The sequence below is a fragment of the Lonchura striata genome, chromosome 1A (genome assembly GCF_050655825.1).
Source record: "Lonchura striata isolate lonStrDom1 chromosome 1A, ASM5065582v1, whole genome shotgun sequence".
Taxonomy (NCBI): domain Eukaryota; kingdom Metazoa; phylum Chordata; class Aves; order Passeriformes; family Estrildidae; genus Lonchura; species Lonchura striata.
This window is the reverse complement of record NC_140741.1, coordinates 37,505,065-37,724,937: the sequence shown is the minus strand read 5'-3', so window position 1 is coordinate 37,724,937 and position 219,873 is coordinate 37,505,065. Positions and strand designations below refer to the sequence as shown.

Genomic DNA, 219,873 nt, shown 5'->3' with positions numbered 1-219,873 from the left:
TAAGCAAGTGAGATAACTGAGTGGAAAATCTTAGCAGAAAGGTAAAACACTATTTCCAAGATTATTTTTGTCCAATGACTCACTTCAGCTGTGTTCTGTCATCTTGACTTAGCAAATGAGTGCTTGAAGCCAGATGACAATCAAAATGGTGTTTTCATAGTACTGAACAGTTTGCTTCTGACTTGTGAAATGCATATTTCAAGGCTTTATATCTACTTGGAATTCATTCAAAGAGAACTGAGAGACGAGAGAATTTGTGTTAAATAGAACCTGAACAGTGAGCTTGCCTTGAGTGTCAGCTTAGGTGCTTCTTTAAAACAAACAGCAGAAATTTAATTTGTCATACGAATGCACAAGCTAGCCATGAGTCATGATATCCAGTGCATAATTGCTTGTCACCTCACACAAACATTTGGATTTAGACACACACTTTTAATTTCCTGAGTTTTTTGGGGGTTTTATTTGGGTTTTTTCTTGGGTTGGTTTTTTTAGGATTTTGGGGGGTTGGTAGTTTTGTTTGTTTGTTTTGTTTGATTGCTTTTTTTGTTTGGTTCATGCCACTGTTTTTTGTTGTTGTGTTTGTTTGTTTGGGGGTGTTTTTTGTTGGTTTTTTTCCCTTGTATAGCATCCAATGAAAAATCCTTTTTTTTTTTCATACTTTATGCTCACTCTGAAAACACTGGAGATGTGGAAGTGAAATGCACAACAAAGTATTAATAACTTCTGTAATTTCAGGGGAAGAAGAAGCAATGGTGCTTAGAGGAAGGAAGGCATAAACTTAATAACTGTTCTTTAAGTGGGCACAGTTCATAGTGTTTTGATCTTCTAGTAATACAAGAGATATGAAGAAAGCAGAGCTGGAGGAACCAACACAATTTACTCCTGCCTTTCAATAAAAGACAACAGAGAAAAATTGTTTATAATAGGAAACTCTGCAAAAGCTCTATACACCATCTCTATGTTTCATATATAAAATAAATTGGTCATAGTCTGTTTTTTAAAGATAAGCACTAATATACTGAAAATTAAAATATGTAGAGGAAAATTTATTAAAGTGAAAAATTGCCTGCTGCCTTGGTCTTTTGGCTACTACACGAGAAAATGTGAGGAATATTTTGATTTATAAATAACTGCATGATTGAATAAGGTTGAGGTTTTTCAGATGTGACCTAATGTATTAAGAATGTCTTCTCTTTAAAACTGGAAGGGGAAGCTGAAAAATTTGAAATGTGATTTTCTTTGGTATGTAATTGAACTATAAATGACCTATTGTATAGTTAATCTGTATATTCTAATTTTAAAAATTTTGTAATTTATTAGCAAGAAAAACTTCTGTCAGTCCTGCACCAATATTCTTATATGGGCACCGTGGTCCCTTAATCAGAAGATCCTGTCACCATCAAATTCAGAAGACACAGCCAGTGTTCACTCATCTTCAAGTCCTGCAGTAGTCTGGAAGAACAAATTTCATGCCTTTGCTACCATTAGAAGGTATCAATTTGTACAGCTACAGATTTGTTTAATGCTTTTGGGTATTCTAAACATTCTAGGAAACCTACTATGTTTTTCTCTGTGATGACTACTTCTTTGGCAGACTAGAAAATCTCAGGTCGGACTAGTTACTACCAGTTGGAGAAATTTTCAAGGATTTTTGTTCTTTTGGTAGTAGTTTATAAATAGAACCTGTTTCTTAAGATGCTGGAGAGTGTTATCCTACTGGATACAGACTGTAAGCACAGGAGATAGATCCAAACAAATTGCAGTATGTGGTGCATATTTACCTAAATGTTTGTAAAAAAAAAAAAAGCAGGGTTCAGCCATGTTTACCGACATGAATTTTTATCATTCTGCTGTCAAATCTTGTTTCATGAATAAATACCTCATTCATGGAAGAAGCAAAATGTATTTCTCAGAAGTACAATTTACTGACTTGAAGTTTATGCTTCACTGACACTATTTGAATGAGACGCACATCTAGTAGGTGTCTTCCCTGCCCTCGGCAGGGGCGTTGGAAGTAGCTATGGGTCCCTTGCCACTCATTTACTGTGCCAAAGTTATCTTCCAAGGAGGAGAGTTTTGCAGTTCAGGACTCTGCTGGGCACCACACCAGCACACGCACGCAGGGACTTCTATGTCCGTTTCATTATCCCAGCAAGAAGCTCAAAAGCACAAAAAGATCCTACGCGAGCGCTTTTTAGGCTTCAAGTCCTGCTGCGCGGTGAAAATGCCGCCAGAAATCACTGTTCAAAATCGCAAAGCCGCGGCGGGGAAAGCCGCCCGGCCTTTCCGCCGCCCGCGCCGCGGCCGCCGCGTCCGCGCTGCCGGGGCGGGCGCGGGCAGGGCCGGGGCGCCGAGCGCAGGGGCCGAGCCGCGGGGCGCGGCCGGGGGCAGGTCCGGCGCTGCCACCGCAGCACGTCCCCACCCGCTCGGCCGGAGGGGAGCTCGCAGGAGTCCATTTTATCGGGCCAGCCCTCGGCGGGGCTCGGCGGGCTCGGCCGAGCGGCAGCGCCCCGGGCAGCCGCGGCGGGCGGGCGGTGCGCGCGGCGGGCGGGGAGAGGCGGCGCGGCCGCCCCAGGGGAGAGCCAGCCCACAGACACGCGCCGAGAGCTCGTGGCAGCAGAGAGCGGCGGCTGCGTTGGCTTCCCCCCGCACTTCGTCCGTCCCCCCCCCCCCCACCACCACCTTTTTTTTTCCCCTCTTTCCAAAAAACATGGCTGAAGCTGGGACGGGCTTTTTGGAGCAGCTCAAGTCTTGCATCGTCTGGTCCTGGACTTATCTCTGGACGCTGTGGTTCTTCATCATGCTCTTCCTCGTCTACATCTTAAGGGTGCCGCTGAAGATCAATGACAATTTAACCACAGGTAGGCTCCGATCGTCTGCCCCCGTGCCCTGCCCCGGGGCGGCTCAGCCGGCGGTGCCCTGGGGGAGCGCCCAGCGCCGCCCCCGCGGGTGCTGGAGTCCTGGCTTTAGCTGTTTACACTGTTCCTATTGCACTCAAGCGTTCTTACTAACCAGGATTAAAACTTCAGTTGTGTTTCTGATAAATACTAGATCTCACCTACAGAATGGAAGACGATCGCTGTTGCAATGGACTTTGCTTTGGGTGCCCGGACTCGCTCAGGTAGTGCCGCTGCTGTACTGAACCGGCAGTAACTTACGTACTGTCAGCCAGTCTGCATTGGGCAGTTACGGCTGTATCTTGTAATTGCTTGGTTTTCCTACCCATCTACTTTGATAATTTAATTCCTGCCCCTCCCCTCTCCCCAGTCTCCCACTCCCTTGCTGGAGACGACAAATTCGTTTTGGGGCAGCTGAGACGTAACCCATGAGGCATCCCTGCTCTGGGAAGTCAAACGTTATCTGAGCATTTTTCACCCAGCCCTCTGGCCTGTTTTCATTTGATAAGCCTCTGGCAATTCCAGCATCAAAGAAGAATTTAAAAAAAAAAAAAAAGATTCTGCATAAGGCAGCTTTCACATTAATCATAGAGGCAATTATAAATTGCATTAACAAATTATAAACTTCAAATGCAATTTTGGTCAAATTTTCACAATATGTCTTTGGACAATATCCTGTTTCTTTTGACATTACCGCACGTTGATTAGAACAGGAAGTAATTTTTGTTGCTTGATTCTTAATAATTTATGTAATGCGTACATTCCAGGTAAACACTGCAGGCCATGCTTGTCAAGGAGAAATGTCAGAATGCTTTATATTGTCATTTTCGCTATTGCAGAAAATCACAGGCGTCCATCTGAGACCTAATCAACCCCCTCTGATTTCTTCCTGAGTTTGATTAAACTAATTCCTGATGCACTTTCTCATTTGAAATGTTACTCCAGCTGAGTCATCTTGGGGTTTATTGAAATGTCTTAAAATGCAAGTAAAATGACAGTATGAAGTCTTTGAGGAGTTTTAAAAGGCTGATGGAAGTTGCAAAGTGCTTGATAATAATAAGTTACCAGGGAGAATGATAGATAGGCACAGTATGGTCTTTATGCATCATCTGTTTCTAAATGGAATTTATTTTAAAATTTGTAGCAGTAATAACATGATAATTTTTTGTTTTATTTAGTTTTTCAAAGTTTTTGTGAATTAATTAAAACAGATTTAATTTATTGTGGATTGCCTTCCCCCTTTATACCCCCCAGCTGATTACAGTTGGATTCTACTGCCATTAGTTTGAGGCTGATCATGAAGTACCACAGCAAATGATGATGTGAAAATAAATGTGTAAATGTTGCTACTAAAACTTCTATGTGGCATAAAGAAATAGTAGAGCGATTTAAGAAATGGGTATTTTCCCAGAACAGGCTGGATCTGTTGGTGAGTTGAGGTCAACCAAACTGGTTTTCAGAGGCAGGCTTAGGCAGCCAGTTAAAAAACGTGGTTTCGTGGGTATGGTTTGTACTTCATGAAGTTGTGATTTAGAAAGGTTTTAGAGATTTAGATCAAACACCTTAAATAGAGCCCACAGTGTGCTGCTGTGCTGTGAAGGACTAGTGTGGCATAGAAGGGTACCTGCCACAAGAACCTGGCACTTGCTACTGCTGTGTGATTTTGTTTTCCCATACCTAGTGTTAGTATTTCTAAAAGGAAGTAGAAAAGCTGGAGAGGACAGTGGAAAAATGATTACAGGGCTGGAGAGAAGCATCAGAATAAGATTACAGTAAGGCAGTATTGTCATGGAGAGAGAGAAAGAAATGGCCTTTTAATAATGAAAAGAATTACAAGAGTTGATGACTAGAAGAAGGCAAACTCAATTTTGTCATAATCATGTGTTAATTTGTAGCAAACTTGAGTCAGCTGATAAAGGAGCCTGTGGGATTTGCATGTCTGAAAGTCTTCAAATCCAGTGGTGAAATAGGAATCACAAATGTTCATGCAGCCTTAAATTGCTTTTTGGCAAGGACAGGGCAGCAAGCTGTGCACAACTAGCAGTCAGAGTCATTGCCGATGGTTTCCAAGTAGATGTGTTGTTGGTCACTTGTATCAGAACGTCTGAGTAAGAACTGTGGGGTCTTTTTTCCCCTCTTTCAGTGTTGTACAGATGTGCATGTTGGTCGTCCTGTGTACTTCAGTGAGCTCCCAAGCTTGGAGGTTCTCAGTTTGGCCAAGCATAATTTCAGTGTCCTTAGTGGAGTACATTACTGTGATTTACCCAAAGGGAAATCTAGTCTTTAATATAAAAATATTAATGTTAAGTCTGTTTGTGGTGTTTCATGTGGTTTGTTTTATTTTTTTAAATTTTTTAAGGTTTGCCGTCCAGATTGAATAATAAAATTATAAATAGGAGAGTTTGAAGTATTGTACCATACCATTAGCCAGGATGCAAGAGAGCACATTTAATATGCCAGGCTAGACTGTTAAATACAGAATAAGCAGTTGAGGAAGCAGATGTTGCCATCTTATTCCAAAATAATTAAATATGCCTATTTTATATAACATGCTGTCTTTTCTTCCCATGTTGGCACTGGCATGACTTCTGAATGCCACACTAATCTGAACCAAGACACACCTCTTCTAAAAATGTGCTTGTTTTTCCTGACATAAGAATTTGGATTTCTAGTCAAATCCTAAGAAGGAAAGAGGCACTGAAGTTCAACAGTTTCTGATTATTTTATTTATCCTTTCAAAGTGCAACAGAAAGATGGCTTTTTGACCAGAGCATTAAGTGTGACTGGCTTGTGACAAGGCAGACAGGAGGAAACCTGTACCGAGGGTAGAGAAATCAGATAAATTGATTTCCTAAAAGTGCAAAACATAAATACATGGGTATGAGCTGTGGACTGAGTCTGGCTCTTTTGGTATCTGTGGAGTATTATTATTCAGCTGTGCTGAGCAAGGCCCTGTGGTTACCAGCTGAGCTGCTAGAGAATAGAGAAGGGAGCATTACAAGCCTGCAGAATGGAAGCAAACAAATAAAGTTGTACTGCCAGGCCCCTGAGGTCAGCAGGCCCAGGGTAGTCATGGCTGGAAGAGCAAGACTACATCACCTTGTGGTGGCTGGGACAGAGTTTTTATCTGAGGAATATGGTATCTTTTTTCATTATAATTAAAAAATACCCTAATATTATGACATTCCTACTGAAATAAATAGCTATAATTTTAATTAATGTAGGATTTGTGATCAGGTAATAGACTTCTTAAAGCCCAGTACCTGAAACACTGTGCTTGGTGCTTGCCATTTGGAGAGGGAAGGGGCTGGTGTGGAGCAGGGCTGGCAGCACCGGCCGTCAGCAGATCCCCACTCACCCCTGTGGTTTGTGTGGCCAGGGGGTGAAGTGAACATGTTCAAAGTCCTGTAAATTAAGAATAACAACATTTTCTCTTTGTCCAGTAATCTCTCATAAGACACAAAATGCAGAGGTTTTAGTCAGCTTGGCCCACCTCACGTGTGTTCACCAGTGTGTGCATTGCACTGACTTCAAGAAGCAAAGCACTTGGAAAGGACCCATCTTATGAAACTACCTTGTGTTAAACCATGTAGGAAAGCTGAGGGTGATTTCATTAGCAGAAATACTGCAGGAGATGGAGAGATGGAGCCTGCTTCTCAGGTGTGGGCTATGCTGTATTAGGGTGGTGGCTGCTGTCAGCGAAGCTCATGTCATCTTTCTGATCTTCCCTTTCTGGGCTTCCTGACTCTGCAGATCTATACTGCACATTGGTGTAATGTGCCCCAGTAAACTGCAGTGTGAGAAAGAAGTAACTTTTCATTCCCATGGTCTCAAATTCAAGTAGCAGCAGGGAACTTTTGCCTGTTACTAAAATTGAACTAATTTCACTTTTTCCCTGCTGCTGATAAGTTGGCCATGTGGAGCTGCGCGTGCGCAGGCTGTGATAATAAACCACCCTTAGGACAGAAGGGTTTTCTGGGCACTGGACACCTGGGAATGTGTCTTCCCTGGGTTGGGGGGCACAGCTGCAGGGGCTGGAGCTGCCAGTGCCTGCTCGACCTCTGAAGCCACCGCCAGTCAGGTGTGTTTGCTGTGATAGCATCTTGACAGCCGGTCAGGAGGTATTGTTCCCCTTCATAAATTTAAGCTAGTGCAGTTAATCATGAGGGCTGGAAAACATTAACCTGACAAAGGCCAGGGAGGTTCAAATAGTTTGAAAACCAGTGAACAGATTCTTTTAAGAAGACCTGAAGCACAGTTAGTTTTAGTTTTGTAGACTTGCAGGTGGTTGTTTGGTCTTTCTTCAGAGCAATCTGCCATCGTTGTGTTGAGTTTCTCTGTAAGCATCTGCTGTGCGAGCCACAGAAGTGAGTGTGATGGTGGGTGAGTCAACAGAGAACTTGGAGCAAAACTCTCTGCCACCAAAGGAGATGGAAGAATTCTTAACTTCCTGCAAGTGCCATGTAGATTTGTTTGGGGTATTTTTAAGAGCTTGACTGTTGAAAATAAAATTTCAAATGGCCATGGCCACTTCTGTCAAGGTCAGCATCAATCCTGCATACAAAATTCACAGAATCAGTTACAGACAGGTAGTTTGCTCACTGAACCAAAATGACTTGCATTAATTTTTGCATTTCTTAGAATTTAAATTAAATATTTACTACATACTGATCTTATTTTCTACTTAGTGGAATTAAAGTAAACAGGGTTTTCGTAACTGTTAACCCCCCTCTTCAGTTATATCACAGTACCACAAAGCATTTTTAGCAGCATTTTGCTGCTGAGCCTCCATTCAGTGTTTGGATGTTAGAGGGTTTTTTGGCCTGCCTTTTTGGGTTTTGTAAAACTTAGTTTTACTGCTGTAGGCTAATATTCAGGAGGCTATTATAAAACAGGTTTTAACTGTTTTAAGCATGTGTATTTTCATCACCGTACACTTGGAAACTCTCCCTTTAATTTTTTATGGAAGAGATTATGATGTGCTTCAATGTAGTATGTTACTTTTGACAGGAAGTAGACAAATCTTTGTCTGGGGATTCTAGGGGGAAAAGCCATATCAAAACTTGCTGGATCAATGCCCAATGGATGCAGTATACAATGATACTTATTTTCTACGAATTTTGGCATTTCTTCACAGCTTGACTTTTTGGTTGAACTAAATTTTTCAGTCAGCATCAGATGCTGGAAACAGAGGGAAGTTTGTAGGAAATGCAAGGTTTTTAGAAAATACTGTTTTTAGAAATTGACTTTCTTACTGCAAAAGCTCTAGAAGATTTGCAGTCAGTATTTCAGGGGAAATGTGTAAGCCAGAGCCTTCAAAATAATTTGGATAAAATCTTGAGTGAGCTTACTGTAACACTGACTGATATACAACCATGGAACTGTACTGTCAGCATCTAACTGAGGTCTGATGTCCTCTGTGTGCTAATGAAAATCTTCCAAAATGCCCCTAAAACTGCATGGGATTTTCCCAATGCATCCACTGAGTGTCTGGACACATTTAGCCCAAAAGAACATAAGGCCCCTATCGTTCACAGGGGTCATAGGTCCTAATTGTCTGAGTGGCTGCAAAAATACCACCAGTCTAAGTTAAAGAAAGAACTTAAAATAGGCATTTTTTGTGGTTATTTTGCAAAGCAAATGCAAAAATCCAGATCATAAATTTGCAATTGTGAAAGACAAAATAAGTGCTAACCGATGTCAGTGCCTCAAGGACTGAAAAGAGAGAGAAAAGTACATAAATCTGTGCCAAGACTGTACATTAAATGAAAGATAGAAGGTCATGATGCCTGCCTGAGAGCAGCACCTGGCAGGAATTAGGAAGATGATGTTTCATAAAACAGATTTTGGAGGGAATGACCTGCCTGTGTTTTAAAATGGATTCTCTGAAAGGAGCTATGGAGAGTCTAGCAAAACCACACTGTTAGCCTAAAGAAGCTCAAGCTGTTTACCTAATCACAGAGAAGCTATTTCATAGTAGCTAAGGAGGTGTAAGAGCTTTAATCTAGTTGACAAACATATAGTGAGCTTCGTAAATATTTGGAGGTAAAATTCATGTTAACTTGTCAGAATTGGAGCCCAAATCATCAGTGGTCTGAAGAAGCAGCCTGGCTGTGAGACATGCTGTGTGCAGTGCCCTTGCTGTAATGGAGACGTGGTTGCTTGTGCTGTAAACTCTGTGGTGGGAAGAAAGTAGTAGGTACTAAAGTAGCCTTTAATACAGGGAAGACAGATCTTAAAAAAGAGGTGGCTGCAAACTGAACCCAGAGAGGAATGCACATGTGAGGTGTTCTTTGTAAGAGATTTTTGAAGATGTGCTTTTGGATCCAGCTGTTATGTCTTTGGTTCTTGTAGTATGAAGACTCTCGCAGTAATGAGGATTGCCAGGCTCTTCAGTGGGGAAATTGGGAGTGAAATCTAATGGCCCACAGTAAACAGGAGAGCTGGCTAGTTAAAACACTATAATGCTGAGGTTTATAAAGCCCCACACCCAGCTAAAAACACTTGCTGATGGTGCAGGTATGTTGTACACAGATAGTCCCAGATGTGCCAGGACTTTTGTGTGCATGCCAGAGAGTAGTCCCTGCCGAGTCCAAGGTTTTTGTGTGTTGTTCAGTCAGATGGCAAATTCTGTGCTTAAGGGAGAGTTACTTGTCTTGTTGGCAAGTGGTAAAGCAAATAAAAGCACTTAAGTGGTGACTTAGGTTGGAGGGCCAAAGCAGTTTCTTCTGGATTGAAGGAATGGACATTGCTGTCAGAAGCTAATGAAGTCTTTTGTGTGGCTGCCACAACAAGTCAGGATTCATTCTTTTTTATCCAAGATTAGTTATTTAAGAAGGTATTTTATATTTAGTAATATCAGGCCCTGCTCTAGATACATGTCAAAATGTTGGCTACAACTGAGAGTTCTATTGAACTGCACAGGGAGAACTAAGACAAAGGGGAATGAGACCTTGATGCTGCAAACCTTCCGTGGTTTAGTTTGTTCCACAAGCATAGGTCCAGGGCTTTACTGCTCTGGTAATTAATATGCATGAACTCTCAAAGCCTTTGGCCTAAGTTTTTTGCTAAGGTACTGCAGAGAGCCTGTGGCAATATGGGGGATAGAGTTCCTAGTCGTTTCTGCCCAAAGGTATTTTTTTTTTGTCTTGTGGTTTGATGATTGCACCAAAGCTTTGCTTTTTTTTACCAGAGCTGTTTCAGGAATGTACTTAGGGCTTCTGTCATAGAATTTAAGATAATTTCTATCCTGGTCCTTTGGACAGACTTTGAAGTGTTTGTGGGGATGTTACCCCTCTGTTGGCTGTTAAAGGAGCTGAAAGCTCCTTCCACCTGTTTTTAAATTAGCTCTTTGTGGCACTGAAGGCATCTATTGAAAGGTTGTGTTATAAACTACAGTTTGTCCTCATGTGTGTGAACTGTCATGTGGACCAGTGATGCTGTGCAAATACTAATGAGTTAAAGTTGCTTTGTGAAATCCCAGCACAGGCTAATTGGAATTGTTTTGTATGTGTCTTAGTTGGGCACTGCAGAAGGGCAACAAGTTTTAACACCAAGAACACTAAGCCTAAGCAACAATAATGCATTTAAAGACAAGAGTTAATGTCACGCTTTCAGCAATCAGAACAAACAAGTTGCAACTGTTAGGCCTGAGGAAAGGACCTAAATTCAAAGTCCAAATCAAACCTCGCCAGCTGCAGAGAGAAGACAAAGATTTATTATTGTGGAGTCTAAACTGGAGATTTGTCACTGTGGTAGACTCATCGCTTAAGTGATTAAGTGCACTTAAATATACCAATTAGAAGGATGAAAGCTATAGGGCAAAAATGAAATGCGGTCATCTTTAGGATTCCTATTCTGTGTAGTGTGCCTACTGCAACCATGAGAACTAATTTCCAGCTCACTTTTACAAATAAACTTGGCTTATTAAATGTCAGGAATGTTAGGTTGAAATGCAGGGTCTTGTGTGCAGTGGCAAGACACTCAGAGATCAAATTTAAAGCACAAGAAATGTTGTTATCATCATCGTAATCTTATTTTGTAAGGCGGCCATTTATTTATCAAGAAAATATACTTGTAACCTGAGAGTGTCATAGATGTTGAAATTGAACTTGACATAACTAAATGTTTTTGTGACATGTCCTGTATGTTTATGCTGAGGGCTGAAAATTGTTTACGGCGTGGCTTGGTCTGAAGCAAGGTTATATGATCCACTAATGCACGTAATCGTCCATGTGAAATTTCTTTAGCTATTTTTAATACTGAAGTTAACTTGATAGCAGTGTACCCATCTGGTATGTTTTACACAAATCTCAGCTTAGCGTCCCAGGCTAGTCATTTCTTCAGTTTTCAGAGAGAAGGCTGAACCAGAGCCTGTCAGAGAAGGCTTGCAGCTGGCCTTCCACCCCCTGTGCAGGGGACAAGGGGACACACAGTCCTGGGGTGAGGCTCAAGATACTTCTTGAGCAGAAGCCAACTTTGTGCAGCAACAGGATGCTGCAGCTGAGCTGATGAGCCCTCCCTGTGAAGAGAAGGACCTGAGGAGGTCTTGTGCAGGGCTGCATCAATGCACAATTACTGATCTTAGAAGCCAGCAGTGTCTTCTCTGTAAGAGCTTGACTCGATGGATTTATCTGCCTGCTCAGAGTAGGCTCCTGTATTGTGCTGTGCTGTTATAAAAGTGCCTTCTGGTCCCTGTGTCTTGACTGTCCTGCTCATTGGGTCACAGGACAAAGGAGGATTGATACAAGCACAAGTGAATCGCTTAAGCAGTTCATACTGTTCTACATATTCCCAGAAATTCTTGTCAAGAGTTTACTGTTTAAAAGTGCTGATGCCAGCTGTGTTAGCAGTCACCCCAAAAGCCACATAGTCTTGTGGGGAGCACAAGTCCCAGGGAGCTCTGATTTGCTCCAGGGCTTCCTCAGGTGTCTGAGCCGCAGGATTTCCTCAGACCTGGCGGGGAGGGTTTGGCCTGTGTTCCAGCTGAGAGTGTTTTGTCAGCAGCTCTGCAGAAGGTGGAGTTTCCAACCTTCATGTCCTCCTGTGAGGAGTATGTAGGGGCTGTGCTCTGTGCCACTGGAGAGGTGTGCAGGCCTCTCTGGGTCCTGACTCCAACACACAGTTATATTTTACATTATCTTCCCATAAACTGCTGCACCGAAAGATTTTTTTTTCCCAGAACTTGACAATTCTCATGGATAGAAGCTTTGCTCTCACTCTGATTTAGATGTATGTGTAGCTGGCTTGCACACGTTTGTGCTGTTGACAGCTCTCTCCTTTACCTGCAGAAGCAGCATCGTGAAGACTGGTTCCCAGTGCACTCGTGGGGTTTTTCCTGCCTGTCCATCCCTTGTAAGATTGAGTCAATTGTCCTTGTTTGTTCTTCTAAAACTGCTGTATGTCCTTGATTCTGCTGGTAGTAGTTTATTCGTTCAGTTTTCTGGCCATTTCAGAAATGGGCTTGTACACTCTCCATCATATGCCAAGGTAAGGCTTCACTAACTGCCTTATATAGTGTAATTAATCCTTCTCACCTCCTAGTGAAAATAGTTTTCTTTGTTGGTTCTTTGCCTTTTGCCCCATTAACTTTGATATGGTGTCCCTGGCAGCTCCCTGCCTTCTGCACCTCCCGATTTTGGTAATGAAAATACTCTGTAAGGCTCAGCTGGCAGCTCCATGTGCTTTCCACATCATCCAGACTGGCTGCAGTTTTCTCCATCTCCTATTTTTACTAGCTTTCTACAGCACTGTCAGTACTTTACTTAAATCCAGACAGTTTATAGCTACACATTTTTCTCAGTAAGAGAACTGAATATTTTCAGTAAATGGGCACATCTGATTGGTCTGGCATGATATATTTATTTTGTGTTTCATCCTATTTTTTGTGTACCTCCATTCCTTAATTTATTGTTACCCTAAAAATTCTCAGTAGTTTGAGTGTGCATTTTAAAAACAGAAATATGAAGTACTCTGGCATAATTTGAGGCCTTTGAACCATTTATTAAAACTGTCTCAATATGGGGCTTGCTTTTACAAGTGTAATTTCCTTCAGCAAGTTGCTTTCCATACCTTCTCTTAATTTTATACTTAACCATGTCTTGAACATGTTAAGTCCTTTGAATTATATCTCACTTTCTCCTGTCACAGTGTCTCTTTTCTTGCCCTTCAATTATTTTTTTCCTCCACATTCAGCAGTTTGTTCCCATTCAAAAATGAAATAAGTATTCACTTTGGAAATTACCATATCCTGTTTTTTACATTGCCGTGTCCTTATTTCTTTTGTTGAAATAATCTTGGTTTGTTTGATTTGGTTTGTGATCTATTTTAGCTGTTTTCATACAGATCTTATGACTTGGTCTGACTTTTTCAGATATAGTTTAATTTCTCTGCCTTTTGTCCTCACCAAACCAGAGGGAAATCTTTGAATATCCCAGGTCTTGCAGGTATTATTTGTACAGGGCTGATATTGCTTTATTTGAAGGCCTTACCTGATAGACTGGTATCATAAGATTGTAAGGTGAAATTGAAATTAACTTTCCATTATTATTTTAAGAAAGACTGTGTTGCAATTCTGGTCTCCTTGAAGCAGTTGGTAAAGCTCCTACTAAGTTAATAAAATGATAATGTTGCCCCAAGAGTTTTTTTGGCATTAGTCTCAATAGAAGAGGGTATATAGCATGAATGATTCTCATACACCTCCCAGCAATCTGAAGTAAGTTTGCACATTTGCTGGATTTGAAACACAACAGGTATCAAGAACTGATTCTGATGACAATGATACTGATGACACTGAGAACTGATGACGGTGCAGGTTAAGGCATTTAGCATGAAAAGAAGTTAACCCATCTAAACCTAATCTGCAAAGTTGCCTAGCTGTTTTTATTAAAAAGTTTAAAACTTTTTAACCAGTTCTCTTGCCACACATTTTTATAACTCTTGAAGTTGTAATACAAATTTTCAGTTTTTCATAGGCTTTCTGACAGTGTGATGAATTTTGCATGACATAAGCCAAACCCAGTAATTAATAAACCACCCACTGAAAACTTTCAGTGCTTCAAGTACTATTCTACTCTTCTGTAAGTCAGGTAGATCTGAAAATCCCAGTTTTTCTACAGGCCACATTCAAATTGCCAGTGACTGATTATTGAACAATACTGTTGTTGGGTGATTGTTTTTATTTTTGTTTCTGAGCAATATACACGGTAGTAGATAAAATATGTTATATACAAAATATATTTTATATATTACATTATATATTTATGTTAGTAATATATATGTAATAAAAGACAGTGCTGTCTTCCTTGTGTTTGAGGCTACGCTTTATCATTTGGGGTGCAGAGTTAGTGATGGGTGAGACTAATTGGCATTGTTTGCTACTTTCCTTAGGTGAGCAAGTAATACAAGCTTGAAATAAATATCCTACAATATCTTTCTTACAAATCTGTTCTTTCCTAGGTGCAGTGGAGTTCCTGTTGCCGGATGGCAGCAGTGTGTGGGACTGGGTGCTGCCATGCTCCTGGCTGTGCTGTGAGGCTGTGGTGGCCCCTCTTGTCTGTTGGTGTGAGTGAGAGTAGCCACCCCTCAGTTATTGGAAGGGGGGGCTCCGTGGCTGTGAATGCCCACCCAGCTTGGTTCACTGGGAGGACAGCTCCCACCCTGGGGATCACCCAAGATCTGAGCTCCTGCAGTCTGGGTTATGACCCCTTGCAACTTGGCAGTGGACCCCTAGAGCTGGAGTTTGTGATTTAGTCCAGGCTGAACACTGGAGACTTTCTTAGTCTAAAACAAACAACCAACAATCCAAAAATCAGCCACAGAGAGCCTACAGACAGCTGCTCTGTCCACAAGCTCCTTCTGTACATTACCATCGTCCTCTTTCCAGAGCACACGTGATCCTTCTGCACAGGCACAAAAATCAATAATAAACAGTAAATGAATAACGAGAAGCCTGCCAACCAAAATCTCTCTTGTGTTTGCCTTCGTGTTTGTTTTCCTTTTCTAATCTAATGTGACGGAGAAGCATTTAAGGGAAAAGGATGCTGGGAATGATGAAACTTTATAAAGCCTTTTCTCACGAATGCTTTTGTTTTAGGAGCAAGGGAGCTTTGGTGGTACCCATGATGTTCGGACATTCCCGTGCAAAGCCTTGCGCTGCAGGCTACAGCTGTGGGCTCCTGGGCTTAGTTCCCCAGAAACTCTTTCGTGTTAAGCATCAAAAACCCATGGCATTGATGCAGTAGCTAGGAACATGTCTGGTTCAAGGTGACCTCTACAGTTCTCAGGATGTGTTTTTATTTATATACAGAAGGCGGGATTGATCTGCCTTTGGTGTTTAAGGTGAAGATAAATTCTCATTAAAAGTCTCTTTTCTGTTCCAGTTTGCAAGATTAGTTTGTTTTGGATATGTATTTTAAACACATAGACTGGAATTATATCTGCAAGGCAATGTTTTCAGAAGCACCTGGGGTATTTAATTACCTATGCTTTAGTCAGCCATTAGTTTACTCATTAACATGTACTTATTCATGTACTCTTTATACTAAGCATAGTAATAAACCAAATAATGCTTTGCTAACTGAAGGAAAAGCATTTAATATCTGATACACAATGTATTAGGTGCATCTGTAATGGGACAGTATTCTTTTACTCATATTCTAGTGTAATTCTGTACATCACAACCATTGCCTTTGCAGGAAGTTATGCTGTCAATTTGGAATAAAAGTTAATATTAATGAGAGATGTGAGAATACTGTAAAATAATAATAATAAACCTAAAATATGTGCCAGTTCAAACAAATCTGGTTATGGTGTTTGTTTTCCATGAATGCTGTAGTTCAGCAAGAGCAACATTGGCTGACTCGGGTCCTCAATGTTGTCCTTAAAATACAGGTCCCTCTGGACTGATGATTGCCAGCGCTGCGTGGCAGTAGAGGGGAAATGTCTGAGGTTTGTTCTTAATTTATAGTGAACAAAATACATGGCATATTTACTTATAGAGACAGTTAAAACTACTGTTTGGCATATTGCAGTTTTAAGTTTAGTAGAAAGGATTCATTGACTTTGAAATTGTAGTTTTGATATGCAAAATGTTTATCATGCAGAAACTAACTAGAAGCCGGTGCACTGGCATTTGACTCATGTCCATTTCCTAGTGGTTGCTGTTCAGCTGGGAACAGCGAGATCGGATTTTTGTTCTGTTGTACAGTTTTTCCCTTGCTGGTTGCCGGCCCTTGGGCGTGCCTTGCCGCCCCGCTGTCAGTAATGCCGCGTGTGCTGCTCGGCGCTGTGGCGGCGGGACAGCCTCGCGCCGTTCCCGCTAGAGGGCGCCTGGGAGCCGCGGGGACCGGGAGCGGCAGCGCCCGTGGGAACGCGGGCTGGAGAACCCGGGCGTGCCTGCTGCCAGAGACCTGGCGGGGCGGCCGGGCCGCGCCCGCGGCACAGCCCCGTCTTTAAAGCGGTGTGGGGGGCCCTCCATCTGCCGCTGCGGGCCCTGGACTGTCCCCGTGTTGGATCGTGTTACCGCAGAGTAACACGTGCGACCCTGCACGCAGTCACATGATAGGTAAAAAATAAAGCGGTAGGGCCATCCTGCCACTGATACAGTTGTAAGGTAAAGTCCCACCCTTGGGCTTCGGAAGTCTGCTTGGGAGGGGGTCCTGTACGCGGCTTTTACAAGGTCAGACAAAAGATGAGGTTCATGACGTGTAAATCTCAGTCTACAGAGAGCTGAAAGAACTACTGTGACATCGCAAAGCTGGATTATTTTAAGCAGGACAAAAAAGGGAAAATGCAGGACTAGTTGTTGACTGAAGTGACTGCCACAAAACAAGCTAAACAGCGAGTTAAAGCCAGTTGTGATAGGTGCTGCATTTATTTGCCAATGCTCTTGCAGACTGTAGGCTTTTAGACAGTGAGGACAGTTTGTGTGGAGGTGCTGAGGAGGTGACTAATACCATCCTGCCTGCCTTTATTCCACCCACTGCCTCAACTGTTAAGGCCACAGTGTTTTTACAGACATAAAGTAGTTTCTAAGGCTCTGGAAAATTTGTGCTAATTGTTGTGGTGTAATGTGTGTCTGGCTCTGGCTGACTTATTCTGTACAAACAGCAAAATGATCTTTGTTTCTTGAAGGTTTGTCTCCTCCCCAGCTGTTATTAGACCTCATGTCTAATCTGTCGGACCATTTGTGCATACATGCAAACATGGCTTTGTTGTTGGTTTTGTATATGTAGAAACAAATTAAAGGTGTATATTGTTTTTTGTGTATCCCTTGCTCCCCAGTATAGCTGGTCCGTTCAGGAGTCTGTAACCTTGTTACAGACGTGGTTAACTTATTTTAATACAAGTTTTAAAAAATGTCCCTTTTGTTTCAATATAAATCTTATACAAATAATATGTATATTGCTCATTTTAGCATTTGGTGTCTTTTATCAGAGATTTTTCAGGAAAGAACTCACTGCTTTCCTTTGATGCTTATTGGGTTGTTTTTTTATAAATCAAATCAATTGAGTTCTAGTTCTGCTCATACAGTTTATTCTCAAGCTCCTTTGTATTCTTTCTCTGGACTGCCATTGATATTTTTTATGTACACAACAGTATTATTAAAAAATGTAGGTGTTTGCAGCTGATCAGACAGTTCAAACAGACTCTTCAACATCAAGAGCCTCTGGAACAGCACATATCTACTTCATTAGGATTTTGTCCATGAGCTTATTTGGGAAATTTCAACTAGGTTGGTGCTTAAGTGCCTGGTCTTTGCATGGCTGTGTGTTAAATGTTAGCTCCCACCTTTATGTCATCCATCCAGACAGACTAAAGATAAATTTTAAGTGATAAAAGATGAAAAACAGCATTGCAAGTAGGATTTGGAGTAGGTTGCCAAGCGCTGAACAGGTCTCAAGAGTTTGTAATTCCAGCTCTCCACCTGTTCTGCACTTAATGGATTGATTTTTTGTGTGTGTGGCTTGTAAATGAACTACAAGGTACAGAGACTTCTAATGAAGCATACTAGGTACAAACAATTTAAGTACTTAATTTTTTTTTTCTGTAAAGTGTTCTAGTGACAGTAACAAAACATTTTCTGGTGTCTGTCAAGGCAGCACCTTAACTTCAGAGAGATTTGAAAGACAAAATACAAGGAAATTTGTATGATTACCAGCAACTGACATTGAATTTCAAGGGCATAGGCATAGGTGTTCTGTTCAGTCTTTTCCTATGTCTCTTTCCAAGTCTTGTCACCTCTTGCACTTAACATGGTATAAATATTTGGGAGTGCAGTGACTTTTCAAGAATAGCTGATTTGGTGGACAAGCCCTTGGCCTTTCCTTAGCTTACTACATCTTCTAATGCTGAACAACAATGACTAGGTCAGAAGAATTTAAAGGAGTTTGAATGTGAAGTAGTTTGCTGTGCAAAGACTTTTAATAGCTATATTTGCCCAATTGTATTGTTACAACTGCAACTGAGAACAAGTTAACATGAAATATGAGCCGGGCTTACTGTGCATTTTTAAAATTAAAAATACTTATTCTTACTAAAGGAACAGGGAAATGCCTGATTTATTGATGAATTTCTCAAGTATTTTTCTGTATGTATTAGGTTTGCATAGCCAGGTTTTGGTAGCTGGGAGGCTGCAGGGATGACTTCTTTGAGAAGCTGCCAGAACATTCCCATATGTCTGGCAGCCAATGCCAGCCAGCTCCAGGGTGGACCCACCACTGGCCAAGGCCAAGACAGTCAGAAATGGAGGTAACACTTCTGTGGTAACAGATTTAAGAAGAGAAAAAAAAGGTTACTGCATAGAAGTAATTGTGGCCAGAGAACAGTGGGGATGAACATATGAGGAACAACTCTGCAGACACCAAGGTCAGTGGAGAAGGAGGGATGGAGCTGCCCCAGGTGCTGGAGCTGAGATTTCTCTGCACACCATGGTGCAGACGATAGTGAAGTAGTTGTGCCCCTGCAACCCTTGGAGATCCATGGGGATACTAAGATCCACCTGCAGCCCATGGAGGAAACCCACACTGGAGCAGGGGCAGGACTCCTCCCTCTGAGTGATGGCAGAAACAATAGGTGGTGAACTGACCATAACCCCCATTCCTTGTCTGCCTGTGCCACTCTGGGGAGGAGGTAGAGCTGGGAAGGAGCAAGGGGTGGAGGGAAGATGTTTTTAAGGTTTATTTTACTTCTTGGTATCCTGCTCTGATTTTGGTAGTAATAGATTCTGTTAATATTCCCAAGTTGAGTCTTTTTTGTCTGTTATGGTATTTGGTGAGTGATTTCTCCTAGTCCATAACTCATGAATCCTTTGTTTTATTTTCCTGTCCTGTGGAGGGGAGTGATACAGCAGCTTTGGTGGGTGCATGGCATCCAGCCAGGGTCAGACCACCCCACTGTAAACCAAGGGTTTTTATGTGTTCTTGATATTTCTGAGCAATGTAGAGAGTTTTGTATGTACAACCAGGCTGTGCTCCAGAAACTACACACAACATAGAAACCTCTGTGGTGAAGGGGAGGTGTGGACAGATTTCTGGTTTTTACAGGGGTTGTGTGTTTTTTTTTCTTGAAAATGGGTAATACCAGATTCAGATTCATCAAACAGTGGAAAGTAACTTTCAGTGAGCAGGTGACAGGTGTGATTTGCCCCTCCTTAATTTCTAGTTTACTTTCTCATGTGAGTTTTCTAGTTGACTTGCCTTTTTACACACTTATCAATAGTTTTACTGTAATTCTGATTTTGAATTTTCTTAGTTATTGATTTCAGCAGCATCTTACCATACTGACTGCTGCAAGTAAATGATGTGTTTAGTGAATTCCTGTCTTCTTGTACAATTCTCAGTTTGTCCCTTATCTTGTTGAATGGCTGCTTTTTTGCAATTCTGCTGCTTTATTTTACAGACACTTGCAGTATCCTTTTAAGTTTTATCATTTGTATTAACATGGCTACATCTCCCTCCACATTTATGGTTTTGGATAGGTGATAGTACTCATAAAGTATGAGTGAACTATGATACATAAAATAGATTATATATTTCATATTCTTTACCATTCCTAATACCACATTTTGGTTGGTTAGTGAACCTAAAAAGGTTTATTTTTCTGACTCTGTCTGCAGCTGTTCATGGAGGGAGAGAATTCTGTTGAGCTGTGTACAGCAGTGCTTAGATTTTGTGCTCAGTCTGTTGCTCTATATGGGAAGAGAAGAAAATGCAGTCGTTTTAAATTTAGTAACTTCTGGTAATTTTGATGATTACTAAGATGCCTCTTCCGATTATAAATAAACCACATTGTTTAAAATATTTTTGACTAGACTGAATTATGTCCCAAAATTGGAACAGGCTGAGAAGAGTTTGGGAAAGAAATTACCATCAAGTTTTTGCATTCTTAACCGTAAATGGAAACAGAGGGGCATTGACTGACCAGAAGCTTTATTTCTATAGCTCCTCTGGCTAATGTAAAACATTATATACTAAAAATCCTGTCAGATTTAGTTTGTTATGCTTTTGAGGTCCTCTTGGAGGTCTGTAGGTAGTGGAAGGTGGCAAGCTCTGCTATCTGAAGCTCATTTGGCAACCTGGGGAGCAGAAAAAGTTGAATATGAGTAGGTATGGATGTCTACTAAGACAAGCAAAAGAGGTAACCCAACATCACTTTCACTGGGACACCAAGGCCAAGCTGTCAGACACTTGAGGATAACCATGGGATGTTGCAAAGACAAATTGAGGAGTTCAGTAGCTGGACTTTGATGATCCTTGGGCATCCCATCCAACCGAAGATATTCTATGACTCTATGATTTCAAGTCATTGAAAGCAAAGTCTGAGGAATTCAGTGTCTTCCTTGCTCAAACTCCTAGGCAAAGGCTGCAAAGCTTGCTGAGTAGCTAGGTGGTTATTTGAACTAAGAGGAAGAGATTTTCAGGCAAAAAACTAAATTTTGTAATTGCTTTTGTATCTGTCAGAATGTGTTTACTTCCATGGACTGAACTATCTGTACAGGTTACTTAAATGCTTCACAATCTTGCTTCTTTTCATGTAGTTTTGTCAAGATTTTTGAAATTAGGAGATAGCATGTGGCACACGGGTAGGTCATTGAGCTGAAGTCAGTGATACAGCTGAACAGGAGCAAACCGGTGGTTTGATGTTTCAGGATGTATCTTTGCTTTCCAAGAGCCTGGTTTCTTTCCTCTGTGTACCATGTGTCTTCTGTCATTTTGTGCATGTTACATGAGTTTTAACATCCATGAGATGGAAATGAAACTCCTTCCAGTGTCTGACCAATAAACATGATGGATTTGGGTGTCACTTCTGATATCTCATTCTGGGGCTAGAGCACCTGTCCTGTGAGGAAAGGCTGAAAAGGCTGGGGTTGTTTAACCTGGAGAAGTCTCTAAGGGGACCTCATGAAGTGGGCTGTTAAGAAAGATGGGGACAGACTTTTTACCAGGGCCTGTAGTGACAGGAGAAGGGGCAGTGGTTTTAACTTGAAAGATGGTAAGTTTAGATTGACTATAAGGATGACATTTTTACTATGAGTGTGGGAGGTACTGGAACAAGGCTGCCCATAAAAGCTGTGGATTCCCCATCCCTCTTAAGTGTTCAAGGCCATGTTGGATAGGCTTTTGAACAACATGGTTTAGTGGAAGGGGTCCCTGCCCATGGCAAGATGGTGGACTCCTTGAAAAATCAAGGTACCAAAGTGTTTTACAATTTGGGAAATGACAAATAATTGTAGGTATTTAAAGTTTAATGTTGTAAAGTCATAAACAGGAATGTTTTACTGATAACAATATCTTGACTGTGTGTTGTGATTTGACTAATATGTATGATGAAGACATTTGATGAATTTTTCCATTACTCATTTTCTCTAAAGCTATAAAAGAAGTATTCAAAACTTGCTACTTCTTTTATGGACTCAGAAGAGTTCATAATCTTGGAAGACATTTCAAACAGGAGGTGTGTTTGAAAAATCCTACTTCTCTATCTCAAATTAGTACATAGGGCTTTATTTTAGGTGATACTTTGTGGGCAGCCAGGACCAGAGATTTGCTGGCACAGCAAGCCAGCAGTTGTTTTCTGACAGGGAGTCCCCATGACTTAAAATGTCTCCATGTGCATTTATGTGGAAACCAGCCATGCTTATGAGACAAGTTTGATTTTTGCTCTATGAACTGTATGAACAGTAAGACAAATGGGAGATCCCATACAGATTAGGTCTTTCATCCAATCAGACAAAAATGGCAAGAGGACTGCTGGGATTTGGGGTTTTGGGTGAACCCAAGGCACTAGGATGGGATGAGGTCCAACTTGTAAGGTGTGTTGGATTTATGTTATTCTTCAAAGTAAAACATTTGTGACTAGAAATGTTCTGTTTAGCCAGTTCCCTTGGATGATTGCTCCATGTCAGTACAAGTAGGTCAGTGGCACATCCATACTCCTTCTCTGGGACATATCTGCATTAAATACACAGGGCTGAAGTAAAATCGTTTTTTAACTCTGGGCCTGAAACCACTAGATTCTGGCAGGAATATGAGATGAGAGCTTGTTCATCTTTCCACTCAGCAAACTGCAGTGTTAGCAGGACGACAAAAGCTGTAGCTTTTGAACATCAGATTGTCCTGGTACTGGCCAGGAACAGGATTATTTTTTTGCAGTACTTGGGATGGTCTGTGGCCATGCCCAAATGTTACTCGGCACCACCTCATGAGACTGCCAGGGACAGGAGAGAGGTGTCTCTATTGCTCTTTAGGAGAGAAGGGATTACTTTCTGTCCAGAAAAGGTAAGTAGGTGTGAATTGTTTCTGAATCTTATACCTTTTGTTACTAATATTGTTGCTGTTCCTGTTGTTGATTAATCTCATTCCTGTTTCCAGTATTTTTTTTTTAATCTCAAACCATCTTTGCCTTTAGTTCTTCCAATTGAAGGTGTGGGGAGTGAGATGCAGCTTGGTTTTAGCTAGACTACTAAATTGGAGAATACGATTTCTAAGCCATGATGTAGGCATGCTCCATGATTCCACCCATGTTCCCTCTGTTAAGCAAATTTCAGAAAACAGTGTGCTAAATGCCTTTAACCTCTTAATGGAGTAGAGAGAAAATGCTTAATAGAGGTCAGAGCATTTTGTATTTTGACTGCCACTTAGTTTTTAAATTCCATTGGGCATTATGTTGTTACATTTTTGTCTGAATGGTCTGACCTGTTCACAGTGATGTCAACAGCAACATGAATTAAAAATACGTGTTCATGTTTGGTCATGAATTCTTGGTTTCTGCCTAAGTTATGTGTATTTTGGAGTAAGCAAAGTCAAAGTAATAATTCAATTAAAGGAAAGAAGAAATGCAACAATTAAATTAAATTTTATTTATAGTAAGTTGCAATTTATTTTTCCCCAGCTGTGTAAGATACATTTAGTCAGTACAGTATTTCCTTTTCTACAAAATCCTTAAGTTCAATGAAGATTTTAATCTGCTTTTATATTATATGGCAGGAGCACTTTTGTACCAAATTGTAATGCAATAGTAAGGGAACCAAGGAATATATCCTGTTGATGACTGAAATTGCCTGCCCAGATTCTTGATCTAGGTCCATGGACTCGGCATTTATAAAAACTTGATTTGCAAAACCTTACAATTTGAACCAGACACTTCAGAGCTTCTCCCTTCCCACTGACACAAAATACATCTTTATTTATCAGTGCTATGTGGAAAAAGAAGGAGAACAAACCAGTTTGGTGGAAGCACCAATCATTTAACCTCATTTTTCTGTGCACGTTTGATGTGCTTTTAAGAACAGGAAATGATGGTGTAGGAGACTTTATCACTCATCTGAGATAAAAAAAAATTTGTGATAACAGGCCAGTTGTCATGAATGAGAATTTGTTTCAGGAAGGCAATTTAGTTTTAGACCTGTATTACCTCCTAAGAAATATTAAACTTTACTTATTTGAAATCCTAGGTCTCTCATGCTCCTAACAGGGACAACATCATTTAAGCATTCATTTCAGTAGTTGATCAACTATGTCACACTGAAATAAGGTGCACTTTCCAGACAGATCTCCAACTGTCTGGAATGCTAATGCACAGAATTGGTCTTACTATCTAAGTTCTTGTTACAGCAGTTTTTTAGTATTGTTGATATTTGAAATGAAGACCTGGGGACACTTGCTAATAGAAACCCATTGGTTTTTATTCTGTTGGTGTTGTGAATAATATTTCCTGTGAAGGGGTTGAAATATTATGGAAATGATGACTAAGAACGTTTATTTTAAAATATATTGTGCTGCATTCTTAGCCATGGATTTAAAAATAAATTGTCTACTGGGGAAAAAATGTTGGGCACGTTCCAATTTCACAACAAAAAGTGGGGGTGGGGTTAGATATTTCGTAGTTCTGCTGAAAAGTGCAGAGATACTGGGTACTGTCATTTAATGGAGACTAAAGAAGTCCAGCTGCACATCTTGCATAAGGGAAAAGCCTAAAAGACTTTCTCAGTATTTCTGAAAGTCAATGCAACTCTCAATATAATCAGAAAAGGAGAGTCAACAGATGGAGTGGCAAGAACTTCATCACCAGATCAATTCTCATTTTCATTTAATGTTTTTTTTTTTGATGTTGCTCACTTAAGTCTTAGTTATTTTGTGGAATAAGGTTTTGATACAGAGAATTGAGTTTGTCTAAGGGTAAAAGGCCATAATTTGGTATGTTCCATGTCACATGTAACACGGGAAGAAACTCTTGTGAGTGTTGCAGGAGATGCTTTAGTACTTAAATCTTCTAACCTTTGGACATCATCCTTCAGCCTCCAGTTTTAATCCCTGACTTTCATGGTTTGGGTGATTTAAACAGGCATGAACACAAGACCTCTCTGTTCTCTGCAGCATTCTCTTGAATATCAGCAATATACTGATATTGCTGATATTCAAGAGAATTTCACAATACTTTGGTAACAAATTATGTGCACGTGGGTCAGTGTTGGACTGTTTAATGTCTCCAAACTGAGGATGTTCTCAATTTTCTTCTATATCATCATGCATCAAAAAATCCTCTTTTCAGAAGCAATGTGATTTTCAAGAAAAGCCAATGGTATTTAAATAAAGAAGTTCCTAAATAACTTATGAAAAATGTACTTGGGTTTCTAAGCATTTCAGTGACACAACTGAACCAATATTCCAATAAATACACACAGGTAAGACATGAAATGGTTTTTGAAATAGTCATAGAGGGGAAATTAACAATCATGAAAGGATAACTGAAAGAAAAATTTGTGTACTCCATGCAGAGCACATGGTATAGCTGGTTTTGATACCATTGCATACTGCTTCTTTCCAGGCTGTAATTTCTGTCTGTCTGCAATACATATTTTTTCTCAATAAAAATCTAGTGGCAGTAGGTAGAGTGAAACAAAGATATGTCTAAAGGTCCTCTGAAATTAAAAGATCTTCAAGCAGTGCTTTGGATTTTTTGAATACCCAAACAAAGCAGCATGAAGCAATGCAAGAAAACTCCAGGTGCCTTTGGAAAGTGAGTTAGGCTCAGCTGGTTTGTGGGTGCTGGTGGCTGCATCCGGGGACATGGAGGCCTGCTTCACATCCATGATCTCTCCCTTGCCTGGCTGCTGCTCAGCTGAATTGCCAGAGCAGTGTCTTGTAGGGGAAGAATTTGATCAAAGGCTGACCTTTGGTGATTTGAGCTAAAAAATGGTAGATTGAATGCAGCTGGTCCGAGTCTTTGGTCTGTCTTAGCCCAGCCTAATGCCCTACCAGGGGCTCTGAGGGGTCCTCCTCATGCCTTCTGGTTTGCAAGCCTGTGTGGGCTTCCTTGGCAAAGTGTTGCTGAAGTTCATGCACTTTCATTAAATATGTTGATGCAGTTGAAAATGCTGCTAGGAGAAAAATTCTTCCTTGTTCTAGGGAGACAGTGAATAGGAGACTACTGAGAGATATTTATTAGAATTAGTCTTATAAACCTGTCACAGTGTAATTTATGCTTTCTTCTCTGTGCAGGCTACAGCTTTCCTGCTGTAAAGATTGTGAGAAGACAGAGAGTGGTCCCAGACTGAAAAAAACCAAGGGTGTCTTTGAAATCTTGTACTCATATGAATGCTGAGAAAGATGCCTTGAAAAATACATGGGAAGAAAAATAACAGGGACTATCACACATAAGAAGAATAGTCTAGTTTTTAAGAGGGTATCAGCTTTGCCATATGTTAGGGAAACATGGGGGAAAAAAAAGGAAGAACTCTGAAAAATATTTGAAAATGTTTGTTTATTTTTTTTAAAGCAGTGACATTTGCAGTGTTCTCTGCATGGCCATCACCGTATTCTCTTCCCACAGACAGATATGTGAGATTGTAGAGGTAAAGAAAGCATTTCAAATTCTTCTTCAGTTTTTCTGTTTCTTTTTTCTTCTTTTTCTTACATCTTTATTTATTTTCTCTTTTTAAAATTTTGTTTTGGTCATATGCATCTATAAATTTCAGACACATGTTTTTATCTGATGCTTGGGGGTTTCTGTCTTTTTTCAGGTTTATTAAGTTTAGTCTCCATTCTTCATTTGAGTTCATGTCACTGTGCTGGCCATATGAGTAGCTGGTATAAAATCTGCTGTGCTGTAGTGCAGCTAAAAGAGCATTGCTCTTCACCATTTTAGCTGCTTCTCAGTTTGTTCGTGGTTGAGGCGGAATGTGTTCTTGCAACTGCTGGAATCCCAGGGACGTTACATTGTAATATTTTTCTTGACACAGAGCGATGAATGTGATCTTCACTGTGGGAAAATTCCTCCAACAGCCCTGCTGGTTCAGAGGAGGTTTGTTGTTGATGCTCTCCTCGATCACAGGATGTGGCTCAGGCAGCTGTGTCTGCACACAGGGGCAGCTGATGCTCCCTGCCATATTACTCTTTTAACCTTCTGCCATCTCTTGACATTCTTTTGTGCTCACATCTCAGTCCACTCTGTCTGTCTCTTCCCTGCAGTGCATTTTGACTGCCAGGTCTCTGGCTTTTCAGCAGAGCCTGTTCCCTGAAGCTCTCTGCTGCAGTCTGATAAAGATTTTAGATACAATGGTGTTGCAAATTCAAGTACATCTCTGTAGCAGAGGAAACCTTTGCTGACCTGGGAAATGAACCCAGTCTGCTGTGTGGCTTGCTGCCACATAGCAATACAGCAGTGTTTAATTTAGGCTCTTCAGTATTTGCTGGAAAGGGCTCTGTATTGCACTGCTGTAATGGCACTAGACAGTCTCTTGCATAGTACTTTCATTAGCCTGTTACTTCTCAGGCAAGACCTTTGCTGTTCATTTGGTCCTGTGAAGACACCCTGGGTTTTGATAAGAACAATCTATGGATACTTGGTTTAGCTCCCTGTGAAAGCAAAATCAGGGATTTGAAAAGTCTGGGATAGCCAAGTCCATAAAAGAACAGTGAAGATAGGCTCCAAGGCATGCAAGGAGGCTCATAATGTGAGGATTTTTTTGGGTAGGATGAGTGATAGTGACTGATGAGGATCTCTGGATCCCAAATGGGTGGAAATTTTCTCTCAGGAAACTCTCAGTCTCCCCATTCCTCAAGTGTTAACTATTTCCTTGTTCCTTCACTATTTCTCGTAGAAGGAGACTGTCTGGATTAGAAGTGAGGGATAGGAGCATGGAGAGGAAGAGGCTTGTGTAAGGTTTAGGTCATGGCTGTGTAAAAAGTAACTGCATGCCACAAGGGAGAGCTAATCTTTAGTACTGCAGAAATACAACTGAATACTCTGTAGAGGGCACAGATTTGAAATTTGACAACCCAGCTCCCTCTGGCAGGGTCTGAAGCTTTTAAATAGAAACTATGCTGGAACTCCTGGAAGCTGTTCCCTAGGAGAAGGGTCTGGAGGTGGGGGATGCATTGGGAGGCTAACTGCACTCTCCTGTCAGCGCTTCCTAATCAGTTATGCAAGTTATAGAAAGGCAGCTGGAGAGTTATGGAATGGAAGTGGAAGGAGAAATGGTTTCTCTGACTGTAGGAGAAAGCAGTGAGACTTCAAAAGGGCAGAAGCCTTCTTAAGGTCTTGCTGGTATCTTGAAGACAGTAAACTCTATTCAATAAATAAATAAAGAAGCAAAAGAACAAAACAGAATGTGTGAAAGATGCTTGTTGAGCTCTCTGTCAGCAGTGGGAATTCAGAGCCTGCACCAAATCCATTTTTGTGTACATTTAAGCACCTTTAAATCAAGATAATTTTTTTCAAGCTTCATTCAAAAATGACTTCAACCATCATTGAAATGAAAAAGGATGGTTTGTATTTCCCACAAGAACTGTACTGTCTTTGAAAAAATAGCTTATACATACACTCTGTTGGTGTCTAGAGGCTATTTTATCCAAAGGCTGGATTCTGCCTGTTTGGAGAACAGTATGTCAGTTCTGTTAGTTCCAACATGATGGTCTGGTATGTAGGAGTACAGAGGTGACCCAAGGCTGTATTTGCTCATGACTACAACATCTGCTGCAGTAGGAACATCCCAGGTAGTGGGAACTCTGATTCTGCAGACACATAAAGGTGGCTGAGGGTCAGTAGTGACTTGAGCAAGTTGCTGTGTGGGGGAAGCCTGTCTTGCTGTGTACTCTTTTCCATATTCTACTGGGCCAAGTCCATTCCAAGACCCTGTTGCCCACAGGCTGCTCAGGAGAACGAGTGCCAGAAGGTGGGTTTGGGGAGTGCAGGCTCACATGGCTGTGTTCGGGGAACACATGGCAGCTGAAGGCTAGGTAGCAGTGCATGCCACTGAAGGGGATCATAAAACAGCTCTGTAGAGCTTCTAAAGGCATGGTTTAGTGAAATTTTGATGGCGAGAAACAAAAATATGTTTTGTTGCTGCAGAAGCAATAAAATGATGCCACAATATTGTCAGAAGTCTGGATCTGTCTGATTGTAAAAGAAAATTAAAACAGGTGAAGTTTTAATGTTCACCCAGAGCTAAAATGCTGCATCTTAAGAGGATTAAAAGTTTTGTTCATTGCCAACAGCATATTAATTAATGTGTCACTTGGAAGAAAAAAGCATGAGTGTGATTAAGATAATATTTTCTCTGAGGTCAGTGGTGCCTTAAATCAAGGACATTCAGAAACTCTCAATTGTTTCACAATAAAGGTAAATAACCAATTCAAACAGTTGTCTGATTATTTTCTAGAAACAATAGAAAGTACTGTAATTAAAAAAAAATATATGTATATATATATATATATATATATATATATATATATATATATATATAAACCATTATTTGGTTCTGAACTATTACATATCCCATTTACTGTGCAATACCCCAAAGTACATTATGGAAAAGTCCTTAGTTCGGAAAATCAAAGGTTCTTATGATCTTTGTTTATCTTCAGAAACTTCAGAACTCCCTGACACAATCTCTTTCATTTGGCTTGATGACATGGAAATATTTAGTCATGCCATGACCGTGTGGGTTTTTTCCCTTCGACTGCCATTGAAATGGTTACTGCTGTACTATTAAGTCTGCAAAGTGTTGTGTTACTATTGCAATTTATATATTTTTAAAATATGCTGAAAGAGGAAAGCAAAGACACTTCTTATGGCTTACAGCTATTATTAAATATTAATAACAGCTGTTATTTAATATTAATATGTTATTGTATTAAAATCTATTTATTATGCACTCTTAAAACTAGTTCAGTCTAAATATTATTTCAGTCTTAATTTGGCAAAAGTTGAGAATTGTTGGTTAAATTTTTCACTATAGAATGTTCCTCACAGAGATGTATATTTTTGCTTCAGCAACTCTGCATTAGGAGAAGGCACAATGTTGTGCTTTTAGATCAAGGCTTCCTGCGCCTTTATTATATATATATATATAATACAGAGTACCTATTATATATTTTTTATTATTGTTGTTGTGGTTATTGTATAAACTTGCTGACTTTATTATATGTTCTTTTGCCTCAATTTTAGTGATGGACAGAATACTTTTCTGACATGAATAGTCTTGGGCAATTATAAAAGCCTAAAAATACTCAGCTCTTAAGGCTGAGTTTCAGTTTGAGATTAATTCCAAAGAAGTGCAGAAAACTTGATATTCAGATTTTAGGAACAAGGAAAACAAAAAGAAAGATATATATCCATCTTCTTTAAGTACCATTATTGAAATAAATTATGCACATTCTTCTATCCTTGTTTTCATCCACGAACACAACAATGTGCATAATTTATTTCAGTATGGGATCCAAGGGATCTCTGGTTGAGACAGAGGGATATTTTGATGGAGAGATCGAAAGGAATGGTGAATTCTGGGCCAGGAATGGGTGCAGTCTTTGAGATGAACTTGGATATACATATTGGATTCCCAGTGGGGCCCAGTGGTAGAGCAAGAGGCAGCAGGCAGATGCTCAAACACAAAAAAATTTGTTTGAACATGAGAAAGCATTTCTTTGCTCTGAGGGTGTTCAAACCCCAGAGAGGTTGCCCAGTCTCCATCCTTGGAGACATTCAAAACCCAGGTGGATGTGACTATGCATAATACACCCCAGCTAGTCCTGGTGGGCCAGGGACTTGGACACCCTTGCAATCTGTGCTCCTGGAGGGCAATTTTGAAGAGGCTCAACACAGGATATGGAGTGAGGCAGATGAGAGGGGAGATTTTTCTCTGGGCTGCATGTTGGGAAAGGCTGGGTGCTCTCCAGCAGGAGGGATAGATGCTGAGAGCTCTGGATTAGCAAGGATGGTAAGCACGAAGGGCAGGTCTGGGTAGAGGGCTGGGATTTAAGCTTGTCTGTGGCCAGCTGTAGGTACATAGTTTATGGTAACTGGGAGTGGGGCTGTGGCCCAGCCTCATCCCCAGTGGTCACAGCTGTGAGAAGCAGGTGAGCAGCACTGACAGCAATGAGCCATGGAGTGCCCAGGTGCACTGACCAACCACCAAAGGGAACAGAGGGCACACAGGGGCGCTGCATGAACAATGAGGGCTATAAATGTTGGGCTAAAGAACAAGGGCAGATGCCTGCAGCTTTCTGAAGTAATAGGAAGTTACTCTGTATGGACAGACACCTGAAGCCTTCTGATGTGGGTTGGTGTTATTCTGTTTGTGTTGAAGCTTTCTGAATTTGTACGGCAATGCTCTGTGTATTGTGGCTGTCTCCACTGTGGCACGTGCTGCAACAGCCAGGTAGGTAGAACAAGTAGCCACCTTGCTATAACCCATTTCATCCAACTTGGATTTTAGCTTGGATAAAGTTCCATGAATGTGACAGTATTGCTTTGTTTGAACTATTCTCAGAGGATCACTTCACTGTGTTTTTTGCAAGGCAGCTGTCTACACTATCAGTTACCTGTCCCTGTAGATTTTTGCTTGATCTGGTTTTGCTTTGTGTTTACTGATGAAAGCATAGTAGTCTTCATTATAAACTAGTGAAGCACTCTGGTTTAAATTTTAATAGCAGTCAAAGCCACGAAAAATTGAAAGGATTTTAAAGAAAAGAGTGCTTTAACTGCAGCTTGCTAGCCAAAAACTACCCCTTTAGAAAGCTCCTGCCCTGGAGACATCTGGCTCTGTAATAGTACATGTAATTCTGGTGTGCTTTGCAGCAGAGCTGAACTGTGACTGGCTATTGTAGTAAGACATTCCAGTTCCTTTCTGGCTTCCACAGTGAACATGCAGTGTTGTGTCTGCCCACTGCCTGAGCCAGGGTGAGCCCTTGCCAAAAGACACGTAAGGGACGTTTCAGCAAGGAGGCTTTTAAAATACTTAATGTTATGTCACAGGAAAATAAAAGTTTTTGGTATTTCTTTGAGAGATGGTTATTTAAGTAACTGCATTTAAATTGATGCTAGTTCAAGATAGTAAATGACAGTGAAAAGTCTGCAAAGGATTATTTTCCTGGTGAAATGCAGGTTCACATATGTGTTGCTTTCAGTTCTATCTGTAGTGGAGGGATAAAGTAGAACCAAGTGAACAATTTTTTTTCATAGACTGTATTGTATAAAAAAATTGTTCTGATAAGAAGCAGTTATTTCATACCAAAAAAACTCCAGTGTTACAGGGGAGTCTTAATTCTCTCTGCACAGACATGAGGAAGATAATTGGAATAAGATACATAGTAAACACATGATTAAAGTACCGTGGTTGAAAAGACTACTGAGGTTTTTTTTGTGGGACCTGACTCTGCATGCCAGGGGAGTCTGTCTGTGTCTGGATGGACACTTGATAATACATAGCCTTTTCTTATTCAAGTAACTAACCCTTCGCTTTTGCCTATCTGTAGGGTGTTGTATCAATTTCAGCCAAACGCATCGTTACCGACAAAAGTAATGAAGCCTGTAAGTTTTGTTTGTGCCAGTTTATAGAGATGAGAAGGTGCCATATTGGAGTGCATTCATCCAGTGTACAGTTTCTAGTGATGTTTGGTGGGAGGTAAATGCACAATAATCTGTATTTTATTTTGAAATACATTTTCTTGAGAATTTTTTTTAGAAGATTTTCACAAGATGTGAGTCTCATGCTGCTTGACTGAAATTTAAGGGACCCACAAGCCTCTGCCCTTGGGGTGCCCACAGGGGCAGCCTTAAGCCACTGAATACAGGAGGCAAGTCAGTCTTCGTGCTTGAGGTTGTGCCTTGGCCAATCACCAAACCATCTTCTGTGAAGGATAAGTGGTATCAAACAGTACTTGCTATAGTGTAAACAGAGCCAGAAGCTCAAGTGGATAAATAACACTGACAACAAGCAATGCTAAGCACAGCTGCTGGCCATCTAAAGGCGGATGGGTTTCAGAAGCATCAACGACTGATGTTTGGAGGCAATCTTCCTGCCCTGCAGGCTGAGCAGAGCCACATGCTCCTGCTTTGCTGCAAGGTGAAGCTCTTCAGCCTGGTTTGATAACTGATTAGGTGGTATTAAGTAAAAAAAATCAGGTATTAGGAAGGGTCACAAACATTTCTACTTGAAGAAAGGAATGTGTGTCCATGCTTAAATTTCTTAAGAGGTAGCATGTCTCAGATGGCAGGGAAGACTTACTCTGGTGAAGTGATGCTTGCTGATTTTATCAACTTTTTGTATCTACAAACCGTGCTCAGCATGATCTTCCTGCCTGGGCTGATGAAGCTGATAAACCCAAGGCTCTCTCTGTAGTGCCACCTGGTACTGGACACAAGCCCTTGAACCTTCTGTGGCATTAAAGGAAGAGAAGTGTCACAGTGCTTTGAAGTATCAGGAGATCGCTGGTGTAATGGACATCTCTGCAGCTGCAGGGGGCAAAAGGGTGCCTCTCTGAGCTGAACAGCTGCTCTTTAGATGACCTGATCCTTCTGGGACCTCTTTGGGGGGAGCACCCACAGAAGAGACCTCAGTTTAAAGCACGTTTGAAGTGCAGGGATCTACATCATCTTTCTTGAATTGTGGGGTCCCTGACAATAGCATAGCCATCTCCTTTTCCAGTGGTTCCCCTAAAACTCCTAGATGCACAGGAGGCACTTCTGTGTAGCTGTCTGCACCTGAGCTGCTCAGACCTTAATCTGTGTGTGTTCTCTCTGTAGTCAGTTGACAACTGCTGAACAAAGAAAAATCTAATTTAGAAAGTCAGTGCTCTTTTACAGTGCTGACCAGGACTTTCTTGGGATGAGTGTTGTGGAGACTGGGAGGTGTAACCTCCATGTCTCCTCTCTCCTGTTATGCTGTGAAGTACAGTAGTTCTGAGGGTTCCACCACTCCAGGGGAGAGGCCCTAAAGGGTGATACCAGCACTCTGGCAGAGTGGTCTGCTCAGGGAGAGGCCTGCTATTGGTACCAAAGTTCTGAGAAACTTGAATGTTGTAATGTCTGATCATGTAGTTGTCATTAAATTGCCAGTGCTACTTAGCATCTTGCCTGTCTTGAGTTTTGATTCTCTGTGGAGTCACTGACCATCTCCAGGCAGAAGGAATAAGCTGTGATTACTGATGCTGCATTCTGCTTTGGAGCACTGTGATGTGCTGTGAGACGAACCCTGTGAACCAGTTAGTGCTATGAGCTCCTAGTGGAGGTCTGCTCTTTGTCCTAAGAGTTTCCACATTGAGTTAGACTCGAGAGTCTGTGCATTTTTCCTTTGTGCCTGGCGCCAGGTGAGGAGGTTGCTGGTACACTTCATTGTAATGAGGAGGGCAGATGCCACCACTCTTTTCAATCCTATTTGCCTTTAACTGTCTACATAAGGTTTCTGTTAATATGATTTAAAAGCCTAATGCTTTCTCTGGTGCTTTGTTCAGGAGAGCTTTTCCAGGGTGTCTGTTGAGTTTAAGAGCCTTCTTCTCCTAAAAGCCAGTGATACAATGCTTGAGTGCATTGCTGGGGCTTCCTCTTCACCATACATTTGTTCCTCAAGCTAGCACTAATTCACATAAGTCTTTTTTATAACTTGCAGAATGTTGCTTTTCCAGGAGTGGTTTTATTCTTCTGATGTTGAGTGTTCAACAAATGAGGGTGCTGTGCCCAGGCTTTGTGGCTGGGGCCAGCAGTCGGAGCCTGATGGATGGATGTCAGTGCTACTGCAACCTAACACCAATCCCAGTGCAGGATCAGGAGGGCCTCTTGCTCTGGTTGTTTCTCTGACTCACAGAAGCAATTATTTGTTGAGATAAGCAATGATAATCAAGTTATCCAAGCATTTACTAGTTGTGTGGTTAGGTTAAGCTTTTTTGATTCTGAGAAAATAATTTTAGATCTCCAGTCAAGCTAGTGCTGCATGGAAGTAGAATGGACGCCCTGGAGTGAGGAGCTGGGACACCACTGAAATGCTGCAACTTGGGAAAACTGAAATCCTGAATGTGCAGTGTAACTAGTTAAACAGCTTCCAGTGGACTTGGTTTCCCCACTGACTCTGCAATTTTGTTATATTTATGGTTGCACTATCAACTCATTCATATTATGCACAGGAGTATCCAGATAGGAAAATAGAAATAAAAATCACAGTTGAATTTTTTCTCATGGCTATATTATGGATTCCTTTATATCTGCTATGGAATATGCTTAACACAGCACTCACCCATCCAGCAGGGATGTGATTACCTAGTTTTGTGAGTATTCCTGTGTAGGCTTAGAAGTTCTTAATTTTTCCTGTATTTGTTATGAAATCATGGCTATTTGTAATGTCAGCTTGAATGTTCACACTGTGTTTACTCAGGCTGAGAAGTAATATAAATTTGATATTCCTCTCTCAATAATCAAACATTTTGCTAATCATGAAGATTTGACATTATATCAGACATTATTAATGCAGATTTTAATGCAGTGTTGGCAATACTTGCTACTCCTCTGACTCATTTTTATACATATAAATTGGATATCTGTGTTTATGTGGAACACACATGTCCCCTCTGATTCCAGTTTGCAAGTGGTTTATTATGTGTTGACCTTAATCCTGATTTTTGATCCCTCAGTCACATAAAAATATGACAGTTTGTTTATAATAATTTTTAAAATTTGTTATCTACCTCTGTTCACTCTGGAATTAGAAACTTTCATGTCTATCTCATGTGTGGGCCTGTGGCACAGATCTTTGGAAAGGACCTGAAATTAGGATTTAAAAAATTAAAATAAAAACAACAAACAAACAAACACCCCACACAATAAACAAAAGACCAACAACAACAAACACCCAAAATATTTCAAGTATTTCCCTCAGTGTAGAAAAGAAACTCCTTTGTTTTATTCTAGTATTTTATTCTTTTAGAAAGCTAGCTAAATAGCTGGTGATTTAAATTAATTTAATAAATAACACTGAAGATTTGCTTCTTTTGTTCCCAGGTTCTCTTTGGATCATACTGAAAGGTAGTGTGTTCTGCTGGAGCATTTTTCCGATACAGTAGTGGCCCCATTTCATCACACAGTTGCATCCATTTGGAACAAAAATCTGCTCACAGGATTTAACAAGTCATTACAAATGCTCTGAGGAGCCACGGGGTTTGATGTTATTGAAAAATAACATATTTCATTTGGGTTTGATATGTCATTTGCACACTGGGAGTAGACTGTCTCACTGTATTGGTAACTGTCTTAGGTATTTGTGGGTAAACAGTTCTGTATTTAAAAGGAAGCCGACTGAACTCAAAACTAAACCAACCAAACTGAAACAAAAAAGAGGTGAATCACCATCCTAATCTTTTGACAATATTATACAAAAGGTGAGCTGTACTCTGCACTTACAAAATATTTTTTGCCTTTTTTACAAGTCTCTCACTGAATGATACAAGAAGCTTGTTGAAATTTGAGGATTCATTCCGTATCCTCTGCTGTAGGTAATGGGAACACTATTCTGATGTGTTACTGCCTGATACTAGTGCCAGATATGCAAAGAAATCTAGCTAGGCACCTACCCATGATCCACAATCTCAGTTGTACTCTAGAATTAGGTGCTTAAGCTGGGCTAATAGATTTTCTTTTTTCTTTCTTACATGCTTATATGAATATTCTTATATTCTTTACATACAGTTTTCTGTGTGTAATACTCTATTTTGTAACTCCTGGAACTTAAGTCCATTAGATGTGCCTCAGATGGCTGGGTGGCCTGGGAGAGACAAAACATAAAGAACTTCCTCTTTTAATGGCTGAGCATATGCTGGGAGCTGCCTCTTCCTGTCCCTGGTGACTGGCTTGCAGTAATCATGTGCAGAGCTGTGGTGACGCTAAGATACTCACTAAAAGAGATGTTGAAATTGCAGTAATGTAATAATTGATTGTTATGGTTCATATATAGCTCTTTTTTGAAAATAAATATGTCATTTGAACTTCATCTCCCAGGTAAGGACCAATGCAGACATATTTTTCGGTGGCAAAAAGTTCTTCCGTTTGTCTTGTTATATGTGTGTGTATGCATGTATATGTTTACTCAAAAAGCTTCATTTTTCTAGGCATTGATTGCCTAAGAATTGTGAAGAAAAATAATTTTTACATGAAATGGGGTTGTATAAATGCAATATGGATGGCACAGAAATATTTTTAAAATCGGCACAATAACAAATAATAATAAAACCAGGAAAACATCCTCGTGGTCTGCAGATCAGTCTGCTATAAAATCCTTTGTCTATGTTGAACTGGACAAAGATTTTAATTTCTCTTCTGCTAGCAGTCTCCTTCATTTCTGTGCCAACATAATAAGGGAACGGTATGTTGCAAAGTGAGAATGCGGGTGGAAAACATCAAACAAAATGTGATATGACCAGGCTATGAGGAGAACACTGAGGACTTCAGACAGCTCAGATGTTCAAAGATAATTTCCTCTGTTTGGGTAGCCACTGTCTTTGTCTCCCTGTCTTGGCTGTGTGCTGTGGTCCTCTGTTAGCCTTCCTTACTCCCTGAGCTGCTCCTGGTTGTCCAGCGCAGCTCCATATGGAAACTTGCTGGTATTGGCACAAATGTAGCACTTGAGACATTTCATTCCAGTGGAACATACCTTCCTTGGCTCTGAAGGCTCTGTAGTCCAGCCTGGCAGACCCCAGTGGATCTGTGCCCTGCTGCCAGCTTTCCTGCTGGGAAGGGTTTCTCAGGGCTGTCCTCATCCCAGCTGGCCATGGTCCCTCTCTCTGTTGCCACGGCTCCAAAGATGCCATTTCTGGGACACTGGCTTTATTTAGTGATGGAGGTATTGGAAGCATCTCTGTATTGGGGATCTGATAGTGCAGCATCAGTGCAGGATATTACTTTTGGTTGCTTAGGGGGTTGTTTCTACCATAAATACAGGCCCCTGAGAGATGAGAAGCTGCAGTTGTTGCAGCATGCTGGATTACATTGGTGTAATCATGATGTCAGCTTTTTCACCGAAGATGCTTGTTAAAGATAATTAGAGTCAGCAAAATTGGGCAAAGCATAAAGCCAAAGAGCTGCAGTTCTGTAAAATGTGCTGCTGTTTGATTTCATTTTTTTCTGGAGCATAAAAAAAACACCTTGTATTTTGTTGGTACCATGTTAATCAGTAATTGGTGTGGCAACTGTTGGCAGAACTGACAATACCTACAGAAGCTGGAGACTGTCACAGTGTGGGTTGTTGGGGTCTCACCATTTTTAGGAGGGAGCTAACTAATACTACAACAAGCAAAATAAATTCATTTTGGAGGTTGCTGAATGGTGTGGACTCATTGCAGAGTCGCTCAGAGGTTTCCAATAGCACATTAAATGGACACTTTTTCAATGTCTTAAATCAGTTTTCAGGCATTAAAAAACTTACAGAATAGGGGACTTGGTAAAGAAAGGCAAGTTTAATTTAAAATTCTTACCTACCTTTGAGGCTTACTGAGAGTATCCTGTACATCCCCTCTAGAGGCTTGAAGGTGTGGGACATGTTCCTTTGCCCTGGGGAGGACACAGGTGAGAATTCCTTGTCAAAGTGAGCTGCTCAGGGCAGTAGGACAGGAGAACCTTACAGGTGGGATGGATGTACTTCCTGCTTCCAGAGTGTCTCCTGTGAAAAAGGAGGTTAAATGCAAAATGTTTTTCTAGTGACAAGAGAGGATAATGATTTATGCTTTAAAGGATCAGCATAAGGCACGTGTACAAAGCTGTCTCTGTTGGTAACTTGGATTTCCTGCTTGCACTGTTTTTATAGAACGAAGTTACTCTAAAGCAGAAATGTACATCTATGTAAAAAAATTAACGTTCCATTATCCAATTTCATTATTAAAACTCAAACTGTGCTTTAGGGCTTAGACACATGTGTCCTTACAAAACAAAGTAAAATATGAGTATTATTTTTCTGCAGTTAAAAAGTAAGGAATAAAGAATGTCTTCTCCAAGAGTAGCAGTATTGAGAAGTACATCTCTTTCTCTGGAAAATGTGAATGTAAAGAAGACAGCTTTGCATAGCATATGTTGTTACTGATTTAAATATTTCATGCTAGTTTGTGGTGGAATGTATGGAAGTACATTGTAAATTAATCTAATACTTGAACAATGTCTTGTGCACATTGTAAGCAAATTACAGTGGTGCTGGCTGCAGATTTCCTTTGACATTTTATGTACACTAATTACATTATCTTCGCTGCTGCAAGAGAGAAAAAACATTTGTTGATCTTTTGCAGTATAAACCAATAACAATGTTCAGCATTGGAAACAAATCCCTAATTCTGCTAACAAGCTGAAAGGTTATGGTCTTAAAAGAGCAGTAGGTCAGAAACAGATTTTAACACTTTCGCAAAGTCATTTGACAAAATATTTTAGTTAAATATGAAAGAATTTTAGAGAAAATCCTTCAGTGGCCTGTAGTAGGTCACCTTTCCCACCAGTAATGTACTGACCTGCCAAGGCTAAGACTAATGAAATAGATTATTATGAAATCCTTCCAGAGATACTGCATTAGTTGTTTAGGCTTTCCAACTACCCATATGCGTCAGGGTACTGAGAACTTGGCAGAGAGCCTGGGCTCTGTGACACCTTCAAGGATGTCATTGGAAAAGCCCTGAGGTTTTGTCTATTCCTTGGAAACAATGCCGTGGGAAGGTCAGATCTGCTCATCAGAGCATAACCTATTCTTCAGCCATTGCATGAGTGCACTTGGGATTTTGTTCCAGAGACCTATATTCAAAGATGCTTGGAGTCTTACAGATATGTAATAGACTCATTTCTTTTGTAAACTTGCCTCAGTTGCTGGAAAGTCCTGCCAAAACATACTTTGTTTGATGCATTGAAGCTTCTTATCAACCTGTTTTGACTGAAGGAGGTGTTAACTGCTCCAAATAGTCAAAATTACCAATTCAATTCTATGAACAGCAAACCTACAGTCCTTGTAAGAGAATTTGTGCTACTGTCATGGTCCAAACCAATTTGGATGTGGCTTCTTGGTGCTGTGCATCCATGCATGTGATTTCAAATAATAATGACAATTGAACAGCTATTAATTCAGGTGCTTAAGTACATATTTGAGGACATCTGGTTAATTTAAGGCATCTCTGGGTTTGAGTTTGATTATGATTTGAGTATGATTATGAGCACTGTCTTGTCTGCTGATGGAGACTAAAATCTGCCTGTTAGAAAGTGTGTCATGAGATGTCTCGCCACAAGATATGGCCTCTCTCCTGACTTTCTTCCAGCAATGAAACACACGTAAATGTTACCATGAGCTTGGTGGCCCTAACTATTCTTATGGTGTGCACAGAACACAAAGCTGACTGTTCAATGTGTGGAATGGAAAGCAAGGAAACAGCTGAAGGGCATTTTGTGCCAGCAGATGTTAACCAGGAGAGTAGCTTTGTGTGCCTCTTGTAGGTGGCCTCCACTGCTGTGGGAAGCACAGGCTGTCCTGTGTCCTTCAGGCTGCAGTGATCCCAGCCAACACCTCCCTGGTTCCCTAATGATTCCCAGCCAACACCTCCCTGGTTCCTTAATGATTCCAGCATTCTGAGCTCCTCAGGTGGCAGGTGCTGCCAGCCTTCAGTAGGACTTGTTTTTGTGGCTTGCTGATTGTGGTACTATTGGGTGTTCTGCAAGCTGCACAAACCCCCCTGGCATGCAGGGCAGCAGGAGTGTTTGGGAATGGTTAACCCACAAGAATTGAGAAATGGGAGGAGGAATGGTTGCTTGCCTGTAAGTGCTTCCCGTAATTGACCTGCATCTATCTCCTTTCTCCTCATTCACCAGAAGTACTTTCCACTGTCTGACATCTTGGGAACTGCATGTACATGTTCAATGAGACTTTGCAGAAATGTTCTTGGTTTTGCCCCCTCAGGACAGCCATTCTGTGGATGGCTCCCAAGGTCTGGTAGCTTCCTGTTTGGCTCTTACCAGCACAAGACAGTTAATTCCTTTTGTCTGTGAGAGGACCGAAGGAGTGAGCTTAGGGCTTTGTGTCTATGTTTGAACATTTTTCAATTGCTAAATGTCAGGAAAAAAATAAGCTTAGTACACTAAATAATGCACTTGCAAATGCACACAAGATCTAGTTGGTTTTGAAGAATAAAGAAAAATTAAGGGCAGTATTTCTTTGGTTGCTAGGATGCCTTTTTATCATTGAATTCAGTGTGCTCTGGGTTTTTATTTTTATTTAGATGTGTGACTCATTTATTGTGATTAGAGCATTGCTACAGTATATTGACAATAAATTTAAGTAAAAGAGACAATTGGCTAACACTTTGATGGGAGAATTAGGTCTGGAGTGTAGACTGGCCCAGGAGTTTAGTATTTCTTTGAGGGAAAAATAATGGAGAGTTTGTGATAGAAATTTGGGGTTATTCTTTACTGAAAATGCTGTAAGTGGCATTTACTAGGATATTTGTCCCTGAAATTTACTCTTTTTGCATAGAGACACTTTGCATCTTGTGCAGCTGAGAAGAGGAGCACGAATTCAAGGGAGATATTTTCCTGCTAGCATTGCCATCCGGGGTGGGAGCGTTAGCATCACCGAGGGAAATAGATGTCTGGCTCTTTGTCCTCTGCTGTTTGTGACAAAGGAATTCCCATCTGAGTCGCCGGGCTGTGTCCGAGCCCCCTGCGAGCCTCTGGGTTAGCAGCAGTCGGTCTTTGCAGTGTCCTGACGTCATCCCGTGTGTGCCTGAGCTCCGCTATTGTCTTAGGCGAGCCGGGCTGGGGATTGCAGTATCTGCTGCTGATGCCTCTTTCTGCCTGCCGCTATCGCAGAGGGGACAACGGCCTGCCCTTATCGCTCGGATTTAAAACAGAGCCTCCTGATTTTTGCTTCCTGTAGAAGGACCTTCACTGCGGTTGCAAGGAAAAGCTGTCTGCGGTGTTGAGCGGAGGAGAGAGGAGAATCTGGCAGCTTGGATAGCCTGGACTGCATTGTCTGGCTTCGTGACCCCTGCTGTGTAGCAGTCTCATCCCCTCTCTCATACGCTCCCTCTGTCTTCCACTCTTTTTTCTTCTTTCCTTTTTAAAATAGCAGCATCTGGGGTGAGCCATGTTTGGCACTGAATCGTCATGTAAGTAAATGCATCCCATTTACATCCTTTTTCTGTTGAGAACAGGGCTTGTTTTTTCCTTGCTGTACCCGCCTCGCTTGCATTCTCTTTGCCTTAGGTCGCTGGCTAAAAGCTGCGGTCTTTGCCTGTTTATGAAGGGATGAAAGATGCTGGAGGGGAAGCATCTACCTCCTAACTGTGGGTGCATCCTCGATGCAAGGCAGTGTAGGGCTGTCAGCACTGCTGAATTCAGGCCACTGGACGACTGGGGGGAAAAGGCAGTTTTGCTTGAATGTGGCAGTTGATAAGATTGCATCTGTCAGTGATCAGGAGCTGCAGACACTCTAATGAATGCACTACTCAGATGGTACATTTGGGGACTGAGAATGCTGCAGTATTAGATGGGCGAGAGCTGGGGGAAAGTGATTTAACCAGCAAGACAAGACTGCTATCTCATGTCTATCTCATCTACTTAGTTTCTGTTTCTGGGAGAAAAAAGGCTTCTCTGCAATTCCCCCCCCCCCCCCCCACCTCCCCTCACTCCTATGACTGCAGAATCTGCAATTAAATTAGGTGGAATGCTAAATATGAGGTGAAAAATACAAAAGAAAAGGATAATTTTTTTTTCTCATCTTTGTGCTGGAAAATCTTGACTGAGGCAGTCTGCTGTATAATAGCAGTGCAGATGCATGTCATTGAAAACAAGCCAGTTTTGCTTCAGTGGGAACAACAATTACCTACCTGGAAAATCTGGCTGCAGAAGAAGGCTGGAGGTTTATGTATAAATAATGTTGCTGGTGATAGTGCAGCTGTACGGGGACCAGTCTGATCCAGTGATTATCAGATAACTGAAAAATAGAAAATCGTTGGTTCATGCTGTATTTTGTGCACAAAACAGCACTGGGTGTTGAAAACATGTCTTATTTGGATATGAAGTGATGTTTTTTGTAGAGCATTGTCACATCCAGCATGGTGTAATGTCTCCACACTTCTGGGTTGGGACCTGTTCTGCAGCTCATCTCTTCCTAGGAAGTGATAAGAGCACTGGGATGCCTCATAATTATGTCTTCTTGGCTGTCGAACCCCTTGCTCCCAAAGGGTTAATTGTTTCTGTGGCCAGGCTCTGGCAGCTCCCCTCTCCTCTGCCACAACATCCAGTCAAGGTCACGCAGCATAAAAACAATATTTGCCTTTAGATTTCTTTTGTTTAGGGATGCATTTTTCATGCACAGTTGTAAACATGTCTGCAGCTCTGGGTCATCAGATCATGAACAGAGATGCCAAATGCTGCATCTGTTCCACCCTGACAGATCTGTGAGCCCCAGTGTCTGTGGGCTCTACTTCTGCAAAATGCACATGAACAGGCTTTGAAATCTTTGCCCTACCTGCCCTGTAGCAGAAAGCCATAGTATGCACTCAGATTGTTCAGTCTTGTTTGTTTTCATGGTCCTTTTTTTGGTTTACGAGGTGCATTGGCTAAAGTCATGGGGATTGTGCACCAGCAGCTGTAGCTGCTTTTTGTTTCCATGGTTCCCACAATTTAGAAATGGGTGATGGGAGCTTCCATATCAGCCACTACGTTTCCCAGAAGAGTCTAGAAACATTCTTGCTTTTAAAAATGGGATTAAACAGAACATGGCTCATTGCCATTGATTTAAGCAGAGGCTATGGTCAGTTTCTGCCTGAACTCTCTGGCCAGATGAAGGCAGTGTGGTGGCCAACTGCCCTGTGCCTCTGCTCAGGCATGAACTCCCACCCAAGAGTTCCTGTTTTGGCTGGACAGGCTGTCCCTTTGCGTGCTGGCAGGCGGGAGGAGAGCGGGCTCAGTGCTGCTGCCCTGCTCACCTGCCCGTGCAGGTCAGCACTTGCGTAAGCAGCCCTGCCCTCGCCCCTGCTGGAGGAACAGTGGCTTTCCTTTCAAAGAAAGAAGGTTCTATCAAAATTACTTCAGCCAAAATGCTAAGAGGTTTTTCATCTTCCTTCTCCTCCTGTCTTCTTCATATTTCCAGGCTGTCAAATGATAACAGTGCTACTAATTGTTAATGTTTCTGTCTGGCTAGAGCATCAAATAAGACAAAAAAGAGTCAGCATTATTTGGACATTGGAAATATGACAGAAGCCACTGCTGCTGCTGTCCAAGAAGCATGAAATGAGCAGATTATAGTTTTTTTTTAATCCTGCTGTTTACCCGTAGTATTTAGGATTTTATTTCTCTCTGCTTTGATTAAAAAACCAAGAAAAACAATCAGAAGCAAATACTGGTTCAGAACCTTTAGTCTCACTCAGTATCAAAATATTTTAAATGTCAAAATAGCTGTCTTTTGGCAATCCTGTTTTTTTATTCTTTTTGCTTTTAGCAGCAGTTAGAAGGGCAGTAAAAGATAGTCTGAGAGTCTTTGTAGGAGCAGGCATCTGCTTATCACCTCCTGGATGCAGGGAAAGACAAACAGCAGTGACTACAGCCCATAAAGTGGGATAAGGCAGCAGGTGATGCACAAACAGCTGCTGACACTCCCAGTGCATGATGAGCAAGGATAAAGTGTGCAAAGCAAAAACCCAAGAAGTGTTTGTGCAAGGGCATTGTGGGAGGATAGGGTAGTTGCCATGGGGTCATGGTCAGTGTTTTCCATTGGTCACATGTTCTTTCTATAATCCCCTATATAAGGAAACATATGTGCCAGGACAGCTTGTCTTCAGATGCACTGCCAGGGAGATGTGGGGAGCTCTGTGCATGGGAGGCAGCTTTTCATCCCATGCCACCACTCCTGTGACCTGAAAGATTTGTTTACTCACCATAATCATTTAACATTCTGTAGGAGGTAATCTGATTTGATAAAAATTGACAATTAAGTCCTTTTTTAAAGTGAAATAGTGTTGTAGGGCTGCACCAAAGCAGAGAAGAGGTGGACCTCTAAACAAGTGATGAGGTGGCCCCCACAAGTAGAAAACCCTCATCTCAGAGAGAAGAGCCTAGTAGAAATAATCAGCAAGCATCCCTTGTCTAAGTAGGAATACTGGCAGTTGCAGGCCTCCAGGAGAGACAACAGAAGCACAAATTAAACTAAACTGTGAGAGCAGCCATAGTCAGTGGGGCTTACAAGTGCTGGGAGAGGTCAGGGGAATGCAGCTCCATCACATCTGACTGTATATTGGTGAGGAATAGAACAGGATGCTGTTTAGAGCCTGTGAAACAACTGAAGAGGTTCAGAGAGCCATTTCATGCATGTCTGAGAATATGTGCCCTATGTGCTTCAGCTACCCAGAGAAACTCAGTAGGAAGCTGCAAGGAAGGGAATCACACACATATGCCCATGGTACTTGCCCCAGTGCTGTTACAAGGACCCAGATGTGTGCTGTGAAAGTCCCAGGTGATGTTCTCAGTACTGCTGCATTTCTTCATGCCAGGGCCTCGTAACCTAGCAGCAGTGAGGGTTACAGGGGGGGTTGTCTGGGAAATGCTCTTCCAGCCTGGGCTGTTTGGGAGACACTCATGGTGGTCCCTGTCTGGTAGATCAGCAACTGCACTCTGGAGAGCAGAAGGACTCTGAAACAAAGGAGAGCTGACCAAAGGGCCAGGGAAACACAAAACCAAACAGAAAGTGGAGCTTTCCCCTGCTGCAAGGTTCATGCTAGAAGGCTGCTCTCTGTGGGGAGGCTGAGGACTGCTGTGGGAAATGGGAAACCTTTCTCACCTAAATGTACCAGGAAAAGCATCTGTGCTTGTGCTAGGCTCACTGTCCTGTCTTCTGCTCTGTCTGTTCAGGAGCTGCTTTTGTTCCTAGACACTTTTTTCCCCAAAAATTCTTCCAGCCAAAATGCAACAAATGGGAAAGGTTACGCCAAGATAAGTGATTTTATGGCATCAGAGAACTAAGTAGTCTTATAAACTTGTGCAAAACAGCAGCAGCTACCAGTAGAGAAATGGGAGATCTTGGCATCAAACATGGAGATAAATCATAATCTGATTGGCATGGACACTGCCGTCCTGGGTGATGTGCCTGCCTCCTCTGTTCCCAGCACTGGTACTCATCCCAGTCATTGGAGTATCAACCAAAACGTGACCACTCCTACAGGTAGTTGGTTTTGAGCATGTTGACTCTGCCAGCTTGTTCATTAGATGAGCAGGAGCACAAGGAAAGGTGGGACATGACTGTTGAAATTCTTGTGGGATAGCAGCCTTGGTGAGACTGGGCTCCACTGAACTAGCAGATGACCAAAGTGTTCCATTTTTGAGCATAAATAGCCCACTGCCATCCTAAAAGGCTGAGAGCAGTAAGTACAGCCACAATTCCTCAGTGATGTTACACTGGTTTCTCAGGCAACAGTATGCCAAAGAGAGGTTATAGAAAGTACCAGAAGTTGTAACTTTAAACCAGCAGAGAACCTAAAGAGGTTAAACCTCAGCTGCTGAGGTTCCTCTTGTTCCCCATAAAATCAGAGCTGGTGAAAATATTGCAGAACCAGGTCAAAGAGAGGCTAACCTACACCACTGTCAAATGCCAGAATAAACCAGGGTTATGAAAGGGGTTGAGGTTACAGGAGCACTAATAACTTGACCAATTCATCAGTGAAACTTCAAGATACTTGGAGAGAAAATGTGGTCTCACATCCCACTTAATGTAGATTTTGAGGATTGACTGCATGCTAGTATTCTTTCTAAATCAATGTTTTCTTTAAAAATGCAAACCTGAGATGAGAGGGTTCTCTAAACTCTTTTGGGTGTCACACCTTGTTAGATGCCTGAGATATGGTCTTCAAAAGTCTTGACTGCATGCTCAGGAGGACAGGGGCTTGAAGCTCAGCCCTCCTATTCAGGCAGCAACACTGGCAATTTGAACTCACTGTACTGAGCTGTTCACAAGCTGTTGTGAGAGTTTAAGTGCACTTTGCCCTTTCTTTCTTCAAAAACAAAAAGTGGGCTGAGACATCTCACAGGCTGGATATGACTCATGAATTTGATAGTCTTTGGTGGTTTGTCTCTTGCAGCCCTGGATCACCTTTCCTGTCTCATTGGTTTAGAAGTTGCAACGATCTGATGTAAAGTTACTGAATACAGTGATAGTCTCCCAGGTAGCTGTGTCCACACTGCTTCTGGAATGGGGAAGAAATCTGAAGGTACATGAAGGGAAACTGACAGGCTTTTCTTAAGCTTGTCAAATTTTTTGGTCCTCGCCATTAGCTAAGCATGAGCTATAATTAGTGGAGGAGTTGGTGAATGATCAAAGATGACAGAGGTTTTCAGATTTAAAACAAAAATCATAGAATAGTTTAGATTTGAAGGGACCAGCACCTTCCTCAAAGCAGGACCAATCTCCTAGTTGGAGCCAGTGATAGATACGAGCTCATCAGTCTGCATATTTGCAAAATGATACGAGATTAAAACAAGCTTCAACTTTGACCAGTGTAATTTACAGAACCAGGAATAGGAAAATATGTTTATGACCAAGGACACCTGAAAGATTATTAGAGTCCCTTTGGACAGTGTGACCCAGATGGGAAGAGCAGTACATGCAGTGAAGACACTGTCATATTATTTGAGCTGGGGTAGAAGCAGTAGTGTTTAATGTAATTTGGGTATTCCTAGCAAAAAAATTTATTCACAAAAGAGTCTAAGCCATCTCTTTTCATCTGAGCTAAAATGTCCTACTTGATCCCTGAAGCACCTGTCTGCTTCAGGGAAGCAGGAAAAGGTCTGTGAACTGCTATGACAAAAGCATGTGGAATACAGAGAGACAGAATATTCCAGATTTTCTAGATTAGTGGATTTCTTTCCCTTCTGGTGAAAATCACTTGGTGTTTAACATCATCATTTAGACCTTTTCATATGAAGATCATTGTGTATAATATGAAATCAAAGGATCTTAAAAATGACAATATGTTCCCTATTAAAAAGGTTAAGATGCTATATGAACCAAATAAGCTGGACAGCTACAGGGAGAAGCACTTGCTACCCACAATCTCATGGAGCTCAGTGAAAAATTGGCTGACTTTGGTGTGTTTGGTCAAGGTGAAACTTATATTAAGAGATCAATTTAAGGTGCCTAAAAACTGGGAGTAGAACAGAACCCATATTCTGCCTAGACCAAGAAATGTGCTGTTGCTTCCCAGAATTAGATGGAAAGTATTTTAGAACTTCTTAGGGCTCTCAACAATTTCATTTGGAAACAGTATCTTGAGGTGTTTTGGTCAGCACAGGAGAAGGGAAATTCTTATGAAATTACTTGGCAGTGATAAAAAATTAAAGTGTGATATTTCTGACCCTCTTTGAAAAATAGAGTGGTTGGGAAGGTCTTCGTTTTTGCATGCTTTGAGAGATGCTGAGCAGACCCTTAAAACATACTAGATCATGTTTCAGCCTAGAGCAGGAGCCTAAGTTGAAAATGACACACAGTCAGTGAGTTTGTCAGAGAAAATACACAGCTGTAGTGGTGCCTTTCCACATTTGTATAGTCCTTAGGCAGCTCTTTTAGAGGTTTGACTGAGCAGGGAAGCAGGAGAAAGGGTAAGAAGAGTTCTAGAAGTAAGCGCCTTGTACTCAAAAAGTCTGTAGCCTAAAAAGCCATGAGGAGCTTTTGAAGATGGTCAGTGGAAAGATTATCCATCTCCCTTTACCTCTCCCATTTACCATGCCACTCATTAGCCCAGTGATTTTGCAATTTGCAGTGATGGTATGATTTCATATGTTGTCACTCTAGCAAATGCCAGCTTTCATGTTACCACGAGGAACTAGTCTTGGAAAGCTGTCATACAGAATTTAGATTTCCTGCTGCACTCTCTTGAGTATGGAAGTACCCATATGATAGCACAAGAAGAAGTTTTAAGAGGATATAGTCTTGATATTGATGAGTTGTGGTTGTGCAAGTGCAGCAAAAGGAAAATGTACTCAATTAATGTATTTTAAAAGATTTTTAAAGGATGGGAGTAGAAAATGGAGACCAGATTTTTTTTTTTTAACTTCATGTGCTAGCTGCATTTTTTTTACAGTGAAGTAAGGAATTCTATTATGAGGACACCACTAGAAAGAAAGTTTTTAGAGGAAGGGCATCTGTTGCAATTCCAGGGAGGTCAGAAAATGGCAGCAGACTACACTTTTAAGACCTCTGCTACAAGAGAAGGAAAAACTCCTGTAAGAAGATACCATCCCAGGCAGAACCTCAATTATATAAATCACTGGCTTGCAGATACCTAACAAGAGTCACACTGATTCTGAACTGACTTAGCACAATGAAAATAGTGCTGGTCACAAAAGAAAAGAAAAGCTTCCTGATTAGAAATACTGAAAGATGTTAAAAAGATACATTTAACATTTACTAAAAGAGCTGAATGTGGAAAATACTAACCTTTTTTTCCTGTCAGCTGCATTCATTACTGTCATTAGTAAGGTATCTAGGACTGTTGCAGTGGCAACAGTAAATTGTGCCACTGTATTTTCATCGGGGTAGGTAATTGTGAGTCATTCAAACCATCTGCTAATAAAATTCTCTCAGAATGTTTAGGTTATCAGAGAGAATACAGTAGCTGAGAAATGTCAAATTAGCTGGCAAAGAAGCACGGCAAATTTTGTGTGAAGATCCCATGTGCTTTGTCATCCACAAGGACATTAGGCCAGTCCATCTGTTTTATAGGCTGTGGGTAGAGGCAAAGCTCTGCTAAGGGTTAAATGAGCTGGGGAAAGCATTCCTCTGACTCTGCAGCATGTATCAGGCTGGCTATTCTCTGCCTCCTCTGCTGCTTGCATAGTCTGCAGTGATAACTCCAGATAAGCTGTACAGAGCAAAGAGAGTGATAATCAGGCTGCCTGTGTGATTGGATGGAGAAAAGCTCCAAATGATGGAAGTGAGCAGACAGATAAAAAGCAGCAAGATCTGAACTGTAAGCCTCACAATCAAGAGTGGAAGTTCCTCCAGGAATCCACCCAAGTGTGAGAGGTCTGATGCACGAACATCGCACAGGAGGATATGGTGTCCTTGGTCACAGGACAGAAGAGCAGTTCTGTGCCAGTACAAACGAGCAGATTCTTCTGCAACTGCTGACTTGCTAGGGATGTCCGTCTGAGACTTCGGAATGTTCTAATAGCACAAGGAGATAGCAGTGTCATGAAAGATTTCTCAAGTGTGTTAAAAAAGACATACTATAGATCTCTAGTATCATTTGCAGTTACCACATCCTAGTGGGACTAGGGGGTGCTGCCCCAGCCCACAGGGATACAACAGCTAGGATAACAAAGAGGTTAAGTGGCCTGCTCAGGATAAAGTGGTCTGTCACAGTGGAGGTCCCACAGAGAATGGGCATTCAAAGGCCTTTGCACAGGGCCTTTTCTAAACTTACCTTCATAGGGATGAAGGGGTTCTTGCTGTGTTAGGCTACATGTCCACAGCGGGGAGGTGGCACTGCTGTGGGCATTGTGCATCACAGTGACCATCTGGATGCAGAGAGACTTTCATTTGGTTGCTCTGGGGCATTGCATGTATGCTAATGACTTAGAGTTTCTGTGGGGTTTGGCTGCCTGTCAGAGGAATAAAGCTGTAGATTTCAAACCAGTGCTCTGTACTGCAGCAGTTTGGTGAACTACGTGACTGGCATTTAGTTAGGTTATGCCTTGTTTGTGCGTCTATAGTGACATTTAATTAATTCTTCCATGAAATACAGATAAATATTCACACAGAATTATACAAAAAAGACAAAAAGAGGGGCTCGTGTTTGGACTTGCCATCCTTAATAGTATCCCCTTAAACAGAGAGGCTCCCCGGAGGGAACAAAGCAATATGAGTCTCTAATGTGGAGCGTCAGTGCAGCCGCTGTCACTGTCGAATGAGGCGCTGCAGGCAGCAGCTGCTGTCTGCAGGCTGGCAGCAAATATGGGTGTCTGCATTTTCAGCTATTTTCCCCTAGGCCACGGCTTTGTATGTACTCCTGATTTGGTTTGGTTTACAAAGGAAGAAAGAAGTGTCTTTATGTCACTGAACAATGTAGCTAGGGACAAAGGAGTTAAAAAGAAACCTGCCAGTTTTTGTTTATATATGTAATATATGTATACATTTATTTATCTATTTATTTTACTTTGACAGCTGTTGTTAGTTAAAGCTACAACTGCCTTGTTTATTAACAGACAAATTTAGCGAAATTAAAGCATTTTTTCACAGTGAAGGAAAGTCTGAAGCTATCTCACTATATAGCATATCACTGATGATGAGAAGCTGTGGTCTTCTTGCCAAGGAGTTCAGTACCCTGGCAGGCAGTAAGTCTTGTTATTCTTGTATATGGTATACCAAAAGTTTACATAAATACAAAAGTGGACTATCCTTTCATCTCCAGAATCATTTCAGACATGATGGAAGTGTCTGAGAGATGCCATGAGGAAGCCTGCATTGCAGCTGATTTAGGTGCTTTCTGCCTTATATACAGGTCAGGGAAGATCATACTGCCAAACTGGCTTTCAGAAACTGGAATTTTACCTCTGAAAATCATCTGCTGGATGTAACAAATTGCTTTCTAGGGATTTTTGGTTGGTTGTTTTTGGTTTTTTTTTGGTTTTGTTTTTTTTTTTTTAATTGGCTAAAATCTGGCCACTACTCCTGTCTTAATTTCTGAAGTTCAGTCTGAAAATACTTTTCAAAGGAAAAGATACACAGCTATTTCAACAGTTAAATTCTTAAACTGAATCACAGTTGACCTTATTGCTCTGCAACCACCTGAAAGTAGGCTGTAGTTAGGTGGGGGTTGGCTTCGTGTCCCAGGCAACTAGTGACAGAATAAGAGGAAACAGTCTCAAGCCTGGGCCACGGGAGGTTCAAATTGGACATCAGGGAGAATTTCGTCATGGAAAGCATTGGAATGGGCTGTCTGTGGAGATGGTGGAGTCACCATGCCTGGATGGGTTCAAGAAATGGCTGGACATGGCACTTAGTGCCATGGTTAAGTTGATAAGATGGAGATCAGTGGACAAAGTTTGGACTTGATGATCTTGGATGTTTTTCCAACCTAAATGGTTCTGTGAATAAATACTTTAAACATTATAAAAATCACCTTATTTCCCAACATTTCATTTGCTTTCATTCTTTGCAAGAAGAATAGAGAGCTGGCTATAAGCAAAAGTAGAGTTAACTTCCTTTATTCTTCATAAAGTTGCTTTTTCCAGGGCCTTATAATTGAGTCCAAGATAAAAAACAGTCTTCATGGACTCAAGCTTTATCTTTGCAAATAATTACACACTAGCTAGTAGGACACTAATGTGAAAAAAAAGTCAAGAACAGCAGTTGTTGCACTGCCATTGAGTTTTGTGTGTTGGTCATTTGCAGCTGGTCACCTTTACTTTGGGGACAGCACATCAAGGTGGTTTGAGCAATAGGTGTTGAAAATAGGTGTTGAAAATCTTTTTGCTGGTTTCTTAAGAACTTAGGCTGATTCATGAGATCAATCTTTTCTGTGATTGCTATTCTTGGAAATAGTACATTACCTCTTACAAGGTTTGTCTGGATGTATTATTTCTTAGGTTTAAATAAAAGTGTGACTTCTTTTAAAAGAAGTTTAATTAAGATGGTATAAAAACCCTACAGATTCTCAATTAGGACTGGACTGAGTTAACAGGGTGTGGGTTTAAGGCTATTGAAGTAAACTTCTTAGCCAAAATAAGAATGCATATGAGCTACTGTACAAGAATGTACATATTACATCAAAACATGCATGCAGGCAGGTCAATTTACTTGTAGTAACATTAGAGTAAGAATGTCAGTGTGTTTTATTGGCTTTGTTTATAATCCCTTTCATGAGACTCCTTGTAATTTTCAGAAATTCAAGAAGAAATATAACTTCGTTTCCTGTGCTCTCAGGTTTCTTGACAAGCAGGAATGACCTCTGATAAAGGGTTTGAAGTTCACATCTGCTGAAGATGAACTGAGGTTTCTAAGCATAACAAACTAATAGCTTTGTTTTCTTTCATCTGGCTGCTGGGCAGTCAGCCCTTTGGTGAGATTTCTGCAAAGCTAAGCATACATACCTGAAGGGTGCCAAGAAAATGGGTACTAGGAAGTGTTAATTGCCCATCCCATGGATAGGGCCATCTTTCCCCTAGATGCTTGTTGGTGGGAAGGCCTAGAGACATCTTTCTTGATCCATAGTGGCAGATGATCAACAATTCTGAGAACATGAGATAAGGGCCACCTTTTTGTGGATGTTATCTATAGTAGTCAGCACTTAAGCCATTGTCCAAGGTAGTATAAAAATTATTCTTTGTACAGAACCAGACTACTGTTTATATACTCTTCAGAAGCTAAATACTAAACTTGAGCTGGATTTAAAACCTAGGAGATTCTGACAAAAAACAGGAACTGAGCACAAAATATATTTTGCAAGCTGTTGCAAAATCCATCACAGGTGGCTGATCTGGGGAGACTGAAATAAACTGAAGAGTGTGGTTGGAAAGCTGAAGGTAGAGGTCAGATCATCAATTTTCTTAAACTACAAGAAAATTGAAGTGTGATGAGCTAGAAGAGAGAAAGAAGTCTGCAACATGGAAGATCCTGGAATAGTAAATTCTCAAATTGTGGATGATTTGGCAAGTGTAAGAGCTAAAATTTCATATGCTAGATAGATGGGTACTGTATATGTCTAAGAGAGGGGGGGAGAATGGGAGAAAGGAATAGTGAGGGAGACAGTTATGAACAATTTTGATGGTGGCTTTCTTAACATCCTCCTTTAAAGAGTGTTGCCATTTCCATGAAGAAATAGAGAGACATGCTTAAAATGTAAAATAGAAATGGTTGGAAAAGCTGGAAATGCTATTTAAGTGATTTTAGTAAATGAGGCCATTTTAGAAATCAAAAACAAGCCATCAGTCTCCCTTTTTTCAAGGATCTAGATGAGAAGGTGGGTGGCAGATGATACTAAATGATACTTACTAAATGATATCACACTGTTCTTAATTGCCATAGGAACAAGAATTCATCGTGTCCATAGAGCCTGGCCCCTGCTTGGGGTGGGAAGATGGGGCAGGGTTTCTAGGACTGGGGTGGTGCTAGAAGCTGCAATGACTGAGATGATCCAGGGCTGAAGGGGTCAACACAGCTCCTACTTAATTTTCAAATCTTTCAGAGTTTGGAGTGGAAGCAGGCTCTGTTTTCCTTCCCTGATAATGTATGGCTGATAGTTTCTTCTGTGATTTTCTCTGGGTCTGTCAATCTTGACTGTGGTCTGTTTTACTGAAAGTACCAATTAAGTGGCTGAGCATTTGCTCCATTTCCCAGATGGTTCTCTCTTCAGTACGGGAAGCAATCTGTGCTTAGGAGAGCAGGCAGGGGCCCAGGCTGTGATGTTGCTCCCTTGTTACTCCAGCTGCTGTTTGAAGCTGCCTTAGTAGTGGGATGTGCATTAACAGTGTAGTGGGCAGGAAAGAGCAGAACTGGGGCCAGGTGGGAGCTGGGGACAGGAGAACCACCTGATGCTGTTTTGTGTGAGCCTCGCTTGTTCCGAATCCTGCTGGCTGTTCAGCCTTGATGGTAGCAGTAAGCCTCAGTACCAGTTGTGCCTTCCCATGGGCTGCTGTGCTACTTTCAGCTGCTGTGAAAATGAGGTATTTCCATTTTTTCCTTTCTGTAATGAACAGATGAAATGCATTTATGCCCTGTGTAGTGATGCCTCCCCTCATTTTAGCTCCATGTATGATAAGATCCATTTCAGTCCATTTCTTCCTTTAGGTCTGGCACCTTGTAGTTCAGAGAAGATAACTGAAAGTATCTGCTTATTGACAAGATCTCCTGCAACTTCCAGCTGCAGCACTGGCATTTTTATTCAGAACTTGGATTTCTGAGCATTGGCTTATTTTCCAATTCAGCACCACTAGTATGCCCCCCACAGAGATTTTCCTACTGCATAGAAAATTTTACTCTGCAAAATGTCATTATTTTCAGAATGCGTATTATGAGCTTGCTGAGGAGCTACCTCAGTTTTCCTCTCTATTTTTCAGAACTCTATAAATGACAGTCAAGAAAATTATCAAGCATACCATGTTTCACGTGCTGTATGATCACTTCCAGCATCTGGTGTTTCAAGTTCTTCCTGAGGTCTTCACAGTCCTCAGCTCAAATCAGCTGTGCAAAACACAATGCTCTCCTTTCTATTACAGCCCATATAGCATGCCAGAAAGGTTGCCTGAGCATTAAAAGGTGCACTAAATTAATTCAGTAAATCTATGAAAATATATTTATCAGTTTCTGGTGGACAGATCTGGTTTAAAGAGCATAATTTGCTACAAAGAGGGTTTAGCTAGGTGTCTGGCATGAATGAGTCAAAGTGTCCAAAGCAGAGGTAGCCAGAAGATAGTATGCATTTTCAATTAACAGACAGGCACTGAAGTATTTTCAAAGTAGATACAAATCTCCTCTGAAGCTAAAAGGCTTAAGTCTTTTTTGATACAATCCCTGAAATGGTAAGAAAAGTAAGACCTAAACAAGCCTATCCTCTCAGTAATGAGAAGTAAACACTCATGTACAGAAAATAGTTACTGTTATCTGTGACATGGCTTTCAGTTACTTGGCATGGAGCAGTCTAGCATATTTTTGTCCCATATCCGTCACTTATTTATTTGTTGTTCATGACTAACTCCCAGCACTGCATGTGATTTGGCTGATCAAGCTCAATCTGATGCACACCGTATCTTAGACACCAGAGTTAGTCATTTTGTCTACTACAAGCACATCTGCCTGGTCTTCAAGCTCCATATTGTGGCCACTCTGGTTTGTGCACTTGGAGTTCATGACATTTTCTAGGAAATTCATTAGTTATTTTGTTAAGCACCTCATTTTTGGCTTTTCATCCAGTCCTGTTAGGTAGTTAAGTTTTCTGCTAAGTGGAATTTTCTGATCTCCAAGTGGACTGACAACAGCCATCTTTAATGACTAAGGAAAATAATTCGGTTCTTCAGCTACAGCTTCACAGCCGGCAGCACTTTCACTACAATAAATCTCTGCACAACACAAAGTTTCTTCCAATTCCAGTCACTAATTTAATCTGTTTCAAGCAAGATTTGAACGTTGCTTAGCAGCAAGTGCCTGTGGTGAGTGGAAGGTACCTGCCACACCTGCAAAGCAGTTTCTGCTTAAAGCAATGGCAGAATTTTATGTTGTAGTTATTTATACCCCAAGTTTTGTGTTCTCTAATTGCTATTGTGGTAGTTATTGGATAAAAGAATAGGAGCGCATGTATGTGCTAATACTGTATGTTGTAAACGTTTTACACATGCATACAATGAGGATTTTTTATAGCTAGTATATAATAAAGAAGCTTTTACATTACATCCTCTTTCAGGGAAAAGGCTTGTTTTCAGTTGTGGATTTGTGGGTTTCTATTGTCTGTTTTCGTTGTATATGAAGAGAGGAACTGAGTCAAGCTGTGAAACATAAATTTGGAACTGAAAACAGTGACTTTAAATGCAATAATTTTCCAAGCAAAGACATTTTAGTCATATTTCAGTCACATTTAGTTCTTATCAGCCATTGCTGAATCCTACTTTGATTCTTAGTATAATTTCAGATTGCAGGAAAACAGTGATTTTTGTCATTGACTTGATCCTATTATTTGAAGTAAAACAGTGAATTACAAAAAGAATCGGTTTCAAAATTGGCTGATTGTTTTAAATTATTGCTCTGTAGGAATTCCTTTTCATTAATCAGTATTTTAGCTGGGCATTCATGTAATATACCTTGGTAAAATACCATGTAAGATATCTTGGTTGCGGTGCTATTTGTATGCTTAGTTTGTAGTTTTTCATCATGCCTTAAATGTTACTCTGTCATCATTAGGCAGGATCCTGCATGGCAGAGAGCTGAGTCAGGGAAAAAGATGTCTTCTGAATAAAGGTAAAGCCACCAATCAGATAATCATTCAGATAGTTGCCTTCTCCTGTGGGCTGAGAGTGCTGAGTTTAACCAACTACATTGATCCTTGAAATAATGTTGTAGGTGTCAGCCACCCAGGCTGGGGTCATTTTGTCCCACAAATGTGATTGACTGTCCTTCTCCAGTGGCAAGATGCCCTGGGACAGGAACTGGGCTACCTTGAAATGTTATCCTCTTGAGTCTTCTGTTGTTTGTCCTAATCATCACTTTCTTCAAACTTGAGCATCGTGTTTACAAGATGATTCCCTTGAGTTAGTGTCTCCAGTATGTGTGTGTCAGAAGGAATATTACGTTTTTAGTCTTTGCAAATGATTTCAGATGTGCTCCCAAATGTACTTACTTTATGTATTTGTACTTCTATACAGGTGCTTTTAAATAAATTTAAATCTTAAATAAATTTAAATTTTAAATAAATTTAAATCTTAAATGAGGCAACTGGAGCCATTTGAGATGCCCTGGCACATATTTCACCTGGCCACCAGCTGTTAGTCCCTGGGGTATTTGTGTGTGCTTTGTCAGTGTGTCAGCAACCCTGTGCATCTCAAACAGCTTTGGATGCACCTGCTTAGACAACCAACTCAAGCCCTTTTTGTCATCAAGAGTTGTCATTTTTGTATTCTGAAGAGATCTAATCATGTTAAATAATGTGGGAATCTCACATTCCTGAGTAGCTACAGGTTTTTGGAGTTCATTTGCTTGTGTTTTGTTTTGAACAGCAGAGAGTGAAAGTCACAGTGATGGTGACAAACTTGGACTTTGGCAAGGCATGCATGTCAACTGTTGCCATGATTAACACTGGCTGCTCAGCAGCCCAGGCTCGGGGCTTGTGGAACATGCTGTACTCAAATAATCCGGCTTAGAAATGCCCTCCACTTGCCATTTGCAAGCAGGGACAGACAGAAGACAAATATTTCTTCCCCTAAATATGGAGCTTGTTACAGCTTAGTTGCTTGGCAATCCACTTGACTGTAAAATAAGCAGACCATTAAGCAATGCTACTGGTTTCCTTCCTTCTATGGCTTTGCAGGATGTTCTGTGATCTTTGTGCCATTGCAGCCTTTGCAGCCATCTGTTTAACTGCAGCGGGGATAATGTACTGCTGCCATGGGTCTGGCTTTGAGAAGAGAAGCTCACTGCATTTTCAGGTGTTCCTCCTGTTGTTTTTTTCTCTATATGACGCTGCATTTCTAGTCCCACCACTTCCCTTTCTTCTTCTAAGCTTATTGTCAACATGTTGCTGCTTTTTATAATTACACTTGGCACTCAGAGAAGAGGAGACACTGAGTGAAGCAACTGCCTGTGCCTTCCCTGTAGATTTTCATGTATTCATGATTACCATGTATTAATATAATCATACATCTGGATACCTTCATCATTTATTTTCCTTGGACCAGAAAAAAAGTATTATTTCCCAATCATATATTGACTAATTAGAAATTCTAAGTCCTTCTTTGGTAGGGAAAAATTGAACTAGATGCTGTCAGAAAGTACGTCCATTTCCATATCAGGTTATATTTTTATAGCATGAATGTAAATTTATTTCTCTCCAAAGGTTCTTACCCTTTAATTTTGTTATGTCTCCTGGGTGCTGGTGCGAAACACGGTGTTCTCGTTAGAAATTCTTTTCTTGAAAATAATACTAAAGAGAATTTCAAGAAGGTAGCATGATGTGTGAGAAAGGGTAATATATTATTCTAAAGTGTAAGAAAATGTTAGAACCTATACAGTTATGTATTAAAAATCTACAGTACATATAAAAAGTTAAAGCTCTTTAGGCACCAGGGTGACTGGTTTATTCCCAGCATCTGCACTGCAAGAGAGATCCAGAAAAGGCAGAAACACAGAGAACAGCAGTCAATCAAGCAAATTATTATTATTTAACAACTATTTCATTAGCAAAGGTTCTTGTGAAGTATATTAAATGAAATTAACTGAGCATATGTGCAAAATAAAGAAATTGGCTCTGAAATAGATGGGTTTTGTCTATCAGGCCTCTCGTTGCCTGGAAATAGGGCCTAGATAATGCTTTCTTCTGTTTAACGTATATGACTGTTAACCATAGCCAAAGTACAAGGGACAAGGTATCCAAGAACTGTTCATTCTGCTGCAAACGCTTAACGATCCCCCTGCAGAACTTACCACTGATATGGTGACCACCTTCTGGAGGCAAAATTAGCAACATAGCTTTACTGTGATGTGAGTGCTTTGGAATTGTTTACCCTACCAGGGAAATGGCAGAGACAGCAGATTGCTAGGGTGAAACCCTAGTCCTATTAACATCAGTTGCAAAACTTCCCTGGCATCAAGATGAGCAGGTGGGTTTCCCCTGTGATTCCTGTCTGAGATCAAACACAGACTCTCAGTGTTTATCAGTGATTCTCTCTATATAAGCTTTTCCTTCAAAAATGTGAATTTATTGCCCACTGTTTAGCAATGATTTTTGAGATCCTGTTTAGCAATGATTTTTGAGATCTACAGTGGAAAGGACGCTGAAGTGTTAAGCAAAATTTATTAGAAGAGAATCTCCTTAGATCCCTTGTTACAGTTGGAAAAAAACAAGTATATTTCCAACCTGCAAGCCTTTCTGAAACAGAAGTCATGTTTCCTCTGAGTCATAGAGCCTTCCTTTTGAACATCAAGTTTTGATATGTTTCATGTTGTGGCTGCAGAGATTTTATGATTCTGATGGCCTGAAGACAGAAATTAGATTGAGAAAGAGATGACACTCACTTCACTAATTCTTTACCAGATGTCATTTCATCCATTCAGAGACTGGGATTTGTTTAGATTTTCCTGGATCTGTCCTTTTTATTTGGGCAAAATAACATACCAAATATTGAAATACAATAGTAAATTGCAAAGGTAGACACACTTAGAATGAGCAAAATTAGTATTTAGGCAAAGACTTGACAATTTTGGTTGGTAAGAGCTGTTGAGTTCTGTTAATTTCTTCGTATACCTGCTTTTAGTTCTGTCTGATGATAGGCAAGCACCAATCTGTGTACTACAGATACAGGCAACATGCTCTGCATACTGTCTTTTCATCAATATTTAATGTTCTATGGTAATGGAACTAAAAAAAGCTAAAACCAACAAGTAATCAACTGGGATGTTCTGGCCATTCCCTGGAGTTCTTGCTCTTCTTGCATGTGTGACTTAATTAATAAAGCCTCCTTTACTAGATACCCAGAAGTTACTCTTCTATTAGTTTTACTTTAGAAAACACCATTATTATTCTGCAGTCTAGCAGCTGTACTTAATTCCACTTTAGCAAGTGGCTTCAGACCAGACTAGAAATCTAGAAGTAGAGCATCAAGTTGAGCATAAAGAAAAGTAGAACCAAAGTTTTGAGGTGCACTTCTGTCTCTTTAACTCTGATTGTGTCAGTATGAAAACTGACATAATATTAGGCTATTTTTGCAGGATTAGAAAGAGTTTTAATTTCTGTTTGTTAAGTACTCTGAGCATTGAAACAAAAGAGGCAAGTGCAAAACACTGTGTTTATTAACTTTTTATAAAATCCTCATCAAAGTTGTGACTATCTTCATTTGTTACAGGCTTTTACAATGCTGTAACTTATAAATTGAAAGTAATATCTGTATCAAAATAGATAAAGCATGTCTAGTTTGTTGGAAGATTTTTTCATTTATTGTTGTATGAAAGGCCAGAATATAGCAAGTACATTACTGTCTTTCTCCAGAAAGAAAGAAAACTTTCTTTCAGAAGAGATAACAGATTGGGGGAAAAAAATTCCCATCAGTAAGATAGGTTATCTTTTCCATTTAATATGAGGAGTTCTCAACACAATATTTTTCTTTTCACTGGAAAGAAACACATGCCTGTTAAGCCCTTATTTTAGGCTGACAGTGTCCTTTTTCTGTGAAACAAGACAGTAAATTATCCCATTCTTTGTGGTTCAGAAAAAGAGATGTGAAAATACTGCTCAAGGCCATGAACCTAAAAAAACACTGAGTGACTGCACTCAATGACTTGTATGTATTACTGGGTATGGAGCTGTTCTGAAGCTTTTGATATTGGAGCAAACAGCTTTGGAGAGTTCAAGTTCTTGAATTAAATGAAACAATCAAAATCTCACTAAACCCTCAGTTTAAGTAATAGTACAGGCAAATGCTTGATGCTACACACAAAGGTTTAGCTGCTGAGCTGCTGGTGCTCTTAGAGATGGAAAGCTAAAATCTTGGTCTGGAAATCTGCTCCTTGGAGTCCATCTTAAGCATAGATTATTTGGGAAACTGCGTGGAGAATCTGTGGCTTAGCATCACATGAAAGTGGAGGAGGAGGAAGGAAAGCTGAAGAAAGAAAAAAATGACAAGAAGTGAATTTTGGTTTTTAAAATATATATTTTAACAAGTACTCTTTTGGCATTAGAAGGTGGGTTATAATGAACCTACTGTGTCACACTTTGAATTGTGAGTCAGAAATGAAGTTGCATGTGGTGCAGCACATGTGATTGATGAGATGAACTCCCGCTGTGCAGTTGTTTGCCCTGAGTGCTGGACACTGACACCTGCAGCTACATCTCCGGTCCAGGCAGCACTCCCACAAAAGGTGCTGTGCCCAAGCAAGATAGTCTGCAGTCTGTGATAGAGGGGCAGAGTCAGACCTTAAGCCCTTTGGCACTGAGCTGGTTTTAACCTCTGTCTAAGTTCTTTCTAAAGGAAGGAGTGATTTGGCTCTGATCCCCTGGTAGTGTGGCCGAGTAGCTGAGTCTGTTGGGATGGTGTAGGAAATGGCAGTACCTGGAGGATTTTAACACAAAATTTAGGAACAACAGGCAATAATAAGGCACGTGGATTTTCTAACAGATAGACGGAAGTGAGGGCAAACAGAAGGCAAACTCTTGATTTCAGCCTCCATCAGGTTTGGGGGCCAGAGCCAGGGGTTTAGTAGCCCATTGCTATGAGACAGAGTTGGATCCCTCTATACCACTCCTCCTGCTGCTCTGCTGCCTGGAAGCATCACTCTTGCTAAAGGACCTTGTCCAGGAAGGGCCTGCATTGCCCCTCACCTGGGCTTGGCTCTTGGTGTGTGGCAACTCCTTCAGTTACTGATTTCAGCTTCTTGGGGGTCCCTTTCAAAGCGAGGTTCAGTAGTATAGAGGCTGCCCTGCCTCAAATCAAGAGGAACCTGCTGCTGTTGCATCCCCAGGTTATCCCCATGAATTAGCACCCCTCCAGGAATCCCACTGCCTTCACCCCACCAGGCAATACAAAAATCTATTATGGACTTTATTCTTGCAATGGAGCCTTGGCATTGATGGTTTCCTTTTCCTTAACAGGATTGTTTCCCTTCAAGGGTGAAGGAAATTTTTATTCTTCCTTTAAGTAAAATAAATATCTGTATTTCCTGATTATATCCCTTTGTCCTTCAATTCTTTGTAATTTCTTCCCAGCCTTTTTAGCTGAACTACAGGGATATCTGATTTCAGGGAAAGCTTTATGAAATAATTTATTGGGAAATTGTTCTATGTCATTGAGAACTTTGACTAGAGTTTTGCCCATCAGCATTCATTTTACATTTGGCACATCATTGTTTACTAAACAATTAGATTTTAGGAGTGGAAACTGCTGCGTAACTCATCAGAAATGGGTGCTGTTATCTATTCCTGTCAGAAAAGATACAAACAGGAGTTTTGCACTCTGGCTCCTTCTCCTTTTGAGAGCATCTCCGATGTATTGGGATGGGAGGGAAGGGGAAAGAGGGGATGATAAATCTACTGCGCTACGTTTGAATGACATTGCAAATTGAAACTAAATTGAGCTAACTGATAGAATGAATAATTTACAAGTCCAAGAGGAGGGAACTGCATTGGAGGTAAGGAAGTGGATGTACATAACAGAAGTGGGCAAGAAGAGGCTTTTAAACTACTGCAGCATGGAAGAAACTAAAAATGGCCTTGTGAACTGGATGCTGGTGTGCTGGGGAAATTAACTTACAAACTGCATGTGTGCCCTGAAGAGGTGGAGGGGCAAATAACTCAGTGCAAATAACTTTTAACCCATGTGACCACTTCAGTTAATCTGATGTACAGACAGCACTTTGGTCCCACTCATGCTGGCCTGAAGCAAAAGATCCTAATAAGCCCATCTGCTAGCAGAGGCTCTGCTTTCCCTGGCAGCTCTGTGCAGGGCTCCTGGTGATAAAAAATTCTAAATAAAGGGAGTAAAACTGTGGTGAAAAACTTTGTCTGCTCGGAGCAAAACAGAAAAATCAGTAGTGGTCTACTCAGACATAAAATGATACTTTTCAAGACTGTCAGTAGAGAATCCAGATGTTTCATTTTATTTGTCAATTTTGCTTTCCTTTTTTTCCGATTATTCAATTCAGTCTTACCAATGAGGATTTGGCAGAAATTGCTTGACTCCGTATGAAAGAAGTGTGAAACTGCAGGATAAATACTCTGTTTTCACTTTGCAGCTGAGCTCAAGGCAAGCTGTGCTGCTTGGTACTGGTGTAGTCTGCATGGAAGGGGGTTCTCCAGGCCCCGAGTCCTTGTCCTTGACTTCCTTCAGTGAAGAGGTGTTTTGTAACCACTCCTTAGGAGCTTGTGTTCAAACACCCGGGCAGCAGGCTGTGTAACCCAGGATGATTTGCTTTAGTTATTCATTTGAATATCTGTGCTACGTATGTACTTGTAATTTTGCTTCAGTGATGCTCAGTTTGCCTAATTTGCCACAATGTCCCAAAACTTGAGTATGGGAAAAATGTCAGTGGCCTTGTGTGGTGCTTCAGTTCTCCTCACACATACCCGTGTAGTCAGCATTTTCTCACAGCCAAGCAGCATTGATGGCAGTGCAGCTGGCAGATGGGGCAAAGACAGCTTTAGTTTTCCAAACAATGTTCTCTTGCCATTTTATTTCTTGCTTTACCTCAGAGGAACAATCAGGCATAGGATTAAACATGTTTCCTTGGTTTTGAAAGCCAGTAAGAGCAACATACTTAAAATGGCAGCAAAAACAACTGCAAGTTTTCTGCCCAGCTCTGGTTTGAGACTAACTAATCTCTGAAGGATTTACCTGTTTGGTGGTATTAATTTAACTTGGTAAAACTGGCAATATTGAATTTAATTGTGAAAACTTGTACAGGAAAAAAAAAAAGCAAAGCAGCTTTAGGGAGGAGATAATGATTCTGTGCTATTTACTTAATTCTTTTTTAAAATTACTGTATTTCATGAGCAACAAATCTGGAATAGTTTCCTCAGGAGTTTTTCTTTCAAGAAAAAGGTAGCCACTATTTTGGAGAAGTCTAGAAGCTTATTATAATATTTCCATTTCAAGAGATGCATTTTCCCCACAAAGCCATGTTCACAAGTCATAAAGTAAAAAAGACTGGATTTATTTATTTAATCTAAAAATTAAGTGTCCTCAGGACAAATAACTTGTTAATGGAAAAAACTCAAGAGTTTTGGAAAACAGTTAAATATTGTTTTTAGTGTTATAATTTGCTGAGAAAATTGTGCATGTTTTTGGGAAAGGGTTAATTTCTTTCTTGAAGTATTCATGCAGCAGTAAACAAATCTTACTCCACTGCATGTTAGACAGGTATTTTTTAGTACAGTTACAAGATGGTAACATCTCTTCATACCATTTCAAGCTCACAGACCTATGGTATTTCCTGTCTTTGGCTTCTGCTACCAGTGTCAACTGAGCTTTGGTGTGTTGTTTCCTTCGGGCAGCAATGCCTTAACAAGCCCTGATGGTTTTTCTTAATTCCCCTAAATGATGATGTTTCCTATTTTCAAAGTTTGGCATCTTCTTGCTCAGTGGCAGCTCTTCACCATGGGAAGGCTTCATTGCATAATATGAAAAAGAGCTCTTTCAAGGGATCTATTCTTTAATACTGCCAGTGTTGCTGGAGCTCAAAGAAACCTCCTTTGGGGAGCTGTTTTTCTTTTTATAAAGTAACAAAGAAAAGAGGGCTATCATAGTCAAATACAGGGAGACCCAAATCCAACACAGTAGGTTATATGTAGTCTTCACTTTCTCTGCTAAAAATGAGTTTTTTAGTTTGCATTAGTTTCTTGTTCTAATCACCTTTACATACACTCTCATGCTCTATTTTATCTCCCAACCCATTTATATATAGTGAAAAGCAAGCAGGCTTGCTTCACAGACCACCATGGGTGTAGACGACCATGCTGTTCTGGGACAGACTGGACCTAGATGAGGTCTGCTGGAAAGTACTGGATATAATGCCTTCCTTTGGGTGTAGTCAGATATTTCCAAGGATGACACCACCAGAATCAATCCTTTGAAAAGGGCAGAGCAGTTCACTTTGCTGGGGTTTAGGTAGGTGCTACGTGCAAGTGAAGACTCATGTAGTGGGGCCAGAAATTAGTGCAAAGATCTCTGTTGCTTTTGCACACAAAAGTTTACTTAGGTCTCTTCCCAAAGCACAATCAGATATCCAAAGCCCCAAAGCACTGCATGGAAAGATTGCAGGCAAGCTAGCCATGAAGCTGGGAGCAGAAGCCAAGACCCATTGCAAGTTCCATGTTGCTCCAATATTATATATCCCTAAGCACGTCTCTCTAATGAGCACTTGTAGCCAGAAAGTCAGCTGCCCTCTCAGTGGTATTTTGTGCTTTGAATAATGAGCAATAGGGGTTTTGATGGTCATTTAAATGCTACAGTTCCAAGTGCTTAGACACACTTAGCAGGTTCTGAATCTCTCTGTTTCTGAGCCAAGTGGCATTTTGAAAACCATTAAGTACCCTCCTACAATAATTTTGCATTCCCTGTTTGAGCTTTCTGTACCAGAGCCCACTTTGAATTTATTGCTGTATTGATTTTGGTATTCTGCCACTCTCAAAGCTTTGTTCTGGATTTTTCTGTTGAAGCAGTTGCTCATTCAGATGTGTGTTCAGAAGGGAATTGGCTCCATGTGCCACACACTTGGGGGTCACTTTCCTCTTACTCTCCATCAAAGGCCAGATAGAAAGTTAGTTCCAGAGGTGTAGAGACAACTGGAAGTGGATGGGAGGTCCCCCAGCTGTTGAATCGTTTTGCCTTGGCATCCCCTTACCCAAAAAAAACCCACCAAAAACCAAACCAAAACAAAAAAAAAACCACCAAAAAAAAACCCAAACTAGAAACTTTGGTACTTCATTTAGGGAAAATATGGCAAGTTTTAGCTTTAGAGACAACTTTTCCATGGTGATTTAAATAGGTCAAATTAATAGACAGCAGCAAAAATTCCAGTGCAGTGATTATCAGAATTAACCACCAGCATCTGAAGATTAGCATAGCCATGGTCACTAGTCCTAGATACACTAATGTGACCAGAAGAACAAGCAGATGCATGAAAACCACAGCATTTTGATGGGCTGGTTTTACAGCATGGCCTTCTCTGGTCACCAGGTGCAGTGATGAAGTAGCATTCAGTCATGTTTGGAAATCAGTAGAAGCAGTGACCACTACATGTGCTCAGGTCTTATCAGCCCTCGAGAATGGAAAGCTGGGCTCCTGAGATTTGTCTCACCTCAGTGACATTGCCTGTCTGACCAGACTTTGAAAGCCACTTCGTAATCGTGGACATTCAATTTGAGCCATCTTGGCCTGATTTTTGAGGAACTTGCAGTGTCAAGGGGGGAGCTTGCAAAGAGGATCTTCAGCCATTTCTTCCTTGTTCTGAGACCTAGATCTGCATGATGCGATGGAGTGGAAGGGCAGAGTTGCTTACAAGCCATGCTTCTGGCACACCCTCCCTTTAGCTCAGCTACTTTCTCACAAGCCAGTATGTAAAATCTGTGCAAAACCAAAGGCACAGGCATAATCACAAAGGGGAATACTTTTGGGGTTTTTGAAAGTTGCTTTCTGTATCATTATTTCTAGAGCCCAGCTACAGTTTGATATGGTAAGATGCAGAGTATTTCCCTAGAGTTATTTACTGAAATGTTGGGGTGTGTTCTTCAGCTCCTTGATGTCTACCTGGAGAATTCAGACAGGTAAATAAGTGTTTACTTCCACACATTCCCAGCTGGATCTAAATGCGGGAGCTTCCAAATACAGCTTCGAATTTTCAAGTTAGAGGTGATACAGTATGTGAGTGAGACAAGAACAGGGATGAGAACACAGGTTACACTAAGTACTGTGCAGGTGTTGCTTCTCATGCAAGTTTCACATCTACCAAGGGTGCTACATTTAGCTAATTTAGTCCTGCATTTTTCACTTGTCCTTCCATGGCAGTTGGCTTTAGAGGAAAAGAAACCTGACAGTAGCTGGCAGGTAGCTCACAGTGCTGGGGTTAATGTGTGGTGGGGGTGGTGTTTGTGAACAGCCTGACTGCTGCCACAGGTAGAGTACCAGTTTGAGTCTTGCCTTGCAAGTCCTGCCTCACCCCTCCTCTGGTCCCTCCTACCTGCATGAGGAGAATCACCTCTAAAAAGATTCACTAATTTTAAACAGAAGAAAGGAAAATTAAACACACTTTTGGACAGAATGCTATTTCAGTTATTTTCAGCCAAGTCAGCCACAGTCATGTTTGGAATTAAAACCATCAAATGTTCAATAAGAAAAATAGTGGGTGTCTTGCACTGCCTTTTCTCATGGGATTTCATCAAAGGCTAAACCAAATAATAGCATTATTGTTAATGAGGTAGACTAAGTGGCATTTAATTTTAATGTAGTCTTCTCATGAAACAAAGAAAACTTTAAAACTATGGACAGTCTGGTTTTGTCTAGTGGACACAGGATTTTTAGAGGAAATGGCACTGGAGAGAGACTCATTGCCTATGGAGGACAGGAGGACCACCTCAGCCACAAGATGATAGTTTTTAAAAGTCTAGCTTCATGCTATATGTCTATAAATCTGTGTGAGAGGGGTGCTTCCTCAAACTCCACTGCGTCATTTGCTTTGCATTTGGTTCGAAATTCTTAATCTGGAGCTCATTCTATTGAAAATCTTTATTATGCAAAATTCCCCCTGACGTTTGTCTCCTCATCAGTCAGGTCCTGAATGCAGATTGCAGTTCTGTCTGCAGAGTTACTCTAGAGCCTTTTCCATTTTAGTAAGTGTTGGGTAACCCAAGAGACTGGTAGACAATGGAGATTATACAGTACTTGTCAAACCTACTACTCTACTTTCTTTGAAATACCCCAAAATGGAGGCAAAGAGGTAAAAGTTTTCTACTTGCCTTGTCTTCTTTCTCTTTTGGTACAATTACTGTATGAGTCACACAGTGTTAAGAATATTTTGAAGGGGAAAGCTGATTAATAAGTACATAGCAATAATGAATCACACTTGGTGGAAAAATAATTTTTGCTTTATTTTTGTGCCACATTACCCAGGCCATCAATTACTGGAAAAAAATACAAATCCCTGCCTCATATAGAAATTTATCAGAGGTTGAAATTTCTTATGGGAGAAAAATGGCACAAACGCCTTCTTGATTTTATAAGTAGGTGAGTTTTCATTGACAAGATAATGATATCAGCTATTATAGATCTCCAGGGAATTTCATGACGTTGCTGGCTCTAATTATGAAAGTGTTTTCTAGTCATCTCTATTCCAAGAAGCTCCTTGCAATTTCTTGTATGCAAAGAGATCAGCATTTTAGAGACTCTCAAATTAGATTTACTATATAGAGTCAGGTTGCCAAGGTTAGGACAGAAATGTCTGAAATAGAGTATTTATCCAGAATTAAAAAAAAATGTTTAGTCAATATGCAAATTTCAGCCCAATTTCCTGATTTTTTTTTTCATTGCTGAGACAATTTCATTTATTGCAGAAATCATGGTGCTCCTGTATTTTTGTATGCCAAGGAATGCAACACACAAGCAAGAATGGAAAGCATAGCACTGCTCATCTCTGTTGGTTTAGTGCTCCTATCAAATCCTGCCTGGAAGAAAAGGAGGCACAAAAGGAGGCTGCAGGACAGCTGAGGGTGCTTTGTTCATGTGTCTCTTTTGTCTTGGCATGGCAATACCTCTTCTGAGAGAGGTTCCTGGATAATGGGAATCCATGGGATATTTTCTCTTTTGTGGAATGCTGGTGAAAACTCTTCGCATGATTTGTCTCTCTAGAGCAGATTAGCCTTTGTTACCTCTGGCATTGGAATTAATCACTGTGACAAATTTTTAGTTTAGGGTATTCTTTACACAGCTAATGAACCAACATCAAAAAGATTTAATGGTGCAGTTACCTCCCTGAGTGTTGCCTGAAAAACGAGGGTGAAACATACCCATTCCATTGAGAGAGCTGTACTGATCTGGTTCTTGGAACAAAAGCCCTTAATTTTCTTAAATTACTCCAGATAATTAGGTTTAGTAATTGGCTTTTGTTTTAATACAGCTTTGAAAGGCTAAACCACATAAGTCTATGTAATGCCTCAGAATAATTAGCAGTTAAGGTAACAGGTATGTTTATCTTTGCAAGGAGTGCTTGTCCAAACTGAGTAAAGATCTGTCAGTTCTGTTTATATGATGTTAAGAGTAATCTTGAAATAGGGATTTCTTTGAACACTTTGGAGTGCAGAGTGGAAAACAAGGTATTTTATTATAGTGTTTAAGTACATTTTTTGCAATGAAATGCATCACTAATGATTTTTGATAGAGTCCAGTCACTGTGCACCCTAAACTGAAGACCTAACAGACTTTAAAACATCTATCTGATAAACTGTGCAACAGCCATACTCTTGCCCTACTCTTGCTTTCTCTTACAAATGTGTATCCAAGAGAAGGTAGAAGATGTCTCTGCATGGTGATACTCTGCAGTCACCTGAGAGACCTCTGGGGAATCCATCCTCATTTGCATCACATCAGGATTTCCTTTGCTTTTGCGTTGGGGAATTCAGTGATACACATGCTCGTGTGTGTGATTAGAAAAGGAAACCACAACCTAACTGTCAAGATGCTTTCTCCAGTATCTGGACTGGTTCTGCCTACAAAGGCATCATCAGAAATCTGAGAGAGCACTTCCTCATGAAGTGCAGTGCTGAAGTAAAAATTTGACAAGGACTCATGATTCTTGAAATTAAGTCTACAGGGGAGATGTGTATAATGACAGTGTTTCAAATCAACTTGCAAGCAACTTGATTTTAGAAGAATTAAAGCTGAAAGTGTTGCAAGTGAATTTTAAACCAAGCAACAACATGACTTTATACATCCACATCTCTAAACTCCAAGTATTAATATCTCTACTCAACACGTCATTGCTCATCTTTGATGCCTCATTCTTATTTGACCCAGTCTTTCCTTTCCAATTGTAAATTATTAATATCACTAGTCCGCTTTTAGCATTAGGACACTGTGATGGTCATAAAGAAATGCACAGTTCAATCCCTAATTGTGGAGGGCTGCTCCCTTGTTTTCTTTAAATGGAAATGCTGTGGGGATTTTGTTGGTTTGGGGGGAGGGGATGGGTAGGTTTTTTTAGAAGGGTTTCTGCTGCCAGCTATTAGTAAATCTTGGTGTTCACGCAGCATTCTCAGCAATTAACAGAAGCTGTGTAATTAGCTCATGTCACCACTGCACTGTGAAAGCAAGAGCAAATGTCCTATCCCTTGGCAGGGGTAACTATGTGTCAGAAAATTTGCATTATAATAGTGACTTGCATTTGGGAAAGTTAATCTTCTTTTCTTCATATTTTTACTCTCCCCAAATCTTCAAGGTTCGTGACCTCAGACAAATGGAATAGCAAAATACTGTGCTTGGATGTAGTTATTCTAAGTTTGCTTTAATATTTAAACTCCCAAGACAAAATGTGTTTCTTAGGGTGGGTGTAGTTATAGTGCATTTTCTGCCTGTATGTCTAACCTCTCCATTCATGAGGCATAGTGTAGATGTTGACCACAGCAAGACATTCTGGGAAAGTATAGGTGGAAATGGGAACCTTTAGTAGCACCTTTTGTTAAGTGTTAATAGTTTGTGAGAAAAGGTTTTGGAGTATATTTGGTAGCTAGGAATAACTTCTGGACACCATCTCTTCCCAAATGACCAAAGCTGTTATTGTTGGTAGCCTTATTTCTCCCAGTGAAAAGGTACTTCTGATATGCAAAGCATCTCTTGCTGAAGTAAAAATAGCCTTTGTTTGTGTTCATGTTGCCTGTGTAATTTATTGTGGTTTTTTTTTTTTTACTTTTGCCATTCTTGCCTCTATCATCTTCTGTCTATGGATGATAATTTTTACTGCTATTCCATTTTCTAATTTTCTTTTAGCTCATCTCTGTATTTTACTATTCTACCTCTAACCTGGTTTTCTTTTTTTTTTCTTTTCCCAAGTCAAAACAGGGTCTTAAGTGCTTTTTAGTCTCACAGATCTGGTTTCTTTGATGCACCTGTATGCCCTTCTGCCCTCAGCTCTGTGCTGGTTCTTATGTATTATCATTTCCCTGTGTACTATCCACAGTGAGGATAAGCAAAGTTACTGTAACAGGCTGAATGGCTAATGCACTTTGAAGGATGTAGTGTATTTGTCTAAGTCCCAAAAGCTCCACAGCCAGCACAGACTAATTACTGCTAGGAAGTGAAACAAGGGTTTTGATCAGTCAAGTAACTTTTGGACATCATAATATGAATATTGACTTGGTGTTGAAAAGCAAGTCAGCACAGATCACTGTGTCACTTTGGCCTTCAGATACTTAACATGTTAGCATGTTGGGAAGAATGATTAAAGAGAACATGTTTGCAATCCTCAGGCAGCATTTTTTTGGGGAAAAGATGGACTGAATTTAGTAAGATTTGTTTCCGTTTTCTGTGCTAGATATAATTTGTTTAGTGGGCAATTGAGTCACAAAGTGAAAAGAATGTTAGTTACCATTTTTAAAACTCTTTATTTTTCAGTTATAAGTAAATAAACATGAAAGTTTTTGACATGTAACTGGTCCTGTGTTTACTACCCTCTGCTCTTCTCTTTGGGCTGTGCTTTGTGGCTGAAAGTATCTCCCATCACAGCAAATTTTTCTGCAGAAGACTGTCCCTTCTCACCTTTTTTATTGTGTTATTCTATTAAAAAGGAAAACGTGCATTTAAGGTGGAATAACTGAGTGTGTGGAAAGAAAACATGGAAGAGAGAGTGGTCTTCCATCCAGAAGGTTTTATTTCACTAATTTGAAATATCTGTATTGGCAGAACTTTGATTATGCATAACTACGTAGTTAATTAGAGCTGAAGTAATAGGAGGCTTCTGGTGCTTCACCATCTACAGACTCCTGGCCATTAGCACAGGCTCCAGGTGTCTGAATGTGACTCTCACTCAGGCCTTAGGACAGAACTGGGTGGTTGAACAAAGTGAGTGGCATCTGGATTTCCTTGTGCACAGATATGACACCAGCTGTTTCTGCCTAAAATGATCACGTTTGTTTACAGGTGAGAATTTTTTTTAATTTTTTTGAAAACAGATCTAGACAAAGGGCCTTACAGAAGGAAGCTGCATAGCATCTGCAACAAGTAAATGGAGAACCTCTCTGCAGCATTCTGAAACTTTTGAATGCTTACTTCTTCTTTGGTAATTCCTTTAAGAAGTCTGAAGAAGTTAAAAAAATCTTGGTGGCTTCCCAGGGAAAATCCTGGTAATGGGTGAAAGTGCTTTTGTTTTTCTGAGACAATACTCTGTGCTAGCTTTAAATCTGATGGGGTTTGTATTTGCATTTAGCTGGAGACCATCACAGTATATAATGCATAATTCAGCCTGACCCTAGTGTGTTTTCCCAAAAGTATATTATAGGCAACATTCTTATGAGGGAGTGATTGAGAGTTCAGAAAGTTTATGTACAAGCAGTTCAACTGAAGTCAAGAGTATGCAGTGTTTCATACTTAGAGAGGGAAAGTTTATACATTTAGCAAAATAAGTTTATTGAACTTAATTTTGCCCTCTTTGCTGACACTTTGGTAGAAGTGTTCTTCATTGCTGCTACAACTTGGAACTGGAGAGGTTCATTAGTCACAGAGGCCCCTGTGAAAAAAGCCAGTCCCTGTCCTGTCTTCTGTGCCATGTTGGAACAGCAGCCTGAATGGACGGCTGCAGTGAAAAGAAATTAAATTGCTGTGTCAAAGGTCTCCAATGATAGGTTTCTTATCTGGTTGCCTGTGTAAGGGATTTGGGTCTCTTGGCACTGGTATTAAAAGAGTTTGCATCAGTCTGCATACCAAGCAAATACACAGAGGAGAAAGTGCAGTGGAATTTCTTAGTGACTCAAATATTAAAGCCATGATGACGTAAGGACTGGTAATACACTAGAAGGGCTCTGTGTCTATAAACTTATATATATTTTCTGGCTATTTGCTCTTACAAAATTAACTACTGTACCCAGTTACATTTTTATTTATTTTATTTCTATATTCTTTATTTATGCATAACATTTTTTTATTTAACAAGGTTATTGAGCTATGTATAATTTTACCTGCATTTTGAGATAACAAAGAAATGCCATAAATGATGCCATCCTGTCTTTGCTCAATCTGTTGTATATCATTTATGATACATTGCTATTAATTTTTTTTATTTGGACCTTACTATACACTTACATCACTTCACATTCAGAAATAGGTAATGGGGCTGTCATTTTAGAAGATCTGCATGTGGGAATAGTTGGTAGTTTGCAGTGCTCCCTCCCCTAGTGACCTTCTAATGTAATTAACTGATGCAGCAGTTAATATGATACTTTTAGCAGTTCGATCTTAGTGTTTTCTACTATGGTTCCTCACATGCTTGAATTCTGAATGCCTCAAGGCCCTAAAGAAATTTATAAAGCAGTAGTGTTTTTTATCATCTTGAGTGATACATGAGTGAAACATGTTACATGTTTCAAGGATTTTGTTACTTGAAAAATACCTGGATTTTCCTCTTGTTTTTATTCCCAGGTTCAGAATGAATCACAAGTATTGGAAATTAATAATATATATAACAGGAATGAAATGGCATCTGCTTTCAAAAATGTTTGTCACCTCTTTTGATTAGTGTCAACTGGGAATGTTAGATGTAAATGTTAGATTTTGTAACTTGTCTGCTATGAATTGAATGGGATGTAAATTCATCTCTGTGAGCATGCACAGTTAACAATGAAATAACAGTCCTTCCCTAGGTAGTATACAGAAGGATGAAATGACATACCAGTATAACTTAGGCACTTCTGAAAATGTAAATATATCTTATTCGGGATGTCTCAGGTATTATTAAAATTAAAACAATAAAGAGAAGGGAAGAAAGAGGGGATGGAGGGCCATGTACTCTCATAAGTACATGTTTGGCTTTTCCAGACAGAATGAGTCATGCTGATTTTCTTTAAAAAAATACAAAACAAGTTGTACTAACACACCTAAAATAGATCATTCACTCTCAAAAGCCTGTGCAAATAATTGACATCTGACAGTAATTTCAAACAAGCTGCCACTGTTTCTTTGTCACTCAAGTCTCTTTGTCTAGATACTCATTACTTGCCTTTTTGAAGTCCTACCAAGTTACAGACAAGAGATGATATTGTGAACTGAATAGCTGCAACATCTTCCCTTTGTGAACAGAAATAATTAGGCATACACTGGAATTCAGAAGATATGACATACAGTACTACCTTTTGCTGATGATTCTACCTGGCTTCTTTATTCTGCAGTCATCTGCTATTGACTTCAACTCACATATCTCAAAAATCTCTCTGCTCCTCAGTCCTGCTACACCATCAAATGGAAATACAGGAGTAAAATACTCCTATCCAAATTTAGGCAGATGGACAGGCAGCATTATCTAATGGCTCTGCTTTACTGCAACACACTCAAGAACCCTGATTCCACTGAGGGATGGAGATGTTGGATATGATAGCGAGTTTTTCACTGTTAGAATGCTGACTGTAAAGAAATGCTCCCTTTTGGATAATGATATATTTCACAATGTAAAAGTGGATTGATTTTTACTCTTGAGGTTAATTATTATGAGAACTAGGCCTTGATGTAGTTTCTGCTGAAACAATTATTGAATTCTCATTGACTCTAGAATAAAAATAGTTGGAGACACCTGCTTAGTTTTACTGTTTGGAGATATGTTTCTCATTAGAAAGTGTTTCCTTTGGTTAATAATATTTATGGAGACAAAGGAACTGGGAGAGTAGCTAATAATTGGCTAAAGATGATACTTTTCATAATGAAATAAAAGATTCTTATATTTAATGAGTGGGAAAAAGAATGGCCAAAGTATTAGAGAGGTACAGTCCAGGCAAACAGGTCTGGTCGTTGAGTGCATGTGTATCAAATCTACTGAGTTTCTTTAGTTATCTGGGAGTCTGGCCTACAAAATCTAAAAACATCCAGCATCATATCTGTTCACCTTGCCAGTTCTATGACTAAGCTGTAAAAGTGAAGAATTGCAGCAGCCTGTAGTAAGGAGGATAAAGGAGCACTAGTATACGTGCAGGCAAAGAAGAAAGCAGTAACACTTGTGAAAATTACAGATAAATAAAATTCAATCTCCTTTCACATCCTAGAGTTTCTCTATAAACCAGTATACATTGTTTGTAAAGGAGTGGTGACAGAGGAAAGCTAGTAGCAATTCCTTTGAGCCTTATTCAGTCTACACCACTGATGAGCGTCATACAGCTAATTTGTTGAGAGGGCTCTTCCAAGTGGGCCTGTATTTCCCAAAACAATTGTTATGGATGGAAGTCAGTAATAATATTTAAAGCAAATAGACTATATCTTTATCATTTTTATTTTTATATATTATTCAATGGATATGCTCATGTGGAATCTTCACAGTAGATTCAGATGGCTCACAGCTTTGGAAATCAAATTACTCCCAGGGTGTAAGGGAAATTTTAATAGAAAAAAATCCAATATTCCATAAGCTGTGAAGTTGTGGTGCAAGAGTGGAAGAGAAAGATCCCCTGTAAAGTCTCTTGCTGCCTGGCTTTTCATGTTATGTTGGCACGGCAGTAGCACTATGTTACAAGGTAGAACACAGGCATCCATATCCCATCATAGCATATTCTCTCTCAGGCATATGCTGACCTAAGCAAAGGAAGTAGTTTCACTGACAGTCTGAAATTTCCCCAGTGACATAGTTTGAGTATGTCTCTGGCTTACATTTGCATTCCAAAATGAGGAATGTTTCTTCTAAAATACTCCGGGTAGTTGGTGAAGCCAAAGTTATTTCAGTGTCTCCATTCCTCTTCCTACTTAGTAGGTGCTGTGGCTGAAGAAAGCAGGGATCACTATTTCAAAGTCTGCTTTTATTAGATGGGAACCAAGAGGAGAAGAGGAAGGATTGAAACAGTGTAGCTGTGTTGTGCACAGCAGTTTAAAGGATGTGATGCTGATTTACACTAGCTGAGAATCTGGCATTCAGTGCATTTGGGAAAGAAAACGTACAATGGCATTAAAACCCACCAGATTTATTCTTTACTATATCAGCTTGGTGCATAATGCCACTCCAGTGGACTAGGAAAGGACATTTCCATTTTAACACTTTACGTCTTCTTCAAGAAAAATAAACAACACAGAAAATAAGCAGCCAAAACCCAAACAAAACAGCTGAATTGGGCTTTAATCTTTTAGAAATGCATTTCTGGAAAACAGGTTGTTTTTTTTTTTTACTGGTCATGGAAAGTGAATCATATGTTTGATGGTTTGTATTCTGCTGTTGTTGTCTCCTCTTAATTTTTTGACTTCATATTATTTAATTTCTGCTAGGTGTTATTTCAAAAGAGAGCAAAATGAACTGAGGGCCTCACACCTACACATCCACATCTTTTATCAAAGTTTTTTAATGACTAGTACTTTGCTACAAGCCTTCTAAATTTACCTGCTAAACTATTGTCAGTTCCCTCCCCAGTCCTGGATACATGTACATATACAAATATATATATGTGTGTGTATATACATAAATGTATATATACATGAGGAATTCTTTGGCAGCGGTTAAGGATGAGACCAGTAGGGTTGTTTACAGAAAACATTCTAACCCTTTACATGGTTTAATAAGGAATGTTTTCATTTGTCGAAGATGGAAGTAATGGAAAGCTGCATTTTCTTTAAACATCTAGAATTTAGCCGAACTCCAGTTCTCTGTCGTAGCTTCTGTACAGTCATCAAAAACCTAGAATGTTTTCTAGGTACTCTTAATGCTAGACATAGGGATTTTCTGTGAGGGATGAGGATGACTACCTGGTGATTTTCTAAGGAGCTTTCAAGATGGGATATGAGTAGAAAAGCCCTTTGGATTTCCAGAAACCCATATAGATGGAATTGCTCATCTGACCTCACTTCTACCCTAGATTCCAGATACTCTGGACAACTATCATGATTTTCACCCCTTACTAAGAAAGCTAGTTAGATCTTTTTCTAATCACTTATTCACTGTTGTCATACTGAGTTGTTCACCAACTTAACAGCAATAGAATGGATTAGGAAATTGCATTATCTTCTACTTTGTAAGTGAGGAACCAAGGTAGTGAGAAGTAAAAAGCTTAAAAAGCTTCATCAAGATCTACAGGATGTTGTGACAATTTTGAATGGAGGACATTGAGACAGACTTCCAAGATTTCTAACTGCAGTGAAGTAGCAAAGGCATATAATAAAATGTTTTCTGTATATCATGGGGAATCCTAAACTCTGTCAGTGGAGCATTGACTGAAACAGGAACATCCCAGACGTGTGCAGCTGTTTTCCAATGCCTTGTGACTGGCTTTGTTGTGAAAACAAAATTCTGCATGTGCTCATTATCTCATGTTAGGCAGATTAACAGGATGTTATTTTAACTGTCTTTTTTATCAAAGCTAAGGTAATAACTTACCTGCAGTTGGGAGGAGAAAGAGACATGTGGAAAACATGTCCTGCTCTTGTACTCATGGTTTTCTCTCTTTTCTTTTTCAGTGAGTATGTTTTTGAACACATTAACCCCCAAGTTCTACGTTGCCCTGACAGGCACATCCTCATTAATCTCAGGACTTATTTTGGTAAGTACTACATTTATTAATATCACTTTAGAATTTGATTTTGATATCCAGAATTGTATTTCAGGCTTCATGCAGATTAATAGGTATCTTTTTTTCCTTCTGTATACTTGCAGCTTTACAACACATAAAATTTGTCTTTATGTCTCTTTCTGTGGCAATGAAAAAGAAAAAAAATGTTTCAGTGCTCTATCTTTGAAGATAAAAAAAGTCTTGAAGAACAGTGTGACTCACTAACAACCCTACAGTAATTCTTAATGAGTGTTTATATATTAAATGCTTTCCTTGACAAGTACTACTGAAATGAAGAAGGCCAATAAAAGGAAGAGGAGGAAAGGTACCAACTATCTTAGCTTAGCATGGTCCTTTCAGAGAGATACAGCAGGATTTACTAGAGAAACACCAATTCTGGTGCCAGAATTCAAAGGGATAATTATTTCAGATCTTCACTTTTAGAATCTTTCCCAGTACATAGCTGCCTATTTGCTTAAATGTCTGTATTTTTAAACCATTTTAAAAACCCTCCTTCAATATGTAATTCTTGAGGGCTTCTTTATGCAAATTGATGCAGTGGAGAGAATCATAATACTATCACAATGCAGGAGTCCCAAGCAGAGCATTTGCTCTGAATTTTATTAAATACCTTCATAGAAACAAATGGAGATTAAAAATAATAGGAATTAATAGGGTGTACATATATTTCATTGTATGTGGTCTGTTCTTGTTACCTCACCACTGAGAGTTGTCTTATTGCTTACACAAATTAATAGTATAGCATAACACAGAACAGATCAGAATGATCCTCTAGTCCAGAGGCCTGATGACTTCAGGGCTGACCAAAAGTTTAAACATATTATTGAGGGCATTTTTCAAATGCCTCTTAAGCACTGACAGGCTTGGGGCATCCACCACCTCTCAAGGAATCCTGTTCCTGTGTTTGACCACTTTCTCAGTGAAGATATTCTTTCTAATGTTCAGTCTTATCCTCCTGTCACAGCTTTGAACTATTCCCACGTGACCTGCCTCTAGATAGCCAGAAGAAGCCTTTCCCTCTCCACTTCCATTCCTCAGGGAATGGTTGCCTTTGTTTTAATCCTGTTTGTTCAAGTTGTATGCTTTTAAAATCTGCTGGATACAAGCTGTAGACCCTTCCTCACCACACCAATCTAGGCATGTAACTGGGGGACCAATGAGACCATGTGTAAGCTATTGTAGTGATAAGTGGAAAGAGGAGCAAGAGAGAAACATGGCTAGAGGCTGACTCACATCACCTCAACTCTACCAATCTCAGAGAAACCTGAAAGCATCTAGGATCCTAAGTGAATACTATTGACTTACTTTGGGAAATCTGCACCTCTCACGTCCACATTGCCTGTAGCCAATGTAGATAAACAAATGGCATCCTTGGCTACTTAATGCCTGTGAGACTCTCATCACTTAGATGATTTCAGGTAAAGCAGCAGGTGCACTGCTGCTGTGCCTTGCTTTGAATTTCCTCATAGCAGAAGGCAATTACCTAATGTTAGCACCTTGGGCATTCATCAGTCTTGTATGGATTGAGCCCCAAGGCACTCGACGGAGCTCCAGAGAGATCAACAGAACTTTCAGAATGTGAGCAAGAGCCAGACCTGTAAGACTTGGATTCAGTTCAGCAGAACTCACTCAAATGCACAGGAGGAAAATAATATTACACGCAACACTGTCACTCAGAAAGAAGAAAATGTTCAGCACCACTACCAAGATGAGAAGGACTGGAAGAAATAAAATGGATTTCATAGACACAGTTCCATATTTGTTGCTACAGCGTGAAGACAGAAGGAGGAGGTGCCAAGACAAAGACTTTATTACAGAATCAAACAGGAATAAAAACTTTGAAGAGTGACTAATTTATGTAGAATTAAATTCAGCATTGCAAATGTAGGTACATTTTATACTATTGTCATGAAGGCAATTTCTGAGGAATGAGCTCAGCAGGCAACTTGTGAGTAAGAAATTTCTAAGTGCTGTACTTTGATGGGAAGTACAAGAAGTGGCAGGAAGTACTCAAGACTATGATATGGAGAAGGAGCAAAAGGACACCAATAGAAGCCTTTCATGAAGAAATCAAATTGAGCCTTAATCAAAAGCAGTCACTTAGTATTGCATGAGAAAGTCCATTATGAGCAAATTGAAGAAACAGTGAGGTGATGGAGGTGTAGACACAGAAATCAGACTGAAAGCCTTTTTTTTTGCTTTTTGTATTTTCACTGCTGCTATCAGTTGTTGTTTTGCTGTTCATATTGCACGTTCCTAAATGTGAGAAACGTATATAGGCCAGACAGGTAACAGCCAGGAACCCTGGATTGTAGGAACCACTGTCTGTGCTGAGAGGAACATGTTTTCTTTGATAATAGCAAATTTGATAATGGCAAAAGAACAAAGCAGATATGATCATGGAAAGAAAAAACTGCAAGTTGAATAGATCACGCATCAGAAAAGACAGCTGATTAAGTTCTAGCAAGGTAGTGCTAGCTTGTCATTAGCTCAAGTGTGCTTCAGATTAAATAATTCTTAATCTTGCTGTTCACCAGTGGCCCAGTTTTACATGCTGTTTACCATGACCAGTAACATGGTGAATTGCTTGCATTGCCACACACATCAGACTGTACAGCATCATCAGTTCTAAAGGATTCTTAGTCCTGTTAATGGTATAAAGTGAGGTTCTTATATAAAATAATCATTCTCTTCTCAAATCTACATCACTGGGGTACTTTTTAGGCTAGATGTACTGTTTTTGCTTGGAATTTTCCACCATATGGGCTGGCAGATTTCTTTCCATTATCAGTTGGCTCCAGTTCCTAATCAGAAGGAGAAATCACAGCACCGCAGGTTATGAAGTAATGGAAAATTCCATAATTTCGTAAGTGTGGTAACTGATGAGAAAGTCATTACTTTTCCTAACTGATGTTTGGGTCATGAAACAATGACATCAAAGTTCAGCTTTGGGCAACTGAATACTACATTACTCCTTTGCAACACACTACATTCCTCTCTTATTTTGTCTCATACTTTGCTTTAATTCTTTAGGCAAAATTCTGGCCTTGCTGCAGGCAATGTGACTTAATTGAAGCAAGGATTTCAGACCTTTTTTCTTATAGGTCAGAACTGTGCAGGAAATACTTTCCTATCTCAAGCATTTTCCTTAACAATTACTTGACTACAGCACATAGTTAAAAATTAACAATTTGGCATATATTCACTTTATCCATGCACCATTGTAAGCATGAAAAATAAGACAATTTAGTCTACAGTTGCATTAGAAATACTGTATTGGAAACTTGGTTCCACCACAGTTACTTTTAATCCAGTAAAATACAGTGTGCTGTCTTGCAGAGTACAATGAGCTGCATTGTATTCAATGTCTAAGAAGCTGAGGTTTTCCACAGGTAGGGTAATAAAACTGTCACAAAACACACTTGACATCCAATAAATGCTGTGAACTAGAACTATGCAAATGACACTGAGATTTCTAAATAAAGGCACATATTTAACATACAGTTACCACCAGAGTTGTTCAGCAAGCATGTGAGGCACTTGCACTGCAAACTGATAGAGTCTCAGTTCTAACAAAGCACAGAAGTGAGCCTCAGACTTAAATCTCTGCAAGAATTCCTCGTTATACTACTTCAGGCTTGGGAGAGTAGTAAGTGTCTTCTGCTACACAATGAAAAACATTCTGCAATGAACAAATACCAGGTCTTTCAGATGCAAGAATTAGAAAGCCAGCCTTTCTAATTCATTGCTCTACCTACAGAGGTAGAGCATAAGTCTAGACACTGCCTAGCATTGAGAAGCTAGGCTGTTTGCTACTGCCCAAGTACACAGTATGCTGTCAGAGTCACAGACTTTTGTAGCCAATGGTACCAGTACAGGAAGTCTGAGAGAGAACCTGAGTAACACAGAAGGACTTGTCTCATTTTCTGTAGATACTAATTGTTTTGCTACCTTTGTGTAGTCTGCTGCAGAGGGCCAGAAAGGTGACTGAGTTTTGGGTGCTGCTACAGACTCCGCAAAAGTCTGACAGTTATATGCAGGGACAGTCTTCAAGGGCTGAAAAGCAATATATGGTAACCAGTGAGAGTTTCTGCTCTGCTCAGAGAAGGCTGAAGGTCAGGAAGGGCAGAACCATTGTAGGCAGTTCCTAAGAAACTGAAAACCCTTGCCAAGGAGCAGATGAGAGAGGAAGGGTCTAGTGGAAGGCAGGCTGTAACCCAGTCCACAGACAAGAAAATGCTATCATAACTAGATGGGGTCTACACAGTGTTGAGAGAATTAATACACTTAATCCAGGCAATATATTATTTTCTTTTGTGTTTCTGTATTTCCAGAGGTGGATGAAGTAAATAGCTATTAATTTTGAATATGCTGCCTATTAGCACTGCATGTATGTTATGTTCTCTTGCTAACTCTTTGAGATAAGACAAATGGGGGTTCAGTAACCAGGAGCAGAGTCTAAGAGGATGCTGAGTGGCAGTATTTAGTCTAGAAGGAATGGGGGTGCTTATCCTTCAAGGCTGTCATCAAGGACACTCAGCATGGTCAGAGGCATGCTGTTTCCTAGATCCACGATGGGCAGGACTGGAGGATCAGGAGTCACTGGCTGCCCCTTACAGCTAAATAAAACAGATCAGCAGCTTGCTTTGTTGGAAAGCAAGTAGCATTGTACAGTCACACTCACATGGATAAACATTCTTGCTTCCCAAAACATGGATGACCTTTTACATAGTGTCTACTGGAAACAGCCCCTGGGCTGTAATACACCTGGAACATTTGTAGTCATTGCCTGGGAGAGTTGACACAGGCCAGGTATTGTGCTAACAAACAAACAGCATGGATTATTTGTGCCAAACCTATGCTGTGGTCCCTTTTATTTATAAAATAGGCTTAACCACGGAATCAAGTCTATCCAGCACTATGCTGTTCCTCCAGAGAGTTAAGTTTCCTTTAAATCCATTAGATTGGTTAAAGAATACTCCAAATCTACCTGTCTGAGACCTGAAAGTCATTACAAGGCTGAAAAAGAAATCTGAGCTGTGGAAGTTGCTGGCAAATTAAGTCCTTCACTGCTTCTGTTGAAGACTCCATACACATACACTAGGGGAGAATGATAGAGTGCTCTGAGGGAGGATGCCTGTCTCAGGTGTAAGAAACAGAAAAGCGTAATTCAAATTACTGACAGACATTGCTCCTTGGTCCAGTAAGAACCACCACCAAAACCATCCCTTGTGAATTGATGCATATATGATGGAATATCTGTTCTGAAAAACTGTGCAGGAAGATCAGATCTGATAGCCAAGTGATGCAGAATAGATTCGTTGCTACAGAGATAAATAAAATTATCTGGGATTGTTTGTTTGTGAGAGCAGAGATAAGAAAGAGGATGACTGTAACATTTTCACTGCACAAGGGAAAAGAAGTGCATTAAGAAGACATTTCCAAAATCAAATATTCTTACATTAAGCAATACCTATACCAGATTAAAAAAAAAAAATTCTAAATTGCATTTCTTAACACAAAAAGCTGGATATGTTCAGAACAGGGTTTTAATTTGGCCCTTGGGAACATTGTGCTCCCAAAAATCCCTTGACAGTTTGGAGATGTTTGACCCTGTTTCAATTTGAAAGCACAGGCACTAACTAGAATGACTCCCAAGAAGTTTGCCACTGCTGTGAAGGGCAGATCTCTGAAAATGAGCTCTCATCCCACTGTATGTATATGACAGAAATTAGGTGGCTTTTTTTTCAGAAGTGGTGCAGAAATTACCTTTCTGATAATTTTTCTCTCTACTCCAGATCTCTGTCAATGAGTAATTAATCCTTACAGTAATTTATTCTATCAGATGATCTCTCATCTGCTGAACTGTCAAAAGATTGTTGACTTCACATGGCTTTCAAACTGGAAGATGCAGTTAGAAGTCAAATTTGATTTATAGAAATAGAGTTTCAAACCAGATGATGTTAAGATGCAAAAATCCTCTAAAGAGAATTTATTGTTTTGACTTAACTACCAAATCACAGATTTTACCTGATGCTGAACAAATCACTCTGATCAAAGGCTTGTGATGATGATGATGATGATTTATGGCTTTAATTTCTAAGAGACAGTATGGATTCAGATCTGTCTGGTGTTTCCTGGCATTGGATTCATTCAGCGTAGCAAATATTTTTCAAAACTGCCTTAAACAGTTTATGAGCTTTAATGCCATTTTAAAAAATAATTAATGTATTTGTAAGTCTAAGGAGGCAGACTCACAGCTGTGTCACATGTTTTAGCAAGTTTCTGTCACCCAGCTGAACTGTAGCAGAACTCCATTTATATATATGTACGTTCTTTGTGATTGTCCCCTCAGTTTCATTGAAAATTCAGTGTGACAGCTTCCCAGCTGGTATACATTTGTGCAGGACAAGTGGGCTCAAGTGTGCTTCTGTGCTGCTCACTCCCTCTCTGGGTTTTACTGACCTCATCTAAAAGCTGATCATGACTGAAATAAGGAGCAGGAATTTATTAGCACATTTTGCAAAACCTTTTTTATTTCCTCTCTTAGAGAAAACTTGTTAGATACAGTCTTTGAGTTTTGCACAGGTAATCTGGCAGCTGTACCTGAGTCCCTGATTTAGGCTACAGTGAAATTCTTACTGAGTGCCTCTTGCCTCAGTGCAAGACTATAATCCTTCATTCCTAACACACTCTCCCTCTGAGGCTTTGGACAGGTAGAACTCTGGCTTCTGTGCCTTGATTTGTTCCAAGGTTTTCAAAGACAGAACAGAAATGGATGTTCACAGCAGATCTCTTGACTGTATCTCATGGCATAGCCTTTCTCTTATGGTCAGCCACATGCCTCTGATGCCCTCTTAAATCAAGATATAAACTTTAACGCCTGCATGAGAACAGCTAAAACCAAAGCTGGCACATCTGTGCCAATTCCCTGTTCACCATCTCCAGCATTCAGAGGCAGTAATGCATGCCAGGGGAAGCCTATCAGCAATGTGGAACAAGTGTTAGGTGACACTGCATCAGCATTCTGTCCTTGGCACTTGGCATTCCCACCTGGATGCTGCTCCAGGCGCATGCCAGTGGAACCATAACAGTGACAAATGCCCTTCAGACTCTGTGTAAGGAGGAACTGTCCAGGTTTGGTGGGTTTTTGGTGACTTGGGTGGGAAAGAGTTCATAATATTAATATGTTAATGCTCTGGTTTCTCTGTGACCATCTTTTTATGTTCCCAAATGCTATTTGTTCATACAGTCCTTCTGTCTTCTCTCATCAGACTGCTCTATTCTTTCTTCTTGATGTCTCCCAGAAATGCCATTAGATTGTTTTGGGAAGTGATCTCCAGAGCTGCCACACAATCTTGTGTGAACTTGTCTTAAGTATCCACCAGCTTCATTCCCTTTCACTCCTGTGCAGATAGAGTCCTTCCATATGAATCCTCTAGATGCTTTAACAACACATTTGAATTCAGGGGAAGTCCCAGTGCAGAATGCATTTGGAGCATCTTTTGGAGAGGACCATTTTCCTTCTATGTCAGGAAATTTATTCCCCCCTCCTTTAAAAAAAAGGGGGTGGGTTAAAAAGTATGTCTTGTCTACAGACAGTCCAATCTCATGGAGACAGGAGTAATTTCAACTACATAAAGAGGTCAAGAGAATTTAAAAATAAACAAGTAGTGAAGGAGGAAGTGTGTGAAGCCTGGCCTGAACTTTTCTGGAGCAGGCAGACCCCAAAGAGGCCTTCCAGAGCCTGCTGACCCACCAAAACCTGCCCAACAGCACACTGATGGTGACATGGATGGGAACACAATACTTTCCCTTTTAGTTGATTGTGCCTAGTAGGAAGAGACTTTATCAAAACTTTCAGTACTGGTGTAACACATGAAGTTGCCTAGGAATATGGGAAGGTCAGAGACTGTTCGTTCCCAATTTTTAGTGCAATGAGTATTGCAATGTCCTGCCAAATTTCTCAAAACTCCTTAGATTTGCTTTTGTTTCCTGTGGTATGTAGATGTTTCGGTGATAATTCAAGTGCAACTCATCTATTTATTATAAGCATGTGTTTCTTTACAGTTTTTACAGCCTCTTTTCCATATTTATATGAAATAGACTTCATTTCCAGGTTTATGTGGTTTCCTGAAATATGTGTATACTTACTGAGTAATATATTTTTTGGTGAAAATACCACAGCTATATGTTTATGTGTATAATTTCAATTACAGGTTGTTCTCTTAGGCTGTGAAATGATTTTCCGAATAGAGTTCTGTAAATAATATTTTTTTTCTGATTTGCTAGTTCAACCAAATGCCTGAAAATAAAATTAATTCAGAGTCAGCCTAAGTCAGCCAAACAAAATAAAACACAGTTCAGATAGGGGGGGAAATCCTAAAAGGAACAGGATTCAGCTTCCAGGAGTTTGTTTGGCATTTGTAACTTCCTTTTTAAAATTAAACTCATTGGAAATCAAACTCGTTTTAAATTGGAAGCATTAACTGGGGAAACAAGCAAACCTGCTTTTGCTCACATGTTCTGGGCTGCAGAGGGAGTTGAGGCAAGGCGAGGTGGATTCACCCCTGACTGCAGCATCCTATGGCGTGCCTGATGCCGGGCCGAATGGGAGGTTGCGGGGGAGTGGGTATCCTAGGCGTAAATTTAAAGAAATAGACCTAACAGCTGAATTAATTTGAGGTTACAGAGGTTATTTGGGCTTAAAAAAAAAAAAAATTAAAGCGTTGCGTTGACAAGATTTGACATTTTCCACCTAAGCTTGGGTCACATTTAACTGCTCCGTGTGCTGAAGCAGGGATGCCGCGGGGCGGCCGGAGCTGCCCGCTCGCTTGTCGGGCTGCGGCGCAGCGCTGAGAGGTGGGAGCGGGAGGAGCACCGGGCCGGGGCCGGGCGGGGGAGCGGGAGCGCCGGGCCGGGGCCGGGCGGGGCGGCGGCGCTGACGCGTGTGTGCCTTGCAGATCTTCGAGTGGTGGTACTTCCGCAAGTACGGCACCTCCTTCATCGAGCAGGTCTCGGTGAGCCACCTGCGCCCCCTGCTGGGCGGGGTGGACAGCAGCGCGCCCAGCGCGGCCGGCGCCGCCGGCGGGGACGCGGACTCGAGCCGCCAGAGCGTCTCAGGTGAGCGGCGCCGCGCCCGCCTCGGGTCCGCTCCGCGGGGAGAGGGCTCCGCTGCCTCCCCGGTTGCTGACTGCATCCTTCCCGATTCACTCGGTGTGTTCAGGCTCCGTGGGTAACGCGTCTCTTTTCTCCTTGTTGTGAAAACCCTGAGAAGTTGCACGTGCCCTTTTTGCAGTATCCTTTGTCCAGCGGAGAGGTTGCAAAGGTGATTTAGGGGCTGCAGCATCTCTTATGAGGAAAGGCTGAGGGAGCTGGACCCCTTCAGCCTCCAGAAGAGACAACTGTTATGGGCCCTCATCAATGTATGTGTGAAGAGAGGGCGTCAAAGGGATGGAGCTCGGTGGTGCAGAGCAGTAAGAAAAAGGGCAGTGGGCAGAAGCTGACGCACAGGAAGTTCCACCTGAATATGATGAAGAACTTCTGTACTGTGCAGGTGACCATGCACTGGAACAGGTTGCCCAGAGTCTCCCTCCCTGGAGATATTCTAGCACCGTCTGAATGCAATCCTGTGCCATGTGCTCTGAGATAACCCTGTTTGAGCAGGGAGGTGGGATGAGGTGAGCCAGTGTGGTCCCTTCCAACTTAACCAATTGTCTGATTCTGTGATTCAAAAGGTGGCAGTATTTTTGGTGAAATAATTTTAAGTAATAACAAAGTTGTTAAAAAAGTAATCAGATAAAGAAGTTAGAAATGTTCATCTGGTTTTGCATCACTTTGTTTTTTAGATAACAAAAACAATAAATAAAAATAAAAACTTTAATTTTTGTAGATAGTATGTAAATAACATTTGGATTTCACCTTAGTAAGTGGAAGCACAGTGGCTTTTAACAGCTTAAGGGCTTATTACATTCCTGAGTCTGCTATGGATTTCATTTGTGACTTTGGGCAGGTCCTAACATAGTCAGGCTTTTTTTAAAGGTCTCCAGTTTAGGAGGCATGATTTCAGGCATCTGTGGCCTGAGTTTTACAAGCTTCCAGGCATTCACAGCCCCTACAAGTTTCCGTGCAACAGTGAAGGTGTCTGACCCCAAATCATTCAAGCCTCAGGCACTTTGAGTCAGGTACTTGGTTGCCTGGGCAATGGCTCCTCTGAGAGACAAGCCAGCCTGCCTAAAATGAATCAGCCCCCCAAGCACTGTAATTTGTGGACTGAAGGAGCCACAGAGGAACTTGTCTCCCTAATTGGATGACTTAGCTGCCTGGGGAGGATGAATTGAAAAATTAGCCCATGAGTGATGAAAATGCTGGTATGCTATTACTTTTGGCTCGAATGGGAGATACTCACTGTTTAAGTCAGGGCAGGAACATCTGTGTTTGTGTTCCTCATGTGTAAAATGAAGTTTATCTGTTTTTGTCCTAGCTTGACTCACAGGCCATAATCTTAATACTGGAAACAAATTAGGGATGTGCCCCTCGAATCAACCAGAATTCTATTAAAGTGATTTAATCTGCAGGCTTTTAGAATATATTAGAATTTACAAGTGAAGAAAAGTGAATGAGAAGAAAAAAAATTTGCTTACGAAAACATTGTTCTGCAGTTGAGCTCCCTATGTCTGTATCTGGCAAATTTTAACTCTACTCCTCAGTGTGCAAGAAAACAGGCAAACAAAAATTAGCTCTGAATTTATATGTTAAATAATACAGGTGGCTTCACAAAACCTTGTTAGTAGTTAGTCTGCTTAAGGAAGCCTCCATATAGCACAGCAAATTCAGCTGTTGACATTCTCATCTGAAGAGAGGCTGTGAATAGCAGCACTGCATGGCCCAGGGTATTAGATTTGGGTGAACTGGCAGAAAGCATGGGATGGCTTCGAACCACCTGTGTGTACTCATCAGTGGGGTCAGTCACACTTCAGCAGCCCGAAATAACTCCTGTCATTTTAAAGCAGAAGGCACAGTATTTTGACTAGTGAGGTTCACACAAGCATCTTGACTTTCTTGATATAGAGAAATAGTCAAGGACTGTGTTTGCTTTCAGTGCATTGACACTGAGCTGGGATCTCAGTGTCTCTGGACAGTGTGTCTGTATGGATAGCCTGTTATTTGTGCCTTCAGAAAGCTATCAGTGCTCAAAAAGTGATAATTGAAAAAGTCTCTGAAAGGTTAAAATTAGGACATAGTTACGTTGCTGGTTTGTAATGTGACAGAAAAGACAATCTTTTTGGTGTACCATGCATTAATAATGGGATAGTTTTTTGCTATCCAACAAGATGGAGATGGCTTTTTCTCTTGGCTCACTATGTGTTACTATGAAGATGTTTGACTATGGTAGAATGTTGCAAGAGATACCTTTGTCTTTAGAAAGGTAAGAAAAGAATGATGTACTGAGACCGTGGTGTTAGCAGAGACCAAGACAAAAAGAGCAAGAGAACACCATGTTTAACTAGCTACACAGATGCCAAAACATTCCCAGGACATGAAGGTGGTAATAAAAGCCTTTCTTCATCTCCCCTTCTTGTTCCTCAGTTTAACCTTTCCCTGCTACAGTGCTAAAATACTTCATACTTTGGATTGATACCACTTGAATTCAAATAAGATGAACAAAACTTGTTACTGCAATCAGATAGTTGTTATGTAATCTCATTGGTTGCAAACAGAGTAGGTCAAGACATTGAATTACACCTCTGGAACTGTGAAGTCTGATGTTGATTTAATATTTACAATGGTTTGAAAGTCATATATAAAAACTGTGGGATTGAAGCTTGTCAAACAGCCATACTCTCTGGCTGCACAACAAAGCACGGCAGAATGTCAATCAAGCACTTCTGCTGAGTAAACCAGTGGAACTTTCTAATATTAGCTGCCTGCTGAAATGGGTACTTCAAAGATACACTCTTCCCTCAAGTCTGCCTGTTCCTGTGTCTGATCCATGCACTTGCTGGTAGGCAGCAAACTGAGGGCCCACCTCCTATTCCACTTGACTAATTTCTGTGTTGCTGAGGGTGTCCTGTTACTGTGAATAATTTCTGTAAAATGCTTTCTGTCCATGCTACTGGAGCCCCATACAGATGTGGGATCTGTGTCCATGAGAAAAGAGGAGGACTTGACTTGCTTGCTGTTCAGTTGTTCTTTTCCTAGCAGAACAGGCATAAAGGAAACAGGCATGTTTGTTGCCATAAAGATACCCTTCAGAGTCAATATTCTACTAGAAAACTGTTGAGTTTTTTCAACAGTTTAGAAATTATGTCAGAATAATTCATAGGGAGAAATATGCTGGTCAGTATCTTTAGTAGCAAGCACCTGGTGAATGCTGGAGTGCTACTGATGAGTTTTTGCAGAGCACCATGTGAAAGGTCATCCAGTAGCAGACCTGAGGTGGAATGACATGCTGCCTCTCAGGGAGCCTTTGTGCAAATAGTGGGGTTTATTCCAGTCTCACCTTCACTGGAGTGAATTGTCTTTGTTGAAAGTAAGAGAATAAATCTGATGCTAAATTAAAGGAAAAGCCAGAATCAAGACTTCACTGTTTCAGAGGCTGTACAATTTGATTATATTTTTTCAATTTTTGCTTTAAATTGCATTGTTGATTTCCATATCTCTTACTTCTTGTAGTGTGAAAAATTCACAATTTTTCCCCCAAGGGAAATTTATAAAATGTTTCTAATATTCTGAAACCTTTAGAATGCAATCAGCTTTTCTCTGCAAATCAGTTTCAGCATCTGCTTCTATCTTAAGTAAGATCAGCAGATGTTTTCATGGATTTTTACTTCACAAACTAGGGAGGAATTAAATTTGGCAACTGTAGCTGAGATTCGCTGTGATTTACAGCATTAACTGGACAGTGATATTTTTCTGGAGAAATAACAAGTCCATAGGGACTGGGTAAGTTGCTGTTTTTCAGTGTAATAACCCAGTGTGATCCCTTTTCAGTACTGCATGATGGTAAATGTGAATCCTGGAACTAATCAGTATTATCTTTTCATGTGGCATTTGGGGCTTTGTCTGGAATGATTGCATTTGTTGACACTAATTTATAATTAAATTATTATTTAAGAAAGTAAGAACAGCCTGATTACCTTCATCTTGGTACTCTTGATGGGTTTTTGCATTTGCACCTATGAAAAATAAGTCATTTGATAAGGCTCATTGTATGGTAACTGATGTTTTTTTGTAAACCTCAAGTACCAGTGTAATTTGGGAGAGATTCATTATATGTGTGTCTGCTTCTTACAGAATGCAAAGTCTGGCGAAATCCTTTAAATCTGTTCAGAGGAGCTGAATATAATCGGTAGGTGCTACAAAATTACACTTTTCAGGCATAGTACTAGCTTAAGGAGCTTAATTGTACTTTTCCATTAATCTAGCCTAAGAGATGAAAAAACAAAACCAACTGTGGATAAATGCACTCAAGTCAGGTTTTTCTGTAATTCATAAAATGTTCCTGAATTGAAAGGAATTTAAAATCATGCTGATGCAAATTCTTATTTCTCTAATATTTGCTATTTCTCCAATTTTTGGCAACCTTATAAAAAAATATGCTGGAACCTAAGTATGTTGTACCTGGTGCTAATGCAGCATTTCTGTTCAAATCCATTATAGCAAAATACCTAATGAATTCCATATAGGTTTCATTTAGGCCTAATGTTTGAATATATGTGTTAACAAGTTCCAGTGTGTAAATTTTCATTAGCTTAGGCTCAGCTACCATTGCTTCATCACATGAAATGGTGAAATGCAATGTATATTGATTAGAAGATTGGCCAGATTAACTTATTTGGCTGTGCCTATCTCAAAGATCTGGGATTCTTTTCCGGATTAGTTTTCCCATGTGTGACTTCTCTAACCAAAATGTCTCCTTGTTGGCATGTTTGCAGGTATACATGGGTAACAGGAAGAGAACCTTTGACTTACTACGATATGAATCTTTCAGCACAGGACCATCAGACATTCTTTACATGTGACACAGATCATTTGCGGCCTGCAGATGCTAGTAAGAGACCTTGTGGACAATGGGATTAATAATAGATTAATGGCTGATTTAAACTGGTCCAAGGAAAATGCAGTGGGACATCAGTTCTTTCATGTAGATAAGGCAAAAGTTTGATCATACTGAGAAGCTGTTGAATTTGTAGAATTCTAGATCTGAACAAGTGTCTGTATAGGTAAACAATCTAATTGATGTTGCTGTGTTGTTTAGCTGTGTTGCTGGAGTCATTCAAGTACCATTTAAAAGTGCAAAGGCTTGTTCCTTTCTTCCTCTTTCTTGCAGTGGCTTCAAACATACATAACTTAGTTTGCTTCTAGTTGCAATGTAGTAGGCTGAATTACATTATCCAGGTTCCATTTAGTCTACACGGACAAAAGAGACAGAGCTATTGTAAAATTTGAGACCTGTGTTTCATTCCCTGATGTAGTTAGGTTTGTAAAAAATGGGAATAGCACATTTACAGCACAACTGTACGTTTCTATAAGCAGGTTTAGTTGTGCTAAGCCTGTACTGTGAAGTCCCTATATAGACTTTTATTCTACTAAAAATATACAACAGTTATTTCCGTTATTAGAATTTGCCTATTTGCCTCTGAAGAGATAAATCTTTGTCTCTTGGGAAGGAAGAGATACTAACAGTTGGGTGCTCCATTCTGAAGTCATAATTACATAGGAGAGCATATTGTGGTTTTTTTGACACATGATTAACATGAATCCTATTTTCTGAACTCAGTGGTGTAGTTATGAAGTAATATTAGCCTGGAAGTTGTTTCTGTTTAGCTTTATTCACACAAAGCAACAGCTCGATGAGGAACTAGAATAATAACCCCAACTATCCCCTTACTATTTTGTTCCCCATGTGGAATAGATTCTACAGCTGCACCAAGAGGAAGTAGCTGCTTGTCACCTCTATACTTGGCAGCCCAGACAGCCTGATTTCTCAGCCAGACTTTCTCTCAGAAAAAAAGTTTAATTAAATGAAAGAAGAAAAGACACTGAGTATTTGGGACAAAAGCTCCTGTTTGTTATGTGTCTTTTTGAATGATGACTGAGCTATATGAAATCCTCTGTCATGAGTTAGGCTGAGATCAATAATTTTTTTTGTTATAGTGCAGTAGATTCTCCTTGTTAATCCTTTAATAACTGATATTTCTTTCTTCTCCTTTGTTTATTGAATAGTAATGCAAAAAGCCTGGAGAGAGAGAAACCCTCAAGCCCGAATTTCTGCAGCACATGAAGCTTTGGAATTGAATGAGTGAGTGACAAAAACATTAGCATTTATTTCCTGTCTTTTAAAAATCTATCTAATGATATTTTAAGGCCGAGGGTTTGCTGTAGTAATTTTTAACCAGGATTACAGGCACGTAAAAGGAAGGCCTACAACAGAAGGAAAATAGCTGCATGTCGTGCTAGCTACACAGAAGATCCTTAGGGTAGTGATGACAATGGGAGTCTTCCCATTGTTGTCAGTAGGCTTTGAAATAGCATAGAAAAATGTTAATCAAGTTACCTCCTGATGAGCATATGAAATACGCATGTACAGGGTGGAGAGTTCCCTTTTGGATTTCTCAGTCGTCAAGAACAGAAGCAAGGAACAAGAGACTCATAAACACATTCCGAAATACTCATTTCACAGTATGAGAGAACATGATGTAATTTGCTGTGACTTTTGGTCCTGGAGTCTGTTACTTATTTTTTCAATGAGAAGTGTAGTATTTTGAGACCCCACAATAAACTCAGTGCTGTGATGATTTACTGATATGGCAAACTGTATAAATGTTGCTAACATGGATAAGAGGAGTCCTTTCAGTTGCTGAACTGAGATTGCTACTTTCTAGAATTCCATAAACTTGTGGTTTACAGATAGTCCTTTATGTGTTTCATCAGAAGAAGAGAAATAATTTTTTCTTCTTGTCTAATGATTTAACATGCAGCATAAAAAGGAAAAGCGAGCTATAAGCCTGTCCTACTCACATTTCACAGAATTATGGAATGTTGAGGTTAGCAGGGATTTCTGGAGGTCAGTATGCAACCTCTCCCTTCAAACAGGGCCACCTAAAATGCAGTGCACAGAAACATGTCCAGCAGGCTTTTGAATGTCTCCAGGGAGAGAGACTTGACAATTTCCTTGGACTGCTTGTACCAGTGCTCAATCACCTTTACAGTAAAAAAAGTGTTTCTGAGGTTCAGGGGGAACCTCATTTTGTGCCCATTGCCTCTGGTCCTCTCACTGGGAACCACTAAAAGGGACCTCACACTTTGCTCTTTGCCCCCTCACTGCAGGTATTTACAAACTGACAAATTCCCCCCAAAGCCTTTTCTTCTCCAGACTGAGCCTTCTCCCACATGTGAGATGCCCCAGTCCCTAATCACTCTCATGGCCCTTCACTGGACTCTCTGCAGTACGTCCATGTCCCCCTTGTACTGGGGTTCCCAGAACTGGACACAGCACACCCACATGTGGCCTCATGAGGGCTGACTAGAGGGTAAGGATAACCTCCCTCAACCTGTGGAAACACTTCTAGTGCAGCTCTGCTGCAAGGGCATGTTGCTGTTTTGGTTTTTGCTTGGTCTGTGTTGGGTTTTCTTTGTTGCTGTTGTTGCTTTATCTTTACAACTACATTTATATGTTCTTTTTATATGGTAAGTGTTACAGTTCTGTTGATTCTTTTCATATCATTACTGTAAGGGATACAGTTTATATTAAAACAATAGTACATAAAACTAATTTTGATTTTAAGAAGGAGTTTTAGGGATGTAGGTTAGTGAGACGGTTTACTTTCTGGTACAGTTGTCAGTAGGTGTACTCAAGGGCTCAGTGATACCTAAAAATGAGAGTCGCGGTGTTGACAGAATATTTATTCATCAGAATAGTTCATCAGAAAGGTACATAGACAAAATTTCCTTGCCTCTGTATGTAGTACATCCTTTCCAGTCTGCATGTCTTCATACAGTTTCTACTTCATGTACCTTTCTCATGGCTTTTCCTCTGATATTTTGGCAGGTGTGCTACTGCTTATATTCTCTTAGCCGAAGAGGAAGCAACAACAATTGTAGAAGCAGAGAAGCTGTTCAAGCAGGCTCTGAAAGCTGGAGAGGGCTGTTACAGGCGCAGTCAGCAGCTACAGCACCATGGTGCCCAATATGAAGCCCAACACAGTAAGTTTTTTGGGAGGGAGAGAATTTCCAAAGAGTTCTTTGGATTTGGGGTTTTGGGTTTTTTTGTTTTCCCCCTAAGGACTGTGTGCTCAGTGTTTGACATTGTCTGGAATGTGGTCCTAGAGCCAGACTATTCTGTTTCAGTGTTTTTGCTTGATTCGGTTTTCTGAGCTGTCAGTGCTCAGATTACAGATGTGCCTTTATTTTGTCATGGCATAAAATGCTTAAGTATGTACTTAACAGAAAAGAAAAGGTATCAGAGACAAAGAGATATGACATTCTGAAAAAGCTGAACACCCTTTAAGGAAGTTGCCTTTAGCCATTTTAGCAAACCCAGGCTCCTGTTGTGAAAAGGCACTGTAGAATGGTGGAAACGGAAGAGAAGTGATGCTTTGCCTGCTTTTTTCCATCAGCTCTGGGGGTAAATGCTTACACTGTGTTGTTCTGTGTAAAAGTTAATGAGACCTATTAGCCAGTGGGACATTTGAAGTTAGTTGCATTTATTAAGAAAGGTCACAAAAACATACAATTTTAAAACTGGAATAATAAAGTGCTTTAGTTGAAAGTCTAGATTTTTGTTGCTTTTTAAAAATTTTTTAATAAGCAGGTTTATCTGCTGTGCTATTTATTAAATATTCCTTAAATCTAAGAAAATAGATTCACTGACAGTAAATGACCAAAAAGATAATAAAGCAAACAGTCAAGGTTATTTCTAGACTGCAATGTATACCTTAGGCAAAATAACACAAGTTGATTGTATAAATACAAGCACCAGCATACTTTTGGGCATCTTCAGGTTTCTCAGGACCTGATTTCACAGCCTCTGGCTATCCTCCATAATGTACATAGTAAAATCTTCTGTGATCCTGGTTTCAAAAGTGTATGCAAGTCTCTACCTGAAAACCCAAGGTTTCATAAATCTTGGAGGTAATATTTTAAATATTTGTTGGTTGTAAAATCGTATTTAGGATGATTTGTCCATTATTGGTGAAAGTAAAAATAGAGAGCAGCTGAGCCCTTGAAGCAAGTTTTGGGCTCTAGCAGGCTTATGGTTGTCTGTGAAACCTGAGTCTGTGCACTCAATCCATCCTGAGTGCAACATTCTATGAAAAGTACACAATAAATGGTTAGTAAGCACTGTCGTAATGTTTTTGTCCAAGGTAACCTGGGAAGGTTTGTGCAGGCAGATACATGTATGGTATTTCTGTAACTTGTGTATGCTAGCTGGCTACTGTCATCATCAGATTTGACAGCCTGAACCTTAAGTACTGCAGCAGAGGAAGTAACCACTGAATCACAAGACTGAGTGCATTGTCACGGAGCAGGGAGGCTGAGAAGTGACTGCCAGCTCTGACCGTGTCTTCAGGAGGGGCTTGATCATCCCACTGTTCTGTACAACTCGGTCTCCCCTTGAAAATGTCAGTGTGCACCCACAGAAATTAGAGAATCTCCAGCCTCAGATGCTGCCTTGGACACTGGGGCTTCATACAGAATTCTTTTGATTATATGCTGCACTTCTGCATGGTTTACAAAGGTGGAGAGGAGGGACATGTGTTGCAATTCTATGGTTCTGAGAAGTCCTGCATTCCATTTCTGGTCTTCAGAGTTAATTCTGGGATGAAGAAGTGGGCATTTAATCTTTTAAAGGTGAAATACACTATAATCTCTTGAACAACAACATATTCTACGTTTTTGTTTATTCATGTGTTCCACCTCCTTCATAAAATATTTTGTTAAACCATAAGAAGTAAATTATGACTTTGAGTACCCAGCTTGCCCTCTTGCAAAAGGTGATAGTTTATATAAAGCAAGGGCAATTTTATTTTTATGGTTCTTCATATTAGGCATCCCCAGTCATTAGTAACCTCAGAGAATTTTGGTCTGAAAAATTATCTCAATTTCATAGTAAGTAGATGCCTTTTGACCATTCCTGTTCAAAATCCTGAGAAAATGCTTAACCTGAAATGTATACCTCATAGTACATTACATAAACATGTTGAAACAGATGTAAGTAATAAATTGTGTATTAAATATATAGGAATCAATAAAGAGATAAGGCATTAGGAAATACAGAATACTGCTAAAGAAATTTTTCTCACCTTATTTATTTTTTCCTCTAAAGTAAGTTCTTTCGACATGCTGCTTAATCTATTTTAAAATTTTAATCACTGCTTTAATACGATTTGTAGGTATTTGGAATATTTTCAGCACACATCTTGTTCTTATTATGAAAGGGTTGAAAATGTTAGGAATAGGCTAAAATCTTAACAGAGCACATGCTATACACAAAGATAATTTGTAGCAGGTGTATTACATTTTCATGATTCAGTAATTTTATAGATTATTATCTGTCCAGTCATTTTCTGTTGGTCCAGAAGCATTTTAAGAGTTCACATTCAAAGTGAATGAGAAGTGAAAGGAGTAAGAATTCTCCAAGAGAATAATTATAACTGCTGTTTAGTTTCTGTCATCTTCACTGTTAGGGAATCTTCTGGCACACAGGACTATCATATCTAAAGTAATACGTTAATTTGCCATCCATAATTAGTGGTGTGAGGAATTTGAAGGTGGTAATTGGGTAATGAATTAAGGCTGTAAACCAAAAGTTCAGAGTATACTTTTTGTCTAATCATTAAGAAAAAGATTGCTAGGAGGATGAGGATTTGCTTTAACACTTCTTGTTGACAAACATGTACATAACTGTACCTTCAGATCTGCTTATATTTCACCAGTGCAAGGCCAACCCAACAGTACTTATTTATACCACTGTATGTCTTGATTATTTCTACTGATTTCAGTTCTATTATGCCACATCTAACCCTTCAGATTTTGGTAGCGTTTTATTAAAATCCTTGTGAAACCACTGATGGTAGTGAATAAGAAAATACTGGGAAAAAAAACTGTGTTTCCTTTTGTGTTGGAATACTAAATGAACCTTTGTTTTATCTTAATGCTGTTTCTTTTTCCTCTTACACAGGAAGGGACACCAATGTGTTAGTCTATATTAAAAGAAGGCTGGCAATGTGTGCAAGAAAACTGGGAAGGACCAGGGAAGCAGTGAAAATGATGAGAGATGTGAGTTTGGATTTCTTTTGCATGTGATAGTTACATAATTGTAGTATAGAAATTACACATTTTCTTACAAGTTAGCAGCCATTCCTGCTTCAGTCAGCACTGTTGATTTTTCTTTTGTATGTGTAATGTACATAAAAACTAAGTTAAGTGATCCTTTATTTATATGAAAGCAACATCAAATACCAGATGGATGGTTACTCATGCAGACTGAATTTCCCATACTGGTACATGTGCAGTAAAGTGCAGTCTTTAATTATTTGATCATGAAGTTAGTAATATCTTTTTTCTGAGCTATGTGGTGAATGCTGCTAACTTCATAAGTGGGTCTTAAATATTCTGTTTTCTCCTTCAAAGCTGCAGTTTGATTCTGTGCATTGTTTGTGTCACACTGTTCAGCTCTGAGGGTGTTATTTATTAATGCAAAACCCTGAAAAGTCAAACCCCATGTAATGAATGTGTAATTAACTGAACCCCGTTTGAGATGGGGGCTGACTGTATTCTGTCTCTGTAGGCAGGGGCTAACAGTGGTAATTATAAGTCAGTAAGCTACAAGGCTACAGACTGGAAACACTGAACAGTAGCTATTTTGGAGATGGCAGAAGGGGCAGCTGTTCGCATTAGGCAATGTACATGTTTCAACTATGTAAAATGCTCGAGTTTAAATGTAGCAGTGAATGCCCAGCATTTCTTTCAGTGATATTCCCAGGATGCAGATTAGGAATACAGTTATTTGAGGAGATGACTTTGATATCACCTGAGGTAGCAAGTCTGTGACAGAAGGAGGAATGGAGCCCTATAACTCTGAGCAAATGATGGTAAAACTACCTCCCAGTTTCCTTTGTTTCTTACACTTCATATTCCAGCTCCCACCAAAAAATGGAAGAGATAAATCCAGCAAGATACATAGTTCTGTAGATTGGGATGCAGGTGTTAAATTTTAAATGCACAAAATTAAATCCCAGACTGGAATGAAGCACCTGTAAAGTGTGCTTTTGGCAGCTTAGATGAATGGTCCAGGAACCTGCCTAGTGAAAAGGGAAATTCTTGTTACATGTCACTAGGAATTTTAATGTAAAAAGGAAAGTGACTTTCTGTGGAGCTGAGGCATTACATCAGGGCAGTAGGGCAAATGTGCTTGCCATCTTGGAGTCCAGAACTCAACATCTTCTGGAACTGGGCCACTCTAGCATTTTTTGAAAATACTGAGCAGAGTTCACCATAATAATGCAGGTTATCATCTTAAATATCTACAGATGGCAAGTGGTGAGTCACTTTGTTTTCTGACTCTTGCTGGGGCTCTTCAGGCTCACAGCTTTCAATCTCCAGAATCACTAGAATCCCAGACAGAGGTGTTGAAAAAGAGCTGGTCATAAAAACTGCCATTGTACAGCCAGGAGTGTGAGAAAGAGGGATGAGGAAGAAGGACCTGGTTTAGCAGACTTCTGGTCAGCTGGGAGAATGTTGATTTCAAAAACATGGTTTTCAGTCCAGCCAGCTCCACTGATTCTTCATGAATTTTGTTACACAAGCACTGTGGGACAAATACTGAAATGTTTTTGGGATAGACATTGGAATTCTAAGTTCTGGCATTAATACACAAGAAAGATAAAATTTTGAATTTCCCATTCAAATATCACACATCATAATTATGGCAAATTCTGGAGCTTACTATGGGCTGCTAAATATGTTTTGTGATTTTTAGATAGGGCTATGGGGAATGGATATTCTGTGAAGCATTCTTCTGCTGATGTCAATATGTATGGATAGTTGTGCATGCTGAACACTTGGTTTGGAGACTTGGGTGGTCTGTCTAGTCCTAGATTTCTTATGCGAAGTGAGAAACAGAGCTTTGATTAGTGAATGACTTATTTTTTCACTAGAGATAAAATTGTCTGAAATTTATAAGCAGAACATAAAATCATTGAAATTAAGTACAGTGTGGATCTCGAGGCAGCAAAAACAGGGAGACAAAGTCATGAAGAACAAAAACACTGTTCAACAGGAATGTTTTGTTAAAATGAAAGGACTGGATGCAAGACAAAGGAGGTATAAAGATGGAATTTCATTTTAGAGAGTTTCAACTCAGATCAATGCATTTTGTGTTTTTCTACATAGAGACACTGAGCCAGATTCTCAGAACTGAATTAGATGCCTTTACAGCTCTTAATTTTAAGCAAGCAGAGCTGAGAATTAGCAAGTCTCTAGATGAAATCTTAAAGCAGCAGTAACTCTAGGTCACAGCTCCAGTACACTGGGAGCATGATTAGGGTCAAGTCAGCTTTGCAGATGCTTCTCCTTGCCTGACTTGGAGCTACTTCTTTCTGATGAATGCATATCCTCCATTTCTTCATAGAAGGCATAAATAGTACAATTACAGAGAGTTTGAAGAACATGAATCTGTCATTGAAGGTTTCTTCGTGATTGATGAGGAAGGAGGTGAATTTATTCATCCTTAAAAGAACACAAAGAATTTGTTGGCTGGGGACTGCTGAATCTAACATCAGGGAACAGAGGGTGGAGGCCCTGTTTGTGTTTGAAAGATTGAAAACAGGTTTCTCAAAACATGGAACATGATGGAAATGAAGTGTTAAGAGGTTCATGACACCATCTGGGAAATATGATTGGGATGTAGTGAGTCTTTGACACTTCGAAAAAATAAAATATTTGAGAGTGTTTAATTTATTGCATATATGAGGCCATCTTGAGGACATTGCTGATGGATTAGATAGTCTTGCTTGAATTTTCTGTAAGAAAAGACTGAGATCCTACTTAAAGCACCTTAATGGAAGGAAAATGAGCTGTTGGTGACTTAAATAAGAGTTTATATGCACTGCTGATAGGAAAATCATATTTCTTAATATTAGTATTAATATGATTCTTAATTATATTGAAGATATTTTAAACCAGGGGCTTTTTTTAAAACTGGTTTTTAAAACTGTTTAAAAACTTTAAAATCAAGGATGCTTTAATTTTTAAAAACTGGGTAGGAATTTCTGTTGCTTCTATGATTGATTTTGAGACAGTATTTTTTTGTTGGCTTTGCTGCTTGGATGTAATTCATTCAGTTGAGTTGAGTTATGAGAATTACAAACCTGTAGTTTCCATGAAAGCATGTAATGGAATTATACATAGGTGTTGCTTTTGCTTATATTTCTGATCATAATTATTTACTATATTTTGCTATAGAAACCAGCAGCTGTCACTATTTGTATATATTGAGTTAACTTGTGATCTCATTTTGATTAGTGTATTGTTGGAATAACTCCAATGCAGCTAACAGAATTATGCTAGTTTTATTATTGTTTATACAGAGCATGATATGGTCTGTGAGGGAGTTAGATTGCTTTTACTATCCCCGAGGAGAAAGTCTACAGTGCTTGTTGTTTTATTTGTTGTGCTGATTATGTTAGGAGGATTTTAAGTAGTTTTTTCTAAATGATGTTGGAGAATTTAATATGTGCAGAGGCGAAAGGCCACAATGGTGGCTGTGAGTAATCTTTAGTATCCCTTCATGTTGAGTCTTCCTTGTGGACAATATCGCGAGCCAGTAGTGGTGATGAGCAAAGGTAGCTTTTTGTGCCTGCTTCTTTCCATCTGCTCTTTTCAGATTCCCTCACCATTACAATGGAAGAAAACAGGAATGTGCTAGGTTTACATCTTGTGTTTTTCACTGATTAAAAACGGCGAGTATGTGGAGGGTATGCAAAGGCACTTCCCTCTCTGCTTTGTGGGTGACTGAATCAGTGACTGCACCTCTGAATTCAGGAGTAGGCCAACGCAGTCATTTTTCTTAACTGGGTCACTGGAGTATCCAGATAAAAATGTACCGTGCAAGAAAATGAATTGTCAAATTAATTGGAGCTTCTGGGATTGTCCTGGGGAACATTTGGACAGAAGGGAAGATAGATTTGGATAGAAGGGAGATGTATGTTTATGAAAAAGAAGGGTGCAGGCAAAAGGTGTGCTAGTGGACAAAGCAAGTGGAAGTTCTTAATTGTTTCCTTCTTCAGAGAGAAGATCTTATTGCTTCCTCCTTCACAGAGAAGATGAAAGAAACTCATTCTAGAGTGTATTTATCTCCTGCTCCATGGGCATCCACTCCCTCAAAGATGGCTTTGTATTCTTATTAAGTACATACTTGAGACACAGTGGAATTGCAGCTTGCTCTATGCTCAACAACTTTGTTCAGAATTGAGTGAGGTTTAGGGAGAGAAGAGGGTCTCCAGGTCTTCCTTAAGTCTGGAGAAGGATAGAAGGAAAAACAGTTTTTCAGGGTCAGAAAAGTGTATTTTACTTCTAGTTCCAATCACATCTGCTGAAAAATTACTCTTTAGATCACAATAAGGGACCTAGAAGTATGCTTCTACATATTTAGCTCTGAGTTCCTTGGTGAGGATATTTCAGTTGAATGCGTTTCTGTGTTCATCTTGGTGCTCACCTGCAGTCACTAAATGTGTATTTTATGCCACCTAAACAGCATAAAAAAGAGGGCACCTAAGTAGCTTGTATTGTCAAGATTGCTGCATGCTTATCTATTGGCTGCATGAAAAGCTCTGTAAACAGCTGGGCTGCCCTAAGCATCTGAAATAGTTTAAGAGGTTATGTCACTTGAAGGGTTTGAAAGGGTACTTAACCACACTAAATAAATTTTAATAATATGGGTAAGTTGGGTTTTTATCTTCTTCTGATCAGTTGTATTAGTGATTTTTGCTGGCATGATAGTTCTGCAAATCTAGGATATTTTCTTGGCAACTTCTTTTGCTGAGCTTTTAATAAGGATTTCCATTCAATATTCTGTCGAATTCTGTGTTCTTGTGTACATTGCTGATTACTTCTTGAGTAAGACAAATATGTAGCCAGAATAGTGTTCTGCACCTCAAATTATTAAGTTGTGTGAAACAGAGTACTTATTTCTAATAAAGATGTTATGATCCCTCACAACGTAACACAATTTCTGCAGCTACTTGAATTGACAGCTGCTGTCTCTCCCAAATGCTTCTGTGCTTGAGGCAAGGATTAGTGAGTCAGACACTTTGGCTTGTGTTACACAGGTCAGGTTAGGCTCTGCCATGAGTGGGATTCTAGTTTTATTAACATACGTAGCAGTTGGTTCGAGTACCGTTTGTTAAAATTTGATGGGAAGGTACTTAGTTCAATGAGACCAAGTGTTATCTCATAGATTTTACTATTCTTTACTACTACTATACTTTTACATATATTTTGCTACTTTTGTGAATGGTGACATATGCCAATGTCCGCCACAGAGTGCTATCTTCAGCTAATTCTTTTTCTGATGCACAAGCACTGCAATAATGGCACATGATAAATGCTGATTTTATGTCTCTATATTCAAATACAGTTTGTTTGGTCACACATTCACATGGTGTGCTAAGTGGGTAGAGCAAGTTGGAATAGCACTCATTTCAATGGGCTCTTAAAATGGAGACTTCTGTGATTCCCCTAATGATGTTTATCCCTTCCTTTATCTTCATATGACTCAGACCCCTCACTTGTAGTCATGATTCTGTGATTCTGTCCAGAACTCTCAAAAGCTAGATATTTGGTGAGTGCTATGTAAACTGACAATAATGTTTCTCATATAAATTACAGATTTCCAGCATTGTTGTTCTATTAAGATAGAATACAATCACATAGTCTTGCTGGGAGCCCTGGTAACTGGACTCCTTTTTGTCCACATCTTGCATCACCCCATATTCAGAGACTTTCATTATGGTCTTCCATCTCTCATGAATCTCCTAGCTTATTTTTGAGCTCCTAGATAATTTTCTCACTGTAATTTCACTTAAAAATCCACTTCTAAAAATACACAAGTTTCTGAAAAAGTACTATGGGATGTTCTTTCAGGGATTAATTCTGCTTCTGTCCATTGCTTTTTCCACCTCTTAGTAGCCACTTTTACTTTCAGAGAGAATTAGATGTATTTAATATGAATTTTGATGAGCAGGTTGTTTCTGATAGAAGGTGTCCCCCTCAGCAGGGGGGTTGGAACTAGATGATCTGTAAGGTCCTTTCTAAGCCAAAACATTCTTTGAATCTGTGATGAAAATAAAGGAATTTTTTTTTCAGTAGAAATGTGAGTAATGACATTATTTTCATGCATTATAAAGTTACTAATGTTTGATGTAACAAACATTATTATAATTTAGAACTGTTACATGTTTTATATAACATGATTGTTTAGTAGTAAGTATAAAATCTGGATTAATTTGTGCTCTTCTGGGTTCATGCCACATTTGTCTTTAAAATCCCCTTTATTCCTGAAATACATTTTTTACAGCATAGTCCAAATAACAGCATTTTCATAATTGTATTCCTTAAAAAATTTGTCATACTCCAAACATTTTAATCTTCTAATTAAGAGAGAACAAAAAGGCTGTATGCTCTAACATGTTTCCTTAGAGTTTGCATATTTAGTAAGATTGTTTTTCACTTCATTTACTCATTGTTAATCCTACATTGAAGTAATATTATTTTGAATATTATGCAGCACTAGGTCTAAATTCAAGTTTAAAATGGAATGTTAGCAAATTATAAACCCATGCCATTCCAGAGTTAGTGTGAACTAACTCTGGGTCTTTTCTGACCCTCTAAGTTATCAAATTTCCTGAATTCCACATACTTCTAATCATTTCCAAGCTTCAAAACAACAGGATCTGATGGATTTGGTTTCTTAGCTGCTGTCTTCTCATAGCTGTAAAAGACTAGCTGTGAGCTGCTTCCAAAGTAAACAGTGATCATTTACCAAAAGCAATGCAGCACTTAGAGGAGTTAATGAATTGACAGAAACCTACTTCTGCTCTGATTAAGGAGAACTTTAATTCAGGTAGGTCCAGTGTATTTTAGATACTTTTCCAACTCAAAGAGGTATGACATGTTTTTATCACATGAATCCCATTCATAAAGAGATGATGGTGGAATGAGTTGGTCTTTTAGGACCAGGAGTTAGACTCGTTTTTAAGCATCTGATGTTGTTGAGAGAGGCTTTTTGTGTGCTAACTTCAGTCTTCTGACAGTGTTTCTGCTCTTCTGTCCTTGCCAGGTGAGCTGGCCAGGAGAACAGCTCAAGAATTAGTGTATCTAATTAGACATCAGGAAGTCAACATGGAGTGACATGTTGCCAATGCCTCAAGCCCAGGGTGAGCTTCAGTCAGAGCTCAGATATCTGCAGACAATGAAGCTCGGAGAAATGGAAACTTCTGTTTTTCTACTCGGAGATGGCTTGGAGATTTACCTTTCCTGCCTTATTCAATTAGCAGATTATAGGTCATATACCAGAAAGCAGTTTATACAAAGCAGTTGTGAAAATGCCAGTGCTATCCATACTTGGATATACCCAAGTAACAATATATCCAGCTTGGTCCTTCAGTTTTGGTGGACAGCTGCACCTGAAAGATGGCAGCCTCAGTAATTTTTTTTTTAGGAGACAGAGTTTTCCATTTCAGATACCCACTGCAGAAACATATGCACTATTAATTAAGGTTTTAACAGTTTCACTGTTTGCATTGAATTTCCCATGTTTTCTTCTTGTTTCTTTGTTTTGAGATAAATTCACATTTCCTTTTTATAAATGCATTCAGTTGAATACATTGATCTGACTAATGTTACTGTTTGTTTGTGGAGCAGACAGGAATACAAGCAGCAATTGCATGCCCTGCCCCTTAAATTTGTGACCATGCATACAATCATAATGAAATGGAGAATAAATGTGTCAACAGCAGGTTGTATATAACATTATTCATTTGTCCACCTTTGTATTCCCTTGAGAACTGAGGTCTAGTTGTAGGCATAAGCTGGAGGTTATAGTGGGTTTCTACACAAGTAATGTTTCTTGGTGAATTGATTCATGATGTTAATGTTGTCACAGGGAGAATAATGCATGCAGACATTAAAGCTATATTTCTTGAAAATGTTTTAAAAATTAGATCTAAATGAAAATGCCAATAATTGAAATACTGTCAGGAAATTTTCTTTAATAAATGTCCTTTGGGAGATGAAACTTGTACCTCATCCAAGAAATCAGATGTGGATTTCTTTGTGCCATAAAGCATTTTTTCCGATCATCATATTTTCATATCTATCACAAAATCATTGAACCTACACCCTGTAATGTGAATTGAAGTGAGTCTGGGAATAGGGTGCCTCTGGGACTAGTGTTCCGATATGTTCACATTGTGTCAGACTTCCAGAATTTTTCTGCAAACTTATATAGCCAAAATATGATTTATCTAAAAAATTTAAACTGAATTACCTGCAAAAGCTACCTTTTCTGTATATTTGCAGTGTACCTAATGACTCTTTCAAAGAAAAGCAGCTCCACTTTTTACACCTGTACCTATTTTCCTCTAAACACACAGAGCAATTGGAACAGAATATGTACTAACCCAGCTCCAGGTCCAACTTTGATTGCCAGAAAGTATTTTGACCAATAGAAGTTCCAGGTAAAATCCTTATAAACATAGATTTGGCATGACATGTTCAACAGCTGTTTGAATATCCTCATGTTTTAAGGAGGTAATATATTTATAGCCATGTGGTGTCTGTTTTCACATGTGTAAAAATTAGTTTAGCTCAGTGGAACACTTCTCTTTTATGCCAGCCAAGAAAGCAACTAACTTGAATTTTACAATGGCATTCCTAGTCCTAAGTAGTGCATATGTGAAATGCTGTAGTGGCTCTGTGGCTCAGGACATCCTGAGTGCTGAATTTGATGCCTGTCTCTTGAGGTCTGAAGGTGTGGAGAAAGATTATAGCAGATCCTTCATCTTGTCTTCAAGTGCAGTGCCTGCCACTCAAATAAAATTATTTCTCAGGTTACAGTGAAGAAGCAAAAATAATTTAAATATATAAGCCAAATGATTTGGCAAATACTGGTCTGTAACTCTGCAGAAAATAAATCTTTGGGTGCAAAGGGATGTCCATGCCTCTGAAGCTGGAGACCAATTAGAGCTCATTGATGTATGGATCTGGGGAACTCAAGGGTGTGTTTTTCATCTTGTGTTTGGGAATGTGTGTGCCCATCTTTACATCTCTCTGTGGAGTATGAACCAGCTCCCCCTCCATCTGCTATGGAGCAGAGCAAGCCCGCTGCTCCTCAGCATGACCCAGTATGTGGCCTTCCCTGACCAGTCACCAGACCTGTGTGGCAGTTTTTTCTTTCCCAGTGTTTGTTTTCACTATGAGACCTGAAAGATGACCTGTCATAATACTCTTCCATCAAAGTGGCTTTACTTTCTGGCAAGTTTCTCAGTAAATAAATTTTTACTGTGATTGGAAATTATTTGCAGTGAGAACTAGAAACTGTACATCCAAATATGACAGAAAAATGAGTTCGTGTCTTCTTTTTCTTTTTTTTTTTTTTTTTAATAGCAAACATGCTGTCATTTATGCACAGTCAGTGTTCAAATAGCTGAATGGTCACTTAGAGGTGTTTTATTTTTGAGGCTTCAGTATTAACAGAGTTCAGTATTACTGGGTTGGACTTCTTCATGCTTGACCTTTCCCAGATGAAACCTTTATTAACACTTTTCAGTTTGGAGGCCTGGCAGTTCAGACAGTGACCTTTATTCCTCTGCTGTCTGAGAAAGGCATTATCACTCTGACAGAACCTAATTAAAATAGCAAAAAAATTAATCAGTGAGTGATGTCAGTGAGAGGCGGAGAACCAGAGTAAGAGCATTTACTGGCCAGAGTACATTTATAACTAGCAGCTCTTCCCTTCTCTTCACTGATGGAGGGAATGTTACTTTGCCAGCCTTTATTCATTCTCAATGAGTTGGGATAATCTTTCTTAATCCCTTAGAGAGGTTTCTTTGCAGGATGTTCATTTTGAACTTTAAATCACATTTATGTAGAGCCAGATTCTGTCATGCTCTTTCCTGCCAAATAGTAGCTTCCTCTCTTAAAAATCTAATAATGAGTAAGGACAAGAATGAAGAGGAGTAGACTTAATGATGGATCTTTAACTAATGAAACCAACTATGTGAATTTTTACCTGCACTTACTTCTCTTCATGAACAATTACTTAAACTTGTTATTTTATTTTCAAACCCTTTCACTTAACCTGCATGAGCATCAAGATCTCAAGATCTGTGGTCCTTTTTTTTTTTTTTAATGGGGGAGAAAAGCTTTCAACCTATGCAGTTTTGTTTGTGCTCTTTTTCACAGGTTCAGCTCCTATCAATAAAACCAGCAGTTTATGGCCATCCCCATGCCATTAACATAAAAAATTCAGTGACCTCTTTCAGCTGCTCTCTCAGTGATCCTGATTCTCACCAGAAATTTATACAATTTGTTAAACAAAACACTGCTATTCTTATCTTTCATCTTCTAATAATCCTTAAACTGCAGCAAAGTCAATGCTATTCGAGACAGACAAATTTAAGAGTCTTAAGGGCAGAATAGTTCTCCCATTAGCTTATACCAGACCATTTCACAAGAAAGAAATTTTCTGTGCTTTGCTTTTCTGTTTACCTGTTAATGTGTCTTTCTTAGCAGAGTGAAGAAGCTCCAGTGCATTGCCTTTTTCTCATTTTTTTAAGTTCTTGGTGAATATCCATCTCTCATTTCAGTCCTTCCTACTTTAATCTTATCTGTTTGTGAGATTAAGATTTGCTGGTTCTCATCAGTTTTGGTGTTTACATCTTGAAAGGTTTAGTAAGTGTCAGAATTTTCAGATCTGGCTTACTATTTCCAAATAGAGCAAGGCTGACCTTGAATCATATTCTTTACTTGACATGTTACAGTACTTCTGTTCTCATAAACCCTATCAGAGAGATTGTAAATTTTAGTGTTTCCCTGCAAGTTCTTGAGAAGCAGTGGTAATATCAGTTACCCCAGTTTTTTACTGTCAGGCACCTTTTTGTGCTGAATCTACATCATGAAAGCAGTTAAACAACCATAAAGGGGACACAAGGAACCAAGGATCTTTCAACACTTCAGTTCTTTAGAGAATCACTCTGACAATAAAAAGTACTGTTTAATCGATTCTGCAGTAAAAGACAGGTATGGTTCTTATAGGTGTGACTTAAAAAAAGAGATGCAATTGAGTATCATGTTTAGCCATTTGAATCTACTCAGGTACTGAAACTGAGGATGTCTAGAAACAAATTCCTGGTATCTTCCAATGGCTTAGTTCATAAAGTAAAGGCACTTACATGTGAAAAGATTAGATTATTTTAACTCCATATTTCATCCAGTTTGTCATACAAGATGTATTCCTTAGTTATGGTGTTTGATTTGCATAAGTTTTACCTTTCCTATTGTTGCTGTCTTTTTCTTTTCTTTTGCCTCCTTCTCTTTCTCTTTTTTTTTTATGTCGGCCACAGTTGCAATTGTGTTCTTAAGTACTAACAATTACAAATCTTGGTATCACATACTTGATAATACGGTTGCATATATGTAAGCTTCTCTATTTAAGTAGATACGTAACATCTCTAATTTGATTATTGTGGTATTTCAATATATTTAATGGTTTTAACAGAGAGGTTCTGGATTATGTACCACTGATACACTGGCGGTACACTGGTAAAGAATCTTCCCCAGAACAATAATTCCTTTTCACTTTGAAGGAGAGTTATGCTGGGAGAAGGAGAGAGTATAGCTGGGTTGTTGGATTTGACTAATTACATCCTATACAAGCATGTCTTGACAAGAACCTGACCATGTATCCATTATGAGCTTAGAAATTTATGAGATAATAGTGAGCTTTGGGAAAGAGCTAAGAGCAAGGGGAACTGAGGAATTTTAACTTGATGTTGTCTATTTCAATGCATTTTGAACAAGAAACCCTTCTCCATTTTAATAATCTAACCCTTTCATATGTTATTGATTGTAGTTGATGAAGGAGTTTCCCCTGCTCAGCATGTTCAACATCCACGAAAACCTGCTAGAGGCTTTGTTGGAACTGCAAGCATATGCAGATGTCCAGGCAGTCTTAGCAAAGTATGATGGTAAGTTCAAATATGTATTTGTATTTTCTCTAGGTGATACACACAGAAGGAATATATTTAGGTCAAACTCCTAATATTTAGGAAACACTGCAACTAAATTGATAGGCATGAGCTTTGTACATGCCCTTACACAATTCTTTATTCAAAGATTAAATACTGTGCATTTTTTTCTGCCAACCTGTGCTGAAATCATTGATGGCACTCACTAGCAGCTCCCCTGTCCTTTTTTTGTTTTCTGTTGATGCTTAAAGAATGACTGTTCAGGTTCTGCAGAATTTTTATTGCATGCTATTCAAACTTTTTCTGAAAAAAGATTATCAGTTCCCCCATGTACTTAGCTGTGATTGTTGACTTAGTAGCATGGAAGAGAACATTGATTTAACTGCATAGCAGTCTGTTAAGTAGCAGACTTTATTTCTTATTGGGAAACCTTGGAAAACTCAGAAGACTAGGTGAACGTTTTGTATTATCTTATTATGTTTTTCAGTAAACATTGGTTTATGCAGCACTGTGACTCTTTTCATGTTCAAATCACAGCTGCTGGAGCTCTAGGTCTTTAAACTTGAAAGCTATTTTAAAAAAACATAAATAAGCAGGTCATTACAAGCTACATTAGTGATAATCACTCCTTCCAATCTAGTCTGGAATGTTTTCTACTCTTTTTGGAGTCAAATAATTCTAAGCAGAGATCAAAATGTCACCCAGGCCCTTGAATACTGACATTCAGTAGCAGTAATGACTCTGAAAGAGATCTTGGTTGTACTTAACCTGATTGAAGAAACTGGCAGCTAAAGTGGTAACATCAGAGTCTTTCTAATATCTTCTTGTATTTCAGTAATTCCTATGACACTGGGAGATATTCCTATGTTCTTTATTTTGCCATGCTAAGATGCAAATAAGTAGACATGCTGGTTTTTATTCCCCAGAAAACACAGTATGTTGGCACCCTCTAGTCTTCAATGTAGTTATGAGGTAATAGTCCTGGGAAATAGCAGAACTGTGACAAAACAGAGTATTAAGCCTATATTCTCAAATCTCAAGACTAAACTCCAGTGCGAGCTCTATTTTGGCATACTAAAAAGCACTGATCCCTGACTTTGTACAATACCATGGTAGCACTTTGTGTCATGGAAGGTGATAGAAATTGAAAGTGTGTTTCATTTTCTCAAAAGCGTATGATAGAACAAATGAGACTTTAAAAGGTAAAGCTCTTAGTTTGGCTGTTTGAGCACAGGAGGTTTCAGCTCACACTTTGGTATGGTCTGTGTATGCACTAGGTTTGCAAAAGGACTCAGCAAACACAGGCTTAACCACTATAACCCTTACAGTTCATGAGTCTCAGAAGGCCTGTCTCAGGGAATCTCAGCTCATTTTAGAACTCATCAGCTTCATGTGTTGTAAGATTTATTGTAGTATAAAACACTGAACTCGTTTATACTTTCCTATCTGCAGTTTCTTTTGGTCCCACTCCGCTGCTTTTTTTTTTTTTTTTTTTTTGACTAAGAGCAAACCTGATTTATTGTATTTTGATAACATATGAACAAATTATTTCCTAGAGCAGTCTGCTCCCACCCTGGGCTGAAATGTTGGACCACATCATGTGAAACCTCAGCCTCTGCAAGCAGATGCACTGCTTTACCAAAAGCCATGTGTTAAATTGTGTTTATATTATGTACCTGGCAACAGAGCTGATGTCCATACTCATTATTCATGGAAAAAGGTTCTCATTAGTGAAACAACATGCACTGTTGCTGAGCTACATCATTATGGTTTCAGAGTTCAGTGTCTGTCAATAGAGTGAGGATGACCTAAATACTGTTGAATTCTGAAAATATTTTTGGCTCTGATTTAAGACATATCCATGTTATTTACAACAGAAATAGTTATGGCTGGGGGAGTTGGTCTGCTTGTAGTGATGTTTGGAGCAACTGATTTATTAATTTCCCTGGGTAGCCTGTTGCTTTAATACATATTATGTGATAACCTGGGCACTGTGTGAAAACTCAGACTTTTCTGGCAATTTAAAGTCAGGTTTAGAAAGAATGGGTGCCTCTGTGTTTAATTTTAGTGAATCAATGGTTCATCTCTAAACCTGTCCTTGCTTTCATTTTTTTAAAGTACAGTGTTTTCCAGTGAGACTAAAAGCCGCCTGGTTTGCAGGATGAACACCTTATACAGAACCTTCTCTCACATACCTCCTATTGCAGAGAAGAAGACCATGTTTCCATGCCAGAGTCCTAAATGCAGGGTTTACTAGAGACAATATTTTAGAGCAAAGGACACATGGAAAGGAAATTAGGTTTAAATACAAAATATCTTGTTCTGCTCTATGCTTTGACACTTTCCTGTTTGGTAATAGCTTGCTCAGGCAGAATCCAGCTTGAAATTAGCTTTCTATCAAAATGCAGGCCTTAGAAGAAACACTTCTGTCTTGGTTTGAAAAGACAGGTGTCTGCTAAGGAAGGCAGGCACATCCCTTGAAATGGAAAATGTAAACCCCTTCTCTCCAAATTATTACAATTTTGAAATTAAGGGCTTGGCTCCTTCCCCTGGGCGGAGCATCTCACAATGGAATGATGTAATTTTATCAGTCATGCTGTGACACTCAGTGGCCCATTAAAAGGAGGTATTTTCCAGAGGGAGCATTAGTTATGGAAGAGATAAAGAAAACTGCCCCACTGGTTTTAACAGGTGGCCATTAACAGCAGATAACTGCCTGACCTGGTTCTAATAGATGGCAATAGAATAAACACCCCCAGCTACCTCTTGCAACTGAAGACAACTTTAGAAACAGAGACTTCTCTTTCTTGGAATACTTATAACTTAGTGAAATCCTAACAGTAAACACAGAGAAGTGACTTTTCTAAAATGTAGCCAGTTCAGTGCTACTGTCTTTTCTCTGCCCCCTTCTGTCCAATTTCTTAATGTCCGTACAGATTTTGCATGTAAATTCTATTAATGTACAATCCTTTTGTAGATAGTTGCAGTTTGATGGAGCAATTGCATGCAGCTTTCAGTTACATTAGCTGTAGTCTCCAGGGGTTTTGTAGATAGTTTCATTACTTGCCAAGTTTATATTTGACATTTTGAAGTGTTCTAATTGCAATGAAGAGTTTTCTTCAGAGTTAAATATGTAGAAAGTGGCAACATGGAAGTGGACATTCCCTCATACACAGTATTTTATAACCCTTTTGTTTCTTTGAAAGAGGTATAATAAGAGAAACTTCCTTTCATTTATGGTTATACCAAGACCTAATCTACCTTCTACAAGAGACACAAATCAAGACCTCCAGTTTGTGTAACAGTAATATTGAAAGAATAGTTTGTCTTTGTTCCTATCACATCTTTTCCAGTTTCTTTTAAGGTAAATAATTTCTTCACTCCATATCAAAATCACTTGTCACTTCAGCTAGGTTTGAGCAACACTTTGTGTCTGTTCATACCATCTGGTTTCTTTTTTTTGCCATATGATTCTGTGGCATTTTTTGTTTTTTCTATTTATGCAAAAGCACAATAAGTCTAAAGTAATTATACTAGTCTTGCTCTCTTGAATTTTCTTAAACAGAAATTATTTCTTCCCCTCTACAGGCATTTAGGATTGAACTCTGTTAAGTTAAAAGTGGCTGACGCTTGGTCATCAATATGCTTGTCATCAAGAGTGGCATATGAAATGTTTAAAATCAGCAGTTGTAACTCTTTCCATATCTGAATAGTGTTAGTTTTAGTTGTGGTTTTGCAAAATAAAGATTTCCTGTGGTTTTCCCATTGTAACATAGGGGCTATGTATGTTTGATTGGGGTGTTTCCCATACTGAGAAAGAATGGCAAAAGTACAGAGAATCAGAAGTGGTTTTCATAAGCACAAGCACCATATTCATAGTTGTGCTCCCTCCAGCACATTTTCTACTACATGTTGTGGGAAAATGTGATCAGTGTTCTAATAGAATATTAGATATTTTTGATAGTGTTTTTCCCCTTATGTTCCTCTCATACTTTTCTTTAATGATTTCCATCACATTACTCTTATTTTTTACCATTTGTATCAGCTTAATTCACTTTCTTTCTTAATGTTTGTGTCTTTATAGATAACTGCATGTCTCTTCTGTCATCACTGATCCAGCCTGCACATATTTCTTTACTAGAATGCTTTCGATCTATAAGCAATTCTTCCTACCACCTGTGCAAACTAGAGAATAATTTGTGATTAGTGACTTACATGTTTGCATTTATTAATGACTAAAGCAATTGCAACACACCTGTCTCTGCATATTTAGAGCCTTCTACTGACTTAGTAGGCAGTTGCATCATTCCATATCCAGATTCGTAATTTTTTTGTTTGAGTTGCTATTGATAAGAACAATATTTCCCATGACCATTTCAGATTATATATGGGATACTCGGCATATCCATAGCATCTTTCCATCAGTTCAGACTCACAAGTAACTGCTTAAGAAGCAAATGAATAGTAAGAATTCACTTTCCTAGCCCTCCCCATATTGGGGCTTATTGAAAGAAAATGCTTATAATGTAGGTCTAGATTTTTGTATTCTGTGTAACAATATTGGGGCTTATTGAAAGGAAATGCTTATAATGTAGGTCTAGATTTTTGTATTCTGTGTAACAATACAAGCAATGAGAAAGAAGGAGAGTCTTTTCTAGATTGACACATCCATTTCTATTAAGTGAAAATGTCCTGATGGATTTGACAACAGAATAGCAGTCACATCTTTCAGCACATTGTAGGAGCTCCACAAGTAATCATAAGAGGGTGGGAAACAGAGTATGTGAAGATATTTTGCCAGATGGCTCAGAGAGCTGGACAGAGTCATTTATTAAAACTTCACTTTGGTTCTGACAGAGTACATATCTCCTAGGACTGGTTTGGACACATTTCCCTTGCTAAATTCAAGTTGTTACCAGATATAATTGTTTATATCTCTCTCTAAAATATCAGGGTGCAGTTTTGGAGGTGAAGCCAAAATTATAATTAAAGTGTTTTAGTCATAAACAAAAAGAAAAACACTTTTGAAAGCAAGTGGGCATGGACCTCTTAGGGCTGTCTCAGTTGGACTAGATGATATCCAGAGCTCATGTCCAATTCCAACCACTCTGTGGTTTTGTGATAAACATGAACATTTGTATCTATTTCTTCCATTGCTAGGGGTCTATAAGTATTATCCTCAAATAAGTACTGCTTGCTCTCTAGGAGCATAGTACTGGAAGAGGCCTCCTGGGTGAATCAGGGCCCCTGCTGTTGCATTCCCTGTATGATACTGCCCCTTCCATGAGCTGAGCAAGCTCCATCCTAGAATTAGTTGGGTTTTTTGCCCTGCTGTTCTACCTGGAAATTGCCCTCAAATGTTCCTTTCACAGAAACTTTCTTTTAATCTGCAGCCTAAATTTAATTCTGAACTCTTTATTCTTGTGCCAATGTTGTGCTTTACCTGAGCAACCCTTCTCTCCTGGTGTTCCATGTGGATCTGCATAGGTAACAGTTGGATCTTCTCTCCATCTTTATTTCATTTGGTTTGATATAAAAACAGTCCAATCCTGTTTGCTTTTGTTGTTCTTGACCGTGGGTGATCATGATCAGATTTGAGCACAACATTCTTTGAGAAATCTCATTTCTTCTGCAGAAAGGATTCAAATGGTGTATCTGAGCCTTAGCTCATCTCACCACATTTCTCTTCCTTGCAGATGCCAGCTGTTCATTGTGAATCATCTTGCAATCTATATGCACAGATGTTTCCAGCTCAGGAACACTTACTGTCTACTAGAAGATAGTGTTTTGTGATAGTGTGTTTTGTTTTAATACATTTAAAAGGCATTTCTGTTTACTATAAATATTTTTTAACTCCTAATGTTAAGGAAAACTCAATAAAAAGAGGGTTATTGTATGTGTTCAGAAATACTTTCTCTTCCTGTCACTGAAGATGTCTCATGCCTGTGTCTGTAGCTGTCTATTAGTGGAGTAATTAACATATCTGTCATCCAAACTGCTCTGCATACTGTTGATTTTAATTCTTTAGTCACTACAATTACATACTCCACTGAAATTATAGTTGCAATATATTACAGGGAAGTCTCCAACAGGATCTGTACATCTCATATTTGAAGTGCAAGTGCATAAAATGATAATAGGATTTAAGAGATAGCCTTTTCAAAGTGCTTCAATCATTCTGACAATGTTTTCTGTCTCACAGAATAACACTGTGCCGAGTTGCTTCGTTATTAATAAGTGAAGGATGGTGACTGCTGAAATAGGACTTGCTTGTCCTATTTAACTCCCTTCTGGAGCCCTATCTTGCAAGGCACATGAGTTCAGTGAATAACAAGTGTCTGTTTAATCCTGAAGTAACCAAGTTAGCGTGGTAATTTCGTCCTTCTAATCAAGTATAATTACAAACCAAGGGACAGATAGTTTCTTAGAGCATCAGTCAGTTTAGCTGCTCCTCACTTCTATGGTGGACTTACCTCAGTGCCTTGTGTTTGCTGTGCTGTATTTTCTGTTTGCTATAGGAAGTTATCAGTGTTTACAGAAGGGTTTGCAGAATCCAACCTTTACTGGGTTTGGTTTGTTGTGGTTTGGGGTTTTTTTCATGTAGCTGTAACCTTTAAATTTTTAATGCTGGATTATTTCAGCCTCAATACATGACTACTGGGTAGGTTACAGAATCACAGATTAAGCTGAGTTGGAAGGGACCTGTTGAACTCAAAATGTCTCTCAGACATTTTTAGAGGTTCCAGGCCCTGGTCAGGAGCATTTTAGACCCTGGCAGACAGCTGCAAACAGCTGTGATTTTGAGTTTGAGCTGTGGAATGAGTTACCAACTTTGGAGGTAGAACAAGCAGTCACAATGGGTTAGATAGTATAGTAAAAGTAGTTACTAAGTAGAGGGGAAAATTTTTTAGTATTGTATAGGGGGGTTTTAGCACCTGTACAGGAGGGTTTTTACTTTGTACATGGGGGTCAGAAGTTCTAAGATGGAGGAAAGTGGGCTGATCCTGTTCTTCCTCCTTCTTCTTCCTTGCCTCCATGTTCTTGGTGATGTTGGCATTCACAGATTGGTTTAGAGTTAGAAAAGCACCTTGTAAGATAGGTAGTAGGTATTGGGGGAAAACTGTAAACATATAACACATAATATATCATATAAAAGATAGCAGCAGCCCTGGGCGGGAGGGAGAAGAAGCAGACAGCAGACAGAGAGGATGTCAGGGTGTGTGTGTGCCTCTGCCTGGGCCGCTGACCAAGCAGCCGCAGCCCGCAGAGACAATCTTTTAGATAACTCACAATAAACTGCCTTGAGACCAAACAGCAAGAGGCTGCAGAGTCTTTCATTGGAAGCACGGGTTGGAGGAGAGACTTTACCACCACACAAGACCCCAGACCAAGCTTGGGGTTCTCACAGGGACGCACAAGGATCATCGAGTCCAACTCTTAGCCCTGCACAGGGCATCTCCAAGAATCACACCATGAGATAAAAAATGTGGAAGTCAATTCTCTGTAACAATGAGAACAAATATATCACTCAAGTCTGTTAAGCAGCATTTTTCTCTACCTTTTGAATGCATTGTGCCAATATGCTGGTAGAAAACATGTATAAACTAAGTATAATTAAGTATATTAAATAATGGGTTAAGTCAGGTTTATGATCCTGTGTGTCTCTGGAAGAGGATAAAATGGCTAGAGAGTCTCTGGTGAATGTGTGTTTTGGTCCAATATTTTCTTAAGAGGCAAAACACTTCATTTTACTCTAGGTCTTTAACTTCAATCTACTGGTTGGTTGCTTGCAAGTCAAATCCGTTATTACTTGAATAGCTGTCTTAACTTTTACAGCTGCCGCATACTTATATTAGACAGATGCTTCTTAGTAAAAACATGAAGAATGAAGTAGATAGCCCTTAGGTATTACTTAGATGTTTTGTGGACTATGGAAAAATCCAGGTATTCCAAATTATCTATATATTTATCTATAGAATAATGAATTCTTTCATTATGTCTCTATCATGTTACTCTTTGAACTAGTTCTCTAATGATACCAGTTGCTGTTTAAATAGCAGTTCTAGAGGTAATTAACACTCATTTTAAAGCCTGTATATCAGGTGGAAATATAAGAATCCATGTGACGTGGCAACATAAGTCCTAAGATTAGAAAGTATTCTGAATTCACATGCTAATTTTGTCTATGTCATGCTTACTCTTAAGTATCAATCAAACCCTTTTATTTCTGCACACTTTTATAAGTGTTCAAATGTTTAATTTTTTCCTTTCTTTTCAACAGATATAAGTTTACCAAAATCAGCAACAATATGCTACACAGCTGCATTGCTCAAAGCCAGAGCTGTCTCTGACAAGTAAGTGCTTAAGAACCACATTCCAGCAAAATTCCTGATTTAATGTAAGATTTTTCTTTGCTGAGCCCACACCCTAACAATCTGCTGATTTAGCAGAAAACTCAAGACCTCTGGTAAATTGATAAAATGACTTTTTATATAAAAAATCTGTAGTGATCAAACATTGCATTTGAGATGCTAAGGAAGAAGAAAAGAAGAGAAATAGCATAAATTCAGTTCTTGTTTCAGTTCTATATATACTATCTGGGTGAGCTTTGGCTTCCTAGATAGTATAGTGAAGATGCAACTGAAAAGGGTTGTGTGGCTGAACCTCTTCAACTTTGTGTAAACCTGACCACAAAAAGGTAAAAAACTAAATGTGGATGCAATGGTAACAATGTCATTTTACAAGTGCTGTTAGCAGAGTGCTCAACTAATTAAATAGCGGCAGGTGGATTTAGCATTATTATGTCAGGGATTCTGAGAGGTAGATGACGTTCATATTTTTAGAGACACAAATATCTGTTCATTCCTTTTATGTTTTTCTCTTGGGTCTCAACCTTCCAAGGTGCTGAGCACATCTAATTGATGCCTGTGGACTTGAGAGCACCAGCCCACTCTGAAAGGATGCTCAGCTCCTCGTGAGATGGAGCTCAAAAACCCCCATTCTGCTCTCAGATGCCTTCACACAAATCTCAGGCAGAGTTGTGTCTGTGCACCTGAGGGTCGAATGCCCCCTAAAGTTGAAAAGCAAGTGGAGTGGAAAGTCATTTTCTTGACTGACAACCTGACAGTTTTTGCTTTTAAAGTGTATGTACACATCAAGATCTAAGTAATTTTCTTTCATTCTTTTTATCCTGTAGATCGCCAGTACCTACTGCAACATCTTTCCTCCCTACACAGCGACTCCAGCTTGGGAGGGCAGGGCTAAGGTTGTCACAGCTTTCCCTGTGGTGTCTGCCTGCCAAGTACAGCTCTGGAGTTAGCCGTGGGGTGTGAGGTGAGAAAGAGATTGCATGGTCTGGTTTTTTATTCACTGGGGCAGATGATTTGCCCACAGTTTGGGCATGCTACCCTCAATGGTGCTGCAGACAGTAGACCACCTGCTACTGCTGCTGCATCGTGCTTCCATCTCAACCTGACCCAGGGGCATTGGGTTGGGAACCTTCCTAAAACTTCCCCAAACCTGTTTTTAATATAAACCCTCCAACAATAATTTGGCATTGGTTTTTTGGTCTTGTTATTTTTTCTTTTATTTTAATTTTTTTTTCTGCAGTTTCAGCCTTGAATATGCCCCTAGCAAGGTACTTAGAGCAAATTTAGGTTAGTGACAGAGAAGGGACTGTTTGAATTGACTTTCTGCCATGATTAGATACAAACATGCTTTCTGCTTCTGCTGGCATTTTTATTGGCCTTGATGTAGTAGATCACTCAGAGTTTCCACTTGCTATGGAAGTTTAGAGAGCATAGGAAAATTACTCAGTTTGGTTACATGGGCCCATGTTCTAGATTCTTTTCCTGACTTTTTCTTACTAGCATTTCTGACCTAATGTGTTTGTTTCTTTGCTTTTGTAGATTTTCTCCAGAGGCTGCCTCAAGGCGAGGGCTGAGTACTGCAGAGATGAATGCAGTAGAAGCTATTCACAGAGCAGTAGAATTTAATCCACATGTGCCAAAAGTGAGTATTGAGAAAACATCATTGTAGCTCTAACACTGCTGAGGATATAACTCCTGATTTTTGTGTTAGAGTAATGAGTGATGTTGTGGAAAAGAGTGAACAATGGAAAGGGAAAAAAGCTGATAGTACGCACAGTTTTTTGGTTTGCAATCTCATGTTCAGGACTGTTACACTTGAAATTTTAGCTGATGAGAATTTCACCAAATGCTGTGCTGCAGGCAGATTATGTATAAAGGTAGATTATTATTGCAAAATAGTCACTAAAGATTTTGTAGTTCAGAGTAGCATATTTTATTTGTTTTGATGATTGCATGTAAGAAAATGTTTCTGGCATGCTGTACAAAAGAACCTGTCTTTGGAATTCATGGTGTACTTTATATAATTTGCATTAGTAATTCCTTATGCAGCAACCTGTTGTTAAGTTTTGAGAATGCAAAGCTCAGAGATCAAGAATTGCTGAGAACTGCAAAGTTAAAAAAAAAAGGATTTGTGTTCTAATTCCCATACCTGCTCTCTGGGGTCTGTATCTCAGCAATAACAATGTTGTCAAGAGGTTGCTGAAGGCTAAAGGTGAATGTTTTTTGGCAATTGGACTTTTTCGCCTCTGAACTTCACCCCACAAACCTTTGGGCTAGTATTGCCCTTTGAAAGTGAGCAGCAGAAAACAGGGCTGTGTTAATGTACGGAGCCTATTCATTAGGTACAGTTGAACACCATGTCTGGGCAAGATAAACGCAAACCCTCTTCATATGTACACATGGATTGCAGAAAGTTAATTCTCATGCACTGCAGGAATGTTTTCTCTGTGAGCTTTGTTATGCCAACCATTAAATAGCTGTCTGAAAGTTAGGTTATTTGCTTAGTAAAATCATATAGATTCCCTCTACAGGCAGTGGAAAGAATGATCTGCCTTAGACATCTTTAGAAAGACTTCCTCAATGTTTCTACAGTGACTATGAAAGGAGAAACAGTTTTCTGTTTACTTTCTTCCATCCCAATGGTTCTTGCAACAAAACAACCGTTGGTATTTCTCTCCTGCCCAGTTGCCAGTTTAACTCTCTAGCGCAGTCCTGTTCTGGGTGAACTTTTCTAAATGTTTTACTGAAGCCTAGTTGGAGATCTTGCCAAGGAAAAATACTAGTTTAGCCTGTCATGAGCAGTCCTTGGGAGCCTGTTCCATTTTCCCCCACTTATCTCCATGTTATTGATAAATGTTTCCATCACAATCTCTTTTAAGTTCATATTGTTAATTGATTCCCTCTACTTTTCAAAGTCTGACACACTGAAATTGAAAATGTTTGTGAAATATAAATTACCAGAATGACAAGGTAATAATAGGAGCAGACTCCAGAGGTTGTTCTAGTTTGTTCTAGTTCATATTGTATCATTAAAACAGAATAGCCTAATACAGATTAATGTACAGGTGATTTCACACTCATTCCTGCTGCAATTAGCTAAAGGATATTAAGGTGTGAAGGTTCATTTTTGGTTATAGTTTTACACAGTGTGTGGATATTACACCACAACTTCCACTCAGTTGTAATTGAAGTCATATCCCATTTTTTTAAATGAAATGGGGATAAGTTTTAGCAAGCAGCATCACAAGAAATCTAACAGGGTCACAAAACGAATGTGTGTTCAGAGCTTCTCTAGGATTTAAACGTTAATGAGTCTTTTGTTCAGAGTGAGGAAGAAATAAACAAGAAAATGTGACAAATTACTTGCCATACTACACAAAAATTTAGGAGATAAACAGGGTTGTATTGCCACAGAAGCTGTAATTCCAACTGTAATTCCGGGTTTTTATGTACATACCATATAATGAAGAGTGCATAATTTGTGGTGTGGTTGGGGAAAAAGGTGTATGTATACACAGACACACAATTTCATCAATATCATTTATATGTGTCTGGGGCTTCCCTACTTGTATGTAACAGGACTATAAAAAGCTAATGCTGAAAAGCTACCACAGCTGTCTCTTGAACATTTTTCAGTTGTGGAACACCCTTCCTGAACTGATTTGCAGAGTTCTTTCCCTTCATTCAAACTCCTTCTGAAAAGCATTCCCTTCATTTCTGTGGTATATAAGACTAGAGGTGTTCATTAAAGAGAAAACAGATGATGGTCCATATATCTGATTGTTGAAAGTGAGCCAAAAGTATGTCCTGCAAACAGTTGTATGGGTTTGTATGTAAGCCAAGAGCTGAGTTGATTTGAAGAGAGTCTCTGCTGAATTATGCTGCATTTCAATCAAACAATTTAAATATTGATATTACTTTGAGAAATGCCAATTTTGTCTATAAACAATCTCTTAGAAGGATTGACAAACCATTGACTTAAACACTTTTAAAGATTCAACTGTTCTCTGTTACATCCCTTCTCATTTTTAAAATTTATTTTGATTTTCTTAGTAAGAATTGCATCTGTCTGTATGCTTGTATGATTTCTAGTAAGTTGTAGTTGCTAATAGAAACAAATAATGCAAACAAATTCATAGACCAGATGGGAAATTAATCTGTTCCACACACCCCATGATATTACAGAGAAACTATTTGAGATATGTTTGAGAGAGTTTTTAACTCTTCAGTGAGACGTTGATTTGTTGTTGTATTTCCAGCAGAAAGGCCAAACCTCTTAATTGCAAACCTCTTAATTGCAATGAGAATTTGAAAGGTGACCTAAAAGTGGCTTCACTAGGCATGAAGAAACCAATATTTTGGAACTTTCTTAAGCTCATTCCATTCATCCCACTGGGAAGATGAGAGTTCCTATTCAAACAATGTTAAATTCTCATATTCTGGCCTGGAAGGATGCTGTCACAGGTGCAGGAGTGACTGTTGTCTGTTTGCAACCTGAGCTGTAATTTCAGAGTCAAATTGCACAATTGAGGAAAAGAAGGAAACCTGTGTTAGGTTGATTTATTTTATAAAAGGTCACTGGAGTAATAGAGAATGCTAAAAGCACTTCCAGCAGGAGAGAATTAGGAGCCAGAGAGCTGTCAATATTGTGGAATAGATAATGTATACCTGATCGATTTAAGCAAGAGAAGTATAAATTCCACCCTGTTGTGTTTCATGTATACAAGGTCCATTGTCATTCTCCAAATGACATTAAACTCATTCTTGTATGTGTACAGAACGGCTGTAGCTGAGCTGTATCTATCACAAGGTCGTGTAACTGGCCCAGAAGCCCTCTGTAGAAGTACATGAAAACTACTCTTGTACTTCTAACTCCTAAATAGGATCTTTGATTGTTAGGTTAGAGGGAGAAAACAGAAGGGTCAGAAAAAGCAAAAAAAAAGACAATCCAAAAAAAATCAAGCCAGAACAACCCAGTGGCAAAGGACTAATTCAGCTATCTCATGATGGCAGAAATCATTATGCAACTCCAATATTTGCTTCCAACATCATTGGGGCTGGGTCACAGAATCATCAAATCAAAGAAAATGCCAGGGTTGGAAGGGACCCACAGGAATCATCAAGTCCAACTCCCGGCCCTGCACAGCACGATCCCCAAGAGTCACACTGTCTGTCCAAGAGCATTGTCAGAAAGCTTCAGGCTTGGTGCTGTGACCACTTCCCTGAGGAGCCTCCTGTTCCAGTGCTCAGCAAGTCCTGTCACTGGCCACAAGAGTGAAGAGACCATTATGACTGGAAGTTTCTAGGCTGTTGGTTTCTGAGCTGGTTCATTTTTTACAAGAGCAACATAAGCCCAGATGGTGATGGCATTTTATTTCTTGTTCTAGTTAAACTTCTTCATTTGTTCCTGAAAAAAAAATGCAGTTGGAGATGTATCAAGATACATCCTTCCATCTGGTATTGCCACTTGATTTCTTTTCAGTTGCTGATAACAAACAGTACATAAGAATCAAAACACATGTTTTCTTTTAATGCTCCTAGAAATACAACATTTCTTTCTGGTTTTTCTATCCCTACTAATAGTGACAGGTCATTGGGTTTGCTTGTATTTTTTCCTTTGGCTGAAACATTTGAATGTTGAAAACTTATTTTCTCATTTAATTTTGCAGAAAATACAGAAATAAAATTTAATGTTCTAAATTAATAAAACAGGTAGAAACCTGCAGCTCTTGTAGCTGTATTCCATTCTGCTCAACAAGTATAATGTGTGTTTTTAAAAGGGTGAGGCATTCATTAGGGCAGTGAATGTTTGCTGTATCCATGTCAGCCTGGCAGCTCCCTCTGTCTTGTCAGCTCTTTATGCTGTTCCCTCTATCACCCTTTAATCCCCTGGACTGCCTACTGAATTGCAGCTTCCTCCATTAATCCACCTGCTCTGCAGCTCTCTCAGATTTTTCTGAAAGAGTTTAGGGAAAATCCAGTATCACATTCAACTACTCTCACTGCAGTTTCTCCTCTTTTAATAGTTACCCACATCAGAAACATGTGATTTCTCCTTGAGGTATTTATTTATTCCCCAGCATTGACAGTTCTTCTTTTGATCATAAGCTCTCCAAATCTCTTACCTGCATGACAGCTCCATCAGACAAAAGGGTGACACTCTCTAGGACATCCTCCATAAAATCATGCTGTTGGTGCTCATTTCCCTCTAGCCTTTTCCTTTCCACAAGGTTGACTTTCAGTTGTCATTCCTTTCTTTTGCCTTCTTTTCTGCACCAGCACATCCTGTTCACAAAAGCCAGCATTTATCAGCGGTTGAGCAATGCTGACACCACCCATGCCCCCTTTTGCCTACGGTGCCAGGTTGCCTTCTCATGGGTGCCTGCAGTAGGAGGTTGTCAGTCCCTAAGTCCTGCAGTCCTCCTCCTTCCAGACCAGGCTGTAGCACAGGCTGAAATGGAGGGGCTTCACACTCCCTCCTTCACTGCCAGTAATCAGCTATACCTTTCCTTTCCCAGCCTTGTGCTAAGGCCTGCCTCACCTGCTGCCTTGTCTGTTAACTTGAACGGTCTGGTGGGGAGAACGTTTGATCTTGGGCATCCTGGAGGAGAGCGACAGTTTCCCTGTGCTGTGGAAGAGCATTCAGAACACAGCTGGGAAATGTCATACTCCTCAGGAGAACTGACAGACAGGAGCTGATTCAGCAGCTTGGTTCCTGTCTGTTCCTCCTTTTCTGTAAAGGATGCCAGCAAGGGCATCTTTACAGGAAAGGATTCATCTTTACCCTCTTCTGTTTCTTCCCCCTCCAATAACTGGAATGTAGCAGTATCAGTGATGTCTGCTGAACTGGTGTTAGTTGTCTGTCTAGTTAACTAGTTAGTCTAGTTCATGGAGGAGGGAGGAAAAATGAGGAGGGAGGAAAAATCACCGGCTTGAATAATGTATGAGAACTCTTATCTTTTCCTGTGTCATGAACCCTCTGTATGTTTCATTGGCTTCTGCTGGGTGGGGGGAGCCAGTTACGGGGAAATTTTCTGTGAAAATTGTTTGTGGGTTTCATCAGTAATGCTTTTCATTGTAATGACACATTCGACAGATTTCAAGTAGCAAGCTTAAAGGTCCTATACTTTTACCCCCACCTTCAGATATCAGGAATTTGTTATATTTTGTAACATTTTTACTTTGTAACTTGTTCTTAGCTACTTAGGTGGCTGCCAGTCTTGTATATTCATAGATCTCGCTACCAATTAATGGCAATACAGTAAATGCAGCAACCTGTGTGTGAACTATAAGAATTATATGTTTCCTTATAGAAAGATTTTTTGCCTCAAAATGCTTAAAGTCTATTTCATTTTATTATAAATGCTTTTAATTAAAAAGCTCTTGTAATTAAATTCCATTTTCTGCTTTGAGCCCTTTTTTTCATCTCTTTCAATAGGAGAGGTTTCATTTTGAATTTCTCTATAGTCCCCATACTACTCCTGTAGAGCAGAACCATCTGACAGCATATCTTAGTTTTTGAGAATAATTCAATAGCTGTCTTCCAGTGCAGTTGGTGATGGTACACATTTGAGGAAGCATTATGAGAAAATGTACTTTAGAGAAATAGTCCTTTCACTGTGCATTATAGAATTGCAGTCAGCTTTCTGTGTTTTGTATTGTCTCTGCAATAATTGTGCTCTGCTTTTTTATTTCAGTATCTACTAGAAATGAAAAGCCTAATTCTGCCCCCTGAACATATTCTGAAGAGAGGGGACAGTGAAGCAATAGCATATGCTTTCTTTCATCTTCAGCACTGGAAAAGAGTAGAGGGGGCATTAAACCTCTTACACTGTACATGGGAAGGCAGTAAGTAATCATCTTTCTTACAAAGGAGCTAATAAGATATTTTTGAAAAAAGTAATCGTTTTTGTCAAGTGTAGTATGTGAGAATTTTGGACACTGTTACATCCTCACCAGCATTGAAATATTTGAAATTTGAACTGAAAACACAAACTTCATTTAATGAGTGAAAGGGATTGGAAGTCTTGTGTTTGCTGTGTAGTACTGAACAAAATTTCCCAACTTCTTTGAGACATATTTTCTTGCTCATGGATAAGGAGATAATAATTTAACTTATTTCATTCCAGAGATTTATTTGTCATTATTTGAACAAATATTTTCAAACTGAGAATACATTCATATTGGACATAAACAAAAAATAATTTGCAGTAAGGGTAGTGAGGCACTGGAATAGATTGCCCAGAGAAGCTGTGGATGCGCCATCCCTCAAAATGTCCAAGAGTAGGTTGGATGGGCTTCAAGCAACTTGGTCTAGTGAAAGGTGCCCCTGTTCATGGCAGTGGAGTTGGAACTAAATTATCTTTAAAGATCTCTTCCAACCCACACCATTTTGTGATTCTGTGAATGTTTTGATATTTGGAAATTATGAGTGTGCCTTATAGGCAGATGTAGATTAATGTGTAACGTAAAGCAACGCTGTATTTTATGACTTTGTTCTTAAATGGACAAACTGGAGTGAATTCAGTGAAGGATTGCTGGGATGCATAGGGGACTGGAATATGTGATATAGGACAAAATGCTGAGGAAGGTGGTTTTGTTCAACTTTGAAAAGTCTCATGGTGGGTGAAGAGATAATCCAGTTGCTGTCTTCCACCACACAACAAAGAGATTATATGGAAGAGAGAGCCACAGTCTTCACAGAACAGCCTAGCATAAAGACAAGAAGCAATACACACAAGTTCAAAGCAGATAAATTTAATCCAGACCTAAGAAACATATTTTCACAGTGTGGGTCTCCTGCCCTAGAGATACCCGGAGCTCAGCTTGACATAGTTCTGAGCAAGTCAGAATAACTTGGAAATGACCCTACTTTGAGTGGGAGTGATCTATACTAGCTTTCTAGTATCTCTTATCTTGTCTTTGAGATGTGTTTTTTTACCAGATTTCAGGGAATTTAAAAGTACAACTTATAATCAGACTTTGTTGGCCTTTTTTCTGATGCAGTTTTTTTCCTTTATATAATCTAGTTCCCCATTTTTCTCTGCTTTATTCTATTCTTTATCATCCTTTCCATATGTTACTATACCAACTTGTTTGTGTGTGTGAATGTTTCACTATTTTTTGTCCTCATTTAGCTTTGATAGAAAAGATACTTTGATATTATACCATGATAATTCCTATAGAAATGCACTTAATACCTGTAGTGTAAAAGTGACTTACTATCTCAGTTACAGTATGAAATGACTTGAACTTGCCTAATTTGCAGTGTAGGCTCCCTGAGGATGCACTGGTTTATTTTCTAGGTGTATAGAACACCTAGCTCAGTAATCCATACCATTGCTGCCGGGGGTTTGCTCTGCTGCATTGTTCCCTGCTAGCTCTTCTCCCATTATTTCTCCCAGTCTATTATTTTCTCTGTCACAGGTTCATTTCCCATTGGTTTATTTTCAGTGATTTGCTTTTACGCAGTGTTCCTTCTTTTCTGGATTGTTGCAGAAGTCCTTTAGCTCAGGGTTCATTATTCCATCAGTAAAAGCAGTGTTTTGCAGGGAAGCCTGAGCAGATCTTCTTTTGCTTTGTTAGACTGGGGAGCCCCTGAAGGGCTTTGTACCAGGACCAGGTTTTGGCACAGGAGTCTGGCTGCCCTGCAGTTCTCCTGCCATTTAGGAAACAAGTCATCTGTGCCTGAAGGCAACATAGGGAATTCTCAGCTAACTACATTCCCCTTCTTATTATCTCCACATTCAGCAATCTGAACATGTAATTGAATAGCTAATAGCTGTATAATAGCCTGTAAAGATGTAAATGAATATCATTGCATAACTTCTGCAGAAAAATTCGTAATTCATTTTGTACAGTGACTTCAGAAAAGTACAAACAGTGCACGAGTCCTCAAAATTCTTATTCAAATTTTGTTCACACATGAAGACAGCCAGGGGTTTTAATGGTTTCACAGTGTCTATGCCAATAATCATAATGATTGGTCCATATCTTGGCATCTCTGCATAACTAAGTAAAAACCAGTGAAGACATGACAGAGAAGTTAAATGTAATTAAATACTAGTTTTAACCAACAGTTTACATATAATACATGGTCAGTTGCCCTTGCTTTCTTTCTATGCGTTTATTTGTAGTACAACTATAAAAGCCCAAGTGCCACCATTGTGTTTGGGCCACATTCTCTGTACAGGAGGTCTGTAGTTTCAAGTGTAACCAAGTTTCAAAAGTGTCTGGGGTGATGGTTTGTCACTATTGATTTCTAAGCTTGTGCTAAAATTCCTACTGTTTGAATGAGGAAAAGAAACCTAGGGGTTCCCAATTGCTCCAGTAGCTCTTGCAGCTGCAGTACATGGTGAGTGGAAAACTGCCTCTGTGCTACCTGAGTCAGTTAATGTAAAATAGGATCAGATAATAGCATAGGAGTAAGGCAGAGAAGTACCTACATAGACACAAACTGATACAGATAAACAAGAGCACTTCCTTCCATGGCTGATAACATTGCTAATATCCCATAGTTGGTCTTGTTCATGTCAAGCATGACTGCTTAAATTGAGTAAAATCTATCCAGATATTTTTCACTTGTTTTATAAAAGCAATGTCTTTACCTCACATTCTATTTTGATTAAAATCTTAATATTACTGTGGCTTAGGATTAGGCAGAAGAGGCTTGATTGTCTGTTTCAATATTAAGCCAAATTGGAAGGAAAAACTTGTGCTAGGGATTTTGAAGAAATGAGCACTGAACACATTCCACGTCTGTTTTTGTACAGACACTCAAGTTTGTTGTGTGTTAAGATCATACACAGCTTGGATTATTGTATTTTCCTTGGCTTTTTGGGTTGCTATGGAGAGAGGTGGTTAATGCTGGAAGAGCATTATAGCCCAGGTTGGTTTACAATCTTTTAGGATATCTGCCTTCTTTACTATTGTTTTAAATACAGCAATAAATAAAAAATACAGTAATACAATTTCACAAAAAATATAGCTAACATTATTTCAAATGCAATGTGCACAGCTGAAAATATTGGGGAACTGTGTATTTAAACTAATTCTTAAGTGGCCTTGTTAGTGAGAGATAATGGAGTGTTATTGTGTAGCAGTGGGCTGTACCTAACAACTTAAGTGTACAGTGCTTCTAGGACATCTGTTGGAGAAAATACTGCTTCAGTGACTGATGTTCATAGGAGTAGTGAGAATAACATGTTGATGACATTTTAACAGTGAAAATAATACATAGGATAATGGAAAAGGATGTCTTGATGCAAAGCTATATTTCTCTCAAGTATTCTGATGTTTCCATAAACCACACTCAGATGGCCTATGACTTCAGCACTGTCAAGATCTAGTAATCCATTTCCCTCCCTCTCTGTTACTATTTTCAATTTTAAAAATTCATAAGGTTAAGTATTACTTAATCGATGACCTGAAGATTTATATTGGAAACCTGACTTGATATGCTACATTTAGAAAGAATGCATGAGAGGAAACTGGGTTTAATAATTTAGTACTAATCTTTGATTGCCAAATAGAAAATGAAAACATGACTGTTGGAAAACTGGTCCTCAGAGCTCATGTCATGAGTGTTACCTGGCTTGCTGGAGTGTAATGGAAAAAGAGTAGTGTATTTTTTCCATTAAAGATTTCTATTATTCTTGATGCACAGAGACTGTGAGTATTGGCTTGGCTGTTCATTTTTGTAGGCTATACCTGTTATATCAGATACACTTCTTTCCCCTGAAATTAAAAATTCTGCAGCCTAAAAGCCTAAGACAAAATGTATAAATATGGAAGGATAATGGGCTTTGATTATGCAAACATTTTTGTATGTCCTTTTAATGTGGTCTCACCTGACATTCATGAACATTGTTTCAAGAATAAAAACAAACATAGGAGTTTTTGTGATTAAAAGCTCAATGTAGATTTCTATTTTGGCATTTCGTTAAGCAATTTATATGCTGTTTGGAACCAAATATAAGCGTTTTGTCTGTGTTTGTTTTTCAGAATTGCAAGTATTTGTAAGTATGACTGCCACACTCACAGTAACTTATACACCATGTGTTCTTTTCAGCTTTCAGAATGATCCCCTATCCACTGGAAAAAGGACATCTTTTCTACCCTTACCCTATTTGTACAGAAACTGCAGATAGAGAACTACTACCATGTATGTTCAATGTTTTTCTTCTTATGATTGACACCAAAGAATTGTTTACCTGAGTCTTGCAGCACGGGTCTCCTTTGATGCCTTTTAAATTGAGTACACTGGATTAGAATAACCAGATGGACAGTGAGCCTCTGGAGCTCCCGTGACGGTTCAAGAGGCAGGTCCTCAGCATAGTTTATAACAATTAGCTGTATTTAGTATTTTTGACAGCTTACAGACAGGGAGAGATATTGCCCAAGAGATCCAAATCAGTTAGATCTTGCTATTGTCTCTTGCCAAGACACTGATCTTTCATCTAGATTAACATCCCATCAAACCAAAAGCACAGTGTCACAGCCTTGTTAATCCTTGGTAGACGCATGAGCTACTTAAATTCCAAGGCAAAATCCAACTTGCTTGAGGACAGCTGGATCATTACTGCAGCTAGTACTCATGACAGGCTGTGCTTGCAGTTTCCAAAAAGCAGTCTTTAATAACAAGAAAGAGTTTTCTTCATGTTACGGCATGTGTACTATTACGAAGAGACTGTGAAGTCATCTCGGCCAATTTTATGTGCGTTTATAGCGTGTGTTAGGAAAGTGCCAGCAGTGTTCCCAGATACAGATATAAACAGAGATCCAGCCCTCAAGAAGCACTACAGTCTAAGCTAATGAGACTCATTGCAGTGCATGCAGTGAAGCACAAGAATGCAGAGGAAGAGCCAAAGCAGCCAATCTTGCAGTTACACTTCATTCCCACATGTACTCTCTGTGGGACTTTGCGTGAGCATGAGTGGAACACACACAAGTTTGCAGGGTCAGGGCAGGGGAGAGAAATAAAAGTTTATCCAAGGAAGATGATTCTTCTCTCACCTTCTTTCTCCCAAAGAAGGAATAAAGAAAAATTTGTTCTGGAACAAGTAAAATGAAGCCTGCTTCTGCTGGGAAAGCTGGGTATTTGCATCCTTTGTAGTCTTTCATTCACAAGGTCTTTGGTTTGGGCTGAAAGAGATGTTGCCTCTTTTTATAAGCCTACATGAGTAGACATTAGGTGAGAATAATACAGCGAAAATCCACTCATTGCAAGTCTTTCCTTCACAGCACATTCTTGCTGATATTACGCAGAAATCCTTGGCAACTGACAGTATCTCCCCACCCCATTATAATCATCCTAATTATAACAACACCTCTCAGAGTGCTCTGCTTGCTTTACTCAGAGGGATGCTGAGCTGGGGAGGGTGGAGTGTCTGGAGATTTAGGAATGACAAAGTCATGCTGAATACCTCAGCAATCTTTTTTTAGATGCAAAACTAATTGTTCTTGTCAAATGTTACAAGCTAACAGCAGGACTCTTTAACAGCATATGCAGGCAGTGTGTTCTGCTCTGGCAGTTATGGGAAATGCCTTTCACTGCAAAATCTCCTGGGGTAGAGGAGGGAAGGGTTTAGAACACCATGACATACACAGGTGGGTTAGAGGGGTTTTGCATACCTGTCCACACCCTTTAATTGTGTGTGTTTTATGGGAGAGTCAGCTAGATATATCAGAACACAGCAATCTGATAGGCTCTCCAAATTAAAAATGTCAATTACAAAAGTTTTGCCCTGACTGGATAACAGATTGGAACAGCAGACTTGTGCCTGTGTGAAAAGGCAGTGCAAGAATAGTGCAAGCAATCCTAGACTTACAAAGTCCATGTTCTGGTATTTCTGATCTCTGCATTTATTTTAAATCAAAGAGAAGTTGTAATCTATCCCTGCTGTTCTTTTGTTTTTTTTTTTTTTTTAACTGATCAAACTAGCAGACTCAAGAGTCATACATATTTCTGGTTTTTAATATTTTAATTTAAACTCTTATGAATTCCTGCTTTTGGTTTCAAGAACCACTCCACTCTGAATGAATGCAATCTTGAATGTTTCTGGATTACCCTGTGTTTATGTAGTCTGCAAGTACAAAGACATAAGAGCTGATGACTGAAGCAAAGAAAGTAGGCAACGTGGAAGAGTCATGTTTCATATATATGAATAGCCATAGAATTTGAGTCTATATGAAGCCTTAAGGTTGGTCCTATATGAGAAGAAAATGTTTCAAAGTTTGCATTTATCTTGACTGTAGCTCTAAACTACAGACTGAAGGAATGAAACAGACAGGTAAGAGTCCACCTGACCTTTTGCCAGGGTAGACAAAATTTTCACCCTGAATCTGAGCTGCCATAAAAGTTTAAGGGTTATATCCTTCTGGTAAAATATTCATTATCTTCTTCTAACCCTTTTAGTCATCTCAGTGCTGTTTTTTCTAAGGCCAATGAAGGATTTTTTATCTCAGAGTCAAGGAAATGTCTGTATTCCTATCGGATTCCTATATTAACAAACACCTTAAAAATTCACTGTTTATTTAATTTCCAGGTTTTAAAATATATGCTTATATGTCCTGCTCTTAGGATAATTTTTCTGTCTCTGCAGATAAAACCCTCAGAATTTACAGTTACAAAGGCTGTAGTTTTACAGCCTGCTTTAACTGGTCTGCAGCAATGCTTCATATGGTTGGGCTCACTGCTGCTTCCGGGCACATTTCTGAACTCTTCGTGTATCAGCATTAGCAAATATGCAGCCATGGGGTTAGTTAATGATGTACATTTTAAAAAAATTAAAAATGTTTTATTTCTAAGTCTGTTTTCTGGGATTAGCTGTTGCAGAACTGCATGATAGTTGTTGCTGACACAAGGAAGACGAAAGTGATGTGGACATAGCACCAGAGTAAACCAGAAATGTGATCTTTAGAGACAATTATTTGGCAGACAACTGACACAACAATAATGTCCTTAGATGTATCAGACCTTCCATTTTCTTCCTTCTTCAAAAGCATCTTTGTCTGTCTCTGGTTGTTCAAATTATGTAAGAACATTCATTTGGTTTTGCTTGCTGTTGTGTTTTGGTTTTTTTCAATGTATAATGCCTTCCCCTTCTCATATCTTTTTCTACAGCATTTCATGAGGTTTCAGTTTATCCCAAGAAAGAGCTTCCCTTCTTCATCCTCTTCACTGCTGGACTCTGTTCTTTCACAGCCATGCTCGCCCTCCTGACACATCAGTTCCCAGAGCTCATGGGGGTCTTCGCAAAAGCTGTGAGTATTCTTTGCTGCTGCTCCCTTCTGGTAAATAAAGACACCAATGCAGGAAAAGCTGAATTAAATACTTCCAGGTATTAAATATCTGCCTACTCAGAAGCATCAGTCCATATCTGAGCAGGGGATATATGCACAACTGTAAAGGTTGCTAATCAGTAAGAAGAGCTACTTGTCTTCTCTGGTTTATATGGCTCTCTTCTTAGATTTGATATCTTGCGATTTTGCCAAAAAAAAAGGGCTTGGTGGGAGAAATTAATATCTGTATTTTCATATATAATCCATTAAAATAAACTAATAACAGTTCATTCTTGGTAATTAGAACCCCTCTATTTTGTGTAGAGTCATAATGGCTGATGTGATTTCGAGTGCAATAGAAACTCTCAGTATGAGCAGAAATAGAGTGTACTGTTAACCAGGACAAATTTCTGTGTTTTTTCCCTGAACTGCCAAGGAGGAAGTTGTCTCAATATTTCCCTCATAACTTTCCTGAACTACATCCAGAGAAGTCTCTCCTAATTCTGCTTTTTTAATCCACTAAGGATTAATAAATTTTGGAGAATGAGGGGGAAGAGCCATGAATTATTCTAAACCAAACTTTTTTCTTTGCAAAACCAAGAACATGAATGCTCCAGCATGCTAGGAGATGAAAAATCCACTAACAGAAAAGCTCTAGGATAGTAAAAAATTCCTTCTCCAGTAGATACTATCTTCCATTGTAATACATTTTCTCAAATATATTTGTCTCTGTTTTAGGTCTCATGTTTCCAAACTGGTCTCCTGGCTTTGTTTTTAATGTCTTTGGTACTTTTTATTTGGGGGTATAGGGAGCAGGGTGGAGGAGGCCAGGCTGAAAGGTTTTGGCAAATTCCAGATTGTCAGTACTCTTTCAACCCCCTTTGCAGGTGAGCTGGGTCTTCTGTTAACCCAGGCCTGTGAGCAGGGTCTGGTGCAGCAGCAGTTCATGCAACAAGAATTTTTTCATTAGCTCTAGAAGACACAAAATAAGATTGATTATAGCAGAAGATACCTCTTCTTTCAGCAAAAAGTGCTGAAACATACCTGAAGTAATATTACTCATTCTTGTTTTTCAAGTGTGTATATAGGTGTTAGGTAAACAGTAAGTGTTTAACTTGAGCATATGATCATTAACTTCTCTGTAAGGCTTTTCTTGGATTCAGTGATTGGAATTTCTGTTCCTTAGTTACTGAAGTTACTGAAATGTATGACCCTCGTTTGGCTCTTTCAATCAAATCTTTAGTTTTCTGATACTGTCACAGTTGTAGATCCCAAATCTGTCCCTGTTACCCTTGTTCCTATGTTTATCAGCCTTATATCCTGAACAAAGAATATATGCTGGCAGCATTATGAGATTTTATGCTTAGTTCTTCTGCCACAGAAGAAGTTAACATGTACTTCTCAAATGTATTAATAATAAATTAATATTAATATGTATTTCAATATGTATTTCAGGAGTGCTCCAAATACCTGAGTTCTGTGACATGTAGCTGCCAGTGTTTTTTTTCTTGTGATAAAATGTCCTCCATCTTGATTTTTTTCACAGGCCTGTCTGAACACTAATATATTGAAGACTCTGAATGTTATGTTCTGTACTAAAGAGATGATGTTAAGATAAATTTTGGTCAGTGATGCAGAATATATTAGTATAAATTACAGTTAGTGATGCTTCAGTGTATAGGGCAGATCTATAGATAACCCTGAACCATTTTAAACCTGAATCTCAAGACACAATGTTTGTCTCTGTGAGGTGGTCTGGCATGGTCCTGTTATGAAAAAGCCTCTCTTTCTCTTCACTAGGTTTTGGCTAGGTTAATGGCTTTAGTATGAGCTTCATTCTAGGATGTGAGATGTGTGGAAACTTTTGTAGTTCATCACTTTGATCTTTGTACAGGTGGGCTCTGGCTTTCTTTACTGCAAAATCCATAAATCTCTGTATGTGCAAGGTTCAAGAATTTGAAAGTCTTTATGTGTGAATTATTTCATTTTGATCATGCTGGAGGATTTTACAGAGGAACACAGCAAGAATATCTTATCTTATTGGACAACTTTCTCTTGAAAGATTGTCTCCTGGATTTTGATCTGAATGTGTATCTGATTTCTTTGCAGTTTCTCAGCACCCTCTTTGCCCCTTTAAATTTTGTGATGGAGAAAGTAGAAAGTATCCTGCCCTCCAGCCTGTGGCACCAGCTGACAAGGATCTGAGGGAGCATGCCCGCTGACTGACTGCTATGACATCTTCTGTTCCAACTTTTTGTTGACCACAGGAAAGCATGATAAAAAAGGGAAGCAGTTATAAGACTTAAAAACTCTTCATGGATTGTCTGTTCTCATATAAAACCTGTTTTGTTGTACAAAATACATTGATGTTAGGTTCTATTATATTTTGCCTTCAGAAAAGAAAAAAATAAACTTTTGTGTATTGTAGCATTGCTGTCTTCCGATTTTTTCAGAACACAGATCCTAGGGTTTGGTTTTTAAACCTGTGGTATCTGTTTGGTCATAGCTAGGGTGTAGCTACGCATTAAGGTAATGAAACGTACTGATTATGTTATAATTAAGCAACATTGTCCCTGCCTTTTCTTGTGAAGTTCAATTAGGGTGAGACCCTCACTTCTGCAGTCTAGATGAGGCTTCTAGACAGTTGAAGCTCCTGCTTAAAGCAGCTTTAGGCTCTCCAAGCAGTTTGGATGGCAGACTTGGCTTCTGATTCCCATCTCTGCACAGAGGTCACCATATCCTCATTTGAATTTTCTTGACAGATTTTCTTCACACTCCTGGTGTTTTAGGTACCTTCTAAAGGCTCATTAGTAAAATGGGGGTTAGTTCATGCACAATTAATAGAGAGGTTGATGTTTCACTATTAGTGTTCACCTCAGGAAGTCTTATCATTGTGCTGTGACTGTTTAGACCAAGTATAAATTTATGACTTAGCCACCGTTGATGGGAACTTCCGAGGCCAGCTCTAAAATGAAGATTTTGGTCTGGAAGTTGAAGGAAGTCATCCTCTCTGTCAAGAATTAAAAGTGCATCCTTAGAGATGCCTCAAGGTTTTTTTTCCCCAGTTCACTTTCTCGATAAGGAAGCATAACACTGATGCTGTGGATCAAAAATGCCACTTTACCATTTCAGCTTCGCTGTTGCTCTCAAAATGCTGAGCAGTTTAAGGGACTGTGATCACTAGCAGATGAGTTTATCAGTGAGGAAATTAGTGAGCAGAGACAAAACTCCCAGTACTAGAATTGGTATAAAAGGAAAGTGTTTCTTAACAATTGAAGATTCATTACATTATTTTCTGTTCACTTGATCACAGACACATTAGTCTAGTAGAAGACAGATGTTTGTTCAAGTGAGCAGAAGTACCATGTAAACCCTGCTATGCTACAAGATTAAAAAAGGCAGCCCCACACCAGGAGAAATCAGCTGTAAGAGACCTGGGCAAGCCCCAAGGTCTAGAGGACGAGAGAGCCCCACAGACAAATGTTAGACCTGGTGAGGCTGTTGGGGGTTTCCATACAGGTTTGTAATAGCTGGCTATTACTCCTGCAAAACAATTCACTGTAATGTTGAAATTAGTCTGGGTTGCAGTTAATGTAGGATGTGGCATAAGATTAGAGGTAGTAGATTGTGAGTGGATAAGCATGTGGAAGTATGAAATGGACCAATATTTGAGTTGTCCTTTTTTCATCTGAATTGCTAGAACAGCCACAGAAAACACCCTCACAGCAAGAGCTGCTGTCTATCTCCAGCTGAAAAACTAGGGATAACCATTCTGATTTGTTTGCCTCAAAACAGCACTGTCAGAATTATTTAAGGCTGCTGAAAATTAGAAGGATCAGGCATAGTCAGCTCTTGTCCTGTGCTGCTTTGTATCACTTATTTCCAGCCACCCATACCCTACATTTCAGAAGAATAAATTGCTGTGATTCACAGTCCTAAATGTAAATGTGCTTGCATTTGCACATCAGTGTGTACTAGCTACAAAGTGTATACTAGCTACAAAGCTCCATGTTTGTCAGCAGCTGAGGTTGTAGTTTGGCCTTCTGTACAAAGATATTATGATCTGTGTGGGAATTGCTATCTGTATTACTCTGATAAAAAGGAATGCTTAACTCCTAGAAGAATCACATGCTTTCCTTGAACTATGGGGGGGAATATTTAAGAATTCAAAAATACCTTTATGCAATTTTATTTCTACTAATTCTAGTACCTATCTCCCTAATAAGCAGTAATGGACCATGGATTTTTTATCTGGAAATTCTCTCTTTAATTATAATTCTAGGCCTCTGAAAGACTAGGCATATCAGAAAAAAGAATTTTCTTTTTCATTAGGCAGTGTTTATTGCCTTAGGCATTGCTGCCTCTGACATGTTTCCTGTGAAGTTCAGTACGGCTTAGATCAAAAAGCAAACACAGCCCATGATTATAATGATGGAAAGCCTCTGGCTTAGTGCAGAGATGAGCCTTGTGGAAACCTGATTCAGATAATAACTCATCTTCAGATTTAGGGGTGGAGGAGGCTTTTTAACTCCAAATGTTAACAGTTCCTGTTTTTTTTCTTTAAAGACAACTTAATAGAATTTGAATGCACATTATCTCTTTACACTATAACATGTATAGAAGAAAGGAGAGGACCCCCCCAGGAGTTTCAAATCAAGCTGGCCCCTTCTGTCCCTCCCTCCCACTGAATAGATTAACAGCTGCTCCCGCAGGAACTGCACTCAGAGAGGTGAGTGCTACACCAAGGGGAGGGCTGCTGCTTTCTCTTTTTTATCATTTGGTGTGTATGCTGAATAAACGGACTGTTTTTTCAGAGTATGGGAGTCCTTACCCTAGCAGAAAGGAGGAACATTATCAGGAGATTTGCCATGTTGAAGAAACCTGCAGAAGCTGAACATCCAAAGGAAGCTACACCTCTTGCACAAGTCACACACACCCCTTCACAGCCAGTGTGGCTGTCCGCTGTGGTGGCCCTGAATGCCTCAGTGGCTCTAGGTACAGATTGTAAAATCTGCTCCACCCAGCTTCCAGCAGGGCTCCTGCCCAGCTCCCACCAGAGGGAGTTGTCAATTTAGTGATTCATATGCATTAGCTTCTTTCCCAAAAGAGATCTTAACTTTATGAAGTTGCATCCATTTCCCCAGGCAAATGAGCTGTTTCAGAAAAGGTAACAACCCAAAATCACATTTGTGGTTACAGCCCATGGGCTGTCTCTGTCTTTCTGATAAAAATAGAAGTTAATTTCTATCATTTTAAGTGGCGGGTAAAACCTGCAGGCTGTGACACGACCACAAAACCATTCCTGCCCTTGGGGGCAGCCACCACCTGCATGCAGCCAAAGAGTGCAGGGCAAACGCCGTGGAGAAGAGTGAGCCTTGGTATACTTTGTGCTGCCACACTGGAGTAAGAGCTGGTTTTTTGTAGCAAAAGCACCTTCCCCAGATCCAGATCTTCACTAATCCCTGAACAATCCTTTCCCCCTTGCCTCTGTACACTGAGCCCCATAAGAAGCTGGGCGTGAGGCCTGCAGGCAGTGGCCAACAGCTGTGGCTTGGGCATGCAGGCTGGATGCCCTTAAGCAACCGTGCAGTGCAGTACCAGAAATGCAGCATTTTATTTCTAATTCACATCTGCAAAGAAGTGCACACAGGGATTGGAGGCCAGGATGAGATGCACAAATTTGTTTCAGGTATTTTTCCAGGAAAAGAAAAAGCAGCAGGCTCTCAAGCCCCAATGCCCACATGCCCTAATATACACTACCATTCCTAAGACATTCCTCATTTCCCATGTGATAAAAAAAATTAAACTGTTGTTACAAGATTTCACCTATAACAGCTCAACACACTTTTTATGGTAAAGTTTGTTGAAGATAGCGGGGAGGAAGCAATCCCAAAAAGCTTGGCAGGGTAACAGTGTTTCAGGGCGCTGCTAGATCCTGAGTTCATGCAGCAAATTAAAGGGAACTCCCTCAAGAAAATTGGACTGCGTATTTAAAAAAATAATCCTACAACCTTTAGCCTCAGCTAACATTATTCTGACATTGAAATGTCTACCTAGAGACAGCTGTTTCCTCTTCATGACTAAGTACATGAGTAAATTTATTCCGCAAAACAAAACTACAATATTATTTCATTTGCCATGCCTATTTCTAGGCATGTTTCTTCTTTCTTTGTTTCCTCTTTTTTTTCCCCTCATATTCTCTTTTAGATTTGTTCAAGATCATGGAGGCACCTTTCCTAGCAATATTTACCATCTCTGAGCATCTTTTGCCACTAAGAAATAGCAAAAGTTTCTGGGAGTGAATTTTGTTGTGGAAGAAGCAGCAGAAGTGCCTACAACTGTGATAAATCTGCCTTGAACTCATAAAAAACACCAAGAAAATTCCATAAATACAGAAAAACCTGTCATCAAGTAAGTGGCCAGCTCAGCATTTGCCCATTTGTTATGCTGTGAAATATTCTGGGTTTCCACTCTGGTAAAGTGGTTTTGATGCAGGCATTTTATCACGGCTTACCAGTAGGGCACGTGCCTGAAACGGGAACATCAGCCTGCTGTGCACACCTGGGTGGGCTTGCTGCTGGACAGGGTGACAAAGGACACTGAAAAGGCCAAGGGACTCGATGCTCCCATCTCCCTGGTCCTACTGGTAAGAATCGTTTTAAGGAACCACAAGCCTCTGACCCAGAGGAAGGTTTGGAACAGAATGATGTGCCTTAGCAGAGGAGGACCAGGTTGGGGAGTAAAAGTTAATACCCTTTTAACACAGCGACTCCAAAACACTTTATCTGAGACTGCAGAATTCAGGTGAGTTGATTTTCTGGAATATTAAACAAATTGTAACAGATTTAAGAAGAGATCTGATTTCATTATTCTTCATTCAACTACCCAGAACAAGCTCTCTTGTAAGAATGAGCCTTTTTTCTTTTTCCCACAACATTGAAATATTTTCAGCTTTATTAAATAGGTAATCTTCTAGACTACTCACGCTCCTTAAATCTTAAAAAAAAACCAAACTGCTCTAAAAGGTTAAAAATTATTATACTGCTTTTAAATTCTTTAAGGCTTAAAGTATGATATTGCTGAGACTACGAACTACATGTGGATTTAATTTCACAGTGAAATCCCAATAAAAATTCTCCTTGGAGCTCACCTTTAAATACAATTAGGTATGAAATTTTCCTTATCCAGCCCAGAGCCAGAATTGGCAGCAATGAAGAGGCAAGCAGTATAACCCCTGAGCTGCCCATGGGTACATATATACATATTATACATACACTGCATGTGCACAGACACGTGGGCAGGGCTGTTCCCCACCAGCAGTTGATTTATAAACAGAAGTGTGATTATTGTTACTTCTAGCTGTGGTCATTTCCATACACAGTAACTGAAACATTATCTTATTGTCCAAGTAAAGAACTTACTGCAGCCTCCTAATATTTTAACACCAGCTGTGCCTCCTGGAGATGAATTACCCATTTTAATGATACAAACTTTTTTGAAAGCCTTGCAGATGTAAATGACTGCTCCCTCAAGACCACTTAATACCAAACCCCCTTCTTTTTAAATAGTCTCTCAAGAAAGTTCCAAAAACAAAACATACCCAGAGTATTCACTTTATTGCCTTGGTTAGCTACTTGGATATTACTTTTTCCTGCATTGTTTCTACCTGCTAGGGTTCTTCAGTCTATTTCATTTTCACATGGAAATTGTACCTTCATCTACAATGTGTTCTATCACTCGTCCAACCTCCTTTTCCTATGTTATTTTTTCATTAGCTTGCCTGTCTCTACTCTTCATGGGTGCTTTTTCAAAGCCTTATTATACTTACTGGCACAGAACCCATTTTTCTCTTGGTTCATGTTGCTGACCTCTGCCCTGAGGAGAGGCAGCTGGTCCCACTCTGACCCAGTTCCTCTCCACCAAGGCTGAAATTTCTGCACGTTTTTACAGCAACTTGTTTTGTGTTGATCCCAACCCTGGGATATGGATATGTCCAGGTTATGGACCTGGCACAACCTGTAACTGCCTCCATTACAAGCTGATACACTCCAAATCATAGGCATGTGGTTTTGCAGAAAATATGCAGAAAAAAAATCTAATTTGGATGTCCCCATCTGAGTGAGGGAAAGTATAATTTTGAGCATATTTAATAGATTTATTAAATTTAAAAGAACATAGAAGCTGATAACTTCTTTAGAACCCAAGTCATTACTAAGGCAAGGCATTTCCTTCTCATCACGGTTCACAAACATTTTTCCACTATTGTATATGTGAAAAAGAGGAAACCTTATCCTTAGGTAGTTGAGTGTCCTATACCTAGCTTTCACTAAGGTGAAAAATCATTCTCTTCAATCCTTCAGGTCAGAAAAAAAAATTCCTCAGCAGTTAATTATTTTTTAAAAGCTTTTAAGGCAAGTTTTCACAAACAGATAGCTGAGACATTTGCTTTGACTCTAATAGTTCATCAAAGTGTTGTGGCTGAATATATCTCCTGCAATTTTCTTTGTTTTAGGCCATGGGCCAATTCCTGCCCCACAGGAAGCCACAGTGTGCTAATGGTGGCCAGAGTAGCCTCAGGTGGCCACCTTACTGGAAACTCCAGTTCACCAGGGATGAACAAACATCTTTCCAGTAAATTTTTTCACCAATCTGGCTGCAAATTTTCTTTCATGGGGAAATCACAACCAGTGCTCAAACTCCTGAGCCATTCAGTATCCAGGAGTCAACTGTGACCTGCCCAAGATCCTTCAGAAGATGCTTGAGTAAGTTCAGCCCATGTAGTTGGTGGTGGTGATCTTCTAAAAGTGCCATACTGTGTATCTTCCTGTGCTCCTGATGGCAGGAATGAATTGCCACAAGGGTTCTGCGGGAAAGTTACACGGTGGTTGGAAGAGTCTTGGCGCAAGTACGTCCTTCCAGAGCTGCATCAGTTTATGCAGAGACAACTCTGCAGCAACACCATCACACAGAAATGCAAAGGAAATGCTGAAGGGTTATATCAATTTTTCAGCAGCATCTCTGCAATGAACACAAAGGCAAAACAGGCATAGAAGTAAGAAAGATCTCTGATGCATTCCCTGCGTGGACCAGGAAGGGCAAAGGCTGTGGTCCTCAGCATCAGTAGCCTGTGCGTCATGTCCGGGAAATCCAGCCAGCGCTCTTTGGCGCCTTGCAGGTGTGAATGTCCACCACTTCCAGGCAGTCCTGGCAGCGCACAGCACAGCACCAGTGGAATTTGCATTCGCATTTTGTCATCCTACTGACGCGGGAGGTGTCGTAGCCTCTCCCGCAGCACATCACTTCACAGCTGTCCATGCCACGCGAGGTTTGGTTGCACACCCGACCAGCTGTCCCAAGGGACCCTGCAAAGGGAATGCACCAAAAGTTAGGAGGCAGACTTTAAGGAAAAACAGCAAACATATGAAAATAGGTATGGGAGACATAACATCACATCACTCAAGATTCAATATCAAGCCAGAAAATTGCCTATTAAAGTAAAATTGCTCCCATATTTCCCCTAGGAATCAGGCCTGGAGATGAGGAAAAAAAGGGATTAAATACTTTAAGGGTCTGCCTGATTCTCCTAATATCATCATTTTGCTTCATCTTTCCCTGGCACTTTCTTCCCCTCCAGGGAGTAGACACCCTTCCCAAGGCAGCCCTGCACCCCCAGGACTGTCTGAAATGGGATGGCCAGGTGGGGTGTCCATCTTCCCAGTGCTCAGGATCTCAGGCTTTGCTGAGGAGCTCTGGGTTTGCAGGAGAGGGCTAGGAAAGAGAAGACCACAGAATCTAGTGGATGCCAGGGACTCAATAGGTAAAGTAGCTGTGTTGCCAATAATCAAACCCTTGCAGAAGTGAGTGCACCCCAGGCATTTGGCATCACTGCTGTGTCCACCCACAGGCCCCATTCCACCAGTTCAGGTGGCAGCTGAAGAGTTGCTGCTCTGTGTTCCTCTCATCTCTGTAGGTTAACACAAAGGGTTCTTCTCCCCTTTCATGATAAGATTAAAAGAAACAAAATTATAGCCTGCTGTGGACAGAAAGAGGGAGAAGAACCATACCACACCTTATCATACTCTTCAAACACTCACGAGGAGTGGCTGAAATGCCAGTGCCTATATCCACATGGCACAAAATGGCTCTGGCATGTCTTTGAACAGTGACTGTAACACATAGAAGCCACTGTTCATCTAACACAAACTGATTTTAGGATACATTTAGGATCAATGTCACAGGAGCTGACGGGTTATTACCACCAAACTGAAAACTTCATAAAAATTGTGTTACCTAATTTCCTATGTATTGCTATTATGACTAAAATGCAGATATGCCCAAAAAATAACATTCTTCTGATATTTTCTATAGGCCTGATTACAACTCCATTCTCTTCTTGAGCAAGGTGATATTCCCTAAGTAATGGCTGTGGTCAGTAAATTAACTGGAATTATTTTACAAAGCATATTTACAGATGCACACTGAACATGAACAATTTACCTTCTTAAGGAAAACTAATACAAGCAAACATTAATTAAAATTTGCATAAGCTAGGATAGCAAACCAATCTTAATTAATAAAATGTAAACTGCAGTTAAATTGTAATTATTAATAATTTAGGTTGAATAAATTCTAATTTTTTTTCCCTAGGGTGAATTAATGTATGCACTGATGCTGCTGTCTCAAAGCAGTTTATAAAATACAAATCGTCACTGCACCCCCCCCAACATCAGGAATACTTCCTATTATATGAGGGCTGACCCCAAACCACTAATGTAATGAGGGGTCTCAGGAACTAGACCAAAGTCACCTTCTCAGACTGTGTTTTTTCATGGGACCAACACATGATCCAGCCTCTCAGCCATGGGGGTGCAAATTCTCCTCTTTTTGTATCCAACTTAGGACAGTCTTCAACTGCTGTCCTGGAGAAGTGCTTCAGCCCCTAGAACACAGCTTCCCTCCCATGGCCTGATTCCTGTGCTTATTTAAATATTTAAATATTGACGGGGTAGAGGTGTACACCTGGGGAGTTTCCCCATGAGGAGGCTGGTTCGTGTCCGCTGTGGGCAGAGCAGAAGGGCGGCTCAGCTCAGCGCCCGCGGCGCCGTCCCGAGGCCCCGGCCCTGCAGAGCTGCTGCACCAGCCACCCCACAGGGAACTGGCACAGAGAAAACAGACCGAATGGAGCCAGAAACAGGCTCCTGCACCTGCAGCCTGATAAATCCCAAATCTCCTTGGGGTCTGAACATGTTCATGCTGCTGCCTGTGGACTAATGCTCTGCATAACATCCTTGGGGAGATGGCTGAACAGCGCTTCCAAGTAAAGCTCTGATATTTGGGGGAGCATCTCAGCTGGCTGTAACAACCAGCGATGTGTGCATCAGGCACACCCTGCACCAGGAAACCAGCAGTAACTCCTGCTCCTGGCCTACTGTCCCTACAGCCAGTGCCATCACTGGATCCCCTGCAGGAAGGGAGGAGAGGTGCCCCCAGCAGTGACCCACACGAGCACACACTACTCCCAGCAAGCCCTCAGCCGTGCAGTTCTCCCTGCAGAGCCAGCTGCACCGGGGCAACTGGCATAACAGGCATAGCAGTGATGCCAAGAGGCCTTTCCAGATCCTTTTTTCAGGAATCACTCCATGATGGGGGAAGAAAGACTTCCAGTGGCCCCCATTGCCTCCAGTCTAAGCAAGGCTGAAGAGTCAGGGGGATGCAGAACTACATGATGCACCTGTGGTCCCACAGGAAGCCTGTGGTAGAATAAAAGCCAGATCCTGCTTCCCAGCCATCATACTCTCCTCCATCCATGATGCTGAACTAACAGCTGGGATACCTGAATGTAAGTTCTGCTCTTTGTGTCAGCCCAGAGCATCATAGATATCCAGCAATATCCATTACATCCCAGACTGTGCAAAATACAACCAAATTCACAGAAAGGGTTATTAGACACTGGAATGGATCTCCCAGGGAGGGGGTGGAATCACTGGCCCTAGAAATGTTTAAGGAAAGACTTGGTGTGACACTTAGTGCATGATCTAGTTAACATGGTAGTGTTTGCTCAAAGGTTGGATTTGGTCATCTCAGAAGTCTTTTCTAACCTAACTGATTCTGTGAAGAACTTTAAAGGCACTTGTCCTGCTCTCTCTGTTCAGACCAAAAAAACATTACAAAGGTCAATCTTGTGACTCATGTGATTAACAGTCTATATCAGGAATTCACACTAGTGGAGGAAAAGCAAAGTTGCCCTCTGCCTCAGCACAGCTCCCAACCAGGAGCAGAGTGGGGCCATGTCATTTGGCTGCTGGGGGTGAAGGAAGACCCCATGTCCCCCACATCCATCAAGAGCTGTACAGAAAGGTTTGACCACATTCCTGAGCTGAGGTCCAAGTTAGTTTCCAAGTCTGATGTTCCTATGTCCAGATGTAAGGGGAAATCACACAGCACTAAAGGACAACCTAAGCAGGATGCATCCACTGCTTTCAACAGGAGTTTTGCCACCAGCTTCAAAACCAAGATTATTTCACCACTAAGAGACAGTCAGAAACTGGTATCATCTGATGCTGACCACAAAACATTAACATTTACTACACGACTACAAGAGGGGACTTAATTATCCATAGACTGGGACAAAAGTGAAAACAAGCTCATATAAAGGCTTCGTTTCTGAGCAAAACCAACCTTTTTTAAAGTTCAAACAGCATCTTCAGAATCTCTGCAGCTTCTCTAGTGAGAAGGAAAATGAACAATAACCAGTAGTGAGGAGCCAGACAAGTGACTGCACTCCTTGGCGGGCCTGAGTGATGAAGGCAGCAGAAGACACTGCACAAAGTAAGGCAGAGTTTTCTTCCTGCTACCTGTAGTGCGCCTCCTCATCACTTACAAGGCAGGAGTAGGTTCTAACTTGTAAAAAATTTTTGTTCAACCTCTTTGTTTTCATTTCAAATGTTGGAATTGCCATGCCTACACACATTTTACCTGCCAAAACATCAACAGCTTTTCATACTGCCAACTTCACAGCCTGTACATCAAGTCCTTTCTTCTCAGTTTGCACAGTTATTTTTGGAAATCAACATGTGTTATGTTGGAAAATATTTTCTTTCCATTCTTAAAGCCCTAAAATGTATTTATTAGTATATAATGAGAGCTTTTTCCTTCTACTTCTATTGATTAAAATCTGGTGTCAAGCAATAACATCCATTATTAGACTTACACACACACTCAAACAAAAGCAAAAAGAAAAATGCAAAACCAGTGAAATCCCCAATGATAGTTTCTTCACAAGTATTCTTGGGGAAAAAACAATTGAAGGAAAAATGTTCACAGAAAAGTAGCTCTGGAGCTACTGGATCTTACACCTGGTACAGAAGGGCTGAAGAAAACAGGCAATACACATTGGAGGTAGATTTGTCTGGAGGGGCTGGGATTTCCCAGGCCAGCACTGAAGAGATGGCTATGTGTTGATAAAACCAACAGTTTACCTAGGATGACTTTTAAAAGCTGTCTGGGATGTTCTATCTCTGTTTCTATCAAATTTTGAGTATGAAATTGTGAGCAAAAATTATTTCAGCAGAGTTATGTGTGCTGGGTTAAATGATTTCTGAACACTTCTGAAAAATCTTCCTTTAGTCCTTTGTGAGGTCTTAAGGCAAGGAAAGAGGTGGTCAGGTTATTACATTATCTTGCTATTGAGTTACTATTAGTGATTTCCCATATTGTACCTCTCCTAAAATCAATTACTCCACTTTTCCTTTCTAGAGGAAAAAAACCAAAACAAACAAACAAACCCAAACAAACTACATTTTGGGGTGTTCCATGGATGCATGTCCAGCTGCCCCCTCAGACAGCTTTTACCCAGGGTTAAAGCTCCAGTGGGGGAATAGAAGGTATCTGCTTTTTTCCTGGGTAGGCTGCTAATGGCAGAATCCTTGAGCACTTTAAACTCACTGGTTCCTATGTGTTAGCACAATCAAGCCACAGAGCACACAGGCTTGGACAGTTTAGTTTGTGAAGTTGTCTCTGGTCAAGTCATGAGGTGTCATAAGGTTTTCTCTGTGAATCCTTCATTCAGCTCCAGCACTAACCAGGTTCCAGATAATTTTTTTCCCCTGAAGCACCAAATTGCTTGAATTCCCTGGAGAATGAAAGGCAGAACTGTACTCAATGACATACTAAAACATTGTGGTATTAGATTTAGCTGACACTGAATCCAATACCACACTGAGATGCTCCCCATCTACTTCCAAACTCAGACTTCCATAATCTCATTCCATTTGCAATCATTTAACAGGGCTGGCACTCTGCAATACTCAACAGGGCAAACCAAAAAATGAAAAAAATGTGGTGCAGCAGCCAAAATCCTCTCCCTCAAAGTCAGGCCAGGTTTTGTTTGTGTGGTTCTTTCTTTGCTCCATGCAAGCAGCAGGGCATCCCACATCCCAACAAAGACTTACTGCAGTTTTCTAAAAATATGCTCTTCTAAACAGCCACATTCTCTGAGTTCTGAGCAGCAAAGAAACACCACCTCAGCTACAGTGTTATAGTGAGCTGAGCCAAAAAAGCATATCAGACTTTGCCATCTCTGGGCAGGTTTGTCAGTGTCTGGCAAATGCACTTAATACACTGTGGTGAAAAATGCCCACTCTCCTCCAAAATAACAAGATTGACAGATAAGATTAGGTTTAGTACAAAGAGATTATTAAATGGCTTTTTGACATAGAAATGGGTAGAGTACAATTTTTTCTTCCAGGCAAAAAGAAATCATGTTTTTTACAATGAATGAGGCAATATCAAGAGATAAATGTTTTGAAAAAATCCTAGTCTACAAAATTAATCTCTGCATGATGCCATAATACGTCCATTTATTCACTTGGATTAGACTTTACAGTGTCAGTCACTATTCAAGGAATGGTATATGTGCTCGTGCAGGTAATAAACATCACCTGCCAAAATAATAAATAACATTTAAAATATGTTGACGACTCAACTAACCAGAAACACTGTACAATGTAATTGTACTGGATGAAATTCTGCATTCACTGAAGTCAATAGTACATGACCAGGAATTCACATATTGTTCTTATTTAAGTACAGCTGTTCTGCAATGTTTATTCCAAGCAAACTTGGATTGTAAACATGCAGCAGTGCCAAAAAGACTTGAGCTGCATTGCTATCCAGATACTTAAGGATTTTTCATATGGGGTGCAATCTGGTCTGCTATACAACCTATTAATTAGTTCCACAACTAATACATTACTCAGTCTGCCTCTCTTTTCCAAATTTCTGGTTTTCTAGTTACTAGTTTTTAATTGCCACATCAGGAAATACTATACATAGGTCAAGAGCCGCTAGCAGGTTTCCTGGTGCTTGGCAGTGCCTTGAATTCTGTAGCATTGCTAAGTGTGTCCCTATCAAATATCTGAAGCAGGAAAATCCAGTGTTAACAGCAGCACCAATACTTTATTTCTTCCCACAGGGGCTGGCACAGCTCTTCAGAAAATGTGATGGTTGTCATGGACAGAGCCAACACTGCCTCATAAAGAGGAATAAAGAGCTGTGCCACTCAGCCAAGTGTGCTGTGTCCCACCCACCTCTACTCCTTCATCCACCTGCGTCCTCCACATCCTCTAGCTGCTGCCTCACCCCCCATTACCCACAGCTGCCTTGACTGGGCAAGCAGGGCTGGATTGTCACAGGCTGTACCTTCCACATTAGATGGGGACAGGCACGTCTGCAACTGGGGTCCGCAGTCACAGTGAGCTGTGGGAATGTGCAGATAAAGGAGGGCACCACAGTGGTAGCATAACAACCTGGAAAGGAAGCAACACAACAGGAGGTGGCATCAACAGGACTTGGGGCAGCTCTGCAGTGAGCTGCATGGCACAAGAGTGAGTGTGGCTGTGCCCACTATGGACCTGCCTCCAGAGCACAGCTCAAACTTGTGCTGAAAGCAGCTTTGCCTTACAGCATCTCCAGGGCTCCATAGCATCTGGCAGAAACCACTGAATTATATTAGAACAATTGGCTGTTGTACACCTAGAGACATTAAGGAACTATTGTTCTCGTACTGAGTCCTTCCAAAACATCTTCTTTCCTGTTTCCTGCTGGTTACATGCATGGATTTGTGTTTTTTTATATATATACACATACACACTCTTTCTCTCAATCAAATTATAATTTTTGACCCCTGAAGTACAAATGTCTTAAATAAAAGCATTCACATGTAATGGTAGAGGCTTACCTACATCCCTGTCCCTGATGCAGTAGTCTGGAGAGCTCTCAAAGTATACCAGGTCATTCTTAGTTGGCTTCTTAAATTTCTTATTAGCCACAGTGAAACCTGTTCCATCTTGATTCATGACCACCTGAATTGCTCCATTGTATTTCTTCCACAGATAATCTCCTGTTTTCCTAAAGTCTGCCATGGCCAGCCAGCAGGTCCTTAGAGTGCAGGATCCACTCACACCGTGACATTTGCACTCCTGTTTCAAAAACCGCTTCACGGCCTGTTTAGAAATGCACAGGTAAATATAAATACACACAGGTAAAACAAAGTGCACTTAATTGCTTCTCAGCCCCTTTCCATCCATCCTGTAATGCCAGGCCTGCGATGGGTCTCCAAATTACGGTCTGTAGTGACACCCACTGGTAGCATCAAGTCATCCCCATGTGGTTGCTCTGCTGTGGTTGCTTGACTCACCGTGCACACAATCCTCTTGCTGGTGGGTTTACCTGACTGCTCCTGCCAGTCATCCCACGGACCCATGTGGTCCACAGTGCTAGGACACAGACTGGACAGGAGGAAATGATCAGAAATGGCCAGAATCATTCAGTCCCTTGGGGGGGCGAAGGTGCCCTCTCTCCCATTGTTCCAGCTGCAGGATGGCTGTGCTGACCCTCTGACCCTCTCCAGCTGATCTTCATGAAGTTGCCCTTTACTCTGAACAGCATTCAAATATTGCCCAGAAATTCATGGGCATTTCATATTTAAATTATTTTTTAAAGGCTGTGTAAAGCATTGTACTGTGCTAGGTATCAGATTGATGCAGAATTTTAAAATACAGTATAGATAAAATACTTATTTTAACAAACAGATGCAGATTTTAACAAACATTTTAGAATAAGACCTTCATTAGTTTGCATTGGAGAGATCACCCTTATCATTAATTTAACATCTGGATAGTATTAAAGCCATTTCAGCTTCATCTCAGACATTTAAGCTATCTGTATGATGTTGGAGAACAACAGATGGGTTCATAGACAGTAAATAATTCATTCCTAATTATGTAGATATGGATATTTGATCTATAAATATTGTGCCTTAAGAGTTCATGAAATACAAACTTTTCAGAGTTTGTACAAGAGGAATGTCATCATGGGAGGAAAGTAAGAGAGAGGAAAGCTCCATGATTACAAGTGAGATTGATGCACAGCGGGGCAGCCTTTTTCAGTCAAGCACTTAGTAATAAAGTGAGAATGTATTACAAAACCAAAGGACTTTCAATTTTCTTTCCAACTTGTAAATGATATGACTACTTCAAAGAAGTCACTGGCATTCCCACAGCCCCTTTTCATTGCCATATCACAAATCTGGGATTTAAGCAGATGTTTGGTTTTAATTATCTGAGCAGAAATCAATTTAACTACTTGTATGTTTGAAACAACTTGCTGGAATAGTGGAAGAAGCACATAGGAATATGTTTTTTTTTTTTTTGTCCTATACTCTAATACAGCATATTATGTTCTATGATTCATATGGGAATATGAAAAATATTTGTTTCATTTATTTTTTAATTAGTACAGTTGGAATAGTCTAGTTTTAAAAGAGATGTATCAACACCCCTTTTTGGGGGCAAGAAAAAATAAAGGCCACAGATGGTCATACCCAGGTCAAAATGCCAGGTTTGTGAGCAGCTGAGGTGGTGAGATCCCTGCAAAGCTAAGCGTACACTACTGCACTGTGAATACAAAACAGTGTCTCTATCCATAAAACAGGTCCTAGAGCACATGATAACATGTTAATTATTTTTAATTGAACATATTAATTAAAATTTCTTTATCTTTTTCTAAAAATCTACCTTACCAGTACTACCTTAATATTTGGCAGAGGTGTTTTTTTAAATTTAAAAATAATAAGATGCTCAAATATTACAGAAAATACTTCCCATCATGGAACTTACTTGCTCCTAAAAAAATCATTGTGTTGTAGACTTCAGCCTCTTTTGGACAGTAACAGAAACATGACCACAGTACTGCATGTGCCTATCACTGATCTAAAAAGCCTCATCTGCCTACATTACATATTAATTACACATGCTGGTAATAAGCAGGTGGAGGAAAGGTGCTGAAGAACAAAATTTTTTGGGAAAATCATCAACTTGCAGTACAAAAAAAGATCAGAATACAAACAACTTAATTCCTACTAAATATACATTAAGGAAAACCAAAGGTAAGACACAAAAAGTCTCTACAAATAATTCCAGAAGTGCTTGGTCTAGTACAATAAAATGGTTTTTTCTGTATTTCAGATGTCATGGGAGCAGCAAAGTCTTAACATGTTTTAAAAAATGAAACAGCATATTCCAATTTCATGCACCATTCTTACTTTTCATAGCTATCACAACAAAATGTTAGTGCAGATATTCCTCAGCCCTTGTACCAGAGGTGGGCATCACACCTGGCACCTACTCCTTCTACTCACCTACGATGTAAAGACTTTTTTAGTTGAAATTCAGGAATGGTATTTTCATACAATGTTTAGTAAAGGGATTGCAGGTCATACTCCAAGGCCATTGCCTTTTGGAGGGATATGTATTTTAAAAAGTGAAGTATATTTAAAAAGTGAAGTAGTTACCTTTTATCTCTGCTCACTTTGTGATTAAGTTTACCATATACATACAGAAATTGACAGAATTTTTTTTTTTTCTCGAATGTTATTTTGGATTTGCTCTTTGTCAAACCTGTTCTTCAATGTGATCTTAACCTCCCTTAGGAATTTGTATTCTGTATTAACCAAAAATAAAACTCCTGCTTATATAAAGCTCAAAACAAAACCTCCATCCAAACTGATCCTGCATCTTAGGCTCCTGCTTAACTTCCATCACAAAGAGTGACTGAAGTGACTCCAACAGGAATACTGCTAGGCAGTTGAATTCAGTCTGTTTGTAGATCTCTGTCACACTGATAGAAACAGCAGCTCAGGCTCCTGCTCTTCCCATAATTCTTCATAATTGCTGAGACCAGACAGCAAGGTCAAGCATTAAGTGCTCCAGACACAACAGAGTTGTCCAAGAACATCTCTAGGCATCTATTGGATGGACACCCACCTTCCTTCCAGCTCTGTTGTTGTGAAGGTTCATCAGTGCCCTGGCGTCTTTTCCTTTCTGTTCTTTGGCATCCACAAAGGCTCTGGCAAATTTAATTCCATAGTCAATGTTATCACTGCAGCCACCCCAGTCAAAATGGCCCTTGCTGTCCTTGGCAGAGCCTTTCTTCTTGGGATCACAGGAGCAGGATTTCAGCTCCCCTTGGCTACATGCCCTGGTGATGGCAAAAACAACTCCAGCAGAGGAGATGGCATGTACAAAAGCAGATTCTCGACTACCTGAAACAAAAAAAGGTCGCTTTAAATATCATCGTGGTGGCTACTTTGTGTGGCTGTCCTATATCCAAGACACTTAGGCTGGACTTTTTTGCAGAGCAAAAGATAACTAGGCTGAAATCATACCAATACACATTCCCTGGAGCCAGAATTAGTCATGGCTTAAACTTGGACCCCTCCCTGGTAAAAGCTCATCAATATAGTGTTAGAGCTGGAAAACATTAAACATTTGCTTCTGATATTGATTCATATACTTTCATGGATCAGTTGTTTTGTACAGATATGTGAATAGGACAGCTGGTATTCCTATCACGTTTCACGAATTTAGAAGAATATATGAAGTGCTATGTGAGAGATAAGTTTAAGAAATTATTAAACAGGGACACTAAATCAACACATACATTGCAAAATACTGCAAGTAACTCTTGAAACTAGATTTTTCCTATCCTGAAGCTCTTGGAATAGACTTTCCTGCTTAAAACATGCTAGGGAGAAAACTTGGGTGTTATTTTCTGAAAAATAAGTTAATATTAGGTTTTCAGCCTAGAATCAAGCCCGTAACCATAATTCACACAAATAAATTCCATTAAATCAATGGCACCACTTGTGTCATGCTTGAGGCAGGATTTGGCCTGGCAGCTGTGACTTCTTCATGCCAGCTGCTCTGGCAGTTTTCCCATCTCCTAACCAAGATACTTTATTATACCAAAGATTATCTGAATTTCTAGACTATGCCTACTCATAGGCAATTAGGTACATATTTCAATGTAATAATTGCTTTTATTTTAAGATGCAGTAGTTTACAATAGAGAGCTACATTACACTGACACAAATCTACTTATGGTAATGGAATATTTTTCTACTTTTAAACTTTTTAGCATAGGAAGAACAACAAGTAGATTTTTTTGCAATATCTAAGACAACTTGCAGTGAGAGAGACCTCTTTGCAGGGCTGTTAAGCCTTAAGTAATTAGCACAGTAATAGAGGACCCCAAAGACAAATGCTAACAGTGATTTTTTTTTTTTTTTTTGTAGAGGCAGAATTGCACTATAGAACTTAATATTTAGTATTTCAATTGCAGTAGCAACAATATGTTTAACTTATGAATGGGCCCTGAACTTCCACATTCTGTGCAAGTCTTTTGCAAATGGCAACTGGGTAAACCATGCCTTCCCTCTACTCTCTTCAAAAACGGGCAAAGGTTACCACAGCTTGTTAGAAATCACACTCTTTTGAAGACTTATTTCTGAGAAAACGTATTCAGAAATTTTGAAAATTTGCGAAGTGTTAATTAAAAATAAACACTTGATATTGTTGGAAGAGACAATGTTTATTTGAGCTTATTGAACTAGTCAGTTTTATTAGAGCACTATCAAGCTATATTTCCATGGCAATCACAGTCTGATCAGGCTCAGTGCAGAGCTCAGAAGCCTGATGCTGTCATTCTGTCACATGAGCCAACAGTGAAAACTTCACTTTTGGAAAAACTGCATTTTTACTTTTTTATTAAATAGCCTCATCATTATTAGGCTATGTTCTGCCAGACATGTTTTCCTAAACATCAGACAAACCTCACTGAAAACTTCAGCCTCTGGGTGACGTTACTGGTTACTCACAAATAATTGCCAAGGGAACATGAAGCTGGTTACAGGAACCAACGGCTTACCAGCAGCAGAACCTAGCACGGAATGAAAATCCCTGTGCTTGGGTCAGCATGCCCAGTGCCTGCCATCCTCCTCTCCATCCTCGCCAGTGGGACAATGGTACTTTCCTACTCCCCTCCTTGCAGGTGCCATGCTGCTCATAGCCTAGGATGATCCTGGGGACATTCCAGGGACACGAGTGCCAGGGCAGGGTCAGCCGTGCGCACAGCGTGTGGCGCTTGGTGAAAAGAGCTGCAGTTACTAAGAATCTCAGCAGATTTATCCCTTGGGTAAGGACACTCTGACATAGTAACCAATCCCAGCCATTTCTTTGAGTCAAAAGGGCCACGGTTGAGATCTGAGGACTCACTAGATGCCTTCCTCCGACCTTTAGATGACAACACCACCCTGCTTAACCATCCTCCCTCAGGGCGGGAAGCACAGTGTTGCTCCCTCAGTTGCTTGGGCTCCACGCAAGCCTGGCTCATCTCTATCAAATGTGTGTGCCGTGCCTCTCTGCCCCGAGCCTGACCCGAAATGCCGCGGTGCCTGGAGGGCAGCGCTGCCCCGCATGGGCGCAGACCGCTGCAGCCAGCACAGCCCGGGAGGCGCTGCGCCCTGCTGCGCCCTGCTGCGCCCTGCTGCGCCCTGCTGCGCCCTGCTGCGCCCTGCTGCGCCCTGCTGCTGCGCTTTCCCGGAGAACGCCACCGTGGGAATCGGCCCGCAGGAGGGATTGATTGGCTCCTGCCATCCCAACGCACTGCCCCTCTCTTTGCACTCGAGCTGCCCCTTTCAACAGGCCTCATCCGAAGTACTAGTATCCTGAGGCTGGGCTGTGAAAGTCTTCTGTCCTGCTGCCACATTCTGATGCTTCAATTTCCCTGTAGGCCTTAAAATGTGGGTTTGATATCCATTATACACCAAAAAAAATAGTCGTGAGCTGCAGCCAGCCCCTAATACGCCAAAACTCCAGATTGTCTCCCTGATTTGAGACAGGTTTTTAAGCAACACAGACCCTCACGTTATCATATATGCTGTTCTGCTATCCGTGAGACCCTAAAATAACTTTGCATGTCCTCCTTCCTTTCCTCCTGAAATGCAAACCCAAGCTTCACCCTTGCAAGGATGAAGGACAGAGGATGATGGCCACAGCTTCTCATGTTTCCCGCACACTGCCCAGGGGGTGCCAGCCCGTTACCCTTACGAGGAACACTTGCGCCCGCACCCCGACTCCCCACACCCCCTTTTACCCTGGGGCCGTGGGCGCGGGGGCTGCACCCCCCACCCAAGCCCGCGGGAAGCCCCTCCCTGGCCCCGGCACTCACTGCGCAGCAGAACGCGGCCGAGCAGCCGCTGCCCCCGCTCCAGGGCGTTGCAGTCCCAGCGGTGCCGGCGGAACTGGTGCTGGCACTCGGCCGTCCAGGCGGCCACGCCGCGGCCGATGGACAGCATCGCCTCGGGGTGCCGCCGGCACAGCTGCCGCTGCCGGCTCACCAGGCCCGGCACGTTGTCGCACATCACCCGCGACGAGCCCACGGCGCCCATGTACCTGCGGGAGGGAAGGGGCAGGGCAGCGCCGGGGGCCCGCGCCGGCCCCCGGGCACCGACTCCGAGGGAAGCAGGGTCCTCAGCGCCCCGGAGCCTTCCTCTGGGGGGCCCGAGCTGCAGCTACCTCTGCCTTTTTGGTGGAAATCCTTTACAATTAGTCATCGACCCTGTGTTTTTTTTAATAACGTAAAGCATTCAGGAGAACCTCAAGCCCCGCTATTGCAGCTCCGTACAGTACTTAAAAAAAAAAAAAAAAAAAAAAAAAAAACCTTGAAAAAATTAAATTACATCATCTCTATCCAGATGGTCTCTATTAGTCCTGAAACGTTTCAAAAAGTACCTTTCATAAAATCCAAACTTCTATAGGTGTCTTTTGAAGGGATCAAACAGAAGAAATGGTCCTTTCCTTGAATTTTCATTATTTTATACGATCATTAAATCGTTAATGCCGTAACTTCCAAAAAATATATAGCTAAGTCGCATTTAGAAGACACCATGACAAAAAGCTATCACAATAAATAGCGTTTATACGACTAAGTACACAGATAGTCGTTTTATTGAGACATGCCCAGTCTGATAAATCAGGCTTTGATCGCGCATCAGCCAGAGTCAAGGTTAAACGTGTTCCCCAGGATTACAAGGAGGGGTTTAACTCCTCTCGTACACCAAGACTTTCCAGCCCGGGCTTGGTTGGGGTCCCCAGTTTGAGGGGCAGGTTTATGTTTCCATTCTAACGCGTTTTGCAGCGAGCTGCCTGAGACGCCCCACGCCGACATCAACTATCGCTTGAAGCCGGGCCCTGCGCTGCCCGCCGGGCTCTCAGACCTCTGCTCTGGCAGTTTGCAGTTCAGCGAGGACTGTGAAGGAGGGAGGGGCGAGGGAGGGCGAGGGAGAGCGAGGAAGAAATAAAAAATAAATTAATAATAAAAACGTAGCGCCGCTGTAGCCAATTCCCAGCGCCGCCAGGGCGCGGAGGGGCGGCTGCCAGCAGCGGCGGGCGGCAGCCCGCGCCCCTCGGGCGTGTTCCCGCCGCCTCCCGCCCCGGCCCGCTCCCTCCGCGGCCCCGGGCGGTGCCCGCTGCCCCGCCGGGCCGGGTGCCCCGCACCGCTGCCGAAACCCCGGGCAGACCCCGCAGCTGCGCTGCGCTCGTGCGGAGGAGGAGGTCGGAGAGCGGGGACGGGGTGTGGAAGGAGGTGCTGGCACCGTCTAAATCCGCTCGCTTTAAGGCCGGACTTTCCGGACCGGAGCAGCTGGGAGCAGCGAGCTCCGCTTCTGCGAGACTAAGAGGGAGAGGCTTCCCCCACCTTCCCTAAGTCACAATTAATCCGACCCCACCTTCCCCAAGAGCAAATAAAAATTTCTGGAATTGCACAGCTTACCACCATGAGGAGGTGACGGGTGGGGTCGCCCAGATCAAGACCAAGGGAAGAGACCACCAGATCCCAGGGAGAAAGTTCATGTTAGAAACGCTTCGGTCCACATCAGGTCAGTTGCAGGGGGCAGAAGAAATCCCATGGAGCAACAAGGACGAGCAGGGGCAAACGCAGCTTGAGGGCTACTTCTTTCCCGTGGGTCAAGCACCTTCGCATCCCCACGCGTGATCGCGGGGCTTACTGATCCCCTGGAGGGATTCGGGAGATGCCGGTTGGTGCATCGCTCTGGATTCCTCTCGGTTCGCCCTGCACCAAATCCCTCAGGACGTGGAGTTCAGCCCCGCTCCCATCCTTCATCTTTGCCCCGATCCAGCTCTTCCCTGCAGTCACGGCAAAACTGAGGGGCTGGTGTGGGCTGCTCTCAGATTGGGTGGGTTCTGCTTTGGTTGGTGTTTTTTTTTTTTTTCCCTCTGAAACTCTGATGGATGAAATGATGTCAAGAGACACTGGGGGAAGAGGAGGAGGTAACACCTCTGATTAGGCAAGGAATCCCGAGGAGCCAGTTGCTTTCCAATAACCCTACAAGCAGAGAGTGAGTTCAGACCCGCCAGCAGATGCTACACGACCTGCTGCGGAGCCGGCGGCGGCCCCGGCAGGCTGTAACAGACCGGCAGCACTTGGCACCTCTCGGGGTTTGGCACGACGGCAATTCATGGCTGGGTGCGTGCACCCGCGAACACCGAGCACGGAACGGAACCGCGATGCGGTGCTAGCAGAGAACCACAGCAGTCCCGCTATGGGGTGGACACCGCCCGGCCGCCACCCCTCGCCACGGGCCCCGCAAAGCCGGGGCGGCTTCTCCGCGGGCACAGGCGCCGGGGCGCCTCCGTCCCGGGCGTCCCCCCGCAGCGCGGGGAGCCCCGGCCCGCGGGGGCGGAACACGCGCCCCATCGCTGCACCCCGGGATGGGCGAAGCCGCCGCAGCGCTCCCCGGCCCGAGAGGCGACCGGCGGCCCCCGCCCCAGAGAGGGGCGACGCCGCCGGGACTGGAAGCAAAGTCGAGACTAAGGGATTTAGCAACTTTTTAACTTCGTATCATCTCTGTCTGCACAGCAAATACAGGGTAACGCATATTCTAAACAACGAACCCTCATTATCAAACTGGAGATGCCCCACTTCCGAGACAACGTTCGTTGGCTGAAAAAAAGACAAATGCCCAAGGCTGCTATGTGAGTTAGGGACTACACGGCTCTTGTTACTAAAAGAAGCCTGCAGTTGTTAACTCCAGGTGAAAATCTGGAAGAGCAAGCAAGGAAGCACCCTTTAAGAGCTGTTCTTCAGGCTGCATATTACATCCATTCTCGTGTTTCTCGGTACAACTTCTCAAGATTTCAGACACTGATCTAGACGTAGGCACTGTTTCAGAAAGAAAATGCAAAAGGCAGAATTATGTGAAGTTTTGACGTGCTAACATTCACCTACTACTAACTTAACTTGAAAGAAGTACCACAAACAATCCTCAGAAATCAACACCAAACACCCACCCACAACTGCAATGTCAAGATCTTTTGACTGCAAAGACTTCCGAGTAAGATATAATTGAAGCTTGGGACACATGAATGCTTCTATAACAGTACTTACCCAGAGGCAACTACAGCTCCACTTGCTAACTCCAGCAGGTGTTAAAAGCAACAGATGAGCATTCAGCATCCATTTGATAAAATGTAATCAGTGTAAAAACACTCCAATTTTTAGCTTTTGGCTGACTTATTTCTTACATTTACAATACACTTTGGATCATTTACCAGGGCAGAGAAACACCAGTGAGGACAGCAAATTCCAGCAGTATTTTAGACCCATACAAAGAGAGGCTACAATCCTCCCTGCTATCAGCTTTCTCAGGCTTGCAGTAAAAAACTGACTTCTTAGAATTTCTCACACCCTTCGGTATTAATAGGAGCTCCTTCACCTGCGGATACTGGCATTAGTGGCTTATCAACGATATCCTTTCCCCCTCCATTAGTCATTTACCCCATCTGCATTCCAGTTTTGCTGCTAATCAGATTATTTCCTCAACCCCTCCGCTTTGTGCCAGCCCTACAGAAATTCACCTTGGCTCCATTATTTCTACTAACAACCACACCCTCGTTATAGATAATGACGAAACAGGCACGTTTGGAAAGGAACCTGGGGGACCACACTGGTTTTGCATGGCCATGCTTAGGTGGCAGGGGGCCATGGGGTGGTTTCTGTGTGAAGATGCCAGAAGCTTCCCACATGTCTAACATAGCCAATGTCAGCCAGCCCCAGGATGAACCTGCCACTGGCTAAGGTCAAGCCCACTAGTGATGGTAGTTGCACCTATGAGACCACTATTTGATAATGCAAAAAAACCCCTCTGCAACAGCAATTGTGCCAAAGAGTGTGTTGGACAACATGAGAGGAACAGCTGTGAAGACACCCAGGCCAGTGAAGAACAATGGGGAGAAGGTTCTCCAGCTGCCAGGGGAGATTCCCAAGCAGACCATAGTGAGTCAGGCTGTCCTCCTGCAGCCGACAGAGGTCCATGGTGGAGCAGAGATCCACCTGCAGTTTGTGGAGAACCCCATGCTGGGTTGAAGGAGGCTGTGACCGTGTGGGAAGCCCATGCTAGAGCAGGGTATCCTCACTGGAGCAGCTCATGAAGAACTGCAGCCTGTGGAGAGGACTCACTCATGCTGAAGAAGTTCATGGAGGACTCATGACAGGGAGGGCTGGTTCCTGATGCAGCCTGGAGAGGCTGCTGGCCTCCCTTGCTGCAAGAAAAGCCTGAATCTAGGAATCCGTAGCCGTCTTCAACAAGTATTATGTGCATAGTTTCTCATATAGTTAAGAAATCATTCCATATGCAACACACAACAGTGGAGTAGCCAGAGCACAGAAAGCCCCATTTGCTGCACACCTTCTGAAATCAAACTGAGATTTTTCAATACAATAATGAAAATAATGTAGTTAAATCTGTATTCCTACCTTCAAAAAAAACTATTTTCAGGAAAGATGAAGGCATGGAAGGCTAATCTGAAATTTTATTCAAGAAAAACCCCACAAAACTCTTGAGCACATCTTCCTGTATATATTACAGCCAGTAGCACATCTTAAAAGAACAGAAAATCCTTTTCCAGAGGTATCTCTGTAAGTCCCACTTCCAGGAACTATAACTCTATATTATATGAAACTACACCATTTGGATCAGGATAAAAACTGTAAGTAATTTATCAGCTATTAAACCTGCTGAGGTCGCATAATTCATTTCATGTCAGTAAAACCCACTGTCATATCTCACTTGGATCTCAATGCAGCCCCATTACCTGAAAATTCTTATTTCTGGAATGAGGGAATTAAAATTTTCAAATATACACTTCTCCCCCACCTCCAGAACAAAGAAATGACAGCACATGTCCTGAAAAGCAGAAATCTGCAGTTTGGATACCTGTTAAGCCTTCAAGGCTTTGTAGCCTTGCTACCTACTAACAGGTATCAGAACTGTAGTCTCTGCACATAAAGATCCAAAGCAACATTTGTAGTACTTTACAGTATGTATTACTATATTTCTAGTAACACAGGAGTTTTATTTGGGAAAGACAACCTGTAGCTTTTGCAGAACTGGTGAAACAGAGAAGGCAAATGCAAACCATCACCTACTCACAAGGAAGTGATAGCTTTGGGAAGCACCTGTAAGGGTTCAAAGACAACAAATGAAAGAAGAATAAATTGCACATTTTAAGTCCTGTCCTCAATAAGGCACTTGGATGAAATAAAAGAGAAACACATGTTAAGGTTAGTGGAGAATATAGTAGAAAAAGCACCTCACACTCAGTTTAAGAATACACATATGCCAAAATGCTCTTTATTACTTTTAATTGGCTATCAGGAATAATTAAAGGTGATGCCTTACATTGCAAGGGAGATACTGCACAAGTCAAATTTAAAGGGCAAGGCAAATCCCAAAGCACAGAAGAGAGACACAGGATACACAAGTCACAGCCTTAGACAGAAAATTTAAAACAGAAATCTTGCAGGTCCTTCAGATCTCCATGGGATTGTCCAAGACCCTGATTTTACACAACAGCCCATACATTCAGGAAAGGCCATGGTATGAATAGTAATCTCTACGAAGACAAGTTAGGTATGCAATGACATTTCAAGTAGGAACCTCACTGCATCTTTAAGCAACCAGGTACCCCAAAGGATTTGGCCCGAGGTCCAACTCACTCAATCCTCAGCATTTCAATTTGCACTACTGTGGGAGGAGAACAAGAGAAGCAGGGCTGTGCAGTTTACCTGCTTAATACATGCAAAGCTCTTTAGCATTCTCCTCCAATCCCCTCATAGATGTGCAAATCATTGTATTCTTACTGTTCTAGGATAATGACTGCAATTTGATGGCTTGCAGAAGGAGGCCTCTCAGCAGGGACATTTTCATATGAAGGCTCCCTTAGGAGGTGCTGGTGGGGGTAAGAATTCTGGAAGTGTAGCTCAAGAGTCAGATGTTGAAGCAATCTTTCTCTTTGCTTCCTGCTCTATCACTACCATATTGTGACACCTTGTCAGAGAATTTGAAAGAGGCACTGCAACAACACAAAAGTGAATAAAGGATATCAATATATCCTTTATTTGAATAAATATGAAATCCATCATCTAAGCCCAAGTTTGGAATCCAAGAAGGTAAATGCAATTTTATTATTTTTTTAATGATATGGTATGTTAAAATATTCTTTGTTCATTTGGCTCTTAAAATGTCCTCCGCATGCAACATAGTTTCTGATTGACCAATTAATGAAAACAAAGTGGTTACTCCAAGACTCTTGCTTCTTGTGAATGGTTTACGGAATTTTGGATACTATACTTGAACAGTACAGGATGCCAAGGATACTGTTAGCACAAAGCTTATGTTTAACTCAAATGATGCTCACATGTGTGCTTGCAATTGTGACTACAAGCATCAGAAACAGGTGACCCATAAGATAATTCAAAAAGACCAGCTTCTTCCAAATGTATTTTGGACATCTCCTGAAGTTCAGACCTTTGACTCACTTCTGCAAAAAAACACTTTATAATAACTCTCACACTTGAAAAAAAATTACCAGCAACTATCATGCATTACTTTTTTTGCCCCCTAAGTATTTTACACCGAAGGCAGAATAATTTAGTTAAATACTGGTAAAACTTTTTTGGAGCAGATTTTCTGTTCAACTGTAAGAGCTCCAAGTTCAGCTTAGAAGTTCTCCAGCTGACCAGATCTTTTCTTCAAATTGATGGAAGAAGAGTTTGAATCTTTGTTATCACAAATGTCAGGATCTACTAGTGGCAGGAAATGCGTATCTTGAAAGCTATATTCAGTGTCCTTTGAAGTGCCTCTGTTAATGCAATTTGTCACTTAAATGGGGAAGTAAGGGCTAAGAAGCAGAATCTTTTGAAGGGCAGAAACCTTATGAGCAGTTGAAATAATTCCACTTAACTAATGCAAAAACTACATGTAGGAAACAGTATGTATAACATGCCTGGCCACTCCCCCTCCACTACCAACCCCAAAAACCCCAAACACCTTCACCCAACAGAAACTCCCAAAAGACATTAGGTGACAAAGTTCTAGTACTACCTGTGAGCCGACCCATCACTGAGCAACTGCATTTTAACCATATTTTAAATTGATTAGAGGAAGAGTGGTGTGTATATAAAAGGTTCTTCCTTTCACAATATGTGCCCTGTTAGTTTATGATTAATTCTACAGTAATATGAAGAACCAGAGAACTATTTTTTCAGTATTTCCTTTTATATACTTTGTTCATGCTGATAGAATGTTCATTTCCACCTCTGGCAGATGGTGGTGGTGAATACAGCTTATCCCCTCTGATATCAGTTTGGGAGCAGAAGAAAACAGAAAAAACCCTGCAATTTATGTTGTTTTTACCTCTGGTCTCATCACTGTGTGATGGTCCTGGCATTGAAGGATGAAAGAAGGTAAAACAATTGCAGTAAAAAGGAAACACACTAACACCCAATGCAATTCTCTAAGAAAAGCAGAAAACAGCAGTAACAATGATTGGAATAGGACCCAAGTTTTTATCTTCTTACTAGTCTCCAGAGGGAAAACCAAAGGTTTAGACTCTAGAAAACATTCTGAAAACTCAGAAACCAAGTTTCACACACCCATTCAGATTTATGTTTTTTTGGACTCTCTTTGCTTAATTTTGAAAGAAAAATGTTCCTTCCAAAATATTCAGCATTTTTACAGATGTTTACTGAAATGTGCAAAAACAAATAGTTTGAATTCACTTACAGCGACTTCCTTTTTTCCCAACATACCTGGTTTAGTAAGCAGATCAAAACCAGTTACAAATGTTTCACTGTGGGATTACAAACACTTTTTTAAGTGGAGAAATTATTAAAAAAAAATTTGTAGTGAAAGACCAGACAAAGAAAAACCAAGCTGTTATGCCTTCTAAATTGTCTGCATTCTTACAGCAAAGTACTACTATAATCCTTTTAATAGAAGTGCTGAAACTCTTAATAGATGCGAGTATCCCTAAGGAAGGAGATTTCAGGCATAATTTAAGTATCATAGTTCAATGGGAAATTACTTTTTAGACAAAATGCAACAAAATCTCCACAATTCTCTTGATTGTGAAAAGAAAAAAATAAGTGTATCTCTCTGCAAGAGAAAAGATCTTTATCAACACAAAATTGAAAGTGATAAATATTTTAAATCCTGCCAACTCCCAAAACATATCTGCAGTATAATTTTAAATACACACATGTAATATATAATCAGAATTTGTTTATATTCACCTCTGAACAGGTAAAAATAAAAAACCAAAACTAGTAATTAGTAACCAATAATCACAGTTTTATGCCAAAAAAAGAAAAGCAGCTTAGACAAGATTTTAGACCTACATTCTATAAAAACAATGAATTTCAAAATAAAACCCTAAGATGCTCTTAAGTAACTGTTTTAATTTTTAGTAACTTTATTTCTAGTTCAAAGTACATACAAACAAGATACAATTACTACAGATACGATGAGAAACAGCACTAAACTTAAATTCAGGTTCTCTTTGCTACTAATTTAATTACACACAAGAAAAAACCAAATCCAAGCAATGTTACCATTCCCATTTTTATAAGTCTTTTTTCCAAGGTGGCTGCTTTTTCTGGAAGTTTCACTTGGTTAGGTTTATCCTTCTTTTCATACTGAGACAGATGTTAAATCCATGTAAAAAGTGCAAAAAAAAAAAAAAGTTAGTGAGAAAGCTTCTTAAGTAGATTATAAAGTACCCAGTCATAAACATCTGTATGCAGCTAGGATTGATATTACTTATTTCTCTGTCCTACTTAATTTTAAATAAATGTGTGTAAACGTTCATCTTATCTGATGTTCAATTATTCTGTAACCTATATAAGAAAAACAAACTGTTCATTTACAAACTTAATTACTATGGAGTAAACCACTACTATTATTATGTGCTACAAAAATCTAATAACAAAATAATTGAACTCTATCTAATGTTTTAACTAGAACTTCTGCCATTTAATTACTAAAAGACCTGCTTCTTTAAAAAGGCAGTTAAATATGTAACAGATTCAACTTACTCAAAATTAAAGGGAGAGTGGAAAGTACCTAACAAGTGCCTTCTTAAATACATATCAAACCTGAGTGGAGTCTTGTCATAAAGGACAGCAGGGTTACGTTCCCATTTCCTACCTTACTTTACAGTGTTTGGAAGGCCGTCTCATTTACTGTATTTTCAAAAATTATATGCTAAGACATGTACTGCTGGCAAAGTTTTGTCATGACTAAGCTTAGCAAACAGTACTGAAAACTTCAAGGGAAGCATTTTATGTAAGAGGTTTAACTGTTTCACTTACATTCACATGTTCATAACAAACGCTTGGGTGCTCTACATTCAAAAGTGCTCCATTATAGATAAAGTAGCACAAAAATGTCTTGTATTAAAGTATTCGTAAGTGAAATTCATAAAACATAACAGGATTTTAAAAAGAAGGATTTGCATTTTTCAAGTAATTAGAAGGCTGTTTCACACTAGATACAAAGACACCATGCTTTGTCTCGACAGCTATAAAACCTTATGGACAGATAGTGAAGTGGCACTGAACTTGGAACCCTCCCAGCCCTTATAACTGGAGGCAAATATATACACAATTGATGATTGCATATGCAAAAAAAATGAATAAATAGCTAGCAAGTTCTTTGCCACAGTCACTACCTCTTAATATATTTGGTGTTAAAGGATTTATTGGGAGAAGGCTGTTATATTGCTCAAAATTAACTTAAACTACAGGAAATTGCATTAGTAGCATTATACTCAAGGTCTGAGTTCCACATGGCTTCGTTCAGCAACAAATTCCTTTCTGACACTGATGCTCCATTTACCCTACCCCAGTGGCCGTTCATTTTACCAGCCTATTACTTAAAATGACCCCATCTGACAAGAGAGTGTCACTGTGTTGGCTTGAGAATGACTGATGTGGTGCTAACATCTAGCCTTGACCTCTCCCACCCTCTTCTTTTGTCACTCTCCAGAGTTATCTGGGATGCCTCCCATTCAATCCATAAAACCTTAGTATCTTCCTTGTGAGCCAATAATTCTAAACAAAAGATTCCTTAATTAAAAAGTAAGAGTCTATTCAGCATGGCCTCTATGCCACAGTGGCTGTCCAAGAACACAGGGATACATTCCAATTAATTCTTTCATGCAGCAGAAAGAAAAATGTAGATTATGCTTTCTTTTGGAGATTCTCCACACTTCCGTGGAATATTAGAGATTATTTTTCTTTCTGTTCATGAAAAGGTGGAAGGGGGAGAGATTGATGCAATGTCCAAGCTAAGGCTAAACAGCTTTTGGCAGACCAAGGTATGAAACATTTCCCTGAGGGATGTCACATTTGAGGTTGCATCAGAAATTTGTACACAGTATTTAACAGCCTCACTCACACATACCCACCTCCACCACAAGGTCCTTCAGTTTGCCAACTTCTTCTCCCAACTTTTCAACACTGCAAATCACGTCTTTGCAGACTTCAGTATAACATTCAGTTGGTGCCCACTGTAGTATCATCTGTTAATAATTAGTTATTTGCCGTAATTACATAATGGTAGATTTTAATTTAGTATTCTACAGTTCATGTATCACAAAAGACAGTGCCAGAAAAGGTCTATAACTGCATTTATGCTGGGTTTTAATTGTATGATTTATGCACAATAAGCTACTACTCCCTAGCCACCTTTGTTGGAAACTTTTGTCACTTTAGCTGTATGGCCTAACTCTTTGAAATATATTATTTTTAAGAAGTGTCTTTTAGAGAAAGAGCATTGGACAGCTTCCTATAACTATGCAATAACCAAGATGATTGCTGAATATTCATAGTTTTTATTTCTTACAAGGTGGAATAATGCACTCTAAATCCAACTTCTTTTTGGTTGAGTACCTTGTGAGAATTTTTGAGGAAATGGTTATTCATGGTCTGCACAGGAATGATCAACTTACTACACTCTTTATTCAACTTCTGAAGAAAATTGAGCAATTCATCTTCACTAGAAAAAAAAAAAATTTATTATTTTTCAAATGCTGTAACTTGCAACCTGAATATCACATATAGATTTTCAACACTGGCTAGTGAGTTAGACATGCAGTTTCATAACATACAAAAAAACCAGTATCATTTTAAAATTGAGTAGATGTCAGACATTTAACATTTTAGCAAGTTGTTTGGGTTCTTTTTCCCCTTGTTTGTCCCATCCCCTCCCTCCAATGCCTTATTTTTGAGGGACAATATATCTGACCTGCACCTTACATTTTTGAGGTATATGTGAGAGAAAAAGTCTGGTTTGTACTTTGGAGCTAGAACTGAAATGACTAGGTTTAGGGTAACAGTCTCCAACAGAGTTGAAGAAAATAAGAATTCAGTAATATTGGCTTGGCCCTTAGATCTGGAAACATATACTTGAGAGCCTAAAATATCTGGTATTATCTATTTTAAAGAAAATTTTTACTTGGTGCTCAAACACAAACAGGAAGTTAATTCTCAAAATTAGTTTGACCCATGTCTCCAAGAAGTGGTGAGAAGGATAGAAAAAATTAAGAGATTATTTTTAGCTTTAAGTTTCTAGAGCTTCCACATGACACTGACTCAGTTTTACTGGAATGTCAGAGAATTTTAGTCATAAGTCATGGTGCCAGCCAGAAACTTGTTGCTGCTCACAGAGAAGAGGGATAGAGGGCAAGGAAGATCATCCAATTGCTTTTACTGAGTGAGCTCTCAAAACTCTGAAACTCCTAAGAAGTGTCTGTATCTCCAGTAGGAAAGTTTCTGCTAACTCTAATCTGTTTGGGTCAATAATAGGCAGGGCCAAAACAAGAGACAATTCCAAGTTCCTACTGCAGAATTTCTTGTTCTGCAGATCCATAGGATCTGAATAACTCAGACTACACTCCTCCATTCCCTAGGCAATATGCTATTAAACCTAAATGCAACATACTCACAGCACTTGCTTCTTTCTTCTGAGGGCAAAAAGGTATCCACGAAATCTGTCTAACAGCTAAAGTAAGCTACATGCCAATGTAGTGCATGTATCTAAATGGAGATGGAATTTAGGTCACTGAGTGTGACAGAGTGCTTTCCTTCAACTTTGGGGACAGGATCATTAGTGAGTAAAATTTCTGCCACTGCTCAGGACATCTGTGATATGATGAACGTTAAGACTTTAACATTTAAAACAGAAATATACAGAAGCATTAATAGGTATGCCGGAGGTTTAAAACCAGTACTGGACACGGTTTTCATGAAAATGGAGAAGTACAAAAGCCTGTTGGTTTGTTTTTATAAAATAAACTACTGCTTGTTTCAGAACAATGTAACTGAACTAAGTATTTCAGGTAAAGAGCCGAAACACTAAGCATCTGGAGATAGTCTGAAAGCTTCTCCCATATTATCATAATCAAGTCATAATCATAAGTATTTTCTTCTACTTAGATTACTTTTTTGCTGGCACCTTTTGTATTTTATTACAAAGGAAATTATCTTTTGGAGTTCTGGAAGGATTCTTGGCAAATATAAACTATGTCATAGGCTTGAATTAGGGACGAGGGAAAAAAGAAAAACATTTATCATACTACTTCACTACACCATAGTTCTTTAAAAACTCCCCATTTTCATCAAATTTTATACCTGTTGCGATGACATGCTCTTCTATTTAGAAATGGAAATAACATATTCAAAAAATTATCAGTTTAAGAAAGAATTAATGGCTGTCAAAACATCAGTGGCTACACAGTGCTGGACACTTCATAAGTTTATAATCAATCAGTTCAAGATTTTCTACTATGTTAGTTTTTCTATGACTTAATGACTGATTCTCCTTCTCACAGAATGACTTTGAACAAGTGAGAAGTAAAATCTTTATATAATAGCATGTAAACATAGCCAAAGATTTTAGTCTAAAGGTCAGATGCCTAGAGTACGTTAAGCAATTTCCTAGAAAACTATGCAGTGCTTGCCACAACTGAAGTGCTGTCATATTTTGTGTACTTCAATCTTTAATTAATCAATTATTTTCTGCTTTTGAGAACTACATATGATCTAAACCCACACTATACTAGGAATAAGATATGTCACTGGTGTGTGAGACTACATCAGATACTGTGTGGGTATTTCACTGTATTTGGCCGCACACAATGAATGGATAATTTTTTGTATTTCTCTACTTACTCCCTCTGTTCAAATTTTTAAGCTGCTCTGCTTGAATGTATGTACTAAACACTGTGGGACAATCTGAAAAAAGCATACACTTGAACATAAAAATTCCTTAAGCTTAAACTGGGCAAAGTCCCCTTAAACTGTAGGTTAGTTTTGCTTGCTGAAGAGTCAACATCCATTTCCAAAGGCACCCAGGAGATCCCTGGTCTACCACCTGAGCTCAGCAGCAAAACCTCTATTTTAATACAAATGGCTCAGATGCTGTTATCATACCAGTTTATATCCTCCTGCATGCTAAAAGTTTAGTTCTTCAGTACTGCAGCACATGTATACACATGCAGGATTCTCTTTTGAAAGTACACAGTTCTTTTGATGGAGAATTACAGAATCATAGAATATCTGGGTTGGAAGGGACCTTAAGATGATTTAGTTCCAATCCCTCTGCCATGGATAGGGACACCATCCACTAGACCAGCTTGCTCAAAGTCCCATCCAAACTAGCCTGGATCACTTGTATAAATAGGACAACCACAGCTTTTCTGGGCAACTTATTCTAATACCTCATTACCTTTACAGTAGAGAATTTCTTTCTTACATCTCATCTAAACCTGCCCTCCATCAATTTGAAGCCATTCCCCCTTGTCCTATCATTACATGCCCTTGTAAAAAGTCTTTCTCCAGCTCTCTGGTAGGCCCCTTTTAGGTCCTCTCTCCTCTCAGCCTGTCTTCATAGGACTGGTGCTCCAGCCCTCTTGTTCATCTTTGTGGCCCTCTTCGGAACTCCCTCCAGGCTGATGTCATTCTTACGCTGGGGGTCTTGGAGCTGGTTGCAGTAGTCCAGGTGGAGTATCATGAGAGTAGATAGGGAGCATCCCGTCTCAATCTGCTGGCCACTCCTCTTTTGATGCAGCCCAGGATACAACTGGCCTTCTGAGCTGCAAGTGCACATTTGTTGGGTCATGTAGAGCTTCTTCCAGGAGCTGAATCTGATGATCCTTGTGGGTCCTTCCAGCTCAGGATATTCTGTGTTTCTGTAATGCTCATCAACCAACACTCCCAAGTCCATCTCCTCAGGGCTGCTCTCAATCCACTCTGTCCAGCTTGTACTTGTTCTTGGGATTGTCCTGACCCAGGACACTTATACTTGGCCTTACTGAATTTCATGCACCCATCACTCAGTGCTGTCAAGGTCTGCCCTTCCCTCCAACAGACCACACAGCTCTGTGTCATTGGTACACATACTGAGGGTGTACTCAATCCAAGTCTCCATGTCTCCAGCAGAGATGTTAAACAGTACCAGCCCCAACACCAACCCCTGAGGATTGTCACTTTTTAGTAGTCTTCAGCTGGACATTGAGCTGTTGCCGACAACTCTTGCCCAGTGTGAATATCCAGCCAATTCCTTATCTCTGATGGGTCTCTGAATGAAATCTCCTCACAGACCAGAAGAAACATCAAAGTCCTCTATCAGGACACGAACTCCCTGCTCTTCCAGACCATTTCAGCTGTTCAAGAGCTTCCTCAAATGCATTGTCCATCATCCCAAGTCCGACAGCTCAAACTTTGTATTGTGATGCAAAAACATTCCTCAAGCAGGCCACAAAGTCTCTTTTTCATAAACACAGTAATGGGTAAAGATACCAGCACTGGGAGCAAGCAGTGTATGAATGGTTGGTTGGGAGTGGAATGCATACTGGACAGCCTCATGAACTGGGACTTTAAAGAAAACACTATGGCAGGATGACATCATGAAATGACTGCTAATGCACAGTGTCAGTGCAATTCAGTTTCCTCCAAAGCATAGAGACATATACAGATTGAATATGAATCCAAGCATATTCTTTTGGCCCATGAACAACATAACTAACAGGGACTCTAACCTTACATAATTTAAGTAGTACAGACAGCTCTCCCCAGTATTTTGGAGAGGGAAGGGATATCTATGAGAGTACCACCACAGCTGTCAGATTGCTAGTCAAGAGGGAAATACAAACACTTCAAAGAGGAACTGAACCTTTACTACCTAATCCATTTTTAGTAACTATACTTCTGTAAGTTGGAGAACTAGGAATAGGAAAGATATGAGCATGGAATTTAAATTGAGGTCTAGGTGTGTCTTCCAGGAAAAAAAAAAAAAAAAAAGAGATTTTAGAAATCTTAAGGCTCCCTTGTACTTACTATATGCTTCATTTTCATTTTGTGCTGGATGTGGAGTGCTCTAGCAGAGCATGGGGAACTTATTAAGTTTAATAAGGTTGCTAAGGAATGTATCTCTCAGCTTGGGCCTGGCTTCTATGGTACTGCACAGACTATATATACTAGAAGCATGAGAGGTGTTGCAGAGCTGACGCCTTAATACTATAATGGGAAAAAGTACCAAGTTGGAATGGGAGTCTGAAAGAGTAACACTTTCTGAAAAAAATTTCCTTATAAAGCTACTGTTATATATAATCTATGATAAGGAAAATAGCTTCTAAACTTCTTAATTGGTAAGATAAAAAAAGGAGATATTTTAGAAGTCAGTTAAAACTGCTTCTAATGGAAGAGAAAAACAATGATGTCTTAGTGAAAAAATATGGAATCTAAACAGAAGTAGCATTTATGATTTAAGATACACATGTACAATATATTATTTTACAAGTTGAAAATTAAAGGCCTATGCAGAAGTTATACGCATCTCTCCCTCCGACAATTTTTTTACAGCATCTTAAAATCAGACAGATTTGACTGGAAGACTAACAGAGCCTACCTTGTCTGAGCTCCCAACCATCTTTGTGCAAAACACAACCACCACCAGCTCTCATTATCTACTAAGTTGCATATTCTCATGAATGTTATGCATTAAGGGTAAGGTGTGAAACAATTTTACCTCTGAGCCACAGAAAATAACACAGTCACCTTTATATTGTTAACGTTTCACTTCCACTTCCTTAGATATACTGTTAATACCTCAATTCCAGCTTCATAATTTCAGAGATGTCTTCAAATTTTTTTTCTTCCACTTGTAGATCGTTAATAGCATCTAGGAGTTTCTGTTGATCTCCAGGATTTGTAATGCCAATCTTAAATGTAAAGAGTAATTTCAAATATGATTTACATTTAAACTTACTAGACATAACATTACAGTAATACATTTCACTAGATTCTAAATATTAAGATTTAAAAGAAATTCTTTTTAAGTTATTGCAACCAGCTAAAATGTATGTAAGTGACAAAGGAAAAAATAAAACCACAGAAAATATTCAATGATGCAGAACAAAATGACAAGAGATGAGGAAGTGATGAACTGAAATTGCACAGGATACTCTGTGTAATCTGTTAGTGTTTATTAAAATCTGTTTAGGGTTTATTAAAAAAATAATAGCAGCTTGCCTAAGTACCCCTGTCTTGTCAGGATGTTAGGCTTTCCATTTCAGAATTATCCGAATCATCTCTGACAGCAAGATAACAAATCATCGTGATGGTGATACAGCATTAACTCAGAAAGAGTGGAAATTATCAAATCAACATCAGATGGTGAATTTTAGAGGAAAACAAAAAAGATACATAGCATGTAACAGATTCTCTAAGTGATGCCTGGAGCAGAAAACACTGGCAGCTGTGCTATCCATCAAGTATTTCGGATTAAATTTTAAACCATATTTAAATCCTAGACTGAGAGTTTTCTTGCAGAACACTTAATGAAAAAAAAAACAACAGTTTATTTGTTAAAAAATAAATGCTGTTGTGGCACATTCAGTATTTCCCTTGCTCATCTGACAGGCTGCTGTGCAACACAGGACTTCTAATGCTAGCAGCCCTAACATGCTCCTGGCACACAACCAGAAAACCTCTTAACTTTGCTACTAAGGCACCAACTGAGTACCTGACTCAACAGGAATAGACCAATCCTGCATTTGAGACTGCAAGGATCTCAGTCTCCAAACCTAGACTATATGGGACCCTCACTGATATTCTGTGGACTTGAAGTTACCTTCTGCACCCTCAGAAATCTGCAAGATGTTAGTGTTTGCAGTCTCCCAGATTTCTGTCAGAAAGAATTTTGAATGAACAGCTGATAACCTACATCAGATCAACAGTCTAGGGAAGAGATCGTGCCTAGGGAAAGGCTTGCTTTTTTCTGACATCCAGTGTTATGAGACTCATTGTTCATTGGGACTGTATAAAACTGTCCTTTAGATTCTCCACCAATTAGAACTAAAAAATAATTATGGACTCAAAAGTGCACCTTTAAATATATCAAAACCATGTTAAGTTTATAGACAAGTAAGTATTTCAGTAATAAAAAATCCCAACAAGATTAATTGGGAATTTAACTACAGGTGTCAAGAACTTTTGAACAGGTTTCCATTCATTCCTAAATGAATTATACTGAAGTCTTTTCAGCAAATATCCCTAGCAGCCTTAAGATAGAAAAATCTGAGTTTTGTATGAATAATCTGCTTCATCTGTGTTGAGCTGTAAGTTTGCTCAATTCATCAGTTTTCAGGTTTGCCCTGTGGAGCCCTTTCTGGTATGAACTAATATTTTCTTAAGGCTTACAAAGCATTACAGCAGTCATTTTATCATGAATAAGTCAGCAGATTTCTACAAAAGCAGTTATTCTTGAGGAATTAAAACTATCTTGCTTAAAGCAGGATCTATTGTGAAGACTGCCTTTGCTTTTGACTCCACCTTCTCATTCTTGAAACCAGCAAATCAGGAAGCAGCTTTCTGACCAGCATATCAGGAATATGTACTTTGTTCCCCTAGAAATAAAACATCATTTTGTTCTTCTGCAAAAGGATCACTGAGCACAACCACGTATTTCTCAGGAAAATATTTTGCAGGAAGTAAAGAATGTGATAAATGTCACTATAGATAAAGCCTTCTACCACCACACTGATTCTGCATTTAGTGGTAAAAGGTGCAGAACTTAGAGACAGAAGGTTGATAGATCAATCCAAACTACTTCCCATTTACTAGATCATCTTTGCAACAACATGAAGTGACCCAGAACCTGACTGTTCATGCAGTAATGAATACATGGAACAACCACAGTGCAATAAGCCCTTCTCGATGGATAAGTGAATTTTTAAGTCGGTGTTGGTTCACTTGTGTTCCACAGTCCAAATTATCCAAGTATTATTGTGAAGTGGCCATGTTTAAGAATGTGCAAGTGCTGTACAATGATTTACTCATATCTGTAAAAGAGACTATATGCACTCTCAATTTTAGCCAGATCAACTCTAGGAACATCTATTTTATTCTTTGCTTAAATACATACAAGGCAGCCCTTCAAAATCCAAGCCCCAAGTCACTCCAGCATGAATATGACAAGAGGTGAATAAGATAGCCTCAACACATGAAAGATGACACACTGCACAGATAAAACCAGTGAAGCTATGCACAAACTCTTACATCAATGCCACTTTGCCCAAGTAACCACTAATTTTAATAATCTGACACATTTCTGTCAAATATTAAATGCTTTCACCAGAGAGAGTGGGGGCAGAGGAATGAGTCCTGGACCTGTGATATAAAAGCACACAGACCAGATAATTATCCAATTATGTAGTTAAAGTTCTAGATTATAATTTGAATTTTGATGTATCAAGTTTTCATTACACAGTCTCAAATCCAAAACAAGACACAAATTTCTCTTATTCTAAATTAAATAAAATGTAAGAAAGAAACCTTTTTAGTCCTAAATGGATCCAGAAGAGAAATTGCTTCTGTTGCTATCTTATCAGAAACATGCTTAAAATAAAATAAAAAAATGTGTCATAAGTACTGTAGACAAATCCTCCAAATGTTGAAAAAACATGTCCCCGTATATTGAACATGTTTTTCCAGAACAGAATAGTTTATAAGCGTAAGGAATGTAAGGATTTCAGCTTGAAAGACTCATTGTTTAGGCTCTGTAGCAGAATACAGATAAAGTTATTTACAGAGAAAATATCTTCCTATATTGTTTGATGGAGGAAAGCTTATCATGTTAATGACAGGATTTCTCCCCAGTTCTCTGGATACAAAGCAGCTTGGTTCAGAGGCATCCATCAAAGGTCATCATTAATCTTTGTAGTAATAAGATCCAGGCTGTTTAAAACAGCTGGCTGTTAGTTGAAAGTCTGCCATCACAGTAAAAACTTTCAACTCTGAAGTTACAAGGAAACAGATTAGATTTGTTCTATCAGCAGCGTGGGGAGAAACCGTTAGCAGAGCTCTAAAACAAGACTGCATGAAGAATTTTGGATAACTTATGAAGAGCTAATAAGCTAGGAGTGTTATGCCATTTTTTAACTTCTCAACTGAAGACCCACTAATTAAATTTATGTCCATTGACAAAGCATGACTTATTTTTCAGGAACTGTTTCCTGCTGTTTCAAAGTTAACAGACAAAGCAATTCAATTCTTACAGATATTATCTTCCTGTATAGAACCAGCTGATCCCTGTAGTTATTTCAGTTTGTTTAAAGCCTTTTTGCTTTTATAATAGTGAGCTTTGAACAATTTAGGACACTGAAACAACAGGTAAAATTTTGAGTGAAATTACACCTCTTTGGAGAGGGAACCATAAAGCTTAGCTGTTCACTGAAGTCTACAATTCTCTCCTCTTCCCACAATGTTCCCTGCACAAAAACAGGTAGTAACTACAATACCTACTACAAAAGCAAGTGATCAGTATGATCATACACTCAGACAGATTTACAGTTTAATGCAATCATGCCCAACACAGCAGATCATACGGTAGTGAGAAGAAATCCACAAGAATCTCCCTAAAGGACAAAACTACTATCAACAGGGGCTTTAGAGTTCTAAAAATCACAGGACACCAGAATGTTGTCCAATGATCCTGAGGCTTCAGAAAAGCAGTTACATCACAACACACTGGCATGTCTTCCAATATTTTGCCCTAGATGAACTCTTAAAAGTGCCTTCATTGACAAAGCTCCCTATATGAACACCCCCTGAGAATACAGAATTACTTTGTGAGTTCTGTCAGAAAAATTAACTACTCAGTTACAAGACAAAACATCAAGCAAAACAATCCTTGTTGACATCCACTCTAAAGGAATACAATGTTGGATCCAACTACCAGAACACACACCTCTTTGGTACCAGGATTAGGAGGAAAAAAGCTGACACTAAGGACATGGCTAGCTCCAGTACAGTCCTTACTGGACAGGAAGCAGTCTTGAAGCAGCTGTTTTTACTAAGTGTCTTTGGAATCCCAGACCAGAGACTCCAAAGTTCTCCAGTACAGAATGCTCAGAAGAATCCTGCAGCTTGAAGTACTTACATTGTTCCAATGAGGCTCCTATAATTGAATTTTATTACAGTATCCTCCAGTAAACACAAAAAGTCCTTTCACTTCCTACAGGAAAAATTCCAGCAAGAATAAAGAAAAGCAACCACCACATCTCAGCTGAGAACTGAAGCCTTATAATAATGCATCATTTAGTCAAAAGACCAACCTTTGCAAACAGCAAAAGACCGACCTTCCCAGATGCAGTAAACTTTAAGAAACAAAATCTTGTATTTTCTCCCTTTTTTGGGATAAGATTTTACAAACCTGTTTGGGGTACAAGATTCTATAATTTAAGCAATTTTAATGTAAGAGAGCTCCTCTTTCTCCAACAAAAATTACCACCTCACAAAGGAGGACCACATCTAAAGTAGCTGTTCAGTATTATCTGCTGTTTATCCTAGCACTGACTTCCCTTCAGAAAATCTAAAAATGGTAACAACTAACATTTAAGCTAGAACTATTTCCTGCTCATCCCCAATCACTCATTTTTTTGTGAGATTACATACTTCAGAAAAAGCCTGTCTATATTCACATTAAAATTCAAGCAGTTGCAGAAGATGCTGAAAGAATTCTTGCAAGGTTGGACATTTATGATGAGAAGGTAAGACATAAAAAAACATTCTAAAAAGGGGACAAAATTAAATTCTAAAGTAGTAAACTGACCTGTATTAAGTCATCTTTTTGCATGGTCAGAAGTTGTCTTAAAGCAATATCTTGCTCCTGTATAAAACAAAGGGGTTTCTGCCATCAAAAAGAATCTCAGAATAAAACAGTTTCAACTTGATTTTCTTCCCTGTTTTACTTCTGTTTCCAGGAACAAAACCAGCTACCAAACACCATTATTGAAGCAATGAAAGATCTGTCTAGTTTAGAACCATCAAATGTTGTCACTAATCAACACATAATCAAAAAATCCAGTTTAGTTCACTGCAGTTTAACTTCTCATTTTATATAAAAATTATGTTTAACAAATTTATTGTAATTAATATATTAATGGTAATATAACTTTTTTTTTAAATGCAGTAGGTGCATTTTGCTTTCACAGATTACTTCACAGGTAGCAAATACACCACAAAATTACCTGCAATAATCCTCTAATGTGTTCTAGACCAAGACCATGTAAAAACACTTCCATGTCATGAAAAGTTGAATAGGAACTGTAAAGATAATTAATGAGATTGACATTAGAAACAGTGGGTAAAAAAACAGAAAAAAAAAGACATCCATAACAAAATGTTACAGAAAAGCTCCCCAGACATAGCACTGGGGAGGAACCTGAAATTTGCATACACCTGCTGATGACAGAAGTACCTTAAACAACTTAATATATATAAAAAAATTTAGATGTCTTTTCTGTCTAATAAGTTGAATTGGGCCAAAAGGGGATGACTTTTGTACATAAAGGTAAATTTAAGTCACAAAACATTCCATATGAATGTTAAATTTGGGTCACAAAACCTGAAAAATATGGAAGTGGGGTTAAGGAAGGTAACTATCTATTCTTATCAGATAATATTCATATTAATCGGAGTCAATGCACAACTGGTACCCATTCCATTCCAGTTAAGCCAAAAAAGTTACCAAGAAAACAGGGCTGTCTGTAATTAAAAATGGTGGAAATTACTCCATCAAGAAACTTGCCAGAAGACAACTGTTCAGAAGGTAGACTGAGAGAGTAGTTAACACTGAACTGTAGGTTCAGAGTTTAACATTTATAAACTAATATAAAATATCAATTTTGACTGATACTCTACCAAGGGATATAAAAGTATAAGAGGAAAAATAACTAAACAGCTTTCAACGATTAGATGAACTGTAATCTAAAGAATTGAACAGAATAGCAAATCCTACAAAATCCTGAAAGGACTACTGCATTTGCTACAATGAATCTTTTGCCAAAATCCTGAGTTATGAAATACTTTGCTCTTATTGTAGGGCCTGAAATTAAGGCCTGCCTCTTCTTCCCCTCAAAGACTGAAGGAGCATCTTGAGTGCCATCACATGGCATGTGCCGGACAGCCAGGGACTCAGGCCCAGCCAGCATGGGTTTAGGAGATGTGTCCTGCTAGACCAACATGACCTCCTTTTTAGATAAGGTGACTCACCTAGCAGATGAGGGAAAGGTTGTGGATGTTGCCTATCTGGACTTCTGTAAAGCTTCCAATACTGCCTTCCACAGCATTCTCCTGGAGAAGCTGTCAGCCCACTGGGTTAAAAACTGGCTGCATGCCCAGGCTCAGAGAGTGGTGGCAAATGGAGTTACATCCATTGGTGGCCAGTCACTGGTGGTATTCCCCAGGACTGTTGGGGCCAGTCCTGTTTAATAGTTTATTAATGATCACGATGAGGGCATCAAGGGTATCTTGGGTAAGTTCACACATGACACAAACAGGGTGAGAATGTTGATCTGATGGAGGGTTACAAGGCTCTGCAGAGGGATCTGGAGAGGCTGGATCAATGGGAAAAGACCAGTTGCATCACGTCCAATAAGGCAAAGTGTTGCGTGTTGCCCTTTGGTCTTAACAATCCCATGCAATGCAACAGGCTGGGGGAAGAGAGTCTGGAAGCCAGCCCAGCAGAAAATGACTTTGGGGTGCTCAGTGACAGCTGAACATGAGCCAGCGTGTGTCCAGGTGTCCAAAAAGGCCAATAGCATCCTAGCTTGGATCAGAAATTGTGTGGCCAGAATGACTAGGGAAAAGATTGTACCCCTACATCCAGCACTGGTGAGGCCACACCTCAAGTTCTGTATCCAGTTCTGGGTGTCTCACTACAAGAAAGACATTGAGGGGCTGGAGCATGTCCAGAGAAGGGCAACAGAGGTGGTGAAGGGTCTAGAAAGTGAGTTTTATGAGGAGTGGCTGATGGGATTCTTTAGCATGGGGAAAAGGTGGCTCAGGGGAGACTCTATAGCTGCCTGAAAGGAGGCTGTAGCCAGGTGGGGGTTGGCCTCTTCTCCCAGGCAACTAGCAACAAAATGAGAGCTGACACAGGGGAGGTCCAGGCAGGACATCAGGAGGAATTTCTTCACTTAAAGAGTGGTGAAGCATTGGAACAGGCTGCCCAGGGAGGTGGCTGAGTCACCATCCCTAGAACAGCGTAAGAAATGACTGGACATGGTGCTTAGTATTAAGGTTTAGTTGTCATGGTGGTGTTCAGTCAAGGGTAGGCCTCTATGGAGGTGTTTTCCAGCCTAAATGATTTTAGGAGTCTAAAAACAGAATTTGGTGAGGCTTTGCCTGAACTACTCTGAGACTACCTCACTGTGAACTGCTACCCTCTGAACTGCCAGCAGCCCATCAGCCTAATGCTACAAAACTAGAGCATTCCAAATTCAGCAGGACTGGCTGAGCAGGGGCAATCTGACCAATCAGAACAGACTACGGGCACTGCAAGCTGTCTTTTTAAGACCACGCAGCTCAAGCTGAAGGATGCAAGCAGATAGTTTGCTGAGGACTTCTTAGCCAAGTTCTTGTACAAAATCATATCAGAAATCTCGGAAGTTGCTGAAACAGGTGCTGATTTCAGGCATAGGGCACCTTCAAGCCTCAGGGGAACACTCTGCCAGAACTTCCAGAGCTTAACTAGTGTTCATACTTAATGTTGATTCAAGATTCAATTCTCCAATTGATTCAAGAAAAAATAAAAGGGCATAGCTCTTCTTGGCAGCAATGAAACTGAACATAGGCATTCAGTGAAAGCATCAAAAAATTAACATCAAATGAAGGAAAGTATAAAATAAGTAGTATGCAACAGGGGAGCATACAAATTTAACAGAGCAAAAATAGACTGAAGTGACATTGGACCCTGGCACTCCTACACTTTATACTAAATGAGAGGAAAGAAAAATTTAGAGCATGCTCTTTGTTTATATTGCCAAGGAACTTTGCAATCTTGAAAAATTGATAGTACATTAATATACTTACTGTAGACTCTTGGCAGCACTCCAAGAAAGACACATTATCAGAACAACTTAATCATTGATATGAACAAATACAATCTCTTAAGAATGTTTATAAGCTAAAATTACACTACAACTGTATTTACCCAACACTGTGGTCAGAGACAGCTGTCAGAAATTTGCAGATAGCCTCTTGCTCAACTGTTTTCTGGTATCTCCCTTGCAAGTGATTTGCAGCCAATGAGAGCAAACTAAATATCTGGAACAGTCAAAATGAATTAATTACTATTACAACTCAAAATGTATAAAAAATACATGGGAGTAAGATTACAATCAATTACTACTTACAGGGAATATGGAACATCTGCCACTACTCTAAAGCATACGTCTAAAATGAGAAGACTAAACAAAGAGTTTACCAAGAGCGTTTCCGAATCAACCACATTCCAGCACAGTGATGAACATGGAGCACAGTGGTGTCTATCATATGGCCTAAAAAAACATCTGCCACTACAGAAAAAGCCAAACACCAACATAGTATTTTCTGGTGCTTGTAGACAAGAATTCTACATACTCAATACAGTAAGTTCTCTAAAGAGCAAACGGCATATGGCTTTTTTAACATCTCCACTTCCATTGCATATATAAACATAAGATTTATCAATTTGCAACTGACAATATAAGTTAACTATATCTGACAGACAGGGGTTCTTTTAACTGATTAAAGAAGAAGCCTTCTGGTAGACATCACCACCCAGTAGCGATGGATTGCAGACATTGAACTGCCTCTGTGTGGGTTTTGAGATAGTTACAAGAAAATTCAGCAAAACAAGTAGAACCTCAAGTAAGCTAAAAGAATGGTGAAACCACTTTCCTGGAATTTAAAACTGGACTGGCCAGTTTTATACACATATACAAGCATATGAGTTGATCCTGGCTGGAAAATAAGTCCCTACTGAGGCTAGCAGGATGGGGGAGAATGAGAAGGGTAAAAGTGAGAAAACTTTTCATGGGCTGAAACAGTACAATTTGATACATGAAGGGGAACAAAAAAAAACAAACCCAAAAGCTAAGTGATGCAAAAGCAGGCACTTACCACCTCCCACCAGCAGACCAATGCCCAGCCACTCTCCAATTTTATTGCTGAGCATGATGTTATAGGGCATGGAATTCCCTTGTGTCAGCTTGAGTGAGCAGCCTAGGGCTGTGCCCCCTCCCAGCCTCTTGCTCACTCTCAGCCTACTCGCTAGAGATGGGGAGCAGAGTGAGAAACAAAGGTGGCCTTGATTCTGCACAAACCCAGCTAAGCAACAGCTAAAACACTGGTGTGTTATCAACCCTGTTTGGGTCACAGTCATAAAACACAGCACCATACAGGCTGTTTGGAAGAAAAATAACTCCCAATCAAAACCAAAATAGTACAATAGAAAAATATTTTCCCTCCCAGAAACAGTTTCTGCAGATCTGTATGACAGCCTCTTGGGCTATCAACAGCCTGAAAGCAGACCCTGAAGCTGGAAGAAGCTCATGATCATTAAACATCTCAATACCATCTGCAAGACTTTGCACCAATTGTGTGAAAGTTAGCACTTCAGGTCAAGAGGCAAGAGCTATCTCTCAATTGTGACAAGCCTGTGTTCCCTCCATGTCAGAGAAAGTAATGTTATAAGCTTATATGTTTGCAACCTGCTGAACAAGTTGTTTATCAAAGGCAGAAGGCATTTGTAACCCTTCTTAGTAACCTGAGCTAGCAGATCACTGAGCCTCAGACACAGATCTTGCTAACTTCCTCTGACAGCTCCGTGCATAGTTATCATTTTTGCTCCTGCCAAGCCCTTGAGTCTGGCAGGGAAAAAAAAAGAGGTAAGAAGCTGTAAATTACAATTCATAAAAGTGAATTATACATATTGGAAGAGCCAGTGTAAAAAGCCTCTTTATTACATCATTGTAAAAAGGCTTTTTGTACATCATTGGTAAGAGCAACTCAAAACAAAATACACAGGAATATGGTCTGCCTGATCCACCATGTATCATCTGATAACAGCAGTAAACATTTATTTTAGGAGAATACATGCTGTCTTCAGTAGCTCTCTATACTGGTAATTAGCAGCGGCTCTTTCCATGATCTGATAGCAAATTTACATTACTTTACACTTTCCTCCAGAGAATTCACTTTGAAAACATCCAGTAACAACTTCTGTTTTGGCTTTAGCCTTTTCACTTCCAAACTCCATGAGAAGCTATACTCTACAAATCAGTTTGATATTTGCATTCTCTCACATACTTTGGCAGATAGGTTAAAACACATTTTCTACTTCTCGTATCAACACTGCAAACATTAATAATCCCTTGTTTTGCATTATACATCTAAAGTCAATGATTCTGAAAGAATAAAGAAAAAAGACTCCCAAAACACTATAATATACCTTTACAGCACCGTGAAAAGCTGTGACAGAACACAAAATAGTCTGTTATAAACATAAATATAACAGCTCTAGTATTCAACTAGCTGCTATTACATAGTTATTAAAGTAGTATTTCCACAAAAATTATACAATTAATGAACACACTTTTGACACAAAACACAGAATTTGCATTTTTAAGAGAAATTAAATACCTCTAAATGTTTATTGATTTTTGCTAGCTCTGCTGCTGTTTTTTCATCCTTGGTCTGTAGATTTTTGTCAGCTCCCAGCTCAAGTAACTTCAAAATTACACTTTTATGTCCATGCTGTGCCGCCCATATTAATGCCTGCAAAGTACAATTTTGTTTTACTGATTTTTCATATGAAGTAAAACCTAACATTTTCAATCAAAAAAGCACAGCCCAATATGGAGACAAGGCAATTAACGCAAGAGGATTTCAAAGTAGTGTTAAAGCAGACAATTCTGAGAAATGTTTCTCAGAAAGCTGTTCTTCAAAACAAGATAGCGGGTACTCACTTTTTACATTTTTTATCATTAAATACAACACACAAAATAAATCACTTACTGTATATCCATTTTCATCTTGGGCATTTATGTGTGATCCATGAGCGACAAGAAAAGCAACAACACGAGGATAGCCTTTTCTAGCTGCGTACATCAGTGCAGTCATTTGTTTCCTGAAAGAAAAGGTGTCAGGTGAAATCAAGTATGTCAAAATGCAAAAGGAAAAAAAACAGGGTGGCACACTTCTATTTTGATAAAAAAAAAAAAAATTTAAATATGCAGCCTAAGTGATGTGTGCTACATGCAGAATAATTTCAATCCAAAGTTTGGAAAAAATATGCAGTTTCATTGAGGGCAAGATGTAAATCACAATTGAATACTTAAGAGAAAGAATAGTAAAAACAATAACTATGTTTATAAATGCAAAACCCTCTCTAGTGGAATCAGTGTAATCAAAATATCTTTAAGACTCTGCAGGAGGGGACCTTGTATGTATGTGTGAAGGTTGCTTTTATGCAGGAGTTTTTTAAAGCTCTCCAGCACGGTTTCTTGGGTCTCTTCCCAGTGTGGTATTTGCATTGTCGCCTGATTGATCTTTGCTCAGGTAATGGACATTATGTTGTTTGTTTTTTTCCCCCTTGGCTCAGAGAAGCTGCAGGAGCAATCTGTGAGCTACCCTGAGGATGAATTCTGCAGGTGCCTGTCTGAAAAACCAGGTGGGCACCATGCTGGCAGAAGTGGAGCAGAGCCACCCTGCTCCAGCCCAGGACGCTGTTAACTGCACTGAGCTGGGGAGAGGATGCACTGAGTGGCTCCAGCCCAGCTGTTTCACCTGCTGTGCCCCCTCAGCAGTGCCTTGCCATGGAAGCTTTGTCTGCTGCTGGAACAGCTCTGTAAGGCTCCTGCCTTCCAGGGAGGGCTCTCACATGATCTTGTCACTTTTCTACAAAGGCCTAAGTTATCTGGCCAGACTCATTTCAGGAATGGATAGTTTCCACCATTTCGGGTCTTTCTTTGTTGCAGTGGGTATGAGATCTAGCAGTTCTTTACTTTTTTCCCCTGTGCCTTTTGGCATTCTGTTTGTTAATAAACCACTGTTTTTCCTCTTTCATCTATTATTATTCATCTCTTATTGGTGGAAAGGGATTGTTGGAAAACTTAAACAAGAGGACTCATTCCAAAGTGTTCTCCTTCTAAGTGTCTCAAACCAAGACATGATCTTATGCTTCTAGAGATGCTTACCAGATGAAGCCACTATGAAATATTGTTCAAAAGCTTCTGTTTGCAAAGTATCTTTCCAGATGCCTGACAAATTCTTTGGTGGAATAAGATTGCAGAATTAAGGAAAAAAAAAAAAAAAAACAAAAAACAACGCAGTATTGGAGGAAGAAGATTGTAGAGTTTCTGGTTGCTACTAAGAAATAAGATTTAAGCTAAAATATTTTATTACTGCTGCTCAATTAAAATCTATTGTATTTTAAAAAGCAATAGTTTTTAATGAAAAGTATTATGTATTGCTTGTAAAGTATAGCTCCATGTCAAAAACCTGCTTTCTAAAGATTATTCTATTTTGCTAGGATATACCTGATGGGAGGACTGTTCTTCCCAATACTGGGTTTCTTAATAATAAGGTCATTGACCACTAGAGGGATCCCCAAATTCCTATGTCTTAAAGCAACTGCCTTAAAATTTCTGCCTCCTTCCAGATAGTATTGCTAGAAATAAGACTTTGCACATCTTTCTTTTCATACAAGGATAATGTTTTCTCTTATGCAAACACAGTTAAAATTGTACTGAATGAAATCCAGTAACATTACCAGTTTGAAACAACCTTATACCAGGGGAAAAAGGTCAATCACACAGAAATAAGCAAAATGAAAGGTAACCAGACCTTCAAGACATACAGTCAACAACATAAAGGAACTTGGCAATGAAGCAAAAAGACTTGTATCAGTCTAGAACTTAGTTCATCAACACTGCAAAAGCAGAAGTTCTGACTGTGAGGAGACATTTCACCTTGGAGCACAGCCTATCAGTGAACTGGCTGCTCAGAGAAGTTTCTTAGTCTCCATCTTTAGTGGATTTCAAGACCAGATGGTAACCTAGTCCAATTTTATATCAGATATAGCTTTAAAGAAGTTGGACTAGAAACCTCCTGAAATCCCTTCTGACATGAATTACCCTGTGAACCTATGGAGACTACTATAAAAATAGAGAAAGACTATAATCTCCATCTTCAACTTAATAACTGATACCCATATATCTCACTATCTCTATAGGTATCTATAGAGCTGTCTGTACAGAGACATATACAGAAATCTGTATTTTAAAGAATGAGCAGAAGTTGATGATAACCTAATAATTTGTAGCAACAAAATTCAAACTTATTTGCCCAACACGGATACTCACTCCCACACTGATTTCTTTTTGGTGGTAGGTAGCCTGTGACTAACTTCCCATGCCATCACCTTTGAAGTATTTACCATTTATATCTGACTGCAAAACCAGTCCAATCACACCTGATTTCATCTTCATTTCTCCTGCTCTCAACCTTTTTTCTTTTAATTTTCATACCACTTCACAACTATCTTCTGCTTTTTCACTACTTCACAACTATCTTCTGCTTTTTCAAAGGAAAAATACTAAACAAAAGCCCCGAAGCTACAGAATAGTCTTTTCCCCAAAGAATTTGATATATTTACAGCTGTATTGTACTGCAGCTACGGTACCTGAAATTAAGCCAACAATTCAATTACACTAAAGCTACTAAAAGAACTGCTTCATTAACAAGTAAAACTATAAATACAACATTTAAAAAGTCCATCAACATGATTGTGCAATTAGTACTGCAAGCATTCCATTTTAATGTATGAGTTTTAATTCAAAGGCTACAAGCTGTTTCAGGATAGAAACACATGCATTGCTGCACAAATTTGCACCTCTGCGTGCAAGGGGGTACTCAGAGCCACTCTATGAAAGCAGCATCCATTTAAATGTACAGCCACAGGAGGGAGACAAGAGCATTGGTTAAAACAAACTTTGTTTTCCTAACCCTGCAATGAACCCCCACAACCACAACAGCAAGCTTTAACATGGCAAATCCACTGTTTCCTGCTTAAGCTGAAGAGAAACTAAATGTATTGGTACATCTTAGTGCAATCTAAAAATGTTCATAGAGAGTGTAGTGATAATCATCTAGACAGATCTTAAGAATCCTTTCATAATTTTGAGGAACTGCTGTGTTTCAGCAGTCTGGTTTGCAGGTGACCTTCTTGTCCAAACACCCATTAAGTCCTTTTGTACGGTACAATTTGCTGCATGACATTTTTCCATATTGAATATGATACTCAAGTCATAGTCAGTAAATATATAAAATCTTAAAAAGCATATAAGCAATTTATTAATTAAACATCTAACTATGTTTGCTTCCAGTATTGCATCGCCTATACAAAAGCCAGGTCTCATGGAAATTAGAGATTTTTGTTTGTTTTTATCTTTAGAGTCACAGAAAATTCTGAGGTGGAAGGAACCCACAAGGCTTGGAGTCCAACTCCTGGCTCCAGACATGACAACCCCAAGAATCACACCACATGGTTGAGAGCATTGTCCAGATGCTTCTTGAGCTCTGTCAAGCTTGGTGCTATGACCACTTTCCTAGGAGCCGATTCCCATGCCCAACTACCCTCTGGCAGAAGAACCTTTTCCTAATATCCAATCTAAATGTCCTCTAATACAGTTTCGCACTCCAAGTCTCCCTGCTTTTATATTAAGACCGGAGAAAAATACAAAAATGGAAAGTTTTTTAGTTTTTAGGGCCATCCCAAATTTTGTACGTGACATGTACACATAGATACAACCCAAAGTTCTTACAGGCTCACTTTACCTTGTGGAAAAAATGGAGCAAAATTTATATCACAAGACAACAAGCTGACTAGAACAGACCTACCATCCTGAAGCCACCCATCCTGGATAATCAGGAGCCATGACAGAATTGGTGATAAAGTTTTATCTCCTAGATGGCAAGTATCTGACTCAAAAATGTATTGAAAAGCTGTCACTAAACGATCTGTGGTGCAGAATTCACTGCACCTGACAAGCAAACGTGCTTGTGTTTCGGATCATGATCTCAAGCAAGACAAACTTCACCTTCCTGGAAACTTTAAAAAGAAAGATGTCTCCTATTTACACACAGGTTTCTTTCCACTGGGGAGAGATCTATAAAAAATTCAGTATTTCAAGTTGATGGTCTTGACAAGTTGTAAATAAAGTCTCATAACTGGATACGTGCTTATTAACTAGACCAGTCTATCAGCAATACTAGAACAAATATTGCAGGTAGAAAACAATTTAACCCAAAGTTTACTCTCTATCTCTTCTTATTGAGATCCCAAACCAAGGAAATTATGCTGCAAGACACTATTTTACTCTATTGATCTGTAAACTAAACAGTTCTTCAGATAAACAGGAAGCATCTTCAGAAGCTTTTGGAGCCAGTTTCCCCACTCCACTGCTGTATGTTAAGCCTGGAAATGAGAAATTAATTGGCAACTGTGTGTCCACAGCAACAGAAGGTAATATATTTGCCCATTTTCTGGCTTAGTGGGATTTAGTGATGAAGTGGGAAATCCTATATAAAAAGTAATATTGGAAGAACACACTTTAGTATAACTTTAGGAAAGCACTGCAGGTTAAAAAGGGTTTTTAAAAACACTACTTAAAGATTTCCAGGCATTACAAAGGGATAAAGTATATAATTTACATTTTGGAGCAAGAGTAAGGTGAATGACAAGAGATAAGCAAAACAAATTTCTCAAGGTAGCACTCACTTAAATGAAGCATTCAGGCTATAGTGGCTCTACAATGGCTATTGAGAGCAGGTTTTACAATGCCTTCTTGTTTCATTCACCTAGCCATTACTCTGCTTGTTTGACTTTCAAAACCCTTAGCTAGCACTTATGCTTTGATACACTACATTCTCATCAACAAAACTGTTTTTACAGCCACCAGTACTCAGTTTCCAATTTTGATTTAACAAAAATAGCCTAAGTTATGCTACTGAATACTTTCTGCTCAGAACCGTATTCCCTTGCAAAGAACCCATCTCCCTATCCATTCCTAAACTAATCTTCTTTTTTTCTGTTTCAAAAATCAAGTTTCCTTCCCACTAATCCTTCCCCACTCCACACACACTTGATAAATTAGACCCACTCCCTCCAAGTTTCTGTGTATCACCTCCAGATGACATTAAATAAAAGAGCCTACTGGGTGCCCCGATGGAGCAACAGAGAAAGGGTAAACATTAAACCCTGCTTACATGAAGGTTAAGCATTCTGCTTTGCATTCACACACAGTAGCTGGTGGACAAAAGGGAAGCTTCCTAGAATCATTCTGGTTCTTACATGCTGAGAAAACCAAATGATGAGAATCTTAGTTCTTCACCTGCAGTAAACTGATCACATAGGAAGTACTTTCACAATAATCTCAACTCACTGACAATTCTTCATCACTCCCACAGAACATCCTGTTTGCTGTAATGAAACAGGTGGAATGGGACTGCAATGCCACAGAGAGGGGCTGTTTGATCCCTTATCGTCACATAAGGCAGTTTATTGTTTTATTCTCATTTCTGAACACAGAGCAAGAAGTCCATGAGAAACAGCAGGCCCAATGATGGAGTGGCATGCACATATGTCAAATACTGGAAAGGCATAAAGGCAGCTCAAAGGTTTGAGATGACAAGGTCTGGATTTTTCAAGCCTCTGCTGTTATTTAGCACAAATATGACATTTCTGATTGTCACTTAATTTATCTTTTCATTTGAGAAAGATTACTGCTGCAAAAGTGAAAAAGCCATAACCATATCTCCTGGATGCATGAATAGGTCATGTTAGCACAAGGTCTAAGGACACAAAGAGGTAGTAAATAAATATTTGTATATAAAGATCAACCATGCAAAACATATCCTAAGTTTATAAATAAAATTTAAAAACTAGAATTCCTACCTCTTGTGTCAGCTTTCACACTCTTTTCCCCTAAAATTTAGCCAAAGGCCTGTCCAAATGCAAACCTGCAGCTCTGCACTCTTGCTTTCATTTCCAACACCCAAGACACAAAGTTAATAATGCAAAGACTTCCCCTACCTTCTAAGCAGGATGTTTATTCTAACACCCAGCTATCTGACAATAACATTATGTAATTATTTCAGAATCAACATTATGTAATTATTTCAGAGTATGTAGCTTTCTCTTCTCTCATGAACAATTTCTAGTCTCTCTGATAAGAATAAAAGAATGGCATTTAAATTTGGTACCAGACATCAGCTGCACTTCAGCAGAACTGTTTCCTCCTTATCTATCAGTACTATGCTCATAGCAAGGTTCAGTGCCTTGAGTAATTGAATTCTGCTACAGAAAACCAAAGGGCTCCAATTCTATTCTTTTTAGAGAGCTACTCAGTCTATATATCCCAGGTAATGTGATGAAAGAGGCGTAATATAAAAAAATGCTATTAGATGAAAACCCAGTTGACTTAAGCAGTATTTTTTTATTAGAGGCATGACAGTTTATCCTGGGGTCAGTCCAGAATTAATTTCTTTTTGATGTAAAATGAAGCATTTCATCAGACTGTAAAACTACAGACATCTCACAATGCACTTGCTTCAAACCGCTGGGATACAAAGTTGTAAGTGAAGGACACTATTACTTGTTTCTAAAAGGAGCTTAACCTCTTTAATCCAAATTATTCCACATTGCAGTGGAATAAACATATTTTACTTGCAGAATTTTGTTTTCCAGAGGAAACACTCTGTGAAAAGAATATAGCCAGATATACACAAAAAAGTTCAAAAGTAGGATATGAACTTAAATAAAGAATTAATTGATTTTACTTCCATCCCTATGCAGAAGAAGCAATATGATTTAGGAAAGGCAGAGGACATATTTCTTGCCCTTATACTTCAGTCAAATGAATAATTAAGATTAATTTTTATTTTGTTCAGATGAAGAATATATTTATAATCTGATAATGCTGATCACAGTCTTATTTATTCAGATTAACAATTGTATTAACAGGTGTAAGTTTCTGGGTACTAATCCTGTCTTATACAAACAGCAGTGAAATTACAAGAAGTACATACACTTCCTCTTAACCACCAATAACAGCTATGTCTATAAACACATCTCTGTATAATAATATTAAATTCCATACTGTATTCACAGGTGTGGGGTTTTCAATACCTGCAAGCAAGGTTAGGGTCAGCATTCCTTGATAAAAGCAGCTCGACAGTGTTCAAGATGTTCTCCTCTGAAGCTTGTGCACTACACGCTGCCATCAACACGGTGTATTTATCTGTTTGGAAATTAGCAGTTATGGAATTACATATGTAAATGTAAATACTATGCTAATCCAGAAGCTCCTTTAAAAGTCTTTATTTGCTACTGAGCTGCTACTGAGATTTTGATACTCTACGATATTTGGAAAAGGCTAACAATCTTGACTTCCCGTCTGTGAAAATCACTAGAATCATCAGGTAAAAAAAGGCACCTGAGGAGATACTCAGAAACATGAGAGTGAATCACAGTAGTAAAGCATCTATTCCTACAGAAGTTTAAAATAGCTTGAAAGTACCCCAAAGCTACAACAGGAGCTTAACTATAGGTACTTATTTCTCAAAACACATTCTGCACCAGTAGATTCACCCCCTGTTCCTCCCCTCCAGTAAACGGAAGTAACAGCTGCAATGGACAGAAAAAGGTACATGAAATGCATTATGAACACATAGTGACACCAATTTGGGGGAGAACAGAGGCCCATACAAAAGACACTGAAAGCAAAAGGGCTTCATGATAGGTGTTTAGGAGGAAGAATTACATTTATTAACTTACTAAGGTCCAGTGGTGGCAGGAGAAGTGCTAGAAGTATTGGTTTAGATGTGGATTTAAAGAGCATCTACATGGTCTATAGGAATACCAGCATATTTACTTCTCCAGCTCTGAAATTAGCTGGGTGCTACATACCATCTTGGCTCACATATCAAAACTGCACAATTGCTGTTTGCACACAGAACACAGGAGACCTCCTTTCCCATGATTACCATGGTTTCCATCTGGGAAACACAGCGCCTTAGTTAGCTGGCCCCACTGTCATTTAGAAGACTGCCATTTGACTAACTGCCCATTTTGTTTATTGCACAAACTTGTTCACAAGTTCCAATATGCCTTCATCAATTTAAGAAGTACAATTATTAGCTGCACCTACTTCATATCCTATCAAGTGTTACAACATTATTTCCTAATTTTTTTGTAGAAATTTTATCTGATTATCAACTACAACATAAATGGAACGATGGCAGAACTTTAAATAAGGCATTGTTACTCTGGGAATGGTATTTGGGAGGAACCTGCAGTTGTATTTGTCTTCACTATCTGAGGCAGTGTTAGGGTGGGAAAATAATTTCTTTTAGCCTACCTATACCTCATACAGGTGAGTAAGAGACAAAAGGAAAGAAACACCTTGGAATTCCTAGATTTCTCTTTTACAGAGAATAACTGGTAAAAGACTGCAAAAAATGTAAGTTTGTGTTCAGACTAAATGAAAACTCCAGCAGTTCTGGTGAAATTATTCCTCAAGGATGCAACATTTTGAACTCATCAGACAGTGAATAATATAAATGTTCATGTTGACTACCAAAAAGAGTAAAATTAAGTAACTGGTTATAAAGAATGGCTAAAGAATGACTCAAGGTGATTAATAGTACAGCTGTTTATTTGGATTATAATAATTCAAGGATTATTATTATTATAGGACCACAAGTATGGTTGCCTGCTGATGTAAAAAATAGCAGGAGGGATGGTGAGATTTAGTACCCTTAGGATAGCACAGTTTTACTGAACATACGTGGCCTGACCCAAATCAATGACTTACAAGACTGCTCCTGGCTGTACAGTACTTTGCTGCCCATATGTCCTAGTTACAGTTTCCCTACATAGCCTAACAGGGAAACAAGCCAAGAAACCTGATCCTAGTGAGGTGCCACTTTGGGCAAAGATAGTTGACTACACAAATGAAAAAATGCCATGCATTTGGTTACCTGGTCAGCCTAAACTATGACCCACAGCAGTTTCTGCCCAATTTATCGTTTTATACATAAGGAACAGGTATGAGCTGTAGGCAGACACAGATGTTCTCTGAAATCACAAGGACAGTGATTAGAAGAAGCGTGATTGCTTTTGGTGTAGGCAATCTACTCTAGTCTCATACTCTGGTCAACTGCTAAGAGGTTAGAAAAAATTTTCAGAGCCAGATTTGTACCATCTGCATTTCAGTCTACTACTACTGCAACTACTGGCAAGTTACTGGAGAGTATCATTACTGCTCTTTGGCAGTACTGCAGGATAAATATTCCAGTGTAATGGAAGAGATTAAAAATAACCACAATTTAAGTAGAAAAAGAGTTATTATTAGGTCAATAAGATTTACAGAGGAACTGATACTACTTAGAAGGTAAACTCTTGCAGAAAAAGGTGCACCACACTGAATAACAGTTTTCTTAACAGAAAATTTTCATTCTAGTTTTAGAGAAGTCTACATTAGTTTCCCATGAACTGGAAAGCTATTCATGTTGTTTGAGATGTTATCTGGTTTCTGCACGTACATAGTTCATAACAGGATCAAACACAGTAAGTTTTACCTGTACAAGTTTATACTGCAATTTTTGAGCAAGTACTTCCGAACACTTCTTTAAAAATAAGTGTTTGGAAGTACTTTTTTACTTTTTTTCTTTAAAAAGTACTCAGGATTTCAGAAGTGTGGGGGAAAGTGGAATTGAGAGAGAAAGAACAAGAAAATGCATCAACTAATTCCAGATGAATTCCAAGAACACGATTTTTACTTTGAAAGTACTACTTTTCCTTCAAAACTCTGAAAGGTAGAGTGGGTCTCAGTTCCACTGTGAACTTTTGATTTTTTTTCCCCCTAGACATATAAACAAGAGAATAAGGATTAGGACAATGTCTGGTACTGAGCATTACCAGCCAGCATTTTTCATTCCCATCTTACCTATTTCAAAACACGCATTAGCACCTCTGTCCAGAAGAAGACGTACTACTGCAAAGTTAGCCACACTGGCAGCACACATCAGGGGAGTCCATCCAAACTGAAAGCTAGTTTCTATGCTGATACCTGTCAAAATTAAAGAAATTACAATCATGAAACTGCATCACTACAAACATGCTTTTTAATAAAACTTACTCTCAATATGTATCATTACAAAGATTACACCCTGTTTGCATTTAGTACAAGGGAGATAAATCTCTTACGGCATTTTTTTTTTTAATACATCTTTATTTAGAACATCAGAAAACAACTTTTAAAACAGACAACAATGTAGTCCAGTTCTCAATTGAAGGAGTTAAGAGCCACAAAAAGACTATATTAAAAACCCCAAATATTTAGCTGCAAAAGTAATTTCATATAAGCACACAGAATCTGTTTTCTCTACTTCTGTGCAATAGCTTTCTTCAATCAAAATGAAAAAATTTGACTCTCGCCAAGCCAGGAAGACTGCTGTGGAAGCAAACTGCTTGTCAGGCAATTAGGATCACAACATCTAGGGTTTCCTGCTTCACAGCAAGACAGTTAGCTAGCAGATTTGTGTTTGGTACTAACAAAATATTATGTCAATAAAAAGAGAAAATAGGAGACTATGCAAGGTTCAAACAGAATCACCAGAATTGTTTGTTACTATTCATAATAGCCAGAATGGCTAAAATGGCTGGAAGCATGCCTGTCAGACGGCCCAGCCCTCCCAAGTGCAATGAGAATCAAATACCAGACTAAGATATTTATTTGACAACTTTCTATTAAGTATCTGCATACATTTTTCAATCTTTCAACAAATATTACCTCCTCTAGAAAAGTTTCCATCGGTTGATTCCATATTAGTCGTACAGTGACCACAGATAATCAAAAATACTTCTTTAGGAAAAAACACTCCCAAAACCCCCCAAAACTATCTTAAGAAATTTGTCACAGTTAAGCTACATACATACTTTTTCATGCAAGATGTGTACTTTCTTTGTCTTGGTAGTACGTAAAAGATGTGTTCAGTGTAGCACTGTAAAGTCATTAAAGCTGAGGGGCTAAGAGGTCACTGCTCTTGGATTGATTCTTTAATTTCTTAAGATCACTGGAATTGCAGAATCAATAAAGAGGTAACAATTCAATGAAAGCCATGTGTTGAAGCATTCTAACACCTGCAAGTCACAGAATTTGCAATCAAGTTTCCTTAGCAATGCACACATACTAGCTGCAGTTAATGTTACAGCACACTGACCTATGTGCAGTGTACAAAGCTTTTCATTGAAGCTCACAGAAGTTCTACAAGGGAAGCCAGCAAATGTCCTTTAGCAGTCATATCAGAACTTCCTTGTAAGTCGCGTCAAGATTTTAGCAAGTCAGATATTCAACAGCCCGCTGAAGTAATACCAGTAGTAAAAAAATACCCCAAAACTGTCAGCCTGTCAGCCTTTAAGTCTCTTTACCTCGTGAGATGAAAAGCAGTCCCATCTAGAACTTTTTACTTTAATACATATCCGAACAACAGTAATGAACAACCTACTTGGCAGTTATATATAGACTTTATTAAAACTCTTGAGAAGGCATTTTCCTCAATGCTTTCTTTCCATGGAGAGCAGTCAGTATCTGCCAAGATGCTGGCGCTTTTTCCAAGTTCTAGAAGTAGAATGGTCTCTTTGCCACTATGTTATTTGTCCTGCATAGTCTCCTACCATCCTGGTAGTGGTTGTCTTGAAGTACCACTCAGTGGTACTGATGGTCCCAATGCAAACAAGCTGTAATCCCAGAGGAAGACAAAGAAAGGACAATTGAAACAGGAACAGTCATGTGGCTTCTTGGCTGCTTCATTATAGAAGTTGTTGACTAAACCAGAAATGTCTCACCTTGATGACTACTCAAACAGGTTACTACTCTCATTACATGAGCTGTTATTGAAGTAAGCAGTGTTAGTTCAGCATTTAAAATGATCCTTAAGATTTTCTCAAGAGAACAGTGAAGCCCAGGAAAAAAACACTTTTTAGTGAAAAGTCAGGCCAGATGCAATAGCCAGAGAGAAGTGAGGCTGCTGCACTCCAGAACCACAGGTCCAACCCATATCATTGCTGAGGGTGTATTCTCAGCAGGCACACACACACACCCACCACTGGTCACAGTGATCAACACAAACAGAGCTCTCTTACGGACACAGCAGCACTGGTATCAGCATGTCATCCATCCCCCTCCAGCTGCTGGCATCACAGACACATGGCATTATTTGGACTCCTCCACCTGCCATTATCAGTGTTCCTCTGTAGGTACGGGAAGAGGAGCTTTTCTTACATGGCCCCACAAATTACAGCTAGGAGACAAACTAGATGCAACATTCTTCTTTACAATCTGAGTTACAGATAAATATCTTCCTGTTTAAGCAGCAAAGAGGATAAACACATTCTAGCCACAGACAAACTCTACAGCAGAAACCATGTGGAGAATATGAATAATAGTGAAGCAAAAGAACAGCAAAGTAGGAATTTTTTTTTTTTGTGACTATTACTGTTTCTCCTCTACCCCTTCCAGATACTTTCTCAACTGTGGCTAATAATAGCTATAGTAGAAAATCTTTTTTATAGAGAAAAATGTATCTCTGCTAAATAATTCCATGTTTGACACCAAAAATATGAGGTCTTGACTTTCATTCAGTTAAAGAACAGCTCTCAGTGTTGGAATCCATTCACATTCAGACACCACTTACCTAAGGGGAAGTTCTAAAATGCTTGATTCTCTAAGACTTTTCTCTAGCAGAAGTACTGATTTAAATCTGTCTGCACTTAGGTCTGCTCCGACCTTAAAGCTGAGTCATATTAGAGCTGCTGATGTCTCCCTCTGCTGGGCCAGCTATGGTAGTCACCTGACTCAGGGTTCAGAGTCCTAAATTAGCTGAAAAATTATTCTCACACACTAGGCACCCTACCATTCCTGTTGTTTACTACTACTAATAATTCCCTGAACTGGTTCACAAAAGATGAGATAAGTTCTAGCACTCATTCAAAGACATAAGTGGAACAAACTGCTGAAGGAAAATGGAGGATTTGACTTTAGTCAATATTTTTAATCTGCCTAAACTGTCATGAAGTCATAACTTCTAATTCTATTTTAGGAAATGGAACACATTAATTACATGGTGTGAAGTATTTTACTCCTAAGCAAACCAAAATGTCCAAATCATCTTTGAAGGTGCTACTTGCTTGCATTACTTTAGAAACTTTTTCCTAAGTTGCCATTTAACAGAAGTGGTAAGGAAAAACATCGTGCTTGTCCATCTCCTAAAGAAGCTCTGTAAAACTGCTTCAGCATCAAAATTACTAAGGCAACATCTAACCAAGCCAGAAGACAACACCATCTCACTCTACCTGAAGGAATAGCCTCAACTCTTACTAGGAAATCCAGTCCCAACAAAAACCTTGAGTATGGCTGACTGCTGGTAGTAAGCCTCCTACACGCTCTTCTTTAGTAAAGGTATTTCTGGAGACAAATATTTAATCTGAGCACAGATCCCCTGAAGGACAATGTTACTCTTCTTCAGGAAGACCACCATAATAGGCACTGTGTTTTACTGCTTTGCAGAACAGAACTGGATGCATCAGAATGTACCGTTGGTCCCATTTTAAGGAAATCATATATTCTTTTATAATACTGTCTTGTTTGTTTCAGGAGACAGGAAACTAGACTACACGAATCCTCAGCCTCAACCTATGCTCCTAGTGATCTTCCAACAGCACAGAACATCACTGTGTAGCAGGCATCAGCACAGAAAGTGAACAATTGCTGTTTGACTGCAATACACACCAATTTAAAATGGATGGTGTAGCAAAACAAATAAGCAATCTGAGGCACAGACATCACTGAAACTCTACTCATAAATAAGAATATATTTTCTCAAAGCAAGACAGATGAATTTCATGCTTGTACTGCACTTCTTGTGTTTCAGTCGTGCAGTAGTTTTGTTTAATTTACAAAGAAAACCATTCCCCCATTGTGGTGAGAAACAGTTGGCTTCTAAAAGGGCAAATAATGTCATTGTTTCAAAACTCAGAAAAGCCCATTGCTAACCAAGAAATTACTTTCTTCCCTAAGACATATTTTCCTCAGAGAACAAGCTCTTGGTTACTATATTCTCCTTGCTTGCTGAAGCAGAACTTCCTGACAATTATCACCAGGCAGGTCAACTCAGCTATGCAGTTTCTGATTGCCCTGGATGCTTGAATAAGTGATCCAATCTTCCTAACACTGATTAACAAACACATTAAAGACAAATACTGAGTAACAGAACAGGGGAAAAGGCTTTCAGTGTTAAAACAGACTACTTTTTAGTGACAAATGCCACAAAAAACCTGTTAGACCTTTTAGAATGACAAAATCTTTGTTCAGCTGATGTTGCCAAGACAGCAATATTACACAGGGCACATACCAGAGACTTACCACTGCTGTGAAGGGAAGGAAAATAAAAAAGAGGAAAAGGAATTTCCAAACTGGGGGAACATTAAAATAAAAACGGTTAGCCTCCTCTTCTTTATAACCTTCAACACCAAAGACCACCCACTGAATTCTCCCCCTCAATTAAAATCACCTCTAACTCAGTGTTTGTAACTACTATTTGCATGTTAAAGATGCATCTGAAAACAAAGAAATCCCTTATTTCATAGTTCAAACATACTTTTCTCTATTTTCAAAGCTCCTAACTGACAAAAGAAACATAAATTAGAAGGAGCATGCTGAAATACTGAATCTGAGTCACTGAAAAAGTAATTTAATCTTTCAAAATAATGTGTTGAGTGCATGTAGGAACATGTGAATGTTTCCAGTAAAGGATATATAGTCTTATTTTAAATGAGAACTGTAATTTTTACCAAGTCCAATAAAAAATATTCAACTGTGTAACTGACTTTTCCTCACCCGAGTTTAAGAGTTCTTCAATTAACGACACATCACCACGAAACAGAGCCTTCTTTAATGCCTCATGCTTGTCCACCTGCAACATTTGATCCAATTGCTAGATAAACAAAGAAAAATTAAGTCAAAATCTGGAGACTGCTTCAAGGTAAGAACAATATAGCTTGGTTTCAGTATAAAAGCACTAATAATCTCTGAAAGGACATAGCATAGAAGAGGGGAAAAAGCAACGTATAACTTTTGCTCTTCTATCTCCATAGATCTGCTCAGGGTCTACTATAAAGCTTAAGTTTTAAAATAAATTTTTCTGAGAGGCTGCATTCTCTGAAAATGGAAATATTTTCATTTTCAACAAACCTGCTATCCTCCCATGCTGCTCTCAACTTTACTTACCATAATTTGATTTCAATTAAGGTCCTTTTTCATCTTATGGCACTAGAAAAACTTTGTAATGCATTTATATACCTTTTTTTTGTACATTTCATATATTGTAAAGTACAAGTATCAGATATGAAAGTTTGAGCTTGAGTCAAGGGACCTCAGTGACTGTCTGGCCTAAGAGTACAAGTCTACTGCTGTGAAGGGCTACAGCTCCTCTGTCATCCTAATTCTGTGGCGACAGAGGCATTTGTAGTGCTGCATCATAAATGTTCTGGCTGAAAAAAGCACTGACCAAAAGACTAGTTTATGCATCAGACAGTTGCCTAATTTAAGTTGTTTTCAAAAGCATCATAGATTTGTTCTCTATTAAAGCTGCAGATGCAGCTGAAGATTGCTGCTGGAGCTGTATCAAGTGTACAGAATATTTACATACACTGGTAAGCAGAGGACTGATTATTCGCGAGTTTCCTTAGAGATAGAAGTGGGTTTGAAATGAAGTTGTCTTTTACTTTGTCATAAGTTTTTAACTCACAGTTTATAACTTAGAAATATACACATTTGACAGCACATTGGGGGGGCATCTTTATGATAACTTTTGTAAAGACTAACAAAAGTGTCTAGAGAACCACAGGTGAGAAACAATCAATTGAACACTTTAGCCCTTTTTTTATTCTAATCAGACAACAATTTTCAAACAACACGTATCTTTGGATAGGAACATCTATTTAAAGGTCAAGGCCTCTTAAACACTGGCTATAACCTTTAGCCTAAGACTTCAAGAATTCAGTTATACTTCCATTTTTCAATTCTGGTCATGAGACAAACCCACACTTAAAAACCCTCACCGATGGTGAGGGTTTCTCTCCCCTACCTCACACTGATGGATACTTCACACCTGTTAGATGGAATAAAACCACTGAAATCTTTAAGTTAGCCAGAAATAGTCTCAAAAGATTTAAGATATAAAATAGCTTTACAGGCCCCTGGGCACTTTCAAATTTACTCTCAGGCTGAAATACGAGTAGGGCTAGGGTCTGCTACTTAAGGGCAGAAACAGCTTTTAAATAAACATTAAGGGTTTTGGTACTAAGACAAACCCCTACAGCTCAGGTTTCATTTACTGGGTTGAGGGCACACTAGCATTACCCTGGTAGGAGATAGCCTGAGAGGAAGCACCAGCCGCGCCCTCCCCTGGGACCCACCGCACTGCCCTCCCCTCACGCTTCCGGCCGAGGCCGCCCCCCAGCCCGAGACCGCCCGGCCGCGGCTGCCGAGCCCCAGGCGCAGGGAGGCCCGGCCCCACCTGCGGCTCCTGCCGCACGACGCCAATGTCCCAGTCGCCGTCATCGCTGTCGCTGCCCTCGTCGCCGCCCGCCACGACGCGGAACGAGCACATCACGGTGGCCATGCCGGCGCTTCCCGCGCGCGCCTCGCCTCAGCGCAGGGGCGGCACGCGGCCCTGGCGGCCGCTCTCCCGCGCTGCGCCCGGCCCCGCCCCGGGCGGAGCCGTGCCGGGGGCGGGAGCCGTGCCGGGGGGGCGGGAGCCGTGCCCGGGGGGCGGGAGCCGTGCCCGGGGGGCGGGAGCCGTGCCCGGGGGGCGGAGCCGTGCCCGGGCGGGCGGGAGCCGTGCCCGGGGCGGGGCGGAGCCGTGCCGGGCGGGCGGGAGCCGTGCCCGGGGGGGCGGGAGCCGTGCCGGGCGGGCGGGAGCCGTGCCCGGGGCGGGGCGGAGCCGTGCCCGGGGGGCCGGGAGCCGTGCCCGGGGCGGGGCGGGAGCCGTGCCCGGGACGGGGCGGAGCCGTGCCCGGGGGGCCGGGAGCCGTGCCCGGGGGGCGGGAGCCGTGCCGGGGGGGCGGGAGCCGTGCCCGGGGGGGCGGGAGCCGTGCCGGGCGGGCGGGAGCCGTGCCGGGCGGGGCGGGGCGGGAGCCGTGCCCGGGGCGGAGCGGAGCCGTGCCCGGGGGGCCGGGAGCCGTGCCCGGGGCGGGGCGGGAGCCGTGCCGGGCGGGGAGGGCAGCGCCGCTCCGCCCTGGACGGCGCCGCTCCGCGCCGGGCGCGGTGTGGGATACAGGGACTCGGTCACAGCGGCGCTGTAAGCTCGTGGGGCTGTGACACGGCGCACTCGTGGCTCCGCTGCTTTGTGGGTGCTGGGAGACGCAGCAAAGCCGTGTGTGAGGTTGTGTCTTTAAGTCTATGGCTGGTCTGTATGTGTGGATTCAAGGCAAAAGAGAGGAGTTCCTCTCTTTAACTGCGGACGTCATTAGACGCTCCTTCCACGCCGCCTCAGCCAGCGGCAGCTGTGGCGCCGCTGCTGTGTGGAGACGCAGTGTCACAGAGCCCGAGCCTGCGGTGGGGACACCGTGTGGGAACGCTGACAGCAGCTGCGCATAATGAGCCAGGCTTTGGACCTCCAGCCCGGCTATATAAGGCATTGCTTTACATTTCAGAGCTGTGTTAGAGTTCTTTCTAATGACCGATAATAATGTCTCATCCATCACCAAGTTCGTCGAAAGTCTGAAGAAGAAATGAGGAATGACATTCTGTATTTCATGCACAGGCATCATTGCTCCTTGAGCTAATCTCAGACTTTGCCCCAGATTGAAATGAATTTGAGCATCCACTGACAGAGGAAGAGTTTGGTTTTGGAGAAGAGTACAAAATAATAAATGTAGTCCTTGTGCTCATGACACTGTAAAAATGTAATTTTGGCAAGTTAATTTTAACAAAAATTACCCTCATCTTGTTCAGAAGGTGTCTGTGAAAATTTTCTCATTTATTTTTTGCTTAACTTTTGTTTCTTAATGCAATGCAATGTGTAAGGCAACTTTTTCGATATTGAGATTTGCAGGTTAGCTAGAATTATGCTTAGAACATATTAAGTGCTATAAAAATTGCACTTATGAAAAAAGAGACCTGCATGGTCTGCATATTTCAATAGTGCCCACTTGACATTTTTAGTAGCTGCATTTTCTAGATTTTATGTGCTTGTCTGTTAAATATGACAGCCTGTTTGCATTAAAGTATAATGAAAGTCAGATTCTTAACAATGAGGAACTCTGGTGTAAGAACTAGGTGAACACTTTAAATGAACTCCCATGAGAGAAACTTCCAGTTCTGGAAACTTGATAGAAATGCAAACCCCCTTCTTTTCACACAGCCTCCTCAGAGCAAAGATTGCTAAAATTGACTCAGTTGTAATACATGCTTCTATATGAAGGCTTAGCTTTATATGCTTATTTTTTTTATTTAGCTGTATACACAAAATTTCTGTTTAAAATATTTGGTAATAGAGATATATTGCTTATCATGTGTAATAATTGATGTTTTTGTAGCCATATCAGTTCTTATAAAATGGTAGCTTTTATTCTAAGTTTTCAGGATTTTTTTAGTACTGGTCTGAATATTTCTTGTTTTCCTGAAGAGGAAAAGTAGTAGTTATGCCTTTTTTGTGCAGCTCCTCTGTATCTGTATTGAATCTACAGGTACTCAACTTTATAATAACCATAACCAGAATCAAGCTTCCATATTATTATTCATTTAGCTTAGCTGTGATACAGAAGATGGACTTGCTAGTAGAACTATACCCCCGTGGCTAAAGACAACTGCGTGTGATGTTTTACAACTGACATCACCTGTTCCAAGAGAGTTATTTCTAACTGGTGCTTGGTACTATGAGTAAATTCATTACCTTTAATACACTACCAGTTGCTTAGTATTTGACAATTGCGATTTATTTGTACTGGTTCAGGTTTCAGATTTGGAGGTGGTTGGTTGGTTTATCTGATTTTTCCCCCCTTTTCTCTGCATTATAACCCATCCAAATTAAAATGTCACAACAGGCACATAGAATGCAACCTACATGCTGCTGCTTTCTCAAAGGGCAGCACTCTAGGAAGGTCATTCTCAGTAACAGGCCTGACACTAGTACCTAGTGTTAAAAGAAAAAATCCTAACTCCTTTCAAAGGCTCACAGTGTAAAAGAACCTTGCAGCCAGTGTGCCCTATAGCTGTTTCAGATGTGAACAAGACAATCATACAGAAGCTGGTAGCAGGTGATTTCTCCTTTTGTGTTTGCTTGGTAGTGTAAATCAGACATTATTTTTTATGTACTCTCCTTTTTTACATTCCTTGTACTCCAGCTTATTTGTGACCTTGAAGTCTGTCTTGATTTTTCAGCTAGGCAGGCTTATTTTGGTTGATAATATGGTAAGTCCTGGCTGTCATCCATATTTGCCAGATATCAGTGTGTTTTTACATACTCCTGTAGAAACACTTCCCAACATCTTTTCTTGTTGCTGTGCAGTACTTATTTTACATGCAGGAGGTGATACAGTATGGCTCAACCTGGGAAAATTGTAGGAGATCCTCATTTTCAGAGAGGCTTGGTAACTCTGGGTCTACAGAATTGACAAATTACTAGTAAATGTTCATCTGGGAGATGGTGAATTAACAGCTGTACCAGTTCCATGGCTAAGAGCAGTACATCCAGGAATTTGCATAATTTGAAAAAAGTCCAATAAAGTAGCACAAGTGATTGCAATTTAACAGGTCATGTTCATGAAACAAATGGGAAACAAACTAGTTTATATTGTCCTGGATGATTTTTCAGCAGGCTTGTAAATAACTGTAGCATCTCTTATATTTAAGGTATTTCAAGTATAAAGATGGATAGTTATTATCTAAAAAGCACTTAAATGGTCTGCATTCTTTCAATGATCTGAAATCACCCTTAGTGCTAAATCAGTTTTAGTTTTGCCATCCTGAAATTTTGTTTAGATGCTGCACTGTAGCAAACTGAGTTGTTTATAATTATTTCAGTCATCACTCTAATGGACTTAAAAAGATGGAAAGCATTTAATTTTATCTGTTTTGCTTATAATTCAGTGTTCCTCTGGTCCACTTTACCAAATCTATCTGGATGGTACCTGATGTAAAACTTTCAATCTGCTGCCAAACATGTGAGTATAAGTTGTATACCAACTGATTTTCTGTTTGATTTTCTGGAAGAAGCATTAAGCCATTGTCAAAATTCCCCATACTTAGTGGGGAATTCATGGACATGATGTAAATCTGAATCCTGTTGTGAAAATATTTTTTATTATTACAATAATGTGTTAAAAAACCTAGACAAATAATTAGGGTGCTGAATATAGTTTATTTTAGTGTCACTTAGTCAGATTTTTAGCTTATTTTCATATAACCTAGAAGCTTTGGTCTGTGTAGCAGGTCCATGTCAGAACAACTCCTGATATTACTAGATGCAACCTCTCTATTAAAAATTCCTCATTCCTTCATTATCTCTACTCTGTTCTATGCTGTTTCGTCCCCTTAATCTTAACTGGCAGTACTCCCACTTCGTTATCATGGTGAGTACCTTCTTGTTTCAGCCTGTTGACTTTCTGCTGGTACTCAGGCAACCACTTGTAATAGTATTGCCTGTCTCTTAGAAACTCAAATGTTTGAATTTTCTAAAGGCAGTTTATAATGATCAAGTGCTGCTTTGAGCTTTCTGCACCATTTACCTTTTATTCTGATTTCTCACTTTGTCTTACTACTTTTATCAAGATTGAAGGTTATCCACATATTTCAGTATATTCATATATGTAGTATTTTTATTGGTTGCCACATTCTCATTTTGCTTTGACCAATTCAAAAGGAATCTGGCTTCTTGGAAAAGGAACTGATTTTGAATCAAAAGCTGTTTTTTCTTTATTGTGTTTGGTGGTTCATATTGCTTTTTTCTCTTTCTTTTCTTTTGTTAGCAAAGCATACAATCTGTCACATCTTCATACTGAATGGGCTTGCTATAGGTCTACCACAGGATATTAAGTTATTGGTTATCTCTTACTTTTACAGCTGCTAGGGCTGCCCACCACTAGTCTCTGGGCATTGTGAGAACTCTCACCCATATATTGTCTTTTAGACTTGTTTTGTTTGAGTTTATTAAATCGGGATGGTATTTTATATTATGATCTATTATTCTGGCTCTCCAAAGTAATGCTAGTAATTCAGAGCTCCTAAAATCTCTGTTTCTCTTCTGAGAGGAACTGTTCAGCCCCTCACTGAATTCCTAGGATGTGCTAACTGAACTTTCCTACTAATTCCTTTAATCTCATCTATCTTTTCCAGCAAAGTCATAATATCCTTTACATCTGCTTTAAGGTCTTCTCTTTAAGAGTAATTGTGATACTGTCCACATCCCCAGTGGTATAATCTAAAATTGTTACAAATACCAACAGTTGAATAATGAGAACATACCATGTGGGAAAACCATTCAAAGACGTTGTACTGTTTTCTAGCTGTCTTATACTTGCATTCTTATTCTACTTTCAAAATTTATGTGTAGAAGTGTCTATCAGTGGAAGAGACTTTTAAGATAATTTGAGCTCTTCTGTCACAGCTGGTCCAAGTAACAGGAAACCATAACTCTTCCTTATTGGGCATGTGGGAGCAGGTATGCACTAGGGATGCCATGAGAGTTTTTGGTTGACAGCAGACTGAATATGCCCAAGCAATGTGCCCGCATGCCCAAGAAGGCCAGTGGCATCCTGGCTTGGATCAGAAATAATGTGGCCAGCAGGTCTAGGGCAGTGATTGTCCCTCTGTACTGGGCACTGGTGAAGCCTCACATCCTGTGTTTAGTTTTGGCTCCTCACTACAAGAAAGACAGTGGGGTGCTGGAGCATATCCAGAGATGGGTAACAAAGCTAGTGAAGGGTCTGGGGCAGAAACCAGACCAGAAGCCATTTCTTCTTATAAGAAGTGGCTTAGGGAACTGTTGTTGCTTAGCTTGGAAAAAAGGAGGCTCAGGGGAGACCTTATTGCTTTCTACAACTGTTTGACAAGAGGTTTAGCGAGGTGGGGTTCAATCTCTTCTCCCAGGTAAGTGATAGGATGAGGGAAATGGCCTCAAGTTGCACCAGGGAAGCTTTAGTTTAGATATTAGGTAAAATTTCTTCACTGAAAGGGTGGTCAATCTTTGGAACAGGCTGTCCAGGGAAGTGGTAGAAGCACCATCTTGGAAGTGTTCCAAAGGCATGTGGATGTGGTGTTTGGGAATATGGTTTAGTGGTGAACACAGCAGTTCAATGTTAATGGTTCGACTTAGTGATCTTTTCCAATGGTAATAATTCCTTGCTTCTAAAGCAATGATTATTGAGCTTATAGTAAAAGGTTCCTTCCCTCTAATAAATCCCTAATATTTAATGGCCATAGTCCAGCCTCCTATGTGCTCATATGTAATCATGTTTGTACATAGGATCCTGTATATGTATCTGCAACTCTTCCTTCCTAAGTCTCTAACCACTGTCATAACTCCTTCATTCAAGTTGCTGTTGCCATAGATATAACAATTCTCTTGTTACAAAACCTCATTAGTTTCAGTGCATGAAATCAACAGGCACTAGTGTATGACAAAAGACACATTCTGTCTAATTGGTGCAATAAAATACTCAGCAGTCCCTACCTACTTTGATACAGGAAAATTCCATGAGTCCTAATCATCCTGTATACCAGAATTTATAGGTCCAGGTTATTGAAGACTGCTCCTTCTTTTTTAATGCAGCTATATAATCTGCCAGCAGCTGTTTGATATAGATTTCTTTCTCATAATGCTTTCCTGCAAAGCTTAATTTGCAGTAAAGTTTTGGAAACCCAATTGCCCATGAGTCTTTGCAATAAACAAATTTGCTTCTGTCTCATATAGTTATTCTATGCCCTTCTGAAATACCTGCTTCTTTAACCAGATCATCCAAACTCATCACAGAATATATCTGAAATCCAGCTGTATATGGGGGAAAAATTGACCATATGGCTTGCACTAAAGAGCCATGTTTCCTTGTCCACATCAGCCAATTGTAACAAACCTCTAATCAATCCTTTGGCTAACTTTCTGCAAAATCTCCACATGGACCTTTGGTAGCAAGTTCTGACTGGTCATTTCAAGTGAACAGGGTTTTGTAACAGGTGAATATTCCCACCAACATACTTCATAATTTGCTAGTATATCTACTTAAATAATTCATGATATAATAGAACTAACTTACAGGAGTGACACTGATGGGATTCTTATTATTGTCAGGATTTAGAAGAACAGACAAAAGACAGCGTGCTTTAAATAAAATTTTTCATGGTACATGGAAATTTAATCTGAGTGTCAGGATATCTAACCTCTGATTCTGTATTTAGGAGAGTCCTCAGGAAATCAATGGTTCTAGCGAGCATCTTTTTTTGCTTGGTTGGTTTAATTTTCTCTTTGTTAGACTTACTTGGTTTCTGTTACCTGGAATGGGTTGGACAGGTTTAGATGAAACAACAGCACAATTACAGACTGTATCATAATGCTGTGGAGAAAAAAATAAAAAGGAATTCAGTGTGCTTACTCTTTGATTTTTTTTCTTTGCAATGTTCACATATTTACTACACATGTTTTAGAAGTGCTTATATTCTAGTTCTTACTAGGGTTTGTATTTTTCAAACACTGTATATACAAATAGTAAAAATAAATCAGAAGGCTTATGCAGAGATACAAATACACTGCTCTTTCACCTTGCTTTTATCTAGCCTGTTTTCCTGTTTATTCCTACTTTTAACCATCCTTATTCCATTCCAGCTCTGAAGAACAAGGCATACTATTCCACTTCCTCCTCTGCATGGGAGATTTTGCTACCTCTACAGTTGATGTTGATTAATTTTACCAAGAGCTAAAAGTATCACAGCAAGAAAGAAAGCAAGCTGTGTTAATGATTTACAATATCAGTTAAGTTTGCACCAAGACTTATTCAAAAGGGAAAAAAGACAGGGTAGGGAAGGAAAGTAAGTTTCTCTTTACACTCATCATGTTGGTAGGTAAATGTATGATTTCTATCAAACTGAGGGCAGAGAAAGTTCTCTTTGTCTGGAGGAGGCCAGTGGACAAGGGAAACTGTGAAGCTCAGTAGTGCTGGCTGTTTGGAAGACCTTTTGAGACTTTCTCCATTTTTTAACTTTTTCTTTGAGCCCTCTGTTAACACCAGTAACTAACAAAATACCATGAAAAATGCAACAGTCCTCTTTAGGCCTTGTTTTGGCTAAAATAAAATGAGATCAATACATTAAAAATGGAATTTTAATGTTTTACTAACCTGTGTTTTACTGAACTGAGAAGGCTTTTATACACTGAATCTTTCACAGGAACAAGCACAAAAAGGAATACAATATTGAAAAAACATTTTGAAAATGTTCAACAGATTGTGATGATAGGAATATTATGGTTGCATACATCTTATTCTGTCACATGTTCTTAAGTATGTATTCTATTGAAAAGCGCACTACTAAAACCATCAAGATACCTGTTTAGAGATAGGGGAAGACATATTACAAAAGAAAGGACATTATTGAACGTGTTATGTTCTTGGGCTAATAATTTCTTTATAGCAAAAATTGGCTAGTGCTGAAAGTAACACTTGAAATTGCACATTAGGTATAAGTTTAGGTGGCCAGTATGGGGAAGTTGTATTTTTCCATAAGCCTTGACTCTTTTCAGGACTCTTTTTGATCAGTTTAAGTGAGGATTTGTAATTTTTTATTTGATGTTCTATAGAAAGAATACATGATTGGAAAACAGGTTTTCACAGAAGCATTAAACAGGACAAACCTCATCTAAGTCTCATCCACATTACCTAAACAGCATAGCATGAGTATTTACAAATAAATCTGTATACAGCAGTGTTTGTTGAAAGAAACTACTTTTTTAAGGAGTTAATGTGACTTTTTAAGCATATGTTATCTTGAGCAACATTAGCCCGGAAAAAAATGGAATTGGATTTCTTCATGACATTTGGAAGCAATGTTAAGGCTGTCTATGCTTTCAAGTAATTTTGAATTTTTTTTTTTTTTCTCCTGCTTGTAGCGCTTCTACTTTTGGTATGTAAATCCAACTTCTGTTTAACATCTATTTGTTATTCTGGCCTCTTTATTTGTATGCACTGGCAAAATAGTCTTGTTTTACCTGCCCATGACACTGCTGATCATTTTGCAACATGTTCTAATGTTACACCTTTGGGGTTACAAAGCCGTGAGTCACTGTGTGGAGAAGAGTATCACAGTTAACAGCAGAGAGTCACTTCATGCTGTGTTGTGGCTATTAACTGGCAATGAACTGGCCAGAGCCCCAGGCAGTTCAGGGACCATAGTACGTACAAGTAGGTATTGAGAATGTATATTCCCACAGTGAGACATTGAAACTCCACTTCCTGCATGCCTCTTTAGATATGTCAGAGGCACTTTCCTGAATTTGTACCAAGATATTTTGCTTTCATCTCTTCCCAGGGTATGTGGTGCAGTGAATAGTGTCATGGTAAAGAGCAGGGTATTTACGACTGATGGTATGCTTGAAGGGCAGGATCCTCTGAAGTAATAGTTCCTAGATGGTTTCTAGTGTGAATGCTTCATTCTAGTATCCACACTGACTAATTTCAGATTTTTCATTTTTACTTGAGAAAAAGCAATAAGCAATCTTTTTGGATTAAGGAAAATTTTCTTGATTGTAGTTTTCGCTGACATAACTTAGCTTATTTGAATACTGCCAAAAGGAAGTCTTCTGCCTTGTCTTGCTTGAGTGACCTTTTTCACACAGAGGTACATAGCTTTAATTCCTATACAAATTCTTTTTGTCTAGGTGTCTCTGAAATTTAGAGTAATGGAGGAAAAGGTTCACAAACTAGGAACCTGTCTAATCTATTACCAGCAGGTCTTGAGGAAAAGCGTTAAATTTGATCATCTTTGTTATAAGATGATAAATACAGATTTTGGTTTGGGAGAATTTTTGCAAAAAGGCAGTAGCATGTGATTCATTACACTGTTATTTGGGGGAACTTATGGGAAGGACTGCTTTTTATTACGGATGCATTCTTGTAATGATTGTGTTATGAATTACAGAATTGCTCTATTGAACAGTTATTCTCACTGCTGTACTTGTTTCAATACTTTTAAGAGACTGTTAAAAACTGCAACTATTCTTGAAATGGTGCTAAAGATTCCTAACAGGTAATGGCATAAAAAAGAATTTTTTTCTAGAAAACCTGAGGAATCAGGAAGAATTTTATACTAAGGCTTCTAGAAGCAATGAGTAATTATTAAGCTGCTTCCAGTGATACAGTTAATGATCAAAACAGCAATGACAGACGTATAATGAGAACAGTGGATTAAGTATAAGGAAAGGCATTTGGTAATGTAGCATTCAGTTAATGGCATTGAAACTGCTGTTTGAAAATATATTTAATCATAAGCATAGTATGTGGGAGTAGTACATCTAATTGATCCAGAGATGATTAAAAGGCAAAAAAGAGGTTTTTGATTGATCAGACAGAAGGATCACATGCTTCATCTGTTACTGAGTTGCAGCAGAAACTTAAGGAACGTCCCACTTGGTTTGTTGGACTACTGTTTACCACACTTATATATAAATATATATAATTGCAGGAAGTAAGATCTGAGGGCTCTTTTTAGATAAATGATATCTGAAGCATTCTGGATTTTGCAAGCCTCTAATGGGTGTGGATCCTGGCTTGGGTTAGGCTGAATGATTAAAAAAAAATACCAACCTCCTAGAAGAAAACAAATGATATTTTTTTAAAATAGAAACTCAGAACCTGAAAATCATGGATCAGACAGGGAAATATCACCAAGTAGTTGCTCCCTTGTTGGGGCAGCACTGGTCCACACCAGTTTTAATTTATTTTCTCATTAATATGTTGTGGGGGGTATTCCAAATGGGAATCAGTTGGTCTTTATGTGTGTACAACTGCTATACCTACACAGAAAATTTTAGCACCCCCTTCTCATGAGCTCTGTTATACAGAGGATATTTCTTCTTCACTGTTCTATAGATCATCTTTTATTCTCATGTTAACAAGGTTGTTGCTGGGGGTCAGCTATGTCTAGATTGGTTACTCTTTCTGTGTTTCCTTTTTAAAATGCTGCCTTTTTGTAATGGAATCTGTTTGCTGCTCCTGTCTGTCACTATTTTCTGACTAGCTACTAACTCAAATTGTCTATATTTGATACAGACATTGTGCTTGACTGGGTGTAGGCACTTGGTGTTCTAGCCTCTGTTTTGAGAGGGAACTTTTCCCCAGGCATTTGTAGTAGAATAAGCACATTTATAGTTAGACAAAAAGGTGCTGGAATGGTCCCATTGCTTCAAAAAGCTGCCTCCTCATATGCTCACTGTTCAGAATCCCTGTGATATATCTCAAGACAGATATCTTGTTTGCCATTTTGGTGTTTGGGATTTTTTTTTTACTATTTTTATATTTTTTTATTGATACATACATAAAATGAGGTGCATCAGCCATAGTAGTGGTTCTATCTGCATTTTTCAGCATGGTAGCAATTTAAAAATTCTCTTCTTATTTTCTTTCCTAGCTTAGTCTTTGAAGAATAAAATTTAATTATTTCTCTTGTTCCCTTCTAGCTTTCAGTGTTTCTACTCTCAGCTTAGCATCTAGAATTCAGGAAACACAACCTTCAACTTTCTTTTTTTTTATAATTTTGGTTATTTTATTGGTGTTCTTAATCATCTCTTAAGGAAGGGAGTTAGGAATCTCACCACACCTCTGTTTAACTACTTCTTTATAAAAATCATAAATGTCTACTTCTCTTTCTGACTTCTTTCCACTTATGAACCCCTGCCCACCTTCTTCCCACCCAGGTATAACTGGGTGAACCTGCTCTTTCAAAAGTGTTTGGTCTGCTTGACTGAGACAAGCAGAAAGGTAGCTGAGGTTGGGTAAAGGGTGAGCTTAAAGAGAAGCCTTTAATATGCATGCTGCTGCCTCTTCTTTTTTACAGGTTTTGTCACAATCTAAGTTTGTCTCATTTATCATGTCTTACCTTCAGAATGAAAGCAGTTTGAGGAGAGTGACTAGAATCCTGATTTAGCTGATCTTAGGTAGCACTGCAATAATAGGGAAAACAACTTACAAGATAATAAAGTAAATAAATGAGAAATATCTTTTATTTCTGATTTCCAAAATGGAATTATTTTACAGCAAACAGACACATTAGTGTTCATATTATTTCATTTTCCTGATAATACTCAAATACTGCTCCTCATTTTCCAGCTCTAAAAGAAGCATCCAAAGCCATATTGTGTTTCTGTCAGATTTAAATTATTTTTACTTTTGTAAATTAAAAATTCTTTAATTTCCTGCTGCCAAATATATATGATAGACCTTGCTACTAAGGTTGCCAATGTTAGCTAGGATTCTGTCCAGGGTATGACAGTGAAAAAAGTAAAGCTGTATCATTATAAATTGAAAATGTTTAATTATAAACTGCATATACCAGCTGTTGCCTCCTGAATCCACAGAAATAGAGATTGTCTTAAGAAAAATGCATTTCAGATTTTAATAAATAATTATTATAGATGCATTAAATATTTCCCTTCCTATGTACATGTCTGTTTGTGTGCTGACTCCTTACAAGCTTAACAAAGCTGTGGGTCATTGACTTCCACAGCCTAACTATGCATCAAATAAAAAAGCATTTCCCTTTACTTATGTATTATGCAAAAGTGTAAACAGAAGTCTTGATATTGTCTGTCTTTCCTTTTTATTATTTCAAATACATAATTTTTCATTGTTGTCTAACTTCTATGCTATTGTTCTGAGAAAAGATGAATGAGACTGGAGAGATATTTGATGAGAAATAATTTCATTTCTGTACAATATAATTTAATATTTTAATTATTAGTTTCTATCTCATAACTTATGCCTTGTGTTATCCACTCTACTTTCATTGTACTATCTACAATTAGGCCTACAGAAGGTTCTTTCCCTCAGTGGTTATACTAATTTATAACCTGTTAGTGTGCATGAATAGATTGAATTTTTCCTTTCACACAGGTACAGGGAACTGTAAATTAAGTTTTTGTTAGCTGGCAAGTGAGATGTCTATGTGAGGGGAGAGTATTAAATTCCTGTTTTTAGTTTCTGATAAACTACAAATATTTTCCTTTTCTTAAGTAATATATCCAGTTTGTTAAGTTATAACAGTTTTTGTGTATACCTGGCTTTTTAAACTCTCCTGTAGAAGTATTGTGCTGACACTGAACAACTTAATAGTCATAATTGTAGTTAGCTAATTATAGATACCTCTGTGTAGGGAAATAAGACAGAACTTTTGAAAGAGTATTTTTGATTCTGGAGTCTAATCTGAAAATGCTTTCTCTGATAACTCTTCAGAACTACTTGAGTCTATCACTTCAGTGCTCAGTGTTGCTAAATTTGACCATTTTTTCTTATTTTCTCTCAGAACCCATTATTACCATTTCTCTCTCATGCCAAAAAAAATTGAGATTACCCATTCTCCCATTCTTCTGTGGGAAGAAACTGAGACACCTGACAAGTGTGATTTGTTTGGTTTTGTTGGTTGATTTTGTTTATTTGTTTTTCTTCTATCAAATAACACCTTTCATTTCAGGAAAAAACAAAACAAAACAAAACAAAACAAAACAAAACAACAGAGAAGCAAAACCAGGCAAAACAAAATACCACATTGTCCCTCATTTGAAAGATAGGAATTCAAATAAAAGATTGCAATTTGAGTTCCATAAAGCAGCTCATGACTGGGTGCTTGACTGTTTTCAAGTAAAATAGCTTTAACAGAGCAAATTCAGAAAACTCATCACAGAATTATCATCCAGGTAGGTCTCTTGCCAGACATGGGAGATAGTGGCACTAGTTCACGGGCAGAACTCAGTGAAACATGAACTTCATCATAAGTTTCTAAGTCTTTGTAAAATGCCTCAGCCTTTGGTTGACCAGCTTTTTGTTCCTTTATATATGTTATTATATTAATATGTAAAGTTTTGTGGGTTTTAGTAAGTCAAAAGTCAGAGACCTGAGTTGTTTTATATACCTTATATCCCTTGCTCCCTTATTTTTGCAGTGTTACAATGAGAGCCAGCATTTTGCAATAAGCCTTAATTTGCCTACAGCCCTTGGAAGTATTTTTTGGTCTGCATCACCTAGGGGTGTGTAGAATTGAATTTGCAGGTTTATGTGCGACAGTGGCAGGCTGGTGTTGACGACCAAACTTTATGATCTGGCAGTTTAGCAACTTTTATTAAAAGGTGTCATCTCAAAAGATCATTTCTTACATCTCAGGAATGCCTTTTTAACTGGAGGAATGAGTTTTATCAATCAGTTCTGTGGACAGCTTCAAGACTGATGCCTGTTTTGTCACTAGCACACACGACTGTGCTGTGACTGTCTAACATAATTCTTATCCTGTAATATGAACTGTTTTCTTGCAGAAAACTCATAGTGTACTTTGTAAATAAGGAGGGAAAAAAGGCAGTTTTATCCATAGCTGTATAATGGTGGGTTTCTCCTGCTGTCCCTTGTGCAAATGACAGCTTGACATAAATCTACACAATTTCAACAAATCTTGCTTTTAGCCTCAAAATTCTCAACTATTCAAAATAACTTCAAGATCTCACTAAGAGAAACTTTTAACCTCATATAAATTTTTCATTGTGTCCACTGTGAAAAGTTGTTGATTAAACTCAGTAACTCATGATATTCTGCTGACATCCGCCATTAAGAAAAAAAAAAAAAAAGAAAAAGGAAAGACAATTTCTCATTTTGGCTGGGAGAAAACTCTTTGTGAAAGTGTCAGTCAGTGACCCAATCCTTGTTCTTTTGTAATTGAAAACATAATTGGTTTTCTGAAGCTGGACTAAATGCAGGGCTTTAACCTATGAGAGATCCACCTGGATCTCAGTGTGGCCTCTGAAAATGATCTGGACATGGGCTGAGGAGGCTGAGAGAAGTGAACAGAAAACAGGGGATTGTATGCTGCACCACCCTTTGTCTTCATGTGGAGTCCTGTCTGCCCTTTTACCCACATAGTGATCTCAAAATTCTTGGATACATTTAGGGGGAGTTATTATCCCACATTTTATTTTATTTTATTTTATTTTATTTTATTTTATTTTATTTTATTTTATTTTATTTTATTTTATTTTATTTTATTTTATTTATTTTATTTTATTTTATTTTTATTTATTTTTGTTTTTTGGATATTAAGGCAACTTCTTTATTGAAGAGGCAATTGTATAGGAAATTTTAGACTATTTCAAGACTAGAAAAAACTCCAAGTCTTACAGTTATTTTGTAAGTGGAATAATGGTGATTTGCTTCCAACTTTTCCCATTTAGTTCAGAAAATATTTGGACTCACATAGAGTTGTTTTAGGCAAGAATAGTATACACCAAACGAAGCATACTTTCAAAAATAAATGGGTTAAGGATCCATCGTGCTGCCTGGATTCACATGGTAGAGTTTATACTGCATGATCTTTGCAGTAACATTCCAGTAAAGATGATTCTAGTCTCAGGGCTCTGAGAGCAACTTGAGCTCTTTCTCTTTTAAGCAGTTGTAAATAATTAAGCACTTTTTGTTATGCTCTAGGTAGTTCAATAATCTTTGTTGCTCAACAGTTTAAGATTGCTGGCGTGTCTTTTATTGAGTCACAGAAGGTATCAGTCTTGTATTTTTGCCCTTTTAACTTCAATAATACCATTGTTCTGGGATTATTACATGACAGTATGAAGAGGAAGAAGTTTAAGCTATCTTTGGAAACATACACCTTGCAAGCTTGCCTGACTTGGATTTTCAGGCTCTTAACTCCCCTCACTACTTCTAGACTGAAAGCAAACAAACCCTGAAGTTTTCAGAAAACTATTTTCTACTGCAACTTCCAAATAACCAAATATATTTATAAAGTGTAAAGTGAAAAAAATATACCCTACATTTGGTACCTGTTGTTTTTTCCATTTAGCTTCAATATTTGTCAAAATGTCTCTCTTTTTAAAATTTTTAAATTTTAATCCAGATGCCTTATCTGCCAGGACAATTATTGTTTCTGATTAAACTGTGAACAAACTGCTTAAACCCACCACAAATCTTGATATTATGAGAGTTACTAACAGAATGTTTTCACCATTTTAAGAAATCTTCTAAAATGAGTAGTATAATTTTCTTACATATTAAAGGCCAAAGTCTGAACTTCCTCTGTTCAGATTCTAGATCCTTTAGGACTTTATTTGACATAAACCTAGTCAGCAAGATTTCAGTCAGTACTTTGATAGATCATGCAGAAAGGCAGATCAAAATGACAATTCAGTAGGTCTAAAAGTTTATACTAGTTTTGATGCATCAATAAAGAGATAAATAGAAATAGGTTGTCACAGAGTCATGTGCTTCTGAATGAGATAATACATTTACATTTCCCTTATTGTGTGTCTACAATTTCAAAAGGCTTAAAAATTCCTTCCAGTTTAAAAAGGTATTCTCATACTAGTTATTAACTCCACAGACGAAATGACAGCACATGAACATATCTGGCTTTTGTATGATGGTTCCATGTAGTATGATGTTACAATTTTTGTTGAAAATTGTGTGAAATTTCAAGTGCTTTGAAGAAGTATGAGTTGTATCATACTGAACACCAGCATTCCTTCATCAAATCAAAACACCTATTCCTTCATCAAATCAAAACACCTATTCCTTCATCAAATCTGTGATGTACTCTTCACTGTTTTCCCTCTTATTTCCATGTAAAATCTTATCAAAATGGGATATGCCCATTTTACCTGTCCAGAATGAAAGGTCTGATACTTTCATGGTACTTCACCTTCCAGCTGCATATGTTGTGCCATAGAAGCACATGCTTCATAAAAGGTCTCTTTAGTTTCTCTGAAATATTAAACTGTTTTCCATATTTTTTGAGACCATGCATTGAATTAACATATATACTGATGAACCACACATAACTCTGCTTGCCAAAAGTATCCAGTGTGCACAGATTAAGAATGTTAATCTGCTAATATTTGAAGTATTGACTGAATCAATTTTAGCATTAGTATTAAGATAAGGTACTGGAAGGCAGTTTTTTCTTGTGGAAATGGATCCAACAGCTGTCAATCTGGCATTTACTGCATGTCCATCTATATTCTAAAAGTATTATGAATGTGGACTTAAAAAATATTTGTCTGGTAAATATCTGAGAATCGTTTACTTTTTAAGTGTATGCTGCTATAGTTTTATCTTGGTTAAGATTCAATTTTAGATCTATTTCCTGGGAATAGAGAAGTCCTTTGGAATTCATAGTGGTATAAGCCCAAATTGACAAACAGTATGTAAAGTAAGATGTTGCTAATTTGTCCAGAACTAGAGAATGCTGTGAGGATTTTAGCAGCTAGGAGTAGATAAGTCATCAAGGCAGAATGCTTGTCCTGAATAATAAATTATACATTTGCTTAAAACTGTAGTTGACAGAGTTCTTTCATTATTGCTGCCTTACTGTTTTGAGTAGTTTATTAATGTGTGCAAGCAGCTCTGAGACAGAATAATCAATTTTTTGTAACTGACAACTGTAGGGTAGTAAAGCCCTACCCTATGGAAAAGTGGCCAGACTACTTTCCCAGCTTGTAAGAGATATGAGGACCTATACCTGACCCATATGTTAAGGTCATTATTTTAAAATTATTTGAAGTAAGGCTTCCCAACATTGTTGAAATTACTTGGAATGATGAAGGGAACCCAGGTCCAACAGAGTGTAGAGGGAAGCTTGAGAGAAAGAACAGTATCAGATTTGTGGATATAGTTCTCTGCTTTTATTATAAAAAATAAATATAGAAAATAGACCAGACTTCTTTGGGGTTGAATGAGACATTGTAAAACAAAATTATTAATTACAAGAAAAAGTAGTTTCCACTTAATTAAAATATTCAGAAAAAAATGAGAGTTTGGTTAGAAATGTGATTGATAGGTCAGTGCAGCACTTTTTTTCCCAGATTAGAATTGAGAGACTGAACAAAGAACTTTTTCATTTTAAGCAACAACAGAAAAACAGTGACTTAAAATGTTAGTGTTGACAGCTCTTTAGCTTCATTTTTTGATTAGTTTGTATTTAATATGATCATACTTTCTACTAAAAATTTCTACCCCTTTGTCCAGTGACATTAATCAAAAATTCAAATATAATTAGTTTTTTAGAATCATAGAATCATTATGGTTTCAAAAGACCATCAAGATCTATAAAGTCCAATCTTTGAACAATCACCACCAATCAACCCCCAATGTATTACTGTATCTAGGGAAGGGAATGCAAAACTCCTTTGGTGACTTCATGGCATGTAAAGCAAATCCATGCCATGCCTTTCCCTGCCTTGCTCCTTGCCGTGGGTTTATACCCTTACTCGCCATGGCAAAGCACTGAGTTTTCTTCCTCCTAAGTTCAGATCCCAGTGAAAATGCACCACTCTGGTGGGGTTCTAGCTAGATCAGAAGCCTTCCACAGCTTTACATGCAGTCTGGTGCTTTGGAGCAGGAGAGAGGTCAAGGTACAGCCCCCAGGGTAGAAATCACTTTAAGATGCCATAAACATGGAAGCATCTAACCTGCCAGTCTGTTTCCCACGTGTGTGACTTCAGACTGCCCATGACCTGTTGATGCTGTCCTGGCTGAGTTGCCCCTGCATGAGTGTGGGAGCCAGGGAACCAGCTCTATTCACATACTCGTCCCTGTGATGGCACAGGGAACCAGCTTTTCTCATCCTCCCATTCTCTTGCCTGGCTGTCTAACTCAGCCTCACTGTGTTTCCTTCCGAGTAAAGTCCAATAGATGGTAGTTGTGGATACATCTAAAGGATAAAGTAGCTGTTGTCTCAGTGTATCAAGTTGCATCTCTGTAAAAGTGAAAGAAGTTCATGTAAATGAAATGCATAAATAATACTTAAGTTGGAGATATTTCAGTCCCTAGAGAAGAACAGAAATATTACATTTTATTCCTGCTCACAGTAATGCTAATGACAAGTTTTATGCTCATGTCAGTTCAAGATCCCTGGGAAGGTTAGGACTGAAATAAGCAAGGAAATGTACCAGTGGAAACTTTGTGGGTACATGAGAGAAAAATGACAATAAATATGTAAAACAAAAGCAAGAGTTTATGAGTTTTTGACTGAGAGATGTGTGAATGTGAAAGCATCTGATTAATTTGCAAAACTATTGGATCACAGAGCAGGGAAATCATTATTCCATGGGTTTTGATGAACCATAGCTGGTACTTAAGAAAGTAGGCAAAGAAATATTCTAAGTTTAGAGAAGAAGTGTTCAAAATTAGGGAAAGTTCGTGGAATTTTTCATGTAAGAAAAATTACATAATCAACGATGATTGATGGGATGTCTTTGTTAGTCCCAAATTTGCTACCTGTGTGCAAATCAGCTGTTATGGTAATAGCCACAGGGAGATACTGTTATGAAGAATACTTCATTACCAGTTGACATTTTAAGTAGTTTGGACCTGATCCACTAATGGTTTCAAATTACTAACATACCTCACTTTCTAATGTAAATTAAAAAAAAAAAAAGTCTAATCCCCTGCTCAGTTTCTGCTTTATTCACTTGTACCAGAGATCCGAAGGCTAGGAAGAGAAAGAGCCTGTAGCAGGCTAGTGTGTACTGTTTTGAAGAATAGGTTTCCAGTCTGACTTGTTGATCTCAAAGGTCTTTTCCGACGTAGTTGATTATCTGATTCTGTCTTTAAATTAACATTTTACCGTTTTTTAATTAAGTGAAAAAAAATTGGTAGATCTAGGTGAGCTCCTTGCCAGGGCCTACCCAAAGAACTTCTCTCAGAGGCCGATGGAGCATATGGGATCCCAGCCTTGTCCCGGCTCCTGCCGGGGGGATCTGAATCCTGGTTCGCGTTCCTACTTAAGCTCCCTGACCTCTGCAGGGGCTGTGGGTCTGGCGGCTGTCACTGCCGCATCAGGGAGCGGCGGGAGGTGCCTTCCAGATGCCCAGCACTGAAGGCCCGGAGAAGCTGATCCCGCCTTCTTCCGCATCGCTGCCGCGGTGCGATGCGGGGTGCGGTGCGGTGCCCAGTGCAGTAGGGTGTGCAGTGCAGTAGGGGGTGCATTGC

The 219,873-nt window shown here is 39.7% G+C and overlaps 3 protein-coding genes and 1 long non-coding RNA gene across 17 annotated transcripts; 2 read left to right on the top strand and 2 right to left on the bottom strand.

The window, feature by feature from the left end:
- The first annotated feature begins 2,468 nt into the window (after positions 1-2,468).
- On the top strand, positions 2,469-135,911 carry ST7 (suppression of tumorigenicity 7). 12 transcript variants are annotated; one of them, XM_085568311.1, is made up of 15 exons: positions 2,473-2,861; positions 77,469-77,551; positions 86,545-86,797; positions 90,878-90,932; positions 91,519-91,634; positions 92,810-92,885; positions 94,635-94,789; positions 97,767-97,864; positions 109,719-109,833; positions 118,115-118,187; positions 119,742-119,844; positions 125,900-126,050; positions 130,273-130,365; positions 133,327-133,466; positions 135,594-135,911. In XM_085568311.1, the coding sequence occupies exons 1-15, from the start codon at positions 2,711-2,713 to the stop codon at positions 135,687-135,689; spliced, it is 1,758 nt and encodes a 585-aa protein (XP_085424437.1). In that variant the 5' UTR covers positions 2,473-2,710; the 3' UTR covers positions 135,690-135,911. The 12 variants fall into 12 exon arrangements, with proteins under 12 accessions (XP_085424446.1, XP_085424439.1, XP_085424437.1 ...); XM_021553502.4 differs by having other exon boundaries at positions 2,477-2,861; positions 86,545-86,704; XM_085568318.1 differs by lacking the exon at positions 2,473-2,861 and adding an exon at positions 2,868-3,121 and having other exon boundaries at positions 86,545-86,704.
- Positions 109,840-117,215, top strand: LOC146763448 (uncharacterized). Its single transcript, XR_014951794.1, has 2 exons — positions 109,840-114,363; positions 114,429-117,215. It is a non-coding gene; the product is annotated as an uncharacterized LOC146763448 (long non-coding RNA).
- Positions 135,912-138,443: 2,532 nt separating the features above from the next.
- On the bottom strand, positions 138,444-163,766 carry WNT2 (Wnt family member 2). 2 transcript variants are annotated; one of them, XM_085568330.1, is made up of 6 exons: positions 157,653-163,766; positions 156,051-156,274; positions 152,807-153,084; positions 149,722-149,986; positions 149,184-149,290; positions 142,628-142,846 (listed from the first exon to the last, which is right to left on the bottom strand). In XM_085568330.1, exons 1-6 carry the CDS (start codon positions 157,730-157,732, stop codon positions 142,781-142,783), a joined length of 1,020 nt encoding a protein of 339 aa, XP_085424456.1. In that variant the 5' UTR covers positions 157,733-163,766; the 3' UTR covers positions 142,628-142,780. The 2 variants fall into 2 exon arrangements, with proteins under 2 accessions (XP_021409179.1, XP_085424456.1); XM_021553504.4 differs by lacking the exon at positions 149,184-149,290 and having other exon boundaries at positions 138,444-142,846.
- Positions 163,767-163,904: 138 nt separating this feature from the next.
- ASZ1 (ankyrin repeat, SAM and basic leucine zipper domain containing 1) lies at positions 163,905-200,427 on the bottom strand. Of its 2 annotated transcripts, XM_021553458.3 has the most exons (13): positions 200,211-200,427; positions 198,530-198,626; positions 193,580-193,702; positions 190,759-190,870; positions 183,585-183,696; positions 183,210-183,344; positions 180,739-180,851; positions 177,773-177,848; positions 177,355-177,411; positions 172,350-172,462; positions 167,133-167,238; positions 166,649-166,762; positions 163,905-164,876 (listed from the first exon to the last, which is right to left on the bottom strand). In XM_021553458.3, exons 1-13 carry the CDS (start codon positions 200,313-200,315, stop codon positions 164,730-164,732), a joined length of 1,410 nt encoding a protein of 469 aa, XP_021409133.3. In that variant the 5' UTR covers positions 200,316-200,427; the 3' UTR covers positions 163,905-164,729. The 2 variants fall into 2 exon arrangements, with proteins under 2 accessions (XP_021409133.3, XP_085424447.1); XM_085568321.1 differs by lacking the exons at positions 198,530-198,626; positions 200,211-200,427 and adding an exon at positions 194,572-198,497.
- Positions 200,428-219,873: the final 19,446 nt, after the last annotated feature.

Excerpts from the sequence above, each read along its gene's own strand:
- ST7 (XM_085568311.1), top strand. The coding sequence starts at position 2,711 with ATGGCTGAAGCTGGGACGGGCTTTTTGGAGCAGCTCAAGTCTTGCATC. Across the intron at positions 90,933-91,518 it reads AGAGGAGCTGAATATAATCG|GTATACATGGGTAACAGGAA; the intron begins GTAGGTGCTACA and ends GCATGTTTGCAG. Across the intron at positions 130,366-133,326 it reads AGATAGAGAACTACTACCAT|CATTTCATGAGGTTTCAGTT; the intron begins GTATGTTCAATG and ends CTTTTTCTACAG.
- WNT2 (XM_021553504.4), bottom strand. The coding sequence starts at position 157,732 with ATGAACTTTCTCCCTGGGATCTGGTGGTCTCTTCCCTTGGTCTTGATC. Across the intron at positions 153,085-156,050 it reads CGGCCGCGTTCTGCTGCGCA|GTAGTCGAGAATCTGCTTTT; the intron begins GTGAGTGCCGGG and ends TTTTTGTTTCAG. Across the intron at positions 149,987-152,806 it reads ACAACAGAGCTGGAAGGAAG|GCCGTGAAGCGGTTTTTGAA; the intron begins GTGGGTGTCCAT and ends ATTTCTAAACAG.
- ASZ1 (XM_021553458.3), bottom strand. The coding sequence starts at position 200,315 with ATGGCCACCGTGATGTGCTCGTTCCGCGTCGTGGCGGGCGGCGACGAG. Across the intron at positions 198,627-200,210 it reads TCGTGCGGCAGGAGCCGCAG|CAATTGGATCAAATGTTGCA; the intron begins GTGGGGCCGGGC and ends TTGTTTATCTAG. Across the intron at positions 166,763-167,132 it reads TCCTCAAAAATTCTCACAAG|ATGATACTACAGTGGGCACC; the intron begins GTACTCAACCAA and ends AATTATTAACAG.